This window comes from Oncorhynchus tshawytscha, linkage group LG03 (genome assembly GCF_018296145.1).
Source record: "Oncorhynchus tshawytscha isolate Ot180627B linkage group LG03, Otsh_v2.0, whole genome shotgun sequence".
Taxonomy (NCBI): domain Eukaryota; kingdom Metazoa; phylum Chordata; class Actinopteri; order Salmoniformes; family Salmonidae; genus Oncorhynchus; species Oncorhynchus tshawytscha.
This window is the reverse complement of record NC_056431.1, coordinates 4,706,949-4,945,165: the sequence shown is the minus strand read 5'-3', so window position 1 is coordinate 4,945,165 and position 238,217 is coordinate 4,706,949. Positions and strand designations below refer to the sequence as shown.

The 238,217-nt window shown below is 44.1% G+C and overlaps 17 protein-coding genes and 1 long non-coding RNA gene across 49 annotated transcripts in view; 8 read left to right on the top strand and 10 right to left on the bottom strand.

The window, feature by feature from the left end:
- Positions 1-615: 615 nt before the first annotated feature.
- On the bottom strand, positions 616-17,346 carry rbfox1l (RNA binding fox-1 homolog 1, like). 8 transcript variants are annotated; one of them, XM_042308160.1, is made up of 12 exons: positions 16,912-17,346; positions 12,353-12,589; positions 6,350-6,529; positions 6,162-6,215; positions 5,941-6,033; positions 5,795-5,852; positions 5,257-5,316; positions 4,735-4,873; positions 4,572-4,626; positions 4,403-4,470; positions 2,077-2,158; positions 616-1,889 (listed from the first exon to the last, which is right to left on the bottom strand). In XM_042308160.1, the coding sequence occupies exons 1-12, from the start codon at positions 16,996-16,998 to the stop codon at positions 1,845-1,847; spliced, it is 1,158 nt and encodes a 385-aa protein (XP_042164094.1). In that variant the 5' UTR covers positions 16,999-17,346; the 3' UTR covers positions 616-1,844. The 8 variants fall into 8 exon arrangements, with proteins under 8 accessions (XP_042164094.1, XP_042164082.1, XP_042164102.1 ...); XM_042308148.1 differs by having other exon boundaries at positions 5,783-5,852; positions 16,912-17,345; XM_042308168.1 differs by having other exon boundaries at positions 4,572-4,611; positions 16,912-17,343.
- A 1,268-nt stretch (positions 17,347-18,614) lies between these two features.
- On the top strand, positions 18,615-21,104 carry rps9 (ribosomal protein S9). Its single transcript, XM_024389877.2, has 5 exons — positions 18,615-18,680; positions 19,333-19,444; positions 19,543-19,665; positions 20,012-20,198; positions 20,853-21,104. The coding sequence occupies exons 2-5, from the start codon at positions 19,348-19,350 to the stop codon at positions 21,028-21,030; spliced, it is 585 nt and encodes a 194-aa protein (XP_024245645.1). The 5' UTR covers positions 18,615-18,680; positions 19,333-19,347; the 3' UTR covers positions 21,031-21,104.
- Positions 21,105-25,011: 3,907 nt separating this feature from the next.
- On the top strand, positions 25,012-34,264 carry mboat7 (membrane bound O-acyltransferase domain containing 7). Its single transcript, XM_024389858.2, has 9 exons — positions 25,012-25,152; positions 25,813-25,892; positions 26,121-26,250; positions 28,158-28,284; positions 28,389-28,545; positions 29,015-29,210; positions 31,085-31,237; positions 31,345-31,521; positions 31,687-34,264. The coding sequence occupies exons 2-9, from the start codon at positions 25,817-25,819 to the stop codon at positions 32,096-32,098; spliced, it is 1,428 nt and encodes a 475-aa protein (XP_024245626.1). The 5' UTR covers positions 25,012-25,152; positions 25,813-25,816; the 3' UTR covers positions 32,099-34,264.
- A 488-nt stretch (positions 34,265-34,752) lies between these two features.
- Positions 34,753-44,116, top strand: tmc4 (transmembrane channel-like 4). Its single transcript, XM_024389850.2, has 16 exons — positions 34,753-34,953; positions 35,284-35,467; positions 35,629-35,777; positions 37,752-37,907; positions 38,315-38,400; positions 39,968-40,113; positions 40,228-40,375; positions 40,519-40,677; positions 40,836-40,993; positions 41,192-41,312; positions 41,513-41,610; positions 41,710-41,893; positions 42,030-42,160; positions 42,402-42,557; positions 43,482-43,560; positions 43,680-44,116. Exons 1-16 carry the CDS (start codon positions 34,914-34,916, stop codon positions 43,788-43,790), a joined length of 2,106 nt encoding a protein of 701 aa, XP_024245618.2. The 5' UTR covers positions 34,753-34,913; the 3' UTR covers positions 43,791-44,116.
- Positions 44,117-44,249: 133 nt separating this feature from the next.
- Positions 44,250-50,260, top strand: LOC112225754 (leukocyte receptor cluster member 1 homolog). Of its 2 annotated transcripts, none has more exons than XM_024389872.2 (5): positions 44,250-44,677; positions 45,755-45,893; positions 46,152-46,343; positions 46,835-47,148; positions 49,306-50,260. In XM_024389872.2, exons 2-5 carry the CDS (start codon positions 45,762-45,764, stop codon positions 49,523-49,525), a joined length of 858 nt encoding a protein of 285 aa, XP_024245640.1. In that variant the 5' UTR covers positions 44,250-44,677; positions 45,755-45,761; the 3' UTR covers positions 49,526-50,260. The 2 variants fall into 2 exon arrangements, with proteins under 2 accessions (XP_024245640.1, XP_024245637.1); XM_024389869.2 differs by having other exon boundaries at positions 44,250-45,051.
- Positions 50,261-50,453: 193 nt separating this feature from the next.
- On the top strand, positions 50,454-74,642 carry LOC112243937. 3 transcript variants are annotated; one of them, XM_042308125.1, is made up of 16 exons: positions 50,454-51,012; positions 53,552-53,685; positions 54,551-54,698; positions 54,834-54,907; positions 55,825-55,943; positions 61,094-61,181; positions 61,940-62,088; positions 62,208-62,292; positions 62,972-63,093; positions 64,026-64,175; positions 64,457-71,114; positions 71,263-71,417; positions 71,691-71,824; positions 71,992-72,335; positions 72,476-72,560; positions 73,390-74,642. In XM_042308125.1, exons 1-16 carry the CDS (start codon positions 50,925-50,927, stop codon positions 73,521-73,523), a joined length of 8,667 nt encoding a protein of 2,888 aa, XP_042164059.1. In that variant the 5' UTR covers positions 50,454-50,924; the 3' UTR covers positions 73,524-74,642. The 3 variants fall into 3 exon arrangements, with proteins under 3 accessions (XP_042164059.1, XP_042164062.1, XP_042164051.1); XM_042308128.1 differs by having other exon boundaries at positions 53,552-53,700; positions 73,400-74,642; XM_042308117.1 differs by having other exon boundaries at positions 53,552-53,700.
- Positions 74,643-75,496: 854 nt separating this feature from the next.
- LOC112234873 (U4/U6 small nuclear ribonucleoprotein Prp31-like) lies at positions 75,497-80,464 on the top strand. The gene is made up of 13 exons (XM_042308111.1): positions 75,497-75,644; positions 76,186-76,398; positions 76,680-76,740; positions 77,004-77,087; positions 77,187-77,284; positions 77,397-77,503; positions 78,510-78,679; positions 78,764-78,921; positions 79,012-79,101; positions 79,180-79,307; positions 79,415-79,487; positions 79,598-79,897; positions 80,069-80,464. The coding sequence occupies exons 2-13, from the start codon at positions 76,186-76,188 to the stop codon at positions 80,183-80,185; spliced, it is 1,599 nt and encodes a 532-aa protein (XP_042164045.1). The 5' UTR covers positions 75,497-75,644; the 3' UTR covers positions 80,186-80,464.
- Positions 80,465-82,290: 1,826 nt separating this feature from the next.
- cnot3a (CCR4-NOT transcription complex, subunit 3a) lies at positions 82,291-93,429 on the bottom strand. 6 transcript variants are annotated; one of them, XM_042308094.1, is made up of 19 exons: positions 93,342-93,429; positions 92,584-92,638; positions 92,349-92,416; positions 92,175-92,249; positions 91,951-92,040; positions 89,532-89,660; positions 89,283-89,378; positions 88,455-88,752; positions 88,059-88,192; positions 87,878-87,934; positions 86,872-87,763; positions 86,653-86,758; positions 86,425-86,566; positions 85,806-85,919; positions 84,323-84,422; positions 83,944-84,142; positions 83,717-83,849; positions 83,489-83,614; positions 82,291-83,363 (listed from the first exon to the last, which is right to left on the bottom strand). In XM_042308094.1, exons 2-19 carry the CDS (start codon positions 92,606-92,608, stop codon positions 83,265-83,267), a joined length of 2,883 nt encoding a protein of 960 aa, XP_042164028.1. In that variant the 5' UTR covers positions 92,609-92,638; positions 93,342-93,429; the 3' UTR covers positions 82,291-83,264. The 6 variants fall into 6 exon arrangements, with proteins under 6 accessions (XP_042164028.1, XP_042164024.1, XP_042164031.1 ...); XM_042308090.1 differs by lacking the exon at positions 93,342-93,429 and adding an exon at positions 93,171-93,328; XM_042308097.1 differs by lacking the exon at positions 93,342-93,429 and adding an exon at positions 93,171-93,328 and having other exon boundaries at positions 88,533-88,752.
- A 44-nt stretch (positions 93,430-93,473) lies between these two features.
- On the bottom strand, positions 93,474-96,491 carry LOC112234871 (TCF3 fusion partner homolog). Of its 2 annotated transcripts, none has more exons than XM_024403182.2 (7): positions 96,367-96,491; positions 95,762-95,863; positions 95,372-95,515; positions 94,908-94,978; positions 94,708-94,777; positions 94,301-94,453; positions 93,474-94,024 (listed from the first exon to the last, which is right to left on the bottom strand). In XM_024403182.2, the coding sequence occupies exons 1-7, from the start codon at positions 96,373-96,375 to the stop codon at positions 93,950-93,952; spliced, it is 624 nt and encodes a 207-aa protein (XP_024258950.1). In that variant the 5' UTR covers positions 96,376-96,491; the 3' UTR covers positions 93,474-93,949. The 2 variants fall into 2 exon arrangements, with proteins under 2 accessions (XP_024258950.1, XP_024258951.1); XM_024403183.2 differs by lacking the exon at positions 96,367-96,491 and adding an exon at positions 96,067-96,295.
- LOC112234872 (NADH dehydrogenase [ubiquinone] 1 alpha subcomplex subunit 3) lies at positions 96,452-97,957 on the top strand. The gene is made up of 4 exons (XM_024403184.2): positions 96,452-96,526; positions 97,307-97,381; positions 97,592-97,669; positions 97,761-97,957. The coding sequence occupies exons 1-4, from the start codon at positions 96,520-96,522 to the stop codon at positions 97,850-97,852; spliced, it is 252 nt and encodes an 83-aa protein (XP_024258952.1). The 5' UTR covers positions 96,452-96,519; the 3' UTR covers positions 97,853-97,957.
- A 2,202-nt stretch (positions 97,958-100,159) lies between these two features.
- zgc:158689 (brain-specific angiogenesis inhibitor 1-associated protein 2) lies at positions 100,160-121,952 on the bottom strand. Of its 3 annotated transcripts, none has more exons than XM_042308080.1 (15): positions 121,405-121,952; positions 117,648-117,777; positions 117,386-117,461; positions 117,076-117,162; positions 107,913-107,974; positions 107,753-107,824; positions 107,480-107,617; positions 105,708-105,860; positions 105,447-105,623; positions 104,573-105,227; positions 104,276-104,480; positions 104,054-104,119; positions 103,204-103,459; positions 103,075-103,115; positions 100,160-102,931 (listed from the first exon to the last, which is right to left on the bottom strand). In XM_042308080.1, exons 2-15 carry the CDS (start codon positions 117,693-117,695, stop codon positions 102,859-102,861), a joined length of 2,109 nt encoding a protein of 702 aa, XP_042164014.1. In that variant the 5' UTR covers positions 117,696-117,777; positions 121,405-121,952; the 3' UTR covers positions 100,160-102,858. The 3 variants fall into 3 exon arrangements, with proteins under 3 accessions (XP_042164014.1, XP_042164017.1, XP_042164021.1); XM_042308083.1 differs by having other exon boundaries at positions 121,590-121,952; XM_042308087.1 differs by lacking the exon at positions 121,405-121,952 and adding an exon at positions 118,290-118,420.
- On the bottom strand, positions 106,648-106,952 carry LOC121841190. The gene is made up of 3 exons (XR_006080203.1): positions 106,918-106,952; positions 106,780-106,851; positions 106,648-106,662 (listed from the first exon to the last, which is right to left on the bottom strand). It is a non-coding gene; the product is annotated as an uncharacterized LOC121841190 (long non-coding RNA).
- Positions 121,953-130,814: 8,862 nt separating the features above from the next.
- On the top strand, positions 130,815-149,051 carry LOC112234869 (neuronal pentraxin-2-like). 2 transcript variants are annotated; one of them, XM_024403180.2, is made up of 5 exons: positions 130,815-130,875; positions 133,125-134,004; positions 135,127-135,741; positions 145,743-145,922; positions 148,428-149,051. In XM_024403180.2, the coding sequence occupies exons 2-5, from the start codon at positions 133,318-133,320 to the stop codon at positions 148,635-148,637; spliced, it is 1,692 nt and encodes a 563-aa protein (XP_024258948.2). In that variant the 5' UTR covers positions 130,815-130,875; positions 133,125-133,317; the 3' UTR covers positions 148,638-149,051. The 2 variants fall into 2 exon arrangements, with proteins under 2 accessions (XP_024258948.2, XP_024258945.2); XM_024403177.2 differs by having other exon boundaries at positions 135,124-135,741.
- Positions 149,052-157,442: 8,391 nt separating this feature from the next.
- LOC112234868 (cytohesin-2) lies at positions 157,443-166,040 on the bottom strand. 4 transcript variants are annotated; one of them, XM_042308079.1, is made up of 13 exons: positions 165,845-166,040; positions 164,590-164,707; positions 164,135-164,285; positions 163,618-163,684; positions 163,346-163,464; positions 163,175-163,255; positions 162,904-163,016; positions 162,679-162,827; positions 162,306-162,418; positions 161,173-161,251; positions 160,967-161,038; positions 160,731-160,885; positions 157,443-160,591 (listed from the first exon to the last, which is right to left on the bottom strand). In XM_042308079.1, exons 2-13 carry the CDS (start codon positions 164,606-164,608, stop codon positions 160,507-160,509), a joined length of 1,203 nt encoding a protein of 400 aa, XP_042164013.1. In that variant the 5' UTR covers positions 164,609-164,707; positions 165,845-166,040; the 3' UTR covers positions 157,443-160,506. The 4 variants fall into 4 exon arrangements, with proteins under 4 accessions (XP_042164013.1, XP_024258944.1, XP_024258943.1 ...); XM_024403176.2 differs by lacking the exon at positions 165,845-166,040 and adding an exon at positions 165,046-165,131; XM_024403175.2 differs by lacking the exon at positions 164,590-164,707 and having other exon boundaries at positions 161,173-161,249; positions 162,307-162,418.
- Positions 166,041-174,064: 8,024 nt separating this feature from the next.
- On the bottom strand, positions 174,065-188,342 carry sphk2 (sphingosine kinase 2). The gene is given in 9 exon segments (XM_042308047.1): positions 174,065-175,125; positions 175,479-175,835; positions 175,837-177,070; positions 177,890-178,093; positions 180,447-180,562; positions 180,694-180,788; positions 181,695-181,844; positions 184,407-186,094; positions 188,130-188,342. Coding segments are annotated over 8 exon segments (2,682 nt in total). The 5' UTR covers positions 184,870-186,094; positions 188,130-188,342; the 3' UTR covers positions 174,065-175,062.
- Positions 188,343-188,643: 301 nt separating this feature from the next.
- LOC112234866 (60S ribosomal protein L18) lies at positions 188,644-196,154 on the bottom strand. The gene is made up of 7 exons (XM_024403174.2): positions 196,059-196,154; positions 195,247-195,333; positions 194,913-195,020; positions 191,335-191,433; positions 190,848-190,971; positions 190,464-190,533; positions 188,644-188,775 (listed from the first exon to the last, which is right to left on the bottom strand). Exons 1-7 carry the CDS (start codon positions 196,059-196,061, stop codon positions 188,700-188,702), a joined length of 567 nt encoding a protein of 188 aa, XP_024258942.1. The 5' UTR covers positions 196,062-196,154; the 3' UTR covers positions 188,644-188,699.
- Positions 196,155-201,581: 5,427 nt separating this feature from the next.
- On the bottom strand, positions 201,582-203,844 carry LOC112234898 (mpv17-like protein). 2 transcript variants are annotated; one of them, XM_042320121.1, is made up of 6 exons: positions 203,743-203,843; positions 203,084-203,250; positions 202,389-202,814; positions 202,080-202,150; positions 201,941-201,970; positions 201,582-201,825 (listed from the first exon to the last, which is right to left on the bottom strand). In XM_042320121.1, exons 3-6 carry the CDS (start codon positions 202,807-202,809, stop codon positions 201,691-201,693), a joined length of 657 nt encoding a protein of 218 aa, XP_042176055.1. In that variant the 5' UTR covers positions 202,810-202,814; positions 203,084-203,250; positions 203,743-203,843; the 3' UTR covers positions 201,582-201,690. The 2 variants fall into 2 exon arrangements, with proteins under 2 accessions (XP_042176055.1, XP_042176056.1); XM_042320122.1 differs by lacking the exon at positions 201,941-201,970 and having other exon boundaries at positions 203,743-203,844.
- Positions 203,845-210,380: 6,536 nt separating this feature from the next.
- The window catches only part of LOC112234864 (myosin-10), a 78,978-nt gene continuing 51,141 nt past the window's right edge, over positions 210,381-238,217 (bottom strand). For 6 of the 9 annotated variants that reach the window (XM_042308016.1, XM_042308008.1, XM_042308017.1 and 3 more), the window contains 27 exons: positions 237,990-238,058; positions 236,981-237,183; positions 236,359-236,480; positions 236,133-236,202; positions 235,852-236,012; positions 232,254-232,362; positions 230,228-230,359; positions 226,532-226,738; positions 226,108-226,245; positions 224,978-225,101; positions 224,650-224,821; positions 224,118-224,475; positions 223,613-223,924; positions 221,081-221,233; positions 220,717-220,965; positions 220,513-220,626; positions 220,300-220,398; positions 219,829-220,041; positions 219,514-219,675; positions 219,216-219,344; positions 218,939-219,027; positions 218,288-218,411; positions 217,933-218,141; positions 214,717-214,825; positions 213,766-213,938; positions 213,519-213,578; positions 210,381-211,667 (listed from right to left, as the gene is read on the bottom strand). In XM_042308016.1, coding sequence (XP_042163950.1) covers positions 211,457-211,667; positions 213,519-213,578; positions 213,766-213,938; positions 214,717-214,825; positions 217,933-218,141; positions 218,288-218,411; positions 218,939-219,027; positions 219,216-219,344; positions 219,514-219,675; positions 219,829-220,041; positions 220,300-220,398; positions 220,513-220,626; positions 220,717-220,965; positions 221,081-221,233; positions 223,613-223,924; positions 224,118-224,475; positions 224,650-224,821; positions 224,978-225,101; positions 226,108-226,245; positions 226,532-226,738; positions 230,228-230,359; positions 232,254-232,362; positions 235,852-236,012; positions 236,133-236,202; positions 236,359-236,480; positions 236,981-237,183; positions 237,990-238,058 — 4,271 coding nt within the window. In that variant the 3' untranslated portion in view covers positions 210,381-211,456. Of the gene's footprint in view, positions 211,668-213,514; positions 213,579-213,765; positions 213,939-214,716; positions 214,826-217,932; positions 218,142-218,287; positions 218,412-218,938; positions 219,028-219,215; positions 219,345-219,513; positions 219,676-219,828; positions 220,042-220,299; positions 220,399-220,512; positions 220,627-220,716; positions 220,966-221,080; positions 221,234-223,612; positions 223,925-224,117; positions 224,476-224,649; positions 224,822-224,977; positions 225,102-226,107; positions 226,246-226,531; positions 226,739-230,227; positions 230,360-232,253; positions 232,363-235,851; positions 236,013-236,132; positions 236,203-236,358; positions 236,481-236,980; positions 237,184-237,989; positions 238,059-238,217 lie in introns of all 9 variants that reach the window. The other 3 variants (XM_042308028.1, XM_042308022.1, XM_042308027.1) reach the window with 3 other exon arrangements.

Here is a 238,217-nt window from a genome sequence, read left to right as displayed (position 1 = left end):
TGTGACTTTCGTTTCTATTTCAAATTGACATTGTAGGCATGGTTATCCAACCCTCAATTGTATCTCGTGGGGTTAAGGTTAAGCTCCCCTTACAAATAGTGAGAAAAACCAGAACAACAACAGTAAATCTTGGAAAGAGAAGTCTTTTTCCACTTCCTAGAAGATAGGAAAACAAAGCAGTAAAGAAAGAGGGGAAATTAGTATACAAAAACTAAAGCTGAACTTTGCATAAAGAAGAGGTTTATTAGCCCATAGGTTGAAACACACGCAGTAAGACCACACACTACAGCAAGGCAGGCACAGGGCTGGGTGTCTAGGTAAAATACTGTAGCCCCCCTAGAACTCAAATATGAAGTTATATGCGCTGATTTTAAGTTAAGATTCAGTCCATACAGTACAAAGGTACTGAACCAGAAACAGTTGCATAAACATATGCAGACAGTCATTTCTGTAAAACACTCACAACCTTCTTGCACTGGTATCAGTCAGCCTCAAAACGTACAGTTATGTTGAGAAAAGGAACACTGAGAATATAAGTTTGAGCAGAAGAGTGAAGGACTGCAAAAAGAGGCATTGAAAAAGAGAAAGGAAAATGACATGAATCAAAGAGGAGAGGAAAGGGAAACAGAAACAATGTTTTATTGAGAGGTCAACAGCAAATAAACAACAGTGAAGCTAGAGTACAGGATGGAGAAGGAGAGATGACCCATAGAACTAGAACTCATCTGATTATTTCTATGGATGGAACACAGATTCTCAAACAGAATGGAGAGAAGCAGGCGAGAGGACAGGAAGAGGAAACCAGACAACGTCCTAGAGATTAACAGGACAGAGGAAATAAGGGAAAGCACATTAGAGGTTACAGGCTCGTCAGGCAGAGCGAAGTAAAACCCAGAATGAGGCTGCCATAGAAAAAGGATCAAGTGGGTTGAGCATTATGCAAAGCAGAGAGAAGATGGATAGAAGCTCAACAATGAAAATAAGAAAAAATGTTTTGTTACAGTTAATTGGTTGACCGAGAAGTAATGGCTCCTGAATGCTTTTTTGACAAGTGAAACTTTTTCAGAATCAGAGGTAGATTGTTAGGAAAGCAAAAACATATGTACATTTTATGCAAATGATAGTTTTCTGGTTCTAGAAGCATTTCAAAAAAGATTACTGTGCACATTAACAATACCAGTGCCATTGCTGTCTCTCATAGCTTGTGCTTTGAGTATTGATGTCGTCACATACTCCAACACACAAGCACACACACACACTTCAACGTCCTCAAACTGTGCGCTACATCATTGACAAAACTCATCAAAATAAGTTATTTAACTGTATAAAATGTCATTGTACTCTACAGTTTGACTTTTTTTTACAAAGTTCACCATGTAGAGAAACCAGTATTGTTGTGCCACTTCAGTTGCAGAATTTCACCATGAAGTCCAGCCAATGAAAAATAAAATGGCTCACATTCAACTCTCTCTGTCAGAATAGTGAAAGAGTAGCTTATAACCCAGGTACGGAGGCAGAAATCTTTACATTCTGAAAATCCTGGAACAAATCTGTGGCACAAACAATACAGATTAAGTGTAAAATAAAGATTTGAAATAACTGTCTATACATTAGATCAGGCTCTTTATTCTATATGTATTCTCTGATAGAATAAATAATGAATAACTACTACAGTATTTACACGTCCAGTCGGTTGGATCGGTCTCCACGTGGAGCGAGTCAGACAGGAGGTGACACAGAGCTCAGTGATGTCATAACCTGTCCTGAGTTATTGTCCTGGGCCTGGCCAATCCCGGATGAGGTGGCGGGGTCACAGAACGGCTTCCAGGCTCCCATTGGGCAGCTCAGTAAGGGGTGAAGCGGTTGTATCCCCCTCTGTACAGACTGGCCTAGAAATAAGTAGAAGATATGATAGATGATGGTGAATCGGTGCCCACCGGCAGGTTGAGACTGATTCCTTTTTGAGGCTTGATTAAAGTCTGGCTCGTGGCTAGAAACAATGGTCTGGACTTAGTGGGTAACATGAACACTTTAAACGTTGGAGAGGTACTGCTTATGAGTTTTAAAGAGGCTCACCATTGTTCCGACGCCGTATGTTGCCGTGGGTCCCACTGAATGGTGGTAGGGATCCGTTGCAGCAGCATAAACTCGGCCATATCTGATGGACAGACAAAATTAGTATGATATGTTACGTTTGGTACGGTTATATAAGACAGAAAGGTTACTTAAGGCAAAAAGGAAAGGAGGGTGGGTGGTTCAGAGTGGATGGGTGGGCGTTTAACGCAAACGTCATGTTCGAATTTCGTTACGGACAACTTTGGCATTTTAGCTAGAAACTTTGCAATTACTTATTACTTTTTAGCTACTTTGTAACTACTTTGCATGTTAGCTAACTCTTCCCCTAACCCTTTAACATAACTCCTAAACCCTAACCTTAACCCTAGCCTTAACCCCTAGCCAATGTTAGCGACCTAGGTAACGTTAGCCACAACAAATTGGAATTCGTATCATACGTATTGCAAATTCTTAACATATTGTACGAATTGTTGCCATTCGTAACATATCACACTTAATGGATGATGAACATCCATAAATGAATACATACAGTGGGGCAAAAAAGTATTTAGTCAGCCACCAATTGTGCAAGTTCTCCCACTTAAAAAGATGAGAGAGGCCTGTAATTTTCATCATAGGTACACTTGAACTATGACAGACAAAATGAGAAGAAAAAAAATCCAGAAAATCATTGTAGGTTTTTTAATTAATTAATTTGCAAATTATGGTGGAAAATAAGTATTTGGTCACCTACAAACAAGCAAGATTTCTGGCTCTCACAGACCTGTAACTTCTTCTTTAAGAGGCTCCTCTGTCCTCCACTCATTACCTGTATTAATGGCACCTGTTTGAACTTGTTATCAGTATAAAAGACACCTGTCCACAACTTCAAACAGTCACACTCCAAACTCCACTATGGCCAAGACCAAAGAGCTGTCAAAGAACACCAGAAACAAAATTGTAGACCTGCACCAGGCTGGGAAGACTGAATCTGCAATAGGTAAGCAGCTTGGTTTGAAGAAATCAACTGTGGGAGCAATTATTAGGAACTGAAAGACATACAAGACCACTGATAATCTCCCTCGATCTGGGGCTCAACGCAAGACCTCACCCCGTGGGGACCTAGTGAATGACCTGCAGAGATCTGGGACCAAAAGTAACAAAGCCTACCATCAGTAACACACTACGCCACCAGGGACTCAAATCCTGCAGTGCCAGACGTGTCCCCCTGCTTAAGCCAGTACATGTCCAGGCCCGTCTGAAGTTTGCTAGAGAGCATTGGGATGATCCAGAAGAAGATTGGGAGAATGTCATATGGTCAGATGAAACCAAAATAGAACTTTTTGGTAAAAACTCAACTCGTCGTGTTTGGAGGACAAAGAATGCTGAGTTGCATCCAAAGAACACCATACCTACTGTGAAGCATGGGGGTGGAAACATCATGCTTTGGGGCTGTTTTTCTGCAAAGGGACCAGGACGACTGATCCGTGTAAAGGAAAGAATGAATGGGGCCATGTATCGTGAGATTTTGAGTGAAAACCTCCTTCCATCAGCAAGGGCATTGAAGATGAAACGTGGCTGGGTCTTTCAGCATGACAATGATCCCAAACACACCGCCCGGGCAACGAAGGAGTGGCTTCGTAAGAAGCATTTCAAGGTCCTGGAGTGGCCCAGCCAGTCTCTAGATCTCAACCCCATAGAAAATCTTTGAAGGGAGTTGAAAGTCCTTGTTTCCCAGGCACAGCCCCAAAACATCACTGCTCTAGAGGAGATCTGCATGGAGGAATGGGCCAAAATACCAGCAACAGTGTGTGAAAACCTTGTGAAGACTTACAGAAAACGTTTGACCTCTGTCATTGCCAACAAAGGGTATATAACAAAGTATTGAGATAAACTTTTGTTATTGACCAAATACTTATTTTACACCATAATTTGCAAATAAATTCATTAAAAATCCTACAATGTGATTTTCTGGAGAAAAAAAAATCTCATTTTGTCTGTCATATGATGAAAATTACAGGCCTCTCTCATCTTTTTAAGTGGGAGAACTTGCACAATTGGTGGCTGACTAAATACTTTTTTGCCCCACTGTACCATACCAAACGTATCATTCTAATTTGAGTGTCTTGGATTTTCGTTCACTATGTCCGTCCAGGTTACTAAACAGGTGTGCTAATACTGTGTTAGAACAAACAGTGAGGCCCCATAGACCAGACTTGAAGACCACACTACCTCAACATTAGAGTGCTGCTTATCTCATGTTCTAAGTCCCCATTTGAAGGAAAAAGTCCTTGAAATCCTCATACAAACAGAGTCACATTGTCAGTCATTGGGCGCTGCTGCTCACCCATCACTGTATGTTGCTGTGGCAGCGGATGGTGATTGGGCAACTCTGTACGCTGCAGGATACCCGCCCTGATAGGAAAAAAGACATTCAGAGACAAGATAAACTTTTAGCTAAACACAAGGTAGACAGCCTGAAATAAGCTGAAATCAGAAGAAAAATGTCCACTTACATAGACTTCAGCTCCATATAATCCATCTTGGTACAGCACACTGAAAGGAGACATTCTATCATTCACACATTAAACAGTGAAAATTAAATCATTTACTTACACTCACAATGGAAATGGTTATTCATTTTTAAAATAGATTTATTGAAGATAGAAATGATCTTACCCAGGGTAGGCGGGCATGGCAGTGGGTGCGGCTGCAGCAGCTGAGCGAATTGTGTTGTAGACAGCCCGGCCCCGCCCACGCAGTGGTGAGCCCCGATAGGCCAGGGTGGGAGCAGCTACGGGGTAGGGGAAACTGGCAACTGAGGAGAGAGAGAAAGAGAGAGAGCTTACAGTTCCCACTAGGATATGTACTGTAGCCACCCTGCCTTTAGAAGCAGGTTTATTGACTCCCTCAAGGGAACATGCTTTCTTGGAGCCATCAATAAGAGAGGTTGAGTATCACAGGTGGGATCTGAACCCGGGTCTCCTGCTCGGGAAACCCACGTCTTAACCATTAGACCAAAATAGTATTCCTCCTTGGTGATGAGGTAGCAAGGCCTCATCACAGTCTGACTGACCTCCGCTACAAGGGGTCATGAATTCCGATTGGGTTTGATATGGATACAGTACTAGAACATATATGACAAGGACAAGCTAATATTGAAGTAATCAAACTCACCCGAAAACTCACATTGAAACTCACCGGTGTAGAGTTCAGGTGCATACATCGCTCCCATGACAGGGTTGATCTTCCATCCAGGGGCTACAAATAGAGAGAGTGAGAGAGAGCCAGAGAGTGAGTGAGAAGTTAAGAGAGAGAAAGGAGAGAGAGAGAGAGCCAGAGAGTGAGAGCGAGAGAGAAGTTAAGAGAGAGAAGGAGAGAGAGAGAGAAAGGGAGAGAGATGTTGAGAGAAGGAGGGGAGAGAGAGAGAGAGAGAGAGAGAAGGAGAGAGAGAGAGAGAGAGAGAGAAAGAGAGAAAGGAGAGAGATGTTGAGAGAGAGAGAGAGAGAGAGAGAGAGAGAGAGAGAGAGAGAGAGAGAGAGAGAGAGAGAGAGAGAGAGAGAGAAAGGGAGAGAGATGTTGAGAGAAGGAGAAAGAGGTTAAACAACAAGTGAAGGAAGAAAGAGACAGTGGAGATCATGGAGAATAAAAGGAAAACACAGACACAGATCAGAAGTACAGAGTGCATGTCCACCCCTCCCACATGCCACGGAAAGAGGTATCTTACTTGAAACCTCACCATTCACAAGTGGTGTTTGGGGCTTCTTGGTGACTATTCTGGCTGTAGCATTGTTCACCTGCACAGACAGAGGGTACAATTTCTTAGACAGACAGACAGATAAACAGATATTCAAGATAGACATACTATAGATAGTTATTCCTCACCTCAACCTTCCTCCCCTCAACGATCGTTCCGTTCAGTTTTTCCCTCGCTCGGTCTGCCTCCATTGCGCTCTCAAAGGTCACGAACCCAAAACCCTGAGAGACGGGAGGAGAAACATTTCTGATTGTCCAACTTGTCATTGTCTTGGTAAGGCAAAAAACAATAGGGCAACCAGGTTTCATTCAGTTCAGTTTGTAATTTCTGATATTGAGTGGTCTCTCACCTTTGACCCTCTCTCATTAAAGATAATCTCCACATCCAGGATCTTGCCAAATTGCTGAAAGACAAAACCAGATCACAATCTTGTCCACAGGTTATCATTGAGGTTATAAGAGATGACAATGTTTCGTAGGATGACTTCATGTCTTGTGGATAATAAACCTGGACATAACCACTGGTTGTGTCTCTCACCCCAAACATCTGTCTGAGGTCCGGGTCTCTGAAGCGGAAGGGGATGTTGGAAACATGGAGACGCTTGGGCTGGGCCTTGCCTGACCCCTCCTCATCGCTACCACTTCCTGCTCCACCCCCTGATGACACTGACACGCTCAGAGCCTGGGAGTCAGAGGTCACCGGGACCAGGGCATCGTCCTGGGTGAGAGAAGAGGAAGAGGAGAGGAAGAGAGGAAGAAGAAAAGGACAAAAAGAAAGAATAGAGGAGATGAAGAGGAAAGAAAGGAAGTAAAGGAAGGAGAGGAGTGAAGGAAGAAGAGGAGAAAGAGAATAGACAGAGGAAGAGCAGGAGACAAAAAAAAGAAGGCGGAAAGGATGGGGAGAGGAGGAGGATAGAAGGACAGAGAGCAGGAGAAGAAGAAAAAGAAGGAGGAAAGGATGAGGAGAGGAGGAGGATAGAAGGACAGAGAGCAGGAGAAGAAGAAAAAGAAGGAGGAAAGGATGAGGAGAGGAGGAGGATAGAAGGACAGAGAGCAGGAGAAGAAGGAAAGGATGAGGAGAGGAGGAGGATAGAAGGACAGAGAGCAGGAGAAGAAGAAAAAGAAGGAGGAAAGGATGGGGAAGGAAGGATAGAAGGAAAGAGCAGGAGGAAAGGATGAGGAGAGGAGGAGGATAGAAGGACAGAGAGCAGGAGAAGAAGGAAAGGATGAGGAGAGGAGGAGGATAGAAGGACAGAGAGCAGGAGAAAAAAAAGAAGGAAAAAGAAGGAAGAAAGGATGAGGAGAGGAGGAGGATAGAAGGACAGAGAACAGGAGAAGAAGAAAAAGAAGGAGGAAAGGATGAGGAGAGGAGGAGGATAGAAGGACAGAGAGCAGGAGAAGAAGAAAAAAAGAAGGAGGAAAGGATGAGGAGAGGAGGAGGAGGAGGATAGAAGGACAGAGAGCAGGAGAAGAAGGAAAGGATGAAAGGATGAGGAGAGGAGGAGGATAGAAGGACAGAGAGCAGGAGAAGAAGAAAAAGAAGGAGGAAAGGATGAGGGAGAGGAGGAGGATAGAAGGACAGAGAACAGGAGAAGAAGAGGAGGAGGAAAAGGACAAGGAGGAAAGGATGAGGAGGAGGAGGAGGATAGAAGGACAGAGAGCAGGAGAAGAAGAAAAAAGAGGAGGAGGGAGGAAGGATGAGGAGGAGGAGGAGGATAGAAGGACAGAGAGCAGGAGAAGAAGAAAAAGAAGGAGGAAAGGATGAGGAGAGGAGGAGGATAGAAGGACAGAGAGCAGGAGAAGAAGGAAAGGATGAGGAGAGGAGGAGGATAGAAGGACAGAGAGCAGGAGAAGAAGAAAAAGAAGGAGGAAAAAGGATGAGGAGAGGAGGAGGATAGAAGGACAGAGAGCAGGAGGAGAAAAAGAGGAGGAAAGGATGAGGAGAGGAGGAGGATAGAAGGACAGAGAGCAGGAGAAGAAGAAAAAGAAGGAAGAAAGGATGAGGAGAGGAGGAGGATAGAAGGACAGAGAACAGAAGAGAAAAGAAAGGAAAGGATGAGGAGAGGAGGAGGATAGAAGGAGAGCAGGGAGAAGAGGAAAGGATGAGGAGAGGAGGAGGATAGAAGGAAGGACAGAGAGGAGGAGGATAGAAGGACAGAGAGGAGAAGAAGAAAGAAGAAGAAAGGAAAAAGAAGGAGGAAAGGAGGAAAGGATGAGGAGGAGGAGGATAGAAGGACAGAGAGCAGGAGAAGAAGGGAAAGGATGAGGAGAGGAGGAGGATAGAAGGACAGAGAGCAGGAGAAGAAGAAAAAGAAGGAGGAAAGGATGAGGAGGAGGATAGAAGGACAGAGAGCAGGAGAAGAAGAAAAAAAAGAAGGGAGGAAGGAGGATGAGGAGAGGAGGAGGATAGAAGGACAGAGAGCAGGGAAGAAGAAGAAAAAGAAAAAGGAGGAGGAAAGGATGAAGAGAGGAGGAGGATAGAAGGACAGAGAGCAGGAGAAGAAGGAAAGGATGAGGAGAGGAGGAGGATAGAAGGACAGAGAGCAGGAGAAGAAGGAAAGGATGAGGAGAGGAGGAGGATAGAAGGACAGAGAGTAGGAGAAGAAGAAGGAAAGAAGAAAAAAGAAGGAGGAGAGGAGGAGGAGAGGAGGAGGATAGAAGGACAGAGAACAGGAGAAGAAGAAAAAAAAAGAAAGGATGAGGGAAAGGATAGAAGGACAGAGAACAGGAGAAGAGGAGAGGAGGAGGATGAGGAGAGGAGGAGGATAGAAGGACAGAGAGCAGGAGAAGAAGGAAAGGGAGAAGAAGGAAAGGATGAAGGAGAGGAGGAGGATAGAAGGACAGAGAGCAGGAGAAGAAGAAAAAAAAGGAAAGGAAGGAAAGGATGAGGAGAGGAGGAGGATAGAAGAACAGAGAGCAGGAGAAGAAGAAAAAGAAGAAGGAAAGGATGAGGAGAGGAGGAGGATAGAAGGACAGAGAGCAGGAGAAGAAGGAAAGAAGAAAAAGAAGGAAAGGATGAGGAGAGGAGGAGGATAGAAGGACAGAGAGCAGGAGAAGAAGAAAAAGAAGGAGGAAAGGATGAGGAGAGGAGGAGGATAGAAGGACAGAGAGCAGGAGAAGAAGAAAAAGAAGGAGGAAAGGATGAGGAGAGGAGGATAGAAGGACAGAGAGCAGGAGAAGAAGGAAAGGATGAGGAGAGGAGGAGGATAGAAGGACAGAGAGCAGGAGAAGAAGAAAAGGATGAGGAGAGGAGGAGGATAGAAGGACAGAGAGTAGGAGAAGGATATAAAAAAGGTTTCAAGGGAAAGGCAGAGAAAGAAGGGGGGAGATTACAGAGGAAACTAAGGACATGTTGCCAATTGGTCTGTGCACTTGTACACCTCTGAATAGACAACTAATTTACAATTTAGTAAAAGGATTCTGAGATAAAAAGAGATTTTTTCCACAAAATGTTTCTTTAAAATCTATCAAAACAGTTAACATGGTGTGGTACAGTGTCCCATTACAGAGGCATCGCATTGGATTGGAAAACTTGTGATAATTTTAATTGAATCAAGTGATCACAACTCAGTCCAAATAAGCATTCAGCACCCAGTGATCCTTCTCAGGCAGGAGTGAGGAGGCGTGAACAGTACCTCATTTTAGTGAGGCGTTTAAATACATAAATATTAGGCTACATAGTCATGTTGATTCAGTTATAACAACCAGCCAATACCGAAAGTAACAGCGTCCCCAACAGAAATACTTTGGAGGAACTGTAACTAAATACAATATCATACTGAACATAATTGTGATGAATTATACTTAGAAATTCTAATAACTAGGTAGTTCAGGTGACATAGATTATATAGAGACGTAAACAGTAAGCCTGCAGGAATACATTTTCATAATATAATCTCATTAAAATGCCCCCATGCAAAACCATACAGGATATAGTAATGTGCTTCAAAACCAAAACATCCACTATCCCAAAATGCACCACGATGCCAGTGTCTGTCTGTTGGTCCTCCAAAAACCAAGGGATTATATGAGTCCAAACAAGAAGATTAAGATGAAAAAAAATATTACACCAAAAAAATGAGTGAGCGAGAGCAGTGGGGGAGATAGGAGAGAGGGAGATAGCAGTGGGGGAGATAGCAGTGGGGGGATAGCAGTGGGGGAGCAGGGGAAGAATAAAAGCAGTGCAATGTGAAAGGAAGAATAAAATGAGTGAGCGAGAGCAGTGGGGAGATAGCAGTGGGGGAGATAGGAGAGAGGGAGATAGCAGTGGGGGAGATAGCAGTGGGGGAGATAGGGGAGGGAGCAGAGTGCAATGTGAAAGGGGAGGTAGCAGTGGGGGAGCAGCAGTGGGGGAGATGGAAAGGGAGAAGAATAGAAATGGGGGAGATAGGAGAGAGGGAGCAGTGCAATGGGGAAGAATAAAAGCAGCGAGGGGGAGATAGGAGAGAGGGAGATAGCAGTGGGGAGATAGCAGTGGGGGAGATAGGAGAGAGGGAGCAGAGTGCAATGTGAAAGGAAGAATAAAATGAGGGCGCGAGAGCAGTGGGGGGAGATAGGAGAGAGTGAGATAGCAGTGGGGGAGAGGAGTGGGGGAGATAGCAGTGGGGGTGATAGGAGAGAGGGAGATAGCAGTGGGGGAGATAGGAGAGAGGGAGCAGAGTGCAATGTGAAAGGAAGAATAAAATGAGTGAGCGAGAGCAGTGGGGGAGATAGCAGTGGGGGAGATAGGAGAGAGGGAGCAGAGTGCAATGTGAAAGGAAGAAAACAATGGCAAAGAAAAAAATAGCAAAAGTGAAAAATATCTTTAAATTGAAAATCAAGGTGAATGCAGGCTTGAAAGAAGTCAGATAAATATTAATGCAAATCAAAATACAGATCCTAATATGCAGAAATAAAAACACAGATATTATTAGCATTATAATATAGGAAGGCTGATAGAAAGAGATGTGCACAATGTCCTCAGAGCAACGATAAATAATCAATTAAACAAAAAGATAAAGTGAACAAGGCAGGAACTTGCGCAAAAAGCTTGGGTTGGGGTGAGGAGTGGGAGCTGGGAGGCATAGTGCCGGGCAGGGTCAAAGTTGAATGTTCTAAATGTCAGTTTGGGGTCACGGTGCTGCTTTTTTCTGCCAAAGGTTAAAGATCATTACTCAAGATTCCGAGGGGGCATGTATTAATAAGTGGGGTAGAAACGGAGGGAGAGGGATAGAGAGACACATTCACACAGAGAGAGAGAGAGAGAGAGAGAAAGATTCACACAAACACATACAGTACATACAGGCTACTGCTATGTTGTTATATACTGGCTTCCCATGGCAGCATGGTTCACACAAACACCACCTCCTCATCATCCTCACACACACACACACACCAGAAACATGGGAAGTGGGACAGTGAAGAGAGGGGAGGGGGGAGTGGAAGAAAGGGGTGGGTGGGTTGGATGTTGGTGTCATGTCACGATGCAAAATTGATTTCTGAACCTGGACGATATTTCGGAGGGGGAGGGGTCACCCGTTCGGCCTCCCCTGTTGACCCCACCTCCTTGATGTGTGGCGGCGTCTCAACTTTCCCCGAAAATCAGGATGGACCTTGTAAGTCAGGGGCTCTAGTGATGGAATATATAAATGTGGCCATAAAAGTCAGTTATGACATCAGAAAGAGCTGCTGAGGCAGGGAAAAGGACTTCACAGTCACAATGCATTGACCTTGATTCACCATTCACCTCTGTCTTTGTCTAGACTAATAACCTACAGTATATAAAGCCTACCAGGACACTGGACATAAACATACATGTTCATGTTTTCCTCATTATAAATTCAGAAACTAGGCCTTGTTCCTAATGAAATTACATAAGATCCCATCAAATACATGTCATTTTGTGCTGTAGACTATATGAAAATAAATAGTAGGAAATATTACATTGAACCCTGATAACTTACCTAATAACATGCCATACAATATTCCAAAATACATTTAAATTATAATCCTACATTTACATACTGTGTTGTTCCATTCTCCTGTGTTTTTAACTTCTCCTTTCTCAACATTCTTTACCCCGACCCCCTACCAGTAACCCAGTGCATGATCTTACACAGACATACTGCATGTTAACGGCTTTGGGGTTACCTGCTCTATTTCCAGATAAATGGGAGAGGGAAAGAGAGAGAGAGAGATGGGGGGGATTCACTTTCAAAAATTAATCTCCTCTCAGCTGCCCTATCTGCTCTGCTGGGTGCCAGAGGAGATGCCCCTACATGGGCACAGGAGTGGAGTTGGGGAGCTAAACATAGAAGTAGCAGGGTCCTCTGTGTGTGTGTGTTCCATGTTACCGACAAAGAATTTCCTCAAACTTTGTATGACATGTTGTTGTTGATTAGAATAAAATCCCCTCATAGAAATAGGTTACAAACAACATGTGATTCCCCCATATACACATACAGTAGCTACATATCTTGATTACAAAGTATCTCTGTCTCTCTATCTTTCCTGGACACTACTTCTATAGTCCCACACCTCCAGGCTATCATGTTGTTCTTACCGTGCTAATGGCTGCCAGAGTGTCAGCCCCTTCGTGTTGCGGGCCCTGATAGACTCTGAGCTGGTGATGCTCCTGGTACTCTGAGTTGGGGTGGGCAGAACTATAGTCTAGAGGAGGAAGTCTGCCTGCAGGTGTGGGAGGAGCTTGTCCTGGTGGAGGGTATGAGGGAGGCTGGGCATAGACCTGGGGGAGGGTGGGGTCACCACTGCCGGGGCAGGCCTCCTGCCCAGGGCCTCCCTGGGATTGAATGAGAGAAGAGAATCACTCAATAATCAATCAAAATAACATTGTCATAGTATCTATCCAACCTAGCTGTAGGATAAACCATATTGAAATTGTAATAGTGAGTTTGACTCTTGTTATAAGAAAAAAAATAAGAAAAAAATACTATCACCACATATTCATTAATTACATTAAAAATAGATAGATTCACAGCATACATTCATTGACAATGTGTGACTGCCCATAGAATCATCTCTAATGTAAGCACAAAGACATCAGGCTTCATAAAAGTCATATTCTCTGAGTTTTTGAGTCTAAAATATCACCTGGGAAATGTCTAATGGTTGAGTGGTGCTGGGCAGTTTAGATATGCACAGCTGGTACAAAACTAGAGGACCTTAAGAAAGATCCACACAACAGACTCATACCTACAGTACAGCTCACTATGATACGTATACTATTCCTTTTGAGTATTCATTCAGGATTCAGCATCCTTTGGAAAAGAGTATCTGGCAAATATCCAATACTTTACCACTTATGCCGAAACAGTGCACCTACAAACACTTAATTGTAATGAAATATCAACTCCGCACGAAACTGATCCCAGACTAATACCTTCAACATCATCATGATCATCTAATCAATGTACCAAATCCATTCCAATCCATTGTTTCTTCAATGTACCAAAAATAAACAGCAAGAAAGCAGAGTTCACACAGTGACGTGACCAATTCTCACACAATGAAAAGTGATCGTGGTGACACAGACACAACAGGAGAATAGATGCTTGTCTTACCCCGTCACTGCATATCTGATTCTCTGGTACATTGTCCAACAACTGCCACATGTTTTAATGCCAGCTTCCACCCGCCCACTACACCATAAGTTCTACTTAACCACCAATCGCATGACAGGAGTTCTGGGAGCAGGGGGAGCTGGGGGGGCTATGCCAGCTGTGGTCATTTGTACCTGTCAATAACTTTTAACCACCTCCCCCTCCTCACAGAAACACACTAAAAACTTAGGAGAGCTACACAAAAATGTGTAATTTCTACATTAAAAGCTAATACTGTAGCCGTACTTCAACTTGCCCACTAAAAGGTCACCTCTAAGAATACTATCCTTATTATTACCCTGTAATTGCTGATGTATTGGCTTTTAAATATTCCTATGCCTTGTAAATATTCATATCATTCCAATACCTTCTTTTTGACCAGACTCTTTGAAGAGACAAAAGCAGGCCGGAAACATTTGGGTAGTTTTATATCTTTCACATTAAAGCACATTAATAAACCCTTATATCTCTACTCTGAAACTGACCAGAGGTCAACCATAACATTGGCAGAGCCATTAGTAGATTTTTATGTTGTCCTTTTCAGTTGTAAACATAGTAAGTGTCACAAGGTCTGAAGGCCTATATGCCAGACTGGCTGTAATTTAATACAAATTCATGTTGTTCTCTCCAACCTCTCCTCCTCCTCCTCCTCCCCCTCTCTATCTGTCCATCAGCTGTTGCACTCATCGGATGGGGCGAGATAGGACTGATGGTGAAATTGAAGAGGGCGAAGTGGAGGAAGGTATGAAAGCTGATCCGATCATTTAAACCTTGTATGATCAGCTGATTCTGATACGTAACGCAGGGAGAGTGTCCTACATTTTCATAGGTCTAAGAAGACAGTGTGGCTACTGCAGGTAAAACCGCAGCATCAAAGGTCTTACTATACTAAGATATGAACTAACACTCGCACTTGTCTTTTCCTACTAGCACTGACTTTGCTGATAACTTAATTTATTGAGGATCAACGTAGTTGCTATGACAGTGATGTGCGGTTGTCCCACCTTGCTATCTTAAGATGAATGAACTCACTAAGTCACTCTGGATAAGAGCATCTGCTAAATGACTAACATGTAAATGTAATGTTGAATATAAGATATACTATCTTAGTTCACTAGGAGTGGAAAGGGAACACCTTGTCTGTGCAGGTCTCAGATTCGTCCTATCAAACATCAGGGGTTTCAGTACAAAGAACCTGATTTCTCTTGACAGACCACACAGGTGTTCCTCCTATACCTCTGAATTCTTACTTTAGAAATTCCACTGGGAGATGGTCAGGAGTGAGACTGATACCATCTAGAATGTATTAGGTCTCTAGAATAGATTTACAGGCATATCATTTACAAGGTTAGTCATTTAGCACATCATCTTACATAGTGCTTTCAAATGGGCCAAAACAACAACCATGTAAAAAAATCATAGTAAAACCTTTAAAGATAACATGTTTTTACATGTACTACTCTGCATCCTGTCTGCTAATATTGGAAGGCATGTGTGTTGTATATCTGGGTTTATTCCAGGGTTGACGCATAATAATTCAGAAACTGTCCTTTTAGCTTTCACATGGCAGATCCTGGCAATCAGTACACACAGTAACTGGGCCATGTTAGAGGACATGTCAACACCGACACACATGCCTGTATTGTGTCCCCCGCCCCACCTCACCCCCCAATATCTGACCTTCCCAAGCTCACACCATACATGGAGAGTGTCTGACAGGGGGAGATAATAGAATCTATTTGATATTAGCACTGGCCACCTTCACACACTCTCTCTCATTGTCTCCCACTCCCAGTACAGTATTACATTGTCAGCAAACAAACATTATACACAGTATCTCTCAACTTTATTTTTGATTGCCATTTGTTCCCCTCTGTCCTTCCTCCCCCTATTCAGCTGTCATGTCTTAGGGTCAAAGGTCACCGGCTCTGAGACAGGTGGTTGCTGGGACAGCTGCTGGAGGATTTACACTCCGAAGATGACAGGAAACTGCTGATGTGCCCTTTAAGAGGGCTCATAAAGCAGAGGATACAAACGCACAGACAAACACACACACACCCTATGGTCTACTCTATTCAGTATGTTTACACTGAGTGTACAAAACATCTTTCTGTGACATAGACTGACCAGGTGAATCCAGGCGAAAGCTATGCTACCTTATTGATGTCACCTGTTAAAACCACTTAAGTCAGTGTAAATGAAGGGGAGAAGACAGATTAAAGAAGGATTTGTAAGCCTTGGGACAACTGAGACATGGATTGTATCGGTGTGCCATTTAGAGGGAGAATGGGCAAGACAAAATATTTAATAACGGGGTATGGTAGTAGGTGCCAGGTGCACAGGTTTGAGTGGGTCAAGAACCGCAAGGCCGCTGGATTTCACGCTCAACAGTTTCCCATGTGTATCAAGAATGGTCGACCACCCAAAACACATCCAGTCAATTTGGCACAACTGTGGGAAGCACTGGAGACAACATGGGCCAACATCCCTGTGGAATGCTTTTGACACCTTGTAGAGTCCATGTCCTGACAAATTGAGGCTGTTCTGAGGGCAAAAGGGGGTGCAACTCAATATTAGGAATGTGTTGCTAATGATTTGTACACTTAGTGTATATTACATACAGTACAGTAATATGGAACAGGTAATATGATCACAAACACAGATCGTCAGACATTTTACTCCGCTGGTATGTTCTGATCATAGCACAGTACACTGGTCCTCATCCCCTACTTAGGCTACACACTATCAGGATATCAGTGTCCCCCTTATCTGCATGACATGGGAGCCTTCTCTCTCTGTGTTAATCTACTTTTCAAGGAACAGGCTAAAAATACAGGGGCTGTGACACAGAGAGACAAGGAAGACAGATTCCAGACACACATCATATCTGTGCTGGCATTCACCAACGGGTTATCAGGGACTCACGGAACACACACACACACACACACAATAACAAAACCACCTGCTGGCACCACTGAGAGCTGCAGATTAAATATAACTGCCAGTGTGTCATTGCAATTAAAACAAATGGGTTTGGCCCTATCAACAGTATTTAGGCCTAGATGCAGCTGTTTGCAATCTCATGACACAAATCTACACTGGCAACCAGTTGCTGTGAACAACCACACCATTAAGCTGTGAACTACTCTGAACTAAACATCATCATTTAGAAATCTAGTTCAATAAACCACTGCTATCATCATCATCATGACAAACAGTATCATTTATAATGTGTAATACTGGGCCTGAATACATTTAATCTGAATGTGATTCAGCATATCCAGTGACTCAAAACCAAACTATCTCAATGACGCTTGAGATGAGAGCCATGTATACAGAATTCAATGGGGGCCCATGTTCACACCAACAGCTATGCAGGATAGTTTGCTGATCTCTGTATGTGGCTCTGGGTCTACTGACAGAGTACTAAGAAAAGACATCCAATGCTACACACCCGGCCTAAAACATGGTAGGAACAAGGAGAGAGACAGAGGTAGATTACCTGTACTAGGCTGGGGTAACATTGGGCACCCTGGGGATAGACGGGCAGTCCGTAAGGCTGAAGAATCATTGTAGGAGAAGAGAGCATGGTGCATAGCCCGAAAACCACCAGGACAGAGGGAACGGTGGGGAGATGGGAGGACAAGAGAGGATGAAGGGGGAAAGGGAGAGGATGTTATGTTCAGAGGAGATGAAAAAAAACAAGGCAGGAAAATCTAAGAAGAGAGAGTAGAATCCAAGTGATGAAAACACAGAAGGTCCAAGTGAATGAGAGGAAGAGCTGTAAAGTCAGAAGGATAACTGTCTACAGTCAACCTCTCAGCTTTAAAAAATAAAAACAAACTCCCTAAACTAAGAAACAGTCAACCTGTCTAGGTAGGAGGACAGGATATGGCAGAGAAGTTAGAAAGAACACTGCTGTGTGTCTGTCAGCCTGTCAGTTGGTCGGCCTGACAGACAGAAACACATGTAAAGGGTCCCGTTTCAGGGTGTTATAAATAGTCTCTCTCTCTCTCTGCCACCTCCACCCCCTCTCTCTCTCTCTCTGCCACCTCCACCCCCTCTCTCTCTCTGCCACCTCCACCCCCCTCTCTCTCTGCCACCTCTGCCACCTCCACCCCTCTCTCTCTCTCTGCCACCTCCACCCCCCTCTCTCTCTCTCTCTGCCACCTCCACCCCCCCTCTCTCTCTCTCTCTCTGCCACCTCCACCCCCCCTCTCTCTCTCTCTCTCTGCCACCTCCACCCCCCCTCTCTCTCTCTCTGCCACCTCCACCCCCCCCCTCTCTCTCTCTCTCTCTGCCACCTCCACCCCCTCTCTCCCTCTGCCACCTCTCTCTCTCTCTCTGCCACCTCCACCCCCTCTCTCTCTCTCTCTCTGCCACCTCCTCCCCCCTCTCTCTCTCTCTCTCTCTCTGCCACCTCCTCTCTCTCCTCTCTCTCTCTCTCTGCCACCTCCACCCCCCTCTCTCTCTCTGCCACCCTCTCTCTCTCTGCCACCTCCACCCCCTCTCTCTCTCTCTCTGCCACCTCCACCCCCCCTCTCTCTCTCTGCCACCTCCACTTTTCCCCCCTCTCTCTCTCTCTCTCTGCCACCTCCACCCCCTCTCTCTCTCTCTCTCTGCCACCTCCACCCCCTCTCTCTCAATCGGTCAATTAGCTACTACTAGGTACCATATGCACGCTCTTCTGTTGTGAGTGCACATGCAACATGTCGTTTGAGTGGGTGTGGTGGTTAGTAGGCTATCACTTTTCTAAAAGCATTCGCTACCCTTACAAAAAAAATGAATGAATCCACACACTCTGGTCCATTTGTTGTGTATACATCTCTGCTTTCTGTCTCCCAGTAGCACACACACACACACACACACACACACACACACACAGACACAGCCCGGACATAGGATGCCGGGCTAATACACATAACGTTACACATTTTTAAAGATATTTTCTAAACTATGTTCAATAACCGAACAGAGACCTACACAACAGCTCACAAAATAATACATGGCATACCTAGGTGATCCAACGTTCATTCTGTGTAGTACACTAGACTAGATAGTTGTTTGAAAAGTTAGTTGTTCTTGTTCAGCAAGTCGAATCGGTTTTAGTTTGACGAACAAAGTTGAACAACAGATGGAGGTATTTCACCAATTGCTGCTTTGAAGTCGGGTCGTCACATATTTTTGGGAAATGTAGTTCGCGGGTTCCATATAAATAATGGAGAGATCCAATTTGACTTCCTCTTTATCGTACTGGCCTGTGGAAGACAGGTAATAACGTATTATGCGCTTTAGTCTGTCTTGTTTTTCCATAGAAGTAGGGTCGCAATTTTGAGAAGTACGGTATTTATACGTTTAGTTGTGCATTTCGGTTACACCGACCAACATATTTTGTATATGTTTGGCTTAACTTCTGCCTTATTCGGTCATGTCAGTCGTCCACACACTGTACAACGTGGTTAGCACGCTAACGTTAGCTAGCTAGCAAGAGTGACATATCGCCGGTGAGGCCTTTACGTTACTGTGCTGTAGATGTCTCTGCATCTTCTCAAAACCTTTACACTTTATCAAACTACATTAACAATTTGCAGTTGTATAGGTGGGGGGGAAATCCTTACTATAAATTGTCGATTTATATGAATCCGATGACGCTAGTTAAATAGCTAACAAGTTCCCACTTGGTTTCGCCAGCCAAGTTACGAAGTACCACTGTCGGAGCCTGTCAGTAAACTAACCCTGATCCATAAAATTAAATGTACTTATATTTTGCTAATAACATACTTGCCTTATTAAACACGTTAAGTGTTAATGTGTGACTTAAGATGGTCTGCAGAATAATCAACATGGGTTGAAATTCAGTATAACCACTTGTGTAATCGCAATGTTGGAACTGAACAGCCATATCAATTCTTATATTCCTCAGGCACTTTGATCCACCATGCCCGTTGCCAGGAGTTGGGTTTGTCGCAAGACATACGTCACCCCCCGCCGCCCCTTCGAGAAGTCTCGTCTCGACCAGGAGCTTAAACTTATCGGTATGTGTGCAAATAGCAGGTTTTGATTTATATTGAATCTGCTGGTCTCTAAATACCATGTATTTTTTTTAAAGTAAGTTACTTTTAATCTCTCTCAGGGGAGTATGGTCTGAGGAACAAGCGTGAGGTGTGGAGGGTGAAGTTCACCCTGGCCAAGATTCGCAAGGCCGCCAGAGAGCTGCTCACTCTGGATGAGAAGGACCCCAAGCGTCTTTTTGAAGGTACACCACAGCTAGATGGTTCTGTGAGCTATATTTTGACTGTTCGTAAAAGTCCTTTGAGCTGTTAGCTAGTGAGATATCGGCCAATGATTTAAATATTCGATATTCAGATTGTCTGTGGTGTCAGGAATTCCTCGTGAATGAGGCCGTCAGTCAGATTTCCAGATGCCTTAAATCGGGGATATTCAGATTTTACCCTAAGAGGTCCAGATTACTGCTGGTTCTGATCTACCTGAATTAATTGCTCCCACCTGGGGTTCCAGGTCTCAAACAGTCCCTGATTAGGGCCATATTAGATGGCCCTATGTTGTGATCAGTGACTGAATTGCTGCATCCTGTCTCCTAGGTAACGCCCTGCTCAGGCGTCTGGTGAGAATTGGGGTGCTGGATGAGGGCAAGATGAAGCTCGATTACATCCTGGGCCTGAAGGTGGAGGACTTCTTGGAGAGGAGGCTCCAGACGCAGGTCTTCAAGCTGGGCCTTGCTAAGAGCATCCACCACGCCCGCGTTCTCATCCGCCAGAGGCACATCCGGTAAGCTGTTGGAGATGGCCATGCTAGAAAGTACAAGTCGGTTGAGCATTACACTGGTCTGTTATTTTAAATAGACTCGATGATGAACTTGTGACTGGTTGTTAAACCATTTGTAACATGTACATTTCTAAACTTCTCACATGCCTACACTAACTGTTCAGTTAACTATTATGAGTTGAAACTGCACAACTCACAAGTTACTTTCTCAATCCTTAGAGGGCCTCACAAACGATAGCTCATCCCTGAGCGTGGTTTAACATTTCAGCAAGGTCAATGCAGTAACAGACTGTATACCTTGTCTATAAGACTGCCCAGAACCAAGCGAGAGGCAGACTGCTACTCTCTTATTTGCTGACAGGTAATGTATGGAGGATTGCACCTCGGGCAGATATGTGCTAATGGTCACGGCAAACTATCAAGTGTATTTGACTTGTAAGGCAATCGCATGGTCTTCAATTTAGTTTGGTAAGAGTACTTTACCTCATCAGGCAGGCCGATGATTAAAATTAATATTCATACTTCCTGTGGTGTCAAGAATTCCTCGTGAATGAGGCCTGTCATTGATGTCAAACTATTCCCATCTAGATGGTTATTTGTCTGCTATTAAGTGGGGTGGAACAAAACCACTCATTGAGGTCTCCTTTCTCCCTCCAGTGTGCGCAAGCAGGTGGTCAACATCCCCTCCTTCGTGGTGCGCCTGGACAGCCAGAAGCACATTGACTTCTCCCTGCGTTCACCATACGGTGGCGGACGCCCCGGCCGTGTCAAGAGAAAGAATGCCAAGAAGGGCCAGGGTGGTGCTGGGGGAGCTGATGAGGAAGAGGAGGATTAAAATGGAGGCTGACTGGGCGTGTTCGTGTCTGGCACTTCCTGTTTTTCAATAATAAAAACATTATTTGACGACAACATTTGTGAATTTTTACTTTATGTGGTGGAAACTGACTAGTTAAGGCCTCTGCACAATAATTGACTACACATAATGGCTACATTAGGGTTATAGATGTGTCATTGCTAGACATTTTATAGGGATAATATAATTCTGACTTGCTCGGTTGGCTGTTTGAAGTGACAACTAATCAAATGTTTCACATGCTTTGTGAACAGGTGTGGGCTAACTGAACTGCTTGCTTATGTGCTGTTCCCAACAGTGGAGAGAAATAACTAACCATAACCTGGCCAGAGACATGGTACCAGGTTGATGTGCAGGGGTATTAAGGAATTGAAGTAGATAAGTGACTTGTCAATGGACTGAATGGTGACATGTCAAGAGGGCAAAAAAAGGTGAATGCAGATCATCTAGCTATTGGTTAACTAATTAGCAGTTGGACTGCTTGTGGGTAGGAGCTGTGCAGTATCTTGTTGGTTCCAGACTTTGTGCATTAGTGTTCCCTGTTATCAGAACTGGGATTTGGGTGGCTGGAGTCAACAATTTTTAAGGCCTTCTGACACCGCCTGGGTTAGAGGTCCTTGATGGCAGGGAGCTTAGCCCAAGTTATGTACTGGGCCATAAGCGCTACTCTTTAGCGCCTTGCGGTTGGATGCTGAGCAGTTGCCATACCGAGTGGTGATGCAGCCAGTCAAGATGCTCTCAATGGTGTAGCTGTAGAGCTTCAGTATCTGAAGGCCAATGCCAAATCTCTTCAGCCTGAAGAGGTGTGCCCTTTTCAACGTGTGTGGACCATGATAGTTTACTGATGTGGACACCAAGGAACTTGAAGCTCTCGACCTGCTCCACAACATCCCCAGCAATGCATGGGGGTGTGCTCGGCCCTCCGTTTCCTGTAGTCCACGATCAGCTCCTTTGTCTTGCTGAGGTTGTCCCGGCAACACACTGCCAGGTCTGACCTCCCTGTAGGCTGTCTCAAGAATAAGCAAATGGCAAGTGCTTTGTCTGCCATAACGCTCCCATAGGATTGTGGATTCATGGGGAATAACTAGGTAAAATGCATGTTTTATCTAACAGCCGAGTTAGACTGATATTCATAAATTTGGCACTTGAAATTTAGGCCAATCTGCGGTTGAAATGATAAAGCAGCCATCCACTCAGTCATGGTGCTGGGGAAATGTAAACCCATTCATAGACGGCTATGGGTGCAAGGAACAAATATCCATAATATGAAAAGATATTAACCATGTTTAACAATGGCATAAAACAAGCTTATTTCAGGGTCCTGATGGGGTATATACACTGAACACAATGAATGGCACAACAATGGGCCTCATCGTGGTATATCTGCACTCAAATTGCCAATAATAAAATGCCATTTCATTCGTTTCTCCGTAGTTTATGCCTGCCCATACCATAACCCCACTGCCATCATGGGGTACTCGGCTCACAACTTGACATCAGCAAACCATTCGCCCACATGTCTGCCATTTTCCCGGTACAATTGAAACCGGGATTCATCCATGAAGAGCACACTTCTCCAGCGTGCCAGTGGCCATCGAAGGTGAACATTTGCCCACTGAAGTTAGTTACGACGTAGAACTGCAGTCAGGTCAAGACCCTGGTGAGGATGACAAGCATGCAGATGATGTTCCCTTAGATGGTTTCTAACCGTTTGTGCAGAAAGTCTAAGGTTTTCAAAAATAAAAAGGTTTAATGAGCTGTCCGGGTGGCTGGTCTCAGACAATCCCGCAGGTGAGGTCCTGGGCTGGCTTGGCTACATGTGGTCTGTGGTTGTGAGGCCTGTTGGACATACTGCCAAATTCTCTAAAACGATGGTAGAGAAATTAATATTCAATTTTCTGGCAAAAGCTCAATTGGACATTCCTGCAGTCAGCATGCCAATTGCACGCTCCCTCAAAACCTGAGGTATCTGTGGCATTGTGTTGTGTGACAAAATTGCACATTTTAGAGTGGCCTTTTATTGTCCCCAGCACAAGGTGCATCTGTGTTATGATCAAGCTGTTTAATTAGCTTCTTGATATGCCACAACTGTCAGATGGATGTATTGTCTTGGTAAAGGAGAAATGCTCACTAACGGATGTAAACAAATGTGTGCACAAAATTTGAGAGAAATAAGCATTTTGGAACATTTCTGGGATCTTTTATTTCAGCTCATGAAACACGGGACCAACACTTTTACATGTTGCATTTATACACTGCTCAAAAAAATAAAGGGAACACTTAAACAACGCAATGTAACTCCAAGTCAATCACACTTCTGTGAAATCAAACTGTCCACTTAGGAAGCAACACTGATTGACAAATTTCACATGCTGTTGTGCAAATGGAATAGACAACAGGTGGAAATTATAGGCAATTAGCAAGACATCCCCAATAAAGGAGTGGTTCTGCAGGTGGGGACCACAGACCATCTCTCAATTCCTATGCTTCCTGGCTGATGTCTTGGTCACTTTTGAATGCTGGCGGTGCTTTCACTCTAGTGGTAGCATGAGACGGAGTCTACAACCCACACAAGTGGCTCAGGTAGTGCAGCTCATCCAGGATGGCACATCAATGCGAGCTGTGGCAAGAAGGTTTGCTGTGTCTGTCAGCGTAGTGTCCAGAGCATGGAGGCGCTACCAGGAGACAGGCCAGTACATCAGGAGACGTGGAGGAGGCCGTAGGAGGGCAACAACCCAGCAGCAGGACCGCTACCTCCTCCTTTGTGCAAAGAGGAGCAGGAGGAGCACTGCCAGAGCCCTGCAAAATGACCTCCAGCAGGCCACAAATGCATGTGTCTGCTCAAATGGTCAGAAACAGACTCCATGAGGGTGGTATGAGGGCCCGACGTCCACAGGTGGGGGTTGGCATTTGCCAGAGAACACCAAGATTGGCAAATTCGCCACTGGCACCCTGTGCTCTTCACAGATAAAAGCAGGTTCACACTGAGCACATGTGACAGACGTGACAGTATGGAGACGCCGTGGAGAACGTTTTGATGCCTGCAACATCCTCCAGCATGACCGGTTTGGTGGTGGGTAAGTCATGGTGTGGGGTGGCATTTCTTTGGGGGGCCGCACAGCCCTACAGGTGCTCGCCAGAGGTAGCCTGACTGCCATTAAGTACCGAGATGAGATCCTCAGACCCCTTGTGAGACCATATGCTGGTGCGGTTGCCCCTGGGTTCCTCCTAATGCTAAAGACGATGCTAGACCTCATGTGGCTGGAGTGTGTCAGCAGTTCCTGCAAGAGGAAGGCATTGATGCTATGGACTGGCCCGCCCGTTCCCCAGACCTGAATCCAATTGAGCACATCTGGGACATCATGTCTCGCTCCATCCACCAACGCCACATTGCACCACAGACTGTCCAGGAGTTGGCGGATGCTTTAGTCCAGGTCTGGGAGGAGATCCCTCAGGAGACCATCCGCCACCTCATCAGGAGCATGCCCAGGCGTTGTAGGGAGGTCATACAGGCACGTGGAGGCCACACACACTACTGAGCCTCATTTTGACTTGTTTTAAGGACATTACATCAAAGTTGGATCAGCCTGTAGTGTGGTTTTCCACTTTAATTTTGTTTGTGACTCCAAATCCAGACCTCCATGGGTTGATAAATTTGATTTCCATTGATAATTATTGTGTGATTTTCTTGTCAGCACATTCAACTATGTAAAGAAAAAGTATTTAATAAGAATATTTAATTCATTCAGATCTAGGAAGTGTTATTTTAGTGTTCCCTTTATTTTTTTGAACAGTGTATTTTTGTTCAGTGTATCATTTGGCATGACAGTTGAACAAAGCTTATGCGGCATTAGGTAATATTCCTCAAGAATAATTGGGTTCGCAATATTAATGTCAAATTCCAAACCATTTCAAGCAGAATTATTTATTATTTTTGAAACCTACTGCCTCATTTATGGACTAGGTAGTGTCCGTGGGCGGGGTTTTGGTTGAGATTGACACGTTGTTGCGGTAGTAGGAAGTGGGATTTACCAAATCATCACTGTGCTTGAATATTTGTTCCAGGGATTGTTAACTATATTGAATGTCTGCCTGATTTTAAACGTGAGTACGTTTACTCTAGAAGTTTAGCTACATCCTTTGAACAGAGATGTACATCTACAGGGAATACAATCATTGAGCTAAGAGCTAACGTTGGCTGCTACTGTAGCAAGTTAGCTTGTTGTGGTCCTGGGGGATTGCTAGCCACATTTTTTGCGTTTCTAGAATGAGTAATTTATCGCCTATAGAAGATCCTCTAGAACAAATATTTCCCGTCACTGCGGTACTTCCTCTGGTGTCACGCAAGGCTGCAGTAGCTAACTAGCTTAGCTTGTGCTAACATTTGTAAAGCGTATGTTGCAATTCTGTGATTACTCCATCCATGGCATGATCAGGCGAGTTCTGATTCAGCCCACACACTAACTCACGTCAGTGGTGTAACATTTTGATCATGACGTTTTGAGTCATGTGCATGTTATAAACACTTTCTTATACTACTGAGCTTGTACCAATATGTGTGTTTTGAGGAACCAACATGCATAGCAACTTCGAATAGAACAGACATTAAGTTGTCAATCACAGGCTTTCTCACTGTCATAATGATGCTGTATGCAAACTGCAGTCAAATTTCTCATAGCATTTTCCCATGCAGCACAGAGGACCTATTTAAGTTACCATGATCACACTGTATACTGTGTGTGTGTGTTGTGTACCTGTGTGCAGAGAGATGTCTCCTGATGAGCTGGTCTACTTGGGAATTCTCTCTGCTTCCATCCCCATCGGGTTCCTATTCCGGTACCCGAGTGAGTATTCTATATAGCCGTCAAATAAATTCACCTAACCTATATGGTGTCTCCTAGACTATATGAACACTGAAAAACACAATTCTTTATTTTCAATACATTCTGGTAACACGCAGGACAGAAGAATGAAAATGTTTTAAAAAATGTTAACACATGATGTATAATAGGCCTGTCTGCTCTGAAGGTTCATTGTAAGTGAAATGTGTGTGGGTGTTATTGTTGCTGTAGGTCCTCCAGTGAAGCAGGGGGCAGCGTTGCTCTTGGGCCTCTCGATCACCATAGCAACCTGTCAGGTCCATGCCCTCCACTCGCTTGTGACAGTGCTTGGAACATGGATCATCATCAAGAGCAGCTGGCGGTGAGACATTAGTGATGGGGGGGGAGAAATCCATGCAGTTACATACCGAGATATTATTTTAGAAGATATGTTGTATCGGATGTTGTATTGACAATATCGCAATATAATTTCTTGTGCTAATTGGCTGTACCTGCAACAAAACTCCAGTATTTTCCCTTCATAACTTGTTCTCCATCTTCTTTTTAAACCCGGAGCCAATTTGTTTTCAGCACTTATTTCCATTACTGATCACAACTTGTGTTTTCATGGTTCTCTCGTGTCCCTTTGCAGCAGACATATGGTGAGCAGTATGTTTGGAACATCGAATCGCAATACATATTGTATCAGCTCCAAAGTATCGTGATAATATCTTATCGTGAGATCCCTGGCAATTCCCAGCCCTAAGAGACATTATTCAAAATAAACAAATTATATACAATTGAAGTCGGAAGTTTACATCCACTTAGATTGGAGTCATTAAAACTTGTTTGTAAACCACTCCACCCATTACTTGTTAACAAACTATAGTTTTGGCAAGTTGGTTAGGACATCTGCTTTGTGCATGACACAAGTCATTTTTCCAACAATTGTTTACAGACAGATTATTTCACTTATAATTCACTGTATCACAATTCCAGTGGGTCAGAGGTTTGTAAGATTGTAAAAAAGATTGTAGACCTCCACAAGTCTGGTTCATCCTTGGGAGAAATTTCCAAACACCTGAAGGTACCACATTCATCTGTACAAACAATAGGACGCAACTATTAACACCATGGGACCATGCAGCCGTCATACCGCTCAGGAAGGAGACGCATTCTGTCTCCTAGAGATGAACATACTTGGTGCGAAAAGTGGAAATCAATCCAGGAACAAGAGCAAAGGACCTTGTGAAGATGCTGGAGGAAACAGGTACAAAAGTATCTATATCCACAGTAAAATGAGTCCTATATTGACATAACCTGAAAGGCCGCTCAGCAAGGAAGAGGCCACTGCTCCAAAACCGCCATAAAAAAGCCAGACTACGGTTTGCAACTGCATATGGGGAAAAATATCTTACTTTTTGGAAAAATGTCCTCTGGTCTGATGAAACAAAAATAGAACTGTTTGGCCAAAATGACCATCATTATGTTTGGAGGAAAAAGGGGGAGGCTTGCAAGCCGAAGAACACCATCCCAACCGAGAAGCACGGGGGTGGCAGCATCATGTTGTGGAGGTGCTTTGCTGCAGGAGGGACTGGTGCACTTCACAAAATAGATGGCATCATGAGGATGGAAAATTATGTGTATATATTGAAGCAACATCTCAAGACATCAGTCAGGAAGTTAAAGCTTGGTCACATATGGGTCTTCCAAACCCCAAGCATACTTCCAAAGTTGTGGCAAAATGGCTTAAGGACAACAAAGGTATTGGAGTGGCCATCACAAAGCCCTGACCTCAATCCCATAGAAAATTTGTGGGCAGAACTGAAAAGGCATGTGCGAGCAAGGAGGCCAACAAACCTGACTCAGTTACACCAGTTCTGTCAAGAGGAATGGGCCAATATTCACCCAACTTATTGTGGGAAGCTTGTGGAAGGCTACCTGAAATGTTTGACCCAAGTTAAACCATTTAAAGGCAATGCTACCAAATACTAATTGAGTGTATATAAACTTCTGACCCACTGGGAATGTGATGAAAGAAATAATTCTCTACTATTATTCTGACATTTCACATTCTTAAAATAAAGTGGTCATCCTAACTGACCTATTACGGGGACTTTTTACTAGGATTAAATGTCAGGAATTGTGAACCTGAGATGTATGTGAACTTCTGACTTCAACTGTATCAACAGACACTTTAGAACACTCCTGTGTCGTAATGGTGTGCCACTATTTAGTGACAGTCAGGAACTTCTCTCTCTCACCCATTCCCCTGTTTACCTTCTTCAGGAGTGCCCCAGCTCTCTCTCTGGCCTGGACCTTCCTCTACCTCCTCTTCTTCAGACTGGTCACATGGTTCGGCCTGCCGCCGCCAACACCCTTTGCCAACGCCATCCAGCTACTCCTCACTCTGAAGGTACATCTACAGAAAGAGATGGAGGACATGCATGATTACTGAAATGCAAGGGCATAATGCATCATGATGTTGTTTATAGTAACAACCCATTTGTTTTCATTCAGATGGTCAGTCTGGCCAATGAGGTGCAGAGTTTTCACCTGGAGAAGAAACAGGAAGTGAGCTCATTCTCTAAGTCTCCTGTGGTTGGTGGACTGTCCCAAGAACCTTCCCTCTATGACATGATAGCCTATAGCTACTGCTATGTGGGTATAATGACAGGTAAGGCTGTCTAGCCCCATTCCCTAGTTTGTTTTATCATACAGGGCTACTGTCAACATATCCATATTTCTCTGGACCTCTTTTTTTATATGGTGACAGGTGAATGGCATCAGTGTGTATGTGTGTGGTGTAAATGTATCTAGTATGATTTGCCACTAATTTGCTTTTGCACCCATTTTAACTGTTTCTCTCTGTCTTTCTATCTGCCACTAGTAAAATATTGTGTGAGTCTGCTTACGTTTTCTCTTCCACTACATGACCTTCCTGTAACTCTCCCTCCTTTTTTTACTCACTCCTTCATCCATCACCCATTAACACTCCTCCTTGCAATCTATCCTTTTTTTGTCCTCCAATGATCCCTCTCTCTCCTTGTCTTTTCTAACTTGTACTATTCACCTTGTCTATCCTACCACTTCTCCCTCAATGCTCTCTCTTCATCCCTTCATTTATCCCTGCATCTCCCTAAAAGGCCCGTTCTTCCGGTTCCAAACCTATGTGGACTGGCTGAGGCAGCCCAGCTCCTTGGACCTTCCTGGCTGGGTACCCTGCATGCTGAGGCTGAGGTTGGTGCCTGTCTACGGAGCTCTGTTCCTGACGGCCAACATGTACTTCCCCCTGGCATATGTCCGCACTGAAGAGTTCCTGGAACATCACTTTTTCTTCAGGTAGCAAAACAGCACTCTTGATTTTGTAAAAATGTTGTTAAAAAAATTGCTTGTATCAAAACAAGGTATACTTCCATTCAAAAGTTTGAGGTCACTTAGAAATTGTAGTTTTTTTAAAGAAAAGCACATTTTATTTGTCCATTGAAATCACAACAAATTGATCAGAAATACAGTGTAGAGATTGTTAATGTTGTAAATGACTATTGTAGCTGGAAATGGCAGATTAAAAAAAAAAACATTTTTTTTTACATGTAATATCTACATAGGTGTACAGAGGCCCATTATCAGCAGCCATCACTCCTGTGTTCCAATGGCACGTTGTGTTTGCTAATCCAAGTTTATAATTTTAAAAGGCTAATTGATCATTAGAAAACCCTTTTGCAATTATGTTAGCACAGCTGAAAACTTTTGTACTGATTAAAGAAGCAATAAAACTGGCCTTCTTTAGACTAGTTGAGTATCTGGAGCATCAGCATTTGTGGGTTCGATTACAGGCTCAAAATGGCTAGAAACAAAGACCTTTCTTCTGAAACTTGTCAGTCTATTCTTGTTCAGAGAAATGAAGGCTATTCCATGTAATAAATTGCCAGGAAACTGAAGATCTCGTACAACACTGTTTGCTACTCCCTTCACAGAACAGCGCAAACTGGCTCTAACCAGAATAGAAAGAGGAGTGGGAGGCCCTGGTGCACAACTGAGCAAGAGGACAAGTACATTAGTGTGTGAAGTTTGAGATACAGACACGAGTCCTCAATTGGCAGCTTCATTAAATAGTACCTGCAAAACACCAGTCTCAATGTCAACAGTGAAGAGGCGACTCTGGAATGCTGGCCTTCTAGGTAGAGTTGCAAAGAAAGAGCCATATCTCAGACTGGCCAATAAAAAGAAAAGATTAAGATGGGCAAAGGAACACAGACACTGGAAGATTGGAAAAAAGTGTTATGGACAGACAAATCTAAGTTTGAGGTGTTCGGATAACAAAGAAGGCCTTTGGTGAGACGCAGAAAAAACGAAAAGATGCTGGAGGAGTGCTTGGCGCCATCTGTCAAGCATGGTGGAGGCAATGTGATGGTCTGGGGGTGCTTTGGTGGTGGTAAAGTGGGAGATTTGTACAGGGTAAAAGGGATCTTGAAGAAGGAAGGCTATCACTTCATTTTGCAATGCCATACCCTGTGGCAGCACTTAATTGGAGCCAATTTCCTCCTACAACAGGACAATGACCCAAAGCACAGCTCCAAACTATGCAATAACTATTTAGGGAAGAAGCAGTCAGCTGGTATTCTGTCTATAATGGAGTGGCCAGCACAGTCACCGGATCACAACCCTATTGAGCTGTTGTAGGTGCAACTTGACCGCATGGTATGTAAGAAGTGCCCATCAAGCCAAACCAACTTGTGGGAGGTGCTTCAGGAAGCATGGGGTGAAATCTCTTCAGATTAACTCAACAAATTGACAACTTGAATGCTAAAGGTCTGCCAGACTTCAATTGCTGCAAATGGAGGATTCTTTGACAAAAGCAAAGTTTGAAGGACACAATTGTAATTTCAATTAAAAATCATTATTTATAACCTTGTCAACGTCTTGACTATATTTCCTATTCATTTTGCAACTAATTTCATGTATGCTTTCATGGAAAACAAGGACATTTCTAAGTGACCCCAAACTTTTGAACGGTAGAGTAGATGTTTTTATTTCTATATTTATTGAGTTGGCATAACAGAATTGTGAGTTCATTCACTGCTGTTTCTCTCTCTCCAGAGAGCTATGGGAAATGAAACCATTAACAGAACTCTTGTCTATTTAGTATTCCAGACCATTGTTGCTCTTCACTCGTAGTTATACATTAATGAGGTCTCTCTCTATCCCCCCCCCAGGTTGTTCTACATGACGGTGGTGTTCTTTGTGTTCCGGATGCGGTTCTACGCTGCATGGTGTGGGGCAGAGGCTGGCTGCATCAGCGCAGGACTGGGCTGTTACCCAGAGGGTGCGCTCTCCAAGCCGGGAGGGGGTCCCACTGTCAACTACAGGCAAGTCTCACACAGGATATTCAGTCCAGTTGGGGAAAACAGTAAAGTACATTAATTCATAATTATGTAAGTGTTTAATCTTGGTTTTGATTCTTCGGTCTCTCCAGCCCTGACCCTGAAATTCCGGTTGTGTACGACTTCAAAACCATCCAGAACATTGACCCATACAACACTGACTTCTGTGTGAAGGTCCGACACGGGATGCGCTACTGGAACATGACTGTGCAGTGGTGGCTGCATCACTACATCTACCCCAACTCCCCCTTCAAGGCTTACGCACTCAAGTAAGGGCCCTATGAAGGTTCACTAGAGAAGGCATGTGTGTTGTGTCTAAAATAAACTGTCTCATAGTCTGTTAAACTACAGTCAACTTTCAATATATTTGTAACTGCCAGATAAGATGTCCCCTGAATGTCATTTGATGCATACGTTTCCCAATTCTCTCCCAGGGCTGGATGGACCATGTTCATCAGTGCATACTGGCACGGGCTTCACGCTGGCTACTATCTGTCATTCCTCACCATTCCTCTGTGTATTGCGGCTGAGTCGGCCATGGAGGCGTCGGTCAGGGCCAAGCTGGGGCCCCGGGGTCAGAGTGCCTTCGACTGGGTCCACTGGTTCCTCAAGATGAGGGCCTATGACTACATGTGTATGGGCTTCGTCCTGCTGAAGGCCAGCGACACCGTCCACTACTGGACCTCCATCTACTTCATCATCCACATCATCGCCCTGGCCTGCATTCTGTTCGGGAGGCTGATGAAGGGTGGAAAGAGGGAGAAAAAGAAGAGTGAAAAGGAGGAGAAAATTGAGGGGGAGAAGAAAGAGGTGAAGCAAGAGGACGTGAGAGAGAAGACAGAGTGAGAATGGATTGATGGATGGGAGGATGTACTGTATGGGGAGGATAGGTTTACTAAAGAACTACTATTCCCACAATGCGCTGTCTGTCACTGATCTGTATGGGTCACTTTTGTCCATTAGGTCCAGTGATGTCTCCCCTGGTAGAGAAGAGTTATGTTCAATCCCAAACGGGCCCCTAGACCCTACTAGGGTTGGATTTGCAGTTGGTAGGTAGAATAGATTAAGTTGTAGGATTTCCCTAACCAGGAGACATCATTGGACTTTTAGCTGAATACAGTGAATCCTTATGAACATTGTTGTAACCCAGTAACAGTTGCCATGGTGATATTACATTACAAACCACGTGTACATACAGGTATAATTGGGTGAAAGAATGTTTGCTTAATGAATGTTATTTGATGTGTGAGTGGCAAAAAAGTTCAGGGGGATGGAGATTATTCAGCTACTTCACTTGTGCGTATGTATGTGTGTGATTTATTTCAAATCAGTCAATTTTCATACAAATATACTTCAATTAGTTTAGAGGACACAAAATTGTATGTTCAAGATGCTGCCTTGAAACAGAGTAAAAGTACTGTATAACCACAGCGGCACATCCCTTGAATCCATTCATAGAGCAAGGACTCAATTTGAACTGGGATGTAAGTATGTTACTCAGTCTGTATTTGTGGCTAAATCTCTAATCCCATTGACATCAAAGCATGATTTACTCAAAGTTAAATACAAGTCACAGGCATTTATCTCAAGCCATAACCAGATCAACAATGCATTTTCCCAGGGCAACAAGATTTTCTGCTTCTTTATATTTTCGAGTTTTCATTGATCAGACCGTTCCTATGATCAGTTATAGAATAGTGCAGAAAAGGGAACTTTGGATAGCCATGAGTACATACTGAGTTATACTTGTCTAGTTTTAAAACGCATATAGAGGATCCAGTCATAATGAATGTGGCAGTTCTATACGTTCTCTTTCCTCAACATTCTTATTAGGTTTTGTATTATGATAAGAAGATGATCATTTCTCCAAGTTGAAAGAACACAAATTCTGTCATTATTAAGTGGAGCCATCCTCAGTGATTTGTTCTCAGAGTAAAGACCAAGAAACTTGAAATAACTTTCACTGTGTCAAGAGGGGCTACTGGAACCAAAAAGACCCGTGCAAATTTCAGAATGGAATCTGTGGTTTAGAAAAATACATAAAATTGCTTAAGGTATTTGCTATGTTGATTTTAATCTGAATTTATTTTACTGCATTATTTAAAATGTCGTTTTGGGTGATCTTTTGATTTGACTTGGCCTGTAAATGAGCATTTTACTCATCTCTTCTTTACAAAAATGATCTGTCCTGCATTCCGTAGTTATTTGATTAGTAATCTCTTGTGGACAGATGCACGTAAATAGAGCATCTGCTGCAATTACGCCAGAATTGAGTTCTGGGTGTCAGATTATTTGATTAGAGATGTAATTATATACTGTATGGTGAATATTTATTTTATTGTTCTTCATTGTTGTTTGTGTGTCACTGGCTACATCTCAAATGACACCCGGCTATTCCCCAGACAGTTCACTACTTTTGGTCAGACCTGGGCCAAAAGTAGTGCATTCTATTAGGAAATAAGTTGCCTCAGTCAGAACATTTTGGCAGTGACTGAGGACTGACTGACTGACTGCTAAGGTAAGGTTGTAGAAAGACCAAGCTACTACCCTACCAGTCAGTCCTCAGTCACTGCCAAAATGTTTGACTGCCATCTTATTACAAATGTAATGGTATTTAAAATATATATATTGTGCTGACAGTAGAATACAAAAAGTGATTTGGAATGATATTTCTTGTAATTTAATTGACTAGATAGCATGGAAGCATTGTATTATTATTGTTTACCACAATCTGATATAGCCAAACCCTCCCTCCTTTTCCTTGTGCCAAAACCCGAGCCCCGAAGAAACGACTCCCTTGTGTTTTTTTTATCAGCCAACTCATTTCAGTACATGACCAGTATAGAAAACATTCCTTGATGGTTGCTTCTCCATCTTTCTCTGTCACATGTAATATGTCGTGTATTTTTGTTTGTTTCTGAATGGTTTCACCTTGATACTATGATGATTGTAACTCTCCCTGCCTTGTAACAGTTCAGTGTTACCAACGGAATACATGTCTCATATATTCAACACGTCTAAAGTCTTGTTCCTTATTGGTGTTTTGTTCATGGATGTTGGCTGTAGTTTTATTAGTGCACATTTCTCTTGCAATTTCTGATCTGACATGGTTCATTCTATGGTTTTTTACTTACTATAGGAGTTGTCCGACCTAAAAATGATCAACGTTCCCCTATCCCCTTGCACATACTCACACGCACAGCCACAAACACACAAATCCCACCCAGGCTTGCCTCTATGGTTACCTAACAACATGTCACATCAGTGTACAGAAAGATTTATGAACTGAAGCACAGACCGTAAACACTCCTATATGATTACGTTATGGGTCTAACCTGTAACTAGTCATCAAATGTCTTGTAACACCCCAGCCTGTTGATACTGCATTAGTTACTAACGTCCATGTTCTGTTGGATGTAAGCGGAGTGCAGTGTAACCCAACAGTCTACCAGGAGTGAATGGGTTAAACGTACAAGGAAGTATATGTGGCAGAGATGATTAATTGCATGGAGCAAAGTCTGAGGGGGAGTGATTCCTGGATTCTACCTCGTAAAAGAGCTAGCCCTGTATGCTGGATTAACTATGTATTAGCAGTGAGATACAGAGGACTGGTTGTTTGATTGTAGTGTTTCTGAAGTGTTGGTGGAATCCTCTCTGTCTCATGGAGTTCAGTGAGCTACAAAGACCGAGCTCCACTATAGGTAAGCTGTGCGACAACTGTTTTGTAGGTGTGGTATGTTCTGTCTCCGGTACAGGTGTGCCTTTGTGTTCAGTGATTTGCTTCCTGGTCACTTAGGATGACTTGTTTTGTACTATCCAAAAATATGCTATTACATGGTAAAGGGAGATTTTCCAACAATGTATTCTTTAAAATATGATTGAATTATGTGTACCACACAAGTATAATGCACCACCAGGCTGCAACTCTTCCAAAACTACAACCAATCAACTACACTGACTCTGGGCTTACTCAGGACATCACTCATAGTTTTTCTCTTTATATATCTTTGCCCTCCTCTGCCCTCTCCAAGCCCACAGTTACCATGGTGCCCAGCAGTTGGTGAGGTTACGGAGTAAGTCTGTAGTGTCCAATCAGAATGGCCCTCAGTTCAACTGGGGTTCTCCCCCCTCGGAGGGGGGAGAGGAGGGTGACTCGGGACCCCCTAAGGACCTCAGAGAGCGGCCTATGACCATGCGTCTGAAGAGAGCGATACGGTATGGGACCTCAGTGGTCATAGTAGTTACTAGCGTCTCTGCCAATGTGCAATTCCTTTGTTGTTGTCCTGAAGGTAACAAACATACTATGCTCTTTCACTTCTCTCCTCTCCCAAAAAAAACATACTCTTTCTCTTCCTCCCCCCTACTCTCCCTTCCAGAGAGGTGCAACAGATGCGTGTGCCTGTGGTGACTTGCTGGCAGTCGTGGAAAAGGAGCAAGGCCAAGTCCCTGAGCAGGTTCAGAGCAGATGCAGGGGGAGTCATGTCCTACGTAGCTCTGTGGAGAAAGGCTCTGCATAAGATAGGAGGTGACAGATTCAATCACACTGTATCACTCAATCAAATCAGGCAATGGTTAATCAAATATCAACTACATACACATCTATATCCTGGGCTGTATGTACAGTTGAAGTCGGAAGTTTTACATACACTTAGGCTTAAGTCATTAAAACTCATTTTTCAACCACTCCACAAATTTCTTGTTAACAAACTATACTTTTGGCAAGTCAGTTAGGACATCTACTTTGTGCATGACATAAATCATTCTTACAACAATTGTTTACAGACAGATTATTTCACTATCACAATTCCAGTGGGTCAGAGGTTTACATACACTAAGTTGACTCTGCCTTTAAACAGCTTGGAAAATTCCAGAAAATGATGGCATGGCTTTAGAAGCTTCTGATAGGCTAAATAACTTAATTTGAGTCAATTGGAGGTGTACCTGTGGATGTATTTCAAGGCCTACCTTCAAACTCAGTGCCTCTTTGCTTGACATCATGGGAAAATCAAAAGAAATCAGCCAAGAATTCAGAAAGAAAATTGTAGACCTCCACAAGTCTGGTTCATCCTTGGGAGTATTTTCCAAACACCTGAAGGTACCACGTTCATCTGTACAAACAATAGTACGCAAGTATAAATACCATGGGACCACTCAGCTGTCATACCGCTCAGGAAGGAGACGTATTCTGTCTCCTAGAGATGAAAGTACTTTGGTGCGAAAAGTGCAAATCAATCCCAGAACAAAAGCAAAGGACCGTGTGAAGATGTTGGAGGAAACAGGTACAAGGAAGAAGCCACTGCTCCAAAATCGCCATAAAAAAGCCAGACTACGGTTTGCAACTGCACATGTGGACCACGTCGTACTTTTTGGAGAAATATCCTCTGGTCTGATGAAACAAAAATAGAAGTTTGGCCATAATGACCATCGTTATGTTTGGAGGAAAATGGGGAGGCTTGCAAGCCGAAGAACACCATCCCAACCGAGAAGCACGGGGGTGGCAGCATCATGTTGTGGGGGTGCTTTGCTGCAGGAGGGTCTGGTGCACTTCACAAAATAAATGGCATCATGAGGTAGGAAAACGATGTGTATATATTGAAGCAACATCTCAAGACATCAGTCAGGAAGTTAAAGCTTGGCCGCAAAATGGGTCTTCCAAATGGACGATGACCCCAAGCATACTTCCAAAGTTTTTGCAAAATGGCTTAAGGACAACAAAGTAAAGGAAGCCTACAAACCTGACTCAGTTACACCAGCTCTGTCAGGAGGAATGGGTCAAAATTCACCCAACCTATTGTGGGAAGCTTGTGGAAGGCTACCTGAAACGTTTGACCCAAGTTATACAATGTAAAGGCAATGCTACCAAATATTAATTGAGTGTATGTAAACTTCTGACCCACTGGGAATGTGATGAAAGAAATTAAATCTGAAATAAATCATTCTCTCTACTATTATTCTGACATTCCACATTCTTAAAGTAAGGTGGTGATCCTAACTGACCTAAGACAGGGAATTTTTACTAGGATTAAATGTCAGGAATTGTGAAAAACTACATTTAAATATATATGGCTAAGGTGTATGTAAACCTCCGACTTCAACTGTATGTGACATATACAGAACTTAACTATATGCATTTGCACGCACAACGACCACACATATCGATTACGTTTTCCCGGGGCTTTCAGCAATATCTAAAAGGCCTCAGTTCCACACATTTCTACTGCATTAGGCTAAATCAGAGTCACACAGTGTTTCTTGGTAGTCTTAAACAAATCTCTTTTGAAACTAAAATAGACACCTCATACACATGGAAGACACCTGTACCATGTCACGTAGGAGTTGAAATGTATTACATTCTGACATTGCATCCCAATATATGTTATTTTTAATTAAATTAATTATGAAATACTGAAAAATATGAATAACATTCCAGGGCTACTGTTGTAGTTAATTATGTTGCCTTCACATTCACAACATGGCCCTGTGACCCCCATCTTTGCAGGACACTTTGGCGGTGGTGTCCAGTCCTACTTCATATTCCTGCGCTTCCTGGTGGTGCTCAACTTCCTGTCGTTCTTGCTGATTGCTGGGTTCATCCTCATCCCCAGTATCGTGTTCAGATCCACCAGCACCAGTAACATGACAGTGGACAGCACTGGTAAGGCCAGCACTGGAGGATGCATTTTCAAACCAGGCCTATGATTGGTTAAAGGGTGATGGCATTGGAGTGACATTCACTATCTCTATTCCAGTCCAGTCTATTAACCTTATTCTGTGTATCTCCAATATAAAACTATCTTCTCACTGTTCCCTGTAGCAGTATCATAGCAACAGATCTGCCTTAGAGGATGGGCTTTTAATTCAATTGAGGGATTGAAACTGCAAATATTGCAGCAGTTGTTACTGGTATCTCACGGGTTTGAGAATGGAGTCCCTAACAAAGTAGCAGATCATGGAACTGAGGTATTCGGTGCCAAGGCTGCGGTGGGAAACATGATCAAATGTGACCTTGGCTTATCTTCAAACAGCTGAGAATGTGTGTGTGTGTGTGTGTGTGTCTCACAGGTCTAGAGGTGTGTAAGGTCTATGATCCAAATCTTCAAGGTCTGGTGGTGTTTTACCAGTACTTCCTGGACTTACTCTCTGGAACGGTGAGAAAACACAACATGTGTAATCTAGTCCTGTGTACCACTGGTTATAGATATACTGAATACAGCACAGAGAACAACACTTCTCTGAAGTTCAGTATGCAAAACCATGCAGCTCTGTTTTAAGAGGCCTTGGCCTTTCACACACTTTTGTCTGTCTGCACGTCCGTCTGTCTTTCTGCCTGTGTATGCTGGTGATTCTCTGATCCACCTCTACGTAGACGACACCATTCTGTATACATCTAGCCCTTTTTTGGACACTGTGTTAACAAACCTCCAAACGAGCTTCAAAGACATACAACACTCCTTCCGTGGCCTCCAACTGCTTTTAAATGCTAGTAAAACTAAGTGCATGCTCTTCAACCGATTACTGCCCGCACCCTCCCGCCCGACTAGCAACACTACTCTGGACGGTTCTGACCTAGAATATGTGGACAACTACAAATACCTAGGTGTCTGGTTAGACTGTAAACTCTCCTTCCAGACTCACATTAAGCAGCTGCAATCCAAAATTAAATCTAGAATCAGCTTCCTATTTCGCAACAAACGCCTCCTTCATTCATGCCGCCAAACATACCGTTGTAAAACTGACTATCCTATCGATCCTTGACTTCGGCGATGTCATTTACAAAATAGCCTCCAACACTCTACTCAGCAAACTGGATGTAGTCTATCACAGTGCCATCTGTTTTATCACCAAAGCCCCATTTACTACCCACCACTGTGACCTGTATGCTCTAGTTGGCTGGCCCTCACTACATATCCGTCACCAAACCCACTGGCTCCTGGTCATCTATAAGTCTTTGCTAGGTAAAGCCCCGCCTTATCTCAGCTCACTGGTCACCATAGCAGCACCAACCCATAGCACGCGCTCCAGCAGGTATATTTCACTGGTCATCCCCAAAGCCAACACTTCCTTTGGCCGCCTTTCCTTCCAGTTGTCTGCTGCCAATGACTGGAACAAATTGCAAAAATCTCTGAAACTGAAGTCTAATATCTCCCTCACTAACTTTAAGCATCAGTTGTCAGAGCAGCTTACTGATCACTTTTCCTGTACACAGCCAATCTGTAAATAGCACACCCAACTACCTCATCCCCATATTATTACTTACCCTCTTGCTCTTTTGCACCCCAGTATCTCTACTTGCACATCATCATCATCTGCACATCTATTATCACTCCAGTGTTAATGCTAAATTGTAATTATTTTAGCCTCTAGGGCCTATTGATTGCCTATCTCCCTACTCTTCTACATTTGCACACACTGTACATAGATGTTTCTATTTTTCTTTTCTTTTGTGTTATTGACTGTACGTTTGTTTATGTGTAACTCTGTGTTGTTTTTGTCGCACTGCTTTGCTTTATCTTGGCCACAGGTCACAGTTATAAATGAGAACTTGTTCTCAACTGACCTACCTGTTTTAATAAATGTGAAATAAAAAAATTACGTACAGTCTGTCTGCTTGTGGGTTTGTGTCATTTTGTGAGTTTATGTCAAGTCTGGTACGCTTCTAGTCTAGTAGGCTCCACTCTCACCACTTCCCACCCTCCACCTATCTCCCTCTCCCAGGGTTTCATGGAGTACTCCTACATGTTCTATGGTTACTATAACAACACTGTGGCAGACAGCAGTGGCTTCCACTACAACCTGCCCCTGGCCTACCTCCTCACCTCCGTCTTCTACTTCGCCTTCTGTCTCATCTGCATCATCGCACGGTACCTTCTGGAATGCCCTACACTTCCCTCTGCATTGAAATAAAATGGATAGAATGGACATTAAACCTAATGACTTACTTACCCCCACCCCCCTCCGATTGGTCCCTTATACAGCATGGGGAGCGCACTTCGTGTTGCTGTGGCAACAGGCAGCGGTGCTGCCGGCAGTTATAGCAAGATGGTGTTCACTGGCTGGGACTACGGTTGCCAGGGAGACCGGGCCACCAAACTCAAACAGAAAAGCATCCACTACCAGCTACAGGTAGGAGCTCTGCCTCTTACTGCAGGGTCACTGAAGATGCACTCCTCTTTCCTCCCCTCTAATTTCTCTGTATGATCTCTCCCCTCTATTCCTCCCATCTCCACTCTCTCTCCCCTCCTCTATCTGTCTCCTCCCTCTGTCAGGTGGACCTGGAGGAGGAGAGGCTACAGAAAAAGGCTTTGTCTCTAACCTTAGGTCAGACAGTGGGTCTGTGTTCTCTACGCATCTTCCTCATGCTCATCTCCCTCGCCCTCATAGGAGGAGCTTTCTTTGGCATCTTCAAGGCTACTGTCTTCAGCCAGGTCAGTCAAAAACACAAGAAACAAAACAAAGTATTGATTGGATGTTTGGCCTTTCATCCTCTCCATGTCATATTGAGTCAATACAGGGAGGTGGGTATCCTGGGGCTGTTTTAACCTTTTCTGGTTGACCTTTGCAACCCTTTCCCTGTGGTTCCTAGGTGCAAGTTGGAACAGAGGGCATTCTGGGCCTGTTCTGGGTTTACCTTCCTTCCATCGTCATCACAACAGGAAACTTTGTTGTGCCCTTCATGTGTGACCAGATAGCCTTGTTTGAGAGATATTCTCCTAGTACCACCATCATCGTGGCATTGTTCAGGTGTGTCTGTGTGTGTGTGTAGCCTCTGCCGAATCCCTAGTTTGACATTTATTTTACGCCTGCTACGTTAGGTTAGTGTGCTTTGCTAGATCTTCACTCAACCAGTGTGTGTGCATGCATACGTGTGTGTATGTCTCTGTGTGTGTGCATGTGCTCGTGTGTGTGAATGTTGACTGTGTCCCTCCATCCTGTGTTCAGGTCAGTGTTTCTGCGTATGATAAGTCTGGGAGTGCTGCTGTTTACTCTGTGGAGTCAGATCACCTGCTTTAAAGACAGTCCAAAATGTGAGCTCTGCCAGTACAACAACAAGGAATATCCGGTAACCACTCTCTTAACACAGCATGGTATCCTGGGTAGCAGTCAGGGTCTAATTTAGCAGATTGGTATAGAAAAGGCTGAAAATATGATATCTCCATCCAATTCTACCTACAGTACAGAACTGGTATCAACCATGTTGCATCATCTTCTATTTTCTTTACCACCCATGCTATGTCTGTCTGTCTTGCTGCTGCCACCCAGTGCTGGGAGACGCGTGTGGGACAGGAGATGTACAAACTGGCCTTGTTTGACTTCCTCATTACCATCGCCATGCTTATCCTGGTGGAGTTTCCACGCAGGTAGTGTACACTGTACACCCTACTGTGGTGTAACTCAATCTATGAGCTAGTCATCCTCTATCACATTTATTGATAATCTCTTCTTCCATACTGTGGCAGGTTGTTTGTGGACCACTACTCCTGTGTACTGACCCGGTGGGTAGGTCGTCAGGAGTTCTTGGTGCCTCCCAATGTGCTGGGTCTGGTCTACGGTCAGACAGTGGTGTGGACTGGAGCTCTGTTCTGCCCTCTGCTGCCTCTCATCAACACACTCAAGTTCTTCATCCTCTTCTACTGCAAGAAGGTCAGGCTGCTCTCCATACTGTACCAATAATGGAAATGTAATCAATTCATTTTCTGAAAGGTTTCTCAAGTTAACGTTTGGCCCCAGATCCATTTCATTTCACCCCCCTTCCTCTTAATCTCTCCTCCTCCTCCAGGTCACTCTGTTTTCTAACTGTCGTCCGGCGGTGAAGACGTTCCGCTCCACCACCTCCACCATCTTCTTCCTGGTGGTGTTGCTGTTCGGCTGGGGTCTCGCCCTCGTCGCCATGATCTACAGCCTGGCCCAGTGAGTGACTCTGCCTACATCTGAAATGACACCCTATTCACTATATAGTGTACTACTTTTGACCAGGGCCTATAGTCAAAAGTAGTGCCCTATATAGAGAATAGGGTGCCACTTCGGACGCACCCTCTATCTCTACTGCAGCAGGAAGGAAGCCTGTTATACAGTGCAGGGATAGTAATGGCAGATGGACCAGGTGTAGTAGTGGTGGTAGTTGGTGAGGGTGTTGATATGTCATCCTCAGGATCCATCCCTCTATGAGCTGTGGTCCGTTCCGCTCTCTCACTATGATGTGGAGTATCGTTCCCAACACCTTCTACACTCTCTCCCTGACAACACAGGACTTCATCTTCTACATGGGCTCCCAGGCCTTCTCCATCCCTCTCTTCATCTTCTCCTGGTGAGTCACCTTGTCTTACTGATCTCTTAATTTTCTCCTGAGTGATTTAGTGTTACAAGGAACCCAAACCGGCTGTGCGCGTGCGCCATCGTGCATAAATGTATTTTGTCCCCCCACACCAAACGCGATCACGACACGCAGGTTAAAATATCAAAACAAACTGAACCAATTACATTAATTTGGGGACAGGTCGAAAAGCATTAAATATGTATGGCAATTTAGCTAGCTTGCACATGCTAGCTAATTTGTCCTATTTAGCTAGCTTGCTGTACATATTGTTATTTTACCTGAAATGGACAAGGTCCTCTACTCCGACAATTAATCCACACACAATGGTCAACTGAATCGTTTCTAGTCATCTCTCCTCCTTCCAGGCTTTTTCATCTTTGAACTTATATGGTGATTGGCATCTACACTTTCATAGTATTACCACGACAACCGGCAAAACAGTTCGTCTTCCAATCACCCACATGGGTGTAACCAATGACGAGATGGCACATGGGTACCTGCTTCTATAAACCAATGAGGAGATGGGAGAGGCAGGAGGAGTTGCGATTGCAGCGCGATCTGCGTCAGAAATAGACAGGACTTCTATTTTAGCCCTTGGCAACGCAGATGCTCGTTGGCGCGTGCGAGTAGTGTGGGTGCAATAATTGAATAACATGGATTTCTACATTTATTTTGCAACGCAAGCAACATGTCCGGTCTGGTCAGCATGTTACTGATCCGATTGTCCATTGCAGGTACATGGGTCAGTGTGTTACTGTCTACCTTGTGTTTGATGATGTAATATTGTTTTGTAACTCAACAAATGGGAGGCCCATATCTGCATAGACTCATTTGGTCAGCATGGGTTATTTCCATGTGTTCAGATTCCTGTACATAACATTCTGACTGTGTTTGTGCTCTCCTCTGTCCTGATAGTGTGGTGCTGTGTTACGTAGCAGCTCTAGCCACAGTCTATGGGAAGAGTGTTGATCTGCTAAAGGCCCAGCTTAAACTGGTAAGTGATGGATGGGGAGAAGTCCTACATGATACAAAAAATATATGTTTGAAACAAAACCATGTCTATGGCCCATACTCAAGCTTAACCTTGTATAACAGTGTGTTTAACTCTAACAGGAGGGACGTGATAAGCAGTTCCTGGTCAAGCAGATTGAAGAGCTGAGTAGAGAGATGGGGGTTCCAACAAGGGACCAATTGGACACATTTGACACTGGTGCAGCAAACTGACTCAGACACCAGGCTCAAACCCACGGCCCATATCCCAGCCCAAGGCACTTTTTGTAGATTTTAAAGGCTTAGATAGGTTTTGCATGTGGCAATAGCACAAAGCACATATCTACACCTTCACAAATCACTTTACAATTGTCACTCTCTAGTGTACGGATAGCTACGTTTGAGGCAAAGTTTTACTTATGATTGAGTGGTTGTTGTCTCACCTAGCTACGGTGTCTTAAGATGAATGAACCAACTGTAAGTCACTGGATAAGAGCTTCTGCTAAATGACTTCCATGGGGCTAATGGTTAGTATATTAAAGATTTAGTTTGTTACCCCATTTCTCTCTCATAATATCTGTAACAGCAATTGCCGTGTTCATTGCCTTTGCATTCTCTTACTCACCTCTTGCCTAAACATCAGACTGTTACCGTGTTTACCCCATGGTTATTCAGTGTGAAAGAAGTCGCTCTAAAAAAGACGCAAGAGTCTCTCCAAGCCAGAATGTTGAAAACAATTATATTTACACGTACCAGGTTGTCCGTGCTGTTGGTCCTTTTGACAGTAGGAAGTGGAGATAAAATATCCACATGAAAGTATTTTTTACCTGACTTTTTGCGGCGACGGTAGGTTCTGTCGCTTGTATTTTCAATCTCCCGAGGCATTGTTGCACATTATGTAAACATTTGTCTACCGAAGCACGTTCCCTCGCAGTCCGCTGGGTATAATTTGTGGAACGTTCCAACAGGAATCTGTTACAAAAAGTTCGTAAATATCAAGGTTGCCAGCAAACAACGGATACAAAATTGTATAGCGGCAGAATAAAATACCGGGTAGGGAGTGGGCTATGTCTGTCCTCACTCTGGTAGCCTATGGACAAACATTAAGAATAAGCTACGTGGTGAGTTTATGCCTATTCGGCAGCTAGTTAAATAGGTGAATTTATCATGTTCGTTTGTATACAACATTATACTTTACGAAGTTTTTGGAACAGATTCCTGTTGGAACGTTCCACAAATTATACCCACCCATCAGCTAGAAGTGCTTGTGAAATTTGCCAGTTTATTGTGTGGGACAACGTTCGGTCTGTGATTCAGTTAAACTCGGCCGTTACTTACATATTGTGCAAGTGTTTGTCATGTGAGAATTGTGTCAGTATTGAAAATACAAACGAATATACAGACCAGTTCAGTGTATTGAAAGTCAGGTTAACACTTCCCTGATGATATGGTGTTTGTTACTTCCCGACATAACGACACAATCAGCGGACAACAGGTAAAGCAAGTTGAAATAAAGATTACTCAACATTGTGACTTGTAATGGGACTGTTCGGGAATGCTGAACCTACATGTTAGATACAAGAGTGTAAGTCTTTCACTCTCGGATTCCAAGAGGCTACCTCTACCCCACCTTTACAACATTAAATGTTTAGTTTTCTAAATTGATTTAAATATTGTTTACATATATTTTTTATGTTCTTCAGTTTAACAATTTTTCTCTCTCTCTCTATATATATATATATCTTGTGTATATAGATGCTATTATTTCTGTCGTGCTTACGTGCGCCCCCTGCTGACCCGTGAGAGAACTTCTACAAAATCGTTTTGTTACGTAGACGTAATGACGTAACAATATTTTCGGGTGTATGTATCCGGTTGTGGTTGAATAGCTTTTTGGTTGCTTGTTTACCTATCAGATGTGTTAAATATATTTTCTTTGGTTTTATGCAAATATTTTATTAATTCGGTAACAGCTGTACAAAACCCAATGTCAGAATTACATCTCTGTGATTGAAATAGCTGTAAAATATATATATATGTATTACAGGAAATGGGTTATTAAGACTAGCTAACGTTAGCTAGCTAGCGAACTGGCCTTACAGTGCCGACTGACTGAATTGCAAACAACAGAAGTCAGGGCATGTTAACGTTTTTGACACATTTTTGTTTAACTGTGCAAAACAAACACTTGACTTCAGGAGAAAAATGAATATTCTACCTAAAAAGAGCTGGCATGTTCGCAACAAGGACAACGTCGCGCGCGTGCGCCGGGACGAGGCACAAGCCGCAGAGGAGGAGCGAGAGGTCCAACGCCGTGTGGAGCGAGCAGAGCAGGAGGTAACCATAGGAACGTTGCCCTCCCATCCCCAAATTGATACATTCCTCAAAGTTGATTTAGCATGGTCTGAAGTGACAACCAAACTTTGTTTGCTACAGGAATGTTACGATGTATGACAGGTGCGATTTTTTAAAGAGAAGCGATGTATAAGAGGCATTGTTAAAATAGTATCAAGTCATAAAAGTGCATATAAATGTGTATATGTACTGCATTGTTGCCATTGAATGTTATGTAGGTAAGTAACCTCTTTGCTGTAGGCCCGAACAGAGCACCTGAGACAGAAGTCACGAGCTGCACTTCAACAGTCTGGAGGATGGAAGGATGAAGGAGGGGAGAGAGGAGGGGAGGGGAGTGGAGGAGTGGTGGAACACCTCAATCTATTTCCTCTGGAGGAGTCATCTGAGAAGAAAGGAAACGCAGAGTACCTCAAAGACCAGAAAGATGAAAAGGTGACCTTCCTGTCATTCTGTTATGCTTTTCCCCGTCACCTGTTGAAATCAAGTTTCTTTGTGCACATGGCTACTGGTTTTTGCATCCCGCTCTAGTAACAATGTTTACCTTCTTGGGCTTGTTTCTCTCCACTTCAAAGCTTTTCTCTAGTGGATCTAGCCAGCCAATGACAGTGCCTGGTTTATTTAGTCCAGAGCCATTTCTAAACAGAGATCGGCCAATTCAGTTTAAGATTTTGAATGCAAATGGGTACCATTTTGGAAATTGAAAATGCATATTGGAATTTAAATATGGAGTGTTCGGTGCTAATATGGAAGATTTTTGAACAGATTTAATGGCCTGATGCTTATCACATCAATGGAAGGATCAGAGAATGAGGTATTGAACTTTCCAAATAGTAATAGCTGGTCCTGATTCCTCCCATCACAGATCATTACTTTGAATGAGAATATTCTATTATTCTAATTTTATGGTGATTCTGTTGTTGTAGGAGCGTGAGGAGCGTGCTATTGGTCTGCTAGTGTCCCTAGGCCCCCAACCTGGGACAGAGGTAACTCCATGGTACATGAAAACAGGCCAGGAAGAAGAGAAAGACGACAAAAAGGAGAAAGAGAAAGACAACAAAGGAAAGAGACTGCCACTCAGTCAAGAGGAGAAGGAGAAGAGAGACAGACGACTGAAAGACCTGCTGGACCCCTTGAAAGAGATGAAGAAAGCACTGGCGGTGAAGGATAGAAAAGAACATAAGAGTAAGAAGAAGGAGAAGAGGGATAGAGGGGAGAGGAGAAGCAGTGGTGGAGAAAGGTGAGAAGTTTCAGTCTTTATCAAGACTAGTTGTTTTATCTGTATGTCTGGGGGTGTTTTGTGTTTCTTTGATCAATCATAAGACCAATTAGCTTTGACCTAAAGGGACAATAAGCAGTTGCTACATACATTTTTGGAATTCTAAATTAATGATGTGTACCAATTCATTCTTGAAGAATATACAGTTGAAGTCGGAAGTTTACATACACTTAGGTTGGAGTCGTTAAAACTTGTTTTTTTCAACCACTCCACAAATTTCTTGTTAACAAACTATAGTTTTGGCAAGTCATTTAGGAGAGCTAAGTAATTTTTCCAACAATTGTTTACAGACAGATTATTTCACTTATAATTCACTGTATTCAGTGGGTCAAAAGTTTACATACACTAAGTTAACTGTGCCTTTAAACAGCTTGGAAAATTCCAGAAAATGATGGCATGGCTTTAGAAGCTTCTGATAGGCTAATTGACATCATTTGAGTCAATTGGAGGTGTACCTGTGGATGTATTTCAAGGCCTACCTTCAAACTCAGTGCCTCTTTGCTTGATATCAAGTGAAAATTTTAAAAAATCAGCCAAGAGCTCATTTAAAAAAAGTGTAGACCTCCACAAGTCTGGTTCATCATTGGGAGCAATTTCCAAACGCCTGAAGGTACCACATTCATCTGTACAAACAATAGTACGCAAGTATAAACACCATGGGACCATGCAGCGTCATACCGCTCAGGAAGGAGATGCGTTCTGTCTCCTAGAGATGAACGTGCTTTGGTGTGTAAAGTGCAAATCAATCCCAGAACAACAGCAAAGGACCTTGTGAAGATGCTGGAGGAGGTACAGGTACAGAAGTATCTATATCCACAGTAAAAATGAGTCCTATATTGTCATAACCTGAAAGGCCACTCAGTAAGGAAGATGCCACTGCTCCAAAACCACCAGAAAAAAGCCAGACTACGGTTAGCAACTGCACATGGGGACAAAGATCGTACTTTTTAGAGAAATATCCTCTGGTCTGTTGAAACAAAAATAGAACTGTTTGGCCATAATGACCGTCGTTATGTTTGGAGGGGAAAAGGGGAGGATTGCAAGCCGAAGAACACCATCCCAACTGTGAAGCACGGGGTGGCAGCATCATGTTGTGGGGGTGCTTTTCTGCAGGAGAGACTGGTGCACTTCACAAATAGATGGCATCATGAGGTTGGAAAATTATGTGGATATATTGAAGCAACATCAAGACATCAGTCAGCAAATTAAAGCTTGGTCACAAATGGGTCTTCCAAATGGAAAATGACCCCAAGCATACTTCCAAAGTTGTGGCAAAATAGCTTTAGGACAACAAAGCCAAGGTAATGGGGTGGCCATCACAAAGCCCTGACCTCAATCGCATAGAACATTTGTGGGCAGAACTGAAAAAGCGTGTGCGAACAAGGAGGCCTACAAACCTGACTCAGTTACACCAGCTCTGTTAGGAGGAATGGGCCAAAATTCACCCAACTTATTTTGGGAAGTTTGTGGAAGGCTACCTGAAACTTTTGACCCAAGTTCAACAATTTAAAGGCAATGCTACCACATACTAATTGAGTGTATGTAAACTTCTGACCCACTGGGAATGTGATGAAAGAAATTAAATCTGAAATAAATCATTCTCTCTACTATTATTCTGACATTTCACATTCTTAAAATAAAGTGGTGATTCTAACTGACCTAAGACAGGGAATTTTTACTAGGATTAAATGTCAGGAATTGTGAAAAACTGAGTTTAAATGTATTTGGCTAAGGTGTATGTAAACTTCTGACTTCAACTGTAAGCTATAAATGCCTCATTAGCTTAGTTTAACTGTCATACCGCATCAGAACTCTTTTACTCTGTTTGTAAACCAACTATATGTAAACAAATACTATATTGCCCCAACTTTGTTAGAACTGTAATTTTGTGGATGGTCAGTCCTTGCCTCCATAGCTCTATGAATTTTAGTGGTTACATTTCTTCAGCTTTTTACCGAAGCGGGTGTGGTGGCACTTTGTTATTGTTTCAACTCCACTTGGATGCATAACCAAGAGACCAAGTACACTGAGCCAAGTGGACTAGAGCACAACCAAGTGTACTGAGCCTCTGGATAAACATGTATGGTTGATGGTAACCACCTCTTCTCTCTTTTCTAGCTCTATTGAAAGGTTGCGAGCGGAGCGACTGCAGAGAGAGGCGGAGGAGAAGAGGAGAGCCCAGGCCCTGCTGGACCAGAAGAATGGAACAGGGAAAGAGAAGGAGCGACCAAGGGAGACAGAGGAGAGGGAAATGCCGTACAACAGTGCTTATTTCCCAGAGCTGGCCCGCAAGAGGCAGAGGAAAGACCGCAATGCCTGGAGAGATGGCATCTTTTGAAGTCACACATCATGCAGTCTCATTGTTTGGGCAACGGACAGAGAACATTGAGGCATTCAAGATACATTTATTAGTATGTGAAAGACGCCGAAGACTTCGACAAGGACTAGAGAGCCTGGAAGGTTATTCAGTTGTATTGTTGTGAAATGTGAGGCAGTGCTTTTAGCTTATTCTTGCAGTAACTTGGAGGAGTTATGCATGTAGGCATATACTGTAGGTTGTTGAACTAGTGTACATGTGTACAAATATAGCTCAAAATGCTACATTGTTTACTTATGTAACATCTAGGCTATCCTGAGTATCCTAAGCAGACTTATTGATGATTGTTGTCATTGTCATTATTTCTAATGAGGTAGAAAAAGAAAGGAAACCAATCAAGAGATTTGGGACAGCTGAGTGTAGTGTTGGAGTCTGTCTGGCACCCTGCTCAAGTGTGAGACAATACAGAGATAATTTTGCTCCACAACACAAGACCACTGTTCAAGTTGGAGTGTGTTTGATGTTTTACTATTGATGGCAACATTGTGTCACAAATGTAATTGTGTCAATTCAAGTCAAGTCTATTTTGTTTCTGATAATAGCATGTGCCAATTTAGGAGGTGTGTGTGTGTACATGCATCTGTTCTATTTAACTATCTGATGTAGACAGAGTTTAGGGTGTTTGGCCCAACTATTATTGCACATTTTCCATTTCAATTAATTCAATAAAAATGTTAGGCCTGCCGAATAACACAATCATGTGTTCTCTGTTATTTAGCTTATTTTATACATACCCCATATCCATGCACCACCCGAATGATTAACCTAAAACATTTTAATATAGCAATTTCAATAGATTGTGCTACAAAACAGAGTTGCGGCAGTATAATACATGAATTTGTCTAGCAGGTGCATACAGACGCACAGCACCGCGAAACAAAACGGGCCCGAGACAGCAGAGTGTAGAAGCAAGACAGACGCACTCGCATGAAACCGAACCATGATAATGCAAGCTCACTTTTGTCTGACGTAGCCGACGTTTAACGGGAGATAAATACTACAGTCTACCTCGTACTGGTGTCGGAGGGGAAAGAGCCGAAACGGGAAAAATAGCGGATGGTTTGACCTCATTGGGGTTATTTGTTGTTTTCTTCGCCGTTTTTGTGGAGAGACCACTGATGTAACGGTTCTGGATTTGATGGGTTGGGTTGGCAGGACGGGATGCACAAAAGAGCGTCTCTTACACCGTGTTTAGTTGCGGATTAGGAGAGGGGGATCAAACGGAGGAGGGGAAGAGGGGAACACAACAACAAGGAGACGTTCTTTATTAGCGGGGGAAGACAGCGCCAGACGGTAGCGGAGAGAAGGAGAAGACCGAAAGCGTCGCTCGAATGATTGTGCCGTGGTGGATCCCGCGACGATGCGACGACACTGCTGGGTGATAGTGCTGGCGGGGATGTTGTCGTACTTCAACCCAGAGAGAGCCCTTGGAGCCCCGCAGAGAGAAGGTGAGTGGTGTCGGTGAGCTGGAATGATATTGACGCTGGGAGAAAGAAGAGGGGGGAGGTGGGAGAGGGGATAGATTAGAGGGTTATGAATAGGTACTCGGAAATATTACGGCCAAAACACACCGAGACAGCCTCAACAATAATACGATATATTTTATCTTTCTTGGCTGATATGATTAGGCTATGGTAGGCAATATGCCTTTATAACACGGGATGAAATCAGAAAGACAATGGCCACATTATTATCATCAAGTAGCCAGGAGAATTCGGTAGGATCTGCGACCCTATTTCGGTGATATTTATCAATAGCATTGATGGCATGTCAAAACGGATATTCGCCCAATGAATTTTAAATTAATCCACTGTATCATTCATGTGTATATCAAACCTATATTATCCTACTTGGGTTCAATGATAAAAATCTTTGAATTTCCATTTAAAATCAACAAAATCCGTTTTATTTTGTCCTCCTTTTATTAGGCATCGCAGTGTTTTGTTTGTGTATTGTCGTTTGCAGTCATGGTGTTCTGGTGTATTGTTTTGATAAGAGCCGTAAACTGGAGCTGGTGGAATAGGCCCCTGCTATGTGTACCTATTTATATGCAATGTATGTCTGGACAGCTGTCTAGGGATAGAATAATAGAATTGCCCAGGAATTGTGCATCTATACTGCCGATGGATAGGCTACATAAAATATTATTGTATTCTACATATACTTATGTGAAAGAGTTTGAATTTCATATAGGCCGACATGTTTTTTCTATTTTATCAGTTTCCAATGTAATTCTACTGCCAGGCCATAGGCTTTGCTTAGGCTGCAGTCCAGTCCAGGAAATAAATCAACGAAATTATTACACATTTATGATGAGTCAATAATTCATGTATCTTTCTCAAATTCATACTCATGATTTTTAGTAGCTTTTCTTACTTAGAATTTACACGTCACTCTTGAATGTGTTAGAATAACATGGACCATTATGTTTTTAGGCCTTTGTAGAGGTTTGAGTGTTTTTCAGCTATTGGAGGATGGAACCATACAACCTATGAGCTCAAAACATCCTTAATGCTAATTACAATGTTCAATGTTATTTATAGATTTTAAAGCAGTGCTCAAAGTGCTTCATAAATGTCTTTTTAGGGGTAACTTGCATTTTCCACTCATGAATGATCTCATGAAAATATTCCATTGATCAGAAAAGCCTATTTGTGATTGGATTCCCTTTCAGTGTGTTATAGGACGCCTCTGTAAGATTTGTGTACTGTCTAGAGGGAGAGGCAGAGGAGAGGATGTGCCAAAATGGTTCATCACAGTTAAGCTTACACATTGATCTACCAATAGGGTAAACATCAATTAAAGCCTTTTGTTTGGACTATTATTGGACTGTTGATGCATCTTCACACCATGCTTTCAGTAATCAATGAGCTCATGAAATGGATGGGGAAACGTACATTTGGTTTTGCATTATTCATTACTGTGTCGTAATAGTGAGTCAATATCTAGAAGTAGTGATGAATACAGGGCATGATGGAATAGGATGAGCAGGGGAGAACAGAGTAGCTCTAGTACTTGCATTTTCTGGTTCCAATGACACTGAAAATGCTCACACTGTGGTTGATATTCATAAGTACTGTACTGAATTGGCACTTGACCTGTAAGTGTATTGACAAGTATGTGTACTCAGAGGTTCACCTTCGGGAGTTGGAGAAGTGTTTTTAAAAAATTGTATATGGGGAAAAACAAATAATATTGACAACAAGTTCATCTAGAAATAGGCATTTTTGATTGTGGCGATGCTGGTTTTGATTTGAGGGTTTAAAATTGAAAGATACAACAAACAAGTAGTAGCCTACTGTAAAGGGTTTTTAACCACCCTGCACTCCCCCTTCTCTTTTTCACAGATGGTTCGCTCCTCACAAACGGCCAAGTTGAGGTACAAATATATAAAAAAACGCCCCAAACTCCTCCTTCTCACCTAGGTAGCCAACCTCCCTGATTTGAGTGATTCTTTTCCAATTTTCCAACCCTCCCCCGTTAGCAATTTCCCCAAAATGACAACGCCACCCCTCCCTGCTTTTCAACTGTGTTTCCTGGAAGGAATGTTGTTTTTTTGGTACCCCCCTCCCTCCTCCCCCTCTTTCCTAACTGGAATGGTAGACTTCCCTGATTTTAACCTTAATTCTGATCTCTCCTCTCTTTTATTGATTCTGAAGATGGTTTCCTGACTTTCCTCCAAAGTTTATTTCCTTTTCCTGCTTCTCCCAAAACTCCAATGACAGTTGTTCATTGGGGATCCTCCGCTTTGTCTCAAACGTATCGCTATTGAAACAATTCCAACGGTTTTCCTCCTCAATCTCAATATGTAACAATGACTTTGACCCTTTTCAACCCAATTCTCTGAAGCCTCTCTTTCCCCCACTCACTCATCCACTCACCAACACTTCCACCTAACAACTGTGTGTTTCCTTCAGGAAGTACTACCTGGCCCATTAACCGTATTAACCTTTTCCTCTCCTCCTTTTCTCTCCCGCCATATCTCAGTCTCTCAATCCAGGGCTGCGTCTCTCTCTTCTCCGCCCTACGTCGTCATTCTCATCTCTTGCTCGGGGCTCGTCTCCTTTGTTTTACTGCTCTTCACCTGTCTGTGCTGTAAGAAGGGAGGAGTGGGATTCAATGTAAGTCTCCATCATGTAAGAGACTTATTCACACGTCTTGTCTATTGTGTTGCACTGTCTGCATGCATGTTGTGTAGATCAATAGATATAGGCATCATATTACACATTGGCCCTTAGTGAAACTCTAAACATTGAGGGCTGTAACAATGTTAAAGCATATGGGAATGTCCTGATTTGTCATGGAAGGGCCCAGCACCACAGGGGCAGTGGGTATACACATCATTCAAACCCTCTATGAATCTATTGTCTTTGAATCTGTGATCTTTGGATGGTTCATTGTTTCTTTGGCTGCATGTGCAGCACCACATTTTACCAGAAGTATTACAGATGTCGCATGAGCCAGAAAGCTTAGGGTCTGTTTACATTTAATAGATTTCCTCATATTAAATCCAGATCGGTCTTTCTTTGTGACATTTCAGCCAGCACACTGGGTGCATCTCAATTATCTAAAGTGGCTCCCCTCCTTCATCTTAACTGATGTGAAAACACAGGCAACAAGGGGAAAGTAATATGGTGTCTGCCCACCAGTTATTTGTTTACACTTGCCCAATTTCTTTAGAAACGTAAACCACTTTAGGCTATTGACACATCCACTAGAAAAGCGGTCACCAACCCTCATCCTGGAGAGATTCGGGTGTGTAGGGTTTTGTTCCAAGACAGGCCAGAACTAACACACCGGATTCAACTAATCAACTACGGTAATTAACAAGAGTTTAATAAACTGAATCAGGTGTGTTGGTGCTGGGCTGGAACAAAAACCTGCAAACCCTGTATCTCCCGGGACCAGGCTTGGTGATCACTGCTTTTCAAACGTACAATATCTCTAAAGCTTCTACGCTTCCTCTGTTCTTTCCTGTCAAATCAGGAGTTTGACAATGCAGAGGGGGAGGAGTGTTCTGGGGGTTCTAGCCCCGCCCAGGAGGACAGTCTGTCCTCTTGCCCCTCCCTCCCGGAGGTCTACACCCTCCCACTCAGGGACAGGGCTAACTGCCCCGCCCTGCAGGATGGCTCAGGTAACTAAGGCAGACTCTCTGTAGCTGGAGCAGATGGCAATATATAGCACATTAATATTAGCAAGCTTGATGGATATCAGAAAACCACAAATCATGTGTCTTTCTCTTTTCATCTCCTCTATTCTGTCTCTAAAGACTCCAAGTCGAAGTACTTCCGTAGGCACACTCTCAACTACCTTCAGGAAATAGGAAATGGCTGGTTTGGAAAGGTGAGATCACCAACTCATACCTCCACCCTCAGTTGTGACGTCATCATGTAATGGTGGTAGCTGGATCTGGCAGTTCTTCCAAATGTCTCTCAACCCCATGTTTCCTCTAAAAGACACATCCTTTTAACAGCTTCTCAGTAAATCTAATATTGGCTTCCTACCAGCTCTCATGAGTTATGTCTCCTTCCTACACCACTATATTTCTGATCTCTCTCTCTCCCTCTCCCCCTCTCCCCCTCTCTCTCTCTCTCTCTCTCTGTTCTCTGTTCTCTCTCTCTTTCCCTCTCTTCTCTCCCGCTCCCTCTCTCTCTCCTTCCTTCTCCTCTTTTTCCCTCCTCTTCCCCTCTGTCCCACATCTCTCTTTCTCCTTCCACCTCTCTCCCACTCCTTTCCTCTCCTCTCTCTCCCTCCTCTCTATCTCTCTCCTGTCTGTTCCACATCTCTCTTTCTCCTTACCTCCTTCTCACCCTACCTCTCTCCCTCTCTCTCTCCTCTTCTTCCTCCTCTCTATCTCTCTCCTGTCTGTCCCACATTTCTCTTTCTCCTTACCTCTCTCTCTCTCTCTCTCTCTCTCTCTCTCTCTCTCTCCCTCTCTCTCTCTCCTCTTCTCCCTCCTCTCTATCTCTCTCCTGTCTGTCCCACATCTCTCTTTCTCCTTACCTCCTACTCCCCCTACCTCTCTCCCTCTCTCTCTCCTCTTCTCCCTCCTCTCTATCTCTCTCCTGTCTGTCCCACATCTCTCTTTCTCCTTACCTCCTTCTCCCCCTCTCTCCCCTCTTCTCCCTCTCTCTCTCTCTCTCTCTCTCTCTCCCTCCTTCCCTCTCTCTCTCGCCCTCCTCTCTATCTCTCTCCTGTCTGTCCCACATCTCTCTTTCTCCTTACCTCCTTCTCCCTCTCTCTCTCTCTCCCTCCCTCAGGTGATCCTAGCGGAGGTGCTGTGTGACTGCAGCTCCTCCCAGGCCGTGGTGAAGGAGTTGCGGGTCAGTGCCAGCCCTCTGGAGCAGAGGAAGTTCTTGGCTGAGTCTGAGCCATACAGGTCAGAGAAACTGACATTTTGTGTCATCAGACACTTTTATATAAGTTATTTGTTTTTGTGGTTTCCTGAGTGTACAAAACATTAGGAAGACCTACCTAATATTGAGTTGCACCCTCTTTTTCCCTCAGAACAGCCTCAAGTCAGGGCATGGACTCTATAAGGTGTCAAAAGCTGTCACGATTGTCATAATAAGTGGACCAAAGCGCAGCGTGATCTGGGTTCCACATCTTTTTATTACTAAGTGAAACTCACAGCAAAACAAAACAATACATCTCAAACGAAACGTGCCTCTAACAATAGTGCTAACAGGCACTATCAATAGTCAAGATCCCACAAAGCACAAAAGGGAAATGGCTGCCTAAATATGATCCCCAGAGACAACAACAAACAGCTGCCTCTGATTGGGAACCATACCTGGCCAACATAGAAACATAATCCCCTAGATGACCCACTCTAGTCACACCCCGACCTGACCAACATAGAGAATAAAAAGCTTTCTATGGTCAGGGCGTGACAGTCTCAGGAGGTTCCGGGCCGTGGACCGTCACCATAATCTCTGGACTGGGAACTGTCGCCGGAAGATCTGGACTGGGAACTGTCGCCAGAAGCTCTGGACTGGGAACTGTCGCCGGAAGCTCTGGACTGGGGACTGTCGCGGGAAGCTTGGTGCGTGGGGCCGGCACTGGTGGTACCGGGCTGGTGACACTCACCTCAGGACGAGTGTGAGGAGCAGGCACAGGACGTACTGGACTGTGGAGGCGCACTGGAGGCCTGATGCGTGGGCCTGGTACAGGTGGCACCGGGCTGGTGATACGCACCTCAGGGCAAGTGTGGGGAGGAGGCACAGGACGCACTGGGCTGTGAATGCACACTGGGGATACAGCGCGTCGAGCCGGCGCAGGATATCCTGGACCGAGGAGGCGCACTGGAGGCGAGGCGCGCTGAGCCGGCACTACCCGTCCTGGACAGATACCCACTTTAACACTACATGTGCGAGGAGCTGGCACAGAAGGCACCGGGCTGTGAATGCGCACTGGAGACACAGTGCGTATCACCGCAAAATATGGTGCCTGACCAGTCATACGCTCCCCACGGTGAGTACGGGGAGTTGGCTCTGGTTCACTCCCCTCAACTTTCACTGCCCACTCCTCGCTCAATCTGTCCCAATATTCCTCCTCGGTCTCTGACTCACCCCTCATCGTCGCCGACCACTCCGTGTGCCGCCCCCTCCCAAAAATATTTTGGGGCACTCTTTTGGGCTTGCCTCATGGCCGTGAACCCTGGCGTTGTCGCTGTTGTTCCCTCGCTGCCTCTGCCTGCTTCTATGGCAGGTTTCTATCTCCTGACATAATTTCTTCTCACGTCCAGGATGTCCTCCACTCCTGGCTTTCCTCCTGGGCACGCTGCTTGGTCCGTTGTTGGTGGGCTCTTCTGTCACGATCGTCATAATAAGTGGACCAAAGCGCAGCGTGATCTGGGTTCCACATCTTTTTATTACTAAGTGAAACTCACAGCAAAATAAAACAATAAATCTCAAACGAAACGTGAAGCTAACAATAGTGCTAACAGGCACTATCCATAGTCAAGATCCCACAAAGCACAAAGGGGAAATGGCTGCCTAAATATGATTCCCAATCAGAGACAACGACAAACAGCTGCCTCTGATTGGGAACCATATCTGGCCAACATAGAAATATAATCCCCTAGATGACCCACCCTAGTCACACCCCAACTTAACCAACATAGAGAATAAAAAGCTTTCTATGGTCAGGGCGTGACAAAAGCGTTCCACAGGGATGCTGTCCCATGTTGACTCCAATGCTTCCCACAGTTGTGTCAAGTTGGCTGGATGTCCTTTGGGTGGAGGACCATTCTTGATACACACGGGAAATTGTTGAGTGTGAAAAACCCAGCAGCTTTGCAGTTCTTGACACACTCAAACCCGTGTGCCTGACACCTACTACCATACTTCGTTCAAAGGCACTTAAATCTTGTGTCTTGCCCACTCACCCTCTGATTGGCACACATACACAATCCATGTCTCGATTGTCTCAAGGTTTAAAAATCCTTATTTAACCTCTCCTCCCCTTCATCTACACCGATTAAAGTGGATTTAATAAGTGACATCAATAAAGGATCATAGCTTTCACCTGGATTCACCTGGTCTGTCTATGTCATGTTACGAGCAGGTGTTCCTGATGTTTTGTACATTCAGTGTATATAAATCACAGTTCTTGGGATTAACTTCACAGTTAACTCCCAACCTGTATTTCACTCTGATTGATTTGGTGCTGTTTGAAAAAGATCTACATGGACCAAGTCACATCAGTAGGTGTGTTTAATTGTCGTGTGTCATATTGAGATGCTGGTAGTTAGAGACTGCATGCTGCATACAAGTGGGGCAGTGTTAGAACTGTAACATGGAGTGACAGATGACTACTGGTCTGACCTATTTATTATGCTCAACTTAGATTAAAATGACACTTGGCCCGCCATCTCTCTCTATCTCTCGCTCTCTCTCATAAACACTTACAGTTGCCTCTTTCTCTGTCACATATAGAAACACATGTTTCTCTGTCATCTCTCTCGCTCCCCCTCTCTCTAGTTCTGTCTGTTTTCTATCGTCCTCTCCCCCTCTCTCTAGTTCTGTCTGTTTTCTATCGTCCTCTCCCCCTCTCTCTAGTTCTGTCTGTTTTCTATCATCCTCTCCCCCTCTCTCTAGTTCTGTCTGTTTTCTTTCATCCTAGTTCTGTTTTCTTTCATCCTCTCTCTCTAGTTCTGTCTGTTTTCTTTCATCCTCTCCCCCTCTCTCTAGTTCTGTCTGTTTTCTTTCATCCTCTCCCCCTCTCTCTAGTTCTGTCTGTTTTCTTTCATCCTCTCCCCCTCTCTCTAGTTCTGTCTGTTTTCTTTCATCCTCTCCCCCTCTCTCTAGTTCTGTCTGTTTTCTATCGTCTTCTCCCCCTCTCTCTAGTTCTGTCTGTTTTCTATCGTCTTCTCCCCCTCTCTCTAGCTCTGTCTGTTTTCTTTCATCCTCTCCCCCTCTCTCTAGTTCTGTCTGTTTTTTTCTCTCTCTAGTTCTGTCTGTTTTCCGTCTTCTCCCCTCTCTCTAGTTCTGTCTGTTTTTTTCGTCTTCTCCCCTCTCTCTAGTTCTGTCTGTTTTCTATCGTCTTCTCCCCCTCTCTCTAGTTCTGTCTGTTTTCTTTCATCCTCTCTCCCCTCTCTCTAGTTCTGTCTGTTTTCTATCGTCTTCTCCCCCTCTCTCTAGTTCTGTCTGTTTTCTTTCATCCTCTCCCCCTCTCTCTAGTTCTGTCTGTTTTCTTTCATCCTCTCCCCCTCTCTCTAGCTCTGTCTGTTTTCTATCGTCTTCCCCTCTCTCTAGTTCTGTCTTTTCTTTCATCCTCTCCCCCTCTCTCTAGTTCTGTCTGTTTTCTTTCATCCTCTCTCCCCTCTCTCTAGCTCTGTCTGTTTTCTTTCGTCCCTCCACTTTCTCACTCCACCTAAGTAAACCTACACAAACAAATGCCCCAGATGTTATCCCCTAGTTCTAACTGCATATCCTCTTCTTTGCCTCGTTTCATCATCTTTCTCTAACTCCCTCTCTCTTTCCCCTCTCTCCCCCTCTCTCTCTCCCCTCTCTCTCTCCTCTCCCCCTCTCTCCCCTCTCTCTCTCTCCCTCTCTCCCCCCTCTCTCTCTTCTTTCCCCCCTCTCTCCCCTCTCTCCCTCTCGCTCTCCCCCTCTCTCCCCTCTCTCTCTCCCTCTCTCTTTCCCCCTCTCTCTCCCTCTCTCTCTCCCCCTCCTCCCCCTCTCTTTCCCTCTCTCTTCCCCCTCTCTCTCCCTCTCTCTCCCCCCTCTCTCCCTCCTCCCTCTCTCTCCCCCCTCTCTCTCCCTCTCTCTCTCCCCCTCTCTCTCCCTCTCTCTCTTTCCCCCTCTCTCTCCCTCTCTCTCCCCTCTCTCTCCCCCTCTCTCTCCCTCTCTATTTCCCCTCTCTCTCTCCCTCTCTCTCCCCCTCTCTATTTCCCCTCTCTCCCCTCTCTCTCCCCCTCTCTATTTCCCCTCTCTCTCTCCCTCTCTCTCCCCCCTCTCTATTTCCCCCTCCTCTCTCTTTCCCTCTCTCTCCCCTCTCTATTTCCCCTCTCTCTCTCCCCCCTCTCCCCCTCTTCCCTCTCTCTTTCCCCCTCTCTCCTCTCTATTTCCCCTCTCTCTCCCCTCTCTCTTTCCCCCTCTCTTTCCCCTCTCTCTCCCCTCTCTCCCCTCTCTATTTCTCTCTCTCCCTCTCTCTTTCTTTCCCCTCTCTCTCCCTCCTCTCTCTCCCCCTCTCTCTTCCCCCTCTCTCCCCTCTCTCTCCCTCTCTCTCTTTCCCCCCTCTCTCTCCCTCTCTTTCTCCCCTCTCTCCCCTCTCTCTCTCCCCCTCTCTTTCCCCCTCTCTCTCCCTCTCTCTCTTCCCTCTCTCCCCCCCTCTCTCTCCCCCTCTCTTTCCCCCCTCTCTCCCCTCTCTTTCCCCTCTCTCCCCTCTCTCTCCCCCTCTCTCTCTCTCTCCCCTCTCTCCCCTCTCTCTCCCTCTTCCCCCTCTCTCTCCTCTCTATTTCCCTCTCTCTCTCCCCCCTCCCTCTCTCTCCCCTCTCTTTCTCCCCTCTCTTTCTCCCCCTCTCTCTCCCCCTCTCTCCCCCCTCTCTCTCCCCCTCTCTCTCCCCCCTCCCTCTCTCTCCCCTCTCTCTTTCCCCCTCTCTCTCCCCTCTCTCTCCCCCTCTCTCTCCCCTCTCTCTCTCCCCTCTCTCTCCCCCCTCTCCTCTCTCTCTCCCCCTCTCTCTCCCCTCTCTCTCCCCCTCTCTCTCCCGATCTCTCTCCCCCTCCCCCTCTCTTTCCCCCTCTCCTCTCTCTATTTTCCCTCTCTCTCTCCCATCTCTCTCCCCCTCTTTCTCCCCTCTCTTTCTCCCCTCTTTCTGCCCTCTCTTTCCCCCCTCTCTCCCCCCTCTCTCCCCCTCTCTCTTTCTGCCCTCTCTTTCCCCCTCTCTCTCCCCCCTCTCTCCCCCTCTCTCTTTCCCCCTCTCTCCCCTCTCTCTTTCCCCCTCTCTCTCCCCGATCTCTCTCCCCCTCTCTCTCCCCTCTCTCTTTCCCCCCTCTCTCTCCCTCTCTATTTCCTTGCCTTCAGGAGTCTCCAACATCCCAACATCCTTCAGTGTTTGGGCCAATGCAGCGAGAGCATTCCCTTCCTGCTGGTCATGGAGTTCTGTCAGTTGGTGAGGGCCATGCTGTTTTAACTACTATTATGGGATGGAGAAGAAGAGGGGGGCACATTGTAGAGGAGATCCAAAGAGAGGCTATTTTGTTTTGGAAAGGATACATTTACTCCATTCCTGTAGGATTGTTTTCTCTCATCATTGTGTTTCTATCAGAAACTGATTGATACCTGAGCAACCAGCTGATTGGACAATAAATTATTCAAATGGATCAATTAAGTGACAATCACCAGACTATAGCTCCCGTACATGGAAACATACTTTTAAAAATGTATTTTACCTTTATTTAACTAGGCAAGTCAGGTTGCAAGTTAAAACCCCCGAGCTGACAAGGTACAAATCTGTCATTCTGCCCCTGAACAGGCAGTTAACCCACTGTTCCTAGGCCGTCATTGAAAATAAGAATTTGTTCTTAACTGTCTTGCCTAGTTAAATAAAGGTCAAATTAAAACATTTTAAAAAATTAAAATTCTCCTGTCCTACCACCAGTACAACCTCTCTCGCTCTAATGATATTAACTCATTACCAATTCCCCTTCTGCTTTTGAGGACCTTCAGGTTCAGGAAAACACTTAGGAGAGGGTATTTCTCCAGCATAAATGTACAAATGTACTTGATTTATAGCCCAATATGTCCGGTCAAAGTCATAAACTATGTTAATTGTTCTTCTGATTGTTTTAAGTATCACATACTGTACATGATATTGGTAATGCTCATTGATGGTGTAATAAATTAATTATATTTGTGATGTGTTACCAGGGCGACCTGAAGAGGTACCTGAGAGCCCAGAGGAAGTCAGATGGGATGACCCCTGACCTTCTGACCCGGGAAATGCTGACCCTGCAGAGGATGGCGTTTGAAATCACCTCTGGCCTGCTGCACCTCCACGAGAATAACTACATCCACAGGTCTGTGAGGTCATATCCTGGCTCTCTCTGGCTCCAGTGGGGTTCCAATAGCTCCAGTGATTGATTGGTTGGTAATTGAGTGATTGATAGTAAAGGAATTATGATTGTTTTCTCTCCAGTGATCTGGCGTTGAGGAACTGTCTCCTGACCTCTGACCTCACTGTCAGAATCGGAGACTATGGGCTGTCTCACAACCACTACAAGGTATGTTTGAGTGTGTGTGGGGGCGTGTGCGCTTACCCATGTACTTTGCTTGAACCACCACAACCTGTAGACAAGTTATACCACTTTATACCATGGTATTGTTGAATAATCGTTTCTGATAGGCTTGTAGGGCATTATTTCCCTATAATCCACAGTATATTTGCACGATAGAATTCAATGGGTATAGTTATTGCATGTTCTATGCTTGAGCTGCATTTGAAAGCAAAAGTTGAAAACATTATTGCCATTGTTGGATTTGATTTTCATAATAGCAAGCTAGGACTCAAATTTGGTTAAAAACTAGCAAGTCTTTTTGGTTGGTTACCATGGCAACTACTGTCTCTATATTGTAAACTTGGTACTTCAGTGGATACTTCAGTGGATGTTGAACACATTTCCTACCTGCAAATGAACACATTTCTAGCTATAAATGTTTAAAATTATAGCCATGGTATAAAAGGGATAATCAACTCGGGGCTCTATGCGTTCTCTGCAAAATAATGCAACTCCGTGGAAGGTCAGTTCCGCTCCTTTAGCGTGTCATGGAACACACCTTCCAGGTGGTTGATTATCTTCCAGAGAACACATAGCCCCTTGTTGATTATCCCTAACGTATTGGATGTCCCTAATGGCTTATCTTCAAGTCCATGCATCCCTCTGTGTGTGTTTATCTGTGTAGGATGACTATTACCTAACATCAGACAAGCTGTGGATTCCCCTGAGGTGGATAGCGCCAGAGCTTCTGGAGGAGTACAGAGGATCTCTAATCGTCACTGACCAGACCAAGACCAGCAATCTGTGGTACGTACCATAACACAACCTGCCTCTAAAATGGACAAATAAACAACTGAATATTTCAATAAGCTGTATTCTGTATTTCTTATCTAATTTGATTATTTCTCTATCCTCCAACTCTCTCTCCCATCTCTTTTCCCTCTTTATCCCACATCTCTCCCCTCTTTCCCCCTCTTTATCCCACATCTCTCCCCTCTCTTTCCCCCTCTTTATCCCACATATCTCTCATATCTTTCCCCTCTTTATCCCACATCTCTCCCTCTCTTTCCCACTCTTTATCCCACATCTCTCCCCTCTCTTTCCCCCTCTTTATCCCACATCTCTCCCCTCTCTTTCCCCCTCTTTATCCCACATCTCTCCCCTCTCTATCCCCCTCTTTATCCCACATCTCTCCCCTCTCTATCCCCCTCTTTATCCCACATCTCCCCCTCTCTTCCCCCTCTTTATCCCACATCTTTCCCCTCTCTTTCCCCCTCTTTATCCCACATCTCTCCCCTCTCTTTCCCCCTCTTTATCCCACATCTCTCCCCTCTCTTTCCCCCTCTTTATCCCACATCTCTCCCCTCTATTTTCCACCTTTATCCCACATCTCTCCCCTCTCTTTCCCCCTCTTTATCCCACATCTCTCCCCTCTTTCCCCCTCTTTATCCCACATCTCACCCATCTCTTTCCCCTCTTTATCCCACATCTCTCCCCTCTCTTTTCCCTCTTTATCCCACATCTCTCCCCTCTCTTTCCCCCTCTTTATCCCACATCTCTCCCTCTCTTTCCCCTCTTTATCCCACATCTCTCCCCTCTATTTCCCCTCTCTCTCCCACTTCTCTCCCACCCCCCACTCTCTCCTTTTTCTCCAACTTCCCTCTCCTCTCTCTCCCACTTCTCTCCCCTCTATCTCCCCCCTCTCTCTCTCCCCCCACTCTCTCCCATTTCTCTCCCAGGTCTCTTGGGGTGGTGATCTGGGAGCTGTTTGAGTTTGGTTCTCAGCCTCACAGGCACCTGAGTGATGAGGAAGTGTTGACCTTCGTCATCAGAGAGAGACAGATCACCCTGGCCCAGCCACGGCTCAAACTCTCCCATGCTGACTACTGGTCAGTGGGCCATTTCCTGACTTTTGTTTTTTTCTCTGATGATATCTGCATTTGATGAAGAAAGGAGTCGATTACAGATGTGTTACTTTAAAGGCCTACTTTGTCAATAGATCATTACGGTCAAAGCTAATATATGCAATCCCCTCAAACCTCTCTTTTGGGGTGGAGGTACATCAGCTTTAATACTGCAGATAGATTGTAGCTTTCATCAATGTAATTGTCTGCATCATTTCCAATCCCCCATATCTTTGTGTTTGTCTTTCCTGTCTTTCCTCTTCTAGGTATGAGATCATGCAGTCCTGCTGGCTCCCTCCTTCCCAACGCCCCTCCATCGCTGAGGTATTCCTCCTCCTCTCCTCCCTTCTGGCTGCTGAGCGAGGGATGTCCCGAAGGAGTGTGGGAGAGGACGAGGAGGATGAGGACGAGGAGTATGAGGAAGGGAGAGGAAGAAGAGGAGAGAGCGATGAGTCATTTGAAAGACGGTGGGATTCTCTCCGTCCTCCGGCCTTCCAGGCTGCAGCGAGTGAACGACAGAGAGAGAGGGAGTATGGGAGGGATGACAGGGGGAACTCCTACCCTCTACTGGAAGCCGTGGGGAACTGCATCACACCATCCTCCACAGAACTCGATGACATCCTGACAGTCACGGAGACCAGTAAAGGGTTAAATTTTGAGTACTTCTGGGAGAAGGCCCATGCGAGGTGGGGCTACCAACCACCTCCTCCTCCCCAGCCAATCCCGATGGTCAACCCCTCCCACAGACAATCACTGGACACACCCACGGTTGTCCCTGTGATAAGTGCACGTAGCCCCTCCCTCGCCAGCGAGTACTTCATCCGATTGGAGGAGCACACCCCTCAGGATAAGTCCCCATCTCTTAAAGGGAAAGCGCACTCTTTCCGTTCTGACTCGTTGTGTCCTGGAGATCTGGAGCTAGTGGAGATACGCAGCGGAATGCTGGGCAAAGAACGTGCGCCGTACAGTTCTGATGAGGAGTACACTGGGCGAGGAGGGAAATCCATCCAGACCATCCGATCCAGCGAGGTCCAGATAAGGGTCCCCAACACTGGGGTGGCAGAGTTCAAAGACACCTCCAGTAGGGTGACTGACTTCTCTGTGGTGGATTTAGGAGATGATGATGAGGAGGGGGGGGGTGAAGGAGACAGTAGGTCATCCATTGGTTCTCAGGCCCCTGTCCTGCCTCCCAAGCCACGTTCTATGTCAACCTCATCGGGCAACCACCTCCACTCGCGCCCCCTCCCTGCTCCTCCTTTGGGCTACCACCGAGTAGGACTTGGGCTGGGTCACTATTCCATGAGTGGTAAAATAGAAACGATGGACCCTCTGACGGGCAGCTGCCTGCCATCATCATATGATCACTTAGGGTTCCACCGTCCTCGTCAGACCATGCCCCCCTCCCCGTCACTGTCCCCCTCCCTACCTCAGTCCAGCCACCCCATCTACCCCACACCCCAAACATGTCCTCCCCCTCTCCCACCCCACTACAAGCCCCAAAGGGGCCTGTATCACAGCTATGGTGTAGGTAGCTACTCCAGATACAGTAAGCCCCAGATGTACTCTCAAAGAGAGCCACTATCCTGTGACGACTCAGACCGACAAGGTGGTGTACGGCGCACAGCATCCTTGCACAACACAAAGGGAACATCCAATTTCCGCTCAAAAGACTTTGACTCTCCTGTACGACGCCAGAACGTATTTCGCCCTGTTTACCGCAACATCTCCCACTCCGAGTCCGGGGGCCCCAGAATTGAGAGGCACTCGTCCTCCAGTCCCACCTATTCAGATGAGGATGACTCCCCCTTTATGTCCCCTGAGAAACCCAGTGGGGGAGGGACAACCGTCCTGACCTCTAGTTTGTCAGAGGATGCGGATCCGGCCACAGCCGAGCTCTTCTCCAGGGGTATGAAGAGGACCCAGTCGCGCCTCGCCACCATCCTGCCTGCCATCTGGAGGGAGGACGCCGAACTGCAGGCGGATAGCGTAACCGACGCCAAGATATCCCCCATGCACCTGTTTCTGACTGAGATCTCTAGTGTGTCAGAGTCAAATGATGCCAAGTCCAAGGAGGGGAGGACCTCATGGGAGGGAGAGACAGAGCGGGAGAAGAAAAGGGATGGGGAGAGGTCAGGGAACTTCCTCCAGCCCTTGAGAGGGGGGATGCGTCGGTCCCGGTCGCTGGTCACAGAGCTGGGCTCTACAGAACAGACATTGGGGCCAGACAGAAACACACAGATGGTGACAGAGGTGGAGAGGGTGAGGAAAGGCTCCATCCAGAGAGATCTATTCCTCACTGAGATCACAAACACAGGAAGGATGGATGCAGGCATGGAGAGAGATCCGGTGAAGTTCCTCCACCCTCCTGGCTCCCGATCGCATCCCTACACCTACACCTGCGCCCCCGGCCTCCCGTCCTACGCTGAGGCCGAGGAGGCATACTCCAGGGGCATGAGGAGATCCCGATCCCTCCTCTCCGAAATCACAGTGGGGAGGCAGGAGTCGGAGTCACAGGAGACGGAGAAGGAGACAGAGAAGGGACAGATGACCAGAGAGGAGTTCCTGAAGGAGATCCAATCAGCAGAGACCTTTTTGACAGAGATCATATCCAGACAAAACGCGACCACCTCCAACAAGCATTGCGAGGACTTGTCTCAGTCACCCACTCCAATGTCACCAGAATACGAGTCAATATGCATAGATCCTGACTCCTCTCAGACCATCCGTTTCCAATCAGAGAGTTCCATACGTACATCAAACAGAGGCAAAGACGATGTAGCACCGGAGGCCATTTACGCCCAAGTGACTAAACGGGCAAAAAAGAGTGAGATGAAGGTCACTATACGGCCTGAGATTCCAGTACTGCAAATAGGATCAAATAAACAGTTTGTCAAACAGGAAGAGGAATGTCCCACAGACACGACCTGCCTTAAGGACTCACCCAGCTCACTCACAGATCCCACCGCTGACACCAACTCTCACCCAGACTCTCAGCCACAGCCTGGTGACTTTGTGTTCTCAGCGATAATGCCAAAAAATGGCCTCCTCCTTTACCAAACATTCCCCAGTACAAAAACAGAGGAGGATGTTTCAGAAGGTCCAGCCTTACCTGTAAGAGAAACACAGAGAGTCAGAGAAAGGGTTGAGCTCTCAAGACAAGCTCAAGTTCAGTCTTTATCTCAAGACAGTGTTACTGGAGGAGTGGAAGAATCTGAAAAGAAACCCTGTGATGATGAGTCACCTATTTCTGTAGATGAGAAAGAGAGCAGGGGTCAGAATAATGTTGGGGAAAGGAGTTGTGAGAGAATGAAAGGTGATGCTGAGGTCAGAGACACAGGGCAAGGATGTCAGAAGCAGGAAGTTGCTGATGACATTTTACATGACTTAACAACAGAGACATCAGGAACAGATAGAGCATGTCAAATTGAATCTAAAGATCACAAGGAAGAAGGGTCAGAGAGTTCAAAAGGTTGTGACAGTCAAATGAAGAACAACACATCACATTGTTCTACTGCTCAGTCACATGACCCAAATGTTGAAAGCTATTTACAAATGAACAAACAGAATTCACAGATCAACCAAGAAGGAAGGTCAGACCCAAGTCAAAAGAGCCCTGAGGCCGTTCCCACCACCCCAGACTGGGACCCATCCTCTGACCTCTCTCTCTCCACCATGACCCCCTCAGACTCATTCCTTTCATCTTTGACCCCCAGTTCAGCCGACTGTCTGACCCCAGGTGACCCATGTGTTGGAGGTGAAGGACCAGGTGGTTGGAGGGTGCTGGGGACAGAAACCCCCCACAGAGACTCAGCCTACTTCTCTGACAATGACTGGGAAGGGGAGGGGCTTAGCAGGAAGAGCACTGATGGACTGAGCGTGACCAGACCCGGCAGTGGACGAGGCGGAGAGAGGGGGACGCTGACGGGAATAGAAGAGAAGACAGAATTAGAGGATGAGGGAGAAACCAGGGGAAAGAGTCCCTTGAAGAGGATTTCAAATAAGGGAATTGACATTGAGAGGGAAAAGGAGACAGTTCTTGAACAGAATGCTCATGTGCAGGATATCTCTCAAAACAGTGATGATGGATATAAAGACATGTTGAGTATTCAGGAGAACGATCTCAGTCTGAAAGAAGTAGAACGTAAAACAGGGTTAGAATCAGAACAGAGAGAAGACTCTGGAATGTTCCACAATGAGAGTGGAGAGTCAGATGAAAAGGGCCTAGTCCATCCGGGACTCCTGTCTGATAACTCACAGACCAAGGAGAACAATGAGTTTATAGCTAAGCTGTTCTCTAATTTAGATGATGCACCTCTCAAAGGGTTCTCTTACAATGATGGAACTCAAATTTGTAATCATTACACAGAAGGTGTGATTTCTCATGTGGAGTCGAATGATTTTAGATTCCATGACTCCACAGACAAAGACTTGACATTGCCTTCTAATAGTACCACTAAGACAGACTGTTTGAAATTAATATCTGCCATTCAGACAAAGGATAACAAACTTGAGAATGAAGAACTCCCAGGTATTGAAGAGAGAGAAAATGATAATTCCATGAAAGACACTACGGAACCAGTGACGGCGTTACATGGCGACCATGACAACAGAGAATCCAGGCTATCTAGGTTCTACGGTATTCAAACCAGCGAGGTCAAACTCAGTGACGATATTCCAGTAGTACTGGATCCCAACGACGGAGAGAGCACCAATGACGAAGAGAGCAAACTGGCCTCTTCTTTCTGGGCCGAGGGGGACACTGAGGTGTCTGAAAGAGAAGACGGGCAAGATCTGGAGATTCAACACACCGACGCCAATGAGCTTGGCCTGAGAAACTTGTGTTACTCAGAAGAAAGCGAAGACGAGAGGGCCAAGGCCAAATCAGAGACAGAGAAACAGCTTGCCGCTGGAGAGCTGTGTAACGCCATGAAGGAGAAATCTCCTCAGAGAGGACCAGTGACGGGGAGCCAGAGTGGGTCTTTGAGCAGGGATGGATCTGCTGAGACTGTGGACAGGGAGTCATCTAAGGATCTGGAGATGAAGGCTAAAGAGCTGTGGAACACTCTGGAGGAGGGGGAGGGGAGAGGGGAAGGAGTGGTGAGGGGCGAGTTCGACTGTCACCGTTTCCAGCAGGGAGAACTGCACCTGTGGCCATCGGAGAACGACCAGTGGGCCTCGCCGGAGAACAGAAGCCAGGAAGCTGAACTCGGATTGGAATTCTTCTCAGCGTTCGGAAAGACCTGGGAGGAGAGGGAGCAGCTGGTGGTAGGCCGGGAATTCTGGGAGGCTGAGGAGAACGATGAACTGGCGGGGAGTGAGCCTCATCCAGCCGTCCTCCAAGATAGCGAAGATACTTCTAATGACGAGAGGCAGGGACGGGTAGCCTACCTGGAAATAAAGGGAGAGTTGTCCCAGAAACAGGCTCTCTCCAGTAGCATTGACAGTCAGCTATCCCAGGCACTGGATGTACATCAAGAGGAAAATATAGAAAATCCAGATAGGTTTAACGATAATGATGTTGAAGGTGATCAAAATGTTGAAGGTGTTCAGCTAGTGGTTGAGGTGGAAAACCGAGAAATCCCAGAGCATGAGACCAATGCAAGAGGGAGGGAGCAGTTCAGGTCACTCACTGAGATGGGTGGAGACAGTGAGGGTCAAACTGCATCTCTTCTAAATGACTTGGATGGAAACATTGCTCAAGATGAGGGAAATCAGAACTTCAACAGGTTGAATCATCTCAGTGAAGTCCAAATGGAAGAAGGGGCAATGGCAGAAAATAACATGGAAAAAGAACAGGACTTTGAAATAGACAACCATCTTGCTCCCACAGTAAAGAGTATATGTATGGGTGTATCTATCTGCCTCACTGGAGTACCACAGGTAGATTTGTCAGGATTAAAACATATTGAGCCAAGCATACGCATTGAAGAAGCTGACTCTTCTCGCCAGCTTGTGGGGGAGGACAGAGAAGAGGGAGTAGACATTGTAACCACAGGTGAGGATTTGAGAGACATATCTCTTCTATGTGACCCGGTGTCTTATCCCAATGATAATGACTTGGAAGATATAGCCTCTTGTACAGATCTGTCTGGTTCACATGGAGACAACTTTCAGTTCAGTTCTGTAGACTTTCCCAGCCCTCCTCCTAGCATGGATATTGATATGCAAGAAGACAGGCTGCAGAGTTTAGATGATTCTTTTCCTAGTCCCCCACCTTCTGTCATAGAAATAGACGACGATCAGGGTCTTATAAACCTTGATTATTTGGGCTCAGATTTCATTACCAGTGCTGAGAGAGACCCAACAATGCCCCCCACTCCTCACACTGATATCCCAGAGCCGCCCCCCTTACCACCCACCACAACCCACAGCAGGGGGATCTCTGCAAACCTCGACCTTTCACCTGTACATCCAACACTTCCATTATTCTCAGGTGAAAGCCAGAACCAGAGCCGCCTCACATCAAACATGTCCGAGGATGACAGAAATAACCTGTCCCAGAAAAACACAACCACCACTTCCACCACACTTCCGTCATTGCCCCAGAGTAACTTCAACACCATCCCAGAGCTGTTGATCTCTGAGTGGAAGGATTTGGACGAGGAGCCTCTGGAAGACTTTGAGAAACTGGAGCAGCTGTGTTGCATATCTGGGGATGAGGAGGACACCCTGGGTGATCTCTTCCTGGGGAATCTGGAGCTGTTGGAGTCTATGAAGAAGACGCCTGAGCAGAAAGCTAAGGGTTCTGGAGAGAGCGATAAAGGTGAAGAGACCTGTGGGAGACCTGTGGGACTTCCGCTAAACTCTCAGGAGGAGAGGCGTGAACTACAGTTCCCATCAGCCCTTTCACCATGTCATTCTCCTGACTCCAAGGACCAGAGGTCACTTTCCAAGATGCCCACTAAAAATGGCCTAATGATGCAGGTGAGCATTAGCCTTGCATTTTAACCCCAAGTTGCACAACTTTGTAGATGTATGAAAGTATAAGCCTACACAATTTACAATATCCATTTTCCTGAATATGTTTAAACATTTATACCCCTATTATCTTCTTCTGTTTCCCTTTCTTCAGGTGTGTGAGGAGAGACTGCAGTTCTCTCTCTGTGAGAACGTTAAAACAAACGTCCTCCGGGGGGCGACAGTGAGCGACAGCGTCATTCTCCGCCCATGGGGGGACCAGCCCTTAGATGGGGGAGGAGACACAGTCAGTGTGAAGGATGCAGGAAGGTATGCTCTCTCTGTCACAGGAGGTTGGTGGCACCTTAATTTGGGAGGAGGGGCTCGTGGTAATGGATGGAACAGAATCGGTGGAATGTCATCAAATACATCAAACACAAGGTTTGATGCCAATCCATTGGCTCCGTTTCATCCATTATCATGGGTTGTCCTCCCCTCAGTAACCTCCACTGCCCTCTATGTATTTGGGATTTATCAAACTGTTGTGTTGAATGATGGCAGGCAGACAGATAATAAAAGAAGAGATCTTTTTTCTGTTCTTAGCGAAGAGGAGCCGGACACCGAACCCAATTCTGAACCCCAGAGTGAGTCTGATGCGACTGACAGTGAACCACTGACTTCGATCCAGCAGCCAGAAGTTACACCCCCTCAGCCTGTGGCAAACCAAGTAATGAAAGGTACCTCCAGACTTTTTTCTTTGTGAAAATATGCATGAATTGGATGCAGCATTGTTGACATTCACCCACTCTGCAGGTGTGTAAATGACATGTTCTAATGGATAGATTAGTGCTTTCTGACACCATCTTTCATGTCTGACTTTATCTATTCCTCTCTTCTTTCACAGCCAAACTGGCTCGCCTGTCCCTCTCCCTCTCCCTCCCTCCTCTCCCTCTTGCTCTCCCTCTCTCCTCCAGTCCCAAGGGAGGGTTCAGGGAGGGCGGGCTACACAGAGACAGGAGTGGGAGACGGAGGGGTGCGTCCCCAGGAAGTGACCCCGATGAGGATGAGGAAGAAGAGCAGGAAGATGAAGGCTCCAGGAGGGTGATTGTTGTCACGGAAACAGACGTTGGCAAAAGGGTGGGGCTCAGGAGTCTGCTGAAGTCGCCAAGGGAACCGATAGACAAAGAGAAAGACAGAGGGAGAAACGTGTCCTTTTTTGATGATGTCACTATCTATCTCTTTGATCAGGTATTTGTTTAGCCCCCCCCCCCTCATATATTGAGTCCCATGTTACACTTGGGCTTTTAACACTTTCACTATATTGGATGTACATGTACTGTCTCTGCTCCTTTTCAGTCCCTGACTCTTCCTCTCTGTTTCTGAAACAGGAAACTCCAACCAGTGAGCTGAGTAGTTCCACCTGCACCAGTCCAGCTCCAGCTCCTAACAAAAGCACTAAATTTGATTTACATGGTACGTACTACGTATGCATGCATGTTGCTATTAGAAACCATATAACGATCCTGTACATCATTCCCTTCTTAGAGCCAATAGAAAGCTTTTGATAAAATCACTACAATAACAGGCACCCATTGGACAGCTCCCATCTGATCCCCACTCACTGAAGTTGAGAACCCCTCACACCAACCCCTTTTCAAAATATGCGCCCCCAAAATGTATCTCTTGTAATTATCCCCCACACGCTGTGACTTGGGGACTGGAGTGGGGACATAAATCTGGTGCTCAACAATGCACGTCTAAGATGTGTTTTCCACTCTGTCTCCAGAAGCCGTCCGTTCTCAGTCTCTCCCACTGATCGCTTCATTTCACAGAATAATGAGAGTTTTGGCTGATCCCCTCTGGGTGTTTTGAATAGACTGTATATAGAAAAGCATCAACACCAAAATAATCTACTTTCATGATCTCTGTCAGCCTGCAGAGTTAAATAGTTGAAAGCTTTGCAAGGAGAGAAAGTTTCTTTTTAACTTGGGAGTGTGGGCCTTTTTGTGCTTTGGTTCTACAAGAGGATGTTTGTACACACGTATAGAGTATATTAACTAATGATATACCATTTGTGTAATGTTTTTATCGTACATATTTTTTTAAATAACATTTACAGTTGTATGCTTTTGTTTATGTTTTGTTTTTGCAAGGGTCAATTTGATTTCATGAAATGTGTTAGAATCCTGAATTCAAATAGTATTTACTCCAACCCCAGTACAGTGTGTTTGTGTATGGCATAGTTGTAGTGTAGTAATTCCTTAATTCCCTTACTTACACCATGCTCCTGTCTTTCTACCAGGAGCAAACAGCAAAGGCAAAGACTCCAAAAGAAAAGGGGACTTGTCAGTCAAACCGAGGTCGCCCGTGGGGGCCAACCCAGTGACATCCTCGCGTTTTACCGTCAGCCCAGCCGATGACCCCCACTTGGTGTGAGGCAGGGTTCCGGAATCCTCTGAGTTGTTCTGTTACCCTCAGAACAGGGACCTTCTGAGAGTGGCCAGTGGATTCCCCTCCAACCATAACCATTCTCAGAGGCTATTTTTTTATCGATCAGGCAACGGAAAGAAAAGACCCCTGTTCTAAAAGCTGGACACATTCCAGGTTTAACCAGCTACCAGTCCTTGTACGAGAAAGGTTGTTGATATAATAACTCCTCCCTTTGCCACTGAATCCTAGGGTCGATTTATAGACACTCTCTGGAAGTGGTTGATGGCAAAGGCAGTTTGTCCAAGGCGAAGAACAGTCTGGAGCTTTGTAAAATGTGAAACGGATTGACTGCTATGCAATGGGAGTCATTGTGTACCAGCTTACCTTCTCTTTACCTGCTTCTTTCGGTTGTCTTCACCCAGTATGTACTGGGGGATGCACTTTCTTTTACTCATGTATCTGTCTATGTGGAAGCTTGGATTGAAATCTTAACTTTGTAAAAACGATTTTCATTGCAGTCAGTCATACTTGTAGGCATCAGTTGGGGCCAGAAAACAATCTTAACTCCTGTATTTGAGAGTACTCATTCAACATTTGTGTACAAAGATAGTGATACAAGTGTATACAATATAATTTTAGAGCTGTTTAATTTAGAAGTATTCTTAGACTGCACGAAAAGATGAAAACAAGCTATGTTTCTATATACTTTTATTCTAAAAGTCTATGTGTAGCTATTATTTATTTAATGTATTCATTATTTATTTAAACATTATTTCCATGCTTTGTAAATATTGTTTATTTATTTTGGTGCAATTAATTTATCTCTCAGAATTGTTTGGGACAAAATGCATCTAAGTAATAGCTTCTCGATTTAATTATTCTTCATAACAAATAAAGCAAGATATTTTCCCCAACCCCCAAAAATATTGAGTATAATTTCATGTCTTTATAACTGCCATCCTGTGCTTAACTTATGTCCTCAACTTGTAGGGTTTCCCAAACTGGGTCCTGGGGCCCCCCCTGGGTGCATGTTTTAGTTTTGTCCCAGCACTACACAGCTGATTCAAATAACCAACTCAACATCAAGCTTTGATGATTTTAATCAGCTGTGCAGTGCTAGGGAAAAGGGGGCTGAGTTCGGGGAAAACCCTGCTCTAATATATATATAACATGTTTCATTATTTTCTAATATGATTCAATGTATAGTTGTCTTGTCATAATTTTACTTTGTTTGAGGACAATTGATGTATCTTAGCATGATAAAACGGAAGCTTCTCATCGGTAAATATCTCCAAAGTTCATGTATTTGTTTTAATTTTCTACTAATAGCAACCCATCATGCAGTCAAGCTCCAACTAGTCCCTTTGTTTAGTCTGTTTCAACATCTGTTTAAAACCTGTATTGTTTAAAGAATGGGTTTCATGGGATGCTGTATAAAACCAGGGGAAATGAAAACAACATAAAAACTGTGAAACATTTATTGAACTGTTTGATGAAAATAAATTGTACTGTCTTATATTCTTAAGTCAGAGTATTCCTTTTGCTGTCAAAAGGAGACTGGACTGGTGTTCAAACAGTAGGTCTTCTCTAGATGCTTTATTCAATTTGTTTCTGAAAGAAAGGATCAAACTACTGTATTATGTAGCTAACAATGGATGGCTCAATGGATGTTGCATAACAATAGCTAATCTTATTTCCCATCCCCCATCTCTGGTTTTGGGAGAATGATGCTTATTATGAAAATGGGACAAAGGATGGTCAAGGATAGGGTGAATATCTAATCTCCAAAATACTCTACCCAAAGTAAAACACGGAATGACTAGCCATTGAATATAGAAAGCATTAAGGCTGGAAATATGAGTGAGATAAAGACCATTCACGTTCATCCAGGTCTGATACTGGCATATACTACGGATAAAAACAGCAGTTCCCATAAAGCCTTGCACAAGGCTCAACGTTACAAACCTCTGACCACCCATTGGATTATTTATGGTGATGCCTTTCGTCTGCGACTCACTATAGAGGCGACGTTGATAGCATAAGCAAACATTTTTAACGTCGAACGCATTTCGAAAGTTGTTGGATTTGTAGGGTTTCTTTTGACGGTAGGAGTTTCTAACTCCGAAGGTAAGTTCTCATAAGTTTGTGCCGTATAATTTCAGCTAACTTGCGAACGTTTCCCTGTTATTTAACTAGCTAGACATGGCTAGCGAACTGCTGTTATAGCCACGGTTATCCAACGAGGCCAGCTTTTAGTTTTTGGGGATTCAACCTTTATTTAACTAGGCAAGTCAGTTAAGAACAAATTACGATTTACAATGACGGCCTAACCCGGACGACGCTGGGCCAAGTGTGCGCCACCTATGGGACTCCCAATCACGGCCGGTTGTGATACAGCCTGGAATCGAACCAGGGTCTGTAGTGACGCCTCTAGCACTGAGATGCAGTGCCTTAGACCGCTGCGCCACAGCTAACGTTAGCTCGCTATAAATTAACTATAACCAATTGTTTTTATGGTAAAGATTCTAGATTCTCACATTTAGCCTTTGCACACATTTTTACTCTAGGTCATTTACGTGTGCGTGTGTGTGGGCTAGCTAGGAATTGACTTCATAATCCCTCCCCATGTCACACAGCCTTGTCCCACATTGTTGTTCCTTTCCTGCAGATGTCTCTGGCCGATGAGCTCCTGGCTGATCTGGAGGAGGCGGGGGATGAGGGGGAGGATGGGCTGTACCTGGGGGAAGAGGGGGAGAGTGATGGGGAGGCAGGGGAGGGACATGTAGAGGGAGGTTTGGAGGACATTCCAGAGGAGATGGAAGTGGACTACAGCGGAGCTGAGAGTGTCTCGTCCATCGCTAAACTACGTAACAGCAAACAGGTCAGGACAGTGTGTGTGGAGCTGCGTGCAGTTAATATACTAGAACAGGGTGTCCCAATCTGGGTCCTGGAGCCCCCCATGGGTGCATGTTTTAGTTTTGCCCTAGCACTGATTCAAATAACCAACTCAGCAAGCTTTGATGATTTAATCAGCTCTGTAGTGCTAAGGTAAAAACCAAAACGTGCTCCCAGTGGGGAGCCCAGGACTGGGAAACCCTGCTCTAGAACATATAAGCTATTTCCAAGGTCTGTTTTGAAAACCCACAATTTGTTTGTTTACAGTTCTCAGAGATCATGGACAAAATTGCAATCTATGTCGAGAAGCAGCGCAAGAACTCTGAAGGTGATTGTTGACTGTTTCTATGTTTTTGTTGTCACATACAGCGGATAGGGTTGTTTTACTGGGTCAGTTACTTTGCCAATGCTATAACCTCTAGGCTACATGGCGCCCTATTGAAGACACAGCACTTCTATAATTGGCTGTTTGGATGTCTCGTTCTGTGGTTTATGTTCCACTCAATACAATGGATACTGATTCTACTTCAATGGTTTCTGATCCTCCATCTTGTGGTTTTACTGACTCTCCTCTCTTCCCTTTCTCTTCAGTCTCCGGTCCGGTGGAGGCAGACCCAGAATACAAGCTCATCGTTGCTGCCAATAACCTCACAGTAGAAATTGAGAACGAACTGAGTGAGTCCACTATGTTCATAAGTGATTGTGTGTCAATATGCTGCTGTAATTTGCTTGCTTTGCTTTATGTCTAACGGTGTCTTTGTTTGTCTTTGTCAGACATCATTCACAAGTTTGTACGTGACAAGTATTCTAAGAGGTTCCCTGAGTTGGAGTCCCTGGTGCCCAACTCTCTGGATTACGTCCGCACTGTCAAGGTGAGCTGATGTTAGAGGAGGATTCTCTTCCACATCAAAATGTGTCTACGTTGTTTTAAACTGTTGTCTACTATTCATGTCCCTGCTGTTGGGCTGAACACCGTGTGTGTAGGAGCTGGGGAACAACCTGGACAAGTGTAAGAACAACGAGAATCTGCAGCAGATCCTGACCAACGCCACCATCATGGTGGTCAGCGTCACGGCCTCCACCACACAGGGGTAAGAGCAGGGACGCGTCACAGCCTCCACCACACAGGGGTAAGAGCAGGGACGTGTCACAGCCTCCACCACACAGGGGTAAGAGCAGGGACGCGTCACAGCCTCCACCACACAGGGGTAAGAGCAGGGACGCGTCACAGCCTCCACCACACAGGGGTAAGAGCAGGGACACGTCACAGCCTCCACCACCACAGAGCAGGGATGGTCACAGCCTCCACCACACAGGGGTAAGAGCAGGGACACGTCACAGCCTTCACCACACAGGGGTAAGAGCAGGGACGCGTCACAGCCTCCACCACACAGGGGTAAGAGCAGGGACGCGTCACAGCCTCCACCACACAGGGGTAAGAGCAGGGACGCGTCACAGCCTCCACCACACAGGGGTAAGAGCAGGGATGCGTCACAGCCTCCACCACACAGGGGTAAGAGCAGGGACACGTCACAGCCTTCACCACACAGGGGTAAGAGCAGGGACACGTCACAGCCTCCACCACACAGGGGTAAGAGCAGGGACACGTCACAGCCTCCACCACACAGGGGTAAGAGCAGGGACACAGCCTCCACCACACAGGGGTAAGAGCAGGGACATGTCACAGGGGTAAGAGCAGGGACACGTCAAGGCCTCTGCCACGCAGGGGTAAGAGCAGGGATGTGTCACGGCCTCTGCCACACAGGGGTAAGAGCAGGGATGCGTCACAGCCTCTGCCACACGGGTAAGAGCAGGGATGTGTCACGGCCTCTGCCACACAGGGGTAAGAGCAGGGATGCGTCACAGCCTCTGCCACACAGGGGTAAGAGCAGGGACACCTGGGTTGATTCAGTTGGAGAGGTCCACCAATGGGACTGAGAACTTATTTGGTGGAGCAGACATTTACAGAATGTTCAGATAGAAATATGATCAATAGACCTTACATTATCTACACAACAGGGAACAGTAACATCCATTTGGTTGCAGACCACCTTTCCATCTCAATGATGTTGTAATATCAACATGACTTGTTTCCAGGACGATGCTGGGTGAGGATGAACTGAAGAGGTTGGAGGAGGCCTGTGACATGGCGCTAGAGCTGAACCAATCAAAACACAGGATCTATGAATATGTGGAGTCTAGGATGTCATTCATTGCTCCTAATCTGTCAGTCATCGTTGGAGCCTCGACCGCAGCCAAGATCATGGGTCAGTGATTATAAGGATTTAGTTTTTTATAGAATTGACAGGATTCTCCCAATCATACGGTCTTCTTCCTCCCTGTGGTGGTAGGTATTGCTGGGGGCCTGACCAACTTGTCTAAGATGCCAGCCTGTAACCTGATGCTACTGGGAACCCAGAAGAGGACCCTGTCAGGGTTCAGCAGCACCGCTGTGCTCCCACACACCGGCTACATCTACCACTGTGATGTGGTCCAGACTCTACCCCCGGTCAGTGCACCACACTTGGTGCTGTGTTCCCAAGAGCTTTGTTTGACTGTGGCTTTACCTAAGCTAACAAGAGTTATCCCTGTGTTGTAGGACCTGAGGAGAAAGGCAGCACGCCTGGTTTCAGCTAAGTGCACCCTGGCATCCCGAGTGGACAGCTTCCACGAGAGTGCAGACGGCAAGGTGAGAACTGGAAGAGGGAAGAAAGGGGTAAATAAACGTCTGTTACATATTAACTCTGGTGTTATTCTCTCGGTGCAGGTGGGCTACGACCTGAAAGAGGAGATCGAGAAGAAGTTTGATAAATGGCAGGAGCCTCCACCAGTGAAGACTGTCAAACCCCTGCCAGCACCGTTGGACGGACAGAGGAAGAAGAGAGGAGGGCGGAGGTATTTGCTTTAGGGATGTGTAGATAACTGGTCCTGGGTTGTCATTTTTTTCAAAGTGCAATGTTAAACAGTATTGATGGTCTCATTTTTTGTCTGTCCTTGTCCAGGTATCGTAAGATGAAGGAGCGTCTGGGTCTGACAGAGATCAGGAAACACGCCAACAGGATGACCTTCGCAGAGGTCAGAACAGCAAATCTGTCTTTCAGGACAGCTGTTACTATATTTTACTATGTGTAATTACAATAAATATGTATTGGTCTTTTTAACCAACCTGTCTCTGTTTCTCTCAGATTGAGGATGATGCGTACCAGGAGGACCTGGGTTTCAGTCTGGGCCAGCTGGGGAAGTCGGGCAGCGGACGCGTCAGACAGGCTCAGGTCAACGAGGCCACCAAGGCCAGGATATCCAAGTCCCTACAGAGGAAGCTGCAGAAGCAGAACATGACATACGGCGGCAGGTCCACAGTTGGCGGCAGGTCCACAGTCGGCAGCAGGTCCACAGTCGGCGGGAGGTCCACAGTTGGCGGGAGGTCCTCGGTCAGAGACAACTCCTCAGGAACAAGTTCCAGCGTAGCCTTCACTCCACTACAGGTAGTAGCCTAATTGGTTTTGTTTTCACATGAAAAAAAAGTGACATGTATTTTATAATTTCAACAAACGAAGCACTTCATCACCAGTAACGTTAGCATTTACCAGCTGGGGTGGCCTCCTCGTTTCTGTTTGTTGTGGAATTGTACTTGAACTGAACTCTGTGTTCCTCAGGGACTGGAGATCGTGAACCCGCATGCAGCAGAGAAGAAGGTGGCTGAGGCCAACCAGAAATACTTCTCCAACATGGCAGAGTTCCTCAAGGTCAAGAAGGAGGGAGAGGGAAAGTGAGGAGTACACATACGATTTATCATACACATCCACACATATACTTACACACAGGAGAGACTGATATACAGACATACCAACTTGTATTTCAAAATGAATGCAGATGGAGTGAAATGCATTCACACTAACTGATTGATCAGGCGTCATTGCATAACCATGGGGACAAGATCGACCATGACAGTGAAGAAAAATATATTGTTTAGATTGTATATTTGTTTTAGAGCATGTTGTGCTTTTTTCTTACGTTTTGACTCCATTTTAATAAAATGAAACTAATACTTCCTTCGTCTCATTACTGAAAAGTGATTTCAGAAAGTATTTAGACCCCTTGACTTTTTCAACATTTTGTTACGTTACTTATTCTAAAATTGATTAAATTGAGGGGGAAAACAATCTACACTCTACACCATAATGACAGCAGAAATGGGTTTTTAGAAATGTTTGCAAATATGTGTCTGTACGCACACACAGCGTACCAGTTAAGTTTAGACGCCTAATCATTCAAGGGTTTTTATTTTGACGATTTTCTACATTGTAGAATAATAGTGAAGACATAAAAACTATGAATTAACACATGGAATCATGTAGTAAACATAAAAAGTGTTTAACAAATCAAAGTATATTTGAGATTCTTCAAAGTAACCACCCTTTGCCTTGGCTACTTTCAAGTATATAAAATATGTTTTGATTGTTTAATGCTTTTTTTTGGTTACTACATGATTCCATATGTGTTATTTCATAGTTTTGATGTCTTCACTTATTCTACAATGTAGAAAATAGTACAAATAAAAACCCTTGAATGAGGTGTCAACTTTTGACTGGTACTAATATATATTTCAAAAAGCTGTTTTTGTTTTGTCATGAGGTGTTGTGATGAGAATTTGTATTTAATCCATTTTAGAATAAGGCTGTAATGTAACAATGTGGAGAAGGAGTGGTCTGAATGCACTGTAGCATTGGATTTCTTTGTTTAAAAATAAAATCTATTTAACCTTTAACTAGGCAAGTCAATCAAGAACAAATTCTTATTTACAATGATGGCTTACCCCATGTTGCTTTGAGTAACATAGAAGTGTTTTTAGGAATGTGCTATTTATGAAATAGGTTTATGAATCTAACACAAAATAATTGTTACACATGAAGACATTTATAGTCACAATTCCAGAAGTGTTTTATTGAAATTTTACAATCCTGTTTTTACCCCCACATGACATCTCCCATGCAGAAACGTGACAACTTAATTTGATAAAACAGCCAGTAAATAGTTTATTTTCTTGAGAAATTCACATTTCAGCCTTCACTTTCTCAAAAGGCAAAACTCACCTTTCAATTCCTTTTTCCAAAAATCTCTTTCAGGAAAGAACTGAAATGTGTATGTTCTCATGGACAACCTCTAAATGAACTAAATCACTGGAGACGGCTCATGATCGTTTAATCATACACAATTGATTCATCCATCAAACCACCAAGTTAAATTCACCAACAGCTTTTCAGAACATTCTAGGTTGAATGGTTGAAGCATGCTTCATATTCTATGAAAACAGTAAATAATTTAACTTGGTATAAACGAGTAGTAAATTTAATGCAGTGTTGCAATCAGTGAATGAAGCTCTATTCAATCTACCGCTGAAGTGTTACAAATTGCGCAACAGACGTAAAAGTAATTCCGATTGATGCGACGTGCAGCATTTTATCGTGAATGCAGTCTGTCAACGCGGGAACATTACCTTTACATTTTTATTGAACTTCTGAGATACGGATTGAACAGAGCCCTGAATGGCGAATCAGGGTTTTTTGGAAACGATTTAAAATAACAGGATAAAATTGAGTTGAACAGATTACTACATGCAAGGCTGAGAACTGTTGACACCCTTTTGAGTAAATATACACCGACTCAAAGGGAATGATCCTATTTCTACTGTTCTCATCCTTCCACTAGTAGTTATACTTTGAAGGGCAATAGTGGCTGGTGCTTCATGGTATAGAAACCATGAACATTATCAGGCAGACTTCATGTCAACACAACTCTGCTTGTTTCAGGTACAAATCCTTTATTAGCTAATCTCACAAACATAATGCCCCAAATGACGATGCGTTTCCTTTCACAGTTAAACTTTAAAATATTTTATTTGTAAAGAGAGAGGGAGGCAGAGACCAGTTCAATTGCATAGCAATTTAATCCAATGTCCAATAATGCCTCTCTATCCCCATCAAAAGGAAGAGGCCATGTGGTCATTCTCAATCAGAGCTTTTTATCGACCAAGACAACATCAATAAAACTATTGATAATCACTCACTATCTCTAATAGTGAACTTAATCAACAGGCATCATAACATCTTAAAAGGAGCCCTGTCTGCTGGCTAGCTAGACAACTGTCTCCATTCTAAACCACTAATTACAGTCAATTCAAACAAGATGGGCTTTTTTCACATGTAACCAAATCTAATGTATGTTTGCTTGTTGTTTAGTCCAATGCTTCTATACTCCAGTTGGGGGCAGTACAGAGTTTGTTGTTGTTGTTTAGTCCAATGCTTCTATACTCCAGTTGGGGGCAGTACAGAGTTTGTTGTTGTTGTTTAGTCCAATGCTTCTATACTCCAGTTGGGGGCAGTACAGAGTTTGTTGTTGTTTAGTCCAATGCTTCTATACTCCAGTTGGGGGCAGTACAGAGTTTGTTGTTGTTGTTTAGTCCAATGCTTCTATACTCCAGTTGGGGGCAGTAGAGTTTGTTATTGTTGAAACAGAAAGAAAAACAAAAACATGGAACATGCATGGAGCTTCCTAATGTAATGCCACATACTGAGTGTTCAGACAGGCACAGATCTGTGACGACTCCCTACTCCCCCCTAGTACACTACTTCTGACCAGAGCCCGTTATAGGTAGGGGGTTCTATTCCCCACTACAAGGGCTTTGGGCCGGAGTAGTACACTGTGGGGAGTAGGGTGCCATTAGACGCTGCCTATACAGACAACATCCTCCATTTTGGGAGCAGGGTTCTACTACACATCACAATCTCTATCCACAGCATGGAGTTAGGTCAGTCTCGGAATGTCAACAGCAGCACGTTTCTCCTCCCTCAGTCACTGCAGGTCTCGGTCTTCCAGGTACCTGTACTCAAAGGTGAACCCCTCCTTCTTCCTCTGACCCCACTTCTCATAGTCAAAGTAGATGTAAGTGCCCTGAGGGAGGAGGACAGTATGAATCACTCACTCTTTATGTTGGCTCATCATTGGCTCATTGTTCTATACAGACCCATGGTGCCTCCAACAATAACAGCACCGGAGGTACCAAGGTTCTACTGTACCTGTTCAAACTCATCAGTGATGGTCTTGGGTTCTTCGTGCCTCTGGAACCACATCATGTACTTGGTGTGGAACCTCCACGACTGCTTCTTCAGAGCCTTGGCTGACAGGTACTGAGCTTTAGTGCCCTGAGAGAGAGTAAATGAGAAACAAAGAAAGGAGAGAGTGAGCAATTGGACCCTACAGTGACAAGGCGAGAGCGGACAGATAGGGGATGGTGTGTGTGTTACCTCCAGGTAGTAGAAGATGAAGAAGAGCGTCTCTGTGGACAGTCTCTGGTAGAACTCTATAGAGTCTGAGTGGTGGGGGGGCATCTGATGATGGAATGGCAGGGTGGGGCATGGGTTCCTCATCAGGTATTGCCTACAGGAGAGAGTAGCACAGACGTGCATGTTAATATCTCCTCAGAGAAAGCCCAGTGTCTACACCCCAGTATTCCAGCGGACGGCGTTGTTACCTGATCCTCTCGGAGTCTGAGGGGTGCGGCATGTGTGTCCAAGCAGACTCCTGCATAGTCTGCTGGTACACCTGGTCCTTGGAGAGCGGAGTGGGACCCAGGGGACACACCCCCAGGGAAGGGGGGATGCTCACCTCCGACAGGGAGGGCTGGGGGGCCGCGGGCGTGCCGGGGGCAGCCGACGAACCAGAGAAGATGTCTGAGGAGAGACAGGAGGGGATTGGTTGAGTTACAGCTGGTGGGGATATCATCAACAGACAGACAATTAGAAATCATGTCACCTGCAACTGGCATGTGCCTTGTCAAATTGCATGAATGTTTATTTGTGTAATTCCTTAAAAGATGTGATTTGGAACTTGTTAATTGAGTTGATTCTGACCTCTGTCTGTGAGGTGCAGGTTGGGGATCTCTCCATCTAGACCTGATCCTAATGCTGCTCTCTCAGCCATCGCCTTCAGAGAACTCAGAGGCTCCGGGGCCTGAGGGAGGGAGAGGAGGGAAAAGGACAGATGTATGGAACAGAGAGAGAGAGGGGAGGGTGGAGGGGAAAGGACAGATGGATGGAACAGAGAGAGAGAGAGGGAGGGTGGAGGGGGGAAAGGACAGATGTGGATGGAACAGAGAGAGAGAGGGGAAAGGGGAGGGTGGAGGGGAAAGGACAGATGGATGGAACAGAGAGAGAGAGAGGGGAGGGTGGAGGGGAAAGGACAGATGATGGAACAGAGAGAGAGAGGGGAGGGTGGAAAACAGATGGATGGAACAGAGAGAGAGAGGGGAGGGTGGAGGGGAAAGGACAGATGTATGGAACAGAGAGAGAGAGGGGAGGGTGGAGGGGAAAGGACAGATGTATGGAACAGAGAGAAAGGAGATGTATGGGGAGGGTGGAGGGGAAAGGACAGATGTATGGAACAGAGAGAGAGAGGGGAGGGTGGAGGGGAAAGGACAGATGTATGGAACAGAGAGAGAGAGGGGAGGGTGGAGGGGAAAGGACAGATGGATGGAACAGAGAGAGAGAGAGAGAGGGGAGGGTGGAGGGGAAAGGACAGAGATGTATGGAACAGAGAGAGGGGAGAGGGGAGGGTGGAGGGGAAAGGACAGATGGATGGAACAGAGAGAGAGAGGGGAGGGTGGAGGGGAAAGGACAGATGGATGGAACAGAGAGAGAGAGGGGAGGGTGGAGGGGAAAGGACAGAGATGGATGGAAAACAGATGGATGGAACAGAGAGAGAGGAGGGTGGAGGGGAAAGGACAGATGGATGGAACAGAGAGAGAGTGGGGTGAGGGAGAGTTTGGAAGAGCAAGGGGCAAAGATAAAAACTGTGATTTTATGAAAACCAATACACCATTCAACAGTTCTTCCACCATGAGATACTAGTAGAAGCCTGGTACCAGCCCACCATCCATTCCCTGTATGGTGTGAAGCAACACACTCCTACCTGCAACTAGAACCTCCACAGCCAGCCAAAGTGACTGCACCAACAATGACCAAATAAACCTGCCAATTCAAGATCCCATGGAGTCCTTACTAATTCAACACTATACACAATCTTTACAAATACAGGCTCTTCAATCATATATCTTGTATGTTCTTGGTGTGTGGTGGAGGAACTAATCCAGCCACTTGGCAATGTCAATTTCCCTGTGACACAGATGTTTTTTTGGCGAGCACTGATATCTGACTACCTCAACCTTCTTTCTATATTTTTGGTGTGTAAGCGTGTCTGTGTCAGAGATTGTGTGTATTTAAATCTGTGTCATCTTTCTGTTTCCTGTGTTAGTGGCTTTGTGGATGTGTTTAGGAGTGAGTGTGTGTGCAAGGCGAGTATGAATGTGTATATTTCCGTGTGTGTGTGGGTCTCTACCTGACACTGCTTTCTCTTTCGTGTGTTAGTGGCTGTAGCCATGGCCCCTGCCGGCTCTGGGGCCTGCGCTGACATTCTGGTCTCCATCAGTATCTGACGGAGGTCTGTAGGAAGCTGGGGACAGAGGGCAGTCTCTACAGGTTATTCTAACCTTATTACAATGCTATTATACATGTTAATTAACTAAGAAATAACAGAAACAAGGTCATTTAGGAGATGCTTCATCATTGGAAATCTCCTGAATAGCTGACAAAATTTGGTGTGAATGTTGTGGGAGTTTTGTGAATGTATTTTTCTTATGCTGAGAAAGTTTTGAAAATGGTGTTAATATCCAAACTATCAGTATTTTTGTGAGTTTGTTTGTTTCCAAGTTGTATTCGTATTATAGACAACAACAATTGGGTCAAAATGGCTGCCGTGGAGGTTCTAGTGTTCACCAAACACTGTGTTCTCATACTGTTAAATGGCCAACTGTCTCCATCCCTCTGTTGAACTGTATAAATCCTCTCAGAGCCGAAGGGAAACAGTGGTAGGAGAGGAGGCCATTTAAGAACATCAGGACAAAGTGCTCATCTCTTAGCCTCACATCTGTCTGTCCTTCCCCTCTGTCTCCCCTCACCTTGAGGCCCTCAGAGGCCTGTGTGTAGGAGTGGGGTCCGTTGAGGAGACTCCCTCCACCGGGGATACTGTCAGAAAACGAGGGGGACGGAGAGCTGGGGGGCAAGGTGATGGAGCTGATGAGGCTGGGACCGTTGTCCATACTGAGGGAGAGAGAAGACATAAGGAAATTTTTATCATCTTAAAAAATTAATAGATTGTGGTCTTGGATGAATTTGACATCACTTACGGCTGACTGGCTGAGGAGGTCAGCGAGGAAGGCTGGCTGCTCTGTGATTGGCTGGGTGTGCTGAAGGCGGACTCTGCGGTGCTCTCTGCCACCACAGCACTGTAACCTGAGCCATGGGAAAGACGGTGGAAACATTACTACTAATGCTCAATCCTACATCCAGAAAAGGTGCATAAAGAAACAGACAAACCCAGACAGCCACACAGACAGTGAACATACTTGTGCTTCCGTTCTGCTTCAGTCCACTAGGCGGTCTGGCAGGGGCTGCGTTCGACCCAACTACTCCTCCGATTGGCCCCATGCTTCCTCCGTTTCCTCCCATCATCCCCACTGCCCCCCCAGGGGCAGCACCGACCGGGCTGAGAGGGATCAGAGGGGGCCCAGGGATCACACTCTGCCCAGGCACCAGGCCCAGGATCCCCCCAGTCAGGGAGCCGTGTGCAGGGCTGGACCCCAGCAGGCCCAGGCCTGTCCCAGCCCCGTTGGTAGTCACTCCACTGGAGCAAGAGGTGGGGATGGAGGAGCTCTCCACTGAGACACTGGACTGGGTAGTGGTACTCAGACCCAGGCCTCCCAACGAGGCTGCCTGGGCGTAAGGGGCATGGGTGGACCCAGACAGCAGGCCTGCCATGGTGTTCAGAGAGGCAGACATCCCAGTCAGGCCCAGACCAGACATTGAGTTGGCACTGCTTGTCCCCGTCATGCCAACTTTACCCAGGCCCAACCCAAGGCCTAGGCTGGAGTTGAGGATATGACCAGGCGAGACCTGGGGCAGGGAGTTTGGGGCGGCTGAGATGGGTGTGGTGGGTGTGGGGAGAGAGGGGGCGGTGGAGAGAAGGGGGTGGCTGGGTGGGCTGGGGGTGCAAGGTTTTGTTTGGGGTTGTTGTGGTTGTTGCAGTGGCTGCAGGACTGGTTGCTGTGGAGGTTGAGGCTGATGTTGTTGTACGGCGCTGCTGAAGCTTCCTATTAGACTGTTGCTTGTGGGAACCCCAGGGTTGCCTCCGACAACGGCGGCCATGGAAACAAGAGAGGAGGAAGAAGAAGAGGACCCGGAATTGGCAGACGAGGAAAAGGACAACAACAAGGAGGAAGTGCCGTTCTTCGCAGGAGACTGAAAATGACACAGCATCAGTTTAGTACAAACAGAACAGGGAAACAGATTTCTGAAGAAATCCAGTTCTCTATTGAGCTATAAATATATGATATTGTAGAAGCTCGGTCTCACCTGACTAACGTCCCTGTCTGTCGACCGCCCTCTCTTCTTATCGTCCTCAGAGTTCTCCTGCAGAACCCATGCAGGCACAAACAGTGCATGTGTAAGTATCAACGTACTTTTATGATACTGATCAAGTAAGTGATTGGTCGGTTGTATAGAAACTACAATCAGTGAAGGCAGATGTGCTTACAGCAGTGCAGGTGGCCGGGGATGGAGGGATGGGGGAAGAGGAGGTGGTGGAGGTGGGAGTGCTGCTCGAGTGGAGGAACATCTCATCCTCTATGTTCCCCATGCCCGTTGGAGAGGTGGCCACCAGCGCTGCAGCTAGAGGGGGAGAGAAAGAGGGAGAGAAAGAGTGAAGGGCATAAATCAGGGAGAAAAGGCTACTGGTTTATTTCAATGATAAGATTTTCAGGGGAAATCTAATATATAAATGTTGTTTTTAACAATCATCAACATCCAGAGCCACAGAAACACCACAGATCTTCTAAACCGACAGTCAACCCAGCTAACAGATGTTGATTAGAGAACATCCATCCACCCAGACCCAACAGACGTTCATGAGGGACCATTCATCCAGACCCACAGCTGATAGCATGAGCATCATCATCATGATCATCCCAGGACTCGTCATCGAGCTCCTGGCTGTCCATGGGCGACTCACGGATGTCCTCCAGATCCAGGTCGTCGTAAATGAACTCGTTCTCCTCAAAGTCTGGGTCCTGTGACGACTCCATGTAGTACTCCACGTCGTCCTTGATCTTCTGGATGGAGTCCACCTGCACCGAGTCGTTGTCTAGCATGCGCAGGATGGTCTCCAGCATGCGAATGTGGTACCTATGCCTTTCTATAAACCTCTTTAGCTCCTCAATGCGATCCTGCTTCTACGAGACAGCCAGAGAAACAGGCACAGGTGGTTATAAACTGTTCAGGTGACTTTTGTAATGCAGGTAGAAGTCTTTCTTAGGCACAGATGGCGGATCAACTTGCCTTCCCCAAATCCTTTTAGGGGGACTGCAAGACTGACCTTAGATTTGAGTCTAGGAGCAACATCATCCAACCCAATATCTGATTCATTATTATAAACTGGGTGGTTTAAGCCCTGAATACTGATGGGCTGACAGCTGTGGTATATCAGATCGTATAACACGGGTATGACAACATGTATTTTTACTGTTCTAATTACGTTGGTTACCAGTTTATAATAGCAATAAGGCACCTCGGGGGTTTGTGGTATACGGCCAGTATACCACAGCTAAGGGCTGTATCCAGGCACTCCGTGTTGCGTCATGGATAAGAACAGCCCTTAGCTGTGGTATATTGGCCATATACCACACCCCGGGCCTTATTGCTTAATTAGACTACATACACAGCAATAGTTAATGTATAGGAAATGAGATGGAAGGAGACTGACCTCTTTCTCTCCTTTCTTCTTCCTGGTTTGAATGAAGAGGGATTCCACCTCACTCTCAAACTGGTCCACCTGCATATTTAGAGTGTCTATCGTATTCTGGGGGAGAAAAAGAGAGAATGGGGGGAAAGAAGAACAGATCACCACCCAGAAAACAAGGCAGAGCCAGTGTGAACCATCTACCCGACCCATCGTTCAGGAGACACTACCACTATGCATGAGTCAAAATACCAACGGCCCAGAGGCTGTTACCGTTAGCCAGTTTCCCGTCTCTTCTTTCTCCCTCTGAGCTGGGTCCACTTTCAGGGCGAGCCCCAGGCCTTCTTTAGAGTAGGCCTTCGTCTTTGTCTCCCGCTCTACCACCTTAAACCGCTCCATTTGCTAAGGAGAGAATGCCAGATGTTATGTCAGACAGGATCGCATACCCTCTCCATGAGCACTGAGATGAGTTGAAAGTAGGGCTGTGATGATACCAAAATTGATACCAATTTTTTCCATGGCAAAAATGTAAAAAAATAAGCAGACGAAACCCTTTGGTCAAATAAAAATATATTTGTCACATGCACTGAATACAACGGGAGTAGACTTTTCGTAAAATGCTTGCTTACGGGCCCTTGAAAAATAATCATAAAAATAGTAACACAGGAGGAATAAAATACACAAGAATGAAGCTACAGTACATGACCAGAAGTATGTGGACACCTACTCATTGAACGTCTCATTCCAAAACCATGGGCATTAATAAGGAGTTGGTCCCCCCTTTGCTGCTATAACAGCCTCTACTCTTCTGGGAAGGCTTTCCACTAGATGTTGGAACATTGCTGCAGGGACTTGCTTCCATTCGGCCACAAGAGCATTAGCGAAGTCTGGCACTGACGTTGGGCGATTAGGCCTGGATCGCAGTCGGCATTCCAATTCATCCCATGGGGTTGAGGTTAGGGCTGTGCAGCCCAGTCAAGTTCTTCCACACCGATCTCAACAAACCATTTCTGTATGGACGTTACTTTGTGCACGGGGGCATTATCTTGCTGAAACAGGAAAGGGCCTTCCCCAAACTGTTGCCACAAATTTGGAAGCACAGAATCGTCTAGAATATCATTGTATGCTGTAGCGTTAAGATTTCAATTTACTGGAACTAAGGGGCCTAGCCCGAACCATAAAAACAGCCCCAAACCAATATTCCTCCACCATCAAACTTTACAGTCGGCACTATGCATTGGGGCAGGTAGCGTTCTCCTGCCATCCGCCAAACCCAGATTAGTCTGTCAGACTGCCAAATGGTGAAGCCTGATTCATCACTCCAGAGAACGTGTTTCCACTGCTCCAGAGTCCAATGACGGCGAGCTTTACACCACTCCAGCGGACGTTTAGCATTGCACATAGTGATCTTAGGCTTGTGTGCGGCTGCTCGGCCATGGAATTTCTTTTCAAGAAGCTCCAGACGAACAGTTCTTGTGCTGACGTTGCTTCCAGAGGTAGTTTGGAACTCGATAGTTAGTGTTGCAACCAATGACAGACGATTTTTATGAGCTACGCGCTTTAGCAATTGGCGGTCCCGTTCTGTGAGCTTGTGTGGCCTACCACTTCACGGCTGAGCCATTGTTGCTCCTAGACGTTTCCACTTCACAATAACATCACTTACAGTTGTCCGGGGCAGCTCTAGCAGGTCAGAAATGTGACGAACTGAGCTCTTCAGTAAGGCCATTCTACTGACAATATTTGTCTATGGAGATTGCATGACTGTGTGCTCGACTTTATATACCTGTCAGCAGCTGGTGTGGCTGAAATAGCTGAATCCATTCATTTGAATGGGTTCCACATACTTTTGTATATATTGTGTATATACAAGGAGTACCAGTACCAGATCAATGTGCAGGGTCTGTGGCATTGTGTTGCCTTTTATTGAACCCAGCACAAGGCGCAACTGTGTAATCATCATGCTGTTTAATCTGCTTCTTGATATGCCACACCTGTCAGGTGAATGGAATATCTTAGCAAAGGAGAAAAGCTCACTAACAGGGATATAAACAAATTTGTGCTCAAAATTGGAAAGAAATAAGCTTTATGTGCGTATTGAAGATTTCTGGGATCTTTTATTTCAGCTCATGAAACATGGGACCAACACTTTACACATTGAGTTCATATTTTTGTTCAGTGTATACGGTTGTACATATCTACCTCAATTAGCTCGTGCCCCTACACATACTTAGTACTGGTACCCCGTGTATATAGCCAAGTTATTGTTACCTATTGTGTATTTATTCCACATGTTATTATTTTTCTAACTTTCTCTCTGCACTGTTAGTCTACACCGATTGTTTACAAAGCATGTGCCAAATAGAATTGGGATTTGAGGTAGGGTTAATGCAGATAGTCCATAGAACCATTTAATTAACTATTTATCAGTCTTATGGCTATGGTCCTTTAAAACCATGCTGTATGTAAAATATTGTGTGCTATAGCTTGGAAAATAAATGTCCCTCTGGCCAACATAATGATAAAAAAAATGTTTATCTGCTTCGTGTTTTGTTTCCTTGCCACGGTACTAACGAGTATCGTAACACTGGTATCGTCCTGGCCCTAGTTGAAAGGTAAACACAATATGGTGGAGACCTAATCGCCCTTTTCTCCTATCAGTGTTAAACAAAGAAGCTATTTTGGAGAGTATTACCGTCTCTATGACCTTGCGATTCTCCACTAGCTGCCTTTTGTCTTTGATCTCATTTGATGCCACCCATGTTTTTATCTGATCCCTCAATCGCTGCAGGAGAGATGACAAGAAAACAACAATTAGAACTTAAGTACAGACCCATAGCTTTATGAGTGTGAGCAGACAACATGGGATATTAAGACAGCTTCATATATTTCTTACTATTAGTAGGCAATTAGTCTTACCTGTAGCTTTTTAATCTCTTTTTTAAGGTCTGCCTCATATTTTTCCTTTTGGTTGGCATTGGCTGCATTGTGAAGCTGTGAAACAAAGTGACAAAGATCAGTTTGTTTGATAGGAGACAAATCATTGTTTCATGCACAGTGAATATGCAATGCATAGTGTTAAGGAGTCCTCACCTTCTGCCAAATGTCTTCAAACTGTTCTACGCCTTCAGCTACCTTTTTCAAACATCTGTCAATTTCACCTGGGGAGAGGAAAGAAAGAGGTCATTATGAAAATATGCCAATCTATTTTACTGGACTAACATATTACATTGAATCTCAAAGCTTAATCAAATAATTTAAATAACTGATAATCGAAAGAGTGTGAGAGGTCAGTGTCCAGTCCATCATCGCTCTATGCTACAGTTACCTTGGAGTTTTCTCTTATCAGCCATGGCTTCACTACGACAATGTCCTCATACCGTCTTTCATTGATAGAAGGAGATAACATATTAACGTTAGCTAAAAACATAATGCAAACAGACACAATGAACATTGATTGCATTGTATCTAAGTCCCTAGCTAGCTTCCTAGCATCAACTAGCTACAGATAATACAAACACTTGCAACGAAATGTACCATAGTTTAGCAAAGAATTAACATGCTTATAATTTTTGCGTACATCACTATTTTCATCAATCGTAAAACAGTTCAATAGATGTCTCGCTGGAAATGTCAGCAACATTAGCCAGCTAGCTAACGTAGCCAATTCACATGCTGTTTTGCAGGTTTCGACAACTCATTCCAATGCAATTGCTATTCGATGCATTATTATGCATGAAGTGTATATATTGCGATTATATTTTGGGCACATTTGACGTTATGTTGGCAATTGTTATAATGCTAGCAAATGTAGCTAGCTACTGCAATCACAATGCTAGCTAGCTAGCTGGTAATTTATGAAAATTAGGGAAACTGTGTCAACCAGCTAAATTCACATTTGTTTTAGACATTTACCTAGGGTTTGGGCTTTTCGTTTGTCTCTTTCAATTAGAACTAAAACTATTTCCCCAGTCTTCTTTACTTCCAAATTTTGTTTTCTTTTCGTCAATCTGGCTGTACAGTACACTAAAGATGGACGGTAGCTAAATCCCACCCACAAAATGTGGATTCCGCCCTAAACCCTACCTCCAAGCTATGATAGGACCAAATTCTCCACCGTCGTTGGACAACTTCCACAGGTATACTTTCCTGTGATTGGTTTATCAGATTATTGATGGGTCAATGGTAAAATATATATAAAAAAACTGAATCCTGAAGTTCTGAATAAACATTTTATACGGAACATTTAGTAGGCATCAAGTCGACAAACAATCATAAAACATGTTCAGAGTATCCTGATAAAAGGTTCACATCAATACATGTACTGTCAATGTAACTTCCGCAAGGACCGGACCATCCATTCTCTACTCGATCAGAATGGGTGGATTACCATGGTCAAGACCTTCAGCCATTTCCACAGATCATAGTTGTGCTTAAATGATAATCATATCCACTACGTTTTTCATTTCTATCTGCAAGGTTCTGTAGACAGCATCCGCATAGTAGAACCTTAGATCAGGTGTAGCTTCATCCTATTCCATCATTTCAGCACTCAAGGCCAATACAACTTTCAGAACATCACAAAGAGCTCTGGCTGTATGCGTTTCAGTGACATCACGTCTGGGGAAGTGGGAGTCCAAGCAACAGAATGCTGCCTCAATTCTCCTCCCACTAGCAGCCGGCCATTCCCCTGGTCAGTGAGACAAAGTGGTTGGACTGGGAAAGTCACTGAACTGCGTCTCTGCCAACATGGAGATGTCTGCGTCAGTCTGTGGAGAGGAGTGAAGATGGTGTTAACAACAGAACCACTGTAGGGAAACAGACTGACAGATCTGTCGTCTGCCAGATTGGAGAACGCTGCAGTGCAATCTGTTCCATATGCACAGAATAGAATACGCAATGCACTGTCAGTGTAAAGGAGAAGCCGTCACCTTTCTCTGCACATAGTCGCACAAACATTTCACCACTACAGTCTTTGTTCATTCATTTAGTTTGGGAGTGCACGTTAATTTCACACTCAAGGTTTATGAGTGCGTCTCACACACCTGTGGGTCTTTCTCCTGTTTTAGAACTCGATGCCTCTTCTTCTTGGATCCCACTGTGGATTGGAAAGGGACAGAGGGGGAGGAGCTAGGGAGGTCATTCAGCCGATCATCTTCTGCTCCAGGGCCAATGTCTAAATGGGTACCAGACTCTTCCTGAAACAACAACAGTGTTGCTTTTAGTATAAAGATGTAGTATGTGGGGGGAAAACTCAGTTTCAGAAGAGTTCTCCAGTTTCATGCCAACAGAAAACCTTCCCAGTTGACATTTTCTGCATCACCATCAAAGTTAATGGTGAAAGATTGAATAATGAATCATTATTCAATTTCAATATACTATAACTGTATATCATGAAACTGCTGGTTTATTATTAAAGAAACACTTACTTTTTTAAATATCTCATTCTCACCTCAAGCGATATGGTGAGCTGTGCATTTCTATAGTCATCTCCATGGGCATCGAGGGTCTTCATTAGGAACCTACAGTAGGAAAGTTCAGTTGCTGTTGTAGTTGAGCTAGCCTGTATTTACAATGGAGAGGCCAATAGACCATAGACTGAAAAAGACATGAACCAATGAAAGGACAGAAAGAGCTTCAGTTCTTTTTTACCTTCGCTCTTTCTTCATGTGACGTGTTAGTCTTTGTACCTGGTGAAGGCGACCAAGGATCTTCTCATTCACCTGCAGAGAAAATGGTAAAAGGATTAGGGTTGCAAAATTCCTGGAACGGTCAATAAATGCCCTGGTTTGACCAAAATCCTGGTTGGAGGATTCCCAGAATCAGGAGGGAATAAGCAGGAAATCCAGAAACCTCCAACCAGGATTTCTGTAAAACCAGAAAATGTATTGAACATTTTGCAACCCTAGAAAGGATTCATTACCATGCATTTCTTTATGCCACATGTGTGCACTGGCATTACCAACAGCAAACTATATGTTCACAGATGCTCATCCATATAACTTTGTTCTTAAATAGAGCACTACCTGAAGATACGATAGTAAAGGCGCAATAAAATTCCACACTTGGCAGGGTCGTACATTCACACACAAAAATGATTCCCCACAGTCACTCACCTGTTCGATCTCCTTACACCTCTTGATCAAAGCCAGGTACTTCCTCTTCTCCAATTCTCTCCTCTCCTCCTGCTGCTCTGGCCTTGCTCCTGACCCTTGACCTCTACCCTCTAGCAACTCACTGACCCCAGGGCCAAGCTCTACCTAATGATAAAAACTGTCATTTAGCACACACCATTTTTTGTTTCTTTCATCATTCCCCTCTAAGCAGGGACTGATTTAGACCTGGGACACCTGGGGTGTGCAATTCATTATCAGGTAGAACAAAAAACCAGCAGATTCTGGACCTCATGGAGTAAGAGTTGAATACCCCGGCTCTAGCACCATATTCCATTTCCAACCAACCGAGCCACTGGATTCATAATAGTCTGACTCAGAACTCTTACTTACCTCCCCTGGGCCCAGTTCCACCCCACCTGGCTCCAGCTCTGCTTCCAGGATGTGGCCCCCAAAGAGAGGAGGCAGGGCCAGGCCGGAGAAATCCTCCATCATCTGAGTGAGGGGTGGAAGGAGGAATAAGATCGTTCACCCCCTCATAAATCACGTCCTAGACGGTGTCACGAATCTACACTTCATTTGACAAACAGGTAAGGTTAATTTATTGACTCAACCTGACAGCATATTTTCTTTAGCCCTACACTAAAGGACGCCTCGTCCTATGTGAGGCTATCTTTAGGCATGTTATAGCTAGTTACCATAATAACTATTTGCTTGCAGACAGCGTTAACAAATAAGCTACACCGTCCTCAACTCCAAATAAAACTACATTTAGGTGACTTGAGTTTTGATTTGGTTAACGAAATCACAACTCGTTAACATGAGCCTCTCTTGAAAACGATTAAACCGAGATGACAACACATTCGACTAGCTAATGTTAGCCTAACTTGCTAACGACGTTACTGAAACGCATCTAACATGCGCAGCATTTTTTTTTAAAGATTTACGACTAACTACTGTATCTGGATGGTCTGACTGACACTTTAAACATATTTTACCCGATCCATTGACTGCAGCGCTCAATGCATCACCGCAGATTTCACGCTGTCAAACAACCTTTTTGTGTTCTTGCAACTGGCGCAATAATTATACGACATTATGTAGACTACAGTTCCCATGTTCCCCAGCCCGGCAAAACTACAAAGAGCAACATGGCTGGTGGGTGTACTTTGCTATTAGCGAGCTAGCTGTTTCGTTTTATGCTTGAGTCCTCTGTCAAGCAAACACTGGTGTTCTGATAATGCTAGTGTATGATTAATTGTAAGTAAATATTGTATTCAACTCTAATTTTGTATGCATACTTTAATTTACCATGCCAATCGAATAATGTGACCTTGGACCAACATAGTGTTAGCCGATTTGTTTTAGCTGCATGTCGCGTCTCCACTTCATTCTTTACCTAACCTTTTTTTTTTTTAGGTCAAAGCTCAAATCAAAATGTAGTATTTTGATCATTAAATATCTCCAATCTTAATCGCTTGCATTCCACAGTCCACTGCTCTCTTCTGACTGAGCTGAGCGTAAACCTGGGCCACGTTCAGTTGTCGAACTTTGCAGATAGAAATCCCATTAATTAGAGCTGATGTGATTCTTATTCTACATGTCAGAGGCATGTTTGTTGTAGATAGCGTATTTCTATCTGAATGTTCCCAAACGTTGTGTCCTGCGTTCCCTGGTGTAAACAGAGCAGTTGGTTAGGGTTGATCTTCTAGCTTCATCTTCAGTATTTATCTGCGCAATGCTGTCATGTTTACAATACTGTATAGACTCAAACTAATGGGCATATGACATGTAGTTTCAAGTCATATTAGCCAGGCTAGCTATTTGTACCTAGCTAAATCCTTAAAACATTCATCAATCACTGGATCATAGATCATGCATAACACAGTGTGCATTTGTCCCGCTGTAACTTAAATGTCTGTTTGCTTCTCCTGCCAGGAATTGGAGCCTTCCTGAAGAATGCGTGGAATAAGGAGCCAGTGGTATTGGCCGCCTGTGCAATTGGACTTCTCGGTCAGTACATCTCTCAAATTATACATCACAGGTTGTAATGCTCATATCTTACAATATGCTAAATTCAACTGTAGTTACACCTTATGGATTCTGACATTACATGATACACATAGAATAAACTTGTGTGCACTGGCCTTCAGCCCTCCCTGAATTGAGTTGTGTGATCACTTGGTGTAACATATCATTGATATTTCATGTATTTCTTCCCAGCCGTTACTGTTCCATTAGTGAGTCCCTTAACGAAGTACTCAGGCATGATGAATGCAGCTGTGCCATACAACTACCCAGGTAAGCCATTAAACCATTATGAGCAAATAATTAAGTCTGGCCCTAGACAGTTGATGGCATCTTAAAGAAAACCTTTTTCCTCTCTCCCCAGTCCCTGTGCGAAACAATGGCAAGATGGACGATGTCCCCAGCCACCCTTGTGACCCTAAAGGACCAAACCTGGACTGGATTAAAAGCCTGTAACCGTCCACATTCCCTTCCCTGTACAGACCACAGCCCGTTGTTCCTGTCTCTCTGTGTCTGCTTCTCAGTAGATTGCCCTCAATAAAGATCATCTATTTAATACCACCAACTTTGCTCTTGGATTCTGTTGGGATGTTATTTGTTGTCAATATGATTTGGCCATTTTTATGAATATTGTAGCATTTGTATTGTGAAACACTACATATTTTCTTTTAAATAAAATAACTAATTCAAAAGGTATTCACAACCTCATTGGATTAATACACCCTTGATTCAATTCAGAAATGAATGTTAGGAAACCTACTAATATACAATGTATACTGCATTAACCTATTATGTACTTTTATACAATAGGCAACAGACTTTAGAACTACAAGCTACTAGCCCTACACACACACAAGAAATGTCTGGCAGTCAAGTGGATTTGAGATGATGGATGACCACAAAAAAGGAGTGGGGAAATAGAATTTTAAATGTGGCTTTGACATCCAGAAAATTTATTTAAAAAATCAGATTACACAGCCCTCTGATATCATCCCGTTTGGGAAGTATTGGTTAATTATGGCACCTTTGGTCTGCTTTGTGTCCATAAAGCTCTCTGCTCTCTTTTATCTATGGGACTTCTGGGGGTGTCTGTCTGTGTTCAGGTTACACCTCTTCCTCACAGGGCTGAGGACCCCTTTATTAAGCAACCTCAGGTCACTGAGGAACTCACAACTCTTGGCAACACAGAGAGAGCTTGAAATGAACACCTGCTCCAAATGTAGAATCTCCAATCACTTGTTCTCTTTTCTCCTGGGATATGATGTGGAAAGCAGTGGTACTAACGTGTATCTGCTGGTGGCTGGGCTGCAGGCGATAGACAGAAAAACATATAGAGTGCCGCTGTGTGGTTGAGAGTTCATTCCAGTGGTCATCTTCACAGTCACTCAGGAAGACAGTCACTCAGTGCAGATGAGGCATGCTGCTGGCTGGAGAAGCTTTATCTCAGCTGGCTTGTGTTTCTAAGTGTTGCACATTTTATTCTAGCCCAGCACTAATACACCAGATGCAGCTAATCAGTGGCTGTAAATGTTTAGTTGAGTAACTGAATCAGGTGTGTTGGGCTGGAACAGAAGTGGTGCAACTCTGGTGCCTGGAACTGGAATACAGTATCTGACTACCTATTAGTGGAACTGGAATACTGGAATACAGTATCTGACTGTACCTATTAGTGGAACTGGAATACTGGAATACAGTATCTGACTGTACCTATTACATCCTGTTAGACAATTAACTGGTGTGATGAAAGAAGTTTGAATGCCGATCCAGCTAGTTTTTAGTTACGGAATTACAGCAATCTTTGAATTTTGAGCAGCATGAGAAACAGTCAAGATGCTACACTGTATTTCAGGAGACTTCCCTAAAGACCCCTTCAGCTCCCATGACGAGGACTCATCTGAAGGCTGGAAACCAGACTCGGCCCCACAGGTCCCTTCCAGCAGGCCACCTCCTTGGGGGCCCCTGGCTGGTCCAGAGAGTTCCAGGAGGCTGGGATGTTCAGCAGTCCAGCCCGCACCCTTATCTCAGAGGAGGTGCTGGAGGCTCTTCGTACATCTGACTTTCTATGGTTCCCCACCACCCACATATATGGCCACACTTAAATCTGTTTATAAAATACATTAAATATACATTATACATTATACAATATACATTAGAAAAATGTTATTGTCCATGCAAAGTGGAAATGTTATTTTACACATAAAAACAATCAGGGCATCGGAATGCTTTATCATCAAGAACATAGACTACTGGGGCCTCCCGAATGGTGCAGCTGTGCCACTAGAGATCCTGGTTCGAGTCCAGGCTCTGTCGCAGCCGGTCGTGACCCGGAGACCCATGGGGTGGTGCACAATTGACCCAGCTTCGTCCGGGTTAGGGGAGGGTTTGGCAAGCAGAGATGTTCTTGTCCCATTGCGCTCTAGCGACTCCTGTGGCAGGCCGGGCACAATGCATGGTGCAGTATTACCTCCAACACATTGGTGCGGCTGGTTAAGCGGGCAATTGTGTCAAAAACAGTGTGGCTGGGTTGTGTTTCAGAGTCCATACAGGAGTTGCAGCGATGGGACAAGACTAACTACCAATTGGATACCGTAAAATAAAAAAGACTCCTGAAACTATTGCCTACAGTAAAATTGTACTAATTATGTGCATAGGGTCTTATGGATTAAGGCATTTGTGGCCACTCAATTCCACTGAAGCCGAGGAGATTTTAAATCAAATACCAGCTAAATGGTTTGGTTGTTCAATGCGAAGATGAACACTGGGTATAGTGATTAACATGTTTATTGAAGTATTCATTTGAAAGAAATACAATAACAGTGGTATCAGGAATGTGTGTGTATTTGTAAGGTTTTATACTGTGACCATGATTGTTGTGTCTCGGAAAGACACAGCTGTTTTAAAGAGAAAAAAGCTACAGATGAAGTAACAAAAAAATGATATAACAAAACAAATTAAAAGACGGAAATAAAAGTAGTGGCAGAGGCAATTGTTTTGTTCTTAAACACGTATTTAAGACAATCCTACTAACAGAGGCATCCGGAATATAAGATCCTGAATAGTCACCACAGCATCATTTTTCTTTCGCCTTTTACAACTGGATCCCATTCTCATATAGCTAGATTGACATTGAAAGGTCATATTTTGAAGAAGGTAAGGACGGTGAAAAGGTGCAAGGTTAAGGAATAACAAAGTTAAACAAGATCAAAAAAAAAAATTTTTGTTGCAATTTGTACAAACATAAGTAAACTTCAACTATGTAATTCCACTATACTCAGTATTTAAATCAACAGAAATGTTTTTTATTGTGTGTTAGAATTACCATAGCAAGAAAGTCACTCATTTCACAGGCTAGGTTAGAGATGCAAGTTAATACGATACAGAAACATGAGGAGAGAAGGAACTATACGCTGTAAGGGCCGGAAATCTGAATAAAGATCATACAGAGAAACTCCATTTCCCAGCCACATATTTCCACCCTTAATCTCTCAACTGCAGTTTAGATGACAGAGACACCAGCGAGATACCAGATGACAGTCTAGAGAGACACCAGACATGGAGAAAGTGAGAGAAAAATACTTTCTACATCTCGTTTACCATTGACACTTGCTCACACACTGTTCCACTTTCCAAATACTTTCCTCAACACTTTCAAAGTTAGACTTCATAAACACAATCAGTCTTCTCCCTTTAAATAAGGTTCTGTACGGTTTGCAATTGGTAAACGTGCAGCTAAAATCTGCTAGATGTGAACAATCTGTTGGAGTCGAATTCTAAATCAATCGAGAAGACACTAGTAAAAACGAACCAGCTGAATCCATCTCTTTTCTTATACTTTTATCCCTCAACACAATGCCAATTTCTCAAACCTACTGTCCAGGAAAACCCATCCGCCAAACCCTCCACTGTTTCTTTCCTCTTCTACCTGTCCAATACAAATAGAAGTACAGTTCACCCCACAGGGATGCATTGTTACAGATGTAAGATCTTCATTTTAGCCAGTTGCAGGAAAATAATCCTGCAGCAACAAGAAATGTAAATTAATCTACATTTTTATAGGGGTTGATAGACACACTTTAGAAGCCTTTTTAAAACTAAAATACACTACAAGTTTGCATTTCCTGCTACGCAGGGACATTCTCAACAACAAAAGAGTGATCAAATAAAGATCCTACATCTGTACGGTTGCTCCTTCTTACTTCTATTAATACGTTTCTGTCGATAACGGAGACTCTTGAAGGTTCAATACAATCTACACATCCCAAACTAGCAGCAATAGCTTTGCAATGCAACATATTTCTGTGTATAACATATCATATCAATTGCCTTTGTAAATTGATCAGTTGATTTTAAAAATGTAATTCCTTATACAAAAACTACCGCACATTAAAACAAATGATTATTTAAAAAAATATTGGTGTTGAACTATTTCCTACCCAGCATTGTGCTGATGACATCAGTAAGCAACATCAATACACCTTTCTTTAAATCTCCATACAGAGAACATGTAAATTAAGTTGTACAAATGTGATAAATCAACAAGTGATTGGTAGGTCTGCATCTATCGTGAAAATACATCTGCCTAGCTAACAATGTGTTTAAACATACTCTAATTGAATCCCAACCATGAAAAAAAAGACAATTCTTCAACATGTTTGGATTTTCCTGGATCATACACACATATCTCTGCATAACTCTTCTCAAAAAACCTCCTCGATGAAAATACTGATAAAACAGGAGCCTGTCCTTTAAGACAATTCCTAATGGTACAAGTAAAGTATGCTATAATTCATTAAACTATTACCCAACTACAGGCTGCTACCAGGAACCAGTCCCTGAAAGGGTACAGACAAAAAACACAAAACATTTTCTACCAAGGTTACTTCTAGAAAAGTGTTGTAAAATGAAAAGAACATTATAAAATTATCAGTAATGCCCAGGGCTCAAATGTTAATGTTGAGACATGCCAAGAAAATGGCCGTCATCTGTTTGTGTTTTTACTAACATCACAGAGCTTTTTAAATTCCAACTCCCACACTCATCTTTTTACTCTATAATTCTCAAATACTATGGTGGATTTTTATTCAAGATCTCATTTTGTCCAAAGGGTTTTGACAATCACTGTTATGTCACTCAAATTTCAGCTTTGATTCTTCTATCTTCAAAATAACACAACATAAGTGTCTGTATTTTGACTTAGGCCTTATTAATACACATCTAATCAGCACTTGTAAATAACCAACATGAACAGAAAGGTTTACCTAACTAGTTACAAGTTAGCTAGCTAAACTGATACTTGCTGGGAGAATCTCCTCCCCAAAACCATCGCCTGTTAAGGCTTTCTCTTAAGGCTCAACAGTTGAGAACTCAACCAACAGTTACTGGACTCTGAAAACAAATTCAAAACACATGAATGTTTCCTATTAACACCTCTCCATTGGATGCCTGTTCAAGGAGACCATGTTCTATTCGATGATGGGTGCAGAGCGATCGTTGGTCACCGTCTTTCTGAGCCGGACATGGGCAAATGGGTTGGTCCTGCCAGGGAGACAATGTGCATATCAGGCATGACAGGAGCTTAGACACGTTTATCGACAGTCATCTATCTAAAGTGGATCAGAGTTGGTGACTACTGCAATGCAGTATGTCTACTGTATAAATAATATAAAGAATGCATTTACCAGGTTGGGGAGGGTGGAGGAGAGGTGAAGTCTGAGGAGAGCTGTAGTAAAAGCGATGAAGATCGTAGTGTTATTAACCCATTACATATCATATCTACATTATATTCTGTCATTATAAGCCATCTATACCTCTTGCATCAGCATTGACAGAGCCGGTCGGTCAGGGGGCCCTGCCCACTCTACCCCTTCACCTCTGACCTTCGGCCTCAGGCTGACCTGGTTGGAGTCGGCCATGCTGTATGGGCGCGGGCGGAAGGTGCTGACCCTCTGAGGGGGGAATGAGCGCTCCTCCTCGGACTCAGGGGTCAGGGCAGGCAGGCCAGGGGAGACCAGCTTATCTAACTGACCCGTACTGGTACTGTTGACCTTAGAGAGGAGCGGGGAGCTGGAGAGAAACCAGTGGTATATGGTTCATTTTCCAAGTGTCTTGCTCAACTCAATATCCTTAATGACAATAGCAGGCATATTGTTCTGACATTTCAGACTGAGGATAAATGGAGGAAAGTGGTCATGCTAACTCATCAACTGTACTGTTGATCTTGGAGAGCAAAGGGGACCTACGAGGTGGTAGAAGATTAGGACAGAGCTTAGGTAGATGGAAAGAATGAGGGTCATTCATTCTCTAAAGGCCCGGTCTCTTTGCTTGGCATGGACACTTCAAAATGATAATGACACTTAGAGAAAAAAAACAGCATATCTGTGTCAAAGTGTCAGTGATCTCTCTCAGCTTCCTGTGAATAAGCCAAAATCATCACTGCCAGTTTGTAGACATCGCTATCGTACTGACAGACAATGTTGTTGACAACGTTGCAGCTAGGCTGTTAGATCAGAGTCAATACAGGGAAGGGTGGAGAGCATAGCGGAAGGATTTCTAGAGTTACAGTGTCAAGATTGAATCATAACTTCCATTTAAGACAATAACATTTTGAGGAATGAAATGACAATATCATAACAGTTTCTTGTTTCTATGGTAATGGACCTGCTGTCGAGGGGATCCAAGGTGTTGGGGTAGGGCTGAGTGTAGGAGAAAGGGAACCAGCCTTTCCTGTAAGGGAGAGAGGGAGGAATTGTTTTGGTATTATCTGTATATAACCTAGAAAACCCATAGATTGCCTGAAGATGTCATTTCAGAACAGTCCTCAGTTGGTGTTTGAAGAATTGTAGGGTTTTGTACAGCTGAATAGTGGGTTCTAACTCTTACCGTCCCGTCCTTTCGTTCTGGCCATAGTGCCACCCATCTCTGGGCTCAGAGATGAGGAGGCTGAGAGCGTCACCTGGCAGGAAGTGAAGTAAACAGGCCCCGCCCACTCCACTGCCCTCTGAACCCACAGGAGCGTGGGCAAATATGGCTTCCACACGAGACGGGCTGGAGAGAGGGAGAACTCTGTCTCTGGGCAGAGTGGAACCTGGAAGATAGAGGGAATGTGAAATTAATTAAATAGACATCACATTGGGAAAGAAATGGACAAGAAGTGAAGGGGGGGGTATTAAAACCTACCCATAAACCCTCCCACCCGGGCCTCACTGACTGGTCTCCTTGGCAACGGCAGCGTAGACGTTCCATACATCTCCGCTGCCTTCATCAGCATGGGATTATGGGACAGCAATGGTGTGTTCCCTCCTCCTAGCACTCCCTGGTGGTGCAGCGAGGGGGTTATGGCTCTGGAGAGAGGTGCACTGTGGGGTAGTGGAGGACTGTGAGGGGCACTGAGGGACAACGGCAGGGCCAGGCCCTGTAGGGAGGAGTAGGATGGGGAACCCTGGCTGAGAGAAAGCACAGTGGAGGGGATCAGACTAGGAGAAAGGCTGGAGGTGCTGGTGGCCAGGAGAAGAGAGGTCTGCTGGGCTTGGCTGGAGCCAACCGTGGAGGAGGTGGATGAGGTGATGGGAGTGTTAGCACTAGTGATAGCATTATCACTTGTGTTGTTGTTAGCATTGGGGCTAGCTGAGGCACTAATAGGTGTGCTGGTCTGCTGAGGGGAGCCTGCCCCACTCCCTCCAATAGCACCTCCAGTGGCAGCGAGGGAGCGGAAGGTCTGGGGTCCGGGGGAATGTTGGGGAGGGGGGATGTCACTCTGGGAAGAAGAGGGGATGGGTCTCTGCTGCTGGGAGCCACCATTCAACAAGGGAGGCACCTCCTGTACTGACAGCCTCTGAAAGAGAGAAATGGTAAGAGAGAGAGAGATAAGACAGAGAGATGAGAAGAAACAATGGAATTTTGCTAAATGACTGAAAACCATCTGAATGCTGTCTAAATAACAGAATACCCAAATCTTATAATAACTTCACTTTATCTTCTGAAGTACATGTAATTCAGACATTTGTCTGTGAATTCCTTCTAATGAACTGAAACTGAAACCCCTTGTCCTCACTTGTTCTGGCTGTGCAGCGCCCAGCTTGGCATGTCGGAGGAGCTCAGCTATCCCAGATGCCCCAGAGCCCTGAGGGGCGGTGTGACGCAGCAGGTTGAGCGCCCGTTCAGGTAGTCTGGTTGGCTGGGAGCATGACTGTTGCCATGAGGACAGCTTCTGTGACAGGAGCTCTCTCACCTGGACACAGGGAGGAAGGAGAGGCAGGTTGGATGGGGGTCAGGGACCGTGTGTGTGTGTGTGTGTGTGTGTGTGTGTGTGTACCTTGCAGTGATAGTTGATGAGCAGCTTGGTAACGGAACACTGGCGGTCCACCAGGAAGCAGTATCGTCTCCTCTCCTCAGTCAGTGCCGAGCGGTAACCCACAGCAACCAGCGTGTCCAGCTCAGCCTGACGACGACTCATTAGCTCCACATACTGACAGAGGTTAGTAAACACACACATAGAAACGAATGCAGAATAACAGAAGCAGCAGAGTAGGAGATATGTGACCTTTATAATACACTGTAGGGAGAGAGGCCCATCAGAGGGACCAAAAGGAAGAAGTGACATCATATCCTGTCTGCTGAGCAGCGATAAACTAAATCCTAATCACAAAATATTATCCCTCACCTTCCTTAACCTTTTCTTCCATTGTCCACCCCTATTTCCTGTTTTCTCATTCCAAAGATTTCTCCTCTCTTTCCACCCCTTCTTATTTATTTCCTGTTTTCTCATTCCAAAGATTTCTCCTCTTTTCTCTTCCCTATCCCCCACTTTTACTTCAGTAAGGACTGGAAGCCAAATCAGATGAGCCAGATTGCTATTTAATCTCATCCATACTTCTGCACACACAGACTGTACAAACACACACACACAAACACTTGACTGTGCCTTGTAATGCTGAGTAAGATGATTTCGTCTGGTGGTGTTTCCAAGAAAAGCCCACAAATCTCAAGTGTCAACACACCACTGTAAGTGTTTCACCAATACACAAATGCATCGTTGAAACCGTACACTCAAAGCACTACTGACACAAAATGGTGTTGTTGGATGCTAGTTACCTGCATCTCCCTATCTCCGTACTTGTTGGGGTGGCGACTGCCCTGGCTCTTCCTGCGCAGCTTCTTGAGCTGTGATTGGCAGCGCCTGACTTGCGCTCACTCTGATATTTCTTTGGCCTGAGATCGAGAGAGAACTGACTGAGAGAGAGAGAGAGACCAGCTTTCTTCAACGTGGCCTGAGAGAAAACCCGATTAAGAGAGAGAGCAACAGATAGAAAAATAGTTAGTCAGAAATGTGGTTGCGCTGTAGAGAGAAGGAAATATGTTTAAGGAAAATGCATAGATAAACTCACGGTAAGATATTTAATGTCCAACTCCAGCTTTTGCTCCAACTGGGACAGCAGCTCAGAATGGAACAGCTTCAACTGTAGATCATATTCCACCAAACAGCATCACAATAGTTAACAATCAGAATAACAGTAAACACTCACCACGTCCTCCAGTTGAACCTGAATCTGCCTGTGCAGCATAAGGCCATCCCCAAGGAGATATGTGACCTTTATAATACACTGTAGGGAGAGAGGCCCATCAGAGGGACCAAAAGGAAGAAGTGACATCATATCCTGTCTGCTGAGCAGCGATAAACTAAATCCTAATCACAAAATATTATCCCTCACCTTCCTTAACCTTTTCTTCCATTGTCCACCCCTTCTTATTTCCTGTTTTCTCATTCCAAAGATTTCTCCTCTTTCTCTTCCCTATCCCCCACTTTTACTTCAGTAAGGACTGGAAGCCAAATCAGATGAGCCAGATTGCTATTTAATCTCATCCATACTTCTGCACACACAGACTGTACAAACACACACACACAAACACTTGACTGTGCCTTGTAATGCTGAGTAAGATGATTTCGTCTGGTGGTGTTTCCAAGAAAAGCCCACAAATCTCAAGTGTCAACACACCACTGTAAGTGTTTCACCAATACACAAATGCATCGTTGAAACCGTACACTCAAAGCACTACTGACACAAAATGGGATGTTGGATGAGTTACCTGCATCTCCCTATCTCCGTACTTGTTGGGGTGGCGACTGCCCTGGCTCTTCCTGCGCAGCTTCTTGAGCTGTGATTGGCAGCGCACGATAGATTCTGACTTCGACTTGCGCTCACTCTGATATTTCTTCAACGTGGCCTGAGATCGAGAGAGAACGGGAGCAGAAAAGGATTGAGAGAGAGAGAGCAACAGATAGAAAAATAGTTAGTCAGAAATGTGGTTGCGCTCAGAGAGAAGGAAATATGTTTAAGGAAAATGCATAGATAAACTCACGGTAAGATATTTAATGTCCAACTCCAGCTTTTGCTCCAACTGGGACAGCAGCTCAGAATGGAACAGCTTCAACTGTAGATCATATTCCACCATCATTCATACAGCATCACAATAGTTAACAATCATATCACCACACAGGACACACACGGTAAACACTCACCACGTCCTCCAGTTGAACCTGAATCTGCCTGTGCACCTCGGCCATCTGGAATAACGTGTCTCCTGGAATCCCCAAGAAGACACAGGGATACAGAGAATACGTCATCAACACAGGATACAGAGGATACGTCATCAACACAGGATCAACACAGAGAATACGTCATCAACACAGGATACAGAGAATACGTCCTCAACACAGGGATATAGAGAATACGTCATCAACACAGGATACAGAGACTACGTCATCAACACAGGATACATTATCAACACAGGATACAGAGAATACGTCATCAACACAGGATACAGAGAATACGTCATCAACACAGGATACAGAGAATACGTCATCAACACAGGAAGGATACAGAGAATACGTCATCAACACAGGATACATTATCAGAGGATACAGAGACTACGTCATCAACACAGGATACATTATCAACACAGGGATACAGAGAATACGTCATCACAGGATACAGAGAATACGTCCTCAACACAGGATACAGAGAATACGTCATCAACACAGGGATACAGAGAATACGTCATCAACACAGGATACAGAGAATACGTCATCAACACAGGATACAGAGAATACGTCATCAACACAGGGATACAGAGAATACGTCATCAACACAGGATACAGAGAATACGTCATCAACACAGGATACAGAGAATACGTCATCAACACAGGATACAGAGAATACGTCATCAACACAGGATACAGAGAATACGTCATCAACACAGGATACAGAGAATACGTCATCAACACAGGATACAGAGAATACGTCATCAACACAGGATACAGAGAATACGTCATCAACACAGGATACAGAGTCATCAACACAATACAGAGAATACGTCATCAACACAGGATACAGAGAATACGTCATCAACACAGGATACAGAGAGAATACGTCATCAACACAGGGATACAGAGAATACGTCATCAACACAGGATACAGAGAATACGTCATCAACACAGGATACAGAGAATACGTCATCAACACACAGGGATACAGAGAATACGTCATCAACACAGGATACACAGAATACGTCATCAACACAGGATACAGAGAATACGTCATCAACACAGGGATACAGAGAATACGTCATCAACACATCAACACAGGATACGTCATCAACACAGGGATACAGAGAATACGTCATCAACACACAGGATACAGAGAATACGTCATCAACACAGGGATACAGAGAATACGTCATCAACACAGGGGGATACAGAGAATACGTCCTCAACACAGGGATATAGAGAATACGTCATCAACACAGGATACAGAGAATACGTCATCAACACAGGGATACAGAGAATATGTCATCAACACAGGATACAGAGAATACGTCATCAACACAGGATACAGAGAATACGTCCTCAACACAGGGATACAGAGAATACGTCATCAACACAGGAAGGATACAGAGAATACGTCATCAACACAGGAAGGATACAGAGAATACGTCATCAACACAGGATACAGAGAATACGTCATCAACACAGGATACAGAGAATACGTCATCAACACAGGATACAGAGAATACGTCATCAACACAGGATACAGAGAATACGTCATCAACACAGGATACAGAGAATACGTCATCAACACAGGGATACAGAGAATACGTCATCAACACAGGATACAGAGAATACGTCATCAACACAGGATCAACACAGGATACAGAGAATACGTCATCAACACAGGGATACAGAGAATACGTCATCAACACAGGATACAGAGAATACGTCATCAACACAGGATACAGAGAATACGTCATCAACACAGGATACAGAGAATACGTCATCAACACAGGGATACAGAGAATAGTCATCAACACAGGATACGTCATCAACACAGGGATACAGAGAATACGTCATCAACACAGGGATCAACACAGAGATACAGAGAATACACAGGATACAGAGAATACGTCATCAACACAGGGATACAGAGAATACGTCATCAACACAGGATACAGAGAATACGTCATCAACACAGGGATACAGAGAATACGTCATCAACACAGGATACAGAGAATACGTCATCAACACAGGGATACAGAGAATACGTCATCACACACAGGATACAGAGAATACGTCATCAACACAGGATACAGAGAATACGTCATCAACACAGGATACAGAGAATACGTCATCAACACAGGATACATAGAATACGTCATCAACACAGGATACAGAGAATACGTCATCAACACAGGATACAGAGAATACGTCATCAACACAGGATACAGAGAATACGTCATCAACACAGGATACAGAGAATACGTCATCACACAGGGATACAGAGAATACGTCATCACACAGGATACAGAGAATATACAGAGAATACGTCATCAACACAGGATACAGAGAATACGTCATCAACACAGGGATACAGAGAATACGTCATCAACACAGGATACAGAGAATACGTCATCAACACAGGATACAGAGAATACGTCATCAACACAGGGATACAGAGAATACGTCATCAACACAGGATACGAATACGTCATCAACACAGGGATACAGAGAATACGTCATCAACACAGGGATACAGAGAATACGTCATCAACACAGGATACGTCATCAACACAGGGATACAGAGAATACATCAACACAGGGATACAGAGACGTCATCAACACATAGGGATACAGAGAATACGTCATCAACACAGGGGGATACAACACAGGATAATCAACACAGGGATACAGAGTATACGTCCTCAACACAGGGAAACAGAGAATACGTCATCAACACAGGATACGTCATCAACACAGGGATACAGAGAATACGTCATCAACACAGGGTACAGAGAATACGTCATCAACACAGGATACGTCATCAACACAGGGATACAGAGAGAATACAGGAGAATACGTCATCAACACAGGGATACAGGAATACGTCATCAACACAGGGATACAGAGATAATACGTCATCAACACAGGAAGGATACAGAGAATACGTCATCAACACAGGACAGGATACAGAGAATACGTCATCAACACAGGATACAGAGAATACGTCATCAACACAACACAGGATACAGAGAATACGTCATCAACACAGGGATACAGAGAATACGTCATCAACACAGGATACAGAGAATACGTCATCAACACAGGATACAGAGAATACGTCATCAACACAGGATACAGAGAATACGTCATCAACACAGGATACAGAGAATACGTCATCAACACAGGATACAGAGGATACAGGAGAGAATACGTCATCAACACAGGATACAGAGAATACGTCATCAACACAGGAAGGATACAGAGAATACGTAATCAACACAGGATACAGAGAATACGTCATCAACACAGGGAAGGATACAGAGATCAACACAGGATACGTCATCAACACAGGGATACAGAGAATACGTCATCAACACAGGATACATCAACACAGGATACGTCATCAACACAGGATAAGAGAGAATACGTCATCAACACAGGGATACAGAGATACGTCATCAACACAGATACGTCATCAACACAGGATACATTATCAACACAGGGATACAGAGAATACGTCATCAACACAGGATACAGAGAATACGTCATCAACACAGGATACAGAGAATACGTCATCAACAAAGGATACAGAGAATACGTCCATCAACACAGGGATATAGAGAATATACACAGGATACGTTATCAACACAGGATACAGAGAATACGTCATCAACACAGGAAGGATACAGAGAATACGTCATCAACACAGGATACAGAGAATACGTCATCAACACAGGGATACAGAGAATACGTCATCAACACAGGATACAGAGAATTATCAACACAGGATACAGAGAATACGTCATCAACACAGGATACAGAGAATACGTCATCAACACAGGATACAGAGAATACGTAATCAACACAGGATACAGAGAATACGTCATCAACACAGGAAGGATACAGAGAATATCAACACAGGATACATTATCAACACAGGATACAGAGAATACGTCATCAACACAGGATACATTATCAACAGAGGATACAGAGAATCAACACAGGATCAGAGAATCAACACAGGAAGGATACAGAGAATACGTAATCAACACAGGGATACAGAGAATACATCATCAACACAGGAAGGATACAGAGAATACGTCATCAACACAGGAAGGACAGAGGATACAGGGAATACATCATCAACAAGGATACAGAGAATACGTCATCAACACAGGATACAGAGAATACGTCATCAACACAGGATACAGAGAATACGTCCTCAACACAGGGATACAGAGAATACGTCATCAACACAGGAAGGATACAGAGAATACGTCATCAACACAGGAAGGATACAGAGAATACGTCATCAAATCAAATTTTATTTGTCACATACACATGGTTAGCAGATGTTAGTGCGAGTGTAGTGAAATGCTTGTGCTTCTAGTTCCGACAATGCAGTAATAACCAACAAGTAATCTAGCTAACAATTCCAAAACTACTACCTTATAGACACAAGTGTAAGGGGATAAAGAATATGTACATAAAGATATATGAATGAGTGATGGTACAGAGCGGCATAGGCAAGATACAGTAGATGGTATTGAGTGCAGTATATACATATGAGATGAGTATGTAAACAAAGTGGCATAGTTAAAGTGGCTAGTGATACATGTATTACATAAGGATGCAGTAGATGATATAGAGTACAGTATATACGTATACATATGAGATGAATAATGTAGGGTATGTAAACATAATATTAGGTAGCATTGTTTAAAGTGGCTAGTGATATATTTTACATCATTTCCCATCAATTCCCATTATTAAAGTGGCTGGAGTTGAGTCAGTGTGTTGGCAGCAGCCACTCAATGTTAGTGGTGGCTGTTTAACAGTCTGATGGCCTTGAGATAGAAGCTGTTTTTCAGTCTCTCGGTCCCAGCTTTGATGCACCTGTACTGACCTCGCCTTCTGGATAATAGCGGGGTGAACAGGCAGTGGCTCGGGTGGTTGTTGTCCTTGATGATCTTTATGGCCTTCCTGTAACATCGGGTGGTGTAGGTGTCCTGGAGGGCAGGTAGTTTGCCCCCGGTGATGCGTTGTGCAGACCTCACTACCCTCTGGAGAGCCTTACGGTTGTGGGCGGAGCAGTTGCCGTACCAGGCGGTGACACAGCCCGACAGGATGCTCTCGATTGTGCATCTGTAGAAGTTTGTGAGTGCTTTTGGTGACAAGCCGAATTTCTTCAGCCTCCTGAGGTTGAAGAGGCGTTGCTGCGCCTTCTTCACGATGCTGTCTGTGTGAGTGGACCAATTCAGTTTGTCTGTGATGTGTACGCCGAGGAACTTAAAACTTACTACCCTCTCCACTACTGTTCCATCGATGTGGATGGGGGTGTTCCCTCTGCTGTTTCCTGAAGTCCACAATCATCTTAGTTTTGTTGACGTTGAGTGTGAGGTTATTTTCCTGACACCACACTCAGAGGGCCCTCACCTCCTCCATGTAGGCCGTCTCGTCGTTGTTGGTAATCAAGCCTACCACTGTTGTGTCGTCCGCAAACTTGATGATTGAGTTGGAGGCGTGCGTGGCCACGCAGTCGTGGGTGAACAGGGAGTACAGGAGAGGGCTCAGAACGCACCCTTGTGGGGCCCCAGTGTTGAGGATCAGCGGGGTGGAGATATTGTTGCCTACCCTCACCACCTGGGGGCGGCCCGTCAGGAAGTCCAGTACCCAGTTGCACAGGGCGGGGTCGAGACCCAGGGTCTCGAGCTTGATGACGAGCTTGGAGGGCACTATGGTGTTAAATGCCGAGCTGTAGTCGATGAACAGCATTCTCACATAGGTATTCCTCTTGTCCAGATGGGTTAGGGCAGTGTGCAGTGTGGTTGAGATTGCATCATCTGTGGACCTATTTGGGCGGTAAGCAAATTGAAGTGGGTCTAGGGTGTCAGGTAGGGTGGAGGTGATATGGTCCTTGACTAGTCTCTCAAAGCACTTCATGATGACGGAAGTGAGTGCTACGGGGCGGTAGTCATTTAGCTCAGTTACCTTAGCTTTCTTTGGAACAGGAACAATGGTGGCCCTCTTGAAGCATGTGGGAACAACAGACTGGGATAGGGATTGATTGAATATGTCCGTAAACACACCAGCCAGCTGGTCTGCGCATGCTCTGAGGGCCCGGCTGGGGATGCCGTCTGGGCCTGCAGCCTTGCGAGGGTTGACACGTTTAAATGTTTTCCTCACGTCGGCTGCAGTGAAGGAGAGTCCGCATGTTTTAGTTGCGGGCAGTGTCACTGGCACTGTATTGTCCTCAAAGCGGGCAAAAAAGTTATTTAGTCTGCCTGGGAGCAAGACATCCTGGTCCGTGACGGTGCTGGTTTTCTTTTTGTAATCCGTGATTGACTGTAGACCATGCCACATACCTCTTGTGTCTGAGCCGTTGAATTGAGATTCTACTTTGTCTCTATACTGACGCTTAGCTTGTTTGATTGCCTTGCGGAGGGACTAGTTACACTGTTTGTATTCGGTCATGTTTCCAGTCACCTTGCCCTGATTAAAAGCAGTGGTTCGCGCTTTCAGTTTCATGCGAATGCTGCCATCAATCCACAGTTTCTGGTTTTGGAATGTTTTAATCGTTACTATGGGAACGACATCTTCAACGCACGTTCTAATGAACTCGCTCACCGAATCAGCGTATTCGTCAATGTTGTTGTCTGACGCAATACGGAACATATCCCAGTCCACGTGATGGAAGCAGTCTTGGAGTGTGGAATCAGATTGGTCGGACCAGCGTTGAACAGACCTCAGCGCGGGAGCTTCTTGTTTTAGTTTCTGTCTGTAGGCAGGGATCAACAAAATGGAGTCGTGGTCAGCTTTTCCAAAAGGAGGGCGGGGCAGGGCCTTATATGCGTCGCGATAGTTGGAATAGCAATGATCCAAGGTTTTCCCAGCCCTGGTTGCGCAATTGATATGCTGATAAAATTTAGGGAGTCTTGTTTTCAGATTAGCCTTGTTAAAATCCCCAGCTACAATGAATGCAGCCTCCGGATATATGGATTCCAGTTTGCAAAGAGTCAAATAAAGTTCATTCAGAGCCATCAATGTGTCTGCTTGGGGGGGGAATATATACGGCTGTGATTATAATCGAAGACAATTCCCTTGGTAGATAATGCGGTCTACATTTGATTGTGAGGAATTCTAAATCAGGTGAACAGAAGGACTTGAGTTCCTGTATGTTGTTGTGGCCACACCACGTCACGTTAACCATAAAGCATACGCCCCCGCCCCTCTTCTTACCAGAAAGATGTTTGTTTCTGTCGGCGTGATGCGTGGAGAAACCAGCTGGCTGCACCGTCTCCGATAGCGTCTCTCCAGTGAGCCATGTTTCCGTGAAGCAAAGAACGTTACAGTCTCTGATGTCCCTCTGGAATGCTACCCTTGCTCGGATTTCATCAACCTTGTTGTCAAGAGACTGGACATTGGCGAGGAGAATGCTAGAGAATGTTGCACGATGAGCCCGTCTCCGGAGTCTGACCAGAAGACCGCTTCGTTTTCCCCTTTTTCAAAGTCGTTTTTTGGAGTCGCCGGCTGGGATCCATTCCGTTGTCCTGGGTGAAAGGCACAACACAGGATCCGCTTCGCGAAAGTCATATTCTTGGTCGTACTGATGGTGAGTTGACGCTGATCTTATATTCAGTAGTTCTTCTCGACTGTATGTCATGAAACCTAAGATGACCTGGGGTACTAATGTCAGAAATAACACGTAAAAAAAACAAAACACTGCATAGTTTCCTCAACACAGGGATAGAACGTCATCAACACAGGGATACAGAGCGAGGCGGCCATCTCTGTCGGCGCCGGAAGTACTAGGATACAGTGAATGCGTCATCAACACAGAGAATACGTCATCAACACAGGGATACAGAGAATACGTCATCAACACAGGGATACAGAGAATACGTCATCAACACAGGGATACAGAGAATACGTCATCAACACAGGGATACAGAGAATACGTCATCAACACAGGGATACAGAGAATACGTCATCAACACAGGGATACAGAGAATACGTCATCAACACAGGGATACAGAGAATACGTCATCAACACAGGGATACAGAGAATACGTCATCAACACAGGGATACAGAGAATACGTCATCAACACAGGGATACAGAGAATACGTCATCAACACAGGATACAGAGAATACGTCATCAACACAGGATACAGAGAATACGTCATCAACACAGGATACAGAGAATACGTCATCAACACAGGATACAGAGAATACGTCATCAACACAGGGATACAGAGAATACAGGGATACAGAGTCATCAACACAGGGATACAGAGAATACGTCATCAACACAGGGATACAGAGAATACGTCATCAACACAGGGATACAGAGAATACGTTATCAACACAGGGATACAGAGAATACGTCATCAACACAGGGATACAGAGAATACGTCATCAACACAGGATACAGAGAATACGTCATCAACGCAGGATACAGAGAATACGTCATCAACACAGGATACAGAGAATACGTCATCAACACAGGATACAGAGAATACGTCATCAACGCAGGATACAGAGCGGGATAAAAGGGCTGGGAAAAAAACACTTGTGACTTCACGTTGTCTGTATGTGCAATATTGTGTCTGAGGTGTCGGATCAATAAAGTAGTATCTTATCTCACATGGAGCTGTTAACTGACTGAATGATTGTATCTCTCAACTTCTCAGCCTATGATGTCAGCTGTGAGTCTGCCAATGAGGTAAAGAATGTGTGTGTCTATCTCCCACAGCACAGTAGTTTGTGGTGTCTGGCATTTCTCCCTCCCTCCCCCTTCCTGACTGTTTGCAGCATTACAATGAGATCATGTGGTGTTGTTAATCTCTCAACAATCAACCCACTCTCTCCCTCTCGCTCAGTTCCCTCATGCTCGCTCTCTCTCTCTCAGCTCCCTCCCTCACTCACTCCCTACTTTCTCTTGTTCCTCCACTCTCTAGCTCACTTCTTCTCCCATAGTCCCTTAGTGTTTCTCACCCCACCCCCCGGTCTCTCTCTCTCTCTCATACACCCACCCAGTCACTCACCCAGTCACCCACAGAGTCACCCACCCAGTCACTCACCCAGTCACTCACCCAGTCACTCACCCAGTCACTCACCCAGTCACTCACCCAGTTCTTTGGACCCTTGGCTGTCGCTGGCCAGTTCTCCCAGTTTGACCAGACCATCGAAGTATCCCTTGGCTGCTACCGTCACTCCTGAGAGGAAAACACCTTTCAGTGAGGGGCACCATGTAACAAAGACCCTCTAAATGGGCTTCAGGATTGGGCCTGGGTGGAATGCAGCTTCTATGCCAGAAACCAGAGAGCCATCATTAAAATGTCCAAACAAACATGCCCTACCAACTTGCCCACCCAACGCCACTAGATATGCTATAGCACACATTATACAGTATACTGTGTGCACACCACTCTCTCTCACCTGTCAGGGCTTTCTCATAGTGTTTCCCCATGGTCACAAAGTTCTTCAGACTGGGGTTGAACTGGTCCAGAATCCCCTACAAAACACATGACAACAAGAGACAATATTCATGTCTCCTCTTCAACTTACCACTTAGTCACAGTCTGTGATCATTGCTGCTAGCAGACTGAGTTTCAACAAAGAGTTATATAGGGCACTCGCCTGACTACATCTACAGACTCATTCATTGCTCTTGGAGGCAACAAACCTACACACACTGTACCTTATACACGTTTTCTGTCATCTTGTTGACCTCGTCTGAACGAGACATGGTGTTTCAGAATGTTTATGTATTGTAGTCTCCTCCCCTGTATCTGAGGGTATTAGGCTTTACAACAGCAGACTGAAGTCCCCTGGAAACACAAAGATGGAGAAAAACAAGTGTTGGCAGGTAGCCTAGCGGTTAAGAGTGTTGGGTCAGTAACCAAAAGGCTTCTGGTTCAAATCCCAGAACAGGCTAGGTGAAGAATCTGTTGCTGTGCCCTTGAGGAAGGCACTTATCCATAGGAACATACAGGAATTAGGGTTAAGAGTGTCTGTCAAAGGACTGAAATGTACAATTAATTCAAGTATAAAGAACTTCTATGAGAGGTCTAACCAGACACCCAAGAGAGGTATTCAGGCCGAGGTGTTTGGAGGTGACCTGGCAAATCACACTCACCCATACAGAGTGAGATGGAGGGTTTTCATCAGTGGTCTATGATTCATACAGGAGGCAATGACCAGACAGCTTATCCCTAAACTACCACCCAACATGCTTGTGCTGTGACCCATCTTTTAGAGTTGTTTGGGACTGTGTAAAGTCTATTCCCAAGACTTCTAGCAGTCCTATGCCGTGACCCAAGAGGAATAAACCACAGCCCACCAGTGGGTCCGGAGCCAGTCTTTGGGAACCTCGGCTGCTCCTCATCAAGAGGGTGACCTTCCAGAGCTAACGACTGGAAATGTTGACTTTATGTCCTGCGCCATTATCCGATATGGGTCAACATTTTTCATGTAATCTCTGTAGGATAACAAAGGAGGGCTGTAAGGAGAAAAGCGGAGTTGAGCGTGACTTTAGCTATTTAATCCAGGGGGAATTCTGTCACCGAACAGCTTGGTCAGTTCAGCAACGGTTCTCTCTCTGTGGTCCAATGTTGATTCAGTGCCATGACAGTTGTGCCTGGTGTTGGAAAAGTCCATTGTTCTTATCTGAGGGGTTATGACTGGTCTGAAACAAACTGATAGCAGAAACATTTGGGTTGCCCTAATGTAGGGTAGTGATAAAGTAATTGGTGGACTCAATCGCAAAAGTTAAGAAGTGCCGTGTTATTCACATCCATATGGAAGCAGGAAATACAACCTCAGGGCCTGGAATCAAAGGAGGGTCTGACTGCTGTTTTAAGATAAAATTATTACCAAAACGTATCTTTTATGGGGGGGGTTTGCGTTTTTTTTACTTCATAACTCAGACGCAGAAGTGATAGATGTATCACAGATCACATGACCTAAGCAAAATACACCAGGGTATCCCTGTACAATACATGGTGTCTGCAGTGGTGGAGCACCTACTGGAAAAAACAGCATTTCTTACTCTAACATATAATCCAATCAAATCAAAGTATTTGTCACATGCACAGGATACAGCACATTTAAACGATACAGTGAAATGCTTACTTGCAAGCTACAGCACACTGAGTAACAAGCCATTCAAACTGTTCCACCATAAAGCCTAACTTATTACATGACACAATCAGAAGATTGGTAATATAGACCACTTCAGGCAATACTTGTGTCATGCTTATGACACTTCATTACATGGGTTGGTGGAAATAGAGTGGGCAGAATAGACACAGTTCTGATACAGTATTATAGAACGTCTCAGAAATAATTCTAGTCATTCAAGTTCTATTCTGTAAACCTACAGTACTCTAGCCATGATGAATGTACAGTGGCGCTCACACAAGCCTCTTCTCTCTAGTGTTACAGCATGGTGGTCCTCGTGTGGGACAACACACACACATCTGACCTCACTCTACACTAAGGCTCACACATGCTCCTTTCAGACAACATCCTGTGTGTGTGGCATTCTGCAGCATGTCATGCATTGGCTCACTTGTTGATGTCAGTGGATGGTCATTGGGCAGACAGACATGTGTTGGGGTAACACTGATCGGTCAGGCTGCTGTTGAATAGACCTGACGACATCATTTGATTCCACAGATGTATGGGTTACAGCTCTGTACAGTACAACTGACCTCCTATGGACTTTTTGCAAGTACAACTATTGTTACCTATGTTCAAGGAGGCTCTGAGCTTATGTTAAAGACGTCCTCTAGCAATTTGACGTTTTCCTGTTGAATATCCCAAGTATAAATACAGTAATGTACATACACTTGAGGGTCATTTTTGGGGAGAAAAAGTGTTTTTTTTAGACACAACTGCAAACGTCAAGGAGTTATTACCCTTACAGAATAAAAACGTGTAAAATCTTGATATCAAGTGAAATTTCACATATGAAATCATGTGAAAATGTGTTTTTGGAACACTTCAAATGTGATCACGTTTTCACATGTATAGTTTCATGTTTTCACATATTGTTTTCCATGTTGTCACACGTTATCGCATTAACTTCCCAATTCACATGTGATCACGTGAAATTCATGTGGTTTTTCCTGTAAGGGTTGGTGTGAAGGTCTGAGGTGATGTCATTGGCCTCCCCCCTTGTTTGAGGAGCAATAGAGAACCAAAGAGGAAAGGCCCACACCCCACTTGTGTCATGTTATACCTGGACCACCTATTGAGATGTGCCTTTTGGTAAGTAAATCAGGTGTGTGAGGGGAAAAGGAGACTGGAGTAAGACTAATTGGGTAAGCAGAAGTGCACAAAGAACTTATCAATATCTGAAGAAATCCAATGAAGAATTTCCTTGATCAATATCCTATCATTGACCGGACAGAAAAACATTTTTGGGGGTGTCAAGTAGCCTAGTGGTTAGAGCATTGGGCTAGTAACCGAAAGAGTTGCTGGATCGAATCCCGAGCTGACAAGGTAAAAAAAAAAAATATATATATATATATATAAAAATCGGTCTTTCTGCCACTGAACAAGGCAGTTATTAACCCACTGTTCCCTGGTAGGCTGTCACTGTAAATAAGAATTTGTTCTTAACTGACTTGCCTAGTTAAATAAAGGCGAAATTAAAAACCCAAGACTTCTTTCTAGCCAAATCAACACACTACCTCTGGTTCCCCATAAACGCTGATCTACAATCTGTTATGCTTGTTATGTCCTGACGGTTAGGATTGGGGTTTGGTCAATTGACCGTTAATCTGCAGATTGGGGCACATTCTCAAGGTCCAATTTAAGAGGTTAATTAATTTCTTGTTATTCAAACCAGGTTGGTCAATTGGGAACCAATTTTCATGCACAATGACAACATAGCCAAATATAGAATTACACAGCAAATCTATAATCAATGTACTAAAACACAAATGATCTGAAACGGCTTTTGTAATGTAGGTATTGAAATACAATTTTTACATTTTGTTGCCAAAGATGTTTCAGAAACAGCTACTAGGTCAACAACTGAAAACTGTTGACAAGCTTTGCAGGAGTTTTCAAGTGATTACACTGGTTTTGGCAACAATTACAAATGTGACAGATATGTAACATCATAGGTGAAAAATATCATAAACAAATGTCTGTGAAACAGGAACGTTATAAACAGATTGGAGGATTTGAGGTTGTGTTTATCACTTCGACTCTTATTGGCATACATAAATAAAATACGAAACATCTTCTCTAAACCAAGTTAAACGAATTATCGAGCTGTGAAAGTCGACGAAATCAGAGACATTACTCTCTCAACAAATCAGTATCACCAGTCTATAGCCCCATTCAGCAACACCTGTTGATCTCTAGACCAACATATAAAACTCAGCGCAATTCATTCAAAGTTAGATAAGCAGCAAAATAGTTGATACAAAGTCGAATTGTACCTTTTCTGAGCTCATTGTTGAAAAAAAAACAGATGACCGAAACGCCGTTTGCCTTTTGTATTTCTTTTCTTCTATTGCTTTCCCCTTCGTTAGTGGGGGGTTGTTTCACCCAGCAGTGCACTAAATCTCAATCACCCCCCCCCCGCCTTCGTTCTCTGTCTCTCACGCTCTTCTTTTTTACTCACACAAATCGGCGTCAGACTTTTGGTGCCGTTCTGTACCTCTACTCACTGTTGAGCCGATTAGCAACATGCCTTCACGCACCACCCGGACAGAAAATTCACCGCGAATAAACCCCGACCGCTGCATCAAACTCCCTACGGTTAGAAGCCTCAGGTCTCTTCCGTTCTCTGTCTCTCTTTACCACTCTCCTTTTCTCTCACAATGTCCTCACTCCCGTTCACACTCCCGTTCACTCTCTCGCTCACTATCCCTCTCTTTCTTCCTCTCTCATTCACTCACTCACTCACTCGGGCAGAATAACAATGAGCAAACGGGACCCGGGATGAATAGCGGTAGAGAGAATAATGACTTGAAACTTTTTAAAGCAAGGATGGCAGACCCCGCAGTCACGTATCATTGGCCTACATCCGCCACCCCCTTCTCACATTCCCTCCATTCATTCTCTTAAGTGGGCAGTAGCCCTTTGGTTTATTATTCACATAATATTAAATATGTTGCCTATAGCCTATTACTTTAAACATGTTTTTTTGGGGTGAGAGTGATAAATCAATAGGAGTAAAAAAGTATTTGGCTAAAACGTTATAAAATGCAAAAATTGTTTTTACAAAAACATTCAATACTTTTCAGGTGATTCATCTGTTTGGTATGTCAAGGGGTTGAGCCAGGGTTGAAGATCGGTCTAAAGCAAAGGTTAGTGTTAGGGTTATGCCAAGATTATGGTTAGAGTTAGGGTTACACAAGGCTAGGGGAGGGATCCCATTTCCCTGTGCTGCCCTCAGGAGGTAATTTCTTGAGTGAAATCCATGGTTTAAAAAAAAGTGAATCATTATGCCAAGATTAGGGTTATGGTTATGCCAAAATGGGTTAGGATTAGGGTTAGTGTTAGGGTTGTGGTTGAGGCTAGGGTTAAACATAGTTTTGGGTCAGTTTAATTGGGTTGTAGTAGCTACCACTGACCAACAGATGGCAGTTGTGTGACGATAATCAGTGCAGTGCAACAAGCAGAACAGAAGCTGCTGATGAATTGGTCCATTTGGTAACTTCAGTGGGAATATATGTGAAACTGGGTTTGTGGTTCTGTGTCATTAGGTCTAGCTCTATGGAGGTGTTGGCCTGCTAGTATAGGTGGTTGATTGTCTGGTCTCGTGAGCCGGTGCCCTTGTCTGTTCACTTCCTCAGGCCTACTTTAAGACTGACTGACGCACAACATATTGACAGACGGCAGCACTACTGGCCTAATAAACACCAGAATAACTCATCTAGATCTCTCTTTCTCTCACAGTCTTTCTCTCTCTGTCCTTTTCTTGATCTGTCTCATTCTGTATTTTTCTTAGTCAATTCAGTTCAAAGAGCTTTATTGGCATTGGAAACACATACTTACATTGTCAAAGCAAGTGAAATAAATAATAAACAAAAGTGAAATAAACAATATAAAATTAACAGTAAATATTACACTCACAAAAGTTCCAAAGGAATAGAGACATTTCAAATGTCATATTATGGCTATATACAGTACAGTGTTGTAAAGATGTGCAAATAGTTAAAGTACAAAAGGGAAAATAAATAAACATAAATATGGGTTGTATTTACAATGGTATTTGTTCTTCATTGGTTGCCCTTTTCTTGTGGCAACAGGTCACAAATCTTGCTGCTGTGATGGCACACTGTGGTATTTCACCCAATAGATATGGGAGTTTATCAAAATTTGATTTGTTTTTGAATTCTTTGTGGGTCTGAGTATGTCTCTCTCTCTATCTAGCTCTTACTAGCTTGTAATTATTAAGGCTCCCTCTGTCCCTCTCTCGGTCACATCCTGATCGCACACATCCGCTGCATCAGTGTCACGTTCTACTGAGGCTGACTTCTTTCTTGGAACTTGAAGGAAGTCTACCGTGTGTGGCGCTAGATGTGGGTCACCTAGAGCTGTTTTCCTGGACAATGTCCCAGTGTGTCAAATGTGCCCCTAAGGCCAATCTCAGGTATCTTAGATCAAACAGTAAATTATTATAAAGCCACATTTAGAGGGGGGGGTCAATATTTAGAGGGGGGTCAATGTTCAAACCAAAGCAGGGGGACTCCACATGATTATTGCATTTCCATGCTGGGTTTCTAACGGTATTTTGTGTTTACATTCAACAGCAGCAAGGCATCACATGATCATGCATAATGTTGACGTCAGACAGAAGGACCAAGGACACAGATTGCAAACACATGATTCTGCCAGTGTCTGTTGGTGCTGTTGAGTATCTTCGACTAAAATGTTAGACTCAACGTTCCTATTTGTTGATAATATTGGCATCAGACTGCTGAAGGCACATGGACACATGGACACATGGACAGCGATGGTTGCTGTTATCGTTTCCTTTAACTTCCTGGTGTTTACAGAACACTGGTGCTGTTGAGTATCTTCGACTAAAATGTTAGACTCAACGTTCCTATTTGTTGATAATATTGGCATCAGACTGCTGAAGGCACATGGACACATGGACACATGGACAGCGATGGTTGCTGTTATCGTTTCCTTTAACTTCCTGGTGTTTACAGAACACTGGTGCTGTGAGATCAGATACCAGGGCCGGCTTAGAGAAGAAGTTGTAGCAGTGGTACTTCTGTCCTTGAGGTGTTCTTGTCTATTAATGTTCTGTATTATGTCATGTTTCATGTTTTGTGTGGACCCCAGGAAGAGTAACTGCTGCTTTAGCAAGTGATCTTAATAAAAAATACTAAATACTCATTATATCACACAATCACCAGTATGTCTGACCCGGGGTGAGAGTTGTATCGAAGGACATGATCTAACAGTCTGTTGTTATAAGGTGGAGGGTAAAGAAGACCAAAACAAACACAGGGCCAAATGGAGCACCTCAGACACTATAAATACCACACAGGCCTCAGATTGTGAATTTGACTTACAGGTCAATGTCACCTACTGTCTCAAATAAAATAAAATACAATTTTATTGGTCACATACACATGGTGAGCAGATGTTAATGCAAGTGTAGCGAAATGCTTGTGCTTCTAGTTCCGACCATGCAGTAATATCTAACAAGTAATCTAACAATGTCCCAACAACTACCTTTTACACACAAGTGTAAAGGAATGAATACGAATATGTACATATAAATATATGGATGAGCGATGGCCGAACGTGAAAGGCAAGATGCAGTAGATGGTACACAGTACAGTATATACATATGAGATGAGTAATGTAGGGTATGTAAACATTATAGAAAGTGGCATTGTTTAAAGTGAATAGTGATACATTTATTACATCCAATTTTTAATGATTAAAGTGCCTAGAGATTTGCGTCAGTATGTTGGCAGCAGCCACTCAATGTTAGTGATGGCTGTTTAACAGTCTGATGGCCTTGAGATAGAAGCTGTTTTTCAGTCTCTGGGAACCAGCTCTGATGCACCTGTACTGACCTCGCCTTCTGGATGATAGCGGGGTGAACAGGCAGTGGCTCGGGTGGTTGTTGTCCTTGATGATCTTTTTGGCCTTCCTGTGACATCGGGTGGTGTAGGTGTCCTGGAGGGCAGGTAGTTTGCCACCAGTGATGCGTTGTGCAGCCCTCACTATCCTCTGGAGGTTGTGGGCAGAGCAGTTGACGTACCAGCGGTGATATAGCCTGACAGGATGCTCTCGATTGTGCATTTGTAAAAGTTTGTGAGTATTTTTGGTGACAAGCCAAATTTCTTCAGCCTCCTGAGGTTGAAGAGGTTTCGTTTCTTTGGCTATGCCAGATTAAGTGATATGACATGCTATTCTATAAAATAATTTCTCCGTAATTAATATTACCTGATTGAGCTAATCATGTAAATGTAATTAACTAGAGAGTCAGGCACCACACAATAATATTTATAGAGCTGTTATCTTCCGAATAAACTCTTAAAGACCTAGTAATATTTTACATCAATAGCAGTAAATATTAATCGTCATCTTAATTCAGTCTCATCTGAAAGTTGTAAATTCTTGGTTATCTGCACGAACCCTGACTAACAATTTGAATCAGCAATACAAAATTGGGTTTAATTATTTATTTGCTAAATACCTACATAATCACACAGAATTACACATACACATACACATAATTCAATCATAACTTGATTACAAATTACGTCATGAAGGAGAATGTCCCTAGCGGGCGGAACAGATATGACAGATTGTTACACAAAAGAAAAGGGGCTGAGTTTGAGTGAAAGAGCGGGAAGACTGAGGAACACAGCGAGAAGCTGTGCTATCTTAAATTGAATACTTTCTAGTAACGTTGTTGTGTGGTAGACAGGATACTCTGTCTGTTCCTTCCTAACCTGCGTTTGCAGCTGCTGTTGCTAACTCAACGGCTAGGAGGTATCACTTCTGTAGTGAATAAGAGTTCAAAGTTCATACCATTCGCAACCAAAGCTCACGCTGATGTTGGCTTCATTCTGTAGTTATTATCTGAACCATTCTGACATCGGACCGTCGTCCTCACATCCTCGGAACATGAGGTTACATTGTCGTCAAGGCTTTATATAGGAAGGGAGAGGAGGGCGTGTTTGAAAAGTTTTATAGCCCATGTCCCTTCACAGGGGCGGGCCACTGATTGAGCAGAGACCTACCTTATGAAAACCCAAATCTCACATTTTAGAAGCTAAAATCACATTTCATCACATCACAAATAATTTCATATTCAAAAATTTAAATTGAACAACAATTCCATGTGTATCCGATAACTCTGATGTGTAGACTTTCCACTGTCGAGTTTCTGTCATCTTATCATTGATGAGAATGTCTCAGATGACAACCGAACTGACATCATATTCATTAAGTACCACCGCATATGTTAAATTGGTCGGATTACCAGAATATTGTTCATTTCCCCCCACCTTCTGATGTTCCCAGAATCTCCATGTTAACCAAGGGTTTGCAAATGTAACATCAGTAGGGTAGAGAGAGGAAAAGGGTTTGAAGAGGTATTTATGACTGTCATAAACCTACCCCCAGGCCAACGTCATGACAAGGTGCTGTTGCGCCTTCTTCACCACGCTGTCTGTGTAGGTGGACCATTTCAGTTTGTCCGTGATGTGTACGCCGAGGAACTTAAAACTTTCCACCTTCTCCACTACTGTCCCGTCGATGTGGATAGGGGGATACTCCCTCTGCTGTTTCCTGCAGTCCACAATCATCTCCTTTGTTTTGTTGACGTTGAGTATCTGTAAGTATGTAACCAGGTATTCATCTCTCATTATGTAAGGAGATCAGAGTGACTTATCGCTACACTGGGACTGACTCATTGGGTTATATGTATGAAGTTCTATGACAGAATTCCACCAGGGATATTTTATGGCATTTTATGTTGTTCCAGAATTCTCATGTTCTATGGCAGAATTGTCATGTTGTTCCAGAATTCTCATGATGTTCTATGGCAGAATTCTCATGGTTTTCCAGAATTCTCATGATGTTCTATGGCAGAATTGTCATGGTGTTCCAGAATTCTCATGATGTTCTCTGGCAGAATTGATATCATGTGTGTCTCTTTTTTTTGGTAACAATCCTATGAGACAGTGAAGTGTCGTGTGTGTCTGTGTAACAGTGCAGTGTGTGTGTGTCTGTGTATGTCTTTGTCTGTCTGTGACAGTGCAGAGTGTGAAGTATTTCCTGAACAGTCACCCTGAGTGTGCCATGTGTTGGATGATAATAAAAGTTAACCAGGTTGTTCACCACCTCTCAGAGAGGGATTCTGCTTCAATCTGCCTAATCTGATCAAATGGGATATGATTAAGTGTGAGCGCTGGCACGGTGTCTCAATGCCAGCTGGCCTGACCAGATGGCATCTTATATAGTAAGGCATCTATAGAATTCTACTTTCATGTGGCTCAAACTCTGTAATTATTAGATACAATTCAACCTGGGTCTCTATTGGATATGTGAAATGTGAATTCAGTTTGATTAAAGCACCTCTCAAATTCTATGATTAATTATCATTATAGTTCTACTCCATTATCTATTCCAGTGAATGACAACAGTCGTGGCAGTCAGGACGTCAATGTAACGGCTTTCTTCCGCTGAAGGAGAGGAGGACAAATGCAGCGTGGTTAGTGTTCAACATCTTTAATATAGATGATCAACGACAACACTACAAAATAATACATGTGAAAACCGAAACAGTCCTATCTGGTGCAATGACACAAAGACAGAAGACAATCACCCACAAAATACCCAAAGAACATGGCTGCCTAAATATGGTTCCCAATCAGAGACAACGATAAACACCTGCCTCTAATTGAGAACCAATCTAGGCAACCATAGACTTCCATAAACACATAGACTAGAGAACACCCCATAAACATACAAAACCCCTAGACCAGACAAAACACATAAATCCCCCATGTCACACCCTGACCTAACCAAAATAATAAAGAACACAAAGATAACTAAGGCCAGGGTGTGACAGTCAACATCATCATCAGTTAGAACTCTAATAAATGTTTACTTGTTGAAGACTAATCTTGGTTAACCCAGAGCTAAAATCGTGCGTAATTCAGATGCACAGTTTGTGTTTAGTCTGTCCACAAGAGATTAGTTGAAGGCCAAGAGTTTAACATGGCCAGGGTGCTAGTTGAGTGTATAAACTCTCATATTTAACTACAGTGCATTTGGAAAGTATTCAGAACCCTCGACATTTTCCACATTTTGTTACGTTACAGCCTTATTCTAAAACATATTAATAAAACATTTTCCCTCATCAATCTACACACAATACCCATAGCGAAAAAACAAAAAACAGAAATTCCTTATTTACATAAGTATTCAGATCTTTTACTATGAAATTCAAAATTGAGCTCAGGTGCGTCCTGTTCCATTGATCATCCTTGAGATGTTTCTACAACTTGATTGGAGTCCATCTATGGTAAATTTAATTGATTGGACATGATTTGGAAAGGCACACACCTGTCTATATAAGGGCTCACAATTGACAGGGTATGTCAGAGCAAAAACCAAGACATGAGGTTTAAGGAATTGTCCGTAGAGCTCTGAGACAGGATTGTGTTGAGGCACAGATCTGGGGAAGGGTACCAAAAAATGTCTGCAGCATTGAGGATCCCCAAGAACACAGTGGCCTCCATCATTCTTAAAATGGAAGAAGTTTGTGTCCACCAAGACTCTTCCTAGAGCTGGTAGCCCGGCCAAACTAAGCAATCGAGTGAAAGGACCTTGGTCAGGGAGGTGACCAAGAACCTGATGGTCACTCTGACAGAGCTCCAGAGTTCCTCTGTGGAGATGGGAGAACCTTTGAGAAGGACAACCACCTCTGCAGCACTCCATCAATCAGGCCTTTATGGTAGAGTGGCCAGATGGAAGCTACTCCTCAGTAAAAGGCACATGACAGCCCGCTTGGAGTTTGCCAAAAGGCACCTAAAAAACTCTCAGACCATGAGAAACAAGATTCTCTGGTCTGATGAAACAAAGATTGAACTCTTTGGCCTGAATGCCAAGCGTCAAATCTGGAGGAAACCTGGCACCATCCCTACGGTGAAGCATGGTGGTGGCAGCATCATGCTGTGGGAATGTTTTTTGGCGGCAGGGACTGGGAGACTGGTCCGGAACGAGGGAAAGATTAACGGTGCAAAGTATAGAGAGATCCTTGATGAAAACCTGCTCTAATATATATATATATATATATATATATATATATATATATATATATATGTATATATATGTATGTATATGTGTATTTCTTACTATTTTATACATTGTAGAAAAACAGTGAAGACATCAAACTATGAAATAACACATATGGAATCATGTAGTAACCCCAAAAGTGTTAAACAAATAATTTTTCTTCAAATAGCCACCCTTTGCCTTGATGACAGATTTGCACAATCTTGGCATTCTCTCAACATGCTTCACCTGGAATGCTTTTCTAACAGTCTTCCCACAAGAAGGACTTCCCACAAATGCTGAGGCCGGGTCATCTTATGCAGCACTCCATAACTCTTCTTCTTTGTCAAATAGTCCTACACAGCCTGGAGGTGTGTTGGGTCACTGTCCTGTTGAGAAACAAATTATAGTCCCGCTAAGCCCAAACCAGATGGGATGGCGTATCGCTACAGAATGCTGTGGTAGCCATGCTGGTTAAGTGATGGAGTGCTGCATCAGATGACCTGGCCTCCACAATCACCTGACCTCAACCCAATTGAGATGGTTTGGTATGAGTTGGACCACAGAGTGAAGGAAAAGCAGCCAACAAGTGCTCAGCATATATGGGAACTCCTTCAAGACTGTTGGAAAAGCATTCCAGGTGGATCTGGTTGAGAGAATGTCAAGAGTGGGCATAGCTGTCATTAGGGCAATGGGTGGCTACTTTGAAGAATGTCAAATCTAAAATATATTTTGATTTGTTAACACTTTTTTGGTTACTACATGATTCCACATCTGTTATTTCATAGTTTTTATGTCTTCACTATTATTCTACAGTTTAGAAAATAGTCAAATGAAGAAAAACCCATTTGACTGGTACTGTAAGTAGTACTTTAAAGTATATTTACTTACGTACTTTACACCACTGGATGTTATTTGGTTTGAGTGTATATCTGGCCTTTGCCTGAGTCTTGTTTGCGTGTGCTGAGCGTGTTACTCTAATTGACCTGAATACGAGCAGCCATCTGTTGGTCTGAAGGCTCTGTGCTGGACAGGGCTGGGCTATAGGCTATAGGCTGCCAGTCAGACTGTCTGGAGTATACAGGCAGATTAATCAGGCCAATTATCCTGTTAAGATGTAGGTGAACCACCGCGTGTGGCAGTGAAGATAGTAGAGTGTATGTGTTAGTGTTTGTGGATGAGTACATGGTCAATTTTAAGGCTTGACAATCTGTAAAGTTGACAGTGGGAAATGAGAAATGCAGCAGGTGTTGTCTGAGCATAATGCAATGTATCACCAGTGTTGTTGGGGTTATTTCCATTTCAACTACAAAAGTTCACTAAATTAATCGTAATTCAATTCCTCAATTGAAAATCCATATCGATTAATTAAATTTAAATTGCCTTTTCAATTCCTGATATGAACTTTCCAGAATTGACAGAATCTAAATGGAATTGATCCCAACCCTACAGCATGTAGTATAGCCTACAGAGAAAGAGACTGTGGAAAGGTTGGTGTGAGCTGAGAGAGAGAGAGAGAGAGAGAGAGAGAGATGTGTTTAACACACTCCCCTGGAGTAAATCTCCCAATCTGATCAGTGTATGTGGTGAGGTGGATTTACTAACTGACCAACAGAACAGAAGCAGGACACACAGGTTCTCAGGTAAGGACACTTTCTTTCTGTTCAACAATGTGTAGATTATGACCATTCACGTTGGATTTATTGACTTTCATTCCAAGATGAATTAGATTATTTCAAGTTCAGTTTGACGTTAGATACAGGTGTATTTCTCTCCAAGGTGATGCTTTCTATCCATTACTACAAGCGTTTCTATGGGTCTCTGTCATTACATTCTGACTGACCGAGGGGTCATCTACAAACTTTGTAAACCTGTCTAGTGAAATTCAACTCAATTGATATTAATTTTACCCATTTATCCGATATACTCTGGTTGTGCTGTGTAGAGGCCAGGATTGGGGTCAATTGTTCTTCAATCTAGATGACTGAAATCCACATTTGTTTTTAAATCCTCAATTAGATTGTAATTGACAACCCATCCCTGGAAATGATATTGTCATGCTTCGGTGGTCTCCTTCTGGCTTTGGTCAACTCTACTTAATTGCAAACGTAGCCACCATATGAGCAGATATTATGTTTTTGTTGGTCAGCCCTTTTCTAATTAGTGTTAAATGTGCCCGTCAGCTTTAAATGTATCTGTAATCACTGACTTCAATGCCCACTTAAACCATATGGTGCCCGTAGGCCTACTATAAAGTAAAGCCCCCCCCCCACACACACACAGCAGAGGAAAACGTTCTTGTCTCTCGACTCTGTCAGCCTAATAGGTATTTGTAATTAGGTTAATTGGAAGATCTGTGAAAGATAATAAAGGTAGGGCTAAAAAGGCCAAAGAATTGAGATTGGGTGAAACAGGGTTGTGTGGCTCGACAATCTGGCTCTCCTCTAAGCCAGTGTTTCCCAAACTCGGTCCTGGGGCCGCCCCTGGGTACATGTTTTGGTTTTTGCCCTAGCACTACACAGCGGATTCAAGTCACAAACTCATCTTCAAGCTTATATTATATTAGATATTATCTCTCTCTTTATGGCCATATGAATGACTGTCAGTTGAACTCTGCAGTTGAACTGAGTCAAACAATGTCTGGATTGGGAGCAACAGGTGGCCATCACGGTTTTAGCTGTCACCCCACGTGCCCACACATCTTTATTTACGGTACTGTAAAAATACATCCAATGGTGATTAGATGTGATTAGGAGTGTCTGATTGCTATGGTAGACCGTAACACCACAAAAGAAAACTGTCAATCGGGCTGATCATAGAAATAAGAGCAGCAGACACTTGAACTTACATGACAAGGTGTGACTGATCATCAACAGATTTCTTAAGCAGCCAGTATAAACAACATTATAATTTCAGAACATACTCTATTCTTAATAATGTGAAGGCTTAGATGCTCACTTTATTTCTTACTGATTTACTTATTTTTTTGTGTTTTTGTTATAATGATCTGGTGTGTGTGCTATCGGTACTCTGTGATTTTGTTTTATTCCAGGCCAATCCCTTGATTAATCTCTCAAAAGCCAATGAATGCATCAACCCTGCAGATGGAATACTGCACTACAGTCAGGCACGTGCGTGTAAAAAAACAAAAAAAACAATGACTCTTTATTTGATTTAGTCTATTCTCTCTCTTGTAACTTCAAATGCAACGAATTGCCTATCGGTTTACAATGAGTACCGCCAGTAGTAGGTTAGTAGCATGTGTTGCCTCACAGTCAGGGACAGGGACAGGGACAGGGTCAGGGACAGGGACAGGGACAGGGACAGGGACAGGGACAGGGACAGGGACAGGGACAGGGAAGGGGGCGACTGCAGTTTGATTGTTTGTTAGCAGAACAAATTCTAGTAAAGACTAGCTTGTTTTGACAGCAGATCCTAGCTAACTAGCTGATCCATCTAGTCTACATCAGCGATTATCAGATACTGATAGACCGCGGTAGTGGTTCTAGCAAGATAATTAACTAACTTTCTTTCATCTTTGAGCTGGCTTAGTCTACAATGTATGATGAGTGAGTGTGTTGTGGTAGAAAAGTAAAGCCTATGTTTAAACAAATCATGGAGAATTTGGCTACAGGAGCAGTAGAAAAATATAAATGGAATGACGGTCATTTTGGAAGGGGGCACCCTTTTTCTCACTTTGAGACCACCAAAGATCTGTGTAAGGCCATGCCTAGAGTACAGTACTGGCTTCCATACCTACAACTGCAGCCTTGTAGTCTTCCAAACAGCATCCACAGCAATAGAAGGGGATCTACCGGTCCCTGCTACTTCGTGTGCTGTCCTAGACCAAAAGTTACTCAGCTGCATTCTAAACCTCATACTTTTCTTGCAGGTGCTTTCCACAACAGCTCTGGTTCTTCCACACCATAAAATAAGAAACTTTCAGAGGTATCAGACCACAGAGCTATTGGAATATAGCTTTTCTGGGACATGCTGCTTTTAATTCAAAAGAGTTAAACTTACTCACATCAGAAAGGTTGAAGTCTATTTCTTCAAACTCAAACCATACTCAAAGATTGCTTAAAATGGGACACAAGTGCATCTCTAAACCCTCGTCGTTACAAACACTCATCCTCTCCACCATCCTCCTCTTCATCTCCCCTACCTCTGCCATGCCAGGGCCTGACTATGGAGGCCACCCGCGATTCATCTGCATTCCCGTCCCTGCCGATACCGACCCTGCCTGCTTCCCCTCTGGGGGGCCAGTCATGGGGCCTAGCGGGGCAGGGCATCACACGCCTCCTGTAGGGCCCCCGAACAATAATGGCTGGTGGGGAATGACAGAGGAGGCTAAAACCACTATTTTACACCTGAGAGAGAGCCTGGTGCAGCAAAAAGAGACCATCCTGGATATGAGAGAGACCATCAGGGAGCTGACCGCCAAGCTTACCCTGTGTGAGGGCTCTGGGCCGGGCATCGTGGCTCACAACGACCACCATGAACCTCCATCTCATCACGGAGGGGCTGTCAGCCATCTGCCTTACGCTGACAACGGTCACCATGACAACCAGCAGGGTCACCATGGAAACAACAACCATGCTTTGGATGCAGCCGGACACTACCCTGGGAATGGGGGGCATCGTTCGGACAGTGGGCATAACAACAGGGGGAAGGATAAACACGCAACACCAGAGGATATGATATCATCAAAATCGCCGGAAGAACTGAGCAGGATGCTGCAGGCCCTTAAAGAGAGAATGGATAACCTGCAGGTGAGAGAAAGTTCCGTTTAGTACAGAAAAGAGATAATGGAGATAGGATGGGGTCATGAGGAAAGCGATAAAAGAATGCCAGAGGGATGAGAGACAGAGACTAAAATCAGGATTAAGGGATTACTTTAAATTGTAAAAAGCGTCTGCTAAATGGCAGATTACTATATTATAATGCGCGAGAGAGAGGGAGAGAGAAAAGAAGAGGGGTGTAATGTGTTTCCACGTGTCACTTCCTTGTCTTGTCTCAGGTCAGGTGGTGCACATGTCATTGGATTGTTTGGTCAAATAAACAAATCAAGCTGAATAAGAGCTCGGGATAATTAAATATGTTAATCAGTTAATCACATGAAAGTACCACCCTGCCATGCGAGACACCATCTGCCACAGGCAGACAGAGTTCTACATCTTGTTTCCTGGCATCAAAATCCTTTATTTGTAAAAACAATCAAGGATCACCATAGTCCCTTTCCTCTGCTACACTGCCAGCCCTGTCTGACTGTCTGGAGCAGAACAGTCTTGGCACAGAGAGAGACTGGCATCCCTGGCATAACCGGTCCTGGCCTGACATTGAAGTGGCTTTAGGGGTTGGATGATCACCCTGTCTAAGTCAAAATGGGCACACTAGACAAGGTTATTGAGCACTGACGGTTTAAATGGATTCTGCTTGAGTACGCTTGGTAGGGTTTGGTATGGTTGGGTGGCTTTGAGATGAGCAGGGCAGAGCTAGCTGGGTGAGTTTAAGATTGGTAGAGAGAGTTAGGTTAGCTTGGTAGATGGGTAAAATTAGTGGAGCTGGATGGATCTGGGCAGGGCACATCATTCCTACCTGTTTTCTCTCTCTTGCTTTCTCTCGTAATTCAGGCTTTGTCGTCCAGGTTTGTGGCCTGATTATGAGGCTGTAAGTGGAGATCATGATAATTGACACTGATCTCCGATCTGTACCCTCTGCTGCCCGTGCCATCTGTCTATCGTCACTGTCCCACAGAGAGACCACAAGTCAACGATGTAGAAACTCACATATCTCTCAATCTGTTTCTCAATCTCAACCATAATAAAAAAAAGAATGTACGTACTGCAGTCAACAGTAAATAAGGGTAGTGTTTGTGTCTCCCTCCCCAGCAGTCAAGGAACACCTCCACCACCTACTCCAGCTCTCTGAAGGAGCTCCTCCAGAGGAAGATCAGTGCTCTGGAGCAGCAGATGCACCACACCGCTGCTGCCCTCAGCAGCAGCCCCAATCACCATGACGACAGCGATCACCACGATGACGGGCACCATGAAGACCACGACGATGACGGGCATCACGATGACAGTCACCATGATGACCACCCCGATGATCACCATGATGATGGGCAACACGACAACGAGGCAGATAGCCATGGTTACCTGCAGAGAACGGGTTATCACATACCAGGGCCCAGGGCTGGCCTGCACTCCAACAACAAATTGGACTCTCTACTGAATAACCTGCACCACACAGGTACCATCAGCAGGAAGAAGACCAAGAACCCTGATGCCTTCCAGATCGGTTTCCCCATGAGAACCAACTACATGTACGGGAAGGTGAAGACGACCCTCCTCCACGAGATCTTTGCCCTCACCCTGTGTCTGTGGATAAAGGGGGGTGCAGGCCCCGGGCTGGGGACCCCCTTCTCCTACTCTGTACCAGGACAGGCCAACGAACTGGTGCTGATCGAGTGGGGCAACAACCCCATGGAGCTGTTGGTGGATGACAAGGTGAGATGGGGAGAGAGAGCGTTGAGTAGAGAGTGGCCATGTCTGAATACCCATCCTAGTGTATTACATACCTAAACTGCATACTTATTTCGGTGTTTGGTCTAGTGGAATTCACTCGCCTTTTCATCTTTTCCAATGTGTTTGACAACAGCTGATAATCTGAGAAATTGACTTGCTGTACCAAAATTAACGAATTGTGGGAGTCTATTTTGGAAATGTTAGTCTATTTATAAAACTATTTTTTTCTGCATACTATTTACACTGAACAAAAATATAAATGCAACGTGTAAAGTGTTGGTCCCATGTTTCATGAGCTGACATGAAAGATACCCATACATTTTCCTTACTCACAAAAAGCTTATTTCTCTCAACTTTTGTGCAGAAATTTGTTTACATCCGTTAGTGAGAATTTTTCCTTTTCCAAGATCATCCATCCACCTGACAGGTGTAGCATAACAAGAATCTGATTAAACAGCATGATCATTACACAGGTGCACCTTGTGCTAGGGAAAATAAAAGGCCACTCTAAAATGTGCAGTTTTGTCACACATCACAATGCCACAGATGTCTCAAGTTTAGAGGGAGCATGCAATTGACTGCAGGATAGTTCACCTGAGCTGTTGCCAGATAATTGAATGTTAATTTCTCTACCATAAGCCACCTCCAACATTGTTTTAAAGAATTTGGCAGTACCTCCAACCGGCCTCACAACCACAGACCACATGTATGGCATCGTGTGGGCGAGCGGTTTGCTGATGTCAACGCTGTGAACAGAGTACCCCATGGTGGTGGTGGGGTCATGGTATGGGCAGGCAGAAGCTACAGACAACAAACAAACACACGACAGCGTGTTCCAGTTCCTGCCAATATTCAACAACTTCGCACAGCCATTGAAGAGGAGTGGGACAACATTCCACAAGGCCACAATCAACTGTCTGATCAACTCTATGCGAAGGAGATGTGTCGCACTGGATGAGGCAAAAGGTGGTCACACCAGATACTGACTGGTTTTCTGATCCAAGCCCTACCTTTATTTTAAGGTATCTGTGACCAACAGATGCATATCTGTATTCCCAGTCATGTAAAATCCATAGATTAGGGCCGAATGAATTAATTTCAATTGACTGATTTCCTTACATGAACTGTAACTCAGTAAAATGTTTGAAATTGTTGCATGTTGTGTTTATATTTTTGTTCAGTATAGTACGCTAGAATGGGTATTCGGACATGGGCAGAGTGGATGCTATATAACTCTCTTGGCTTTAACACTTCAGCTGTGAGGATAAAAGCCACGTAAGCCACGTCTCTGTAGCCAAAGGTTTAGCCCAGAAGGCCTGTTGGACTCAGTAGCTCAGAAGCTCAGTATATAATAACTAGGCTACACTGAAGAGCATTGTAACTCCGAAGGTTAACCGAATGGACTTTCTGACACCAGTGATCCGTCTTAATGGCGTGACGATGACGTCAGAGAGCAGCTTACTTAGACAGCAGGTGGAGAGAGTCTCAGACAGAGGGTGAATTACACCATGATTTTTGTGGATCTCTATCGATTTCTATTTTTTTATGGGACTAATAATAAAGACATAATTTAAACTGTAAAAAAATGTATTACCTTTTAATGTGACATTAACACAACCAGTCATGATATTTTCATCTGATTGTCAAACAAATCACTTCAAAATGTAGGCTACCTATGCGTGTTCATCCACTTTAAAATAATTGCAGCATGGGCCTCCCGGGTGGCGCAGTGGTTAAAGGGCGCTGTACTGCAGCGCCAGCTGTGCCATCAGAGACTCTGGGTTCACGCCCAGGCTCTGTCGTAACCGGCCGCGACCGGGAGGTCCATGGGGTGACGCACAATTGGCCTAGCGTTGTCCGGGTTAGGGAGGGCTTGGTCAGTTGGTAGGGATGTCCTTGTGTCATCACACACCAGCGACTCCTGTGGCAGGCCGGGCGCAGTGCGCGCTAACCAAGGTTGCCAGGTGCACAGTGTTCCCTCCAACACACAGCGCACATCCAGCGGGTTGGAGCAGTGTGGCTAGGTTGGGTTGTGTATCAGAGGACGCATGACTTTCAACCTTCGTCTCTCCCGAGCCCGTACGGGAGTTGTAGCGATGAGACAAGATAGTAGCTACTACAACAATTGGACACCACAAAAAAGGGGTAAAAAATTCAAAAAAATTCTAAATAAAAATAATTCCAGCAGCCAAACTGCATGTACAGTTGAAGTCAGAAGTTTACATACACCTTAGCCAAATGCATTTAAATTAAGTTTTTCACAATTCCTAACATTTAATCCTAATAAAAATTCAATGTCTTAGGTCAGTTAGGATCACCACTTTATTTTAAGAATGTGAAATGTCAGAATAATAGTAGAGAGTGATTTATTTCAGCTTTTATTTCTTTCATCACATTCCCAGTGGGTCAGAAGTTTACATACACTCAATTAGTATTTGGTAGCATTGCCTTTAAATTGTTTAACTTGGGTCAAACGTTTTGGGTAGCCTTCCACAAGTTTCCCACAATAGGTTGGGTGAATTTTGACCCATTCCTCCTGACAGAGCTGGTGTAACTGAGTCAGCTTTGTAGGCCTCCTTGCTCGCACATGCTTTTTCAGTTCTGCCCACACATTTTCTATAGGTTTGACGTCAGAGCTTTGTGATGGCCACTCCAACACCTTGACTTTGTTGTCCTTTAGCCATTTTGCCACAACGTTGGAAGTATGCTTGGGGTCGTTGTTCATTTGGAAGACCCATTTGTGACTAAGCTTTAACTTCCTGACTGATGTCTTGAGATGTTGCTTCAATAATATATCCACATAATTTCCCTTTCTCATGAAGCCATCTATTTTGTGAAGTGCACCAGTCCCTCCTGCAGCAAAGCCCCCCCCCCTCACAACATGATGCTGCCACCCCTGTGCTTCACAGTTGGAATGGTGTTCTTCAGCTTGCAAGCATCCAACTTTTTCCTCCAAACATAACAATGGTCATTATGGCCAAACAGTTCTATTTTTGTTTCATCAGGAAATTTCTCCCCCCCCAAAAAATGACTTGTGTCATGCACAAAGTAGATGTTCTAACTGACTTGCCAAAAGTATAGTTTGTTAACAAGAAATTTGTTGAGTGGTTGAAAACCACATTTTAATGACTAAACTTCCGATTTCAACCGTATACTTGTGCCATTTGATGAATGGAAATAGACATGTGTTACAAAACACCAAGAAGTGTGCCTATTGAAATTCAGCCATTGCCATTGATTAGGCCTACATTAATTGATGCTTCTTGCTGACAAATGGACATTTTTTTGTAGCCTGAAAAGTCTGGACACCTGATAAACAGGATGGTCTGGTCATCCTAACACACAGTGAACTTACCAGACTAGGCTACAATGTGTAAGCCTATTACCATGAACTTCAAATAGATCTACTGGTAGACAGTTATGTGGTGTTTTATCTTTATTGCCAGTCACAAAAAAAAAGTAATGCCCCCTATACATTCAGTTGTTTTTACCTTCCAGTAGGCTTACATCACTTCTGTTAGCCTACCTTTTACCTTCCAGTAGGCTTACATCACTTCTGTTAGCCTACCTTTTACCTTCCAGTAGGCTTACATCACTTCTGTTAGCCTACCTTTTACCTTCCAGTAGGCTTACATCACTTCTGTTAGCCTACCCTCTCAGCAGAGGCAATTTTACACACATGAACACACAGAACCGGTAGCCTACATCCAATATAATACATGAGTTAAATAAATCAAAACATGTTTTCCACCCTTGTTCATGAGTTAGTCCATAGTTAATGAGTTAATGCTTGGAGTCTTCACAGATCGTGTGACATAAAACACTTCCTTTCTGTCCTTACATTGATGAAATTGATGACAGTGTTATTTATCATTATTAAGCATTTAACAATTGAATTAGAACATTGAACGTTAATCATTTATCCTCTTCTAACCAAAGAGTCACCTTGTAGGCCTACTGTCATTAACGTATAGCCTACTTGTTGGATGGATTGGATGCACATTGGTGTCTAGCTGGGGACTAGTTGTCTAGTGATATTGTCTACCATCATCAGCTGATCCAGGAAAGAAAACAAATATTAATAGAAAATAATCAAGCAAAATAAATGGTCTACTACTTTTGGCCACAGATGGCACAGAGAAACCGAGGTCAAGACAGTTTCAAGTTGGATATTCAACGGATGTTCATGCTTTCAAACCTCAATAGCTTTCAAACCACTTGAGCCACAGACTCCAAATAAGTATCATGATGTTGGAAAAATTGCGTACAATATTGCACGTCTTATTTTCACGATTTGGATATTCATTCGCTTTCCAAAGCTCATAAACATGGCGATGTGAGCAGCATTTTGAATTCCTAGTTGAATTAGTTAGGGAGCGTAAACAAAGTACAAACTTTTTTCAGAATCTACATTCAGTGGCACTACACATTGCACACCCTTTAGTTTGTCCATTTTCATCTCGCTCGATTTTACATAAATATCTCAAACTTTCTAATTTCAATAACTCCTTGGTAATGTGAGCTACTGGATTCAAACAAAGTTCATAATGTCCACTGACTTCCCTTCTATAGTGCATACCCTTTGGTTTGTCCATTTCCATCTCACATGTTTTTACATTAATTTAGTAAACTTTTGAATTGAAATAGGTCCTTGACCTACTGACTTCAAACAAGGTTCCGAATGTACACTCGGTGAGCCTACACATTGCACACCCTTTAGTTTGTCATTTTCCTCTCACAAGATTTTGCATAAATGTTTCAAACTTTCTAATTTGTGACCTACTGACCTCAAACTACTTTCAGAATGTCCACGGACAGGAGGAGACGGGCACCGCGAGGCGTCCAGTGTGGTAACAAGATCGATCCAGGAAAAACTGGTGGGAGCGCCGGGGAGAATTCTCTTTTCTTTGTGAAGGGCAAGGCTCCCTGGATTGGGATCGACCCAAGAGATGGGCCCAAGCCCTGGAAAGCTTTGCGGTTCCGGCGGCGTCCAGTGAGCTCTCGCTGGCCCTTGAAAATCTGGGGGAGAGGGTGTAAATCTGGCGCCGGGCCGTACCCATATCAGTAGCAGGTCTCCAAGGTGAACAGCCTCTGGCATGTTAAAACAAAGTAGGTAATGGAAGTGGACAAGTCAGATCCGTAACTTAGGGATAAGGATTGGCTCTAAGGGCTAGTTCGGTCAGGCTGGGTTGCGAAGTGGGGCTCAAGCCGCGGCTGGGGGAGCAGTCGCTCCCTCGCCCTCCTCTCGCCACTGTTGGAAGTTCGTTGTGTGGCCCATCTCGCGGTCTCTCATGTGTGGTCTCGCAAGGGGCTGCGTGCGGGGCTTCATCAGGTGGTGTCCATCGGCGTGCCAAAGGTGGACCGGTGGGGGATTGGGTCCGGCTGTTGGTGGCGACTCTGGGTGCATCCTGGGCCCTTCTCGCGGATCTCCCCAGCTATGGCGCTCGCTGGCCCTGTTCGCGCTGGGTCTCCGGCAGGTCGTATAGGCCGGCGCCTAGCAGCTGACTTAGAACTGGTGCGGACCAGGGGAATCCAACTGTTGAATTAAAACAAAGCATTGTGAAGGCCCGAGGTGGGTGTTGATGTGATGTGATTTCTGCCCAGTGCTCTGAATGTCAAAGTGAAGAAATTCAATGAAGCGTGAGTAAACGGAGGAAGTAACAATGATTGTCTTAAAGAGTCCTTAGCCTTAATAAGGAAGATTATGAGGATGCCTTCTAGCAGGACTTTTCCAATCCCTCCCTGTATGTCACCTGTTTTCAGGTGTCGCTAACGATGCAAACCAAACGTGAGTTACCTCGGTACTAGTCTGTACACAAAGAGAGTCCTGCAGATGGTGACGGCTATTGATCGTTAACGGAAGGCGGCAGTCGGTCCTGGAATATGGGGCTTTCGGTCAAGCATGAAAATGTGAGGGCGGTTCCACCAAACTCAATGATTTGCTGCGGGACTCTTGTAAACAAATTCTGACCTTGACAGGAAGCCAATCAGAGAATGATGGCTCGAACGCATCCCTGGCTTTGGCTGGGAGGGGGGAGTTATGTCCTGGGAGATGGCTGATGAAAGTGTACCACTCGCATCAGTCTGATCACAGAGCGGCTATGGTGAAACATTTAAACACACGTCCCCCGTATACTTTGCTAACTGTAAACCGCAGGTTTGAATCGAACGCTGGCTTCGGCTGGACCCGCTAACAGTGGAGCACTAAATAGAGATGGAATGTGCTTAGCCGTTATGGACACTGCCAGGTCTCAGGTCTGCCTGGGTGCGGGACTCTACACATTCTATGTGGGAGCTCTCTTCTATGCTCCTTGGAGCATGGAGGACAGCATGTGGAGCATGTGGAGATAGCATGTGCCTTACCATTAGCTGACACTACCAGGCCTCAAGCTTGCCTGAGTGCGGGACACCCCACATTGTAGATGGGGAGGTCTCACCTACGCTCACTAAACTCCGAAGCGGAGACGAAACCCATTGGCCCTGCAGTGATCGGGCATTGCATGGATCTGGATCTTGCCCTATGAAGTGGGGAAAGGTATCTCCAGCTTGTCTGGGGAGGGAGGCCTACATCGGATTTGGGTAGTACCATCCACGCCCATTGATTTGGTGCGGATCCATAAAATGAACAGAAGAAACCTAGGTTCCCACTGGGTACGGATCACTGAATGTCAACTACCCACCTGTCGCGGTCGCACTCAATTCACCCAATCACATGAAGCTACCATCTGTGGGATTATGACTAAATCAGAATCCCCCCTAAAAGTAATGATACCATAGCACCACAGATCTTAGGATGGCCCAGGATAGTCTGCCTCTTTTGGCAGGTGAGTAGAGCTGTTCGTGACGGGGTTGGAGTGCCGCCGGATGAGTTGCCACCCTTCTCCTGATGTGCACCACATTTTGTGGGGAACCTGGTGCTAAATCACTCGTAGAGAAACTGATTCTGGGTCAGGGTTTCATACGTAGCAGAGCAGCTCACTCGCTGCGATCTATTGAAAGAGCCTTCGATCCAAGCTTTTGTCGGGGACGGAAGGCGTCTTCCTCCACCATACTCCTTCTTTACTTACAGGTTACCAGGTGCACTCAGAAGGGCCAGGGGCCAGAGGCCAGACACAGAGTGTGAGAGAGCCCAGGCAGGCAGGTAGAAGGTGTAAGACATCGACATGGGGCTCTGGATAGGTAGGGGGCTAGGTGGTGGTCGCCCATCCGGCCGGGCTTGTCCTCTGGTGGGACTGTGAGTCAGGTTGGGTCTCGCTGTGGAAGTCAAAGGGTTACCAGGTGCACAAGGAGTCCTCCATCAAGGCGGGGGGCACTCAGAGTCCGAGCAGGGGCAGCCAGACTCTGGGGCCATGGAGGTTGGATTGGGGACTTAGTCTCTGAGTGAAAAAAAGCGGGCGGGTCACCAGGTGCACAGAGCCTATTTCAGGTTACCAGGTGCACATGGTCCCTGACAGCGGGAATATAGACGTCTTAGTGTCTGGGGAGGGGTGCTTAAGTGTGGGTGTCCCGGTTCGCCTGGTGGGCAAGGTTATGGAGATGCTGAGCCCCTGCCGGGACGAGGTGATGGGTGATGCCCAGTGAGAGGGGTGTTGACCGGGTAGTGAGAGTAGGTATGGAGGCCTGGAGATCTGTGGTTCCAGGGAGTAAGCTATACACTCTCAGACCCAGGGAGAGGGCAGGCAGGCGGGCAGGGAGTGTAGGCCTAGAAGCCTGGAGTCAGAGGTCACCAGATCAATGGGGGCCTGCCTGGAGGTCAGGAAGGCCCCAGGGAGAAGGACCAAGTGAATAGGTGTGAGTGACACTGTCCTTCTGGGGAGCAGAGCAGACAATTAATGTAAAATCGTGTGAGATGAAAATGGACAAATGAAAGGGTGTGCCATGTATAAGGCTAGTCAGTGGATATTCTGAAAGTAGTTTGAGGGTTGTAGGTCACATGGCCAAGGAGCTATTGAAATTAGAAAGTTTGAAACATTCATTTCAAATCACCTGAGATGAAAAGTGACCAACTAAAGAGTGTGCAATATTGAAGGGTAGTCAGTGGACATTCTGAACCTTGTTTGAGTCCAGTAGGTCACATGACCAAGGAGCTATTGACATTTGAAATGTAAAAAAATAATGTAAAATTGAGTGAGATGGAAATGGACAAACTAAAGGGTGTGCAATGTGTAGGCCCACTGAGTGTACATTCTGAACCTTGTTTGAGTCTAGTAAGTCACATGACGTAGGAGCTATTGAAATTAGAAACATTGAAAAACATTGAAAATATGTGTAAAATTGTGTGAGATGAAAATGGACAAACAAAAGGTTGTGCTACATATAAGGCTATTCGGTGGATATTCTGAAAGTAGTTTGAGGGTTGTAGGTCATAAGACTAAGAGAAGCTATTGAAATTTGAATCTTTAAAATATTCTTGTGAAATCTCATGAGATGCAAATGGACAAACAAAAGGGTGTGCAATGTGTAGGCCCACTGAGTGTACATTATGAACCTTGTTTGAGGTTAAAATAAATAAATCATTTAAAATAGTGTAAGATGTAAACCGACAAAAAAAAGTGTGTGCAATGTGTGTCTATAGCATGGAGTTAGCTACAACTCGTTTTGAAAGTTTTAGGAGAAATGCTTAAAGAGCTATTGACATTTAAAAAATGTGATTTGTCACTATGTTGACGGTCCCTAACTGCTGTTGGTGGACGTAAGGAAATATCCAACATGAATCTGCTTTTACCTCGGTCACAGAGAACACCAGTACCCACACGCACCTGAAAAACAACGAATGAGCGCTCTAAACAGGTGACTGACAAACGCAAACAATGATAAATCAAAGAATAAGTCTAACGATTGGAATAAAGGCCATTTTTTAAATCAAGAACACATGGCAAACAAATGGCAAAAATTAGGAAGTACAAAGGAAAATCTATGTGTAAAGGAACTTAGGTCGAAATTCAGCACTACTGAGTGGACAGTGCTGGCACATACAAATAAATGGTTTAAACCATGACAGAGAGATGGGGGTATTTGTTTCATTTGGAAACATTTATTTACATATTTACCACTACATTTTAAACAAACAGGAGAGTAGTTAATTTGCATAATTTAGAGACCCCCCCAGTAATTCACTGAGTAAATACCCAGTAAATACTACGGAGTTACTACTCAGCAATACTGCACAAGATCTACACAACCCTACTGGTTTTACTGTTTGATTGCTGTTGAGATGTGTAGTAAACCAGTAGTGATTAATGTAGTCATTTAAATAGTAATGAGTGACAAATTGGGACCTTTCATCAATGGTGAACAATGCATATTTCCTATTTAAACCACTATATAATTCTCCCTTAATGACTACTGTGTAACTACGGAACTTTTGGCTATTTACTACTTAGAACCTACACATACCTACACAATTCCTACATGTTCACTATTGAATTACTACACAAAGCCTACTTCTGTATGCCTACTCAATCCCTATTGAATTTCTACTGCCATTTGTGCATGTAGTGTCACCACTGATCACTACTGAATTTCTCCTGATCCTTTTTCATTTCCTAAAATGTTATATAAATGACTAAACAAAGACATGGAAGTATTCATAAAACTTAAAGGAACTGGTGCCAGCATAAGGGCTTACTATGAAAGACAGGACGACGAAGGATGGGAGAGGATTACATTCAGGATGGGCAAAACCAGTTAAAACACTACAGCTTTACTACACAGGCTTGTCAATAGTAATCAAGTAGAGATTTTACTACTTGATGTTGGTAGTAAATAAGTGGTCACACTACAGGCAGACAACACCGGCTTTTCATGACCACAAAAGACAAGACAGGAAGTAGTTGGCTGTTGTTAGGTAGCTACTACTTATTTACTACCAAGTCATCAAGTAGTACAAATCTTTACCTGTTTACTACTGGAAACACACAAGTTATCTCCTTGTGCTGTCAACTTGGTGGTACTTAATCCCTACTCTCCTCCCTTCCCCCCAGGCAGTGACTCTGCCCCTTTCTATCAGCGATGGAAAGTGGCACCATGTGTGTGTGACGTGGTCGACGAGGGACGGTGAGTGGGAGGCGTACCAGGACGGGGTGAAGAGGGGCTCTGGGGAGAACCTGTCCGCATGGCATCCCATCAAACCTGGAGGGGTCTTCATCCTCGGACAGGAACAGGTAATCTTCAAATTCTTTCAGTTGGTTATTGAGTGTCTACAAAAAGCTTTTGCATTACACAAGACAAGAAAAGCGCACACTAAGCCATTTTCCCTGCGACCTCACTCATTAACCCCTTGAGCAAGGCAGTTAACCCCCAACAACAAACTGCTCCCGGGCGCCTATGCAGTGGACGCCAATTGAGGCAGCCCACCGAGCTTCTCTGATTCAGAGAGATTAGGTTAAATGGGGAAGCCACATTTCTGTTGAATGTGTCGTGTCTTTTGCATCATTAAACTAAAGACTTATTTTGATCAAATAAATTATCTGTAATTATTATTACGTGATTAAACTAACTTAATCATGTAAATGTAATTAACTAGGAAATCGGGGCACCAAGGAAAATATTCGGATTACAAAGTTATATTTTTCCTAATATAACTTTCAGATATTTTAATATCTGATCAATTAGTATTCTAATTAATGAATGATTATTTACCTCATGTTAGTCTCATTCCAAACATCGTAAATTGTTGGCTATCTGCACGAACCCAGTCTTCACTATGAGTCATCCATACATCAAGTGTTTCAATCATTTATTTATTAACTAACTAAATAATCAAAGAAATGCATACACAAACAAACAAGTAGATATGGTTATAAGGAAATGATAGGGAATGTGACCTAGTGGGCTAAACCGGTATCGCGGTTTGATGGACAAAAGGGAAGTAGGGGTCAACTGAGATAAAAGACACTACAAAGTTGATAATTATAACAATTGAAATGCCAATCCTTTGCACATGAACGCTCACTCATTCGGGAATAATTGCAATCAATATATATATTTACACTCAGTGTGTCGTCGTGATCTCTGTTGGAAAGTTTGTTACTGTTGGAAAGTTTGTCCGCCCTCCCTCTCTCTGCCGTGGTTAGAATGGATTGTTCAGAGTAACATTCAGCAATGTTGTAATAGAATAGATGTTTCTGCGGTTGTCGGTCCTCGCATTCACGGGTACATCATTTCTAGCTGCTGACTACTAATTAGTATCGAAGAGTAACTCTTATTCTGCTGGATCGATAGTCTCAGAGTTTAACCACATGGTATGGTTAAAAGATTCAGCAATCTACTCAAACCTGAACTCCTTCTGTGATGAGGTACTAGTCTGGGCTCAAATCTTAGCCCGCTCATAATTGAGGTAAGCTTGGTCTGAAAATGATTCTCCAGGTGGGGATTATATTCGGAAGAGCAGAAAAAGGCTGTCCCATGATGCCAGATCAATGTCTGTGCTCATGGGGTGGGCCAATGTCTAAGTTAACTTTAAAGGGAATTGGGTTCCCTTTCATTAAACAGTTTAAAATCACATTACACAATTTCACAAATAATTTCATCTTTACTCATTCATTTTATACAACAATTAGATGCAAGCCTCATAACTGAGACTCTTGTATAAACAGAGTTATGGTAATGTGGCTGTATTGTCTCTCATGAGTTTCACAATCATTAAACGAAATTGACCGGTCATAGCTGGATTCTTCCCCGACCGCATAGCTGGATTCTTCCCCGACTGCGTACACCTTCTCCAAAACATGTACATTGTTCAGTTCTCAAGTTATATGCTGGAGAAGAGGTTCCTTTGTTCTCCTGTGAAAACTCACTCTCTCTTATACTCTGGCCATGAGGAGAGAACTCCTCAAGGAATTTATGACCTGCCTAACAGAGCCTGTTGGTAGGGGGTGAGGGAGAGAGGGGGATGGTGCAGAGAGAGGGGGATGGTACTCGCTATCCCCAAGAGGGCAACGTCATGGCAAATGCATTCAGTTGTGCAACTGACTAGGTATCCCCTTTCCCTTCCTTCCTTCCCTCCTCAGCCCTTATCCTAGTATAGCCTCCCTTTATGTATCACGCCACGGCTGTCTAGAATGCTATGTTTACACAGTCACACAATTCTGATCTTCTTATTTGTTACCACTAATAGTTTTTTTTCACAATAATTTGGCAAAAGATCAGAATTGGGCCACCAGTGTAAACGCAGCCCAAGCAGAAGGACTGTTGTGCGTGCGCCCTTAACCAACCACAAAAGCATTCACTTCACTAGCATGGGCTTTCTCTCAGAAACAGTCATCGTGTTTGCGGTCAGAGTCATTACTGTGTAATCCTAGCCTCTGACCTCTGAACCCTGACCTTGTCTCATTTAGAGCAGCAGATAGGTTTTGTCATATAATGAATGCTGACTACCACCTACCATACATACAGGAGGATGGGGAGGACAGGCTCATGTTAATGGCTGGAGTGGAATAGGTAAAAGGGTATCAAATACATCAAACACATGGTTTTCATTCGATTCCATTCCATTCGCTCCATTCCGGACATTATTATGAGTTGTCCTTCCCTCAGCAGCATCCTGTAATCCAAAGCTAGCCACAAACAAACCCCATTGTTTAGTTTAAATGCATTTATGGCTCCTTTCTTAAGTACAAATCCTAACTTTAGAATGAGCCTAACATTACCTTGTCTCTCTCCTCCAGGACACTCTGGGAGGTCGTTTCGACGCCACGCAGGCGTTTATGGGGGACATCTCTGACCTCCAGATGTGGGCTAATGTCCTCACGGCCCATGACATCTACAGCCTGGCCTCCTGCAACAGCCACCTCAGTGGGGACGTCATCACCTGGTCCGAGAACGTGGTGGAGCTCCACGGAGGGGTCACCAAGTACCCCTTCGACCCCTGTCACTAAGGGCAACCAACTATTATGACATTATCAATGGATCCATATCACACACATACTTAAAAGTACTCCTATCGAAGAAGGATTTTTTTCCGATCCAGAGGGGGTATGAGATCACACGGGATAGAGAATCCACTCCACTTAATATTACCACCTGACTAAAACTATGCCTTCCTTTTAGTCTGAAAGACGGTAGACCCCCATTCCCAGAGACTGTGTTATGACTATTATGGAATTAAATGTTTTGATAATGAAATGGACTATATATACAGTGCCGTCAGAAAGTATTCATACCCCTTGACTTATTCCATGTTTTATTGTGTTACAGCCTGAATTCTACATTTATTAAATTATAACAAATGTTCACCCATCTACACATAATAATACCCCATAATGACAAAGTGAAAACATGTTTTTCGAAATTTTTGCAAATGTATTGAAAATAAAATACATAAATAACCATTTACACAAGTATTCACACCCCTTAGTTAATTCTTTGTAAAAGCAACTTTGGCAATGATTACAGCTATGAGTCTTTCTGGGTAAGTCTCTAAGAGCTTTCCAGACCTGGATTGTGCAATATTTTACAATTCTTCAAGCTCTGTCAAATTGGTTGTTGATTATAGGCAACCATTTTCAGGTCTTACCATACATTTTCAAGTAGAGTTAAGTCAAAACCATAACATGACCAGTCAGGAACATTCACATCTGGTTGGTAAGCAACTCCAGTGTAGATTTGGCCTTGTGTTTTAGGTTATTGTCCTGCTGAAAGGTGAATTAATCTCCCAGTGTCTGTTGGAAAGCAGACTGAAACAGGTTTTCCTCGAGGTTTTGCCTGTGCTTAGATCTATTCCATTTATTTTTAATCCTGAAAAACTCCCCAGTCCTGAACGATTACAAGCATACCCATAACATGATGCAGCCACCACTATGCTTGAAAATATGGAGAGTGGTACTCAGTAATGTGCTGTATTGGATTTGCTCCAAACATAACACTTTGTATTCAGGACAACAAGTTAATTGCTTTTATTACTTTAGTGCCTTGTTCCAAAGAGGATTCATGTTTTGGAATATTTTTATTCTCTACAGGCTTCCTTCTTTTCACTCTGTCAATTAGATTTGCATTGTGGTGTAACTACAATGTTGTTGATCCATCCTCAATTTTCTCCTGTCACAGCCAAATTCACTGCTTGACTGTGAGGGACCTTACAGATAATTGTTTGTGTCGGGAACAGAGATGAGGTAGTCATTCAAAAATAACATGAAACACTTTTATTGCACACAATGAAGTCCATGCAACTTATGTGACTTTTTAAGCAAAATTGTACTCCTGAACTTATTTTAACTTGCCATAACAAAGGGGTTGACTATTTATTGACTTAAGACATTTCATTTTTTATTAATTTGACATTATTGGGTATTGTGTGTAGGCCAGTGACAAAAAAATCTAAATGTAATAAATGTTTTATTCAGACTGTAACACAACAAATGTAGAATAAGTCAAGTGGTGTGAATATTTTCTGAAGGCTCTGTATATGTATCTATTTTTCTAGCTTCTATTTGACCCTTTATTAGTGTTACTAAAATGTTACTGCTGTTTTAATGTCACAACAAGGATAATATGACATATTGTCATATACAGTGCCTTGCGAAAGTATTTGGCCCCCTTGAACTTTGCGACCTTTTGCCACATTTCAGGCTTCAAACATAAAGATATAAAACTGTATTTTTTTGTGAAGAATCAACAACAAGTGGGACACAATCATGAAGTGGAACGACATTTATTGGATATTTCAAACTTTTTTAACAAATCAAAAACTGAAAAATTGGGTGTGCAAAATTATTCAGCCCCCTTAAGTTAATACTTTGTAGCGCCACCTTTTGCTGCGATTACAGCTGTAAGTCGCTTGGAGTATGTCTCTATCAGTTTTGCACATCGAGAGACTAAAATTTTTTCCCATTCCTCCTTGCAAAACAGCTCGAGCTCAGTGAGGTTTGATGGAGAGCCTTTGTGAACAGCAGTTTTCAGTTCTTTCCACAGATTCTCGATTGGATTCAGGTCTGGACTTTGACTTGGCCATTCTAACACCTGGATATGTTTATTTTTGAACCATTCCATTGTAGATTTTGCTTTATGTTTTGGATCATTGTCTTGTTGGAAGACAAATCTCCGTTCCAGTCTCAGGTCTTTTGCAGACTCCATCAGGTTTTCTTCCAGAATGGTCCTGTATTTGGCTCCATCCATCTTCCCATCAATTTTAACCATCTTCCCTGTCCCTGCTGAAGAAAAGCAGGCCCAAACCATGATGCTGCCACCACCATGTTTGACAGTGGGGATGGTGTGTTCAGGGTGATGAGCTGTGTTGCTTTTACGCCAAACATAACGTTTTGCATTGTTGCCAAAATGTTCAATTTTGGTTTCATCTGACCAGAGCACCTTCTTTCACATGTTTGGTGTGTCTCCCAGGTGGCTTGTGGCAATCTTTAAACAACACTTTTTATGGATATCTTTAAGAAATGGCTTTCTTCTTGCCACTCTTCCATAAAGGCCAGATTTGTGCAATATACGACTGATTGTTGTCCTATGGACAGAGTCTCCCACCTCAGCTGTAGATCTCTGCAGTTCATCCAGAGTGATCATGGGCCTCTTGGCTGCATCTCTGATCAGTCTTCTCCTTGTATGGGCTGAAAGTTTAGAGGGACGGCCAGGTCTTGGTAGATTTGCAGTGGTCTGATACTCCTTCCATTTCAATATTATCGCTTGCACAGTGCTCCTTGGGATGTTTAAAGCTTGGGAAATCTTTTTGTATCCAAATCCGGCTTTAAACTTCTTCACAACAGTATCTCGGACCTGCCTGGTGTGTTCCTTGTTCTTCATGATGCTCTCTGCGCTTTTAACGGACCTCTGAGACTATCACAGTGCAGGTGCATTTATACGGAGACTTGATTACACACAGGTGGATTGTATTTATCATCATTAGTCATTTAGGTCAACATTGGATCATTCAGTGATCCTCACTGAACTTCTGGAGAGAGTTTGCTGCACTGAAAGTAAAGGGGCTGAATAATTTTGCACGCCCAATTTTTCAGTTTTTGATTTGTTAAAAAAGTTTGAAATATCCAATAAATGTCGTTCCACATCATGATTGTGTCCCACTTGTTGTTGATTCTTCACAAAAAAATACAGTTTTATATCTTTATGTTTGAAGCCTGAAATGTGGCAAAAGGTCGCAAAGTTCAAGGGGGCCGAATACTTTCGCAAGGCACTGTAGTTGATCAAGATCAATAGATATTGTTGTTACGGTACACAGCATCCTTATAGTGGGCCCGTGTAATTGACTTTGAAAGTGCTGACATAGGTAGAAGGAGAGAGTGAGGTTGACCAATGGATTCTCTTTGAAAGAAGATTCCTTGAAACATACAGCTACTATACCAAAGAAACCAAAGAAAAGTTAGACAAATTCATTTGTTTAGTCTTTTTTTATTTTTTTCCCTGTTTTCCTGTGAAATAGTACATTGAGTACATTTCCTTAAAGCCGGAGTCCTTAGTTGTTACATCCATTTTTGGACTTATAAATTAATGATATATACCCATTGATTCTTGAAGAATATAACTTAGAAATGAATCATGAGCTTAGTTCAAATGTCATACCATATCAGAACCCAAAATATAAGCTTGTTTTACTCCAATATTTGTAAACAATGTAAATGTAAACAAACACTGTATAGCCTCCAAACATGGGTAAAACTGATAATGTTGATATCATGGGTGGTCAGTCTTTGCATCCACAGCTCTGTCTATGAATTTAAGAGTGGTTACATTTCTCCAGGCCCATATCTCAGCTTTTTACCAAAACAGAGGTGGGGTGACCTCTTTGTTATGGTTTCAATTCAGGATTCTAGCTTTGTGTTATTGTTTTGATTTCAGAAAAATGTTTCAATGATTTACCTGAGACATGAATTCCCAGCAAAGAAATTTGCTTTATGAGCCTTTATATGTATACTGAACAAAAATATAAATGCAACATGCAACAATTTCAAAGATTTTACTGAGTTACAGTGTATATAAGGAAATCAGTCAATTGAAAGAAATTAATTACGCCCTAATCTATGGATTTCACATGACTGAGCAGGGGCGCAGCCATGGGTGGGCCTAGGAGGGCATAGGCCCACCCACTTTGGAGTCAGGGTGGACCTGAGCACAGACAATCAGAATTTGTTTTTTTTCCCCACAAAAGGGCTTTATTACAGAAATACTCCTCAGGCCTCAGCGGCTTATGGTAGAGAAACTAACATTCAATTCTCTGGCAACAGCTCTGTTGGACATTCATGCAGTCAGCATGCCAATTGCATTCTCCCTCAAAACTTGAGACATCTGTGGCATTGTGTTGTGACAAAACTGTACATTTTAGAGTGGCCTTCTTTTGTCCCCAGCACAAGCTGCACCTGTGTAATGATCATGCTGTTTAATCAGCTTCTTGATATGCCACACCTGTCAGGTGGATGGATTATCTTGGCAAAGGAGAAAAGCTCACTAACAGGGATGTAAAAAATGTGTGTACAAAATTTGAGAGAAATAAGCTTTTTGTGCGTATCGAACATTTATTTCAGCTCATGAAACATGGGACCATGCTTAGGGAATGTGACTTTGGGAAAGAGGTAATCTTAATGGGAGATTTTAACATTAATTATGAAGACAAGTTTAGTAGGAAACCCTCAAACGGATCACTAATACCTTTGACCTTACACAGCTAGTTAAAGGGCCAACCAGGGTGACTTGTGGAATACCTAAGAATACCTAAGAGTGAATTAAGCTATTTTGAAAACGCAATTAAGGGAATTAACTGGAATGATCGCTTGTCCTATACAGACGTGGAAGCTGATAGTCAAGTTTTTCTATCCACAATCCAGACTACAATAAATAGTTTGCTAAAGAAAATCAAATCCAAACCTGGCCAAAAGAACACTCTTCCTTGGCTAAATGGAGAAATCTGGAAACTGATGAAAGAACGAGATTATGCTCTACAAATTGCCCTAAGATCCAAATTAGAGCATGACAGACGTAGGTTTACCATGTTGAGAAATAAGGTGATGAAAGAAGACAGGCCAAGGCAAACTTTTTTATTAACATCATTGGTGAAGCAAAGGGAAATTCTAAACTGATCTGGGAGAATCTAAAAAAGTTAACAGGGAAAGACCATAGTAACACATAGTAAAGACTAGAAATCATGGTGAATAACAATCTAACACAGGATGCAGTCGAAATAGCAATAGCCTTCAATTCCTACTTTATTGACTCTGTCAGGGTACTGACATAGAACCCCTCCACTGGTTTCTTGGGCTCAGTGCTAGTGAATGACGCTCAACCTGTCTTCATCATAAGGGAGGTTTCTGAGTCAAAGGTGAACAAGGTGATTAGCTCACTAAATAACTCTAAAGCCAAAGATGTGTTTGGGCTGGACTCTACCTTTCTTAAAAACTACAAAGAGTCCCTCATTGGCCCCATTACTAAGGTCACCAACACATCTATTGGTCTCGGGGTGTTTTGATACTGTTAACTATGAGATTCTCATCACACAATTGTCCAAGTTCAACTTTTCCCCTGATGCCTTGAGATGAATGAAATCATACCTTGGAGGCAGAACTCAGTGTGTCAGAGTGAGCAATGAGCTGTCGCCCACTCTTAGCTATGATGTGGGCGTGCCCCAAGGGTCTATACTGGGGCCCCTCCTGTTCAGGCTGTATATTAATGATCTGCCTTCTGTCTGTACTGGGTCTGAAGTTCAAATGTATGCAGATGATACAGTGATATATGTGCATGCAAAGAGCAAACAACAAGCTGCACAAGAACTCACTACTGTAATGGTCCAGGTTACAAAGTGGCTCAGTGACTCGTGTTTGCATCTCAATGTGAAAAAACTGTGGGCCTCACAAAGAGTGCAACAGATGTTACTGAGCCAGATGTCTATGTGTCAGGGGGTAAGCTCCAGGTGGTATCTGATTTTAAGTACCTTTGCATCATACTGTCTTTTAAAAAGCATGTGAAAAAGGTAATTCAAATAACCAAATTCAACCTAGCTAATTTCCGATTTATATGAAATTGTTTGACTACAGAGGAAGTTTGCCTGTACTTCAAATCTATGATACTCCCCCACTTAACATACTGCTTGACTAGTTGGGCCCAAGCTTGCTGTACAACATTAAGACCTATTCAGTCAGTCTATAAACAGGCTCTCAAAGTGCTTGATAGGAAGCCCAATATCCATCATCACTGTTACATCCTCAGAAAGCATGAGCTCCTGAGTTGGGAAAATCTTGTGCAATACACCGACGCATGTCTTGTATTCAAGAACCTAAATGGCCTGGCTCCCCCTCCACTCAGTATTTTTGTTAAACAGAAAACCCAGACATATGGCAGCAGATCCACAAGGTCTGCCATGAGAGTCTGACTGTATAGATCCCTTAAGGAAAAGCACCTTTAGTAAATCCGTTTTCTCTGTGAGAGCTTCCCATGTCTGGAATACACTGCCATCAGACACACATAACTGCACCACATATCACACTTTCACAAAATGGTTGAAGACATGGCTAAAGGTCAATCAAATTTGTGAACATGGTCCCTAGCTGTGTGTTGCCGCTTTCCATGTTGTCTGTTGTCTGTAGCTTGTGAGGTGTGGAAACACTTTGTTGCTTTTATGAATTTTGTCTTGCTGCTTTTTGCTCTATGTTGCTCTGTCTGTATGCTACGTCTTGCTTGTCCTATGTTGCTATGTCTGTATGCTACGTCTTGCTTGTCCTATGTTGCTCTGTCTGTATGCTATGTCTTGCTTGTCCTATGTTGCTCTGTCTGTTTGCTACGTCTTGCTTGTCCTAATGTTGCTCTATCTGTATGCTATGTCTTGCTTGTCCTATGTTGCTCTGTCTGTATGCTATGTCTTGCTTGTCTTATGTTGCTATGTCTGTTTGCTACGTCTTGCTTGTCCTAATGTTGCTCTGTCTGTATGCTATGTCTTGCTTGTCCTATGTCTCTATTGTCTATATTGTAATTGTTTTTAATAACCTGCCCAGGGACTGCGGTTGAAAATTAGCCGGCTGGCTAAAACCGGCACTTTTACTGAAACGTTGATTCATGTGCACTGTCCCTGTAAAAATAAAATAAACTCAAACTCAAACTCAAACACTTTACATGTTGAGTTCATATTTTTGTTAGTATACATACAACTCATTTTAAAGCTTGATTTAATGTATTATGAATTATGCCACGTAGGGGAGTGAAAATGTAAGGGAGTTACCCACATTTCTCTTTATCTCTCTTTTTATTGTAGGAGTCAAGTTTCACCCCTAAACCAAGAATCAGACAAGCAACAGATTTATGATTTTATTCACAATGCACTTTGTATTTAGCAGGTAAGAAAGTTCCACTGAAATTGAGTTCTTGTTATTTAACGATATTGAACAAAAGTGTGTGTTCATTTGTACTACTTTATTTGTCAATGTATGTACCTTTTTATTTGAAATCGTGTTGTTGTTTGATGGCCAAATTTATAAAACATTTCTCAAATTCCTTTTTTATCCAAATGTTATATTAGGCTAATATAACATTTGCTGTAATAACATTGTGGCTTTGGAAATGTTTGATCTGGCTGTGTTTCTATCAGTAGACGTTGTCTGTGGATACTGCACACGTATCAGAAACGATTTGATACTATTTGTAAATAAAAACCTTGATGTGGCTGTTTGAATGTTTGTTTACTAATCCATTTATGTTCTTGAATTCCATTCTGACCTCAGACTGCACCTGACGTCTTGTTTGACCTGTCTGCTTCCCTCACTGCTGATAGCCTGCTACTAACACCCAGCACACACAATCAATCTCTCAGCAACCCAATGTGGCCACACTACAGTACCCACAGGTCACCACATCAGGGCAGGCAGTTCCTGGTTGGAACATGGAATCTCCTTTGTGTACCAGCATCACTCAGGAGATAGGCCAGACTGTCCCAGTCACTGATTCCTAAACGGTGGGTCAAGACCCAATTGGGCCATGACCAGCTTGTCATGGGTCAGGTCTGGATTTGGTCTGGGTTGTAAGGGTTGTCTATATTTGGTGGGTCACACCATAGATTTAGATCAACCTCGCATCATTGAATCTGTCCCATTACGACGTCTGTGAGAGCATGGACAGGGCCATTGAAGCCATCTCCATTTTGAAGAAGTCCATTTTCTTCTGCGAATTGGCAAACAAACTGAGTGTCCACACTGCCACCTGTACTGTGTTGTTAAAACAGATATAAAGCCAAGGTTGGAGATTTACTGTCACCTGCAGTTGTGGAATATTTGCTCACAAGTATAATTCATTGGCTGATCCCACCTGATTACCCAGATGGAATCATGTGATCGTTCCTTAACCCATAGAAAGACCCACCCAGTTGACTACTTCAAAATGGTGAAAGTCCTCAATGGTGCCACCCATGCTAAATCGACCTTTAGGGCCCTAGAGTTATTCTCTATGGGTCACGCAAACACTTGGGCTATAAGTGGGTAACAATTAGGGTTGCAAAATTACAGGAACTTTCAATGAAATCCTTGGTTTTCCACAAATCCTGGTTGGATTTCCTGCTTATTCTGGGAAATCTCCAACCAGAATTTCAGGAAAACCAGGGAATTTATTGAAAGTTTCCAGAATTTTGCAACCCTAGTCACAATGGAATAAAATGTCTGGGGAATACCGTTCACTGGAATAAAAACATTTACAATTTGATCTGCAGACATTTGTAAACTAAGTCTAATAATAATCACTCAAACACACAGGAGTATTGTCTCGGTTCACTTTTTATTGTTTCACAACAGCTGACTGGCACCCGTGTACCGTGGTTTTGTTTTTGCTACATATAGCACAGATGACCTATCCATCTTTACATTGCTGCAAAACAAAAATAAATAAATACTAAATCAAACACTATCCCAGGAAGTAGTGGTGTTGGGGTCTGGGGGACAGAAGTAGTGGTGTTGGGGTCTGGGGGACAGAAGTAGTGGTGGTGGGTTCTGGGGGACAGAAGTAGTGGGGGTGTTGGGGGACAGAAGTAGTGGGGGTGTTGGGGTCTGGGGGACAGAAGTAGTGGGGGTGTTGGGGTCTGGGGGACAGAAGTAGTGGTGGTGGTGGGGTCTGGGGGACAGAAGTAGTGGTGGTGGTGGGGTCTGGGGGACAGAAGTAGTGGTGGTGGTGGGGTCTGGGGGACAGAAGTAGTGGTGGTGGTGGGGTCTGGGGGACAGAAGTAGTGGTGTTGGGGTCGGGGGACAGAAGGTAGTGGTGGTGGGGTCTGGGGGACAGAAGTAGTGGTGGTGTTGGGGTCTGGGGGACAGGAGTAGTAGTGGTGTTGGGGTCTGGGGGACAGAAGTAGTGGTGGTGTTGGGGTCTGGGGGACAGGAGTAGTAGTGGTGTTGGGGTCTGGGGGGGGACAGTAGTAGTGGTGTTGGGGTCTGGGGGACAGAAGTAGTGGTGGTGGGGTCTGGGGGACAGAAGTAGTGGTGTTGGGGTCTGGGGGACAGAAGTATTAATTTGTGTCCTTTCTCACAAAAGTCTGTCTCTTTGTTGAGTTGGAACAGTGTGACGTCCCAACTCCATTTTGGCAACTTTGCACTTCAAGAATACCCAGATAAGTCTCCTGTGTTTTAGTATCGTGTAGTGTACAGCAGCCCTGCCTGTAGGTTGGCTCGCTGCTGTGTGTCTGTCACACCAAATACTCAGAGAATAACTAGAAAAGACTAAGAGATCATTTTTTTGTACCTAGACTTTCCTATGTAAACAACATTTAGAGTAAAACTTCTGTAGTTTTGTTATCAGAGCTGGAAGTGATCAAAATATGGATTTGTAAAGCCTTCATCACAACCAGTGAGGATGATGCAGGACAGCCTGGCCACCACTGGAGGCTACTACAGATAGTTAGTATTGCCATCTAAAAGGTACAGCTGCTTAAATATTGATAAAGTGCAGCAGACAATCCTAATTCTGCATTTTCCATATTCAGTCTAATGAAATGTTAATCCAATGAAAAACAACTAATGCAAATATCTACGAGTCAATTCAGGCATAATGTATCATTAGACATGTATCCTTAACATTGTTATTCATTTAATACATTTTAATATTTCAGCAATTACATAATATTGAAAGATATATTAGTGCTCCATGTGTGTTGTCCTTTTCAATTCAATCACATTAAGAGGAATCTGATGCCTTTTCCTGGCTTGACTGATGATTCAACTTCAGAACCATCATTTCAGTTCTCATATTAGACAGGTCGTTTCAGACTTATCATAGGGTGATGTCCCAATAACCCCCCATAGCTTGCTTTCCTTTTAGGTCACAGATCTGACAGGATTGGATGGGCATCAGTATAATGAAGGACACCTATCCAGCCCTTTCATATATCCATGATGGTTATGGTGGAAAGAAAGCCATTACAGGCATCTGGGACACGTTTGTGCTTCAGTGAGCCTCATTCATTCAGGCTCTTAGAGGGTAATAGAGGTTCCTTCAGGACGGTGCAACATTATCAACATTACAGATAGAAATAGAATGTATAGAACTGACAGGATTCCCTGTTCCATACCACATAGAACCATGCCTGTTCTATATTAGACATTTCTATCCTAAATGTTTTGTGATGTCATCACTCTCCTGTCCTGAATAATCTAAATGTTCCAATTGGAGGTTGATTCTATTGTGTCAACAGGGAACACTAACACTCTTTCTCAAATGCACCCAACACTAACACGAGTCTGGTCCATCTGTGTGTATGAAGAATAACCCTCATCTCCACATGCAGTTCTACAGTAGCTCTTACAAAACAAAAGATGTAACAAACAAAAATAAACAATAAATTAAATCTGTGTTGTAAACAATATTCTAACAAGTATTCACAAAAAAATGAAGTATACGTTGTAATAAGCTGCCGTTGTAACTTCTTAAAAACCACTGTAGCGTATTATAGAATTGGGTTTAACAGTTTACGTGTCTGTATGAGGGAGTTTATTAACAGTCTAGTGAAGGAAACGCCAGTGGTCATTGACAAGAGTCGTCGTCTTTTAGTGCACACTACTCAATTGTTGCCTTATTGGTCAGTTCTTCTGGGAACATTTCCCATAGATGGTTGATCATAACAAATTTAACATGAGAATGACATTTTTATGGTCTAAGGCTAAGCAGTAAGGACCAGTGTCATCTCCTTCATAGAGGCTACAGTATTAAAGTGGCACTTTGATAATGCTGATATAGACATGCTAACCTGGAGCCAAGATGTTAGAGTAAAGCACAGCAGACAACTAGGGCTGCATCTTAACAGGTTAAAGTGGCTTCCTCAGCCACCGGGCATTCTGTCCTTCACACAGTGACCGGTTAGAACTGGACCGTTGCCCCAATGTTAGATCAGTTACAGATGGAGAGGAAGTCATTTTAGACTGATGAGTTGCAGCCCGTTTGTGATGGAAGGTTCAGTGGCCCTGCTTGCTACCCTGAATAAAATACACATTTATTTCACAGTTCACTTCAAGGAAAAGAAGGAAGGAGAGGTGTAGTGACCAGAAGGAGGCTTTGAGTGAGTGAACTAACTGTAGTATATAGGGTAGTAGTGGACACTTTGTAGTGTGGTAGTGTACAGAGCAGCCGCTAGCAGCAGCAGACAGTAGTGGATGAGTGGTGAACTCCTGAACTGCCGGTTTGTGCTGGCCAGTCTCTTAAACAGGACAGCAACAAGTCCTCCTCACAAAGAAAGAGGGGGAAAAAAAGTGAGGAATGAAATTAATCTAGGGAGGAGAAAAAGGCTTGTGTCCCATGTTGGAATGAGAGATGAAGAGGAGAGAGGAAGAAGGGAATATTCTACGGTTGTTCCTCCTTCTTCAACGATATGCGTTTCTTCCTGGCAGCCAGCATCTCATAGAAGGGGTCCACGCTGACCGCAGAGCTGGAGAGAGGGATGGAAGAAACAGAAACAGAATAGAAGAATGTTAGTCTGATGCATTTCTAAATGTATCCATCCATACACCCTACTCTCCCTTCATGCCTGCCTGCCTGCCTGCCTCCCTCCCTACGTACGTACGTACTTGATGTGGTGGATCCATTCGTCTTTCTCCTCAGGTGTGGGGGCAGAAATGCGGTACACGTTGTGGTTCCCCTCCACCACTCTGCCGTCTGCCTCCGTCTTACAGGCCTTGATCAGCTGACCACGGTTGTTGGGGATGTACAGCTCAAAGCAGTTCTGGGAGGGAAGAGCAGGAGTCAGGAGAAATGGTGATCATGTCCTATGTTGACATTCTAAATGTATTGATAACAAACTCACAGGTTTCCTGGGGTCTTCAACCTCCCGGATACTCAGGTTCTCTAGGGGAATGATACCTCTGGGCTCCTTATCCTGAACACACACATTATACACACTGTAGTACAGAACACTGATCCACGTTACAATGTTCTGTTACATAGCTCTTTACCGGATTACATTTCACATTGCTCTACAGTGGCACTTTGGCAGCTATAATGCTGACTTACTGTAGTATACTCAAAGTAGTAAAGGCAGTTGTCTGTGAGAATGAACCATCTTCTTTTCCAGGTCTTCACCCGTCCTCCTGAAATACAAACAGACCAATAGAGGCATGAGACAGGGTGGTATCTGGAGGTCAGCAGAATACCAACTGGACTGGAGAAACTCATTCCACTTGACTGCTCCACATACTGAAGTAAATACTCCATTACTACACATCACCTTCAGGATATTACAGTTATTCAGACAGCTTGTATAGCCTTACATGTCCAATGTTACTGTGCCTTTGTATGTCAATTCATCTCACACGGTAATATGTGACGTCTGATGTCTGTCAAAAGGCATATGTGGACAATAACTTTTCTTCTATATGCCTGTTGGCCATTTTGGTTCCATAAGAATGATATTGTTTCTCATGGACCCATTCTCCCAGTACATACCTCCTGAGAAACAAGCGGCAGCAGCAGAGTGTGGAAATCACAGGGAGAAGCAGAGACAACAGGGACCAGAGGTTTTGGGGGAGGGAGGGAGAAGACGGCAGAGATATTAGTGACAAACAGATCACAGACCCCACCATGCGAGAGGAGACGGTTCAGACTGCCATGATGCAAGAGAGTGGTACTGAGGGAAGCTCCATGTAGAAGTCGCTCAGACAGATATCTAGGATCAGTTTACTGTGGCCCAATCCTATTCTTAACATGGCGGAGAAAACACAAACTGATTTTATGAGAATCCAAGGGCAGCTCCCTCAGTGTGGACAGTTCTGTCTATTTACCCATCATGCAATGGCAGTCTTAAGATCATAATACATGGACGATGTTTTAGGCAACATTGCTGGACAAAAAGTCTGGCAATATTGCCTCAGAACATTGGCGGTGTATCATTATATTTTGTGTAAACTTGAGAGAGAAGGAAGCAGGCACATAACAGCACAAAGCCTTAGGAGAGAGAGCACACAAGTTTACGCTCACTATCCAAAAACCCTGGGGCTGATCAGGACCGTTACAGACATTACAGAATGTTAATATATTTTTAAGCCATCCAAATAATCCATATTTGGTTTTGAAACCACCTTGAGGTGATCAGCAGAGAGAAGCCGCAGTACCCCCTCCCGCCACCCGGCATCGCCACGGCCAGCTCACCTAGTTTGAGGAGCCAGCCCTCTCTGTCGGGGTTGAAGAAGGTGTGTGTCAGGTCGTTCCCATCATCCTCAGGGATCTTGAAGGGCTCGTTCTTGATGCTGTCATAAAGATTCTGTGGTAGACAGAGACAAGAGACATTCAGAGGGGTTGGGTTAAATGCGAAAGACCATTGAGGAGAGACTAACAGCAGGGAGATTCACTATAACACACTGATATTTTATCTGAACGAGAGACATTCCACTGACATTCCACTGAACCCCTCCAAACTGATAAAAAAAGATGATCACTCAGTCAAGAGCCAACGACACCTCACTTCCACAGAAACTCCCCTAGCCCCTCCCCATAGCTCCTATGTTCCCCTCCCTCACTCACTCTGAGCAGGTCCTCTGGCAGGTCTCCACCCTCATTGATGCCTCTGTTCATGGAGATGAAGCGGTCCAATCCAGGCTTGTCTCTCACGTTGGGGTTGTGGAGGCTGGTGTTCAGCATGATGATAGCAAACGACAGCACATAGCACGTATCTGAGGAGAGAGCGGAACCATAGGATGAGAAGTGGCTAGTAGCCCTCTGTGTTGTAACAACGGTAAGTGTGTGTACCAGTGCTCTGGAAGACCCCAGGGTTGCAGTGACAGTATCTCTGGGCAAAGGCCTCCATCATCCTGTCAATCTTCTGAGCCTCGCCAGGCAGACGGAAACTCCACAGGAACTGCCTGCAGGGTTCACACAAAGGTCAGAGGTCAAAAGGTCAGCGAGAGCACTGGTTGTCATCAACAAAGATGCTGTAGTGTTTTTATCCTCTACAATTTGAAATTGATGTACTGTTTTTTATTAAATGTCAGAGCTTATCATAGAGGACACCCCAGCTTACCTGAGAGCCTGGACCAGGTTGAGATCAGTGAACTCGTGAAGGTCAACAAACGCCTGCAGAACCTTGAGATTAAAGTCCTCCCTACAGGAGAGAAGAGGAACGTAGACTTCTGATGCTGTTCAGCCCAACAATAACAAAGACAATAGCAAGGTAGAGAGAGGGAATGGTTACCTCTCTCCCAGGTAGTCTCCTATAGCAGTCTTGTTGAGTCCCTCTCCTTTGTACAGGAACTGGGCAACATCCTCTTGAGTGTGTCTGAGCAACTCATTCTCCACCAGGAACACAATACCCTACACAGACAGACAGACAAACTACAATCAAAAGAGAGTAAATGCTTCAAGAGATTGATGAGAAGACAGACAGGAGAGGGGTTGTGGTGAAAGAGAGGGGTTGTAGAGTAAAGCTGATCAGATTTATGTATCCATTCCATGTCCCCTTTTCACCTTTTTGGGGTCCATGTTAAACTTCTTCCTTCCCATGGCCACATGCCTGTTCTTCTGTAAAGTTTTACTGCAGGGAGGAAAGACAAGGAGTGGATCTCATTCAACACAATACCTCTTCATCAATTATACATACAGTTAGAGGGTAATGGAGAGGACAGAGTGGGGAAGTCACACTAAAATAGCTCTTAGAAATGCTACATTGACTGAAAACACGATCTCATTTGCAGCTATGACCTGAGGAAGTTGCCAGGGAGAGGAGAATAGTCGAAGAAGCCAATTGGAAGCTATAATTTTTTACATAAACTTAAAAGTGAAGTTGCCATAGATGCAATATTGAGTAAATGCAGAGGTAACCTGAATGCATAGGAAGTTATTTTGGGAAACACGGCTGTCACATGGACTCTCTCTAATCATCCCATTATAATTCAACTTCAGATACACCAGGGGGGAGGGACTGTGCTACACACTGAATAATGGAACTGAAATATTCAGGGGACCATCTGTGTGTTTTTCTCACCTGCCCTCTGTGCTGGTCTCCAGTCCTTCCACCTCTATGATGGCCTCTCTGAGCTCATCTCTGAGCCTCTGGATCTCCTGCAGCAGAGCTCCCTTCCTCCGACGGATGTCCTCCAGCTCAGAACGCTCCTCTGGACTCAGGTCTACCGGGACTGTAGGGAAGGAGGGAGAAGAGGGGTGAGAGAATAAAAAGATGGATGGGGATAGAAAAACAGGGAGCATGGAAATGGGAGAGAATGGGAAAATGGTGGGGACAGAGAACTAAGTTTAAATTTACCTGACATAGGACAGTAATTCAAAATCTGTTTGCTACTGTGCATTTCTTACTGAAAACAATAAGAAGTTTGAGTAAAAGCCGTGTTTTACAAAACACAAAACTAGTCATATCCAATCCCAATTTCCAAACAGGTATTCAATTTCCCTTCTCTATTCTTGCTAGTTTCTCCACTCACTGACCTGTACCTAATTCCTCCATTTTGGTTGTCTAGTCAAATGGAAATGTGTGGAAAATCAGGAGGTTGATGATGGGCGTCTCATTGCAGACTTGATATACTGGAGCACTCAACCTTACAGCCTATTCATTGATAAAGAACAGTTCACAGAGCTCAGAAAACCAACTATTATTGCACAGAAGTAGCCTATCATCACAGAACAGAAGTACTGTAGATAAGAGGAAAAACAAGTTTAAAATCAAATAAGCCAAAACACTGGCTGCAGGGCTTTCACTCTGAAACATTCCATGGAATCCTGACAATCTCTAATGTGACAGCGGGAGTGGTTAGACATGACAAATACTAGTTGGGGACAGAGATAAGATCTACATTAAAAAATATATGTTTACACATCCTCCCTTTCGGCATGTGAACTATGCAGGACAATTTGCACAAAAAAAGTATTAATTCCAAATGACACCTCTCTCTAGCTACTGTCAATCCCCAGATGTGTTCAACTAAAGTAACTAAATGGATTAGGCGTGTTATCAGTGCTGCACTGATTTTTGTTGCTTCTTCGCTCAGAGGTAGATTTTTTTTCTAACACACCTGTTTAGACTAATTATCAAGCCACTATCTAATTAGTTGTATCAGGTCAGATGTGTTAGTGCAGGAACAACGATGTGCAGTCCTCTGGGTCCCCAGCCTGGACTGGAGTTTAAAAAATAGAGGCGATAGTATCGCTGCAAACCACAGTACTACCTCGGTAGAGTGACCAGCCACTATAGTGCCATGATGGGGTTCATGTGTTTAGGATGCTAAATGACATCTGTAAGTCAACAACAACCCCGCCCCTCAGAATGAGGTGAATAACTAACGAGCTAGCTAAGTTATTCAATGTTTTGATTCTTGAAAGACAGTGGGTAAGTTTAACGTGAAATAGTAACCAATACTGTAATGAATGTTAGCTAGCTATTTGGATGAGTGGTCAAACTACAATAAGTAGTTAGCTACAACTAGTTACCCAGTAAGCCTAAAGAGTTAGCTAGCTTGCTAACTAGCAAGTTAACGTTAGCCAGTACTGTATTATTAGCTTACGTCGACTGCGGTTATATGGGACTCTCATATGAGAAACATGCAGTACATTATAATGCATACAACGTTAAATATTGTTTAGTGACAACTGTGCTCTAATTGTGTAGTGAAATGCCTGCTGTTACAACTACCTGGCTAGCTGAGTGTGTTTATTATGAGCGAAGCGTTAGCGTAGTGATACTTACTGTAGTCCAGGTCATCCATTTTTGGCGCTTTGCTTTTAGGCATAAATATTTCAGAGTCGACTGTCATTCAATAAATGAAAAAGTAATGGATATATATGAAAATATATCCTCCAAATAAAAAGGAAATAAATAAATAACCAGCCTTGCGTACCGAAACCTGGGGCACAGACAAAGGAGGTGGTGGTACAGGAAGTGACGCTAACTTTTTGTTTTAAATAAACACGTCCTCACTTTCGGCCATTTTTGTAAGGAACTTCTGAACCCAGAAAGAAGCCACACAACCAAAGACACTGATAACAAGCGACTTTCATATGTGACACAAACATCTGAGGTTGTTTTGGCCAATATAGTAGAACTTGGTTTATTTCCCAATAACTGCCTGGAAAATGGGTCACTGTATGTTTTTTAAATGTTTTATTAAAGGTTCAATGCAGCCGTTTTTTAAAATCTCAATATCAAATCATTCCTGGGTAATAATTTCAGTAAAATCAAATTTTATTGGTCACAACACATTTGTTGCAGATTTTATTGCGGGTGTAGCGAAATGCTTGTGTCCCTAGCTCCAACAGTGCAGTTGTATCTAACAATTCACAACAATACACACATCTTAAAGTGAAATAATGAAATTAAGAAATAAATATTTGATCGAGCAATGTCGGAGTGGCATTGACTAAAATATAGTAGAATAGAATACAGTATATACATATGAGATTAGTATATTAAGTACCTTAGTGTGATTATTTTTGTTCATTTTAATTGAAAACAAACTAAAATAACTTTTTTAGCAAAGAGTAATTTCACAAACACAAATTTTGCTTGAACTGTCTGGGAGTGGTCTGAGTGGGGAGGATGAAAAAAAAACTTGCTGTTATTGGCAAAATAGTTTAACTCTCTTGTTAAGATTGAATCCTTCTACATCGGCTCTGACGCTCGTCAGATGTGGCAGGACTTGAAAACTATTACAGACTACAAAGGTAAACCCAGACGCGAGCTGCCCAGTGACGCAAGACTACCAGACGAGCTAAATGCCTTTTATGCTTGCTTCGAGGCAAGCAACACTGAAGCAAGCACGAGAGCACCAGCTGTTCTGGACGACTGTATGATAACGCACTCGATAGCCGATGTGAGCAAGACCTTTAAACAGGTCAACATTCACAAAGCCACGGGGCCAGACGGATTACTAGGACGTGTACTCAAAGCATGCGCAGGTCAACTGGCAAGTGTCTTCACTGACATTTTCAACCTCTCCCTGACCGAGTCTGTAATACCTACATGTTTCAAGCAGACCACCAAAGTCCCTGTGCCCAGGAAGCGAAGGTAACCTGCCTAAATGATTCCCACCCCGTAGCACCCACATTTGTAGCCATGAAGTGCTTTTAAAGGCTGGTCATAGCTCACATCAACAGCATCCTCCCGGATACCCAAGACCTCCTCCAATTCGCATACCGCCCCAATTGCACTCCACCCTGCCATTTCCCACCTGGACAAAAGGAACACCTATTTGAGAATGCTGTTCATTGACTACAGTGTTCAACACCATAGTGCCCACTAAGCTAAGGACCCTGGGACTAAACATCTCCCTCTGCCACATTGATCCTCAACACTGGGGCCCCTCAGGGGTGTGTACTTAGTCCCCTCCGGGACTCCCTGTTCACCCACGACTGCATGGCCAAGCACGACTCCAACACCATTAAGTTTGCTGACGACACAACAGTGGTAGGCCTGATCACCGACAACGATGAGACAGCCCATAAGGAAGTCAGAGACCTGGCAGTGTGGTGCCAGGACAACAGCCTCTCCCTCAATGTGAGCAAGACAAAGGAGCTGATCGTGGACTACAGGAAAAGGCGGGCCGAATATGCCCCCATTATCATCGACAGGGCTGTAGTGGAGCGGGTCGAGAGTTTCAAGTTCCTTGGTGTCCACATCACCAACAAACTATCATGGTCCAAACACACCAAGACAGTTGGGAAGAGGGCACGACAACTCCTTTTCCCCCTCACGAGACTGAAAAGATTTGGCATGGGTCTCCAGATCCTCAAAGTTCTGACCCCCTCCAATTGGTTTGTACACTGTTGCTTCTCGCTGTTTATTATCAATGCACAGTCACTTCACCCCTCCCTACATGTACAAAAAACCTCAACTAACCTGTACCCCCGCACATAGACTCGGTACCAGGACCACCTGTATATAGCCTTGTTATTTTGTGTTATTTTTTACTTTAGTTTATTTGGTAAATATTTTCTTAATTCTTTCTTGAACTCTCATCTTATCTACCAACATAGACAGGGCTCTAACTCCTCAAGCTCCACAATGAAATAGGGTGCAGGCCAGGCAGCAGGCTGTTAGCCAGCTAGCTAGCTTAGTGGAGTCTGCCACTAGCACAGTCAGTGTAGTCAGCTCAGCTATCCCCATTGAGACCATGTCTGTGCCTCGACCTAGGTTGGGCAAAACTAAACATGGCGGTGTTCGCCTTAGCAATCTCACTAGGATAAAGACCTCCTCCATTCCTGCCATTATTGAAAGAGATCGTGATACCTCACATCTCAAAATAGCTTCTAGTCATGAAATCAGTTAACCACCTAACTGAGGATCTCAATTTAACTTTGCAGTTGCACCCCAAAAAACTAAAAAACATTTGTCATAAGAAACTAGCTCCCTGGTATATAGAAAATACCCGAGCTCTGAAGCAAACTTCCAGAAAATTGGAACGGAAATGGCGCCACACCAAACTGGATGTCTTCCGACTAGCTTGGAAAGACAGTACCGTGCAGTATCGAAGAGCCCTCACTGCTGCTCGATCATCATATTTTTCCAACTTAATTGAGGAAAATAAGAATAATCCAAAATTTCTCTCTGATACTGTCGCAAAGCTAACTAAAAAGCAGCATTCCCCAAGTGAGGATGGCTTTCACTTCAGCAGTAATCAATTCATGAAGTTCTTTGAGGAAAAGTTAATGATCATTAGAAAGCAAATTACAGACTTTTCTTTAAATCTGCGTATTCCTCCAAAGCTCAGTTGTCCTGAGTCTGCACAACTCTGCCAGGACCTAGGATCAAGGGAGCCACTCAAGTGTTTTAGTACTATATCTCTTGACACAATAATGAAAATAATCATGGCCTCTAAACCTTCAAGCTGCATACTGGACCCTATTCCAACTAAACTACTGAAAGAGCTGCTTCCTGTGCTTGGCCCTCCTATGTTGAACATAATAAACGGCTCTCTATCCACCGGATGTGTACCAAACTCACTAAAAGTGGCAGTAATAAAGCCTCTCTTGAAAAAGCCAAACCTTGACCCAGAAAATATAAAAAACTATCGGCCTATATCGAATCTTCCATTCTTCTTCTTCTAAAAAAAAAGCTGTTGCACGGCAACTCACTGCCTTCCTGAAGACAAGCAATGTATACGAAATGCTTCAGTCTGGTTTTAGACCCCATCATAGCACTGAGACTGTATTTGTGAAGGTGGTAAATTACCTTTTAATGGCGTCAGACCGAGGCTCTGCATCTGTCCTCGTGCTCCTAGACATTAGTGCTGCTTTTGATACCATCGATCAGCACATTATTTAAAAAATTTTTTTTTTAACCTTTTATTTAACCAGGCAAGTCAGTTAAGAACACATTCTTATTTTCAATGACGGCCTGGGAACAGTGGGTGGGTCTATTAACTAATTTACCACATGGTGACGTCACCATGGAATGGCCAAAGCTCCATTCCACCAAAACAGGCTGAATTTTTGTTGCAGTATTTTCAAACAGCTCTTTCACTAAAAGGGCATTATCCACATTTTGACAGTATTATTCCAACTTCAGTGTGGATATATATGTAAAACACCAACAACAAAAAAGTTGACTGCACTAGGCCTTTAATGATTAGGTGAGGGACAATGTTCAGCACTTACTTCCTTATCATCACTGAGAAAAGGTCAGATGTGACCTCTCACAGGGCAGACCTGGAGATCACATGGGCAGCTACATGATTATGTAATGTACTCTGGAGTGTCAAGTAACTCCAAATTCTAATACAATTTGGACCTAGGGAAAACATATGCCAATATAGTTTTTTGCCTGACAAATGTCCAACACAAAAGGATAGACATTGGTCTTTATAAAGGCCCACACCATGGATGAGAGTCAAGGAAGGGAAAATGCATCCTTTCTCCTGGTGATCCAGAAATGATCGTATTGTGAGAAGGCAAGGTTCCCTCCCTGTCACGTGTTTGCAATCCAACCTTGTCAATTCAGTGATTACCTAAGGAAGGTAGCATTTCAATATATTTGATCAGGCTCTCTGAGATGCAACAAAGACAGACATGAGTTTCAGGCTGGTTCAGAGATCAGATATCAAAAGGAAGGAGAGCCTACTTCAAAGAAGAGAGGAAGGAGGGAGGCCATTGGAAGAGGAGGAGGAGCCATGGGGTGGCAATAACAAGACACTGTGGCAGGGGTAGATTAGTCAGAGGAGAGGGAGAGAGGGGGATGGAGGAAAAGGTTCTGAGGCATCAGCTTCCTTGTTTATCAGCGGACTGAGACTTACTAAATCAGCGGACAGGCACTAGGACTAGACTTTGTTATTAAGTCACGTTCCAAACAATTGTCTTCCAGATAAATATGCTAAGAATGTTGTCGGTAGGGTGATTTTTCCTCCGCTAAAGCAAATCAATGCCACGTGTACTAAACAGATACGCAGTCTTTCCATAAACAACAAAAACATGTTGGGTACTCCTGAGGGGTGGGGGGGGTTGATGCAAGGAAAATAACATTTTGTATAGGTAGACAAGTTTACAAGATACATTTATTATTTTAAGGAAAAAAACATTTTAAAAACAATATAACTATGAACTGTACATTATATGTATATATTTTCATTTTAGTAATAATTACAAGTTTATTACAGGCCAATCCATCTAGAGACAATACATCTTACTGGCATTAGCAAGGGGTCACACCTCGGGTTGCAAAATTCAGTTAACCAGGGAATTTATTGAAAGTTTTCCCAAATTCCCGGTTGTAGGACCCTGGTCACAGACACTGAGCAGTACATCAGGTTTAAATTGTCACAGCGAGTCTCTTAAAATTGAGAGTGAATATTTTGTCATAATGCATAAGACACCAGCCCGAGAACCACCATCCAGTCTTGTGAAATGTTTTATCCTCAGGCCATAGAAGGAAGCTTGGTGTATATCCTGTCAATTTACTTTGCATGACCAGGGATGGACAGCTTTGGTCTAGGGACCAAGGCCCCGTTTGAAATGAAATATTTTCCTTAAAGTAATCACTGAAACTAACTGATTAGCGACACTGCATCAGCAAGGATATCACATAGCCTTCACCTATCAAGTCTTGTGATATCAGGGATTACTCAGAGGAAGGAGTAAAGGTTAAATAAAAAAATGAAGGGAGGAAGGGCTGCATCTGAAAGTATTTGAACAGGGCCTAAAATTAGCAGGCAAGAGAACAGAGGCCTTGAATTACTCAGACATGACTAATCCATATCAAGCAGCAGGGGTACTGTGGACCAAACAGTCCCGAGCAGTCAAACATGGCATAACTGATTGATACATGCTCATGAGATTAAATTCCTGACATATTCAATTTGTTCCGGTCACAATTACATAATAATCATATGTTTTTAAGGTTAACTAAAACACCCGTTCAACATAGACATACTAGGTACAGCTGAAGCTGGAAGTTTACATACACCTTATACATTGAAACTCAGTTTTTCACAATTCCTGACATTTAATCCTAGTAAAAATTCCGTTTTAGGTCAGATAGGATCACCACTTTATTTTAAGAATGTGAAATGTCAGAAGAATAGTAGAAAAAATTATTTATTTCAGCTTTTTTCTTTCATCACATTCCCAGTGGGTCAGAAGTTTACATACACTTAATTAGTATTTGGTAGCATTGCCTTTACATTTTTTCACTTGGGTCAAACGTTTTGGGTAGTCCTCCACAAGCTTCCCACAATAAGTGGGAAGAGCTGGTGTAACTGAGTCAGGTTTGTAGGCCTCCTTGCTCACACACGCTTCTTCAGTTCTGCCCACACATTTTCAATGGGATTGAGGTCAGGGCTTTGTGATGGCCACTTCAAAACCTTGACTTTGTTGTCCTTAAGACATTTTGCTACAACTTTGGAAGTATGCTTGGGGTCATTGTCCATTTGGAAGACCCATTTGCGACCAAGCTTTAACTTCCTGACTGATGTCTTGAGATGTTGCTTCAATATATCCACAATTTTCCATCCTCATGATCAAATCAAATTTATTTATATAGACCTTCTTACATCAGCTGATATATCAAAGTGCTGTACAGAAACCCAGCCTAAAACCTCAAACAGCAAGCAAATGCAGGTGTAGAAGCACGGTGGCTTGGAAAAACTCCCTAGAAAGGCCAAAACCTAGGAAGAAACCTAGAGAGGAACCATGAGGGGCTATGAGGGGTGGCCAGTCCTCTTCTGGCTGTGCTGGTTGGAGATTATAACAGAACATGGCCAAGAAGTTCAAATGTTCATCAATGACCAGCATGGTCAAATAATAATAATCACAGTAGTTGTCGAGGGTGCAACAAGTCAGCACCTCAGGAGTAAATGTCAGTTGGCTTTTCATAGCCAATCTTTGAGAGTATCTCTACCGCTCCTGCTGTCTTTAGAGAGTTGAAAACAGCAGGTGAAGCATGATGCCATCTATTTTGTGAAGTTTACCAGTCCCTCCTGCAGCAAAGCACCCCCACAACATTATGCTGCCACCCCATGCTTCACGGTTGGGATGGTGTTCTTCGGCTTGCAAGCCATCCCCTTTTCCTCCAAACATAACGATGGTCATTATGGCCAAACAGTTCTATTTTTGTTTCATCAGACCAGAGGACATTTCTCCAAAAAGTACAATCTTTGTCCCCATGTGCAGTTGCAAACTGTAGTCTGGCTTTTTCATGGCGGTTTTGGAGCAGTGGCTTATTCCTTTCTGAGCGGCCTTTCAAGTTATGTCGATATAGGACTCGTTTTACTGTGGATATAGATACTTTTGTACCCGTTTCCTCCAGCATCTACACAAGGTCCTTTGCTGCTGTTCTGGGATTGATTTGCACTTTTCGCACCTTCCTGAGCAGTATGATGGTTGCGTGGTCCCATGGTGTTTATACTTGCATACTATTATTTGTACAGATGAACATGGTACCTTCAGGCATTTGGAAATTGCTCCCAATGATGAACCAGACTTTTCCCATGCTGTCAAGCAAAGAGGCACTGAGTTTGAAGGAAGGCCTTGAAATACATCCACAGGTACACCTCCAATTGACATAAATTAGCCTATCAGAAGCTTCAAAAGCCATGACATCATTTTCTGGAATTTTCCAAGCTGTTTAAAGGCACAGTCAACTTAGTTTTTGTAAACTTCTGACCCATTGGAATTGTGATACAGTGAATTATAAGTGATATAATCTGTCTGTAAACAATTGTTGGTAAAATTACTTGTGTCATGCACAAAGTAGATGTCCTAACTGACTTGCCAAAACTATAGTTTGTTAACAAGAAATTTGTGGAGTGGTTGGAAAAACTAGTTTTAATGGCTCCAACCTAAGTGTATGTAAACTTCCGACTTCAACTGTATAGGCTACATTCCATTGAGAAATCCATTTCTGAAATGTAGGCTATGATTTGATTTGGGAGGCACAGTCTTGTCTGTGACTAGCTAAATCCTCAAGATGGTAATCAATCATTTACTGAGTTTATGTTGTCTGTTTAAGATTATAACTGTCTCCTATGGAAACGATCTGCTTGTCATGTGGTAAATAACACCAGCAAGACAAGAACATCTTGTTCCTGTCAACAGCAACCTTTATCTAAGAGATAGAATACAATCGAGTGTTGATTTTCTGCAGCTGCATAACACTTCAGAATCTACTCACAATTATATCAATTCAAACGGACAACAACAGAGGTATGTAGTAAAAAGGCAGTTTACACATGTGGAACTAGTGACTATTTGCTGAAAACAACCAGCATTCTGGGTCTTGGTGAGACTGAGGATTCCGTGACAACATACATGAAACTTGATCAAGCAACAGTCTCATGTTCACTCTGTGGCAACTTCATAATCTATCATCATCATCATGCACCCTTTTTTCTAAGAAAAACAGGCAAATGCACTATACACCATGATGGCTACTGTTCAACAGTCCCATCTATCCTATTGTGGAATACCCGTGTAAAAGGACTCAATGAGATTTATATTTATTTCAGTGTTGATCTAACTTTACTGGTTTATTCTAGGAGTAATCGTCTCCATGAGATTGCTAATTAACTTCCTTTGTGCACAGATATTACATACACACCAATACAAACTTAACACCACAGTATGCTCATCAGCTTTGCTTTGTTTTTCCTGTAGTGGATGGTCCCTTCTGATATACCTGGATGGCAGAGGAGGCTGGTGGGAGAAGCTATATGAGGACAGGCTCATTGTCATGGCTGGAATGGAATAAATAGAACAGAGTCAAACATGTGGTTTTGTATGGGTTTGATACCATTCCATTTCAGTCTTTACAATGAGCCCGTCCTCCTATAGCTCCTCCCACCAGCCTCTGGTGAATGGAGTTTTGCGTTGTCGCAGGTTTAGGCTTCTTATATAAGACTGAAAGGGCAAAGTCACAGGAGTTGTACTTTAAGGCATTACAGGAAAGGACAGTGGTTCCAATACGGAAGGGGATCTACATTTGCATGAGGGTGTGGCTCCCTCTGAAGAAGTTCTAGAACTGTTCTAGGACAGTTTTGATAGAGAACAAAGAAATCTGAACTCTGTAAGGCAAGGTCAGGAAATGTGCATCTCTACATGCCATTTGTGCATACTAGAATGTATACACTACACACATGCACCGAATACACACTCCCCCATACACATTCAACTTGTCCCCCCTAATTTGCTCCCATGGCTATGCAGGTACAGGCTTCTCAGGATAAACGGAGTGTAATCCAACAGCTGTGCAACAAAGCTCGTTTTCATCCGTTTTTAAAATCCTCTATTAATCCCTCGGCTTGCGTCCTGCACCGCCGCTCTGCTCAGCAGGTGATCCCTTCCATTAAACACCAGAAATTATTCGCTCTATTTTCAGTCTGAGGCTTTTTTTCTCCCCTTTCTCTGTGAACGTAGATGGGAACAGAGATTATATAGTTGCAGAGAGCGCCGTATCAGCTGATCTGGTCAGCCAATCCCTTGTCAGAATCGGGTGATCTTCACTCCAGAGTCGCCGACAATGAGCCGGGACATAGAGGGATGGACCTGAGGGAGACAAACCGATAGAGTGATTAGTAGAATACTTTAGAGGGAACTAAAGATAGGTATTGTAAGTGTATAATGTGGTTATTAATATACCAGAGAAAAGTCTAACAGCTTTTGTTGCACTGAAGTGATAGGCCATCATCAAGGGTTTAATATAATACAGGCAGAATACAGAGGGTAACATCGTACCAAAGACAATACACCAGTTCAGTACTATAGATGTGGAGTGGATTTACATGCACTTACTAGCTGGGATTGTTAGTGAAAATATTTATTTTAAAAAAGCTTTCAAAATCAGTTTTAAAATCTTAGCAACTGCCCACTCCACTTTCTCACTTCATCGCTCTCTCTACCTGTGCCTGCAGCGGGCCGTATGGCACCAGTTCCCCGTCCACAGTGAGTGTTCCTCGTGGGGAGAGGGGCTGCAGCCTGAAGGCCCTGGCTGGGACGTGGCTCACATAGGGGGAGCTGAGAGACAGGTGTGCCCCCCTCTCCATGGCCAGGAACAGACGGAGCAGGGTGGCTCTGGAGATCCCTGCCCGCACAAATGTCAGGTGGATCAGCCCATCGTCAAACCTGGCTTGGGGGGCGGCGTGGAGGTCTGCCCCGAGATGGGACTGGTAGATGGCCAGCACAAGCACAAAGTCCCCCTCGATGGTCACCCAGTCCCGGGTCGGCAGGGCCTGGTCCAAGGGGGGCAGGAGGTCATCCCTGGGGGGTTGAAAGGGAGTGAGACGGGGGGCGGTTCTTGAGGGATCCAGCAGGCTCTGCAATGTCAAAGGTAAAGGAGGGGGACTGGAGAGGCGGGGAAGTAGAGTTGGGTGTGTTGGGGCGCGGAACGAGGTAGGAAGAGGAGTGAGGGGAGGCGCAGGACGGGGAGGAAGGGGGCGTGGGAGAGAGGGAGAGGGACAGGGAGGGGAGTTTAGGAGGTAGGGAGTTGGAGTGGGGGTGGTGGAGGAGGGATAGGGGTCTGGGGCGGGATGCGTTCTGGTCCAGGGATTTGGGCTTGAAGGAGAAAGGAGAGTGTCTGAAGGGAGAGGATATGGTGAGGGCTCTCTCCCGGGCGATATCCAGTGGGTAAGCTTCTTTCTGGAAATATGTTCCGTTCAGATCCATCTCTTCTGCCCTGTACGAGGCTCCAGACACGGGGTCAGCCTCCTGGCTGAGGGGCTGGCTAAAGAAGGCGTTAGCTATCTGGCTGGAAGGGGCAGAGTTCTTCCTTAGAGCCAGTCTGGTCTGCTGGAGGTTGTCAGGGTACGAGTAACACCCCTCTGGGTCCTCGTTGGCCTCTCGCCCCATGTCCACCCCGTACCCCTCTCCAACCTCCTTCGCTTCCATCACTCCATCCATTGAGCCGCTGCTACCTTCTCCATTCCTCACTCTCTCCTCTATATCCTCTATCACCCCTGAGTCCTGCTCCATCGTTCCGTCTTCTCTTTCCTCATCTGGCGTTTCTTCCATGTTCCCCGTCATCCCATCCTCCCTTCCCATCCTGCAATCTTCCCTTTCGTTCGACTCCGAACTCGTCCCAGATCTCTCCGAACTTGTCCCTGACCTCCCCACCTCACCCTCCATCTCTCTCTCTCTATCTTCTGCCAAGCTACTTGCCCTGACCACCCCCGTTCCCCCTCCCCTGGCCCTCTCCCTCCTCCTCTCCCTCTCTCTCTGCCTCTCCATCTCCCTCTCCGTGTCTACCCTCCTCAGACTCCTCTGTTCGCTGAGGCCCATGTCAGAGCTGGTGCGTTGGATGGGGGTGTGGCAGAAGCCCTCCAGGCCCTCAGTGATGCTGCGGGACAGGGGTCTGCGCAGGGGCGGAGGGATGGCGTCTGGGGATGTGGCGACTATGGAGGGGGGCAGGTAGGACAGACGGCCCTTATAGGAGCGCAGGGAGGCCAGGCGGACCAGAGTGCCCAGGGTGAACCGTGCCGACCCCAGACCCCGGTACCTGCAACATCACACCATTACAGCATTTAGTTACCAGGGCAACAACAGAGAACATAACACATTACTTATTCATTAGGAATAAAAGTGATCAAGGAGGTACAGTGAAAGATTGCATGTACTTAATTTAAGGATGAGTGACCGAAGGCAAGCGCCCTGTTCCGTCACCCTGGAAGCCTCTTCCCCAGAGTTAAAGAACCAAATCACGTTCTGCCCATGTGTTAGTTTACACACATCCACCTCCCTTCACTTTACTCAGCCTCTTCTGAACCCTTGCTATCAACCTTTTTGATAGACATGGTAGAGCCTACATCTGACTCAAATTGATATAAAACCTGCAGCTATTTGAACCAACATTACAAAAAAAAAAATATATATATATATATATAGTATGCTAATGTAGGCTAAAACTTTGTCTCTTGTAACTAAGGATATTGCAGTAGCACATGTAGGAAACTGTCTACACATTGTTTTTGCCCCAGTACAATCTGCATTTAAACCACAAATCACATACAACTGTAATGTTGCTTCTCAATGATCATGCAAGTAGTGCACGATTTGACAATGACTGAAATTTGCCTGAGTAGCCTGTTCCACTTCTGGGCAGCCGACCATTCAACTACTATGTTGACTGCCTCCTGCTTAGCCAATGTTTGCAATGATGATGGAAAAAAACTGCCCTTCAGTGTACTGCTTGTGTTTGATAAGCTGTGTCTGCAGAGGGAGCAGTAAAATAGAGAATCCCGCACATGTGCAGAAGCTAGCTATCGGGACTCTAGAGAACTCGGCACCGCAGCCACGCCATTAACTTAAACACACACACCTCTCACTCTCGATGTCCACGTCAGACACAAAGCCCCAGGCCACAGACAGGAAGGAGAACATCCTTCTGGGAAGACCCGGGCGGCCACTTTGAGAAGGGGCGGGGCTGGTTGTCACAGAGACCAAATCCATGGGCTTGACTCCGCCACGGCAGAGCTGAAAACAGCAGTTGAGGAGGAGAGGCTCCCGAAGGCACATGTCATAACTGGGATGAAGAGAAAAGTACAAGGGAAACAGTGGATGGAAGAGAATGGAGAAAGGGTGAGAATGTGGAGAGGGAGAGGAATGGAAAATACAGAGAGGAAAGGTGAGAGGAGAGAGGAAATGAATACTGTGTAATATAAGTAAATGTTTATGACACACACAATCAGTGAATGTTATGTTGGTGGCCAAACAAACCATCGTAAAGAAAACACAAGAGATAAGAAGGAGAGAGATGAAAGAACAGACTGAACTATATTGACTGGACTCATTTATTGACGTGTCTTCCAGAGATAAAGGAGAGAACTCAAGAAATAACAGGACATAGAGGGAGGGAATAGTGGGGGTAGGAGAAAGAGGGAGGGAGGGAAGAGAGAATATCTCTATCAGTCTCCATGATTCGTTGAAACAGCTGATACAACAATATGAGAGGCATAAGGATTAGTTGAAGATGCTAAAGTCTACAGTACTTTAATAAGGTAAATGGGCCGTACATCAAGAAACTAAAGTCTAAAGGTTGACCGTGATTAGAATTAAGGTTGGGTGATATTTGGGGAGACCTCTTCTACGATATGCTACTCCAAATATTGTGATATCCGATATGATCGTTTGGCGACTTTATTATTTTATTTCCTCTTTTTTATTTAACCTTTAACTTTTGGGGCGGCAGGTAGCCTAGTGGTTAGAGTGTTGGGCCATTGCTGGATCGAATCCCTGAGCTGACAAGGTAAAAGTCTGTCGTTCTGCCCCTGAACAAGGCAGTTAACCCACTGTTCCCTGGTAGGCCATCATTGTAAATAAGAATTTGTTCTTAACTGACTTGCCTAGTTAAATAAAGGTTCATTCAAAAAATGTGTCAAGTCAGTTAAGAACAAATTCTTATTTACAATGACGGTCTACCCTGGACAAACCCTCCCAACCCGGACGACGCTGGGCCATTGTGCACCGCCCTATGGGACTTCCGATCACAGTCGGTTGTGATACAGCCTGGAATCGAACCACTCGGGAGCCACCAATATTGACAAAATAATTCCAGATTGTGCAAGTTGTCCTTATATATGATTTTCTAGTCACATTCTCATGAAATAACCTTAGTAAGGCAAAAAAATGTCTTCATTTATTTAGACTTCATTTTCAACATATCGTTGCAGCCTAACTTATAAGACTGCACCGTTCGATTTTTAAAGTTCAAATACAGAAGTCTTGCACATCCCGATATAGCTACCATCTTGGACTTCACGATATAGCTACCATCTTGGACTTCACGATATAGCTACCATCTTGGACTTCACGATATACCTACCATCTTGGACTTCACGATATACCTACCATCTTGGACTTCACGATATACCTACCATCTTGGACTTCACGATATACCTACCATCTTGGACTTCACGATATACCTACCATCTTGGACTTCACGATATAGCTACCATCTTGGACTTCACGATATACCTACCATCTTGGACTTCACGATATACCTACCATCTTGGACTTCACGATATACCTACCATCTTGGACTTCACGATATACCTACCATCTTGGACATCCCGATATAGCTACCATCTTGCACATCCCGATATAGCTACCATCTTGGACTTCACGATATACCTACCATCTTGGACTTCACGATATACCTACCATCTTGGACTTCACGATATACCTACCATCTTGGACTTCACGATATACCTACCATCTTGGACTTCACGATATACCTACCATCTTGGACTTCACGATATACCTACCATCTTGGACTTCACGATATACCTACCATCTTGGACTTCACGATATAGCTACCATCTTGGACTTCACGATATAGCTACCATCTTGGACTTCACGATATACCTACCATCTTGGACTTCACGATATACCTACCATCTTGGACTTCACGATATACCTACCATCTTGGACTTCACGATATACCTACCATCTTGGACTTCACGATATACCTACCATCTTGGACTTCACATATTAGGCAATGTCAAACATCCCAATATTCGATAGAATCATATATCGTCCCAATGCTGATTAGACTGCACACCTTTTATTTCCAATGAAAACTACTGTGGGTGTGTGTGTGACTGTAAAGGTGCGTGTTTATTTTCATCAGCATTGAGAAATGTATCAAGTGGTGGGGAAATTATTCATTCAATCCAGACACACCATGGGACCAGAACTCTGAACTGGAATAACCTATTCATTCATTTCAATGCTTCTACTAGTATCTCCAGCATTCTCACCATTGATCGAACAAGAAATTCTAAAATATTGCATGTTTATGTTTGAATCAGTCTCATATCTCTGGTCAAGTCATCACATGTGTCACATAGCTGGTTGGATGTGTGTGTGTGACCCACCCTGCATGGTGGTTGATGGAGCCAGCCAGGGCATTTCCAGAGCCACAGGGAAGGATACCTACAGGTGTCTTTATTGCGAGTTCCCAGTCTGGACGCTCCATCAAACCATTGATCACCTGGAGAGAGAAAAGCAGAGCAGAGTCAGACACACACACACACACACCCACACACCCACACACACACACACCCACACACACACACACACACACACACACACACACACACACACACCCACACACACACACACCTCGTGCAGCAGGCCATCTCCAGAGACGATGATGATGCCGTCCCACTGAGGCAGGGAGATCTCTTTGATCAACTCTCTGGCATGGTTCTGTCGCTCTGAGAAGAAAAGGAGACGTGTTGTTAGGAGGTTGTACCCATGTGTGTGTGTGTGATACCGGTTAACGACTGAGGTTGCAGAGCTGATGTTACGGTGTGTGTTACCTGTCTATCAGGTTGTAGCTGATGTTACGGTGTGTGTTACCTGTCTATCAGGTTGTAGAGCTGATGTTACGGTGTGTGTTACCTGTCTATCAGGTTGTAGCTGATGTTACGGTGTGTGTTACCTGTCTATCAGGTTGTAGAGCTGATGTTATGGTGTGTGTTACTTGTTTGTATCAGGTTGCTGACATGACGGTGTGTGTTATACCTGTCTGTATCAGGTTGCAGAGCTGACATAACGGTGTGTGTTACCTGTCTGTATCAGGTTGTAGCTGATGTTACGGTGTGTGTTACCTGTCTGTATCAGGTTGTAGCTGATGTTATGGTGTGTGTTACCTGTCTGTATCAGGTTGTAGCTGACGTTACGGTGCGTTACCTGTCTGTATCAGGTTGTAGCTGGCATTACGGTGTGTGTTACCTGTCTATCAGGTTGTAGAGCTGATGTTATGGTGTGTGTTACTTGTTTGTATCAGGTTGCAGAGCTGACATGACGGTGTGTGTTATACCTGTCTGTATCAGGTTGTAGCTGACATAACGGTGTGTGTTACCTGTCTGTATCAGGTTGTAGCTGATGTTACGGTGTGTGTTACCTGTCTGTATCAGGTTGTAGCTGACGTTACGGTGTGTGTTACCTGTCTGTATCAGGTTGTAGCTGGCATTACGGTGTGTGTTACCTGTCTGTATCAGGTTGCAGAGCTGATGTTACTGTGTGTGTTACCTGTCTGTATCAGGTTGCAGAGCTGACGTGACGGTGTGTGTTACCTGCCTGTATTAGGTTGTAGCTGACGTTACGGTGTGTGTTACCTGTCTGTATCAGGTTGTAGCTGATGTTAGCCTCTCTGATCATTGGCAGGATGTGTGTCTGACACCACTGCATAGCCTGGCCTCTCCCACTGAAGGGGTTCACCAATAGCAGCAGCCTTCGGGGACGGGGCAGTAGACGTTTGCCAATTTCTGAGGGAAAGCAGCCAATCATTAGAAACAAATTGATTGATTGTTCTATCAAAAATACGAGGCTTCGTCCTCAGTGTACAAGAGAACAACAAACGTACGTGATGCCATAAAGCTGGGTTTCCCAAACTCAGTCCTGGGACCCCCACCCCCCCGGGTGCATGTTTTAGTTTTGTCCCAGCACTACACAGCTGATTCAAATAACCAACTCAACATCAAACTTTGATTATTTGGGGAGGACCGAGTTTGGGAAACCCTGCCATAAAGCACAGTGTTTCCCACCCTTAGACCTTGAGTGTATCTGTGACAAGGCAAACCTCTTTCAGCTCATCTCAAAGGGACTATCTCTGACCAGATAAGTAATAATGATGCCATTTGACTAATGGCTCTTCATAATTAAATCTTGAAGAATGAAAAGGCCCTCAAGGCCCAGGACAGGATACAAGGTACTTAACTGAACACTTCAGTGTTTAGTCTTCCACAAAACACCTGGTAATAACAAGCAGAGCCCTATCTACACAGCAGCACCTACTGTATAGGGTTGAAGTGGACCAAACACTAACTGCACACATCTCTGACTAAAGCCATTATAGAAGCAGAACCAGCAGCTAGGAGGTTGTCTAATTCACACTGCAGGGGAGAGAAACAGACTAGACAGAGTACAAGGAGTTAGAGAGATAAGGAGAGAGAGATAAGAGAGGAGATAGAGTTACAGACAAACAGAGTGGAGACAGTTAGACAGAGTGTGTGATGAATAGATAAGGAGAGGGAGAGAGAGAGAGAAAGGGGTAGTAACTGGGAAAGGAGAAAGAGGGAGGACATTGAAAGAGGAAGATAAAGAAATGCAGACAGCAGGAAGGAAGGGGGGGAGGAAGTACAAAACAAAAGAGGACAGAAGGCAGATAGATGGATGAGAGGAGACAGGAGGAGGAGAGGAGACTGAAAAATGTGTAAAGACAGCAAGGATGAAAGACTATGGGGGGAGGATGCACAGACAGACACTGAGGGTGTACACTAATGCACAGAGACAGTGAGAATAGAAGAGTGTTTGGGAGAGAGGAAGGAGACAAGAGAGAGATAATGAGCGAGGGAGAGTCAAAACAATTGGAAGAAAAGGGAATGTTGAAATGTTGAAATGGATAATAGATGTTGGTGAGTGAGGGATGGGAGTTAGTTGGAAGGGACGGAGGCTGTGTTGGTGAGGGGTGGGAGTTAGTGGGAAGGGAGGGCGGCAGTGTTGGTGAGGGGTGGGAGTTAGTTGGAAGGGAGGGAGGCAGTGTTGGTGAGGGGTGGGAGTTAGTTGGAAGGGAGGGAGGCAGTGTTGGTGAGGGGTGGGAGTTAGTTGGAAGGGAGGGAGGCAGTGTTGGTGAGGGGTGGGAGTTAGTTGGAAGGGAGGGAGGCAGTGTTGGTGAGGGGTGGGAGTTAGTTGGAAGGGAGGGAGGCAGTGTTGGTGAGGGGTGGGAGTTAGTTGGAAGGGAGGGAGGCAGTCTGTGAGGGGTGGGAGTTAGTTGGAAGGGAGGGAGGCTGTCTTTGTGAGGGGTGGGAGTTAGTTGGAAGGGAGGGAAGTTTTCTTTGTGAGGGGTGGGAGTTAGTTGGAAGGGAGGGAAGTTTTCTTTGTTGGTGGTGTGAGTTAGTTGGAAGGGAGGGAGGCTGTCTTTTTGAGGGGTGGGAGTTATTTGGAAGGGAGGGAGGCTGTCTTGGTGAGGGGTGGGAGTTAGTTGGAAGGGAGGGAGGGATGCTGTGTTGGTTAGACGCTGAATGATACAGACCGTGTGTGCAGGACAGATAAGAGCAGAGACAGAGAAAGTAGAGGAAATTAAGTGTTAAAGGGATAACCTAGCACACACACACACACACACACACACACACACAGCCAAGAAAGATTAAATAACATGTTTGTTCACATACATGAATGAACCCTTAAACAATACTTTAGCCTTTTAATAGTCAGGTCTCCTGACTGAACATAGCATGCTGTATGTATGTACGTACATACAGTACAATAGCATTGGCCTATATCCATTCATTCCTTATCACATGGCCATTATACAGTTTCCTACAGCCATTATGCAGTAGCCTATATCTAGCATGGTCAGAAATTAGCTGAACTAGCCTGTATCTGTTAGAACAAGCATGGTATGGTATTCATACAGTAGCCTAGGCCTATATTCCCTTGTACCTCTGGCCTCCTACATCAAAAGGACCTCAGATCACCCAGTATGACTCCAGTTTACAATAACTAACATAAACGCTCCCAGTAATGGAAACAAACTGTATGGAGTGAATGGTGCTCATAAAGTTAATGAAGGCACAGTTAAAGTCTGTACACAGGATAAGAAGTAGTCGACGCCAAATGCCATAACGAGTGCTGATTTGGCTTCATTCTCTCACACGGTGACACTGTGCCAGTCTTTATGATGGACATTAGAATAACATCAGACTGATTCCAACAACTGGGATGTTACAATAACCTCAGACCCTACACATATTGTGCCTGGACTGTAACATAGCATACAAACAGACAAGATAACTGATTGTAGCTGTGTTAGTGGAACACACACTCACCCGTGTCAGCAGTGATGGCGACTCCCCTGAGCAGACATTGTATAGCAGTGGACCACCTCTCAGCCTCCACCCTGGCCTCAGCCAGGTACACCCTCACCTGCCTCCTCCTGGACACCCCCTTCCTCCGCCTCCCCGGGGGATACCAGTATAGAACCAGCAAGGGGGGAGCAGGGGCGCGGGGACAGCTGCACCCTGCCAGCTCTGACAGGGGTAGTATTAGACGTGCCTCTTTACCAGGGCGGGGGGCCAGGCGCTGGACGTGGATGTGAGAGGGGGTGAGGGTCAAGGCATAGCTGGAGGCAGGAGAGGGGCTGGGGGAGGGAGAAGGGGATGACAGACCCCCAGGACCTCCAGGGCTGTTGGGGCAGCTGTTGTTGCAGCTGCTGCCCGTTCCCCAGCCCCCGAACTGGCAGTGGAGTAGCGCCTCAGCTGGGGATGGGATGGGGGGCTCTGGGGAACGCATCCTTAGTGTGGCGGGCTTGACGGGGAGCGGACTTCCAACCCTCAGGTTTAGGGTAGGTAAGGTCTGTTTCCTGACAGGTGGACGGTGTGTGAGTGTTTCATGCAGTTGGAAGTTTGTTGGATGGAATAAGTCTATTTAAATTCAGGTAGTGATACACATGTCAGTTCATTTCGGCGACTGATGGCCACCTTAAAGGAGAATCAAATAGAAGCACCTCTCCTTAGGATCTGATGCTGTCTGTCTTAAAAACTAAAACACAAGTTATTTATCCCTGAAACCTCCTTAAAATCATTCTTCCACTTCAGTGCTTGAATTGCAAAGGCAACGCCACAAAAGCACCTCTGAGTTTGACATGTGAAATCCATCTGCACTCAAAGGAGTATTGTACGATCCCACTGGCCTTCAGATGGAGATTCTTCTCTTTAGTGTGTCAACAGAGGAAAGGATAAAAACAATGGAAAACACCAGCCTTCACAATGCAAATGCCGAAGACAAGGATAGATCTTAGATCTGTCAATTCCAGATTATGTCTGCCTTGTCCTTAAATGCTATCAGATTCTAGATTTGTCCATTTCGGAATGATAGACAGATGAGGCTTGTAAACAAAAACAATATACTTTTCCAGTTTAAAATTAAAACAGAATATATATACTCCTAAAGATAAAAAAAATATACATAACTCAAAGATATGCTTAAATTACAGTTTGAAATGATCTTGATATTTATCAATAAAGTGCAGCTTAGAAATGACGGCTACATGTCAAACAAGAGTTTAAATAACATAAAATACAACAAATCTTAACTATGAATCAGACAAAAATGAACACACCTTGGTCTTGCAAGGAGGCTATAGCAATTTAATTAGCACTAGATTGCAGTGGAATATTGTGTGGTAAGTGCTGACGTCAAACGTCCCGATCTTCCACAGAAATGAGAGATATGTGGAGGCAGGAGAAAGGTGTGTCAAGGTAGAATTTAAATATCACTCTTCAAGAGACAAGCAGGCTTTACAGTAGTGAGATAGAATTGGACATGGACCGCGTTGCTAAGTGTCATCTGAATGAAAAATGCCACATAATTAGTTGTTTTCCATCAAAGACAGAGATGGAAAACCAAACAAAACAGATAAAAACTAAAAAAATGTTACTAGATTGTGCCGGGGGGGTGTTGTCATTTCTTGAGTTCAAGGGTCCATGTTCATGTTCCTTCACATAGATAAGTATACCTAGAGAGAAATACTGGTATTAGTAATCCATTAGCTTCCAATGTGTTCCAGCAGAAAATACTCAGTTTATATATTCAAGTGCCGAAGAAACATAAAAGGAAGTGACTAGTATCAATAAAAATGTCCCTTTAAAACTAGTACTAATAGTTTGATGGTTGTAGCCATCAATTGTCCCATTAACAATCACCCATATTTGCAAATTTATTTCAATTTAAACTCCAAATTTCTCTAGTATAGGCTAGTACTTATCGTGATGAACAATATCAGTAAAATGCCTGCAATACGTGATTGGTGACGATAAACTGAAAATTATCTTCCCAGCTCTAGTATCAATGTCACTCCACCCAAAAGTACCTTTATGTTTCGTTGACAAAAACATGTGCAGTAGCACCTTGTACGGCAGTCATTATGAAAACAATAGAACAGTAGAAAACGAGGAAATTACTTTCAAATCAACTTTTCCAACAATCCAGCCGAGTGACTGAGACAGGCTCCCTCACCACATGTCCTGCTTCTAAGTTTAGAGTGGTGCGTATGCCTGTTTCACAGTCGATACAGTTTTATATTGTTCCAAAAGGTGAGTGACTCTTTGGCCAGTTGCAGAAGTGAAAGAAGGGCAGCAAACTCGTGAGAGATTGTGGTTCAAACTGGATTAGGCAATCTGTGTGCATGCATTATCCCCATGTCCAGGATTCCTTGAAGTCATGCCATGATGGCTAAACCACGCTGATTTAGAATCACACGTTCCTGACATCTGTGCTCACTGATGCGACGACCTCATTTGGGTAAATGAGCACTGGTTTATTACCACGTATGCCTAATTAAATTAACCGAGTTTGGTGGACACATTGACGGATGGCGTTTGTCCAGACAGTCTTGAGTCTTACTCTCTTTCACAATTTGTAACCAGTGGAAGTATGATTCATTGACGGATTAGCCTACTAGACAGATTCTTGCCCAGGACTGACTTCGGCAGGCATAACTCGTAGCGACCTTCAAATATTGTTTACTCAGTCATCACCAATTGGTTCTTTACATTGTTACTAGTGAAATACTATGGACTGAAAACACAATGTGTTGGTTAACATGAAGCCTGGAAAACTTTGAATTAAGTGTCTATCAGATTCAGTCATCATAGACTACATAACAAAACTGACCCATAAGAGGCTTCCCTTTAAGTATTAAGTGTTATGTTCAGTCTATAACTTATCTAAGGTGCTGACAATCAAGACTTGGCAGATATGCAGCCTCTGATTAAAGAAAAATACTTGGTGCATTTGCAGGGTGGCGGGTATCGCCGCTCTAATTTTGTTTTACTATGACCTTGCTCGGAACATTTAGGATTCATTTGGCAGTCTTGCACACAACATTGTTTAGAAATGTGTGATCCGTTCTCAGGTGGCTAGCTAGTAGGATAGAGCGACTGACAAATAACGTTGGCTTAGACTGAAGCCATCGAGCTACTAGTTTCGTAGCGATCTAACGTTAGCAAATGACAAGCGTTAACTACAGTTAATAATCATTGCTCAGCAGTCTGTACGTAACTATTGCAAGCTAGCTGATAAGTTAGCTAGCTACTTCTGACGTTTCAAATTGTTATAGTTACCCATGTTGTGTTGACTGGTAGCTACAGTAGCCATCGCCAGGGAATACAGTATACAAAGCAGTTACCGTTCAATTGGGGTTAGCAGCAAGCTAGACAATATAAGATATCCCAACTTATTATAGTAGTGGATAGCATGCTAATCAACAATGCTGTGTTGAAAATCATGTATTGGCTAGCTATAACGTTATAAACGCAACTGGTTGTTTATCCTGGCTAAAAACTCGGTATAGCCACAATATCTAACGTTAGCAGCAAGGCGCTATCCGGCTGGCCATCATTTTGTCATTAACTAGCTAAACAATGTCATTTCACTAACGTCAGCTAGCAACAATATGCTGACCAGCTAGCTCGGAGATAGCTACTTAATACTCAATTGGTAAAATAACCGTGTAAATATCAATCCAACTGTATAGACTGAACTCAAATTACCTCATTCTACCTCTCCGGCTTGCTTGCTCCGTAGGACGGCTGTGGTTATCCTCCAGGAAGCGTGTATGAAACACGGGAGGACTGGATAGTTTGAGCGGCGGGGAGGAAGTCCAATCCTGATAAGGAAAGACATTCTGGACCTACCGACATTCTCCAATAGTTAACGGCGCCAGTGCACCGCATTGTGGAGGCCACAGATAGTGTCATGATCGACTGAAAGTTACTGAGTCCAGTCTTGTCCTCAATCAGTCAGTCTAGTCAATACGGTCTAAGCTAGACTGTGTCCATGCTTCCAATGCACTCATCACCTATCTAAATAAAAGTATTACACAAGGCATTGAAAAACAATTGTATTAAAAGTACTAAATGTTATAAAACTGGTCCTAGGAGTGAATAGAAATAGTAGCTTGATTCAAGTTGTCCATCAGGTTTGCACAAGAAAATGTGTAGAGTGAAGTACTATGAAAGCGCAACAAAGCTCTGAAAAAAAAAAAAAAATAGACAGAGACATCGATTCATTTTATATCGCTATCTTTATTTGTATCAGATTCCATGGAAAACAAAAAGACTTTAGGCCTTGTATCCACGGCTGGATCTGCGCCCACGAGCACGTTCAAACTTCCTGCCCTTGGAGCGAATGTAGGGCCTGAGGGAGAGAAGGATATGCCATTAATTCAGTGTTTCAAACCACTTCCTAGATTCTGCAGATAATGCAAATCTGCCAGTCCATCAACTTCATGTAAACCAAAGCAATAGTAGTCTGGGGACAAAACTAGCAAAATACAGCTATGCCTGATGTATTTAAATTATGCATTTTTCCTTCTCCGTTCCTTGAAGTAATCACTGATATGATATAACTGGGTTGGAGAAAGTGAATCTAGTGGATCTCAGGCGCATACATTTTTAATATTTTGTAAATAAACAGAGTTCAACAAATTGTTCTACACCAAAAACATTTTATTTGGATCAGAATGATCCAGATCCTGGAATCCTCCGTTTTGCAATTCAAGATCAATCTGGACTTTTTAAAAAATAAAATCAGATGGATCATTCTGATCAAGAGGCCACATCATCAAGATCACTGAATCCAGATGTCCAGTGCTTTGAGCAGGCCTACCTACACCTCTCAATCTACTGGACAGGTTATAGAACTACCACTATACTGTCATAGGGAACCCAAGAGGAGTAAACTAATGTATATAGTGGTATTTGTATTTATATCATAAGATTTTCACTGTACCCTGCAATTACACCTGCAACCCCTGTAGGTGATGATTAAACACGGAATCAAAAAAAGGTACATGCATTTACTTGCAGGGACGCAAACACGACAACATTTTTGTTACTCGCGATGTTCAACGATGTAAAGTCGCACGCGTGACTTTCTTCTTTATGGTAGTGTCTCTCAGTCTACCTGACCGCAAAGCCTAGTCAGACTGGCCTGTGCTCTTGTTCTTACAAGCAAAATGAAAAGATTCATTAATCCAACATAATAGAAGGACAATTACTGTCTGCACACCGCTCTCACCATCACGGCTAAGTACACCCCCCCCCCAATTTAGTTCAGATCTACATGATTCACGTAGATGACCTATTTTGAAATCATACCTGTATTTGACACTTCTCAATACAAACAAATTGCCACATTCAGTACCTGTACTGCAGTCAAATTAATTCAGATGCAAGAGTATTTTAAACCTCCTCACCTTAGTTATATTGACATATCTTGGTTGTAGTGCCTTTCACCTTTCTAAACCCACCCTGAATGCACCCTTCCAGTGGGATCAGGATTATCGCCATCTAAAACAACCCTAATCACTACCCTTTGAGTTTAGAAAAACGCAAAAACAAATCTTCCTGATGATTAAAGGTCAGATTGGATTGCAAAATCCAAATCCCTATACAGAGGACCCAAAATCTCATTTACCAGTTTTGAAATACTAAATTCTAACAATGAATTCAATTGCCGTTTTTTTAACACTGGGCTCAGGGGCTAATTCAGTGAGGTGCAACATATAGATTAGAACATTTCAGACAAAACTGACAATTGTTTCTACATGACAAGAGAAACATGTTTGTCCTTCTCTACTCAATGCACATCTAGTATCCTCATTCTAAAGTAGGGCTCTCCACAACAAGCCCCTGTACTAACAAAACATCTTATCGAAGTTCTCAATATTCAGAAAGTGTCCTCAGTTTAAAAACATTTGATTTTCAGTGAAAACCAAACTGGAACGAACTTGTCAAACCATTTGGAAAACATTCTCTAAGTTGATAGATATTGAATGAAATCCTAGGAGAGCAGCAATCTCAAGAAAGGGGTACAATACTCACTTGGTGTGGCTGTGGGGGGTTCCACAGGCTTTTCCAAAATGCCTGTACACCTCTCTGCCCTTACGGGGTCCTGAAAGAAGGAAAACAAGTGAGTTTCAGACCAGAGTAACAGGGCTGTCACTACTTAATAGCCACAAAGCCAAAATTGTCTATGATGTAAAAATGAATGAACACAAAATTAGCTTTTTGGCCTTAATTTAGGCAGATTTAGGATAGCAGTGTGGTTAAGGTTAGGTTTAAGAGAAATTTTAGAAACAGGCAGGGTTTAGCCATAATCCGACTGTGGCGGTGATAACAGTAACAGGACTGTAGAGCAAAGGTACAACAGAATATTCCCAGCATAACTTTGAACTTGAACATCGTTCAAACTAGCAGTGTTCTTACCTGACAGCAGCACGGTGCCCTGTCCTTTGGGGGCAGCCAGAGCCAGCTGGTCAAAGGTCATGACCTGACCTCCGGCCTTCAGGATCCTGCGGCGAGCGCCGTCAGTCACCTTCAGAGCGCACACCTAAGGGAAGGGAGAACAGAGCACGTTTAGCAACTCATGTTAACACTTAATTCATTTTCAGTGAAGTAGTCTAACACTAGTCCAGAAGAGCTACCTAGTTACAGGGTGTGAAGGCTTTTGTTGTAGCCCAACACCAGATTAAAATAGTCAGGGGTGTATTTACTCCGCCGATTGTTGCAAAACGTTTCTTAAAACGGAAGCAAAGGCAACGGAGGGACCTACCTGAATTTGTCCAATAGAAATGCTAGTTTTGCTCTTAAACAGTTTCCTCAATAAATACACCCCAGGTTAAACCAGGTGTGTTAAGTGCTGGAGCAAAAGCCTGACCCAAACAGGCATCCAGTAAGTTAAAACAACCTTTACCTTGAGCTTGGGGATATCCTGAATTCTGACATCATCAGTGACGGTTCCCACGACAACTGCGGTTCGGTTCTCACGACCAGGTAGTTTCATCTTACGGATCTGAAGAGGACGTCAAATAGTTCAGACGAGGGACAACCGCCACAGGGTAAAGATAAATACTAAGATGCTTTCACTTAGCTATGTATTCATATCAATAAACCCGGAAGGACATTGTCCCGGTTTCTCAATAGCAATGGAACTTAGGCTAACGAGGGCACCGTTCCTACAAACTGGCGAATATGTAACACGAGTTTCCCAAAAACACAACCGTTGGAGGAAATTATAGTTGAAATGACTAATTATGTATACATTCCAATCAGAACTGACTAGTCCAAATGCTATAATGTACTGTACATGTGAATTTTCTCTCTTGCTCCCATTCCCAATTGTATATAATATAGTCAGGAGTTTAGTAATAATGACGTCTGTTCCTTTGTACAAATGAATGAACTATCTCCAGACTGTCTAGAATGCTGATTTACAGTGACTGACCTTGGCTTTAGGAGAGGAGGGAAGGCTCGAAAACTATTAGGGCCTCTCTACCGGTGTCATATGAAGAGATGGAACATTTAGGAAACGCTGACGTCATTTTCAGTTTATAACCTGTGGTAAAATGTGTATGTACCCAGTACTCTTTTGAATTAAACGCTGTTACCTGACTTTTAAGACCGGGGCTCTGTCCATTTCTTATAGAAATATTGGGTCTTACAATCCCTTTAGAATGCATTGACAGAGTAATAAGTCTGATTGGGAAATAATACAGAGGAATTTAGAATTCTACTAACAACAACACTGCAAGAATGTTCACAAGTGCATGGTTGGAGCTGCCTCAATACTGATCGGAACGAAAGAAAGGCAGTGCAGCTCTCAGATCAACTTTCTCCATTCAAATCATACTGATGACAGATCAGATCCTAGTGGGATATTACCACTTGACTACAAATATTTAGACAGTTCAAACACATACAGAGTATTAAGGGTGTACAGTTCAAACACATACAGAGTATTAATATATTAGGCAAGGCTCTTTGATTTACATATAAATGTCCCAGAGACCCACTAGAGTCTAGCCCGTTGTCATAGTCCTGGAGGGCCGATGACAACTCTTTCCATAGTCAACAAATCCATGACTTCCATGCTGAAGCACTGTGGTTTACACTCTCTCCAATTCAGAAGTATTGTTGGTTTGACTGATAGGAAAGCCAGTACAGTGATATGTTGCGTGGTTCTAGGTTGGATATTGTCCACCCTACTTCCTAGCAGGCACACTACAGGACAGACAACATATCTACCTCAGTCCAACATTTTTTGACGTCTGGACATTTCCATAAAATATGCATTTGTGTACCAACCTCACCGCAGCCATGCCAACAGAATTCTGAAAGGCTTTGATAAAAAAATAAAAAATTCAACCTGTGAGGTATAATATAAGCCATTTGAATAATTTTATACCTTACAGTTAGTTGGATATCTATGTTTTTCCATATTGCATCCCACTGTACTGCAGTGAGAGATACACCCAAGTCCTGTTCCCAATGTAACGGAGTAGGGATGTTGCTGTTTGTACAAGGTGGAAACCGTTCCTTTCCCATTAGCAGCACCCTTTTTTATTTTACCTTTATTTAACCAGACAAGTCAGTTAAGAACAAATTTTTATTTTCAATGACTGCCTAGGAACAGTGGGTTAACTGCCTTATTCAGGGGCAGAATGACAGATCGGGGGTTTGAACTTGCAACCTTCCGGTTCCTAGTACAACTCTCTAACCACTAGGCTACCCTGCCGCCCCTTAGTTTGTTGTCCATCACTTTTAGATCCCACATCAACACCATGAGGAAATAGATTATTGATTTGAGTTGCAAATAAGGTAGAAATGCCATATTATTTAAGCTAAACTCTGCTATCAACTCTTTAAAATGGTTTGACATCACCATCCCTTACGACTTGCCCCACCTGACTGATGTTTTGGCATAGCCAGGTAATATTAGCCAATGTCTTTCTCCCTGTAGTAAACAAGGGGTTGTTCCATATTGGACATGAGGGATGCTTCATAGCATTATGAAGTATATTTGCCACGTCACATGAAAACTCAAGTGGCTTATCTTACAGTAGCACATGGGGTAATACCATAATGATGATATAGAGATCAAATTACAGTCACAAGACAAGTAATACAAATAAACAGGAACAACTAATCCACACTTGCTTCTTGACATGGACAGTGTATGGTTAATTATTGGTTTCTTATCTTTCCACAATAAGCCAGAAAATAAACTACACATCTCTAAACCAGTACTGAGAGAATTGAAGGGGTACAGAGGACAAAAGGAACGGTAACCTAGGGAGTATGTTCTTTATCACCTCTGCTCGTCCCTATAGTGCTAGAAGGTAGAACTGTCAATCTCTTAACGTCATCCCTAATGAGCTGTAGGACCCTTGGTATCGTACAGCTGGGATTTGACAGTGTTAGTATAATCAAATCAAATTTATTTATATAGCCCTTCGTACATCAGCTGATATCTCAAAGTATGTACAGAAACCCAGCCTAAAACCCCAAACAGCAAGCAATGCAGGTGTAGAAGCACGGTGGCTAGGAAAAACTCCCTAGAAAGGCCAACACCTAGGAAGAAACCTAGAGAGGAACCAGGCTATGTGGGGTGGCCAGTCATAGGTTGGTTTTGAAGTCATGACCACTCAGTGATACCACTTATATCCCCCTTAGACTGTTTTAATGCGGTCATCTCGGTTTCCATTGCAAGATTTTTTAAATTTTAATTATTATACTTTGCTCATTTGTAACAAAGACATTTGCAACTTCGTATTTGTAATCAACTTTGTTCTGAAGTTATCTGCAGTCAGAAACATCTTGATTCCATGTTTAGCGGAGAGCTTGTGTATAAAGTGACACAGATGGGCAAAAAAAGCATCCGACGAGACGAACACTCAGTAAATAATGAGCGGTTTCAAGTCCAATTTTAGTAACAATGGTTTTGGGAAACCGCTGAGCTTGTACAAAGCTCCAACAATGAACTTAGTCTTAAGATGCATTTGGGAAACTGGGCCATTACATTTAAGTAATTTAGCAGACACAGGAGCAATAAGGGCATGACAGACTTTTCACCTAGTGGGTTTGGAACCAGCGACCTTTCGGTTACTGGCCCAATGCTCTAAAATCGCTAGGCTACCTGCCACCCCAAATGGGACATGTTCAAGAAGTCACATGAGAGGTGGAAAGATCTCCAGCTCACTCAAAGGTACAAAATCACCAGAAGGTATATTAACAACGACATAGGAGTCAAAGGTCAAAAGAGAATCCTAACTAGAATGTTTGAGCAAGGAAGTGTCAAAAGCACCAATAAAGCATTGTAGCGCAACAGGCATAAGCAGGAGTACCAGCTGAAGTTGTCCTCCCACTTGTACAGTTGCCCTCTTAGGTCTTTGAATCTGTGAATTTGACTGCCATTCAATTTAGTTGATTGTAGCAATTTGATTCTGTAGTAGGTTAAAAAACACAGCAAAGGGACGGATTGATGTAACTCACCATGCGGGACACTGATATCGGAGGCCTGTGGGTCCTGCTCATGAAGAGCCTCCTGAGGACCACCTTGTTGAAGGGAGCAGTGGAGCGACGGGCCAGGAATCTGTACAGCTTTGGAGAAGAGAACATAAACATTTATTAAGTAGGAAGTATTGACTACTCAATGTAAAATGTTAACAAGGGTTACTCTGAGCTATGTGCTGCATAGATTTTACAATTAACCAAAAAAAGTATAACATTAAGATGGGAAAATCAACAACTTAGTTGTCGGACTACTGTTTACATGACAATGCCTTAATGTTAACTTGAATCAATGTATAAAGGTTGTGACACTTACCTTGACCAGGAGCCTCAGGTAGATATCCTGACTCTTGGGCTCCTTTCGGTGCACCTTACGGTCCTTGTTGTGTCGGATGTCGACTCCCTGTGAATAGATGGTGCAGGTAAATACATGCAAACTTGCCATTCGCGCACTGATCAATTGAAAACCAAATCATTAGTTACACATTGTTAATGACACTTCTGATCACTGTGCCAGGAAAAGTACCTTTGCATGCTTCTGAACCCTATGCTTTATGGCTAGGCCTCAAACGACTGTAACGTTAGTAGACGTGGTCTGTGCAACTCATACCTAAACAGCACACAAATCATTCACACCCAACTTGAATTTGGCGGCATACCGTTTAGCATAACGTTGCAGTCTCATACACAGCGGCTAACTAGTGAGACAGTGGAGTAACATAGTTCACCAACACTAGTCAAATAGCACGTTTTCATTTAGGGCCATCAACCTAGTCAGATATCCGATACATTCGGCCTTGGAAAAGCCTCAAAACGAAGATACAAAAGTTACCGACATTTCTCGAACAGCAGTACCATTATCTTGTGTCTAAATTACACGCAGTCTTTCAGTAATTAGTGAAAATACCAGGTAGCAAGCTAGCTACTGTGACGCTAACCCCCGGTAGTGAAGGACTGAACTGTATCGCTAAAACGCCAAATAGTACGTCAATACCATTAGGAATTCAAACCAAAGACATCAAGGCAAATATTTACATGGAAATGGTTGAGTTGTGCTACTGTAAAAGTGAGGATGGACTTAGATTATCAAGTCGGAGCATTAACGATGTTTTCAGAATCTGTACCTACCATCTTAGACTCAGAATGGAAAGGAAAAAGGAAGGGTGCTGTCTCGCGATAAACACATCTCCGCGATTACGGAGGTCACACGCGTTTTCGTTGGCTATTTTGCTATTACTTCCTGTGTGATCATCACGTCGTCCAAAAGTTATTATATTTATATTTTATGTTATTCTATTCATTAATTAATTTAATCCATTCATAATTTGTGTATATGCTAGTGTGAAGTGACTTTCTAACCAATAAAACCACTATGTGAAAAACAAATTACATTTCAAAATACAGTAGTCTATTATATTTTACCATGTGATTTACATACAATTAATAGCCAATTTTATAAAACAGAACAGAACATTTAACTAGCTTCTCTTCTTGTAATTTGTCAGGCTCTTTATTTTTTAACTTTAGAAAATATTTAAATATGTATGTTTTTGTGTCAGAAGTCAAAAAATGCATTTCTCATATATACAGTACCAGTTAAAAGTTTGGACACACCTCCTCATTCAAGGGTTTTTCTTTATTTGTACTATTTTCTACATTGTAGAATAATAGTGAAGACCTCAAAACTATGAAAAAATGCATATGGAATCATGTAGTAAGCCCAAAAAGTGTTGAACAAATCAATATATTTTATATTTGAGATTCTTCAAATTAGCCACCCTTTGCCTTGATGATAACTTTGCACACTCTTGGCCTTCTCTCAACCAGCTTCATGAGGTAGTGGAATACATTTAAATGAACAGGTGAGACGTGTTTTTATTTTTAGTAATTTATTTATTTAACCTTTAATTAACTGTGTTAAAAGTTCATTTCTGGAATTTCTGTCCTTCTTAATGCGATTGAGCCAATCAGTTGTGTTGTGACAAGGTAGGGGTGGTATACAGAAGTTAGCCCTATTTGGTACAAGACAAGGTCCATATTATGGCAAGAACAGCTCAAATAAGCAAAGCGAAATGACAGTCAATCATTACTTTACGACGTGAAGGTCAGTCAATGCGGAACATTTCAAGAACTTTGAAAGTTTCTTCAAGTGCAGTCGCAAAAACCATAAACTATGATGAAACTGGTTCTCATGAGGACCACCACAGGATAGGAAGACCCAGAGTTACCTCTGCTGCAGACGAAAAGTTCATTACAATTATTTGCACTTCAGATTGCAGCCCAAATAAATCCTTCACAGAGTTCAAGTAGCAGACGCATCTCAACATCAACTGTTTAGAGGACACTGCGTGATCAGGCCTTCATGGTCGAATTGGTGCAAAGAAACCACTACCAAAGGACACCAATAATAAGAAGAGACTTGTTTGGGCAAGAAACACGAGTACAAGCAAGTCTCGTGGAAATTTGTCCTTGGGTCTGAGTTTTGGTTCCAACCGCCGTGTCTTTGTGAGATGCAGAGTAGGTGAACGGATGATCTCCGCATGTGTGGTTCCCACCGTGAAGCATGGAGGAGGAGGTGGGATGGTGTAGGGGTGCTTTGCTGTTGACACTTTCAGGGATTTATTTAGAATTCAAGGCACACTTAACCAGCAAGCCTACCGCAGCATTCTGCAGCGATACGCTATCCCATCTGGTTTTCCCTTAGTGGGACTATCATTTGTTTTTCAACAGGACAATGACCCAAAACACACCTCCAGGAATGTAAGGGAGAGAGTGATGGAGTGCTGCATCAGATGACCGGGGTTCCACAATTACCCAAACACAACCCAATTGATATGGTTTGGGATGAGTTGGACCACAGAGTGAAGGAAAAGCCACTAACAAGTGCTCAGCATATGTGGGAACTCCTTCAAGCTGTTTGGCTGTTGGAAAAGCATTCCAGGTGAAGCTGGTTAAGAGAATGCCAAGAGTGTGCAAAGCTGTCATCAAGGCGAAGGGTGGTTACTTTGAAGAATCTAACATCTATTTTGATTTGTTCAACACTTTTTTGGTTACTACATGATTCTGTATGTCTTATTTCATAGTTTTGAGGTCTTCACTATTTTCTACAATGTAAAAAATAGTACTATTAAAGAAAAAACCTTGTATGGGAAGGTGTGTCCAAACTTTTGACTGGTACTGTACATATACAGTGGGGAGAACAAGTATTTGATACACTGCCGATTTTTAAGGTTTTCCTACTTACAAAGCATGTAGAGGTCTGTAATGTTTATCACAGGTACACTTCAACTGTGAGAGACAGAATCTAAAACAAAATCCAGAAAATAACATTGTATAATTTTAAAGTAATTAATTAGCATTTTATTGCATGACATAAGTATTTGATCACCTACCAACCAGTAAGAATTCCAGCTCTCACAGACCTGTTAGTTTTTCTTTAAGAAGCCCCCCTGTTCTCCACTCATTACCTGTATTAACTGCACCTGTTTGAACTCGTTACCTGTATAAAAGACACCTGTCCACACACTCACCCAAACAGACTCCAACCTCTCCACAATGGCCAAGACCAGAGAGCTGTGTGATAAAATTGTAGACCTGCACAAGGCTGGGATGGGCTACAGGACAATAGGCAAGCAGCTTGGTGAGAAGGCAACAACTGTTGGCGCAATTATTAGAAAATGAAAGAAGTTCAAGATTATGGTCAATCACCCTCGGTCTGGGGCTCCATGCAAGATCTCACCTCGTGGGGCATCAATGATCATGAGGAAGATGAGGGATCAGCCCAGAACTACATGGCAGGACCTGGTCAATGACCTGAAGGGAGCTGGGACCACAGTCTCAAAGAAAACCATTAGTAACACACTACGCTGTCATGGATTAAAATCCTGCAGTATACGCAAGGTCCCCCTGCTCAAGCCAGCGCATGTCCAGGCCCGTCTGAAGTTTGCCAATGACCATCTGGATGATCCAGAGGAGGAATGGGAGAAGGTCATGTGGTCTGATGAGATAAAAATAGAGCTTTTTGGTCTAACCTCCACTCGCCGTGTTTGGAGGAAGAAGAAGGATGAGTACAACCCCAAGAACACCATCCCAACTGTGAAGCATGGAGGTAGAAACATCATTCTTTGGGGATGTTTTTCTGCAAAGGGGACAGGACGACTGCACCGTATTGAGGGGAGGATGGATGGGGCCATGTATCGCAAGATCTTGGCCAACAACCTCCTTCCCTCAGTAAGAGCATTGAAGATGGGTCGTGGCTGGGTCTTCCAGCATGACAATGACCCGAAACACACAGCCAGGGCAACTAAGGAGTGGCTCCGTAAGAAGCATCTCAAGGTCCTGGAGAGACCAAGCCAGTATCCAGACCTGAACCCAATAGAAAATCTTTGGAGGGAGCTGAAAGTCACTATTGCCCAGTGACAGTCCCGAAACCTGAAGGATCTGGAGAAGGTCTGTATGGAGGAGTGGGCCAAAATCCCTGCTGAAGTGTGTGCAAACCTGGTCAAGAACTACAGGAAATGTATGATCTCTGTAATTGCAAACAAAAGTTTCTGTACCAAATATTAAGTTCTGCTTTTCTGATGTATCAAATACTTATGTCATGCAATAAAATGCTAATTAATTACTTAAAAATCATACAATGTGATTTTCTGGATTTTTGTTTTAGATTCCGTCTCTCTCAGTTGAAGTGTACCTATGATAAAAATTACAGACCTCTACATGCTTTGTAAGTAGGAAAACCTGCAAAATCGTCAGTGTAACAAATACTTGTTCTCCCCACTGTATATATATATACACTGCTCAAAAAAATAAAAGGAACACCAAAATAAAACATCCTAGATCTGAATGAATGAAATATTTTTATAAAATACTTTTTTCTTTACATAGTTGAATGTGCTGACAACAAAATCACATAAAAATTATCAATGGAAATCAAATTTATCAACCCATGGAGGTCTGGATTTGGAGTCACACTCAAAATTAAAGTGGAAAACCACACTACAGGCTGATCCAACTTTGATGTAATGTCCTTAAAACAAGTCAAAATGAGGCTCAGTAGTGTGTGTGGCCTCCACGTGCCTGTATGACCTCCCTACAACACCTGGGCATGCTCCTGATGAGGTGGACAACTCCTGGACAGTCTGTGGTGCAACGTGGCGTTGGTGGATGGAGCGAGACATGATGTCCCAGATGTACTCAATTGGATTCAGGTCTGGGGAACGGGCGGGCCAGTCCATAGCATCAATGCCTTCCTCTTGCAGGAACTGCTGACACACTCCAGCCACATGAGGTCTAGCATAGACTTGTATTAGGAGGAACCCAGGGCCAACCGCACCAGCATATGGTCTCACAAAAGGTCTGAGGATCTCATCTCGGTACCTAATGGCAGTCAGGCTACCTCTGGCGAGCACATGGAGGGCTGCTGCGGCCCCCAAAGAAATACCACCCCACACCATGACTGACCCACCGCCAAACCGGTCATGCTGGAGGATGTTGCAGGCAGCAGAACGTTCTCCATGGCATCTCCAGACTCTGTCACGTCTGTCACATGTGCTCAGTGTGAACCTGCTTTCATCTGTGAAGAGCACAGGGCGCCAGTGGCGAATTTGCCAATCTTGGTGTTCTCTGTGTTGGGCTGTAAGCACAACCCCCACCTGTGGACGTCGGGCCCTCATACCACCCTCATGGAGTCTGTTTCTGACCGTTTGAGCAGACACATGCACATTTGTGGCCTGCTGGAGGTCATTTTGCAGGGCTCTGGCAGTGCTCCTCCTGCTCCTCCTTGCACAAAGGCGGAGGTAGCGGTCCTGCTGCTGGGTTGTTGCCCTCCTACGGCCTCCTCCACGTCTCCTGATGTACTGGCCTGTCTCCTGGTAGCGCCTCCATGCTCTGGACACTACGCTGACAGACACAGCAAACCTTCTTGCCACAGCTCGCATTGATGTGCCATCCTGGATGAGCTGCACTACCTGAGCCACTTGTGTGGGTTGTAGACTCCGTCTCATGCTACCACTAGAGTGAAAGCACCGCCAGCATTCAAAAGTGACCAAAACATCAGCCAGGAAGCATTGGAACTGAGAAGTGGTCTGTGGTCACCACCTGCAGAACCACTCCTTTATTGGGGGTGTCTTGCTAATTGCCTATAATTTCCACTTGTTGTCTATTCCATTTGCACAACAGCATGTGAAATTTATTGTCAATCAGTGTTGCTTCCTAAGTGGACAGTTTGATTTCACAAAAGTGTGATTGACTTGGAGTTACATTGTGTTGTTTAAGTGTTCCCTTAATTTTTTTGAGCAGTATATATATATATATATATATATATATATATATATATATATATATACATATTTGCTTTCATTTAGCAGATGCTCTTATCCAGAGCGACTTACAGGAGCAATTAGGGTTAAGTTCCTTGCTCAAGGGCATATCAACAGATATATCACCTCGTAGGCTCGGGGATTCGCACCAGCGACCAGCACCAGCGAATCGGGGATTCGCACGCACCAGCGTCCAGTTTTCGCACCAGCACCAGCTGATTCGCACCAGCACCAGCGAATCGGGGATTCGCACGCACCAGCGTCCAGTTAGTGGCCCAACGCTCTTAACTGCTAGGCTGCCTGCCATCATGCAAAGATGAAAAACACATTCTTTAAAATAACTACTTTAATCAAGTTATAAGCGTGCAGCACATAAAAGCTATTCAATGAAATAGTTGTCACAATTTTGTCATCACACAGCTCATCCAATAACATCCATATCAGTGAGAGGGGGGTTTGGTTTGTGTATCATCTTTCTGCTGTCTGAAATGGCACAGGAATACTGTCCACACCAGCGTGATGCCACCCACAAACACTGTACGAGCAACTGGGGGAACCAGGGAGAAATTCAATGCCTGAGAGAGAGAGAGAGAGAGAGAGATGGAGAGAGAGAGAGAATCAGTGTGTGTGTGTGTGTGTGTGTGTGTGTGTGTGTGTGTGTGTATGCATATAATGTGTTATTGTTTCTACCTGCATTGTTGACCAGTACACCACTCCAGTCTGTCATACCCAACAAAAGAGAGGGAGACAGAGAGACCATTCATGTGGTTGTGGTGACCTAGACTTTCCTCTCTTCCTTCAGCAACTAATTCATGCTCTGCATCCTTACCTTGTATGAAGTCCAGAATTTCTCCCTCCAGTTTTCCAATGGGTCCTCTTTGTTTTCTAATACACTAAGACCTTAAAAAGAGTAACTCATATTATAAAACAATGTTTAAGCCTTACACATTGGAAGTTATATCACACCAACACACACGTGTAGCACTTGGGGATGTGTGAAACTTACTCCTCAGCCACACACTCAGCACACACACACACACACACACACACACACACACACACACACACACACACACACACACACACACACACACACACACACACACACACACACACACACACACACACACACACACACCTATGAAGAAGGCACTGATAGTAGCGGGGGCAGCAACCAGTTGATCCAGCACTACCTTCCCTGACACCTTTTTGGCCCCTCCCCCTGGCAACATCCTCTCCAGCCCCTTCAGCCAATGGTAGTTGAAATTGGCATGGAAACAGAACCCAACAAAGGCCACTCGAGCGGTCTGGGACCAGTCAATATCAGCCCATGTTGTGACACTTTTAGTACCAGTGGAAATATTGGTTCCCTCCATGTTAAGCTTGGCCCCCTCTGAGTCATGGATGGTGTGTGTTCCCTTGTCTGTGTTTAATCCTCCACTCTGTTTCCCTCCAAGCATGCTTTGCTGTATGAGGTCCGCGGATGCGAACAGGGTTGTGTATCCGACCACATTGCTGATGTAGGGGTGGGCCTTAAACAAGGCCCAGGCTCGACTCATGGTTACTGGTGAATTCAGGGGAGAAACAAATAAGAAAGAAAACATTCCCTATGACTAATGAATTATATTACACGTAGGCTATCAGCATCACAAGCTAGATTCACTGATCATTTTATTTTGGATAAAAGTGGACTTTTGATTTCATTACATCATCCCACCCAATCCTCAAATCCAGTGGGCTATGATAGATAAATTAAACAAAATAACCTTGTTGTTTTGCCTTGTCAAATTGAGCTCTGACTCCTTGCTTTAGGCAAAGAGAGAGACAACTTACCTTACAACTTAGCTGTCTCATCCACCGCTTGGAACACAGCAGTGGCAGAGGCACAAGATTCACAGTGCTTGCTGCTGGAGGACACGGAAGGGTGGGTCAATGGAATTCTCAGCCAATAAGAGGCAGGTTCTCAGAGGTCAGAGAGGTCTGCTTGGCTGGTCAAAGTCCTGTCAGAGGGAGTGTGATAAGGCTTTACCTAGTAGCCTTCATGTGCAATGAAAGCATGTGAGAAAAGCACAGATGGGGTAAGCAAGAGGGAGAGTGAATGGATACATGGAGGAAAAGAGCTAGAGGGATACAGAGTGTTTTGTTCAGAACATGAATTAGACAGATCTGATGAATAGCAAGAGTTGTCATACTGGTACAATACCACCAATCAACCTAAATACAGTATTACTACAGTGCTACTACCACTATGCTTCTAAAGTAGCCTACTGTACTAGCCTATTAAATGCAGGACATTTGACTGATGCACTCAGATCGTGTGTGTTTATAACTGACTTTGGTGGGAGAATGGTATTACGTTTCTCAACACATTCCCATTCATTGCCACAGCCATGCGTATGTGGCTACTTGCTGCAAAACTGCCAATAGTGACAACAAAGATCCACACTCCTACTCTTTACTGCTGGAAAAGGATTATGGGTGATGTCACTTACCAAAGTAATGGTCCACAGTATAAGTCAGCAAATCTATACCAACATGCCGTTTCTCAAAGGCAGAGTAGACCCTGGTCTCACGCATGTGGCTGCACTAAAAATAGATGCCACTCCTGAAACCACACTTCCCTCCTTTGGTTACATGTGGTAAGTTGAATTTACAATGATAAGCACAGTGTATATATTTAAAGTAATAGTTCACCCCAAACTTCCAATTTACATGGAATAAGATGGTGGCAATCATTTCCGCTCCCACTTTGGGATGGAGGCCTATAGATTTTCCTATTTGAAATAACACACACACACACACTACCCGTTATTCAGTTATGCGGTGAGGATAGTCTATTCATTCGCTGTGCTGCCATAGATATGTAAAATAGAGTGCTAGGGCAGACCTCTGCAGACCCTCAAGGGCAATGTGCCATTAGCAACCACCTCAGCTCTGAGCTCAGAAAATGTGATAATGAACAGCTTGTTAAGTACCTCAACTGGTGCGTTGTGTCTTTCAGTAGTTAACAAGCTGCCTTTAGTGTTCCTCACAATGGAGATGTGTGCCTACGCTTCTACAAGCAGTTGACTTCTCAGATAATTGCCCTCTTTCTTGTCTCTGTCTCTCATCCCTCACTTCCCCAGTCACTCTTCATTTGTCGGGCTGCTCTGTCTCAGAGCAGGGGATTGATGTGTGACGTTCAGCATTGACTCGTTGAGACACATACACACACACACACACACACAGACACACAATCAACCACAAAACCCCACCTCTCTCTCCATCTGTACCTCAACCTGTCTTTCTGACACATGATTGGGAGTCAGTCTACAGAGCTAGAGATAGACACAGCAGTGCCAAGGTGAGTTTTCTTTGTATGGTTCTATATTGTAGAATAGTTTTTGTTTAATAAGTGGTTTTGATGGTCCAGCTTGTTGGAGCATGATGCTGGCATCCCTAATGTTATGGGTTTGATTCTTGAATAGACCGTTATTCTGTCTGCTAAATGACCATTATTTCATCATTCCAATTACACCTTGGACAGAATCTTCCCTGAAAATAGTCGGCTGGACCAATTATTAGAGGGTTTTGGTTATTGTTTTAAACCAATGTAATATCTGAACAATTATGGGATACCCTAATATGTTACAGGAGTGCCCAGCCCACTTGTATGGGTTTTGTTTCTGTAGGTCAGTTTAAGACTTAGTGAAGTTGTTGTAGTTTCACAATTGTGGCAACAGATATCATGTCTAATGCAGGTTGACATTTTTTTTTTGCATTCTGGTGTTCCACTGAAAATGTGAAACTGAATAATTCTAACTTAGACATTGTAGATAGGCCTTCAAGATTACACTACGAGTTTCCCACATTTCAATGGTTCTGTTACATGTCATATCTACTGCCACTTCTAGTGGTATATGCTCCCATATGGTGGGAAGCTCACAAGAAATGTCTTTGGACTTAGGGAAACTCATATTTGACCTTATCCCCCTCTCCTAATATTGATACCTCTGTTACCCCTCCCACCTCATCCTTCTCTCTCACCACATCCCCGATTAACACCCCAGACCTGTTACTCCTCTCTTCCCTTCTCCTCCTTCCAGCCATGCGTCCATCCAACTCTGTGACCTTTGAACCCAGGGTGGAGCGAGGTGTTCCCTGGGGTCGCGACCTCTTTACCTTTGTGACATCAGCAGCAGGCCACATGATGCGGACACTCCAGAGACCAAGGAAGAACAGGCCATCCAAACGTCAAGTCAACCACCGGCGCTTCCTACACAACATGATCCAGAGGTGTGTGTGTACCATATGTGTTTCTGGTGAGAGTGAGTGCCATTATAAGATGCCTTAAACTGAAATGTTATACTGCCCCTTCTCTCAAACAGGAAGTTTGCAGAGATAGAGGCAGCCAATCACCAGCTTGTGTCTGTCCTCTTCTCAACGGAGGTAGCGAATAGCGACACACCTTCCCCATCACGACAGCCAATAACCACTGACCAATCTAACAGCACCTCTAAAGAAGGTATTCTCTCTTTAATTATCCAGGTGACTTGATGCATAAATTAAGCAAACTGGGCTCCTATGATGTTTATACTTATCTTCACCTTTTGTCCTTTCTCCTCCCTCTGAATGAACCCCCATGTTGACTCAGACTCCCCTCCAGCTCCTGTAAGTGCAGAAGCAAACCTTTCCCTTTGTTCACATGAAACTGAAGCCCTTGCAACAGAACAGAAAGACCCTGGAGCCCAATGGAGGAGACTCAACCCCAAACATCTCCAAATGGACCAGTCCAACAGCAACACTCCAAGTAAAGGAACATACCAAACGACTCATAAACAGTGGGGCAGAACAGAAAATCAAACTGACTATAGATCATCCATAACATCAGAGAAAACCATTGTCTTAGAACAAGAGGAGGAACACTTTCACACAGAACCCTTCAGTTGTGATGTCACTTCAGAGGAGAGCCTTTATAGCTGGATAGACAGCATTAGAGAGAAATATGAAACACAACTCAGACACGACTCAAATTCAAATATCACGGCCCCAACTCAAAACCAGAGGGCCCTACCTCTAAACTTGGATACCTCAACTTTCAACCCAACACCCCTCTCTCCCGGACTCTCCCCTCTGTCCCTAGATTCCTGTGATTTTGGGGTCACAACGGTCGCAGACAACTCTGCTTGCTTCCAGTCCCAAAACAATATGGCAGACAGTGACACAGTGGAGAGCCAGAGAATGGACATGTTGAGCCTGTGGGACTCAGAGGTTGAACCACAGAATGATGGGGACCCTCCGGCCCATCTAGAGACCATCTGGGGGTATCCTGGTGATGAGAGGAGCCTAGGTGATAAGGCACACATTGATGACATCATGTATCTGAACCAATCCGAAAGTTTCATAGAGAAGTTGATGCTCCACACCAGCAGCAGTAGGAGTGACGGTAGATCTGAGATGGAGAGGATTGACTGTGATGGAGGGCAGTATGAATACAGATCTGGATACGGATGTTCTATCGATCCAGTAACAGCCATAAGAGACTTCATTAGTGGCCAGGGCAGCTCACAGTGTATGTTGGAGAGTGCTGTGGGAAGACAAGGTACAGATAGGCAGTTCACCTGTTTAAATATTAACCCAAACCAACTGTCCACCTCTGTAGGCTACCATTGTGACTTCCCAGACCCCAACATCCTTCAGAGGTCTTGTCCCCAACAAGATGGTACCTTCTCATTCGTGAATGATGATATGAATCAGAGTTGTATTCCCTTTGAGGGAGTGGCCAGATCCTTCCCGGCCCCAGTTCACACCCCTCATCCACATCAGGTTCTGACCCCACCCCTGGAAGATGATTGGCTGTTCACTGATATCATGGGGGCCCAACAGTGTGAGTAGTGGGTCCCGCTACTGCCCAAATTCGCTGCAGTGCCACTAATAAGGGGGAATGATACTTCACCTTATAAATGATCTATTGTGGTTTGACTGTATTACTGTATTCACTTCTTTATGTGTGTCATGTTAACTTATTGATAAATGGTGAAACGTATTAAATAAGGTTGTGTTAGTCTCTCCTTACATTAAATTACAGTAAATGTGTACATGTAACTGAGTGTTCACCAAACCAATTAACACATTGAAACACACAAAATGTCAAAACCAACAACATATATTAAAGTTCACCCCAGTCAGATATGTTTTATAATTACAGCATCAAACAAAAAAATGATAATAAAACAACACATTTCCAAAATGTTCAAATTCCACAGAAGCCATAAAAGAAAGAAAATCAACAAAATTATAACACCTTTGAAAAAGCACCGGTCTCTACAGAGGCACAGACACTTCAGTTCTCTGATCACATTCCAGGGGTCAGCCTTCAACCTTTAACCTCAAACCAACCTTCCTACTACTTCCCCTGAAGACCAAACCTAGATAGTTTCAAATGTAGTGATCTTAATTTTCACAACTTTAAAGTGACAGTTTGCATCCAAATAACATTTAAAACATCTGCTCAGATCTTTGACAAATCAGTTAGATTTACATATAAAATCTGCATCATCTCCAGAGAGATGGGACTGACTGTGAACCAATGCCAGCCACTGATACTGCCGGAGTCTGCCCTCTATTGGTGCATATGGAAAGTGCAGCATTTACAGTAACTTACAAAAAAGTACATTTTGCCAAATAAATCATATGAAGAGGAAGAAAAAAAGACCAAATAAATGTCATCATTTTTCTGTAATCAAATACTAATAGAACTCATTGTTAATTCAAAGATCCCATGTCCTCATTAGGCTGCTAGTTCTGAAGATCTGACTGTTTCTATAGTACTGTCATGAAAAGGATCCAAAGGGATCTTGGTTTGCTCTCCACTGTGGGGAACTGTAACTTTGCTCTCCACCATGAGATAATGATGGGGAACTTGCTCTCCATGTCAAGCTTGGCATGAGATAATGATGGGGAACTGTAACTTTGCTCTCCACTTCAAGCTTGACATGAGATAATGATGGGGGAACTGTAACATGAGATAATTTGCTCTCCACTGTGTCAAGCTTGGCATGAGATAATGATGGGGAACTGTAACTTTGCTCTCCACTGTGTCAAGCTTGACATGAGATAATGATGGGGAACTGTAACTTTGCTCTCCACTGTGTCAAGCTTGACATGAGATAATGATGGGGAACTGTAACTTTGCTCTTTAAACAACCTTTTAGTTGTTCAACCCTGCATGCTTTTCAACGGGAATGTCCTAGTCTTATGTGGAGGGAGATAAATACTCTTCCTACAAGAGCAGACAACTGGGAGACTATGCGGCCAATGCTATAATCAATGGAATGCACCGCCATGCAAATACGTAGTGTTTAACTAGACTGAGCAGCGAAACGTCCCTATGTCAAGGTGTCGTGTGTCTGTAAGAACAGTATGTGGACAGGATATTTCTTCTCTGTACAGACTTCTGCTGTGTCAGGCAGAGAGGTTCTGGGGCTGAGAGGAGTTCAAATATAAACAATATACACTAACAAAAAGGTTTTGCACTTGTTAAACTTGAATGAATGGTGAATGTTGTTGGAGATTACAGGGGGCGGGGCATGTATCCTCTAAAACCATATCTTCTAACTGGCTAGAAATCTCCCTGTCTGTCCCTTAATGAAAAGACAACACTGGAAGATTCGACCCCTTATGACTTCCGCAAAAACACTATTATGATATAACCGGAGGGAAGCCTAGAGCGTTACTGTTCTAGAATGATCTATACAGAAATTCTGGGTAGAAACAGGGTTTCCTTGGTGCTTCATAGGACAGATCTGAAGAACGGAAGTTGCTGGAAAAAGTCATCCACTTTGGTCTGTTATTCCAGAGGGTAGTTCTATGGATGACAGTGGAAATTCCTCCAACACCCGTCTCCGCCCTACTACTCTACTTGAATCTATTCTATTCTACTACGTATACAATAAGTCCCTTTTCTCATCCATACGCCCACCATTTGGTTAAACACAAAAGCTTTGTTCCATAAATATATTACACAATGAATGAATAAAAAAAAAACAATATTACAATGTACAATATGTCTGTTTGATAAAAACAAAAGATATGGATGCTTATGATATGTTGAGAATGACTAGCAGTCTTAAAACACCAACATTACGTCTTCAACTTTCACATGTTCCTGTTCTGTGTAAGAGATTCCAGTGTCCTGCTCCACAGGTGAGTTCTGATGTAGTGTTGGTTACTGTCTTAAATGTCTGTCATCTCTCTGTCCAATATATTTCCAGTGCATTCCCTACTAACCAAGACCTACAAACTTCCCTAACATCCTGATACACTGTCAAATAGAACAACCAATACCCCATCCAGGAATTATTCAACAACACAAGTCTACATAGATAGACAGATGTTGTTAACCACAATCTACCTAGTAATTGTGATTCTGTTCTTTTAAGCTCTCTCTATTGTCATGGTTGCAGTATGTGTGAGGCCCTGCCTTCCTTTCCATCAGTGCCAGTGACACCATACCAGTATGTCATCTACCAATGATATGTCTGAACAGACTGGAAACAATACAAAAAACAACCAGCGGCAATAAATAATGGAGAATTTTGCTCATATTCAGACTGATATAAATGACATAGATTCAACTGCATGTATTTATAAGAAGCGATATGTTAAAGACTTAAAGAAACTATCTACCTACCGTATCTATGTACCTACTGTATCTATGTACCTACTGTATCTATCTACCTACTGTATACCTACCTATGCAATCCATTGGCCTAACTACAGTAACTACCTATCTGTCTCAATCCAAAAAGGTAAATGAATGTCTAGATAACCCAGATCAGAGCACAGCACCTGAAGACAGACTGCATGGTTTGTTTTGCAATAGTGTTTGATGCAACTGCAATAACATGTTTGGTTGTCATCGCTTCTCATGACAAAAGATAGCAACATTTCATCATCTTATGACAATCATAAGATGGATTGATAAGGTCTACGATGATGCCGGTGTTTATGCCCTAGCCAGTTTCACCAGTATGTGTGATGATGGAGTGAAATATCATCAGTCTTTTTCTATAGAAACTTGACACTGGCTTCATTCTTCGTTGTGCAGACAACAGCAAGGTTGATTATCATTTTTCATTTTTTCTCTCTCACTTATTAACCCTCTTCCCTGATTGATATTTCCCCCATAAATGACCTAAACTACAAACAAATTAGTAATATATCCTAAAATACTTCACAGACATTCTGTTTGTTTTCTAAAATAATTTTAAAAATAATAACTTGGCCATAAATTGAAATTGAAGTGAGAGCTGGAAAGATGAACAACTCATGGGAGCTTCTCCCAGGCTTGTTAAAAGACAGAAGAGCATATCAGCTGTCTTTCACACTAGCAGTCAATGAGCGATTACCTTTTCCAAGACACACACTGACAGAGGGACTACATACATAGAAACATGAATCAGTCCCCTGTGTGTGTGTGTGTGTGTGTGTGTGTGTGTGTGTGTGTGTGTGTGTGTGTGTGTGTGTGTGTGTGCGTGCGTGTGCATGTGTGTGTTTTTCTAGTCTTGCAAAATGTCTTCCCAAACATGCAGATTGTCATTAACCCTTTGAGGAGTGGAACATTATTCGGAGTGTTTTATTCCAGGATTCTACAGCATTCTAGAACAATTAGCAGCCCTTTGCGATGTCCTCAACTAGAACGCTAAACACAGGTGGAATATTGTCAGAGTTCCTCAAAGGGTTAAACATGGCCTTACATTGAGTGGCCAGTAGCCATCTTATTTCTGCCATTTGAAGCATAATACAGTATCATAATAATAGAACATGGTTATGCTGATATAATTCACTTTCCCTCAGATGTCTGGGAGATGAAGTTTCCCCCAGTGAGATTACAGTCCATATTCTTGCTCACGAATCATCAACAAATCCTCTTCCCCCCTTAAATTGTGTGTGTGTGTGTGTGTGTGAGAGAGAGAGAGAGAGAGAGAGAGAGTGTGTGTGTGTATGCTTTCTGTTCTAGTTTGGACTGCAGAGGAAAGAGTTTAAAGAAGTGCAGGATCAGTAGGTCAGTCTATGTGAGGGTGTATTTGTATGTACATATACATGTATGCAGGTCTATGTGTACATATACATGTATGCAGGCCTATGCGTACATATACATGTATGCAGGCCAATGTGTCTGTGTGAGTATGTAACTGTATGTATGCGTGTGTGTTTGTGTGTGTGTTACTCCGTGTCGTTGAGGCTGTATGGTGGGGGGGGTCCCAGACTGTTGTTTTCAGAGGGGGGTGTGGGGGTGCCGGGGCCAGTTCCGGGGCCAGTACCAGAAGAAGGAGTCGGGGAGGGGGGGGGCTCCTCCGAGTCAGAGTTCTCACACGACAGATCATCCACCAACGCCCTGCGACCTGAGCGCATCCCAAGGGGCATCGGAGCACGCCTGGCGGGAGAGAGGTGGTAGAGAGGGTCATGGAGGTGGAGAGGAGATAAAGGGAGGGTTCATACAGTGCATTTGGAAAATATTCAGATCCCTTGACCTTTTTCCACATTTTGTTACATTACAGCCTTATTGTAAAACGGATTAAACCATTTCCCCCCTCATCAATCGACACACAATACCCCATAATGACATAGCAAAAACAGCTTTTTATACATTTAAAACTTTTATACAAAAATGTAAAACTGAAATATCACATTTACATAAGTATTCAGTCCCTTTACTCAGAGCTTTGTTTTCATCACAGATCTCTCTGCACATCTTTCCCTCGATTCTGACTAGTCTCCCAGTCCCTGCTGCTGAACATTTTCCCCACAGCATGATGCTGCCACCACCATGCTTCACCGTAGGGATGGTGCCAGGTTTCCTCCAGAAGTTACACTTGGCATTCAGGCCAGAGTGCAATCTTGGTTTCCTCAGACCAGAGAACCTTATTCTGTCACACCCTGATCTGTTTCACTTGTTCCTGTTATTATCCCCAGGTATCGCTTATTTTCCACAGTGTATTTATCCCTGTGTTTCCTGTCTCTCTGTGCCATGTTAGTCTTGTATGTTAGTCAAGTCAACCAGCGTGTTTTGCCCGTACTCCTTTTCCTATTCTCTTTTTGTCTCTTTTTGCTAGTCTTCCCGGTTCTGACTCCTGCCTGACTCTGGGCTACTTTCCCGCCTGCCTGATCATCCTGCCTGCCCTGACCTTGATTCCACCTGCCCTTCGGTACCGTTTGGACTCTGAACTGGTTTTGACCCTTTTGTCTGTCCACGACCATTCTCTTGCCTTACCTTATTGGATTAATAAATATTGTAAGACTCCAACCATCTGCTTCCTGTGTCTGCATCTGGGTCTCGCCTTGTGTCATGATAGTTTCTCATTGTCTGAGTCTTTAGGTGCCTTTTGGCAAACTCCAAGCATGCTGTCATGTGCCTTTTACTGAGGAGTGGCTTCCGTCTGGCCGCTCTACCATAAAGGCCTGACTGATGGAGTGCTGCAGAGATGGTTGTCCTGGAAGGTTCTCCCATCTCCACAGAAGAACTCTAGAGCTCTGTCAAAGTGACCATCGGGTTCTTGGTCACCTTCCTGACCAAGGCTCTTCTCCTCAGATTGCTCAGTATAGCTGGTTGGCTAGCTTTAGGAAGTCTTGTAGGTTCTAAAATTCTTCCATTTTTTAGTGCCCTTCCCCAGATCTGTGCCTCGACACAATCTTGTCTCGGAGCTCTACTGGACAATTCCTTCAACCCCATGGCTTGGTTTTTCCTCTGACATGCACTGTCAACTGAGACTTTATAGAGACAGGTGTGTGCCTTTCCAAATCATGTCCAATCAATTGAATTTACCACAGGTGGCATCCAATCAACTTGTAGAAACATCTCAAGAATGATCAATGGAAACAGGATGCACCTGAGCTCAATTTCGAGTTTAATAGCAAAGGGTTTGAATAGTTACATAAATAAGGTATTTCTGTTTATTTTTAATAAATTAGCAAACTTTTTTTTAAAACTTTGTCATTATGGGGTATTGTGTGTAGATTGATGAAAAAAAATCAATTGTAGAATAAGTCTGTAACGTAACAAAATGTGGAAAAAGGGAAGGGGTCTACTTTCTGAAGTGTATATCTGATATGTCTCTATGAGGGACTGGAAAGACAAGAGCCCTCTTGTGTTATAGAGGTGACTAAACCCCTGAGACATCAAACTAATAAAAGACAGTATTTCCTCAGTTTAAAATATACTGTTGTCCACACAACTAACAGAAATCTTAACTTAATGAATTGCACACGCACGCACACACAGACCTACTTCTCTGGTTTCCGTTCAGATGTGGTGATGCTGAGTGGATGGAGTGGAGTGTGAGGCAGACTGATGGACAGTGTGTCAGTATTAGATGAGGTCAATGGAAGAAAAAACATGCAATAATACAACATGGTGGTAGTAGGTGGCAATGGAACTGCAAACATACAATGGATCTGGGAGGGTCACTCAGATTACCCACACACACCCACAACCACGCACGCACGCACACACGCACACACACTGGTAGTATTACCTGAGGTGGCTGCGTAGAGCGGTGATCTCGCGGGTCATGCTCTGGGAGCTGTCAGTCAGCTCCTCCATCTCTCTCTGCAGTTTACGTCTCTGGGCATTGGAACGAGAGTTATCCTCCTCCACCTCCTCGAGCTGCCTCTTCAGCTGCCTCAGCCTGCCCATAGACTTATCCAACTGGAGAGAGGAGGGGGGTGTAGAGGGAGTGAGAGAGATGAAGAGAATGGTTCAAGTGGAAGAGGAGAAGACAATAGAAGAAGGGAGGAAGGGTATCAGAGAGGGCCGGAGGGAGACAGATTAAGCACAGAACACGAGGACTGGGATTACATCCCACAGATTAAATTCTAGATGATTTTTGAGAGGGGGTCAGTATCACTACCTCTACACTGTAGAGGGATTATTTTGTTAGGTATAATTTGGGAGGAGATAACCCCTGCCTTCCCCTGTTGCCAGGGCTGGATTAGATTAGGATTGGGATTAGCAGGACCAACCACTCCTTTTGAGATGAAAACACACCCTACTGTATCTCTCCATCTCTATGGTGAACTCATAGAGAAGAGGTTTCATACCTGTTCTCTGTACTGGTTCGTACTAGTTCTCTGGACTGGTCTGTACTGGTTCATACCTGTTCTCTGTACTGGTCTGTACTGGTTCATACCTGTTCTCTGTACTGGTCTGTACTGGTTCATACCGGTTCTCTGGACTGGTCTGTACTGGTTCATACCTGTTCTCTGTACTGGTCTGTACTGGTTCATACCTGTTCTCTGTACTGGTCTGTACTGGTTTGTAGCTGTTCTCTGTACTGGTCTGTACTGGTTCATACTTGTTCTCTGTACTGGTCTGTACTGGTTCGTACCTGTTCTCTGTACTGGTCTGTACTGGTTCGTACCTGTTCTCTGTACTGGTCTGTACTGGTACTTACTTGTTCTCTGTACTGGTCTGTACTGGTTCGTACCTGTTCTCTGTACTGGTCTGCGTGTCTCCTCTCGTCCTCTGCCTGCATCAGTACCTCCTTCAGTTTTTTCTCTGTCTTCCTCACCAGCTTGTTGGCTGTCGCTCGCTCTCTGGGAGGAGGGGAGATAGACTGTGAGGCATGTTTTATCCCCATACCCAGAACATACAGTCAGAATAGTAGTGGAAGAAGTGAGATGTTAGAGGGAGGAGATGGGAAGGAAAGGGAAGAGAGGGATGGAAGGAGAAGTAAAGAGGGGAGGGGGAGTGTAACAAGGCGAGAGAAGAAATAACAAGACGAAAGAAGAAGTAACAAGGCGAGAGAAGAAGTAACAAGGCAAGAGAAGAAGTAACAAGGCGAGAGAAGAAATAACAAGACGAAAGAAGAAGTAACAAGGCGAGAGAAGAAGTAACAAGGCGAGAGAAGAAATAACAAGACGAAAGAAGAAGTAACAAGGCGAGAGAAGAAGTAACAAGGCAAGAGAAGAAATAACAAGACGAAAGAAGAAGTAACAAGGCGAGAGAAGAAATAACAAGACGAGAGAAGAAATAACAAGACGAAAGAAGAAGTAACAAGGCGAGAGAAGAAATAACAAGACGAAAGAAGAAATAACAAGACGAGAGAAGAAATAACAAGACGAAAGAAGAAGTAACAAGGCGAGAGAAGAAGTAACAAGGCGAGAGAAGAAGTAACAAGGCGAGAGAAGAAGTAACAAGGCGAGAGAGAAAAAATAACAAGACGAAAGAAGAAGTAACAAGGCGAGAGAAGAAGTAACAAGGCAAGAGAAGAAGTAACAAGGCGAGAGAAGAAGTAACAAGGCGAGAGAAGAAGTAACAAGGCGAGAGAAGAAGTAACAAGGCGAGAGAAGAAGTAACAAGGCAAGAGAAGAAGTAACAAGGCGAGAGAAGAAGTAACAAGGCGAGAGAAGAAGTAACAAGACGAGAGAAGAAGTAACAAGGCGAGAGAAGAAATAACAAGACGAAAGAAGAAGTAACAAGGCGAGAGAAGAAGTAACAAGGCGAGAGAAGAAGTAACAAGACGAGAGAAGAAGTAACAAGGCGAGAGAAGAAGTAACAAGGCGAGAGAAGAAGTAACAAGGCGAGAGAAGAAATAACAAGACAAAAGAAGAAGTAACAAGGCGAGAGAAGAAGTAACAAGACGAGAGAAGAAGTAACAAGGCGAAAGAAGAAGTAACAAGGCGAGAGAATAAAGGAACAAGGCGAGAGAAGAAGTAACAAGACGAGAGAAGAAGTAACAAGGCGAGAGAAGAAGTAACAAGGCGAGAGAAGAAGTAACAAGGCGAAAGAAGAAGTAACAAGGCGAGAGAAGAAGTAACAAGGCGAGAGAATAAAGTAACAAGGCGAGAGAAGAAGTAACAAGACGAGAGAAGAAGTAACAAGGCGAGAGAAGAAGTAACAAGGCGAGAGAAGAAGTAACAAGGCGAGAGAAGGAGTAACAAGGCGAGAGAAGAAGTAACAAGACGAGAGAAGAAGTAACAAGGCGAGAGAAGAAGTAACAAGGCGAGAGAAGAAGTAACAAGGCAAGAGAAGAAGTAACAAGGCGAGAGAGGAAAGAGAGAGGAAAGGAACAAGGCGAGAGAGGAAAGGAACAAGGCGAGAGAGGAAAGGAACAAGGCGAGAGAGGAAGTAACAAGGCGAGAGAAGAATTAACAAGGCAAGAGAAGAAGGAACAAGGAACAAGGCGAGAGAAGAAGTAACAAGGCGAGAGAAGAAGTAACAAGGCGAGAGAAGAAGTAACAAGGCGAGAGAAGAAGTATCAAGGCGAGAGAAGAAGCAACAAGGCGAGAGAAGAAGTAACAAGGCGAGAGAAGTAGTAACAAGGCGAGAGAATAAAGTAACAAGGCGAGAGAAGAAGTAACAAGACGAGAGAAGAAGTAACAAGGCGAGAGAAGAAGTAACAAGGCGAGAGAAGAAGTAACAAGGCGAGAGAAGGAGTAACAAGGCGAGAGAAGAAGTAACAAGACGAGAGAAGAAGTAACAAGGCGAGAGAAGAAGTAACAAGGCGAGAGAAGAAGTAACAAGGCAAGAGAAGAAGTAACAAGGCGAGAGAGGAAAGGAACAAGGCGAGAGAGGAAAGGAACAAGGCGAGAGAGGAAAGGAACAAGGCGAGAGAGGAAAGGAACAAGGCGAGAGAATAAAGGAACAAGGCGAGAGAAGAAGTAACAAGGCGAAAGAAGAAGGAACAAGGCGAGAGAAGAAGTAACAAGGCGAGAGAAGAAGTAACAAGGCGAGAGAAGAATTAACAAGGCAAGAGAAGAAGGAACAAGGAACAAGGCGAGAGAAGAAGTAACAAGGCGAGAGAAGAAGTAACAAGGCGAGAGAAGAAGTAACAAGGCGAGAGAAGAAGTAACAAGGCGAGAGAAGAAGTAACAATGCGAGAGAAGAAGTAACAAGGCGAGAGAGGAAAGTAACAAGGCGAGAGAATAAAGGAACAAGGCGAGAGAAGAAGTAACAAGGCGAGAGAGGAAAGGAACAAGGTGAGAGAGGAAAGGAACAAGGCGAGAGAATAAAGGAACAAGGCGAGAGAAGAAGTAACAAGGCGAGAGAAGAAAGGAACAAGACGAGAGAAGAAGTAACAAGGCGAGAGAAGAAAGGAACAAGACGAGAGAAGAAGTAACAAGGCGAGAGAAGAAAGGAACAAGACGAGAGAAGAAGTAACAAGACGAAAGAAGAAGTAACAAGGCGAGAGAAGAAATAACAAGACGAGAGAAGAAATAACAAGGCGAGAGAAGAAATAACAAGACGAAAGAAGAAATAACAAGACGAGAGAAGAAATAACAAGACGAAAGAAGAAGTAACAAGGCGAGAGAAGAAGTAACAAGGCGAGAGAAGAAGTAACAAGGCGAGAGAAGAAGTAACAAGGCGAGAGAAGAAATAACAAGACGAAAGAAGAAGTAACAAGGCGAGAGAAGAAGTAACAAGGCAAGAGAAGAAGTAACAAGGCGAGAGAAGAAGTAACAAGGCGAGAGAAGAAGTAACAAGGCGAGAGAAGAAGTAACAAGGCGAGAGAAGAAGTAACAAGGCAAGAGAAGAAGTAACAAGGCGAGAGAAGAAGTAACAAGGCGAGAGAAGAAGTAACAAGGCGAAAGAGGAAAGGAACAAGGCGAGAGAAGAAGTAACAAGGCGAGAGAGGAAAGGAACAAGGCGAGAGAAGAAGTGTGAGGGGAAATCCATCAGAGAATGTGTGTGTTCCCCTCACTGTCTCTCCTGCTCCAGCTGCTCCTCCATGCCGTCCATCTTGGCCTCCAGGGCGGCAACACTGAGCCTGTGTTTTCCCCTGACAGCTCCCTCCATCTCCCCCAGCTTCAGCTTCAGCTCCTTGTTATGCCTCTCCAGAGCCTCCCTGGCCCCCTCAGCCTTCTGGCCCAGGGTCTTCTCTCCCTGCAGCTGCACCGTCAGAGTCTCCACCTGGGGAGGGAGGGGAGACAGAGGGATAGAAAGGGAGATTAAAAACAAGAAAAATGGACAAATGTAAATCGAGTCCCGTATACTGTGTGTGTGTGTGTGTCTGTATGTGTGTGTGTGTGTAGGGGTAAGTGTGTGAGAGTGTGTACCTGAAGTGTAGTCTTCCTGTGTCTCTCGGCCACTAGTTCAGCATTGCTTTGCTCCTCCTCCAACTCCTCCTCCAGCTGAGTGACTCGCGCCTCCAACCTCCGCTTCTCATCACACAGAGCCGACCTGACAACACACACACCGTGAGTAATATACACATAATACACAGTAATACACACACTGTGAGTAATACACACGCATAATACACAGTAATACACACACCGTGAGTAATACACATGCATAATACACAGTAATACACACACTGTGAGTAATACACACATAATACACAGTAATACACACACAGTGAGTAATACACACACCGTGAGTAATACACACGCATAATACACAGTAATACACACACTGTGAGTAATACACACATAATACACAGTAATACACACACCGTGAGTAATACACACACATAATACACAGTAATACACACACCGTGAGTAATACACATGTATAATACACAGTAATACACACACCGTAAGTAATACACACACATAATACACAGTAATACACACACTGTGAGTAATACACATGCATAATACACAGTAATACACACACCGTGAGTAATACACACGTATAATACACAGTAATACACACACATGAGTACACACACATACAGAAAGGAAAATAGAAAGAGAGATACTGACTTCCCGGTAGAGCTGTTGATGATCTCATCAGCCATCTCATCTCTCTCCTGCTGGGCCTGTCTCCTCATCTTCTCAGACACTGATAAATCCTACACACAGAGAGAGAGAGACAGATAGAGAGAGAAAGAGAGAGACAGACAGAAGGAGAGAGACAGAGAGAGAGAGAGAGAGAGAGAAAGAGAGGGAGAGAGAGAGAGAGAAAGAGAGGGCGTTAGCATCCTAAAACATAAGAGTTTGTGTCTTCGCAAATCTCTCACACACATACCAGCACACACACCTCTGTAAGCTGCAGTAACTCCGCCTCCAAGGTCTGCAGGCGCTTCTCTGTGTCTTTTGATTGGACGACCACCTCATCACGGGCCAGCTTGGACTCATCCAGTTCACGAAGCACCTCCTTCATCTGAACCTGAGAGAGAGCGAAAAGGAGGGTTGATTAAATATGGTTTCACAAGGCTCTGTGCTGGGACCCTTACCGTTCTCATTGTAGCTGTGGTTTATATATCAGTTAACTGCCTAGCATCTAACCTCAGACCGAGCAGCATTAGAAAGAAAGAGAGAAGGGGGGTGTAGCTTACCTGAAGTCTCCGTAGCTGCCTAAGCCCCTCCTCCCTGCCGCGATTGGCTGTCTCCACCTGGGCCTCAGCCTCCTGTAGCTCCGCCTCCAGCTGCTTCTTGACGGACATGGCCTGAGAGCGTTGACTCCTCTCCTCCTCTAGCTGGGTCTCCAACTCCCTCACCTGGGGGGGAAGGAGAGAAAGAGAAGAGGAGAGGAGGATGGAAAGAAAGGGAACAGCAGAGAAAGAGAGAAGTTTGGCATCTAATCCAAATGAATAACTGTCTCCCCATATTCAGGCTTGATACACTCCTCTTCTTCTCTCTTCTCTCCATACCTGTTTGTTGAGAGACCTCCTCTTCTCCTCTCCTTTCTCCTCCTTGGTGCTGATCTCTCTCTCAAACTGGGCCCTGAGGGCTTGGAGGGTGACCTCGAGCCTCAGCCTGGAGTTCTCCGCCTCCCCCAGCTCCTCCTCCAGCTCCTGGGTCTGAGTGCGCAGGGACTCTGCCTCTGTCTCCAGGGCCCGCCGGGAACGCTCCAACTCATGCACCTGACACAGGAGGAGAGAAATGTGTGAGATACATTTTCACTCTGTAATACAAATACACGCATTCTCACACACATTTACACACACACACACACACACACACACACACACACACACACACACACACACACACACACACACACACACACACACACACACACACACACACACACACACACACACACACACACACACACACACACACACACACACACGTACACACACACACGTACACACACACACGTACACACACACACGTACATTCTTCCCCACGTCATCCTGTTGATTGACTAGTTGTTCCATGTCTATGCGGAGCTGCTTGTTAGATCTCTCCAGCTCGTCCCTCTGATCTTGGGCCTCCTGTAAGTGTGGATGGGAACAATGAAGTATCAGCACTCACTATTATTTAGATGAAGATGAAAACGTTTTATGCTGATAACTGGATAATAATGTGTGTAGTCACTCCAGTGGTACCTGCAGGGCTCGTGCCAGTGCCAGAGAGCGTGTCTCCTTCTCTCTACTGTCTGCCTCAGCCCTGTCTCTCTCCTCAGCCAGCCGGGCACTCACCGCCTTCTCCTCTGACAGGCACTGAGGGGGCAAAGGGCAGGGGTTACATCACGGGACATTATGTCATTATGGTTACCTCTCACCTTTAACCTCTAACCCCCGAACTCTGACCTGATCAAACTTCTTCTGCCTCTTCTCCAGGGTGGTGCAGTTCTGTCTCTCTCTCTGCAGGGCCAGGGTCATGTCCTCTATCTCCTCCCTCAGCCTCTCCCTCTGACGCTCCACGCGTTCTTTCTCCTCCTCCTTCTGTCGTTCTCTCTGGACGGCCTGGTCTAGGTCTCTCTGCAGTTTCCTGCGCGTCTCCTCTCCTGCCTCCACCGCCCCATTCACCTCCTCTGACTGCCTCCGCAACTCAGCCAGCTAGAGGGAGAGAGGGAGAGAGGGAGAGGAGGAAGATAGACTTACTGTAGAAGACAACTCAACATGTTTTATATTATAATCTAGAGGAAAGGTTTTTTTACACAATGATGATTACCTGCTGAGTGTGAGTCTGTATCTGCCTGGAGAGATCCTTGGCTCTCTCCTCTTCCTCCTCCACTCTCTCCATCAGTCCATTCCTCTCCTCCTCCAGAGCTCTCACCCTGGAGCCCAGAGCCAGCTTCTGACGAGTCTCATCCTGAAGTAGCTCCTGAGAGTGAAAGCAGGAAAGTGATCACGCTCTCCGTAGCCGATGTGAGTAAGACATTTAAACTGGTCAACATTCACAAGGCCGCAGGGCCAGATGGATTACCAGGACGTGTACTCCGAGCATGAGCTGACCAACTGTCTAGTGTCTTCACTAACCACAATAGTCCCTGTGCCCAAGTGTCTCCCTGACCACCATAGTCCCTGTGCCCAAGTGTCTCACTGACCACCAAAGTCCCTGTGCCCAAGTGTCTCCCTGACCACCATAGTCCCTGTGCCCAAGTGTCTCCCTGACCACCATAGTCCCTGTGCCCAAGTGTCTCCCTGACCACCATAGTCCCTGTGCCCAAGTGTCTCCCTGACCACCATAGTCCCTGTGTCCAAGTGTCTCCCTGACCACCATAGTCCCTGTGCCCAAGTGTCTCCCTGACCACCATAGTCCCTGTGCCCAAGTGTCTCCCTGACCACCATAGTCCCTGTGCCCAAGTGTCTCACTGACCACCATAGTCCCTGTGCCCAAGTGTCTCCCTGACCACCATAGTCCCTGTGCCCAAGTGTCTCCCTGACCACCATAGTCCCTGTGCCCAAGTGTCTCCCTGACCACCATAGTCCCTGTGCCCAAGTGTCTCACTGACCACCATAGTCCCTGTGCCCAAGTCTCTCCCTGACCACCATAGTCCCTGTGCCCAAGTGTCTCCCTGACCACCATAGTCCCTGTGCCCAAGTGTCTCCCTGACCACCATAGTCCCTGTTCCCAAGTGTCTCCCTGACCACCATAGTCCCTGTGCCCAAGAAGATCAAGGTAACCTGCCAAAATGACTACCGTCCCGTAGTACTCACATCTGTAGCCATGAAAGTGCTTTGAAAGGCTGGTCATGGCTCACATCAACACCATCATCCCAGAAACCCTAGACCCACTCCAATTTGCATACCGCCCCAACAGATCCACAGATGACGCAATCTCTATTGCACTCAACACTTCCCTTTCCCACCTGGACAAAAGGAACATCAATGCTGTTCATCGACTACAGCTCTCAGCATTCAACACCATAGTGCCCACAAAGCTCATCACTAAGCTAACGACCCTGGGACCAAACACCTACCTCTGCAACTGGATCCTAGACTTACTGACAGGCCGCCCGCAGGTGGTAAGGGTAGGAAACAACACATCTGCCACGCTGATCCTCAACACACACACCCCTCAGGGGTGTGTGCTTAGTCCCCTCCTGTACACCCTGTTCACTCATGACTGTGTGGCCAAGCACGACTCCAACACCATCATTAAGTTTTCCGTTGACACAACAGTGGTAGGCCTGAACACCGACAACAACGAGACAGCCTATAGGGAGGAGGTCAGAGACCTGGCAGTGTGGTGCCAGGACAACAAACTCTCCTTCAATGTGATCAAGACAAAGGAGATGATTATGGACTTCATGAAAAGGAGGGCCGAGCAGGCTCCCATTCTCATCGACGGGGCTGCAGTGGAGCAGGTTGAGAGTTTCAAGTTCCTTGGTGTCCACATCACCAACAAACTAACATGGTCCAAGCACATCAAGACAGTCGTGAAGAGGGCACGACAAAACCTATTCCCCCTCAGGAGACTGAAAAGATTTGGCATGGGTCCTCAGATCCTCAAAAAGTTCCAGAGCAGCACCATCGAGAGCATCCTGACTGGTTGCATCACCGCCTGGTATGGTAACTGCTAGGTCTCCAACAATGCGCTACAGAGGGTAGTGCGTACGGCCCAGTACATCACTGGGGCCAAGCTTCCTGCCAACTAGGACCTCTAGGAAGGCCCTAAAAATTGCCGAAGACTCCAGCCACCCTAGTCATAGACTGTTCTCTCTGCTACCACACGGCAAGTGGTACCGGAGCGCCAAGTCTAGGTCCAAAAGGCTTCTTAACAGCTTCTACCCCCATAAGACTGCTAAACAGCTAATCAAATGGCTACCCAGACTATTTGCATTGACCCCCCCTTTTTTACGCTGCTGCTACTCTCTGTTTATAATCTATGCATCGTCACTTTACCTCTACCTACATGTACATATTACCTCAATTACCTCGACTAACCTGTACCCCTGCAGATTAACTCGGTACCGGTACCCCCTGAATATAGCCACACTATTGTTATTTTATTGTTGTTCTTTTATTTGTTACTTTAGTTTATTTACTAAATATTTTTCTTAAAACTGCATTGTTGGTTAAGGGCTTTGTAAGCATTTCACAGTAAGGTCTACCTACACCTGTTGTATTCTGTGCATGTGACAAATAACATTTGATTTGATATCAACATGGAAGTGGTTAAAAACAGAGGATGAAGGAGTTGGCAGTGTGTGTGTGTGTGTGTGTGTGTGTGTGTGTGTGTGTGTGTGTGTGTGTGTACCTGAGCGTCGTGGAGCTGGCTCTCCAGGCTGCTGACCTCCTTGTTGAGATGGAGGGATTTGGAGTCAGAGGAGGAGAGAGAACTAGAGAGGGTCTCCATCTCAGACTGTAGCTTGTGCAGTCGCTCCTCTCTCTCCTCTTTCTCTCTGTCAGCCTGTGCGAGGCGTGCGGTCAGCTCCTGGAGTTGGCCCTCTGCCCTCTTGCGGCCCCTCTCACTCTCCATGCGGCCCCCCTGCAGGGACTTCAGCTCTGAGGCCAAGCTCCCCCTCTCATCCTCTAATAGAGTCTTGGCCTTCTCTAGGGACTGACGGGCCTGGGGAGACCATATAACATCAGGAATTACTACATACCATACGCATAGAAACACTACGTTACAGACGTCTCAGTGACCAGTCTACAGAGAGAGAATAGCATGCAGGAGTCACTACAGACACTGTACTGTGGAAATAACACACGCAATATGCACAGAGAGTCACTGCATAGGCTACATTCTGTGTGTGACTCACCCGCTTGCTGTTGTCCAGTTGTTCCTGCAGGTTGTCTATGGCAGAACAGTGCTTGACTCTGAGCTCTGAGAGCTGGGCCTCGTGACGTCTCGTCTCCCCCTCAACACACCTCTGGAGCTCCCCCAGCTCTGCCTCTCTACGAGACCTGAGTTCCTGCTGGGCCGCCGTGGTGTCCAGTGTGTCTTCCAGCTCTGTCCTCAAGGCCTCCAGCTCCTCCCCCAGGTCTCTCCTCTGTTTCTCTGCCCTCTCTCTCATCCCTCGTTCATTCTCCACTTCCTCCTTCAGCTCTGACACCTGAGACATGGCCTCTCTCAGAGCCCTCTGAGCCTCAGTCCTTCGTGCACCCTCCTCCTCCAATCTTGGAGAAAGAGAGAGAGAAGTCAAATATGGTGTTCCGCAAGGCACTGTGCTGGAACCGTTTTGATTACCATTATCAAGAGAGAAAGCAGTTTTGTAACACTATGCAAATGAGGGGGTTGATATTTCCACTCTTCTCAAGGTGTGTGAATATACAGTATAGATTTCCTCTCACCTCCCCTGTAGGGTTGTGATATCTTTCTCTCTCTGAGCCAGGGTGCCCCTGAGTTCAGCGGACAGTAGTCCCAGGTCAGAGAGCTGCTCCTGGGCTTCCACGGCTTCTCCTTCCATCCTCCTCCTCCACTTCTCCTGCTCCAGACGACCCTGCTCCTCACGCTTCAACCGATCTACAGGAGCGAGGGGGAAGAAGAGAAAGAAAATAGAAAATAATGAATACCAGGACAAGATTCTGAAACAGTGTTGAGTGTGCAGCAAGTTCATCAAATGTATGTCATAACGTTAATTATGCATAACAAGTGGCATCAGTTAGGAACACGCTTTACCTTCCAGGTCAGCAATGACTGCTTCCTGTTTGTTTTTCAGTTTGTTGAGACTCTTGGTCTTCTCCTCTTCCTCAGTCAGTGAGTCTGTCACCTCATTCAACCTCTCCTCCAGCTGCTTCTTCTCCTGAGAGACAGAGACAACATGGATAAATGAAGTTCCAGCTGAGTGAACCCTGGGTTAGTCAGCTTCTATAAAGCCCTTCAGTCATGTCCAACTGAGTGAACCCTGGGTTAGTCAGCTTCTATAAAGTCCTTCAGTCCTGTCCAGCTGAGTCAATCCTGGGTTAGTAAGCTTCTATAAAGCCCTTCAGTCATGTCCAGCTGAGTGAACCCTGGGTTAGTCAGCTTCTATAAAGTCCTTCAGTCCTGTCCAGCTGAGTCAATCCTGGGTTAGTAAGCTTCTATAAAGCCCTTCAGTCATGTCCAGCTGAGTCAACCCTGGGTTAGTAAGCTTCTATAAAGCCCTTCAGTCATGTCCAGCTGAGTCAACCCTGGGCTAGTCAGCTTCTATAAAGCCCTTCAGTCCTGTCCAGCTGAGTCAATCCTGGGTTAGTAAGCTTCTATAAAGCCCTTCAGTCATGTCCAGCTGAGTCAACCCTGGGCTAGTCAGCTTCTATAAAGCCCTTCAGTCATGTCCAGCTGAGTCAACCCTGGGCTAGTCAGCTTCTATAAAGCCCTTCAGTCATGTCCAGCTGAGTGAACCCTGGGTTAGTCAGCTTCTATAAAGTCCTTCAGTCCTGTCCAGCTGAGTCAATCCTGGGTTAGTAAGCTTCTATAAAGCCCTTCAGTCATGTCCAGCTGAGTGAACCCTGGGTTAGTCAGCTTCTATAAAGCCCTTCAGTCCTGTCCAGCTGAGTAAACCCTGGGTTAGTCAGCTTCTATAAAGCCCTTCAGTCCTGTCCAGCTGAGTCAACCCTGGGTAGGTCAGCTTCTATAAAGCCCTTCAGTCCTGTCCAGCTGAGTGAACCCTGGGTAGGTTAGCTTCTATAAAGCCCTTCAGTCCTGTCCAGCTGAGTGAACCCTGGGTAGGTCAGCTTCTATAAAGCCCTTCAGTCCTGTCCAGGATGAGGTAAGTGTTCCAGTTAAATGCGGTCCAGGGTTTATACTGTAGCCGGTGTAACTGTGGTTACCTTGCTGAGGCGGTCTCTCTGTTCTCCAGTGCTCAGCATCTCTGTCTCCAGACTCTTGACCTTGGTCTCCAGGGTAACCTTCTCCAACTGGAGGCGCTGTCTGGCCGACTCCTCCTCCTCCAACTGTTCCTCCAGATCCTGAGGAGGAGAGGGAGAGGGGAGGAGAGGAGGAGAGTGGGGAGGAGAGGAGAGAGAGGGAAATGGGAGGAGAGAAGGAGGGAGAGGGGAGGAGAGAGAGGGAAAGGGGAAGAGAGAAGAAGGGAGAGAGGGAGAGGGGAGGAGTGACAGAACATTAGAGAGACTGAGAGATCCAGTTATTCAGCAGAGCCTCTCATCTAAAGTTCCAAAACAATGCTGCTCTCTTCCTCATTATCATGTGCTTCATGTCCCCTTCTCTGTCTTCCACTCTCCCACTGTCCCGTACCGTCACGTGCTGCTGCATCTTCTTCTTCTCATTGGTCATCTGAACGCCCCTCTCCTCCTCCTCCTCCAATCGTCCCTCCAGCTCCCCCAGGATTTCCTCCAACTCCTGCTTCCTGCTGACCAGTCTGGCCCTCATCTCCTCCGCCTCAGCAAACAGCTCCGCCTCCGCCTGCAGCTGGTCTGTCAGCACCGCCTTCTCCTCCATCAGCTAGGAACCAGGGATGAGAGGGGAGAAAGGGACAGGGAGGTAAGTGTTCTGGTCTCTCTACCTGCTGGTGCTTTATTATCAGATGTGTTGTACACACACAGAGAGAGAGAGAGAGAGATACAGAGAGATACACACAGAGAGAGAGAGAGAGAGATAGAGAGATACAGAGAGAGAGAGAGAGAGAGAGAGAGAGAGAGAGAGAGAGAGACAGAATAACTGTCCACTGTGACTGACCCAAACTTAAGGAAAGCTTTGACTATGTACAGACTCAGTGAGCATAGCCTTGCTATTGAGAAAGGCCGCCGTAGACAGACCTGGCTCTCAAGAGAAGACAGGCTATGTGCACACTGCCCACAAAATGAGGTGGAAACTGAGCTGCACTTCCTAACCTCCTGTCCAACGTATGACCATATTAGAGATACATATTTCCCTCAGATTGCAAAGAATTCGAAAACAAATCCAATTTTGATAAACTCCCATATCTACTGGGTTAAATTCCATCACAGCAGCAAGATTTGTGACCTGTTGCCACAAGAAAAGGGCAACCAGTGAAGAACAAACCCATATTTACCAGTAAATACAACCCATATTTATGCTTATTTATTTTCCCTTGTGTACTTTAACCATTTGTACATTGTTACAAATATATAATATGACATTTGTAATATCTTTATTGTTTTGAAACTTCTCTATGTGTAATGTTTACTGTTAATTTTTATTGTTTATTTCACTTTTGTATATTATCTACCTCACTTGCTTTGGCAATGTTAACACATGTTTCCCATGCTAATAAAGCCCCTTGAATTGAATTGAGAGGGAGAGAGAGAGACCTCCAGATAGATAGATAGATACACCTCCAGATAGATAGATAAACCTCCCAGATAGATAGATAGATACACTTCCCAGATAGATAGATAGATAGACCTCCAGATAGATAGATAAACCTCCAGATAGATAGATAGATACACCTCCCAGATAGATAGATAGATAGACCTCCAGATAGATAGATAAACCTCCCAGATAGATAGATAGAAACACCTCCAGAGAGATAGATAGATACACCTCCAGATAGATATATTGATACACCTCCAGATAGATAGATAGATAAACCTCCAGATAGACAGATAGATATACACCTCCAGAGAGATAGATACACCTCCAGATAGATTCCACAGTGTGCCATCACAGCATCAAGATTTGTGACCTGTTGCCACAAGAAAAGTGCAACCAGTGAAGAACAAACCCATATTTACCAGTAAATACAACCCATATTTATGCTTATTTATTTTCCCTTGTGTACTTTAACCATTTGTACATTGTTACAACACTGTATATATGTATATAATATGACATTTGTAATGTATTTATTGTGTTGAAACTTCTCTATGTGTAATGTTTACTGTTAATTTTTATTGTTTATTTCACTTTTGTATATTATCTACCTCACTTGCTTTGGCAATGTTAACACATGTTTCCCATGCTAATAAAGCCCCTTGAATTGAATTGAGAGGGAGAGAGAGAGACCTCCAGATAGATAGATACACCTCCAGATAGATAGATACACCTCCAGATAGATAGATAGATACACCTCCAGATAGATAGATAGATACACCTCCAGATAGATAGATAGATAAACCTCCAGATAGACAGATAAACCTCCAGATAGATAGATAGATACACCTCCAGATAGATAGATAGATAAACCTCCAGATAGATAGATAAACCTCCAGATAGATAGATAGATACACCTCCAGATAGATAGATAGATACACCTCCAGATAGATAGATAGATAGACCTCCAGATAGATAGATAGATAAACCTCCAGATAGATAGATACACCTCCAGATAGATAAATTGATACACCTCCAGATAGATAGATAGATAAACCTCCAGATAGACAGATAAACCTCCAGATAGATAGATAGATACATCTCCAGATAGATAGATAAACCTCCCAGATAGATAGATAGATACACCTCCAGAGAGATAGATAGATACACCTCCAGATATATATATTGATACACCTCCAGATAGATAGACAGATAAACCTCCAGATAGACAGATAAACCTCCAGATAGATAGATAAACCTCCAGATAGATAGATAGATATACACCTCCAGAGAGATAGATAGATACACCTCCAGATAGATAGATAAACCTCCAGATAGATAGATAGATACACCTCCAGATAGATAGATTGATACACCTCCAGATAGATAGATACACCTCCAGATAGATAGATAGATACACCTCCAGATAGATAGATTGATACACCTCCAGATAGATAGATACACCTCCAGATAGATAGATAGATACACCTCCAGATAGATAGATAGATACACCTCCAGATAGATATATAGATACATCTCCAGATAGATATATAGAGAAACATCCAGAGAGATAGATAGACACACCTCCAGATAGATAGATAGAGAAACCCCCAGATAGATAGATAGAGAAACCTCCAGATAGAGAAACCTCAAGATAGATAGATAGAGAAACCTCCAGATAGAAAGATAGATAGACCTCCAGATAGTTAGATAGATAGATAGATACACCTCCAGATAGATAGATATACCTCCAGATAGATAGATAGAGAAACCTCCAGATAGATAGATAGATAGATACAACTCCAGATAGATAGAGAAACCTCCAGATAGATAGATAGATACACCTCCAGATAGATAGATAGATACACCTCCAGATAGATAGATAGATACACCTCCAGATAGATGGATAGAGAAACCTCCAGATAGATAGATAGATACACCTCCAGATAGATAGATACGCCTCCAGATATATAGATAGATACACCTCCAGATAGATAGAGAAACCTCCTGATAGATAGAGAAACCTCCTGATAGATAGAGAAACCTCCAGATAGATAGATAGATACACCTCTAGATAGATAGATAGATAGATAGATAGATAGATAGATAGATAGATAGATAGATAGATAGATAGATAGATAGATAGATAGATAGATAAACCTCCAGATAGATAGATAGATAGATAGATACACCGCCAGATAGATAGATAGATAAACCTTCAGATAGACAGATAGATAAACTTCCAAATAGATAGATAGACCTCCAGATAGGTAGATAAACCTCCAGATAGATAGATAAACCTCCAGATAGATAGATAAACCTCCAGATAGATAAATATATAAACCTCCAGATAGATAAATATATAAACCTCCAGAAAGATAAATAGATAAACCTCCAGATAGATACATAGAGAAACCTCCAGATAGATAGATAGACCTCCAGATAGATACATAGAGAAACCTCCAGATAGATAGATAGACCTCCAGATAGATAAATATATAAACCTCCAGATAGATGAATATATAAACCTCCAGAAAGATAGATAGATAAACCTCCAGATAGATAGATAAACCTCCAGATAGATAAATATATAAACCTCCAGATAGATAAATATATAAACCTCCAGAAAGATAAATAGAGAAAGGAAAGGTATGTTACCTGTATGTGTTTCTTGTCCAAATCAGTGTAGTCCTGTTCCACTCTGGTCAGGTTGTCTTTGGCATTCTTAAGCTCCGACTCCCGCACCTGGATCTCCTCGTCCTGACGAGTCACCTGCAGCAGAGGCTTCACCTGGGGGCCACGGGTCAGAGGTCACGGGTTAGGTCACATACAGTGGGGCAAAAAAGTATTTAGTCAGCCACCAATTGTGCAAGTTCTCCAACTTAAAAAGATGAGAGAGGCCTGTAATTTTCATCATAGGTACACTTCAACTATGAAAGACATAATGAGGAAAAAAAATCCAGAAAATCACATTGTAGGATTTTTATTGTATTTATTTGCAAATTATGGTGGAAAATAAGTATTTGGTCACCTACAAACAAGCAAGATTACTGGCTCTCACAGACCTGTAACTTCTTCTTTAAGAGGCTCCTCTGTCCTCCACTCGTTACCTGTATTAATGGCACCTGTTTGAACTTGTTATCAGTATAAAAGACACCTGTCCACAACCTCAAACAGTCACACTCCAAACTCCACTATGGCCAAGACCAAAGAGCTGTCAAAGGACACCAGAAACAAAATTGTAGACCTGCACCAGGCTGGGAAGACTGAATCTGCAATAGGTAAGCAGCTTGGTTTGAAGAAATCAACTGTGGGAGCAATTATTAGGAAATGGAAGACATACAAGACCACTGATAATCTCCCTCGATCTGGGGCTCCACGCAAGATCTCACCCCGTGGGGTCAAAATGATCACAAGAACGGTGAGCAAAAATCCCAGAACCACACGGGGGGACCTAGTGAATGACCTGCAGAGAGCTGGGACCAAAGCCTACCATCAGTAACACACTACGCCGCCAGAGACTCAAATCCTGCAGTGCCAGACTTGTCCCCCTGCTTAAGCCAGTACATGTCCAGGCCAGTCTGAAGTTTGCTAGAGAGCATTTGGATGATCCAGAAGATGTAGCCCCAGGACTACCTGACATGATGACTCCTTGCTGTCCCCAGTCCATCTGACCGTGCTGCTGCTCCAGTTTCAACTGTTCTGCCTTATTATTATACGACCATGCTGGTCATTTATGAACATTTGAACATCTTGGCCATGTTCTGACCCCTCCTGTCTCAGCCTCCAGTATTTATGCTCCAGTAGTTTATGTGTCGGGGGCTGGGGTCAGTTTGTTATATCTGGAGTACTTCTCCTGTCCTATTCGGTGTCCTGTGTGAATCTAAGTGTGCGTTCTCTAATTCTCTCCTTCTCTCTTTCTTTCTCCTCTTGGAGGACCTGAGCCCTAGGACCTGAGCTCCAGGACTACCTGACATGATGACTCCTTGCTGTCCCCAGTCCACCTGGCCATGCTGCTGTTCCAGTTTCAACTGACTGGGGCCATGTATCGTGAGATTTTGAGTGAAAACCTCCTTCCATCAGCAAGGGCATTGAAGATGAAACGTGGCTGGGTCTTTCCGCATGACAATGATCCCAAACACACCGCCCAGGCATGAAGTGTGGCTTCGTAAGAAGCATTTCAAGGTCCTGGAGTGGCCTAGCCAGTTTCCAGATCTCAAACCCATAGAAAATCTTTGGAGGGAGTTGAAAGTCTGTGTTGCCCAGCAACAGCCCCAAAACATCACTGCTCTAGAGGAGATCTGCATGGAGGAATGGGCCAAAATACCAGCAACAGTATGTGAAAACCTTGTGAAGACTTACAGAAAACATTTGACCTCTGTCATTGCCAACAAAGGGTATATAACAAAGTATTGAGATAAACTTTTGTTATTGACCAAATACTTATTTTCCACCATCATTTGCAAATAAAATCATTAAAAATCCTACTATGTGATTTTCTGGATTTTTTCCCTCATTTTGTCTGTCACAGTTGAAGTGTACCTATGATGAAAATTACAGGCCTCTCTCATCTTTTTAAGTGGGAGAACTTGCACAATTGGTGGCTGACTAAATACTTTTTTGCCCCACTGTACCTGTGCTAGAGTGTGTATGTGTTTGTGTGTGGGTATGTGTGTGTGCGTACCTTGGTGAACAGCCTCCACCATTGCCAGTTCCTGAGTTTGAGGTAGGCAGCACAGTTCCTCTGCATCACTCTCATAGCACTCAGCTGCTGCTGCTTCTTCAGGAAGGCCCTACAGAGAGAGTCAACACAGAGAGAGAAAACACAGAGAGAGACAGAGAGAGAGACAGAGAGAGTCAACACAGAGAGAGACAGAGAGAGTCAACACAGAGAGAGACAACACAGAGAGAGACAGAGAGAGTCAACACAGAGAGAGAAAACACAGAGAGAGACAGAGAGAGTCAACACAGAGAGAGACAGAGAGAGAGACAGAGAGTCAACACAGAGAGACAGAGAGAGAGACAGAGAGTCAACACAGAGAGAGACAGAGAGAGACAGAGAGAGACAGAGAGTGTCAACACAGAGAGAGACAGAGAGAGTCAACACAGAGAGAGAAAACACAGAGAGAGTCAACACAGAGAGAGACAATGAGAGTCAACACAGAGAGAGTCAACACAGAGAGTCAACACAGAGAGAGAGACAGAGACAGAGAGAGTCAACACAGAGAGAGTTAACACAGAGAGAGACAGAGAGAGAGTCAACACAGAGAGAGAGACAGAGAGAGTCAACACAGAGAGAGTTAACACAGAGTGAGACAGAGAGAGAGACAGAGAGAGTCAACAGAGAGAGAGACAGAGAGAGAGACAGAGAGAGTCAACACAGAGAGAGACAGAGAGAGTCAACACAGAGAGAGAAAACACAGAGAGAGACAGAGAGAGTCAACACAGAGAGAGACAGAGAGAGAGACAGAGAGAGTCAACACAGAGAGAGACAGAGAGAGAGACAGAGAGAGTCAACACAGAGAGAGACAGAGAGACAGAGAGAGTCAACACAGAGCGAGAAAACACAGAGAGAGAGACAGAGAGAGACAGAGAGAGTCAACACAGAGAGAGACACAGAGAGACAGAGAGTCAACACAGAGAGAGAGACAGAGAGAGAGTCAACAGAGAGAGTCAACACAGAGAGAGTGTCAACACAGAGAGAGACAGAGAGTGTCAACACAGAGAGAGACAGAGAGAGTCAACACAGAGAGAGACAGAGAGAGCGATAGAGAGAGACAGAGAGTCAACACAGAGAGAGAGACAGAGAGAGTCAACACAGAGAGTCAACACAGAGAGAGAAACAGAGAGAGTCAACACAGAGAGATAGACAGAGAGACAAGAGTCAACACAGAGAGTCAACACACAGAGAGAGACAGAGAGAGTCAACACAGAGAGATAGATAGAGAGAGTCAACACAGAGAGTCAACACAGAGAGAGAGACAGAGAGAGTCAACACAGAGAGTCAACACAGAGAGAGAGACAGAGAGAGTCAACACAGAGAGATAGACAGAGAGAGTCAACACAGAGAGAGAGAGACAGAGAGAGTCAACACAGAGAGAGAGACAGAGAGAGTAAACACAGAGAGAGAAACAGAGAGAGTCAACACAGAGAGAGAGACAGAGAGAGTCAACACAGAGGGACAACACAGAGAGACAGAGAGAGTCAACACAGAGAGAGAGACAGAGAGAGAGACAGAGAGAGTCAACACAGAGAGAGACACAGAGAGAGACAGAGAGTCAACACAGAGAGAGAGACAGAGAGAGAGACAGAGAGAGTCAACACAGAGAGAGACAGAGAGTGTCAACACAGAGAGAGACAGAGAGAGTCAACACAGAGAGAGAAACAGAGAGAGTCAACACAGAGAGAGAGACAGAGAGAGTCAACACAGAGGGACAACACAGAGAGACAGAGAGAGTCAACACAGAGAGAGAGACAGAGAGAGAGACAGAGAGAGTCAACACAGAGAGAGACACAGAGAGAGACAGAGAGTCAACACAGAGAGAGAGACAGAGAGAGAGACAGAGAGAGTCAACACAGAGAGAGACAGAGAGTGTCAACACAGAGAGAGACAGAGAGAGTCAACACAGAGAGAGACAGAGAGCGATAGAGAGAGACAGAGAGAGTCAACACAGAGAGACAACACAGAGAGAGAGAGAGACAGAGAGAGTCAAGACAGAAAGAGAGACAGAGAGAGTCAACACAGAGAGAGAGACAGAGAGAGAGACAGAGAGAGTCAACACAGAGAGAGACACAGAGTGTCAACACAGAGAGTCAACACAGAGAGTCAACACACAGAGAGAGCCAGAGAGAGTCAACACAGAGAGATAGACAGAGAGAGTCAACACAGAGAGTCAACACAGAGAGAGAGACAGAGAGAGTCAACACAGAGAGATAGACAGAGAGAGTCAACACAGAGAGAGAGACAGAGAGAGTCAACAGAGAGAGAGAGACAGAGAGAGTCAACACAGAGAGAGACAGAGAGTGTCAACACAGAGAGAGACAGAGAGAGTCAACACAGAGAGAGACAGAGAGAGCGATAGAGAGAGACAGAGAGAGTCAACACAGAGAGACAACACAGAGAGAGAGAGACAGAGAGAGTCAACACAGAGAGAGAGACAGAGAGAGTCAACACAGAGAGTCAACACAGAGAGAGAGACAGAGAGAGTCAACACAGAGAGATAGACAGAGAGACAAGAGTCAACACAGAGAGTCAACACACAGAGAGAGCCAGAGAGTCAACACAGAGAGATAGACAGAGAGTCAACACAGAGAGTCAACACAGAGAGAGAGACAGAGAGAGTCAACACAGAGAGTCAACACAGAGAGAGAGACAGAGAGAGTCAACACAGAGAGATAGACAGAGAGAGTCAACACAGAGAGAGAGACAGAGAGAGTCAACACAGAGAGAGAGACAGAGAGAGTCAACACAGAGAGAGAGACAGAGAGAGTCAACACAGAGAGTCAACACAGAAAGAGAGACAGAGAGAGTCAACACAGAGAGTCAACACAGAGAGAGAGACAGAGAGAGTCAACACAGAGAGATAGACAGAGAGACAGAGAGTCAACACAGAGAGTCAACACACAGAGAGAGCCAGAGAGAGTCAACACAGAGAGAGAAACAGAGAGAGTCAACACAGAGAGAGAGACAGAGAGAGTCAACACAGAGGGACAACACAGAGAGAGAGACAGAGAGAGTCAACACAGAGAGAGACAGAGAGAGCGATAGAGAGAGACAGAGAGAGTCAACACAGAGAGACAACACAGAGAGAGAGACAGAGAGAGTCAACACAGAAAGAGAGACAGAGAGAGTCAACACAGAGAGTCAACACAGAGAGATAGACAGAGAGAGTCAACACAGAGAGTCAACACAGAGAGAGAGACAGAGAGAATCAACACAGAGAGTCAACACAGAGAGAGAGACAGAGAGAGTCAACACAGAGAGATAGACAGAGAGAGTCAACACAGAGAGAGAGACAGAGAGTCAACACAGAGAGAGAGACAGAAAGAGTCAACACAGAGAGAGAAACAGAGAGAGTCAACACAGAGAGAGAGACAGAGAGAGTCAACAGAGGGACAACACAGAGAGACAGAGAGAGTCAACACAGAGAGAGAGACAGAGAGAGTCAACACAGAGAGTCAACACAGAGAGAAAGACAGAGAGAGTCAAACACAGAGAGAGAGACAGAGAGAGTCAACACAGAGAGAGAGACAGAGAGACAAAGACACACACTAAAACACACCTGCGTGCGAGGAATCCTCGGGCAGCGCTCTGGAAGCGTATGATGGTGTCAGTGATCTTCAGGTCTCTCTCCTCCTCCAGGTGACCTAAGACTCCAGCCCTGAAGAACACTTTGCTCTGCCCAACTCTGAACAGGTTACGGTCCAGCTCCAACGCACTGATCTGGAGACAGAGAGAGGACGGATACAAAGTTGAAATCACGTCCATATATGCATGTGCTTCAACACATAGGGCCCTATGTTGGTAAACGACAGGACAGCTTAGCTGTTCAATGGGACTCACCATGAGTTCACAGGCCTGCTTCCCGTCCATGAAGGTACGAGGGATAGCATTAGGAGTCAGGATCTCATACCTACAGGAAGAGACAGAGAGACTGGGACTGTGTTCTCTACATGACAATGTCAACTGACAGGCGAACGTGTGTTTCTGTGGCTGTGAGACAAATGGTTACGATAGCCATCATTGTGGATGTTAAGTGTTTCCTCTTGCCAGACCCGCTCCATGTTACCTCTGTCTGAACTCCTGGAAGGGGATGCGGTTGGGGAAGCCCTGTCTGCAGATACGGATCCCCTCTAAGACTCCATTACACCTCAGCTGGTCCAGAACAAGATGGGGTGTCAGCTTACCAGACTGACAGACAGACAGAGAGAGAGGGAGAGAGAGAGAGAGAGAGAGAGAGAGAGAGAGAGAGAGAGAGCGAGAGAGAGAGAGAGAGAGAGAGAGAGAGAGAGAGAGAGAGAGAGAGAGAGAAAGAGCCTCACTTGCTTGAACCTCAATGCCAATAAAGCCCTTGAATTGAATTGAATTGAGAAAGGGAGAGAGAGAGGGAGAGAGAGAGAGAGAGAGAGGGAGAGAGAGAGAGAGGGGAGAGAGAGAGAGAGAGGGAGAGAGAGAGAGAGGGAGAGAGAGAGAGAGAGAGAGAGAGAGAGAGAGAGAGAGAGAGAAAAGACAGACACAGAGAGACAGACAGAGAGACAGTCAGAGAGACAGTCAGAGAGAGTAGGGTTATGACCTGTGGTTGAATATATAGTCTGTCTGTTTGAGAGATGGAGGGAAATCAATCAATAGCCTGGCTGTGTGAGCATCCTAACCCTCCCCTCTCTTCTCCCTCTCCTCCTCTCCTCTCTCACCTTCTTCTCGTGGTTGGGGATGATACAGCGGAGGAAGTTCGGGTTGGTGTTGCGTAGTGTTGCCATCAGCTTGGTGAGGGACTCCTTGTAGAGCTGACCCACGGTCCTGAACATCCCCTTCTTAGTCTTCAGCCCTGCCCCGAAGTTGACCGGCCCACTGTTGGTGTCGTTGGACACCTGGTCCAGCCCTACGGGCCTCTCCACTACACGCAGAGGACGTCACAGTTAGAACAGCTCTGATTGGTGGGTTGGTGGTGGAGGGACCAGAGCTACAGACATGAGTTTGGCCAACTAGGTTAGAGATTTGGAACGGGCTCCATGTTGGTGGGAGAGGTTTCAGTTAACACTGGAGTTGGATGCAAATGACAATGTTAGTGTCATGGGGGGCTTGGTGCCAACATGGAAGACAGTTTATCAAACTCTGTATATCTGTGGCTCTGGTTGGGGCCATTGTGATGCCAGAGAAAATGGAGAAACTAATATAGGGCTTTTTCAGGATCTGAAATGTTGCAGGAGGTTTCTCTGTGGTCAATGTTTCTCTGTGGTCAATGTTTCTCTGTGGTCAATGTTTCTTGACCATACTTGCTGTTTTGTAAAAACACGTGTAGCAAAACCGTTTGCAACTGTTGAAGTATTCTGAACGTAGCCCTGGTGAGGATGTGAGAGCAGTGCCTTGTGGTTTATGGAGCTTCTATAGAAATGAAGTGAATTCCTTCAGAATGTTGCAAAAGATTTCAAAAAGCAACGCATGAACACCAGACCATCACAGCACTGTCACTAAAAGCAAATCAACAACAACAACTAAGTACAAATGTAAAGTGAGATAAATAGAAAAGAGTTGAGTAAGAAATGTATACTCAAACAGAGTTGAGAAGTATTCAGAGGACAACAGTAACAACACGGTACTAAACATGACACTACGAACTACACCACACACAACATAACACACCAGGGGTCTACCAGGCACTATGGGGGGGGGTGAAACAAGCAGACGTAGGAAGAAACCTACTGTCAGAGCCATTGGTCTGCAGTGTGGCATAGGAGTCAAAGAAATATACTCGAGGAAGAGTCTGAATATCTGAGGTAGGAGAGGAGGAAGGCAAAATGGGAAAAATGAGGAGGGACAGAGGGAGAAGAAGGTGGACAGAGGGAGAAGAAGGTGGACAGAGGGAGAAGAAGGTGGACAGAGGGAGAAGAAGGTGGACAGAGGGAGAAGAAGGTGGACAGAGGGAGAAGA

Excerpts from the sequence above, each read along its gene's own strand:
- LOC112243937 (XM_042308117.1), top strand. The coding sequence starts at position 50,925 with ATGCGACGACACTGCTGGGTGATAGTGCTGGCGGGGATGTTGTCGTAC. Across the intron at positions 53,701-54,550 it reads TCAATGTAAGTCTCCATCAT|GAGTTTGACAATGCAGAGGG; the intron begins GTAAGAGACTTA and ends CTGTCAAATCAG. Across the intron at positions 62,293-62,971 it reads TGTCTCACAACCACTACAAG|GATGACTATTACCTAACATC; the intron begins GTATGTTTGAGT and ends TTATCTGTGTAG.
- cnot3a (XM_042308094.1), bottom strand. The coding sequence starts at position 92,608 with ATGGCTGATAAGAGAAAACTCCAAG. Across the intron at positions 87,935-88,058 it reads CCCCGGCCACCTGCACTGCT|GAGAACTCTGAGGACGATAA; the intron begins GTAAGCACATCT and ends TGGGTTCTGCAG. Across the intron at positions 84,423-85,805 it reads GAAAGAGAAAGCAGTGTCAG|GCCCCGGAGCCTCTGAGTTC; the intron begins GTAGAGACCCAC and ends TCCCTCCCTCAG.
- LOC112234898 (XM_042320121.1), bottom strand. The coding sequence starts at position 202,809 with ATGAGTCGAGCCTGGGCCTTGTTTAAGGCCCACCCCTACATCAGCAAT. Across the intron at positions 202,151-202,388 it reads TATCAGTGCCTTCTTCATAG|GTCTTAGTGTATTAGAAAAC; the intron begins GTGTGTGTGTGT and ends ACTCTTTTTAAG. Across the intron at positions 201,971-202,079 it reads AATTCTGGACTTCATACAAG|ACTGGAGTGGTGTACTGGTC; the intron begins GTAAGGATGCAG and ends TGGGTATGACAG.
- zgc:158689 (XM_042308080.1), bottom strand. The coding sequence starts at position 117,695 with ATGTCTCGTTCAGACGAGGTCAACAAGATGACAGAAAACGTGTATAAG. Across the intron at positions 107,825-107,912 it reads AGGTTCAACTGGAGGACGTG|TTGAAGCTGTTCCATTCTGA; the intron begins GTGAGTGTTTAC and ends TATGATCTACAG. Across the intron at positions 107,618-107,752 it reads TGGACATTAAATATCTTACC|GCCACGTTGAAGAAATATCA; the intron begins GTGAGTTTATCT and ends TCTCGATCTCAG.
- rbfox1l (XM_042308143.1), bottom strand. The coding sequence starts at position 16,998 with ATGCTCTCTTCTCCTACAATGATTCTTCAGCCTTACGGACTGCCCGTC. Across the intron at positions 6,216-6,349 it reads ACCTCAGACAGATGTTTGGG|CAATTTGGCAAGATCCTGGA; the intron begins GTGAGAGACACA and ends TTTGTCTTTCAG. Across the intron at positions 1,890-2,076 it reads CATACGGCGTCGGAACAATG|GCCAGTCTGTACAGAGGGGG; the intron begins GTGAGCCTCTTT and ends ACTTATTTCTAG.
- LOC112234866 (XM_024403174.2), bottom strand. Across the intron at positions 191,434-194,912 it reads CGATATCAGTGTCCCGCATG|ATCCGTAAGATGAAACTACC; the intron begins GTGAGTTACATC and ends CGTCCTCTTCAG. Across the intron at positions 188,776-190,463 it reads ACCCCCCACAGCCACACCAA|GCCCTACATTCGCTCCAAGG; the intron begins GTGAGTATTGTA and ends TCTCTCCCTCAG.
- LOC112225754 (XM_024389869.2), top strand. The coding sequence starts at position 44,999 with ATGATATGGTGTTTGTTACTTCCCGACATAACGACACAATCAGCGGAC. Across the intron at positions 45,894-46,151 it reads TGGAGCGAGCAGAGCAGGAG|GCCCGAACAGAGCACCTGAG; the intron begins GTAACCATAGGA and ends TCTTTGCTGTAG. Across the intron at positions 46,344-46,834 it reads AAGACCAGAAAGATGAAAAG|GAGCGTGAGGAGCGTGCTAT; the intron begins GTGACCTTCCTG and ends CTGTTGTTGTAG.
- rps9 (XM_024389877.2), top strand. The coding sequence starts at position 19,348 with ATGCCCGTTGCCAGGAGTTGGGTTTGTCGCAAGACATACGTCACCCCC. Across the intron at positions 19,445-19,542 it reads CCAGGAGCTTAAACTTATCG|GGGAGTATGGTCTGAGGAAC; the intron begins GTATGTGTGCAA and ends AATCTCTCTCAG. Across the intron at positions 19,666-20,011 it reads CCCCAAGCGTCTTTTTGAAG|GTAACGCCCTGCTCAGGCGT; the intron begins GTACACCACAGC and ends CCTGTCTCCTAG.
- LOC112234869 (XM_024403177.2), top strand. The coding sequence starts at position 133,318 with ATGGGACACAAGTGCATCTCTAAACCCTCGTCGTTACAAACACTCATC. Across the intron at positions 134,005-135,123 it reads AGAGAATGGATAACCTGCAG|CAGTCAAGGAACACCTCCAC; the intron begins GTGAGAGAAAGT and ends CTCCCTCCCCAG. Across the intron at positions 135,742-145,742 it reads AGCTGTTGGTGGATGACAAG|GCAGTGACTCTGCCCCTTTC; the intron begins GTGAGATGGGGA and ends CCTTCCCCCCAG.
- mboat7 (XM_024389858.2), top strand. The coding sequence starts at position 25,817 with ATGTCTCCTGATGAGCTGGTCTACTTGGGAATTCTCTCTGCTTCCATC. Across the intron at positions 29,211-31,084 it reads GAACATCACTTTTTCTTCAG|GTTGTTCTACATGACGGTGG; the intron begins GTAGCAAAACAG and ends TCCCCCCCCCAG. Across the intron at positions 31,238-31,344 it reads GGTCCCACTGTCAACTACAG|CCCTGACCCTGAAATTCCGG; the intron begins GCAAGTCTCACA and ends CGGTCTCTCCAG.
- LOC112234868 (XM_024403175.2), bottom strand. The coding sequence starts at position 165,911 with ATGACAGTCGACTCTGAAATATTTATGCCTAAAAGCAAAGCGCCAAAA. Across the intron at positions 163,685-164,134 it reads GAGACCAGCACAGAGGGCAG|TAAAACTTTACAGAAGAACA; the intron begins GTGAGAAAAACA and ends TCCTCCCTGCAG. Across the intron at positions 163,017-163,174 it reads AACCTGGTCCAGGCTCTCAG|GCAGTTCCTGTGGAGTTTCC; the intron begins GTAAGCTGGGGT and ends TGAACCCTGCAG.
- LOC112234872 (XM_024403184.2), top strand. Across the intron at positions 97,382-97,591 it reads CTGTGCAATTGGACTTCTCG|CCGTTACTGTTCCATTAGTG; the intron begins GTCAGTACATCT and ends ATTTCTTCCCAG. Across the intron at positions 97,670-97,760 it reads TGTGCCATACAACTACCCAG|TCCCTGTGCGAAACAATGGC; the intron begins GTAAGCCATTAA and ends CTCTCTCCCCAG.
- LOC112234873 (XM_042308111.1), top strand. The coding sequence starts at position 76,186 with ATGTCTCTGGCCGATGAGCTCCTGGCTGATCTGGAGGAGGCGGGGGAT. Across the intron at positions 78,680-78,763 it reads GACCGCAGCCAAGATCATGG|GTATTGCTGGGGGCCTGACC; the intron begins GTCAGTGATTAT and ends CTGTGGTGGTAG. Across the intron at positions 78,922-79,011 it reads TGGTCCAGACTCTACCCCCG|GACCTGAGGAGAAAGGCAGC; the intron begins GTCAGTGCACCA and ends CCTGTGTTGTAG.
- LOC112234871 (XM_024403182.2), bottom strand. Across the intron at positions 95,516-95,761 it reads TGGAACTGGGCCCAGGGGAG|GTAGAGCTTGGCCCTGGGGT; the intron begins GTAAGTAAGAGT and ends TTTTATCATTAG. Across the intron at positions 94,025-94,300 it reads AACAGGAGAAAGACCCACAG|ACTGACGCAGACATCTCCAT; the intron begins GTGTGTGAGACG and ends TCCTCTCCACAG.
- tmc4 (XM_024389850.2), top strand. The coding sequence starts at position 34,914 with ATGGAGTTCAGTGAGCTACAAAGACCGAGCTCCACTATAG. Across the intron at positions 40,114-40,227 it reads CTCATCTGCATCATCGCACG|CATGGGGAGCGCACTTCGTG; the intron begins GTACCTTCTGGA and ends TCCCTTATACAG. Across the intron at positions 40,994-41,191 it reads ATCATCGTGGCATTGTTCAG|GTCAGTGTTTCTGCGTATGA; the intron begins GTGTGTCTGTGT and ends TCCTGTGTTCAG.